Below are 288,358 nucleotides of genomic sequence, written 5' to 3' on the forward strand. Positions count from 1 at the left end.
ATCAGAAAGCACAGCAAAAAAGCCGTAGTGTGTTTTTTGCTGCGTTTTTGGCACTTCTTTGATTTGTTTTAAATCTGCCTAGCAACAAGAAAAAAAATGAAAAAACCTGCAACAAAAACAAGGCAAAAAAGCTTAAAAAATGCAGGTGTAAAAATGCAAAACGCAGTGCAGACATGGGTCAAAGGCAACCTGCATGGGTATGAACTAAAAGTAAATTGCAGTGCCAAATGTGGTGAGCTTAACACTTGTTGCTGTCGCTTTATAGCAGACATACAGTTGAAAATAAAGAGACGCTTATCAAACCTATGTCAATTTTCCGCCACTGCGCACTGCGTGTTTTATGTATTAGTAGTAACTGATATGACATAGACATGCCTGTTGGTTTAAGAATGCTGTAAAATTGTATCCCTATCCTAGGTTTCTGTAATGATGCTGTGTGCAATATCCATCCTCATTGTTTGAACAGTATTGTCTCAGGTTAGCTTGTCCTACGTTTACCCTAATGCTGGGTGCCATGTTTCTCAAGCCCTCGTGCCATCTACAGGTATCTAAATCAGAGGATGGATATTAGTTGCAGATATCATTTCTACTTGAACCTGTGTACTTAAGAAGTAGCCATTCAGTTTTGTAACACTTCCCCATTAAATGTTTGAATGGACTCTATGACCTGTTTGGATTGTGTGTATCATTTACCTGTATCTGTTACACACCTCTGACTGGTTGGAGGTTGAGTTACATGAGACGCATGGTGCTAGGTTTCATGGACCTCCACATTTTCACACTGAAACTAAACTTGAAACAGATGACACTGGCACATTGCAGTCAGATAAGGGATCCCTTTACTTCTATGTGTAAATGGCAACAGGGCCATGGTCCATGGATAAGGGGTACCACCGGTCCTCCTGTACAGGGGCAGGCCAGCAGGGGGGCCCAGGCAGTGGGTGAATTGGATGTGTGCAGGGATGGTGATTGACATGGGGGGGGGGGGGCAATTAATGAAACCAAGAGAGCCCCTGTATAGCTTTCTTTGCAGCAGCTGAAAGCTGGCGTCTTCTCCTCTCCCTCTCGGTGGCTTACAGCTGCTGCAGAGAGAGCTATACAGGGAATTGGTTCCAGTAGTTGCCCCCTGATGCATCCATTACCCACCCTGTGCACCATATGTTTCCCCCTGCTGCCCAGGCCTCCCCTGTATGCCCCACCCACGCAGTGCTGCCGGCTTCCCTTCTCTCCTTCCCACCAACAGCTGCAAGCACAGGATAGGATCCTTCAGGATGGAGAGTGGAAGGGTCCAGTAAATATTATTATTATTATACAGGATTTATATAGCGCCAACAGTTTGCTCAACGCTTTACAATATAACGGGAGACAATACAGCACCTATACAGTTCCATACAAAAGGGTTAGGAGGGCCCTGTTCCTTGGAGCTTACAATCTAGGAGGGAGGGGCTAGTGGTACAAAAGGTAGTAAGTGTGGGGGATGGACTGGTAGGATTAGTAGAAGATTCCATTATTAGCTAAGGGCAGGATAGGCTTCCCTGAAGAGATAGGTTTTCAGAGATCGCCTAAAAGTGGGCAGCGTAGGCGATAGTCTGATAAATTGGGGTAGAGAGTTCCAGAGGATTGGGGAGACTCTGGAGAAGTCCTAAAGATGAGCATGGGAGAAAGAGACAAGGAAGCTAGAGAGCAGGAGGTCATGGGAGGAGTGGAGAGTATGGTTTGGGTGATATTTGGAGACAAGATTGGTGATGTAATTTGGGGGAGAGTTATAAATGGCTTTATATGTTATTGTTAATGTTTTGAATTGTATCTGTAGGGCAATGGGAAGCCAGTGGAGGGATTGGCAGAGAGGGGTGGCAGATTTGGAATGTTAGTAAGGTGGATGAGTCTGGCAGCAGCATTCATGATAGACTGAAGAGGGGATAGCCTGCAATGAGGTAGGCCAATGAGGAGGGAGTTACAGTAGTCAAATATGTCACATTTACCAGCTCCTTCATTCGCAGCCTGTCAAGAGGTAAAAGGCATCCCCCAGGGGCTAATTTCAGACAGGTGGTGTCCCCATGACTACCCCAGGTTTTGAAAAAAAAGATGTCCTACCCAGGAGGAAACCAGGGGAAGCCACCTAATGGTGTTATAGGTGAGGTGGGGGGAGATAGTTCTTCCTTTCCTTCAAATTGATCCCAAACTCTCAGGGTGTTCAGCATGAGCGGAGTCATCCTACTGGACAGGCCTCTGGCTGAATGAGATATCCATGGTGCTCCAGCTAGATTCCTGCCAGCTATATATTTTTCTAAAGTGACCCACATTTTTTTTTTTTGGAAACAGCTGGAATAGTCTTCGAAAAAACATGAGAGTTAGATGTGTAGGGACTGTGGCGAGTAAGTACAACATGTTTGGTAGGATCGTCATTTTAAATGTATTAATGCACCCCAAGTGCAAGTATAGTTGATTGCCAAGCACGTAAGTCTTTCTCTACCACCTGTAAAAGTGAACCATAGTTTGTAGAATATAATCATTTGGGGTCAGAGGATATATGTATGCCCAAATATGACAGTGGAATGTCAAATTTGTGACAAGTGAATGGGAAGTTAGTTCTAAGTTGTGACATTAGACCCAATGGAATCGTGACCGGGAGAATTTCAGATATTCCATAGTTAATATTAAAATCAGACAAGCCCCATGGTTTCTAACAGTCGCTCTGCATGGCAGACCCATCTTTCATTTTCCTCCCACAAAATTCTCTCATTGGGTCTCTGGCCCCAAAGCAAATGACATCATTACAAATGTTCCAACACATTCTTATCATGCTATGTGATGTTATTTTGTACTTGATTTCAAACTTCTGCATGGGATTTTTAAATGCCAAGTGACCTCTGCCTATCATAGAATCAATATATATCTAACTTTGATGTACATATTAGTTGTCAAGATTTCTTACCATGGACATAGTTGCTTGCTTGGATATAGGTGAATGCTTGGATCTCCCAAATACTACATGGTCAGTAACCCTTTTTTAAATTATACTCTAATTTTTACTATGTGATGTCCTTTATTCTGTCAGTAATGTTTATGAATACTGCAGTATTTCATTAATCTTGGTAAGTTAAATACCTGTATTACAGAAGTTAGACAAAAAAATGGAAACACTACATGATTTGCAGGTGTGAAAGTGACATCATGCTTCGTGTTGAAAGCGGAAGTGATGTGGCATTCTTTTGCTTCCGCTGTGTGATGAGACACCTAGCTAGCAGGTGGGAAGCCTCACTTTGGTCATTCACCTCGTGCGCTGCTAGTAACATGGAGTCATATCAGAGCTTACTGAGCTTCAAAAACGGCAAATTGTTGGTGCCCGCTTAGCTAGGGCCTCTGTGACTTAAGTTCCCAATTTATTTGCCGTGTCGCGAGGCACAATAATAAAGGTTATGACGGCATATACAGTTTCCAGGAAAATGTCGTCTGATAAGCATAACTGTGGTTGACATGGTCAACTGACCGAAAGAGACAAAAGGACATTGCGCAGAACTGTGACCCAGAATAAGAAAATAATTGCTGCAAAAGTGACTGCAGAGCTCAATCTCAGTCCCATAACTGACCAAAAAATTCCTAACAACGGTTTTTCTATTTGGCTGTTGGATTCTTGGTTGTTAGGAATTTTTTAATCATATAGTTAAATGTGAATATATTACAATAATATTATTGATTTTATTAATGTCTATATTGTAATTTAATTTATGCAGGATTTTTTCTGTCAGCTACTATACTTGATTGTAATTATACAGTATAATAGTATTTTAATGTTTGAGATTTGAGGACCTAAGATAGCAGGCTGATGAATCTTGCGTGGTGTACGCCATCCAGCCTGTACCTTGACAATGTAATTTCTTGATGAAACGCGTAGGTCGTGGTCATGATGTGATATCATCACGCATGCGAGCCAGCTGGAATCCGGTGTTGAGGATCAGCCTGCTACACAATATTGTGTAACTGCGGAGGTACATTTTTAGATACTTTGTCATGCAAGTGCACTTTGGAACTTTTAAATAAGGGCATAGCTTCTTTTACATAATTCCCTATGCACTATGTACTAAGTTCCTTTGTTCCATTCTTCATTTTGAGGGTGATGACTGGAGGTTGACAGAGGTGATCCAGTGACGGAGCTTGCACTATTGGAGGCCATTGGAAGAATATTGAGTTTGAGCTCTTTTGACCATTTATAGTATAATGGTCCATATCGTTTGGTAAGAGGCCTTTTTAATGGTGGTGCATGGTGGTGGAAGCACCGATTTATACTTAGAGAATAGAAGTGTGGATGCACATTCAGTCAAGATATGAACTTTTGCCATTTAATTTAATATTCACTTGGTGGACGTTTTATGAACTGAATTTATGTTTGTAATTTCACTTTAATCTGTATATGATTTAAGCATTTTACAAATTATTTACATATATATGAATTGTGTTTTGGGTGCATGAGTTGAGTACGTTTTTTTTTAATTTTATCTATTGTTGTATATAAGGTTGCAACTACACTTTTGGTGAATTTAGTGCTGCTTTGATTGTTTTATAATATCCAATTTCAAGGCATGAGAAAATACAGAAACACTTAATCACATTAAATCATAAATAACAACAATTCAGGACATTAGAAAACATCCAAGGTTTTACTTTATAAAGAAGGCTTCAGGTAAAAGAAGCCATACATAAGGAATTGAGAGAGGGGAAAAAAGGCCAGTTGTTCCTCCTGAGCCTAGCAATTCAAGGAAATCTGATGAATTCATTCCAAGTTTTCTCAGATTTTTTTGTGTTTTGAAAAGTGCACGTGAGTTGGTCATTAATCACCACCTAGTTCAATTTATGTTTGACATTTTCGAACTGTATTGTTTTTTCCAACACTTTGCTATAGTTATCCTAGCTGCCAACAGAATGTTCAGGATTAATCATATAGAATATCTTGAAAGATCAAGGTTTCTTTGGAGCAAGACACTCTCTGGAGATCTGGGAACACTTGTCTGTGTGACAATGTGACCTTTGACACCAGTGGTTGGGTGTGTGTGGTAAAAACACGTCTCAGCCATGGGGTTCTACCTTCCCCCAAACCTCAAATGTAAACAAACCCTTACTGTCTTGAGCCCCCTTTCACACTGATTTACCCCTTTCAGGAAGCACACCAAACCCGCAGGATATAAATGGAAGTGTGCTTTTCTGGTTTAAGGTTGAGGGCCACAACAGAGGGCTACAAGGGCCACATGTGGCCCAGAGGCCACAGGTTGAGCACCCTTACTTGCTGTAAATGGTACGTATTTTGCAGTTGACCACAACACCTTAAACACAAGAAAGAGGCATGTGGGTTCCATTTGACAATTCAGTTTGGGACCATGGACTGTGTCATGAATGTTTTATAATTAGGTTCAACCAGAGACGTATATAGAGATCTTGGACAAGTTATCTGCCATTCTCATCTGCCATGCCATTCCCATCTTAGTATATATTTAAATTTGTGAGCAGTTGTGACTAACACCCTATTAATAATTCACAGGCAAACACACATTTTGGTGCCTCAAATGTTAGACCTGGTCTTAGGTAAATTTGACTTGCGGATTCCAAAAATTGCACCAAATTTTCCCTATGAGCGATAGTTTTTGAGATACAGCATATATACCATATACCACTCTTGACTCTTGCTTTCAGGGTGTACTCCCTACAAATATAGCAAACTATGTCGGTATGATTCAGGCAACAGTGTCGAGAAATAGACATAAGCTCTACGGTGCTCAATCTGCAAAAATCAGACGATATGAGTGGCAATATACATACAAACTTACACTTTAGCATCCAATGTTTCCAATGTAAAATTACAGTTGGAAGTGCAAAATCACTTTTACTACTCTGCTAACTTGTATGCAAAAACACAAACTAGGTAACAGAAGAACGAGTTGATCTTTTCAAATACTGATTAAAACTTTTAAATTCAACTAGAGCTGATGTAGTCTAGCCCAGCCTTTTTCAACCAGAGGTTGGGGTGCCTTCAGGTTTCTTCAGGGGTGCCTTGGCAAAATACCTAAAAATTGCCCCAAAATTGTATACCAGCCAACAGGTGAATCAAGCCTGCCTTTTATTTACACAAATCCGCAGGTTTACATTGTGCACTATTACAACCTTCCAGTTGCCGGTCTCCTAACAACCAATAACATCATTAGTTGATATGGAGGACATTGCACAGCATACTTGTTTGCTTGCCCCTCTTAATCACCACTTGGGTCACATTAGATGAGTGAGGGAGAGAAACTGAGAAGAGGAACCCTGGAATACTAGACAGTGTGCAATGGTGTGTTTGCTTTGGAAGAATAAATCACTTCAAATGTTGGGTGTCCTATGCGTGAGGATATTATTATGTAAAACTATTGTTTTTTTTTTAATTTTAGAATTTAGTGCCTCGAGATTGTGCAGACTTTTAAAGGGTGCCTTGACTTACAAAAGGTTTAGGGCACTAAATAACTCCAAGAACAGGTCCTAAAAAACAAGGCACCAAAAAATGTTTTTTTGTTGGTCTGTGAGACGTCAAAGCTTTCTTTGCCTACTTGGACCTACACACAGCTTCAAATGAGGTAATGGAAACTGGGCAAGTAGTAGATCTGAGCTTGCTTCTCAAAAAAGAAGTTATTTGTGAGTAACTAAACTATTCTGAAGTGGATATTTTATCATCTTGTTCTCCTCTAAGAGGTCAGTTATAGGAGGCAGACTTTTATTAGTCTCAAGTATGCCTTTGATTAGAATTTTTGCAAACTTACAGCACAACTCACTAATAAATGAATGAAGCATTCAGAACAACCTTAACCATAAAACAGCTTGTAAAGTCATTGAAATACTGTAAGTGGGTGGAAGATAAGACCATCTTGGCTTAATAACAATTAACACACAGTACACGCAATATGAATACATCTATTGAGCCGTGTTCTGTGTTCTTCATTTTATTCCCACTATGGAAACTATCCTAATTGAAATAAAGATTTTCCCATCATGTCACAGTGCACTGGAAGTTCACTATGTATCTGGACAACAGGCTTTTTGTGCTGTAGGTTTATATACACGTCCATTTATTAACGTATTGAACAGAAACTGACGGTGCTTTTTAAACACAATTATTACTAGGCTTCTGGCTTGCCAACCTCAGTCTTAAAGGTAATCCTCAGTACTCCTCTCAACAGCCCTCAGTTCTGATGCAAGAAATTGGCTGCCACTTAGGAGCAGTTACACAAATGTCAAAGTGCTTTGATGGGTGGATGTCAGTCTGGAGAAGTGGGTATTCCTAGGCAGGCTGCTACTGCATACATACCACCCTAGGTGGCACTGAGCCTGGGTACACGCTGTGGGTTTTTTGTTGAGGAAAGGGCTCTATATGACTTGCTGCAGCTTCTAATGCTCTGTGAAGAGCTCAGAGTGTGCATTGAAATCAGGTAAAGCAATTTCAGTACAGGAGAGAAGTCTATAGAATTCTGCAAGACTGAAGACAAGGATGGAGATCAGCTTTAAATGCAGTTATCTTCGGGCTGATCATATGAGAGATGTGGTCTTTATTTTGCTGCTTAACTGCTGTTCTTGAAAACGGCAGAGAATATTCTTTTCAGAATTTGACTGGGTGCTCATGTGATGACAGCCCCAGGAGGCCTGGGCTCACGGAATGGGACATAGGTTGAATGAGGTTGGTGAATATGCTGCATATTATATTTTAACAGAGGAAATACATTTTTTAATTATATTTCAAAAAGTTGGAGCTTGCTTTAAACCTGTAATACAATCTTGCTGGGGTATATAGTTAAATTGTAGCAGCCTTTGTGAACCTTGTAACCATAGAATAATGCTTGAAAGTATTTTCAGGTCTTAGGGAACCCTTCCAAAAAAACAATTTATTGGTGGTCCATGGAAAAAATGCCCCTTACATTGTGGTCAGAATTCAACACTTACAGGCAGCTAAAAAGATCAATGGGCTCATGCAGCAGGCTCTGCCAAGTGTCATGGATCTCTAAACTATGCAAGCATCATCAACAAGTTGGTCAGTCAACCACAGATCAAGGAAACCCTATCAACCTCTGGAGGAACCTTAAAGTTCCACAGAAACGTGGTTCAGAATGGCTGAATTAGAGTATTAGAAGTTCTGAAATATCCTTCCTGGAGAAATGTTATTCCAGGGTCCCTTTAGGGTTGGTTCTGTGACCAAAAGCTTTGGAATTTGGTTTTGTGACTTTTGTGAATGTTGAAGTAGAAAATCAGAGAGCAATTTGGCAGTTCCCTTCCTCAGAGATTACATGACCAAATGCATAGGGCTTTGGTCATATGGTCAACACTGGAAGACTTCCAGAGGTGGACATGCTCCGGGAAAGGTGAACATTTCATCACATCTCTTACACCTGTAATAAGTCCCAACAATACTGGCAACATAGCTTTAAGCTTACATCTGAGTAAGGGTCTGTTTTAATGTTTTTGATGGGCTTAATAGCCCCTCAACATTTCTAAACACTTCATGACAGTACATGCAAGGAACATGACCTTTTTTACTTTTGTGGTGTGCAACAGAGGCTCTTGAAATGGGAAGTATGGTGGATTTTCAAGTTGTAATTCAGAGTAGCTCTCAGTTTGAAACATTGCTGGGATGTTAGCCTCTTTCTAAAATAAATTAATAGTAATTTAATTTTTTTGCTACATTTTGCCATCATACCGTAGTTTGGTCACCAATACAAAGGAAAGAAATTGTTGAATTAGAATGAATTCAATGAAGGGCAATAAAATTAAAGGATAAGTTCACCTTTTGACAAAGAATAAAAAATGCACATTTTTTTGCAGGTATAAAATGTGCATTTATTATTTTTTGTTTTTGAAGCCTGTAAAGCATTGCACCAGCGAGCCATGCAGGTCTCCTGCAGACCTCTTGGTATATCTGCTTGCCCATACGGGATGTATGGGCAAGCAGATATACTAACAGGAAGAATCAATGAACTACCACAGAGTTCACAGTGCCCTGATGGTTAATTGAGAACTACAAGCTGACAGCCGCTAAGGCTGTTGGGACTTGTAGTTCCCTCATTCACAGAGGACTGTGAATGAGTGACATGGCCAAGTAGGCATAGCCCCGCACGACCGCATTTTTAAAAAAATGTTGACACCTATTGGGGAGAAAAGATCTCCCGCTAGCTGTCAAAGCGGGGGAACGGGGGCCGGTCCATTCATAACATGTTTCATGTTACACCCTGAATATGTGTGTAACTTTAACATGTTATGAAAGGTGAACTTATCCTTTAATAAGAGAGATGGAGGACCTCAGCTATGAGGATCAATTACATAGATTGCACTTATTCATTGTGGAAAAGAGGCACTTAAGAGTGGATATGATTGCATAACTTAAAAACACACAACTTGCTGGATCCAAAGCAGCATGGCTTTACCGAGGGCAGATCATGTCAGATTAAACTGATTGGATTTTTTTACTATATTACCAATGTTTTGGACCAGGGTGGTGCTGTGGACATAGGATATCTTGATTTCAGCAAGGCATTTGATACAGTTCCACATAATGATCTAATACAAAAGTCATAAAAGCTACAACTTAGCCCCTCAGTGGTTCAGTGGATATGCAGCTGGCTAAAGGATAGATACCAGAGTGTGGTTGTAAATGGGGTTCACTCGGAAAAGAGACCCGTCACTAGTGGTCTACCAGAAGGCTCTGTACTAGGTCCTGTTCTATGTAATCTATATGTAAGTGATATAACTAAAAGTTTGTTGGGTAAGGTATGTCTTTTTTGCTGATGGCACAAAGGTGTACAATAGGGTTGATATCCCTGGAGGTGTATGTAACATAGAACATGATTTGGCATGGCTGGAAGATTGGTCAAAAAAGGGGAAACTGCAGTTCAATGTTTCTAACTGTAAAATAATGCACCTAGGGAAAAAGAATCCCTTGAAATAGTACAACATTGGGGGTACATTGTTTGCCAGCACTTCAGAGGAAAAGGACTTGGGAGTACTTACTGTATTTCAGATGATTACAAAATGAGCAAACAGTGTGGCCAGGCAGTGGGAAAATCAAATAGAATTTTAGGATGAATCTCTAGAGGTGTCACCAGCAGGAGGAAGGAGGTCCTGATTCCCCTATATAGATCTTTAGTGAGACCTCATTTAGAATACTGTGTTCAGTTCTGGAAACCTCACTTACAAAAAGATATTGATAACATAGAACAAGTCCAGAGACGGGTAATAAAAATGGTGAAAGGTCTGGGGGATAAAACATATCAAGAGAGACTTCAGGAACCTATGAAATACACAGTTTGGAGCAGGGGCGGACTGACCATTTGGAAACTCGGGCACTGCCCGAGGGCCGAGGTCAGTAGGGGGCCCCATGAGATGCCCCTGGTACCTTTTTCATAGGCTTTTGTGAGTTTGGGCATGGACACAGGGGCCCCATGATCCCCTATTGCCCGGGGGCCCCATGAGTTGTCAATCCGCCCCTGGTCTGGAGGAAATAAGGGAAAGGGGAAACATCATTGAAACCTTTAAATACATCAAAGGGGTGAATAAGGTTCAGGAGGGCAGTATTTTCAACACGAAACCAAAATCAAGAATACGGGGACATGATCTTAATCTAACTGGAGGAAAGTTCAAACTAATGTCAGAAAGTACTATTATACCGAAAGAGTAGTTGATGATTAGATTAAACTTCCAGCAGAGGTAGTGAGCCAGTTAACAGTAAATAGCTTCGAACAAGCATAGATCTATACTAAGACAAAAAGGTTAAAACAAAAACAACAAAAAACCATAAAACAAAAATAAAACAAACACCCCTCCCCCAAAAGAAAATAAAAACAGGCAGACTCGATCGGCCATTTGGTCTTTTTCTGCCATCACTTTTCTATGTTTCTATGCATTGTACAAATATATCAAGGCTGACTCCAGTAAGTGTAGTAAACTGTTTACTCTAAGATCTATGAGGAGGACAAGCAGCCATGATTTGAGGTTAGAAGAAAGGAGGTTTAACCTTACATTTTGAAAAGGTTCTTTATTGTTAGAGCAGTAAAAATGTGGAACTCCCTCCCCCAGAAAGTGGTACTAGCTGAAACTGTTGACAACTTTACAAACTTTTAGATGTCTTCCTCAGAAAGCCGATTATACAGGGCTATGAGAATTGTAAGAGAATAAAAATCAAACACATATACATAAACGATGTAATTATAACCTTCTAAACAATGTAATGATAATAATGGAGGTGTTATTAACGCTGCATAGTGATGGCTCTTTGTTGTACTATTATAGGGTAAGTGCAGTTTGTTTGCTAGTTTTTGCTTTTTCTCTTGATGTGCGTTGTTTTTTTTTTTATCTAATTCTAATATATGCAGGTGTGTATTTGTAACCATTCCCTGTGCTGAATAGCGGGTTGATGGTATTTAACTTGATTGAGAGGGTCTGACAGACAGCTATGATAAAGGCCATACTGGCTGAAATGCATCTTTGTCATGACCGGATTTTAGCTGTTTGATAATAAATATTTGATGAGGGATCGGCTACCAAGTGCTAGCATTTGTTTCTATTACTACACACTTGATGGCCTGCAGGAGACAAGCTGTGCATCAGTGTTCTGTCTCAATTAAGATGAATGGAGGAGGCCTGAGCGCTGTTCTGTGCTGCCTGCTGTAATGCTAACACAAGTAGAATATCATTCTTGCATACTACATACATGTTATTGCATCAGACAGACAAAGCCAAGAACTCACCAAGGACACCCCAACTTTTGCCACCTCTAAATGTAAGCAGTTCAAATACAAAGAGAACTTAACAAGTTATTCTGCCTGACTACAAATGTGAGAAGTGACAGCACTTGTAGAAATGCAACAAAAGCATATCAAGACCCGGAATATTTCATAATGAGAAACCAGTGTCTACTTTATTAGTATAGATTGGATGACAGATGCTTGGAATTACAAGAAACCTCAGTCACAACAGACAGAAACAATAGCAGGTATACAAGAAATGCTCAGGTGCTGTCACGTTTTCATTACTATTACTATTATTATAAAAGTTAAGATTTCCAAGACATGAAGTATTTTGACTATCAAGTGTAAAACGCATCGTTCATTTTCCCTGCCTTGTCCTGTTTTAGTCGTATTCTTTTAAATTTCTCTTATAAAAGTAAAAGCTAGATCAAGAGAAAAATGTATGTCTTACTGAGACTCCAGGCGATAATTCTTGGTGGAATAGTGAAAATGTCAGGTAGTAATTTTATTATCTGAAAAGCATTGTTTCTCCTATGATTACAGGTACTTATATAGTGCCATCAATTTATGCAGTGCTTTACATATGTATATTGTATATTAACATCATTCTCTAACCCTCAAGGGGCGTACAATCTAAGTTCCCTAACTGACATACCAGGGCCAATTTAGACAGGAGCCAATTAGCCTACCAGAATGTCTTTGGGAGGAAATTGGAGTAAACCCACACAGGCACAGGGAGAACATGCAAACTCCAGGCTGGTGTTGCTGTGGTTGGAATTTGAACGATCCTGGTACTACCAGGCAGTAGTGTTAACCATTTAGCCACTGTGCTGCTCACTGGTGATGTGACTGGTATCTGGTTATCTGCTTATGTCAACAATATAAGCAGGTTCAGGTGATCTCTTGAAAGTGTGATCTTACAGCAGTTGGACTATTTCTGGCTCTGGCAGAGCTACAAGGGATCTGCCTCAACTCACAGCTCTACCACATCAACAGAGTTTAAACTTTCCAACCTTTGTACTATACTGTTGGCCCATGGTGCCCAACTTGTAACCTTTTGGTACTTGTTGTGTGGCCTTTGGACCCCAGCAGTCATTCAGTGGAAGCATTGATTTGTAAAGGGACTGTAATGGCAGTGATCTCTAGCAGTCTCTTGTAATGTTCTAAGTCCCTGCCTGTGTCCTGCAGCATGTCTTCAGTCTTAATCCACACCTATAGCACGATTGCAGTCTCTGACCTAGACCTGTTGTATATCCACAATTATGTCAATCACACAAGTTTTGGCTTTCAGATTGCCCTAGAATTATGCAACATGAGTAATACCTGTAAGTTCTGAATATAAAAACATCCACTCGGGACGGATATAGTAATCTAAAATATTCATTTATAATTCAGTAGCATACACAATTTTAATATTTGAAATTCCATTATGGAGTGCCTTTAAGACAGTGGTTCCCTAAAGTGGGATATGTACATCTGGTGGGTCTCATCCTCACTGTAAGTAGCACAAAGCAGGGCTTAGAGTTTTTGTGTAGGCCTGTCCTGTTGAAGAATAGACTAATTTGTCAGCTATCATTGCATAGGGGGTATGTATGTTTTCCAGTGGACGTTTTGGAGAAGGCAATGTCCAAACCGGATGCTGGCAGTGCAGGTAGGTGGAACATTTGGTCATTTTTTATAGTACAAGTGGCACTCAGACACTGCAAAGGTTGTTATAGTGGTGCAAAGTATGGGAAACACTGCCTGAAAATAGTTTGGGGGTTTGGTCATCCGTTGCAGAACAAACGGCTTTAATATACCTTCTCAATGGAGCTTGACTAAGGTGCCACCATAAATACTACATTAGTGCAAATATGTGTAATATAATGTATAATATATTTTGCGAATTTATATTAAGTTACTCTGTACATAATATATCTATCTAAATAAATATTACATACATTTGTGGCAGGATTAAATTAATTTATAATTAATAAGGACGTGACCTACTGCCCAATGGGAATGCTTGAACATTAACAGAAATGCATAATCCATTGCTAGTTTGATACTCTAAAAACGTTCACATTTTGGGCATAAACAGTATTTTAAAAATGCCACAGCTGACTTTTTTTTTAAATAAAAGAAGTACATACAAACTTTTAAAACAGACCGCAGGATACTATTGAAAAATTACTCTGTATACTGTATGTTAAAGGGGACAGTTTAGATATAAACAAATACTTTCACAACTTTTTGCAATGTTCAGAAAGTGTGGAGGTAAAATGAAAAACTAAAAAAAAATACATTAAAATATGGAATTAAAATGAAATTAAAATGGTTAAAGAGAAATTGAACTTTCAGTTTAAATGAGCTAAATAATTCAGTGCCTGTTCACATATATGGGGATTGGATGCCGTTTGAACTGCTGAACAACTACTGTGTCAATTAGCTGTGAAATCTGAGCTTCAATCCGCACCTCACATGTATGAATCAGCTCTCAAGCAGACATCCCCTAAAATACGGGTGGAAGCAGAGGTCTCTCTGCAGACATCTTACTGAATCAGACTCATAGTTCTGTAAAATGTCTGCTTTTGCACCAAGAACAAAGTTACTTTTCTGCAGCCTGCTGGCAGGGGACAGGCTTTTCTACTCAAGAGATAGCTGCTTTCCAAAGAAAATGAATTGTAAGACTTCAAACACAATTTCTTTCATGAAACTGAATTGTACTGATTAAAACTAAAAGTTCAATTGAGCTTTAAAGTTTGGGATGATACAAATACCATTATTCTATTGGCTTCTTAAAATGAGAACAAATAGCTTTGTTTATGAAGACCATTATTTATAAAGCTTCTACTTTCATCATGCAATAGTGGCCTCAGACTGGCATATGTGTGCTGCTTTTTGGCTAAATCAGTGCAAATGATAAATTACACTTTAAGTTTTAAACATTATTTATTATAAGAAAAATATGGACAACACAAAAAGGTTAGTGAGTAAAGACAAAACTAACAGATGTCTATGTATTCCTAGCCAATATTGCATTTTTGTTCAAAGGGTTAAGAGTTAGTTATACTTAGGACATGCATTCTGCCATTCGAAAGGCCTAAATATACTGGCTCCAAATACGTTGCCACTCTGTTTAGAATTTATCAAAATAAAATTCTTATTTAAGACAATTGAGTATTTATCAATCTGACTGAACATAGCAAAGCAATAGTAAATGGCAAACTATATAATTCTTAGAGTGGATAAGGTCTCACCTCCTCAAACGACACTAAAGTCAGCCTTTAACCCCCCCCCCCAAAAAAAAAGATATATACAAATGTATAATTCTTTACATATTCATTTCCGATTTACAGAGAGCACTATTTGTTAAACTGCCCACAATTCAACCACATTCGTTCATGTTCCATAAAAAGTTATGAATGTTTATACGAAATCATCAAAAAAGGAACACTTTTATTTTTTACTATTATATATTAAATTAGGCTCACCTTAATCTTTGGACATGCAAAGGGTTATTTAGGTTGGTCATGCAGTCTTCATTTCACTTTGTCATGAAATTATACAGCGAAGTCATACACTGAATATTCTGAGAGCTGAGAAAACTATTATTTGGAGCAGATTGTATCAGGTTTACAAAGATGAAAGTGACATCATGCAGTCTAAATATTGTTTATGATCTGGATTTTGCTATACAATGTTCTATACCTAATATACAATGTTCTACAGCTATACATTGTCTAAATGTCGTTTATTAGAAGACTTTGTTAGAGTAATACACAAAAGTACAGAAATTGCGGACATCAGGGTATGATAATGCTATGGACAAGCAGTCCACACAAGTGTGCAAGTACCCTTAAAATCAGTATATACAATATCAACATGAATTCATTACATCGTTACTCTATTAAAAGCAATGGGACCAGGTAAGTGCAGTTTCAGGATAAGGATACAGTATGTATGTCGCACAGAACACTTTGCACACAGGTTTCAAAGATGTCACATTACAAAGCCAAAGGGAAAACGCCATAGGGGATGCACAAAGGTCCTCTGTTTAGTCTTACAGAATGACTTGAAAATCCAAGTCATCGATGTGACTAGGCTAGTTTATAGCTGGCAGTGGAACGCAGTGCATCTAATTCATGGTATGCTTATTGACAAGATATTTGGTAGTGCTGCTGTTCAGTAGAATATAATCTGTGGATGAAATGTATTATTGCCCCAATGCCTTGGACACTTATAAAGCTGCTGATTCATTCTGATGTTGGGTTTTTGGCTGTTCTTCAGGCTGACATGTAAGGTGGAGGTGGCTCCTTAGATGTTCCACTTGCACTGTCTTCATATTGAGGTAAAAGGACCTGCAATGTTAAAAGAGAGAGGAAAGAAATAGGTACTTTAATAGCAAATATATAAAAATTCAACACAAAACCCACTGTATGTCAAGCCAAAACTTTAAATTTTCAGGGAATGAAATGTACAAGTCAATAACAAAACACTATAGTCTTTTGTACATTTTTACATGCACGTTCTGCTGTTGTGAATGAAGCCTCCAGGAGCTTTTAATCTTCAATAGAAAGTAATAGAGATAAGGGCAAAAGAAAATCAGTATTTCACTAATTGAAATCCATGGACGGCCGTATTTGTGCAATTAATTAACACCTTCCTAGTAACAAGTACACCTAAATGTTCAAGTACTAATTACTGCTTGCATTTTCCAACCTCTCAGATCATGTCTGCACACAGTTTAGAATTTTTTTTGCATGTGCAAGCTACAGTGGAAGCCAGGGGTGGACTGACAACTCATGGGGCCCCTGGGCAATAGGGGATCATGGGACCCCTGTGTCCTTGCCCAAACTCAAAAAAGCCTATGAAAAAGGTACCAGGGGCATCTCATGGGGCCCCCTACTGACCCCGGGCCCTCGGGCAGTGCCCGAGTTTCCAAATGGTCAGTCTCCCTGGTGGAAGCACCGTATTGGTGAGCATAGGCAGATCTCCCATGGCTACATCCGTGACAGCCTATCAATGACAAGTAACAAGCAAGCCAACAGTGCTTGAGGAGCAGGTGGAAGGCGTTTATAGATTTCAAGTGCTCAGGCATTCTGCTACCATTTGAGTTATCAATATACTGTATATAAAAATAAATAACATATCCTATTCTTACACAAGAAGCCATCTATGTTGATGATCCCTAAATTATTTATTATGACATTTCTTTGAACTATTTAGTGCTAAAGAACTCAAAAAGTGAAGATTTCCTATGTTATAAGGAACATCTAGAAATGTTAATTGTACGTAAGTGGTACCCCCTCTGAAACTCCTCCTGAAAACTAACAGGGCACTTGTATGTGAGTGCACCTAGGCATACCTCTGCCTATAGTTATGCCTAGAGCCTCATAGCTTTAGATCTGCAGTGTGAGATACTGAATAAGGCACTGCTGCCTGTGCTAGTCTCAGATAATTTAGAGTGAGATTTGGTGATGTCGGCACTGTGCTGCTCACTGTTCTTGAAGCTCTAACATAGGGAAACAAAGCCCTACTCAGGGCCATTTCTAGATCATGGCACCCAGGGCATGTGCTCCAGGTCTTCTACTGAGTGCTCTGGGCCTCCTATGAGATATGGAGAAGATACATTTCATGCATTATAGCGTTTTGAAACATTGTATAATTTATCTACTTTCAATCTATATATTAATTTTTTGTCATGATAATGTGACATTCCATTTTAAGACCAATTCATATTTGTTCAGATAATAGGATGGTATTAGAGATGATTCACACATGTACGGTGTGGCTTGAAGCTCAGGTTTCACCACTAATTGATACAGTAGTTGTTCAGCGGTTCATATCAGGTTTACATCAGGTTCAGGACAGGAGTAGCTCAGAATTTCATCCTGTTCACACATACAGTATGCAGTTTAGAAACAGTTCCCAAAGAAGTAGCCTGTAATCTGCACCTGAACCTGAAGGCACTGCTCAGAAATCATACAGGACTCTTTTTAAAAGCGCACTGAATCCGCAACGCCAGTGCACCAGACATATGTGAACAGGCACCATAGGACGCAATGTTTTTTCACATGTCATACGGATTAGATGCGGTTCAAACTGTAGTCTTAGATTTGATCCTAAGTGGTCATTATGGTATCCTACCAGCCCATGGTCTATTAGAAGCCTTGAAATGCCCCTGGTCCTGCCTGTACCAAGATGGAGACCTCCGCATTGGGACAGAACAAGGCATGGGGAAAAGATCATCTACACAGAGTCCACAGGCAATTCTGGGAGTTAGTGCTTAACCCTCTATCTTCTTTTTTTTGGACACAGCTTTGAGAGTTCAGTTCCTTTTTAAGGATAGTAAAGAGAGGTGAATTTACATCTCAGGAGCTCCACCAGTCAATGCCAAAAAGGAAGAAGCTTCCTGCTAACACTGGGGACCCTAGACCTAAGTCTTTCTGAATCTTATGTTATTTCTGGTCCTAGTAATACAGAATCTATTTATATTGATTTTATTATAATGAAACACAAATATTGCATTCTATTTCACTGTTAAGACTACTTATGTTTGTTTGAAATCCATTCTAATGTGCAAAATTTAGGGAAGACACAGCTGCAGTGGCCACATTCAAAATCTTGTTACCATTGCAGAAAGTTTCCAGAATGTTTTCGTATTATGAGTTTACATGAAGCCTCTGATGAGCAGGTTCATCCGCTACAAGCCAACAATGCTCCGAGGAACAGATGCAGGACGTATGTGGAGCATATATCACTTCTATTACTCTGACTGTAGACTTGAATCACATTACTTTTTCTTGGTGTCTACAAGTCTGCTACAAAATGTGCAAATAGGAAAACTTTAGTAGCGGCTTAATTAAAAGTCTATGTAAGAAAATTCTCACGAGATGCTGAGTCATTAACACCAAAAGTTTTCATCTTTAAATAACTGGAAAATGTAGTTTTAATTGTTAGCCAAGGAAAAAACGCCTTTGTGAAACTCCAAGTGAAGGATCTTAGCATTCTAAAACTAAAATCAGGGGGTGTTAGCCCCTTATGGGGGGAAGTACCATCATCCCTTTATACTGGTAAGATCGTTGAGCTCGACGCATTTCATGAATACTTCAGAAGGAGATGAAGAGGGTTTTTAAATAATATGAAAACCCAACATTTCATATTCCTGATATGTGTCTGCTGTACTATGCACTTGCATGAAAAAGTATCCTGTTCTCTTTGTATTTCTTCCATTGTGTGAACTCCCTGGTGTTCCTGCAAGTTCCTCTGCTTTCCTATTAAATACTGACCACACTAGGCATGAGAGCACAGTGTGGTCAGTTCTCTAACCATTCTGGAAATTTAGTCTGCTCTCCTTCAAAGATCAAAGTTCTGCTAATTTCGCCCTCTTGCACAGACATTCACTGGGAAGCTCAGTGTGCTGCTGAAACTCCTCCCTCACTTTTCTGTGCTGCTGAAAACAGATACTCTGTGATCACTTTTAAAAAGAGGAAAAAAGGGTATTTATAATGTTTTATATGTACACACAAATGTTTTGCCATTCATTTCTATTTTTTTTTTATTCTTTATTTGTCAATTTTACATGTCATACAGGGGAACTAGAGGCATGCAGGCTCCTTTAAAAACAGAATGGCCTAGGCCAAGTGAGAGATACACAAAAGAAACGAATTGTATCACATATATGTTTCCGTGTACCTAAACACCGAGGCACGATCAGGTTCACTTTCTCAGCACAAAGGCCGCCAGCACATTAGGACGCAAGTATCCTGTATAACATTTTTATGAAAAGAAAAGAATACAAGAAGAAAGGAATCGGAAAACTGAACGAGAACTATAGCAGTACCAGATAAAGGGGGAGGAGGGGACGGGGACATAGGGAGGGGGAGCGAGTGTGCTGCCGGAGGGGGGCTGGTATGGTAAAGTCTGGTAGGAGCCCTAGGGACCTCCTAGTAGGGGGGGGCTGAGTTTGACTGCTGGGATTCCAGGATAGACCTGTATTCTGCTGTAAAGGTAAATTCCACCCAGTAAAACTATGTTTTACGAAACCCGCTTTTCCCTTTCATTTCTATTTAAACTGAATGGATTGTTTGATAAGGTGAGGGATTACATACACTTTAATCTACAATTATACAAATACTGCTATGCATATCACATATTACCATCAATAGTTGGACCCTTGCTATTTATATTTATAGGCTTAGATATTGTGGAACAGGTTATTATGACCTTGCATTCATGTTTACAGCACATACCTAAGCAGTAAACTAATCCAGGGCTTAAAATTTCCACTCGCCTGCTTGCATTTGGCAAGTGGAAATAATTTGGGGGCAAGTCATTGGCAAAGCCAGAGCCACTATAAGGCAGTACAGACAGCTGGGTAGACAGACACTGTCTTCTGGCACGCCCATCATGTCACAGTAGCCCTACCTACAGCCCCAGGGCACGCCCACCTGAATGGCTGGGCCTGCGCTCAGTAGGTTTGTCTCGGGGTTGCAGGGATGGCATTCATGGAGAAGCGGCCGTCCAATAAGATGTCTCTGGATGACACTGTACCACTCACCGCCATCATAGAGGCCAGCCAGAGCCTGCAGTCCCACACTGTGAGTGTATTTGTGTGTATGGATTACAGGGAGGGCTGCGTGTACTCCCTGTGTGTGATCTTTACCATTCCTGTACAGGATACACGGGGGGTGTACATCACAGATCACTGATACATGGAGGGTGTACACTATAGATCACTGATACATGGGGGTGTACATTGCAGATCGCTGATACATGGAGGGTGCACACCATAGATCACTAATACATGGAGGGTGTGCATCACAGATCAATGATACATGGTGGGAGCACACTCTAGATTACTGATACATGGAGGGTGTACAGTATAGATCACTGACACATGTTGGGTGTACACTATAGTTCACTGATACATGGTGGGTGCACACATTAGATCACTGATACATGGAGGGTGCACACCATAGATCACTGACACATGGAGGGTGTATATCACAGATCACTGATACATGCTGGGTGCACACATTAGATCACTGATACATGGAGGGTGCACACCATAGATCACTGATACATGGAGAGTGTACATCACAGATCACTGATACATGGAGGGTGCACAGTATAGATCACTGACACATGTTGGGTGTACACTATAGTTCACTGATACATAGTGGGTGCACACCGTAGATCACTGATACATGGAGCGTGCACACCATAGATCACTGATACATGGAGGGTGTACATCACAGATCACTGATACATGGTGGGAGCACACTATAGATTACTGATACATGGAGGGTGTACATCACAGATGGGATGGGGGAGATGGGACTGGAGAAGGAGAAAGACATGGGATGGAGGAAGTGTTTACCTTGCTTTATTAATATTATTAAATATGTTGTTGATGATATTTATTCCCAATAAAACATTTCAGTGTCAGTTCATGAGATAATTTATGAGGACATGTTTAGGGGCAGAATTAGGGGCAGGGAAGAGTAGGGGTTGGGTGGGGCAACTGGCAGCAAGTAACTCTTAAGGCCTGCTAGTAGCTAAGGACTTGTAATTTTAAGCCCTGGCACATTAATGCAGATCTGGAGATCTTTGGGTCAGTGACAGATGCCGGGCATATTAGTGAGCACTGCAGATGATTCTGGCCCCTGGTATTGATGTCTTTTTTAGTCTACTTCTCTGCAATACAAACATTGCAATATTTGGGGCCACATGGATGAGTTGGAGGCTTCAATGAGGAAAGTACAGTGTATTTTCAGCGAGCACATGTTTTGAGTTATGATTTGCAGTCATTTTATTGTGGTGTTCACATTTTTACAAGCTTGCTCTTCAAAACGTTTGTTACTGCATTTCAACTTAACTCTGGGCAAAAATGTTAGTTTAAATTTATTCCCCAATAGCTGCATAGGATATAAATCCACATTGTGTGCACCAAATATCTTTGCGAATCCAGATATTATCTGGAAAAACATCATATGACATCATATCTATGGTGTGAAGAATGCAGAGCTGTGGGAGAAACCCAGCAGGTCCTCCCACTGTAGGGGGGCGGAGACAAGACCAGTCACCCTGCACAAGAGGGAGCCGCAGTGGCTGGTCTTTGTTATAGAATCTATAATGCAGGACTTTATTCTGTTTTACTGCACAGGTCTGGAAGAAATACACCACAGGAGACCAGGATTAAACTAAGAATACATGCCTCTTGTGTTTGGACAGTATTCACTTAGCCCAGAGTTCACCTTTAAAAATTGATTTAAAGAGTCCCCACTAGACAGGACACTTTATTCTACTGCACCTACCCATGTTTAATTGAGACACAGGGAGTGCATTGTCTTCTATAGTTTATTTATTATAGGTACTTCAATAGTGCCATCAATTTATGCAGTGCTTTATATATATATACATTCACATCAGTCCCTAACCTTCAAGGGGTGTACAATCTAAGGTCCCTAACTCACATTCATACACTAGGGCCAATTTACATATAGTGGAGCCAATTTACCTACCAGCATGTCTTTGGAGTGTCGAAGGAAACCCACGCAGGCACAGGGAGAACATGCAAACTCCAGGCAGGTGGTGCTGTTGTTGGGATTTGAACCAACAACCCTAGTACTACCAGGTGGAAGTGCTAACCATGTATCCACTGTGCTGCCCATAGTTCACCCAACTCCCAGACTTGTGCTGTCAGGTGGAGCAGTAAAGCACAGCAACTGTGCAGCACTGCGGAGACAAAACCAACATACTGTATGTAATGAGAAAATATGGCTGTCCCCCATGTACATATAATTATAAATTCTACATAGGAATAGGCATTTGATCTTTATTGCATTTTTGAAAATTGAAGTTGGAAAAACTATTCATTCCTTTTAAGGAAGTGTGTATAATTTTATATTGTATTTGTTTAGGGAACATATAAATATGACTTGGGATTTAAGGCAGCGAGGATGATCGTTTCCAATTTGGGGGGTGGAAAGGTGTTAGTTACTGCCTAGTATAGCCTGAAGAAAGCAAATAAAGTCTTCCTGATGTCACTAATGATGTTGTCTGCTGTCCTTGGTCAGTGTGGTGAGATCGGTAGCTGGAATGTGGGGTAGTAATTGAATCACAACTCTTGAAATGCAGTGTGTTAATCAAGAGTGGTATTTTCATAGGGAACCTGGGCCACACAGGTCAGTGTGACTCACATGTCATGACTGCATTAGACTTCTCAACTAGTTACCAAACCTATTACTGCGCCTGGCAGTCCCCTGATAATTGGACTCTGAAAGCTGGAAAGTTTACTTATTTATAGAAGTCATTTTCTGACAGCAAAACTGTGCTGAGTGTCCTAATTGTTTTCAAACATAACCTTTCATGAATTATTTAAGGAAGAACTCCGCATAACCTCAGTGTAATATCAGAAACCCAAACTTACAGTTGCAAGAAAAAGTATGTGAACCCCTTGGGATTACGTGAAGTTTTGCATGAATTGGGCATAAAATGTGCTCTGAACGTCATCTAAGTCACAACAATAGAAGAACACAGTCTGCTGAACATAATACTACACAAACATTAGATGTTGCCATGGTTTAATTGCACATAACATGTAAACATGCACAGTGCAGAGAGGAAAAAGTATGTGAACCTTTGGACTTAATAACTGGTTGACCCTCCTTTGGCAGCAATAACCTCAACCAAATGTTTCGTGTAGTTGCAGATCAGACCTGCACAATGATCTGGAGTAATTTTGGACCACTCCTCTTCACAAAACTGTTTCAGTGTAGCAATATTCTTGGGATGTCTGGTGTGAATCGCTCTCTTAAGGTCATGCCACAGCATTTCAATCGGGTTGAGGTCAGGACTCTGACTGGGCCACTCCAGAAGGCGTATTCTGTGCTGTTGCAGCCATTGTTTTGTTGAATTACTTGTATGCTTTGGGTCATTGTCCTGTCGCATCACCCATCCTCTGCGGAGCTTCAGTTGGCGGACAGATGGTCGTACATTTTCCTGCAAAATGTCTTGATAAACTCTGGAATTCATTTTCCCATCAATGACAACAATCTGTCCAGGCCCTGAGGCAGCAAAGCAGCCCCAAACCATGATGCTCCCTCCGCCATGTTTCACAATGGGGATGAGGTTTTGATGTTGGTGTGCTGTGCCTTTTTTTCTCCACACATAGTGTTGTGTGTTCTTCCCAAACAACTCAATCTTGGTTTCATCTGTCCACAGTATATTTTGCCAGTAGTGCTGTGGAACATCCAGGTGCTCTTTTGCAAACTTCAAACGTGCTGCAATATTCTTTTTGGACAGCAATGGCTTCCTCCGTGGTGTCCTCCCATGTACTCCATTCTTGTTTAATGTTTTCCTTATTGTAGATGTGTCAACAAAAATGTTAGCATGTGCCAGAGATTTCTGTAGGTCTTTAGCTGACACTCTGGGATTCTTCTTTACCTCATGCAGCATTCTGCGCTGTGCTCTTGCAGTCATTTTTACAGGACGACCACGCCTAGGGAGAGTAGCAACAGTGCTAAACTTTCTCCATTTGTAGACAGTCTGTCTTACCGTGGACACATGAACATCAAGGCTTTTGGAGATACTTTTGTAACCCTTTCCAGCTTCATGCAAGTCAACAATTCTTGAGCGTAGGTCTTCTGAGAGCTCTTTTCTGCGAGGCATGGTTCACATCAGACAGTGCTTCTTGAAACCAGTAAACCCAAAACAGGTGTGTGTTTTTTAAGGGCAGGACAGCTGTCAGCAAAACATCCAATATCATCACACTGACTGGAGTTAAGGTTGGCTCACTCCTGGCTCCAATTAGCTCTGGGAGAAGTCATTAAGCTAGGGCCTCACATACTTTTTCCTCCCTGCACTGTGAATGTTTACATGTTATGTGCAATTAAACCATGGCAACATCTAATGTTTGTGTAGTATTATGTTCAGCAGACTGTGTTCTTCTATTGTTGTGACTTAGATGACGTTCAGAGCACATTTTATGCCCAATTCATGCAAAACTCCACGTAATCCCAAGGGGTTCAAATACTTTTTCTTGCAACTGTATCTGGAGAAACTCCTTATGTTATTCGTATCTCCAAGCATTCAATAGTTATTCACATGCAGAATTAGAATGAAGAGCTGTACAATAGATGTAATTGTGGAAGCTAGGTGTGCTAACACCTTTTTAACAGCGAATCCCAGCAGTCAGTGGTGCAAGCAACTACACACAGTGTATCCTAAAGCCCAATTGGACTTTGAGTTTTAATAAGCTAAATGAATTCCATATGCATCAAAACAAAAGGTATACAAAGTTTTGCAGTTCATTTTCTTAAAGTGTTACTAAACCCAGGAGCCTGCATTCACTAAATCTGGTCTCCCACAGTACACACAACATGGAAATGCAATTATTTTAGTAAATATAAACTGCTACATACCTTTTCTCATCAGCAGTTAGAACAATCTTGTGACTTTTATCAGTGTCCAGTTGAGCACTAGCTAAAGCTTGTAGGAGGAGTTTTGTTTCTGCTCTAGGAGGATGCAAACCCCCTGACCTGATTGGCTCTGTGCTGATCACATGGACTCTCCCAAGAAAAAAAACCCTCTCCAGCAATACACACTAAACTGAGCATATGCAAAATGGCTACAGTTCAGTCCGTCTTATCAGGAGATAAGACATTTGAACAAGAGGAGGAGCAAAGAAGTCAGGATCAAATTGCCTTTTTACACAATGCATAGGATTAACCCCTTAGGTTCCACAGTGAGTATAACAAACATGCTTTACTGCATATACAGACTGATTTTACTGTTGTGGGTTTAGTAACACTTTAGGAAAGCAACCACGGCCTGATTAGAAATGCCTGTCATGTGCTAAAATATTGCGGAGAAGTGTGGATGTAGTGGTTTCTACTGCAGAGGTTCAACACACTCCCCATTGTATCAGAGCTACAGCTCTCCAATCAGCAGGGAGTGTGAGCTTTACTGATTGCAGAGCTATTGGTTTGACTCAGCAGGGGGCATCAGATGTTGCTTCCACACAGAGTCCAAGGGTCCTTGTGGGTATGCTGTAGCTGCATTCCAAAGTAAACACATCATAAAATTTTGCACACCTATTATTTTCACACATCTGGAATGTTTTTTTGCTAATCTGAAGTGAAAGTACACTTGGGCTTTAAAGCAAGACAGACACACATTCTAGGCTAATGTGCCAAATAGAAACAATCTCAGCTAAAAATTGAGATAAATGTATTAATAGGTAATATTTAGTTAAACAGCTTTACCATCAGAAAGTATAGAAACATATTTGGTTAGATTGGAGTTCTTTTTGAACAAACCCCAAAAAACAGAGTAAGCATGTATATTTTATTATTAGTGATTGGTGCAATGCTGGTGTTGAGTAACTTGGATTCTTGCTTATTAGCCATCTTGTGGGGAGTGAAAAACCAACTCAGAGGCTTCTGGAGCACCTATTTAGGCTCCATTCACACTAGGGTGTTTCAAATCGCGGGCAGAATCGGCGTGATTCTAACTGCAATTTGAAACCACGCTGTGAAAATGTGGAAACGCGCATTCGCATGCTCAGGTGCCATTCATTTCAACGGCACCTGAAAATGCAAGGTGTTTTTTCCACAATTGTGGTGCATTTTTCCATGCGTCAAACGTGCCACGATCGCGCAAACACAACCGAAAACGGTTCTGGAGCCTTGCACTCCGGAGCTGCAGCAAACCACACAAGGCTGAAGAGCTCCACGTGGTCCAGCAATCTTATGCTTGCTTTTTTACCCCTGAAGTTTAAGTGAGGGACGAACACAGTTTGGCATTAGTCCACCACTTTAGAAATCCCTAAAAAACTTTTTAATTACAAGGAGAACATGATGGACAGCAGTGGTCATATATGAACCCAACTTTAAAATTCTGTACTGCATCAAACCAAACAAGGCTGAAGGGCTCCATGTGATCCAGCAACCTCATGCTTGCTTTTTTACCCCTGAAGTTTAAGTGAGGGACCAACACAGTTTGGCATTAGTCCACCACTTTAGAAACCCCTAAAAACCTTTTTAATTGCATGGAGAACATGATGGACAGTGGTGGTATATGAATCCAACTTTAAAATTCTGTACTTGGTCAGATGTTTTACTTCTGCAACCATGCTATCTAAAAGTTTTATGATGTGTTGTTTGGAAGGTTTATTAGAGTTTACTATTACGCTTCCAACTGCAGTATTCTTCAGACATGTAATAAAAGAGTATATTTCCATTATGTGATAAACTGTATTCACAGTGCTCAGCAAAATCCTAGAAACCAGATCTTTATGGTGAGAGTTAACGCAGGCTATGTGGTCCTTATGACCCAAGTTCACCTTTAGTTTTTTCCAGCTGTGCATGCAGTACCACTGGACAGGAGACACTACTGGCTTCTACTGTATAGGTTTCATAACGGAGTTCAGTTCCGGACAACAAATGCTATACCTCACCAGCACAGACCCCTGATATGAGGAGACACACATTGCTGGCTGTCTGATTGCACTTCAGACAAAAATATCTGATGTAAAGGCATCTGAAATGTCATTTTTTTTCCAAGCTTAGAAGCATTTTTTGTCTACCATACATGTAATGCTTTTTAAGGGGTAACAAGCATGTCCCCAAACCAGAAGACAAGTTAGTTAGTCAGCCTATGGTAAGCAAGATAAAATGTTAGCTAAACTCGGGGTTACTCCAGCAACATTTTGCAGCTGGAACGCATGCATGTTCACAAACCACAGCCTGGGAACCATTAAACTCAGGTTGCTCTTGTAATGTAAATTATTATCATTTCTTATGGTGGAGGCCTCTTTCCCCTTCTGTCTCCTGCTTCTTCTAATAGAAAGGCTGATCATCATATTTATCTGTCAGTCATTCATTCAGGAGGCACAAGGAGGTGGGCCCAAGTTTTTGACCATAGGAGCTGGTTGATTTATACTTTACAAGGTAAGAAAACACTTCTAAATACTTGCGTTCTAAAACTACTGTCTATTCAACTCACAGAACAAATAGTTCAGCTTTAATGTGGCTATTAGTAAGCAGAATCACCTGATGCTATCTTATATCGTAAGAGTATATCCTCAGTGAGTTATCTCCAGCAGAAGTTCAACCTAATTATACAGAAAAAGTATCACTTCTTATTTTATAATGTTTCTTGTCCTTCAAAGGGACAAAGTCCCCTGTTCAAGCTATTGGTTTGCCTCACTGCCACTTATCCACCCATTGATTGCTAAGATGCAGTGCAACCTGAGCCACCAGCACCATGGAAAGCAATGATGCTGTACATCCCAAGCCACCTGCACCAAGGAAAACCAATGACAATGTGCCTCCGTGGTGGCCAGTACCATGAAAATGAATAACCCTGTGTGGCTCTGCCTGCCCACGCCATGGAAATCAATGTTGACAGATTGCTGAGTGGCTGCTGCAGTGAGACAAAAAGATTATTGAACAGGGAAACTGGGTTAGTCATGCCATAGTAGAGGGGAGGGAGCACCCATGGCCAGTTTGGGGGGAATGGTTGGTTTATAAACAACAATGCACCCTACAGGCATCCCACAGGGGTGCTCACTAAACAGGGCTCAGTGCCTGAGTTCAACAACAGGGACACCCACAAATTGGACTTCTTGCAGGGGAGAAGCTGACAGGCAGCAACTGGAGAACTAAACAAGGGTTTTCCTGGAGAGGTAATGAAACATGCAGTATGAATACATGAATGTACAGACCTGTAATTACATTTTTAATGCTTAAGAGAGTTCTTTAACAATGTCAGTTACCTGAAGTAGTATTTAACAAGTGTCTGAAGAGAAAATGGCACCTGCCTTAACTATTGGGAAGTTTTGGCCGGCGCTACCTCAAAAGGACAGAAATATAGAAAAGTGATGGCAGAAAAAAGAGCTAAAGTCAGCCCGTTTTTTAAAATTTCTACATGATTTTGTGTATTTTTGGGGTTTTTTTTTGAGGGGTTTATTTGTCCCAACATGTTTGAAGCCACTTACTATTCAATGACTCCCTGCTCCTGCTGGACGTCTAAGACACAGGATATAGAGTTTTTTGGGGATTCAGCTTACCCCTGCCTATCTACCTAAACCTGAAATTTCAGCCATAATTAAAGATAACCTTTATTATGTTTTTTAAATTTCAGAATGTAAGCACCAGCAAAAACAATTCAATGGATACAAATAATAATCTGAGAAGTTGTAATGTGATATAAATGGCACAGCAGATCGTTTATCAACCCTCCATACACAAAGGTCTAATAGTTCCAGAGTCCTTCTCCTTCACACAATAGTGACATTGATCCTTCTCCTGAATAATGCATCTGTGCTCAGTGGAAAATACGCACAGTTTAATTATCAGGTAAAGCATGACAAATCAATTGATTAAAATTGTTTGATTGGAGTTTTCTCAATGGAAACTTCCTTAGTGAAGTCATATTCCTCTAAAATATGACTTGTTTCTTGCACTCCATTAGTCACTTACAAGTATGCTCAGGGATGTAGCTTGACTCATGTCATGTAGGCCCAAAAAAGGGAACTAATAATCCACAAGCCCCTTTTATTATCTATTACTATAATGCACCTGCCCCTCGCAGAATATAGAAAAAACTTTAGGTCTCCTTCTGCTAATAATGAGGATGTTTCCTGACAACTTCACTAACATCTTGTAGTGCTAATTTATTTTAATACAGAAGCTGGTTTTAGTTTGTTATTCAAAACTAAAAGAATCCAATAGTCCATCACCATATTTTGACTACCATCTTCCTATATGGAAGGGGAGAGCAGAGGGATGACCTCATGAGTCAGCTTCCTCTTCTTAATTGTCCAATTCAAGGCTGTGGTGGGCTGGTGACCCAGCAGTATTACTTAAAGCTGAACTCTGGAGAAAAAAAGCTTTGCCCTTGCAGTGGGTCACTGTCCATAGTGCAATCGCTTGGTTTGCCTAGAGGATGGTGAATAAAGTGACATACCTGCCATATTTCTAGCTCTCACAGGCTTCCTCTGTGCTGAAACACTGCCCTCCCCCCCCACAGGGATTCTTCTCTTTGTTGCCCAAGTAGACGCAGTACTCTGACTTTAATCCTGGATCATATCTGAGGTTGCCAAGGGCTCACTCACTACACTGGAAATTGGACAGCAGAGAGGATTGCAGCTGCTAAAATGCGCATAATAAGGTATGTATAATATCCTATTCATCATCCCCTAGGAAAAATGTAAAGAAAAGTGAGGTTACCACTCTAGCTGTGCTGTCTGGCAGAAATGCTTAGATCACAAGATAGGCTAAATAGAATTATAAATCTGTGTATTTCTTTTTTAAAACTGTGAAAGATTCCATCCAATGATTGTGGCTGTAGAGAGGAATGGTTTCTTTATATGAATATGAATATGTCTATTCTGTGCGCTGAGCATTATCTTGTACATTCTTACTTTGTGATGATAGCGGGATGTGTATTTTGTAATTACATTCAAGCCTTTCATTCTGGCCCTATACTGCTTAAGCTTGACTGTGCAAAATTCTAATGGAAAAGAGTACTTATGATTTAAAATATGGACTGCATTGTTCTGTTTCCTGCAGTAAAAATAATAAAACTGAAAATAACAGTGGAAGAGACATTAGACCATGAAGTGCTTAGTGAAGAAAACATGAAAATCGTGCTGTAGTCTCTATAACCTCTGCACATGCTGACCCAAGAGCTAGACTAGCTTAGCCACATTCAAAATGAGACCAAAAAAAAAATACATACAGTCAGGTCCATAAATATTGGGACATCGACACAATTCTAACATTTTTGGCTCTATACACCACCACAATGAATTTGAAATGAAATGAACAAGATGTGCTTAAACTGCAGACTGTCAGCTTTAATTTGAGGGTATTTACATCCAAATCAGGTGAACGGTGTAGGAATTACAACAGTTTGCATATGTGCCTCCCACTTGTTAAGGGACCAAATGTAATGGGACAGAATAATAATCATAAATCAAACTTTCCCTTTTTAATACTTGGTTGCAAATCCTTTGCAGTCAATTACAGCCTGAAGTCTGGAACGCATAGACATCACCAGACCACCAGCTGGGTTTCATCCCTGGTGATGCTCTGCCAGGCCTCTACTGCAACTGTCTTCAGTTCCTGCTTGTTCTTGGGGCATTTTCCCTTCAGTTTTGTCTTCAGCAAGTGAAATGCATGCTCAATCGGATTCAGGTAAGGTGATTGACTTGGCCATTGCATAACATTCCACTTCTTTCACTTAAAAAACTCTTTGGTTGCTTTTGCAGTATGCTTTGGGTCATTGTCCATCTGCACTGTGAAGCGGCGTCCAATGAGTTTTGAAGCATTTGGCTGAATATGAGCAGATAATATTGCCCAAAACACTTCAGAATTCATCCTGCTGCTTTTGTCAGCAGTCACATCATCAATAAATACAAGAGAACCAGTTCCATTGGCAGCCATACATGCCCACGCCATGACACTACCACCACCATGCTTTACTGATGAGGGGGTATGCTTAGGATCATGAGCAGTTCCTTTCCTTCTCCATACTCTTCTCTTCCCATCACTCTGGTACAAGATGATCTTGGTCTCGTCTGTCCATAGGATGTTGTTCCAGAACTGTGAAGGCTTTTTTAGATGTCGTTTGACAAACTCTAATCTGGCCTTCCTGTTTTTGAGGCTCACCAATGGTTTACATCTTGTGGTGAACCCTCTGTATTCACTCTGGTGAAGTCTTCTCTTGATTGTTGACTTTGACACACATACACCTACCTCCTGGAGAGTGTTCTTGATCTGACCAACTGTTGTGAAGGGTGTTTTCTTCACCAGGGAAAGAATTCTTCGGTCATCCACCACAGTTGTTTTCCGTGGTCTTCCGGGTCTTTTGGTGTTGCTGTGCTCACCGGTGCGTTCCTTCTTTTTAAGAATGTTCCAAACAGTTGTTTTGGCCACGCCTAATGTTTTTGCTATCTCTCTGATAGGTTTGTTTTTTTTTCAGCCTAATGATGGCTTGCTTCACTGATAGTGACAGCTCTTTGGATCTCATCTTGAGAGTTGACAGCAACAGATTCCAAATGCAAATAGCACACTTGAAATGAACTCTGGACCTTTTATCTGCTCATTGTAATTGGGATAATGAGGGAATAACACACACCTGGCCATGGAACAGCTGAGAAGCCAATTGTCCCATTACTTTTGGTACATTAACAAGTGAGAGGCACATATGCAAACTGTTGTAATTCCTACACCGTTCACCTGATTTGGATGTAAATACCCTCAAATTAAAGCTGACAGTCTGCAGTTAAAGCACATCTTGTTCGTTTCATTTCAAATTCATTGTGGTGGTGTATAGAGCCAAAAATGTTAGAATTGTGTCAATGTCCCAATATTTATGGACCTGACTGTATATATACATATATATATATATATATATACATACACTACAGTATACAGTATATATTTACATATACACATTGATAAGCCATAACTTTTTTGACCACTGGCAGGTAGAATCAATAACATTGTTTGTCTCGTTACAATGGTATCTGAAAGTCGATGAGATATATTAGGGCATCAAGCAAACATGTTGTCCCTGAAGCTGGAGTGTTCAAAGAAGAAAAAATTGACATTGCAGTTTGTTGTGTATGGGGCTGTGTAGCCACAGACTGGTCCAGGTGCCCATGCTGACCCGTGTCCACAGCCAGGAACACCTACAATGGGCACGTGAGCATCAGAACTGGACCACAGAGCAATGGAAGAAGGTGGCCTGGTCTGATGAATCACATTTTCTTTTACAGCATGTGGATGGCCAGGTGCGAGTATGTCACTTACCTGGGGAGGAGATGGCACTAGGATGCAGTAAGGAAAGCAGGAAAACCGGCAGGGGTAATATTCTGCTGGGAAACCTTTGGTCCAGCCATTCATGTGGCTGTTACTTGACATGTGCCACCTCCCTAAACATTGTTGCTATCCAAGTACACCCCTCCATGGAAATGACATTCCCTGATGGCATAGTAATTCTAATTGTATTAAAAATAACCTTATTCAGTTAAGCCCCCCTCCCCTAGAAAATTAAAAACAGTTGGGGGGCAGGCAGTGACATAAGTAAAGTTATTTTTGATATATTTAAATTGCTACGATTATGAAATGATTTTTTTTAGAAAGGGGGGGAGGGTACCTGAAGTTCTTGGTACAGTGTAGTATCCATGGGGCAGCACAGTGGCTATATATTGGCTATATAGTGGCTATTTTTTTAATATATTGTTAATATATATTAATTATGTCCCTGCATTCCTTATTTCCGTTTTATACTTTGTTATATACACTGGATTTATGTATTTATTATGTGGAGATTATGTAGGTATGTGAATATTAACTATATAGTTGTCTGGGATCGTTGCAATACCGGTAAAGATAAGAGGGACTTTGCCCTATTCAAAAATGGTGCATATGAGCTTAATGGTAATCATGGAGATGTAGATATAAATGGCTGCTGGTACGACGAGCACACCCCTTATGAGGAAGTCGGAAGTGACGAAACGCGTCAAGGCATGTGACATTGCACGTTACAGATTGACTGGAAGTAGCGGAGTGGTCATCTTTACTAAGGTGATATCAATACATGTGGTTCCTGGAAGCTGCTTGGAGATCCTGTCATATGGGAATACATGCGTTTTACTATTTATATCATGTAAGCATATTTTATTAAAGTCTCAAGTGATTGATTTGCATACTACACTATATGGTCCTTTCTTTCCTGCTGGGTGATGCTTTATGGATGGCATTGAGATGTGTATCCTATGAAAGCAATCTTATTCTTATATCATGCTTGGGGACAAGTGTTAGTTCGGTAAGGTGCATGATTTGGAAGGTAGAGGAGAGTGTCACACGAGTGATTATTATATCACATATTTATTTGGAGGATATTGCACTATTATTTTGCACAGCTATTAAGGAATGATCCTGAAGGAATTTTTTTTGGAGATTACGTATGGGAAATATTATAATATTATTGGATATATGGTTAGCATTTCCACCTGGCACCACCTGCCTGAAGTTTACATGTTCTCCCTGTGCCTGTGTGGGTTTCCTCCTACGCTCCAAAGACATGCTGGAAGGTTAACTGGCTCCTGTCTAAATTGGCCCTAGTATGTGTATGTATGAATGTAATTTAGGGACCTTAGATTGTACACCACTGGGACTGATGTGAATGTACAATGTATATATGAAAAGCACTGTGTAAATTGACAGTGTTATAGAAGTACCTGAAATAAATAGATAAATAATAATGTTTTTAGTCTGTACATGGCTATTCAACCATCTTTTACATAAATACATATATACTGTATACAGTCTATTGGGCCAGCACTCAATATCCACTGTCAGGGTCAATGACAGACCATGACGAATATAATCATTTAAGTGCCAGGATTTATTTAAACATTTAAAGCCAGTGACAGTTTCCTCAATGGACAGTGATATTTAACACTTGTGTAACACTACAGTACCATAAAATAAACAGCAGTTAAATGAAGTGTTGTCTGCAAAATTGACTTTGTATGCTGTTAAACAACCCTGTCAAGTTAAAAACTAAGCCTCCAAATTAAATTCTGATTTGTTGGCTATTCCCAATTCTGGTTTCCTTTACAGTGACCATGTCAGGCCTTTATAGAATTCCCAGTGGCAGGTCCCTGTAATAGAAGAGGTATTATACTCACTTCTCTAGGATCCTGTGTGTTCTACCTTCCCTCCTTCCCAGCACTGCAACCTCTCTAAGACTTTTTGGGATTCCACATGTTGGGGAGTGTTGGATTTCTGTGTTCCTAACTGTGTGCCGTGTTTCAATCTTCAGATCCCAACATCACTACAGGACACAGCAGTGACATAAGGGTTTGAAGGATGGAACCAGCAAGGTGAGTGTAAACACTTCTCTATTGCAGGGACCCTAAATTATGTTTTTTTTTTAACCTGGCAGGGTTACTGTAAAGAGAACTTGTCCCAACTTAACAAAATGTAAGACAAATCATGTTTTTTCATTGTTTATTTTCAGCATGGTACATTTCTATAAATGATTGTTCATTACCTTGCAAACTGCCTCTGAACTTGCTAGAAAGTTAGGCTGGTCTGGGTACAATCAATTCCCTAGCACAGCCCTCTCTATCCTTGCATGTCATAGCCCTCTCCCTTTCTGGGAAAGTCTAAATATTCTCTGTGTTAGCCTAGCTCCTCCATCCTTCCCCTTACCATTGTACACAACCTTTTATGTAGCTGCCAGCAGAAAGGCAAATACTAGCAAGTATTCTCAACAAGGTTTGCATGGAACCCTAGGGTTTCCCCAAAGATTGATAGGCATTTTTCAAGCTGTGGCTCATTGACTTCTATCTGCCTTTCAGGACCAATGGTATTTGGCAAAAGTAGTAGAATGAAAATAATGATCATTTTTTAGGAGTCTGCATGGGTGTCATTTTGATCAACAGTGTAAAGGCTGCATTTTTCCATCTCAGCACCAACATAATGGGCATTTTCCCCATTGATCCAGATGATTTGGACTTAGTAAGGGTTCCCTGAAAATCATTTTAAGTGATCCTCTGGGGTAAATATGTTATGCTATAGAGTGTCACTGGAGTCTGCTGGTACCTCTGACATTATATCTAAGATGGCAGTGAGCTGCAGTCTCAGGACTTCTGTATGTCTACGTAAGGGAGGATTTTAAAAGTATATTACATGTGTAAAATATGTTGAAAGCACATATAATCATATGCAAAGACTGTTGTTAAAATTAATCGATCTCTTTAACCAAGAAAAAATGCTTTTTAATACCATTGGCACATAGAGATTTTGCATGCAAAGAACCTATTTGTAAACCTGTAACTATTGCAATAAAAAATAAAACATCATGGCCATGAACAGTTTTGTCAGCTGGTGGTCAACACTGTCTAATTTTTTTTTAAGTTTATTTGATCTGGAAAATGTTGAGCACCAAGAAGGGCCTCACTCTGTACTTTGGAATTCATCTTCGTAAATGGTTATTGAACATTTTTTATATAAATATAATAATAATAATAAATAACGTGGTGGAGAAGGACTGTAACCGCTGCATCAGATGTGAGGTTGGGGGGGATCTTAGCAAGTAATCAAGCCAGCAGTTGACCAAACTGGGCAAAGTCTAATGTCTATTTAGCAAATTATTCTCTTGTATTCATATTCTTTTTTCCTAATTTGCAAACATATTCTAAAAAGCAACAAACTCACTGTTGTGTCATTGGTGGTTACATAGACCAAGACATCTGACGAATTGCGGCTGTTGATGTATCGATAACAGTTCCACACACAGCTGATTAGGTAAGCCTGGAAAAAACACAAAGAATTCATCAAATAAAATTGGTGCCACCTATAACTATTGATTATCTTAAAATAATTCAATAACAGAGTTTCCAGAGCCACCATCTGGTCTGTGTATAAATATATTTCCTTTGTAAACTGTACATAAGTACATAAGCATGGATTGTACGGCGAATGCTTCCTTCCTTACTGACCTCGCTGCCTCTGAAATCTTGAGATTTCAAACATACGGTATAATTAGTTGGGAAAGACAGACACTGCTGACATTACATATCACATGTCCAGTATACAGGTAATTGGGGTGTCAGTTCAGCACTGTTCACATGCCACAGTGCAGTAAGGTGTTTGGGGTCAGACTCAACACGAAACATTAACATGGAAAAGACAATGCTTTTACATATTTCAACTACTTTACAAACCCTGAATGAGCAATATAGATCATATCATTACAATAGCAACTTTCCATGAAAAAAGAGTTTAACCACAAATTTTTTATTTTTTTCGCACAATCAGCATTTTTTGCTAGAAATTACTTGAAACCTCCAAACAATTACACATTTCTTTGAAAGCAGAGATCCTGAAGAATAAAATAGTGGCAGTTCCAATTTTTAACGTTGAACAATGTTTGCGCAGCTATTTATCAAGCTACTTATAAAAAAAAATATATAAACTGATAACAAACATGTAAAACCTTAAAATTGCATACACTCATAAAACGGCAAAAAACATTGGTACCCAAAATTCTCCACAAACAATGCTTTAAAAGCCTTTACAGGTTACCAGTTTAAAGTTATCATGAATGATTGTCCTGGAATTATTGCCCTCACTCCATTGGTCACAGTGATACCTCACATGTGTGGAGCAATTTATGTCTACATACACTTGCATGCCCTACGCTGTGCATTTGCATTGAGGTGTGGGGGAGTACTTACAATTTTTTTACATTTATTTTAGTATAATCTACTTTTTGAAAGCTTTTTTATTTTTTCTTTATTTAACTTTATTGCTATCACAAGCCCCCTCTTTCTAGAGGTATCAGATGTCTGTTAGATCTCCAATGTCTCCCATGCCCTTCACAGATTGTACTTGATTAGCTGTATCCTCAGCTACAGTAGTCTGAGAATGACAGCTGTGAACCCAGAAGTGATGTAATACATGTCGATTCTGGGTTTATTACTCACAGGGGGAAGGATGTTTGCTGTTCCCTTCCTGCTCTTAAAGTTTCAGCAGTTTACCGCGGTACCAGGCTCTCCAGACAACCGGTAGAACCCAAGAACCACCGTGGGTGCCACCACCAGAGAGGTGCGGGTGCACCTTTGGAGCCCCATAAAAGTGATCGAATGGCTCTAGAGCTCCCTGGATAACTCTTTCCTGAAAGCCCTTTGCTTACTCTAAAACTCAATAGCAAGCTTACGGCATGGGATTGAAGTACTGTATCTATGAAGCCAAAATGTTTTTTAATTTCCTGATATCCCTTCACTTTCAGCCCCCGTGACAACGGTCACCATGACAAATACAAAGAAGGCATCTCAGGCTGTAATAAAAACCAGGCAGAGGCTCTACTCTATTCAAAACTAAGAAAAACTTTTGGCTTCAGATACACTTTAAAACCCATCATTACAATTTATTATGGCCAGTAACAATCTAAAAACCTGGAAGCAACTAGAAAAAGAACTACATAAAGAATCTGTTTCCTTGTATTGCATATGTTCATTTACAAATGTAGACCGATTGCGCTGAATATGCTTGAAGTAAGTGAAGAATAAGCAATGTTAAGACCACACTGGCTTGTGGGGTAAGAGCCACATGTAAGCGATTATTTGGAATAGAGAACTACATATGTTGAACTTAAGGTTTTATGTTAATCTGGGCCAAATTCCTAGAGTTATGCTTCATGCAATTACTCTGTTGAGAACATTGTTAGGTACATGTACAGGATTGAGGCTATGCACATTTTACGGATATAATTGTTCTCATGCATACTTTCCTAACTTTCCCATCTTGCCCTCTTCTGTCTGCAGAACAAAACACATCACCATCAGTTTTTAAATAAATCACAAAAGGACTTCCCAAGCAATGAGGTTTCTGTCTATGATCTGTCGACATGCACATACATGTATCTTCCACATTTTTTCCCTTCATTTGGATACATATGTTTATCTCCAACTGTCACGGAGTCCATGCACACTTGACAGTTATTTTGCATATAAACATTTATTACATGACAATGAATTCCTACAGCAGGGAGTGCATTAAGGTAAAAAAATGTCTTGACTTTAGGACCATTTTAATATATATGTATATTTAGCTATAAAATCATCACTCGGAGTTGAATAAAGGCGATCCTGTACTAAATGGAAAAACAATGCATTGCAATTGCACTGGATGGATTTTATTACTTGTGTACACTGCAAACCTTTCGTTGAATTGCGGCATTATCACGGGAATTGCTTTTCCAAAGATACAGGATATAATCTCTATTAGAGCCATAATGCAGTGAGATGTGTGTGAGAGTTTGAGCCTCATAGGGACAAAGCCAAGCTGAGAACTTTGCCATGACAATGTTTATTCAAGTGTTTAAGTTTCCTGAACAGATGTATAACTTCAGGGCTGCATCCAAGCCTCCCTATAAAAATCATCGAACATTAAAATATATTCAGGAACAGTGATTGTAGAAATAAGTGAACATGTCTTCCTCTCTCTAACACCCATTGCTATTCAGTCTATGGGTCAGGATTCAAAATAATGCCTCACAATATTTTTCTAGGGTCCCAAGAAGGCAAAAAATGATATTCAACAGAAAACTAGGGCCTCAGCACTAAATCAACTTTTGGGTTAAAATATGTAAAAAACACACCCTGCAACAGAACTGGGTTTATACTCACCTGTCTCGCCACCCATTACATAGTTACATAGTTAGTCTGGCTGAAAAAAGACAAAAGTCCATCCAGTTCAACCATTGAAAAAAAAAAGAAAAGTTACAATCCTATGCTCACAGGCAAAAAAACCCCAGCAAAGCATGATCCAATTTGCTCCTGCAGGGAAAAAAATTCCTTGCTGATCCCCGAGAGGCAATCAGATATTCCCTGGATCAACTTTACCTATAAATGTTAGTATCCAGTTATATTCTGTGTATCTGGGAAAGAATCCAGGCCTTTTTTAAAGCAATCCACTGAGCTGGCCAGAACCAACTCTTGAGGGAGTGTATTCCACATTTTCACAGCTCTCACTCTGAAGAAACCTTTTTGTGTTTGGACATTAAATGTCTTTTCCTCCAGACGTAAAGAGTGCTCCCTTGTCCTCTGTGATGATCTCAGGGTGAATAGCTCTACACTGAGTTCACTATATGAACCACTGATGTATTTATACATGTTGATCATACCCCCCCCCCCTTAATCTCCTCTTCTCAAGAGAGAATAAATTCAGCTCCTCTAATCTTTCCTCATAGCTGAGCTCCTCCATGCCTCTTATCAGTTTGGTTGCCCTTCTCTGCACTTTCTATAGTTCCCCAATGTTCTTTTTGTGAATTGGTGCCCAAAACTGAACTGCATATTCCAGATGAGGTGTTACTAATGATGTGTACCGGGGTAATATGATATCTCTCTCTCTGGAGTCTAAAGCGAGAGGATTTTGCTCGCTTTAGAAACCGCAGCTTAGCATTGCATGCCATTATCAAGCTTGTGATCTACCAGAACCCATTCCTCCATTATTTGCTCTCTCTGCAGAGCAATAGCCTCTTTACATCCAATACACATTCAGATGTGTCAAATATTTGGTTCTAGTCTGTGCTCTGTGGTTCCTATTGCTACCACTTATGTCACTACAGGAGGAAGGAACCACAGCACATGGCAGTGGAAGCAAGAAGCAAGCTTCTGACACCCTTGGAGGTTTCAAATGTGATTTTATTTTAGGCAACCATAGCTCATGCATAGAGCAAAGATCACAGAGGTGGGTGGTGGGACCAGTGAGTTCAAAATCCTGCTTTTTTAAATTTTTTCTTACTTAGTGCCAGAGTCCTTTATGAAGGTTAAAGAGAAACTGTAATGGCATTATGGTACTTTATATATTGTTATATATTATTAATATATTTAATTAATTAAATAATAATTACATGAAATAATTAGTCCATATTTTCATATTATTATATATTCTCTCTCATCGTGTAGCTCCTCCCAGTTTCACCTTGAATCTTCCCTTTTGTTAGGTGTTTTCCCTCCCTCCAGCAGAAGACAAGAGGCCCAATAAACTATGGTGGGTGGTTGTGAAGGAATGTGAAATATTGCATGGCACATCTGATTGTGGCACATTGCATTTCACATTAACTATTATGTTGCAACACGTACAGTTTATTAGGTGCAGAAACCATAATCTTGACTATCTGCCCAACTCCGTTGTGCCAAATACTGATGACCTAATTTTTTGAAAGACTATATATTGGGCACCGATTATATTAAATTTATGTGACATGTTCGACATGTGAAACTTTGGGATTTTTTTAACATTTGGTACGCTCGTCACATGCTGTTCAAACCTTACAACTTGAACGCTTTTTGGCACATTCCATACATCAGTGCTCCATGCGACAAATATTTGGTGTGTCATTAATGATTGTAAAGTTTAATTTAACAAACATGTTAAATGTACCTATTCTGTGCAACAGAATTGCACAGAGTGGCCTTGAACCTCCTCTTTTTGGGTTTCTTGCGGGCGATCCTGGTTCCTCCCCTTCTCGGCATGTCACCATAGGAAGCTACTTCCTAATGTGGTACACCTGCAGGCACGATACCAAGCCATGCTGCCTGCATCCATAGACACAGACAGTTTGGCTCGGCCCCACCCTCTGCTTCCTCAGCACAGGATTTGACTGACAGCAGCGGCAGCCAATGATTCCTGCTGCCTCAGCAAAGCCTCTGAGAGTGGGGAGAGCTGCTACACATGGGCACAGCACAGAATCAAGTGAGGGTTCAGGTTAGTATGGGGGGGAATGAAGGGTGATATTATTACTTAAACATTTTTTACCTGAGTGCAGGGAATGCATTAGGGTAAACATGTTTAGGCTTTAGAACCACTTTAAAGCAGAATTTCAGTTTTCTTTGCTTTAAAGCCCAACTCTACCTTGCAGTGCTCATGTAGGTCTAGAGCGGGTGTCGGCAACCCGCGGCTCCGGAGCCGCATGCGGCTCTTTTTCACCTTTCCTGCGGCTCCGGAGCACACTGCCCACCAGGTGACAGGCAATAGGGTCGGCAAGCCGCGGCTCTTTTAATGCAGATCTTCTGTGTGCCGGGCGCCCGCTGGCAAACATTGGCCGTCAGGATGTAGGCGGGGCAGCCCGGATGTAGGCGGGGCAGCGTGACGAACTCCTCTCCTCTCACAGTCCGCCCTGAAGACCAGAACGGCGCGGGAACCCAGCGAGAGGAACGCGCGGAGCAAAGGTAAGTGAATTCACACAATATGGGGAATGAATTACTATGGGGGATGAATTACTATAGGGGGGATGAATTACTATAGGGGGGATGAATTACTACGGGGGATGAATTACTATAGGGGGGATGAATTACTATAGGGGGGATGAATTACTATATGGGGGATGAATTACTATGGGGGATGAATTACTATAGGGGGGATGAATTACTATATGGGGGATGAATTACTATGGGGGATGAATTACTATATGGGGGATGAATTACTATGGGGGATTAATTACTATATGGGGGATGAATTACTATAGGGGGGATGAATTACTATATGGGGGATGAATTACTATATGGGGGATGAATTACTATAGGGGGGATGAATTACTATATGGGGGATGAATTACTATAGGGGGGATGAATTACTATATGGGGGATGAATTACTATAGGGGGGATGAATTACTATATGGGGGATGAATTACTATATGGGGGATGAATTACTATGGGGGATGAATTACTATATGGGGGATGAATTACTATGGGGGATGAATTACTATATGGGGGATGAATTACTATATGGGGGATGAATTACTATATGGGGGATGAATTACTATATGGGGGATGTATTTTCAGTTTTAAAAATGTTTCTCTCAAAATAAATTTCAATCGTGGTTTTGGCGAGATTTGGCTCAGTCGAAAAAAAAGGTCGCCCACCACTGACCTAAGGCTATGATTGTGATTATGACGATACACTGTGGCCCTGATTAACCCTTTGCTTACTGGGCCCTTAAACCCCCTTCATGACCAGAGCGTTTTTTGCAATATATGCAGTGTCGTATTTGTTTTAAATGTTGCAATGGTTTTGCGGCTCCCAGTCTTTTTTTCCCTCTCGGAAACGGGTCCAAGTGGCTCTTTATGTCTTAAAGGTTGCAGACCCCTGGTCTAGAGGGTAAAGAAAACTAGATTTAACTACCTGACCCTCAGCTCCTCTGTGCTACTGCTCTGGCCCCTGCAGCATATTTTATTTCCCTCCATGCTCCAGTGGTCCATGGTGTTGACGTCATCAGAACTATTGCAGGGCCCATAGCCCTGCATTAGATGAGAGGATGTCCAGACAGTCAATGGGGGAGTAACAGTAAGCAAAACTGCTTTTACTCTACCCCAGACCTAAATGAGCAGTCAGTAAGTTTCAGTAAACCCACCTGTCTTTGGCATTATTATCTCTAAACGTGTGGCCTCTATTTTGGTACAAAAAAGGGACACAGCTAAGTATAGTATAAACTGCTTTACTGGCTAAAAAGGGGATACATTTGGCCACTCACAAGATCTGAAGGAGTACAGCGCATATCTACATCAGTTGCTTTTCCAGCACACACAGCCCAATACAGCAGATGGAGATAGCTGGCATCCTAAAACCGCTCTTGGGCAGTTATGTGTCCACATCAGCGTGCAGTAGAGAAATATCAAAGGTGTTTGGAAGGTGTGGCTACGCATTTTGGGGGACGCCCCCTTTGTATATCCTCTGTAATACCCATCTATTACATCATTTTGTCTATCAAATTTCTCTTGAGGAAGAGCAAGTCTCGAAATACGTTGAATATGTGGGCAGGATATCTTTTCCAGTAAGTGAAGTATTGTGAAGTTTGAGATAATATGTTGCTTTATGCACCATGTATGGATATGTGACAAGATGTGAGGTGCAATGATCTTTGGCCTGTGTAGAGATTTTTGGTTTTAACTGTGGAATAATAAAGCTTTCTTAAACTTTTTTGTTTTGTTGATATGGTGCTAAAAAAGTCCCTGCCACCCAATACTTCTTTTATTCATGCAGCACTGATTGGTGTATTCAGACAGTGGGGAAGTCACCCCTCTGCCAAGATACAAAGACACAGCGGGAAAGTTTCCTCCATCCGCATCAAATGTGTGGATGGGGGAATCTGGTCAGTTTTTTTGTTCACCCCGCTGTTAGAACAAAACTGACAAATATATGGGCAGTTGAAGACTTGTAGTCTGTGTAATCTGATCGCCCTCCAATTCAGATCTATTATCTAGAACAATTTTTACCTGGATCCTGCAAGAAGCTCGTAATCTTTTGCACCTCTTGGCTTCATGTATACCGACAGGGTTTTTTTTACTAGTATATTTATTAAATATTAAAAATAGAAAAATATGCAAAACGTCCTTTAAATAGCAACGGGAGGAGGAAACAGAAAATAAACTTTTAATCTATTCCTTCAACTTTTCTACAGCATTTCACCCCTTCATTAAAGAACAGAATGTTATATTATAGATGGACTTCATACTGATAAATGATCTTGTCTCAATACAATTAAAATAAATACCTCCACCAATATAAGAGCCTAATTTTCTCATCTAGAAGACAAAACCCAGCCATCACAGCACTTACCTTAAAAGCCAGGATGATACTGATGAAGAATAGAATGATCACAACAAGACATGTGGGATTCACAGACAGAATCTCTTCCTTGTATGGGAAACTGGATGGCTGCAAGAGAAATAGATTGTTGTTATAATGGATTCTATTTGAAAACACAGGATAATAAATTACTTGTGTCATCTCTGCTGGATGGAAAGAGTTTCCAGCTGCGATCCCACTCTGGGCATATGTAACGCTGTGAAGGGCTATTACTGGCTGGCGTTATGTCAGGAAAACAAACACAATTAGGTGACATGACAGATTTAATCTCTTATTCCTATTATTCTTCCTACTCTTATTAGAAATAAAAGCTTTAAGAGCATATTGGGACAGCTGTATGGAGATATGTGGATCTCACAGAATTGTTGGTCTTAATTAAGCAGTGTGAGGAGCCTTGTTGGATTAGGCACTTTGAGTTTCAGAATTGTTTGTGTCTAGGATAAAAACGTTTTTGCAAGATTTTAAGTGGAGTAGGGAATGGGTTAGCAACCCTGTCCAGATTTTACTATTGTCTGTGTTCTTAATGGGGAGATTCACCCTTCCTATTTGTCCTGCATTGTCCCCAGGTATAAAAGTAAAGGAAAATCCAACATTTTGATCTGTCAACAGAACAAAAATCGATGGAAAGTCTTTCAATGAGGACATGTGGTGAACTCAAGAGAGGAGTTTCCCTGCTATTAATGTCTATAGGACATGATGCGAAGTAAAATGTCTCCAGTGGAAATGAAATGGCCAAAAAAAAAAACCTGATGGATTTTTTCTCTTTCCCTACTCTATTCACAACTAAATAAAGATTTTAGGCTTTAGTTACACTTTAATTATCTCGTTTGAGGGAAACCTTCAGACTCCCAAGAACATCTGGCAGTCCAGGAGGAATGGAAACGTTTGTACCAGCAGGATGGTCCTCGGATTCCTCTGCTGCCAACTCCTGCTATCTTTGGTTTAGGGGACCTGGTGTAACTTGCAGGTGTTAAACATGAAGTGACCTTTTTCCAAGCTGAACAGCTCTCAGCTGATTGTGTACTTTGCTTGCCAGTCACAAACACTGGTATCTTCCATATTCAGGCTTATAGCTGGAATAGTGACAACAGGAGATATAGATATAAGTAAAGAAGTTTTTCAAACTTTTAAATGTGGACTGACGATAGACCAAGGCCCCCAAAAATGGGTGCATCCTCCAAACCCATACAAAAGTCTTGCTAATAGTTATTCACTGATAGTGAATACTTTTTTGGCTCTTGGGGTTCCTAAAAGTAAACTGTTAATGAAAGAAAAGTGAGTTCAGTCATTGCTTCCTTCTGAAACAGTTAGTTGATTGGCTTCAGTGCTGATCCTATTTTCTAGTTTCTGAGTCGCTGACATGGAACAAACATGCATATCGGGAAAGTCACAATGAAGTCAGAACTAATATATTCTACATATTGACCTGTTCTCAGTCAGTGACTTAGGAAGAAGTCAAGTAATTTGGTCAGCATAAATATACAAGTAGAAGAGCACCAGAATTGTACAAAACAATTTTTTTTAATGTGTTAAGCAAGGAGACAATGCATTTGGGGCGTTCCAAGGTGCTCCTTTCATCATAACATTGAAAATGGTGGATTGACCTGTTGCAAAATAAGACAAAGCAAATGGAGCAAACTTAGTGGGTGTTTTAGACTGTTCTCAAGGGAAACTCTATACCATATAGATCACGCTGCATCCAGGATTTCCAAGGAAATGGGACCCATGGAACCTCTATAACATGCTGGTTTCTTTTTTAACAGGTCTTTTTTATTTTAAATAAAACATATTTTGGACACAAACAATCATTCTGGTGCTCCCCCTCTTATCTTTATGCTGATCAAAAGACCTGAATTCTTTCTAAGTCACCAAGAAGATTCTTTTAGCTGGGTTCCTCTAGTTTCCTGCACAGGGCAGTTTAGACCAGCCTTTCTCAATGTTATTATTATGAAGGAACCCATGAAATAGCTTTCAGAACCCCTGCTAATAAGTACTATATTTACAGTTATAATGAAACAGAATAAGTACTATATCTACAGAGTGATTAAGAAGAATGAGGAATGTGTGCCAGTGTAAATGACACCTAGGGCTGTGCTATTCAACAATATTATTTACGGTAATAATAATGAAAAATAAAAATAATAGCCAGTAAAGAGATGCAGACAGAGAAAACTATAGTGTTTCCTTACATAAGAAATACCCCATCAAATTAGTGGTCAGTTAAAAGGTTATCCTTTTCAATGATTATCAGTGAAATGCTCCACTGCATTGATGGTCAATGTAGACAGGTCCTTTTACCTTGATGGTCAATGTAGACAGGTCCTTTTACCTTGATGGTCAATGCAGACAGGCCCTCTTACATTGATGGTCAATGCAGACAGGCCCTCTTACATTGATGCTCAGTGGGAAAATATTTCCCACTTCAAAGATCAGCAGGAAGAATGCTCCATACATTGGTGATCACTGGGTTCGAACATTGGCTAAAATGAATTGACTTGTTTGACAGGTAAGACCAGGGGCGGACTGACCATTTGGAAACTCGGGCACTGCCCGAGGGCCCGGGGTCAGTAGGGGGCCCCATGAGATGCCCCTGGTACCTTTTTCATAGGCTTTTTTGAGTTTGGGCAAGGACACAGGGGCCCCATGATCCCCTATTGCCCGGGGCCCCATGAGTTGTCAGTCCACCCCTGGGTAAGACAGTTCATGCATACTGTATCCATGTCAACTATGAGTTTGTTTACACCTCCACAATCAATGAATTATAATCAGATGAGTAGATATGCACATAATCCAATAGTACAAGTGATACATGACTGTTTTAGTATCTCAGCAAATAGCTACATGTGCTACAAAACACCTTTTCTAGAGATGAACATTTTCATGAATTTGTTATGAAAATCCCAGTGCTGATTTAACTGCAACACAGGAGTGATTTCATTGTGTACCACGCTCCCCCCAGGAAATGACGTCATCCCGATGGCCTATGTTCAAGGCAAATTGAGCCAAACAGACACTGAATGAAATGTCTCATACAAATACACATCTCAATTTTAGAACACAGACGTGCTCTATGATATCATCCAGCAATTAAAGTCTATAGTTGCTTAAATGCAAAATACATGCCAAGTACAGAAATTATAACAATATAACTGACAACTGGAAAACACAAAACTGCTAATTATCTTGATTTATTATTTTTCTTGCTACAAGACTGCATGACTGCTGGCTTTGTGTCAACTTTCTGATATTGGATCATAAAAATTACTTTAAAGGGAAAAGACAGTAAATCAATATTTTGAGTGTAGCGCAACCTCCGTAGGTGTTGCTGGTATTTTGCCCAGGCCTTCCCCCAAATCTTCACCTGCAGCCAAGCACACAGTATTTCCTATAGCAGGTGCACACAACTTCCACTTACTCCAATGATCAGTCTAGGGGTTGTAGTTTTTTTTGTTGTTTTCTATTTTGTTGTGGAACTGGGATAGGAAAAAAAATAGTGGAATACTCCGAACTTAACTATTCATAATTGAGGACAGCTTTCTCTAAGTGGATCTGTGGGTTCTCTTAGTAGAACTGTGTAGCAGATTGTACAAAGAATAGAGCAAAGTCCTTCTGTAGAAATGTAGAAACTAAATGGACAGTTGCTCTTTCGGACACCATCTGGTGTCCCCTCTAGCTTACACTCAGCAGCTGACTATGTACTGTAGGTCCTGAGGGGGTTAAACAGCACAAGTCCCAGGATCCCTTTTAAATGGTCTGCACTCACAAGGCCCTTGCTGCAAGTCACCTTCCTTCATGATGCACCCAGGGTTTCAGAATTCTGGCCCCTCGAGTCACCCACCCAAGGCCTCCTGGTAGCATGAGCTGCTCAGAGTGGTGGGGGAGAACTGAGTGATCAGCAGTCTTTGATTGCTCAGTTCTCATTGCAGAGCCGGCGGTGGACAGATGCAGCTTCAGATCGATGTTGCAGCCACCTAGGTGAGTATGATTTTTTTTTCACTAAACCCATATTTCTCTTTAAAGTTTAGAGGAGAGGAGAAGCCATTTAACTTACCTGATTCTCTACTCCCCTGGTAAATGACGTTTCCCTTTCAGCAGTGGACTGTCACAGGGAGTCATCTTGTTCAATGCACCTATGTCCTATGAACCCTGCATTGGTCCTGATGATGGCACAACTTTAGACTGCTGGAGCTTAGAGAACGCTGTTGGTCTGCCAGTCTAGCAATTCAGAGGAGTGGTGGATCAGGTAAGTTAAAATGCTTCCCCTCTCCCCTAGACATAAATGAGCAGTTACCCTTGCAATGTGAGAGCTTCCCTACTGAAAGGGATATAAAGAAGGGATATAAAGTAAGGAATCTGAAAACCCATGTCCTATAGCCACAAAAGAAATCCCTGGTTGCCCCCAGGGTCACCAGATCCTGTGCCCCCATTGGAAGATTTCAACCATCAACCCGTCCCACATGCCAGGGTGGTAGGTGTAATCCTGGATTCTGAACGATCCTTTTTGGCTCCACATCCAATCTCTGTCCAAAGCTTGCTGCCTCAACCTCCGCAACATCTCCAAGATACGCCCCTTCCTAACCAATGACATCACAAAGCTTCTAACTCACTCCCTGGTCATCTCCCGCCTTTACTACTGCAACTCCTTCCTCACTTGCTTACCTTTACATAGGCTATCCCTCCACCCACCAAATAAAATGCAAGATACTTACAAAAACTTATAAAACCATCCACAACTCAGCCTCTAGTTACATCACTAACCTGGTGTCAAAATACCAACCAAATCGTCCTCTTTGTTCCTCCCAAGATCTCCTACTCTCTAGCTCCCTTGTTACCTCCGTTCATGCTTGCCTCCATGATTTCTCCAGAACTGCTCCCATCCTCTGCAACTCCCTTCCCTGATGTGTTCGACTATCTCTATCTCTGTCCACTTTTAGACAATTCCTGAAAACTCATCTCTTCAGAGAGTCCTATCTTTCCCCCACCTAATAACTGTACATGTATTTTGTTCATCAGGCTCACAGTTATTACATTTTGTACCTCTTAACCCTCCCTCTTAGAATGGAAACTCTAACGAGTAGGGCCCTCTGAATCCTCCTGCAATCATTTGTATTGTAATTGTACTGACTGCCCTATGCTGTAAAGCGCTGTGTAAACTGCTGGCGCTATATAAATCCTGTATAATAATAATAATAATTTCCCCTTTTTTCCTGTTCTGGTGATAACCCAAAATGTGGGATTTTCTTTTACTCTCACTCTTTGCAATAACAATAAATAGGATGAATAGCAAAGGTAAATCTCCCTAATGGGACACAGACAGTAACAAACACCTGATGGGTGTACTAATCCTTCTCTGCTCTAAAACTAAAAGAAAAATGTGTTTAGTTATACTTTAAAAGAACATTAAATTATATAAGTCTATATGCTAACAGTTTGGTACATTTTATGATACTGCTAAATGTATTCCTACGCATATCAAGGACATCTCAGTAACCTCCCACATATATGGTGTTACCAAGAAGGCTACATAGCTGAAGCCATGCTACTGATTTCATATAGAAGGTATTTCTCAAAAAAAAAAAAAAATTCCCACAAATTCAAGTTGATGGGCCGAGCTGAAACCCACAAACCCAAAGAATTTGGAAACCAGAGAACTAGATGTCTACAAGACAACAAAAAGGAACATCGGTAACTGTTGCAAATCATTTTTAGTGATGAAGAAAAGGATGTGTCTATGTATTATTTCTGGTTTAAAATGCAGACCAGTGCTGGCCAGGAAATTGGATAATACCAGTTGACCTGCGGAAGTTGTGTGTGACGCCATCCAACACCCCCTCCACCCCCACCACTACCACAGTAAAGAGGTCTATTGCATTGGTAGTGGCACTTTTTAATAACTTAGACTAATAAATGCATACTTCTCTGTATTTCCTGTCACAGGAGATGCATTTAGAAAGTGTTACCAGCCAAGATGATAATACAAAAACCCATACAATAAAAAACTGATACAGAGGGGTCATCTGGCAAATGTTTTTTAACGTGCTGCGAATGTATTAAAAAGTGCCGACAGTGCGCCATTAATGCATCTTATCGCATTAGGTGCATTCATGGGTGCTTTTATTTCTTTGCATGTTTAAATGAGCCCTAGGAGAGTGTTATAATCTCTGTCAATTTTTTTTTTTTTGCCATCTGTATTAAATTGTTGATATTTCCCTTCACTTCCTGTCCTACATTCAAAACAGGAAATAGGAGGAAATCAATGGAGGCATTTGGGGAGAGGCAAAGCCTGGCAAATGACAAATGTTGGGTCAATTTTGACACTATGCAATGAGTCCCAATGCTAATGCGACAATGTGAAAAACACCGGATACTGCAATGCACAATATTTTGGAGGTTCATAATCGCTCATGAAACGCCTGCTTTTGAAGCTAGTTTAAACTTAGCCTTACTCTATTCAGAATGAAAAAAGTTTTGCCTTTAGTTTGACTGCAAAGGATTGGGCTAAGTGTGTTAGCCCAATCCTTTGCCTCTCCCCAAATGCCTCCATTGCTGTGAATATAAACAAGCTACAAATGTGTTACAAACACCCCAATGGCTTTTACAGCCCAATTGAGATGCATTTAGAAAGTGTTACCAGCCAAGATGATAATATAAAAACCCATACAATAAAAAACTGATACAGAGGGGTCATCTGGCAAATGTTTTTTAACGTGCTGCGAATGTATTAAAAAGTGCCGACAGTGCGCCATTAATGCATCTTAACGCATTAGGTGCATTCATGGGTGCTTTTATTTCTTTGCATGTTTAAATGAGCCCTAGGAGAGTGTTATAATCTCTGTCAATTTTTTTTTTTTGCCATCTGTATTAAATTGTTGATATTTCCCTTCACTTCCTGTCCTACATTCAAAACAGGAAATAGGAGGAAATCCCATCAAAATTAGTGAATTCTTGGTTGTCACCAGAACGAGTGTTACCATTGGAAAATTTCCCTCCTATTCCTATTTTGGAGACAACCCAAAATTTGAGATTTCTTTCACTTTCACTCTCAGTGATAAAGGTAAAAAGGACAAATGGAGAGGGTGAGTCTCCCCAACCAGGGCACAGACAGAAATAAAACCTGGCATGTGTCCTAATCCCACTCCACTCTATCCAAGACTAATTACTGCCTTCAGTTATAGGTACTTTAATCAATAGCTCACTAAGGGGCAATCTATGACAAAGATTGGATCTTGCTATCCGCTCTCTGTTAGGCTCTACAGTGTGACTCTATAAGGTAGTTTGCATAATATGGCCTATTCATAAAATGCAGACCGCATGACAGCAGTGATGTTTTATGGCATTCTTATGGGATCACTCTCTGCCAGGGAGGAGCATTCAATGTTTTTATTTTTTTTCAGTTAACCACTTGCCCTCCAGAGGATTTACCCCCCTTCCTGACCAGGTCATTTTTTGCGATACGGCGCTGCATTACTTTAACTGACAATTGCGTGGTCATGCAACACTGAAATTTACATCCTTTCTTCCCCACAAATAGAGCTTTCTTCTGGTGGTATTTGATTGCCTGTGCATTTTGTATTTCTTGCGCTATAAACAAAAAGAGACCGACAATTTTGAGAAAAAAAATATATTTGACTTTTTGCTATTAAACATGTCCAGTAAATACATTTAAAAAATCTAATTTCATCATAAATTTAGGGCAAAATGTATTCTGCTACATGTCTTTGCTAAAAAAAATACCAATACGTGTAAATTAATTGGTTTACGTGAAAATTATAGCATATACGAATGGCGGTATATATACTGGAATTTTTATTTTTTTATTTTCTACTAGGAATGGCGGCAATCAGCGACTTACAGCGGGACTGCAGCAGGCATTCTGACACTGGGGGGGGGGGGACTGACTTGGTGTCACTGACATCCCCAGTGACACCAATACAGTGATCAGTGCTAATAAAAAGCACGGACACTGTACTAATGACACTGGGCAGGAAGGGGTTAACATCTGGGGTGATCAAAGGGTTAACTGTGTGCTGTTTCACAGTCAGCTGTGTGTGTGTTTTCAACACTAAGAACACTGCTTTGTATGCCTGTGCTATGCAAACCCATACAAAGCAGTGTGCAGGAGCTGACAGGGGACATAACTGTATTGTTTACATACAGTTCTCTCCCCCATTGGTAATACTCGGCGATCGCCAGATGCCGGAGAGTAATCACTGTTCGGGACCCGGTGATTGACAGCTGAAGCTGCAAATGGTGGCGCGGGTAAGTAGGCTGCATGGCTCACGCACACCCCCTACCCTGAACTGCAGAATCATGTATATATACATGAATATGTGCACCCGTGCCTCCCTGTAGCAGTATTCCTGCTATAGGGCGGATGGAAAGCGGTTAATAATTAATTTTGCTAGTGTTCCATGTGCTTCTGCGTTCTGAAGCCAGTGGATCCCTAAGCACATTTGTAAAGCATGACCACTGACAGGTACGTGAATAACATTCATTATCTCGTTACAATGGCATCTGAAAGTGGGTGGGATATATCTATGTCTAAATAGTTGATGGATTGAAGGCAGAAAAAATGGGCACGCGTAAGTATTTGAGCGACTTTGACAAGGGACAAAATTGTGATGACTAGATGACTGAGTCAGAGCAACTCCAAAACTGCAGCTCTTCAGGACCTACCAAAAGTGGCCCCATGAAGGAAAACCAGCAGACTGGTGAAAGGACCATGGAAGGCCAAGGTTCAGAGGTAAACCAGTCAGTGTACCCATGCTCAGCTACCTAGGTATGCAGCTTCCGAGGGAAAAGTGAATCACAAAACAGCTTTTGTATACTAAATTCAGTTGTATTAACTGCATAGCTAAAGTTCAGCTTTAATACCTGGTCACCTTTTGCTTGCATGGTGGAACTGAGGAGCCTGTCATTGATTTAGGATCTGAAACTGAATGTAATGTTATCAGGGCGGCTGTTAGAAACCACAGGACCCCCCCCCCCAAAAAAAAAAAAAACACACACAGTTTACTATGCTTCAGTTATGAATGAACACAGTAAGTGATCAGTAACGTTAATTTATTAGGGTATTAAAACTGTTGAATCTGGTGCAGCAGTGCATGGCAGCCAATCAGCATCTAACTTCAGCTTGTTCAATTAATCTTTGACAATAAAACCTTGAAGCTGATTGGTTTCTATGCGGAGCTGCACCAGAGACACCACCATGTAGGTTTAGTAAATAATCCCCATTGTGTTCATTCAGGAAAGGAATAGGTTTGTGTATATTATATATTGATCTGAGGACACTTTTTAGCACTTACTTTAGTGATTATTAAATAAGAATACAAAAGCCGGCAGATGAGATTCAGCCATCTGTGCTCTGAGCTGAATGAAAGAAACCAAAGGGGTTTGTGTAATAAAAATTTGCTGTGCAGTTGTTTTAAGCATTCACACAGGCACCACAAATGTTTGTGTATTAGTGTGATATGATTATCACCTATGATCATCAGCTGCCATCTAGCGGCAATGATGGGGGATTTTCCTGAAATAACTCCATAAACGATTACGGCCACTAGATGGAGCTGACAATCATAGGAGATAATAATATAACTAACAATATGCCAAACATTTGTGGTGTCAGTGCAAATGGTTAAATGATTGGCACAGTGAATGTTTTATACATAGACCTCTAAGTGTATATGATCAACTTAAGTGTCTTCCCCTAACATTCACTGGGCACTACAGACGGAAAATTCCTACACAGCTTTCACCGCGTGCCTAACTACAAAATCAGAAAACCTAAAATGTATGAATCAGTTTTTATAAAGTCTCTGTGACTCTGCAAGCTAAGCAGTAATCCCCCCCCTCCACTTATGTTATTAGAGTGTGGAATGGTGCCAGCGATTGTGCCGAGAGACGGCCAAGACTATCCAGTTGCTTCACCGGCATAAACCGTCTAATGAAACCATTACTTCATATTGGCCAACAAAGTGCAAGCTGCAGATGCTCTTTCTAAGATTTTGTAGGGCAATTTATTAGCAAAGTGGGAACGGGATCAGACAGGGACAGCTGGTGAGACAAACAAAATCACATTCATCTAGAATTTCTAAACTTCTCCGAGGCACATAAAAAACACCACCCAGTTCAATCTCTGCAATAGGAAAAAGTGCCAAAACTTTCCTTATAGTGTAAAGGGGCCCAAACGACGTATCTTATTCTGCCAAAGTACAGTATGTCTGAGATACACCCTGGAACGCCCTGTCTGGTCATGTGACCCAATTATGTCACTGCACTATAAATTGTAGCACTAATGGGACACTCCAATCAAACATACAAATTGTACTTAAAGCTTAAGTTTAGTTTTTTTGTTTAATCAGCATAAGAGATTATATTTATATTTAAGGTGTTCCCTGAGCTAGAGAAGGTGGAACTTTCAGCCGTACTTCATTCATACAGTGCTTATCATTGATGGAAGCTATAGTACAGCTTCTTTGAATGGAGGGGAAGGGGAAGAAAGGGTGGGCACAGCTGGCACTCTTGAAGAGTGCCTATGACAGGTCCATAGGCTGCCTTAACCCCCACAGCACCAGAAGAGAAACTCCAAAGGACAGAATATTCAAGACAGCAGCCATCAACACAAGGGATACTTTGCATTGACTGTAAGTACCATCCCTTGTGCTGATTTTAAGGAAAATGTTAACTAAACTAAGGCTTTAAAGTATATTTAAAAGGTAAAATGTTTCTTGTTTTGGACACCTTATGCATGGTTAAATACATGACTGGGGTTTTAACTCCACATTTCATCCATAACAATAAAATGGGTTTAGATATATTTAGGACACAGGCTGTTTTCTTAATACAATGTTTAACCTGGTAAACCAGCTATTGTTTCTGAATGCCCATGAATCCCAGATGGTAAAAATGTAAGGTGAGTGTCCCATGGTTCAGATGCCACCCTCTACGGCATCCTTCACACATTTGGCTGTTTTGAATGTTTATAGTGAATTTTTACCACATTCACTAAGCTCAGGGAAAGTGATGCAGGCGTAGGCCCCTTTAACTTCATTTCCCACAACTCTCTTGAGTTTCTGTACATGCCCAGAAAGAATAGATACCTTAGCGTCCCTCACTCATGCAAACCAGGAAGGTCACAACTGATGAAGCAGAGGTAGCTGGATAATTGATCTGCAGTTAGGTGAGAGGCCCACCATTGGCAGAACCAGAATGTGGGCAACCGGGTGAGAACCTAATGACACAACGCTTCTCCAAGAGTCCCTGCCCAATTGCTGAGTATTTCAGTTCCAGTAGGATGGTCAATTGACCTTGTATCCCTCTGGCTATTCATCTAAGTTACCAGTACTACCATGGACTTCATTTTGAAGGACCTGGTTTATGAGTGTAGTGCTACCCCCATAGGAGCCGCTTGTATTTTTGCCTAGGTCTCCCCTATGTTCGCCCTGCAGCCAGGCACACAGTATTTTCCATACCCAGGTGCACAAACACTTCCGTTCATTGTTTTCAATGACCAGTCTATGGGATGTTGTTTTTGTATTTTTATTGTAGAACTGGGGCTAGGGATGGGGACTTTATTAGAATACTCCAGAATTAGAACTAATTACAGTTAAGGACTATTCTTTGATTGAGCTTTAGGTGAAGTCCTGACTGAAGCAGGTAAACAGACGTCTCCTTTGTAGTAGCAGTGACAGTAACTTCAGGCTAGAGCACAGTTCCTTTCAGCAAAGAGTAAATGGACAGAGCTCTTCAGAACACTAGCCAGTGTTCCCTTTTTCATAGTCCCACGCTGACTATAAAGCACCAGAGGGGTAGCAAAACACACAGAGTCCCCAAGATCTCTCACTGTCTGTACTCACAAGGCCCAAGGACAGAATGGCAGCCTCCTTCCAAATTTCCAAGCTATACCCTCCAGTGATACCAGACAGTTCTTTGGCAGACAGCTCCCCTCAGTCAGCTTACTGAAGAACCAGGGGTCGCCCCCTCTCCAACTTCAGGCTCTCAAGTCGCCCATCTGAGGTCGCATGGTAGCAGTTGCCAAGTGAGGAGAGCCTGCCTCCAGCCTGGTTTGGTGCAGTCTCCTCCAGAAAAGACCCCAAGCCCATGTGCTCATAGAACATAAATACCAACTCCCTGTTTGTGTTTTACTGCAATGTGTAACCCTGATTGAATCATAAAGACATTGCTTTGAAGAGTCCATGTTTGTGCAGCTTTTATTATTTTTGCAGTGTATACATGTTTTTTTGTCATCCTAACCTGTTTAGTAAACTGCAAATTACAGTTACCCCCACTTAATCATTTGGACAATGACCTATTTTGTTAAAATGTCCTTCCTTTTCAACACAAGTGTATGAGTGAGGGACCCTTTCTCTAAATGTTTTGCTCAGCCCAAGAATGTGACTTTGAGAGAGCTGCAGCCTAATTATCTGCTTATAATAAAATGTATTGACCTGCCTTGGACATGTTTTGGATAAAAGAACAGTATTCTGCCTTAATAGGAATATTTTGATGGGGTTTTCAACTTGTACAGTCAGAGCTACAACCTTCCACTCAGCAAAGCTCACACTCCCTACTTATTGTATTTATTATTTATTTATTTCAGGTACTTATATAGCGCTGTTAATTTACACAGCGCTTTACATATATATTGTACATTCACATCAGTCCCTAACCCTCAAGGAGCGTACAATCTAAAGTCCCTAACTCGCATTCATACATACACATACAAGGGCCAATTTAGACAGGATCCAATTAACCTACCATCATGTCTTTGGAGTGTGGGAGGAAACCGGAATACCCGGAGGAAACCCATGCAGGCACAGGGAGAACATGCAAACTCCAAGCAGGTGGTGCCATGGTCGGGATTTGAACCAATGACTTTGGTACTACCAGGTGGAAATGCTAACCATTTAGCCACTGTGCTGCCCGAGTGGAGGGCACTGGAGAGAATTTTGTAATTGTGATGCCTTTTTTCAGGCATTTTACAAGTTTTGTGAAAGTGTATAAAGTTTCAGATGTTTGTTTCCTGAGCTGGGTAAGGGGAGGAGAGCTATCCTAGTGAAGGAGAGTAGTTTCAGGTGTAAAAGTGCACAAAAGTGCATGCAAGCACATGTGTTGCGCATTAACAGGTGCACCCATTGAGGTTTATGGGGGCAAAAATGCTTGAATACACTCAAAAGGAAAGCTCATGTACTTTTTTGAGCCCTGTGTGTAGAGTGTAAGGCAACTGAGCATAAAGGTGTGAACAGGGAAAATTTTACAGCCCACAAAGAGGCAGAGATGTTAAGGTGGAGAAAACACGGCCAGATGTCCTCTATAGGAAAACACTTTGTGACATGTCCAGTCCAGCTCGATACAAATAACTGTTCTTTTTTCCAGGAAGAACATTAGGTAGTTGGTTACTATTTGGCAAGATCCTTAAAACCCATCCAACACAATTTATGACAGCCAGACACTGCAGAAGAGCTTTCTGGCTCAGGTCCATGTGTAATTGAATTAAACAAAAACTCATTACCAAAATAGCTATGAAATCAGATTCTTGTGGCCCTGTAGCACTGGAAGCTTTACTATTTGTCACGGTCACTGAGACACAACGTTGTGCTTTAACCTCATGTCAAGTCATGGAGGCATGCTTCAAGGTTAAGTAATCATCTCCGTAGTGCTACATCTGACCCCATGATGCTTGGTCACAAATGACACCTTTGCTGCAGTGAATTTGATTTATGGCCTCAATAGACCTCATCTGATGTACCGGGCCAAGAATTGGATTTTATCTATGACAACAAGCACAGAAGAACATAGCCATTACCTACATTTCATATGCCTTGAGTGCAGCGTAAATATTTGTACCTAAGCTCAACCATGCTACGGAGAGATATGGAAGGTGAGGATGCTGAACCAATAGTCAGACTATGAATTTATTAGAAACTAAAGATGGTGGCAAAGCAAATAGGCTGTATAACCTAAAGGCCCAAGGTAAGAATCCTGTCTCAAGCAGGCAACCTTTAAAAATTCATATACCATATGTATGGGAAAACTGAGTCCAGTGGAGTAGCAAGTGGAAAGGGAAACTTCTTAAAAAGAGATGATGAGCAAAGACAACTACCTTGAAATAGGGTTTGAATTGATATAGATGTGATAAAGGAAACAAAAATTGATTTTTTTAAAAAAATACAATGCAGTTCTATCCTTTTTGCATCCATTTTTGCAACTCAGTGTTGCTGGCCTCCTTCAGCCTTTTTTAGCCCCTTTATGACTAAATGCACCTGCTCCCTCATCAGCTTTACATTACTGATTTGGACCAGCTTCCTGCTAGTGACAATGTTGACATTTGCCTCCTCAATGTGTGTCGGCATGGCTGCCTGCAGTCTTTATCAGGGGTGCATGTGACAGGGTGACACTGCAGGAGCACACTGTGGAGACAATGACAGAGCGTTGTCACCTTATAACAAGTCTGAACAAGGCCCTTCAAGCCTGGATCAGCATGTATTCTATGTTGTATATATTTAAGTCTTCATATTTTAAATGATTGAATGGTAAGTGGTCCCTTTGCAAGGAGCTGTCAGCTGTAACTCCAAATGCAGTCCACATATCACATGGTCAGCAGTGCAGTTCAAAACATTAAAGTCTTCTTCACGCTATGCTGTTCCATTATGGTGCATTGCCACATACAGTTGTGTCCAAAATTATTCAACCCCCACTGAAATTGAGTGTTTTGGCCAGTTTGACATTGCTTTTGATCATTCAGTCATCTTGCTTACATTTACATTAAAGAGGCACTTGTAGGTCAGACAAATATAACATAACAGTTATAATGAAATAACCACAAATGTCTTTTCTGTGCTCACAGCATTATCAGTTTTATTCAACCCCCAAGTGACATTCAATCTTAGTACTTAGTACAGCATCCTTTTACAGTTATAACAGCTTTTAAACGTGAAGCATAGCTTGACACAAGTGTCTTGCAGCGATCTACGGGTATCTTCGCCCATTCTTCATGGGCAAAGGCCTCCAGTTCAGTCACATTCTTAGGCTTGCGCACTGCAACTGCTTTCTTTAAGTCCCACCAGAGGTTCTCAATCGGATTTAAGTCTGGTGACTGCGATGGCCACTCCAAAATGTTCCAGCCTTTCCTCTGCAACCATGCTCTAGTGGACTTGGAGGTATGCTTGGGATCATTGTCCTGTTGAAAGGTCCAACGTCTCCCAAGCCTCAGGTGTGTGACGGACTGCATCACGTTTCCATCCAATATCTCCTGGTACTGAAGAGAATTCATGGTACCTTGCACACGCTGAAGCTTCCCTGTACCTGCAGAAGCAAAACAGCCCCAAAGCATGATTGACCCTCCACCATGCTTCACAGTAGGCAAGGTGTTCTTTTCATCATAGGCCTTGTTCTTCCTCCTCCAAACATAGCGTTGATCCATGGGCCCAAACAGTTCTAATTTTGTTTCATCAGTCCACAGAACACTATCCCACAACTTTTGTGGTTTGTCCACATGGCTTTTGGCATACTGCAGTCGACTCTTCTTATTCTTTGGAGACAGCAAGGGGGTACGCCTGGGAGTTCTGGCACGGAGGCCTTCATTACGCAGTGTGCGTCTTATTGTCTGGGCTGAAACTTCTGTACCCACATCTGACAAATCTTTTCTCAGTTCCTCAGCAGTCACACGGGGACTTCTCTCCACTCTACGCTTCAGGTAGCGCACAGCAGTCGAAGTCAGCATCTTCTTTCTGCCACGACCAGGTAGCGTTTCAACAGTGCCCTTTGCCTTGAATTTGCGAATGATGCTTCCTAAGGTGTCTCTTGGTATGTTTAACATCTTTGCAATCTTCTTATAGCCATTGCCCTTCCTGTGAAGAGAAATCACCTCTTCTCTTGTCTTCCTGGACCATTCTCTTGCCTTCACCATGTTTGTAACCACACCAGTAAATGTCTAGAAGGAGCTGAGTATCACAGTCATTTTAAAGCTGCCTAATTGGTGCTTATTATGCTTGATTGCTGCTCGGTGACATCCACAGGTGTTTTCAATACCTGATGGAAAGCACCTGTATGAACCTCTGTTCTTCAGAGTGGTAGTCTTTAAGGGGTTGAATAATTGTGGCAATGAAGAAACCACATAAGAACCATTTACTACTGTATTACATAAACAATTGATGTCATTTTAGTTGCATTTGGGTAGTTACAACGTCCTTGTAGGATTTGATTCTGAATACAATTCCAAATGTACACTATAGTCCCTAAACCCCTTTACAGCATTGGGGGTTGAATAATTTTGGACACAACTGTATAAGTTACCTTGTGTTGCACTCAGGCAATCAATTCTTAAAGAATGAGCTGCCAATGTATTACAAAAAAAAAAAAACAGACCTGTGCCTTCATTTTAATGTAGTGCACCACAAAGCAAGTCGCAGTCACTTAATCATCCAGCACTGGGTACCTAGTGCATTGTGGTGCGCCGCAGTGTAAGTCTAATGGCATCTACTGTACTAGTGCATTAGGAAGTCAGTCATTCTAAATGCAAACTTCTGGGCTTAGAGGAAAAGAGCACAATTCTATGCTTACAGGAAAAGAGAAGCCAAGCTGAAATAATATCAAATATTATAAATAATACAATTATATATATAAAATATAAATAATAACTCTTCCAATGCAGAAGCCATTTTCTAGTCCAACATCCAATTTTATTATTTTACTTTCAAGGTAAGCCTTTCCCTCATAAACTATTGAACTTCTTATAATATTATTTTGATCATGCAATCTCTATATCAGGCTGAAAGAAAAACTCCAATTTTTTTTTTTACAAAAATATATTTATCCTATGTATATCCTAAAAAAATATATATATTAGATATAGGAAGATGAGGGTAGTATATAGGATAATAAACCTTTTGGGTATGAAAAGCAAACAACCTGCACTTACAATCTAAATGCAGAATTGTCCTGAGGAAGACAAGCATGTGCCTTGTCGAAACATCAAAATAAACCTTACTACTAAAGCCTAGTACATATGGGTCAAATATCAAGCGACATCAGCCAGTTTCTATTGAACATTTGGCCCATGTGTGTAGCAGCTAGTCCAGCAGAAGTCAGCCTGTTGAAGGGGCATGACCAAAAAAACTCTACTGATTGGCTCCCGGTCAGCTCTCTCAGCCACTAGCTGAGAGCACTGACTGGAGTGTTCTGGCAGTGGAGCACCCCCCCCCCCCACCTGGATAGCACGGCGTGCTCCCAGCACAGAGACCGCAGTGTCAATGAGAGCACCGGGTCCCGTTCTAACAATCGGGACCCAGGACTCCCAATTCTGGGTCACATGATCTCTGTGATAGCCTCTGATTGACTATCATGTTGATCAGTCACTGTACAGCTCGGCCCCCTTGTTTTTTTTTCTCTCTATGAATGGAGGAAAGAGATACATTGTATCTCTCTAACTCCTAGCATGGGGGGGGGGGAAATGTTTATTAATAAAAAATAAATAAATAGTAAAAAATATAAGAAAAAATTAAGATAAAATACCTAGAACAAGGTTTGATCTACTTCAGTGCCAGGGTAAGTGTTTGGGTCAAGGTCAGGGTTAAAGATCAAGGTCAAAGGTTAGGTTTTAAAAAAAAGTTGGTATCATTGTCAGTTAGTGTCAGTGTCAGTGTGTTTTAGGTTAAAAAAAAAGACAAACACAAAATGTGCACTATTGTTTCTGGGCTGTACTAGGGGTACAAACAACAAATACACATATATGGTATCGCTGTGATCGCCAAGAGCTGGAGAATTTATTTTGGGTTGTTCTTTGGTGGTAGGTTATGGTAGTAACAAGAAACACACAGCTAAATTAAAAAATATATATTTTTTTTACTATTTTGGTCCAATTTTCCTTTGATAATAAAAAAAAATCAGGAGATATCCATTACCATTAACCACCAAATGAAAGCCCAATTTGCCCTGAAAACAACAAGGTATAATTCACCTGGATATACAAAGTAGTTGTGATGATATGTACGGTTTTACTAACACATGTCAACGTTGAAAAATTGTGCTTAGACATTTAGATTTGTTTTACCCTTAGGTGTGAAGGGGTTAAGGAGACATCCGTGCAAAGGGCTATGCTTGCCAGCATGGGATGCAAAGACATCCATATGTAGGCAGTCCCATTCATGTCTACTGGGATGTAGAGGCTGCACAGTTCACAATTTAAGATTCATGTGTCACACAACCACACCCATATGGATGTCAAATTGGGAGCAGCAGCTGTGTCTATGTAGCCATTACATCCCAATACACATGAATAGGACTATGTTCATGTGGATGTACAGAACACCTGTGCATTCCATGCAAGCAAACACAACCCTTCACATAGACATACAATATGCTTAGGTATGCCTTTGTGAACGAGGCCTTATACTGCATTCACATTCTTGTATGTTGTATTTTTTTAGGCTACAATATATTAAAATGTTTAGTTACAGTTGGTGCTTGGCCTCAATGTGGCCACAATACATTAAACAGAGCTTATCGGCAACTATGTGAAGGAGGTTTGTATCAGACTGGGCTTGTGACATAGCTGGACAGGTAGCATATTGGTCTGGACCACAGGAAAATTCCACCGTTGGCAGTTGTCACCAAGACAGGTGTCTCCAATGGAACATGTCTCCTCACCCAATGTACAGTAACTGATCAACTCACAAGTACTACAAAAACAACCCCTATAGTACTGTATGTAATAATATGGAGCTAAGAACAAAGTTATATTTTTTCTTACCAGCTGCTGCAGATAGTCCTGAATTGTGTTGGGATAAACAAGCACACTGACAGCAACCAGGGAGTTCAGAGCAAAGTCAAAAATCTGGTAGCAAAAAAATGGGATAATCCAAGCAGCATGTTGCTAAGGAGAGAGAAATAAAAGAAAAAAGTTAGCTTAAAAAAGTCTGAAAAAGTTAATTATTCTGCATCAAATGCCGTTTTTTATTATCAAGTGCAAAACTGCAGATGACTTAGCGATATTAGAAATCAAATATACTTTTAACATAATTAAAGCTGAACTCCAGAGAAGTGTTTAAATACAGAAATAAAATACATATATAAGAGCTGTTTTACCTGCCAAATTCATATTTATTTCCATTTATTCCTGAGATTTACAACTGAGTGGATGACACTGCTTTCTTTTTTTTACAGGATTAGACTGTAAGTGAAATTCAGTGGTATTCACACTTTGTCCCAACCTGCTAACTGGGCAGTGAGAAAACAGCAAGAGACTGATGAGGTCATCTCTCTAATCCAGGGGTCTCCAAACTTTCTAAACAAAGGGCCAGTTTACTGTCCTTCAGACCTTAGAGGGGCCAAACTGTGGCAGTTGGGAGTAGAAAAGGTCCCGACATCAGTGGGAAAAAATGCCCCATATTTGGTGTCAGTGGAAGGAATTTGGCACCATTGTTGGTGTCAATGGGCCCAATTGTTGGTGTCATTGGGAAGAATTGTGCCCCAACACTAGTGTCATTTGGAGGAATTGTGCCTCTTCATTGGTGTCAGTAGGGAGGAATAATGGACCATTGTTGGTATCAGTGGATGAAATAGTGCCTCGAGGGCCAGATAAAAGCAAGCAAAGGGCCACAGTTTGGAGACCACTGCTCTAATCACTCTACTTTCTCCCCCTATCAGCATGTAACTTGTCAGCACATGTATATCTGCCTGGAATTCAGATTTATGTTTACCCAGCACAAAAGACATCAGTACTAAGAAAATAAGTAGGCTGCTGTTGCTGAATTCTACTTTGAAAATGCAAGTGTCATGACCCAGACCATAATAACAGATCATGGGTTCTGATTTAACATGATTGTTATGGGAAAAAGACCCAAAGTACTAAGACCTGGGATAGAAAGGCAAGTGGTATTTTTAGAAAGTCACCAGTGGCAGCCCCACAATTCTATCAATACAGGTTTCCTTTAAAGGGACTTTGTCATTTAAATTGTTATCTTGGAGGAAAGCCCCTGACTTGAGCAATTCTGTCTTTCTACAGTTTAGAGTGTAGTTAGACCCAACACCAAAAATGTAATATATTTCAGCTTACTAGTCTTTGGTTTGGTGACTGCATTCATTTTAGTTTTTCCCTCATGGAAGGAGCCATGGCTGTCACCCTAGGCTGTTGCCCTGATGTAGACTACAAACATGTCCATATATCTTCATCTCCATTACATAGGGGGCAGAGCAGTCAGTAGCTTATAGAAGATAGCTAGAATGGGAGATATTATTTGGTGCATCTCACAGGAAGTGACATTGCTTTTCTGGCACATCCAACAGGTATTTTCTAAATTGCTAAGAAATGTTATGGCTTGGAAAAACAAATGCAGCCATCGCACCTAAGTACTGTACGCTGCAATGTATAAAATTTTGTTCTTGGGTTTAGGTATCCTTTAAGAGTGTTGCTATCAGTCTCAGTGAAGTTGGCCCTTTTGATTCACTTCTCCAGAACTAGTGTGTGACTGAAGACCAATGGTGTTCAATAGCTTTTCAGACAGGTAAGTTTCAGCATGATAGATAAAAAGCCAAATCAGAATTGCTTCTGAAATATTTAACTAGCTACAGTTAACCATCATATGTAAATAGTGTACTGATTTAGTACTACACCTGTAGCAGCCGCAGTTCTAAGGTCCCTTATGTCTTTTCTCAGAGCTTCCCCACAGCCAGAAACACAGTCACGGTCACTCCTTTGGCTCAATGGAGTATACTTAGGGGTATACTTTTCTTTTTTTTGTAAAATTATTTTGTAATGAGTTTAAACAATTGGTACAGCCATCAAGACAGTAACAAAAAATGCCCTCAGTGGGAATACAGAGGGGTATGCTTTTCTGATGCTTTTTTGCAGAACTTGAACTTGACTAGGTTCAGGGTAACTGTGGAATACTCCAGTACAGGGGCGGACTGACCATTGGGGAACTCAGGCACTGCCCGAGGGCCCAGGGTCAGTAAGCTGCCCCATGAGATGTCCCTTGTACCTTTCATAGGCTTTTTTGGGTGTGGTTTGAGTGTGGGTGAGGACACAGGGGCCCCATGATCCCCTATTGCCGGGGGGCCCCATGATATGTCAGTCTGCCCCTGCTCCAGTAACTCTTAATAGCAATCTGAGGACATTTCTCTTAGTAAGGTGAGCGAGGGTCCTTGCTTGCAGCAAATATTGGACCAAGCTTTTCAGGAAAACTTTGGTAGTGATTTCCATTTTAGGTAGAATGAACTCTATAACAAGAGATTTAGCAACAGCAATAATATGAGCAAAAGTCCTTGCTTGCAGCTAATAGTGGACTGAGCTCTTCAGGACATCAGACACAATGTCCCCTTTGAAAAAAAACTGACTCTAGTACAAGAAGGATGGCAGCATCATACAGTATCAAGGGTCTCTCAAATCTGCCTATAATCACTAATATCTTTGGATAATTGGTTGCCTCCTTCCAATATCTTCCAGACACTTTTCAGTGATACCAGACTAGATCATCAGACGAAAGGTCCCTCAATCAGCCCCAGCAACTTTCATCAAAATAGGCTCCCCAGCTATCCTAGCTTGCACCTCAGTGAGTCAGAGACACATGGTGGGCTTGCCCAAGGGGCAAACAGTCCTTCCACCTCAGGCTATGATCTGCTTCTCAGGGACAAAGACCTCTCTGTTCCAGGTCTCATATATACTCCCAGCTACCGTTTGGACAACTCTCCCTAGGGATTGGCCAGGACTGCATAAATATGCAGCTGCTGATTTGACTTTCCTTGTCATCTATCTTCCAGAACATTTACAGACAGAGGGGGGAAACAGTCAACCTGCAGCTAATGAAACACAGAACAGACTAAATTAATCACATGAAGCTACACTGATTACAGTGAGCCAAGAACTTAATTTACCTAACTTAGCATCTATCTAGGAGGGTGCTACGCTGATTTATAATAATATGGAACAAACTAAAACAAGTAATTTGTTTATAGCACATTTTGCTTTCCCCCAAACCAGTTGGCGCTGCTACAGAATATTAGTAATGCTTACCTTGTAGGCACCATATGTTGCCATTGCACAGATTAAAATCATTAGGAGTGATACTGAAGTAGCAATGCACATATCTAAATAAAAAAAGGAAAAAAACAGGTCAGACAGATAACAAGGATAAAAAAAAAAACAACAAAAACTACTGCCTAGATGACTAAATTTGTTTGGGTCAAATTTTACGGCAATATAGAAACGTAGACATTGTATAAGTCATGTGACTCACACCATACCTTGCCGCTCTGCATCTCTCAGCTACTGGAAGATGGCAGTAAAAAGCTACTTTAGGATAGTTTATTGTTTTAAGTGGAACTGCAGGCAAATAAAAAATCCCATCACTTGGTTCAACATTCTATTTAGTCAATCCATAATTGTATATTAACTTTTACTAGCATAATTACTAAAAAGGATCTCTGTATTAACATCCCAAAGTACTTTGCATACTAGATATCAGGGAGTGTTAGCAGCCTTTCTCAACCACTTTACCCCAGAGAAACCCCTAAAAAATCTCAGGTCTCAGAGAACCCTTAATAAATCCAATTCATCGGGGGTCAATGGGAAAAATGCCTCTTACATTAGTCAGCAGGAAGAATGCAACTTTACAGCGTTGGTGAGAATTCCATCTTTACAGACCACTAAAAAGATCATTGGCATTATGCTACTGGTTTTGCCAAGTACGTTTTGTGTACACATGGTATAAATAGAGGGGGCCACCAATGGACAGCCATTTTCCACCATGCGCTTTTATGTTTGTTTCTTTAACTTTGGCTGGGTGCACAGTTAGATTTATTATATTATTATGTTTACTCTTGACGAAGCTCTTCCAATTGAGCGAAACATGTTGAATTAGGTTTTGCACTTTTTATTTTCTTTGTTTTTTGGGGTACACACATGGTTCAGTAGGATGGAGATATATAATTCTAATTTATTTCTTGGTCAGTAATGGAGGTTTTCTTTAGAGATTCTTAGTTTATCTTCTTGGTTTTATGTTGAAATAGCGAGGGGGAGGGCTAATAGTTGAGCGGATTGTCATACTGACCACTCCGTCAGCTTCCCCCCCCTCACATGCATGTTTTGTATGCACCTCTTCTGCAGTAATTGACACGTCTTTTGTGGGGCTGGCCAAACAGTGGCATGGTTGTTATTAATTTACCACCATAGGGACTAGCATTCTCATGTCACACAACTGTAGAGAGGTGGCGCTATATACTTATATATATATATTTTAAGGCCAGGAAGTATACTTTATATTTTGTCCAGTCTACCAATGGAGAATATATCTACTTTAGTAGAGGGCTTTCACATATCTTCCATTTTTTGATTGAACCTCTCCTCCATGGCATCTTAGGTGTGGACAGGAGAATTGTGAAAGACAGTTTTATCTCCTGTTTGTTCTTTGGAGAATGTGAATGTTTTTTAGTATGTAATCCTAATAGTATGTAAAAAAACACACACAACAGTCCTACTCAGGGGTGGACTGACCATTTGGAAACTCGGGCACTGCCTGAGGGCTCAGGGTCAGTAGGGGGCCCCATGAGATGCCCCTGGTACCTTTTTCATAGGCTTTTTTGAGTTTGGGCAAGGACACAGGGGCCCCATGATCCCCTATTGCCCAGGGGCCCAATGAGTTGCCAGTCCACCCCTGGTCCTACTATTTATTCAAATCCTAATAAAGTTTAGGTATTGATCCTCCTGGTGGCCGTTGGTGTGTGGGTACATGCGCCTTTGTTTCCTGTTCAAGTACATGGTTTTGCCAAGTAGCATCAGCTCTATAACTATGCAGGCACCATCAAATGAGAGGTCAGTCAGCTCCACAGCTCACAGAACCCCTAGCTACGTCTGGAGGAACCCTAGGCTTCCACTGAACTGGTTGAGAATGGTTGCCCTAGACTAAATAGGCTTGATTATATTGCACATGGTTTCCACATGTGCTGGGAGTAGACATTTGTAAAATGAAAAAAACATTTTGTTTTGTTTCGTTTCATTATTTGACTAATTTAGTTTTGTTCGATTAGTTAATCGAATTCTTTTAATTCGTTTTTCGGAATTCATTTAATTTATTTGAATTCGACCAAATGCATATGTGTTTTTGATGGTATATGGGCTATATGAAGAGTTGCGTGACCATACTGGATATTTCTAGGTCAGCAAAATTTGCACAGTGCCTTTGTTGATCACTACTCACATCACCATAGCACAGCTCATAATTTTTTGTAAAGTATTTTAACCTTTTCTAATCTATTCTTTTCTATTATTTTATATTCTATTCTAATGTATTCTGTTCGAATTCAAAATCATTCTATTCCAAATTCGAATTTCAGAAGACAGTTATATTCCTTTTCATTCTATTCTATTGTTCCTCTATACTGTTCTATTCTTTGATTCTCTGTTCTAATCTTTTCCATTCCATTCTAATCTTTTATATTCTATTCTAATTGATTCTATTCTATCCCTTTATTTTCTGTTCTATTTTGCTCTGTTTTACTCTATTATTTTCTATTCTATTATTTGATCTTCTATTCTAATCTTTTATATTCTATTCTAATTGATTCTAGTCTTTTCTGTTCTATTCTTTGATTTTCTATTCTAATCTTTTGTATTCATTTCTATTCTCTTCTTTGATTTTTTATTCCAGTCTTTTCTATTCTATTCTAATGTATTCTATTATTTTCTATTCTATTTTGTTCTGTTTTTCGCTATTATTTTCTACTGTATTCTGTTCTATTCTTTTATTTTCTATTTTGTTCTTTTTTCCTCTATTCTTTTCTATTCAATTCTATGCTATTCTTTTATTTTCTGTTCTATCTATTCTTTTCTATTTATTTATTTTCTGTTGTATTTTATTCTAGTCTTGTTTTCAAATTCAAATTGGTTTTCGAATTTGTTTTTGAATTTGAATTAGTTTTCGAATGTATTTTCAAATTCAAATTGATTCGAATTTCAGCTGAATTTCATTTTGTTATTTCAGATTTGTTTACATTCGTTACTATTGTAATTTGGAATTCGGATACATCTTAATCTTTGAATAACGGAAAATTTGGTCGAATTTTGATTCGGAACGAAACAAACTGCACATCTCCAGCTGTAGAGGCAGAGATGTTTAGATGGGAGACTACAGGGCAGATATCATACATATCAGATATCATAGATATCATACATATTCATTGCTTGAATTTGGTCAGATTCATGTTAAATTGGATGAAATTTGAGCCGTGGGTGGCCTTGTCAGCTTGATAGACTTCAGCTGAAAAATTGAAGAAGCCAGGTGGAAAACTGGAAGGCCAAACAGTGACTGCGTCCAATACAATACTGCCAGGTATACAATAGGCAACAGAGGAGATTTCTCCATCCACGCTGTATGAAGTAGATGGAGGACTCAGATTTCTTTTGTTAAGCCCACAGGCTGAAAAACAGAAATCTATGTGTTTAGATAGCCAAAGAGTGACACCAATTAACTGATCAAGGGAAGAAGGTGACATAAGAAAATACAAATGGGTAGCCAACTGGCAAATTTAACGTTCTCTAGATATAGGAGTTAAACAGTTATAAATACTAATGAACTATATCATTATGTAATAATTATTTTCAATAGAAACTAACCACTTTCATGAGATGTTGAATATGTACATTCCAGGCACTCAGTTAGAACAAAATAATGAGAAGACTAAATGAAGATGTTTCCTATGGCAATCAAACATCTGTAGCTGCTATTCTTCACCCTCTGGTTACAGAATGAAAACTGACAGAAAGATTTGATTGATGTGGACATTTTCATAGGGGATGACTTGTGATATTTACACAAAACTGCAAGCAGGTGTGTATGATCCTATCTGAGAAATATGTGCATTTTCAGACAACATATCATGTCTAAATGTTGGGGATGTTGTAACACATTTTGCATTTCTTTTGTACAGACAGTCATACAGCTTTACTTGTTTGAGGCTTTATTCACATTTCTTCATGTGAAAATGGCCATAGTTATGCACGTTTAAGGCTACATGCACACTGGGAATTTTTACAGCTGCTGTTTTTGGCTTCTGGCATTTTTATCTATAGACAATAAACTCCCAAGCATGTTATTCTATGTGTCTATACACACATAGGCTTTAATATGCATTTTTTGGCAGGGGTGTTTTCTGGCTGGAAAAAAAAAACAGAACTAGTGGGTTTCAAAAGACATTTTTAGCTGTAAAAATGCTCTAATGCTGGTAAGCACTGTAAAATGTGTCAAACCGGCTTTTTTGAGCATTTTTGAGACAACATTTTATTAAATTTTTTTTGTGTAAAAAACACTTACGCAGAAGAACACAGTTAAATGCTAATGCAAAAACGCAAATTTTTTTTATAAAACTTGTGTTTTTGATGCAGCTTCATACAGCTGACGCCACCTGCGTTTTTAAAACACCCACTGTGCATGAGGCCTTAATGTATATTGTAGCGTGTAGCTTAATATTGTTAGCATGCATTTTTTTCCCAGCTTTTGCCAGGATTTGTTGTGTATACTCTTGGGAAAATTAAATACAAATTTGTTGGCTAAATGGTATACAATAGAACACATTACATGTTTGCTTTAGAACATTAACATTAAGGCTGCTTTCATATTTGTTTTATGCATTTCTGGTGTATTTTGTGGTTGCCCGTACCTGTGAAAAATGGACGTCACTCAAGAAAGGCACCAAAAATGCAAATACAGTGTGTTTTTGATGCATTTCTGTTGCTTTTTTTTACATGTTTTCCATTAATTTCAATAAGGAGGTGGGTTTTTGGAGGTTTTTTTTAACATGCACAAAAAATGCAGCATGCTAGAACGCACCTGAAACACAACTGAGCGGTGAGAAGAGTTCCATAGGATTTAAAGGGATGGAGTTTTCTTCTGTTTTTTAAACTGAAAAATTGATCAGTGTGAAAGGGCCCTAAATAAAATTCACCCCCAGTTGCCTAGTCTATTCTAAGCTAAATCCCCCCACCATGGTGTCTACTCAACAAGTGCAGGCAATATTGGAAAAGATTTCTGCACTGTGGCTGTAACCAACACAGAAAGACACTGCCATCCTAAAGAGGTAAGTACACACCAGGTGAGTGGGTGGGAATTAGCACAGATTAGGGTAGGATAGAGACTTTTATTATCAAAGTGATCCTATCCTCATGTAGACTTCACCTCCGCAATATCTCCAAGATACGACCGTTCCTAAAATCGGAAACCACTAAGCAACTCATTCACTCCCTTATTATATCACGCCTCAACTAATGTAACTCCCTCCTTACTGGCCTACCTCACTGCAGGCTATCCCCACTCCAGTCCATCATGAATGCTGCTGCCAGACTCATTCACCTTACTAACCGCTCTGTATCTGCCATCCCTCTCTGCCAATCTCTCCACTGGCTTCCAATTGCCCAACGGATAAAATTCAAAACACTAACACTGACGTTTAAAGCCGTTCATAACACTGCCCCTAACTACATCTTCAACCTTGTCTCTAAATACCACCCAAACCGTACTCTCCGCTCCTCGAAAGACTACTCTCTAGCTCCCTTGTCTCCTCCTCCCATGCTTGTCTCCAGGATTTCTTACGGGATTCACCCATCCTCTGGAACTCCCTACCCCAAGCTATCAGGCTATCGTCTACTCTGGTCACTTTTAGGCACACACTGAAAACTCATCTCTTCAGGGAAGCCTACCCCGACCCCAGCTAACTACTGGAATCCCCTACTCCCCAACCACTCCATCCCCCACAGTTATTACCTCTTGTACTACTATCCCCTCCCTCCTAGATTGTAAGCTCCAAGGAGCAGGGCCCTCTAATCCCTCTTGTATTGAACTGTATTGTTACTGTACTGTCTCCCTCCATAATGTAAAGCGCTGAGCAAACTGTCGGCGCTATATAAGTCCTGTATAATAATATAATAATCCTTTAAAGCTGAACACCTGCCTGCATTTTTATAAGGTGTGGAAGGGCTACAACCTCTGTCCATGTTATATTGCTGTCTGTGTCCCCATTTGGGAGACTTCTCCTGATCTCCTGACTTTCTGTCTATTTGATTTGTGTCAAACAGAACAAAAAACATGGTAAAAACTCCAAACTTCCTGTATAGTTAACGGGTATCAGAGCACAAAATAATGGGAAGATCTCCAAATGACAACACTGGCAGCAAAAAAAAAAAAAGAATAAAAATGATTGTTTTGCTATTTGGTGCATTGTCAAGAAACCCTTCCAATTAACTTAGTTTTAAAATGGCAGTAGAGAGAATTGGGGGTCTATTCATAAAACATTTGTTGCATGAATATCAGAAGCGTTCATGCAAGCTGAATGAAATGTCACCGTAATTTTTCTAAGTTTAATGCCTGTATCACCAGCTCCATCTCGTGGCCAATATGTGGTATACGTTTCTGAAATATCTCCATAAGAAAACTATACTGCATTTTGGCCACTAGATGAAGCTGATGACATTGGAGTTTCGTAGACAAATTATGCAAAATCTGTGATATTTAGTTGTCCAAGTACAAAAAAGTGGCTAGTTGTCTTTGTTAAAATAATCTTTATATACTTACTGGCTTCATCCATATAGTAAAATTCATTCCTCAAGTCATTGCTTGGAAGGTGATAGAGGTCTGGATCAGCGAGGGCACTCAACAGTATAAGCAGGACCAAAGAATTTATTATCTGTAAGAAAATAAATAAATAGAGGGAACATCAAGCTGTGTTCTTTGGACATCTACATTATTTCAACATGTGCATTAGGTTTAATAGGCTATAAAATAGTGGTTCCTAAACTTTATAAAGGGTCAGTTAATAGTCTCTCAAACTTGGGGGGGGGGGGGGGCAGACTATAGCCAGTGGGAGTAAAAAATGGTCCTGGGATCAGTGGTCAGTGAGAATAATCACCATTGTTGCTGTCAGCAGCTGAAATAGTGCCCCAAAATTGGTGTCAGCAGGAGGAAGAATGTCCCATTGTTGGTATCACTGGGAGGAATGGTGCCCCATTGTTGGTGTCAGTGAGATGCAGGGGCGGACTGACAACTCATGGGGCCCCTGGGCAATAGGGGATCATGGGGCCCCTGTGTCCTTGCCCAAACTCAAAAAAGCCTATGAAAAAGGTACCAGGGGCATCTCATGGGGCCCCCTACTGACCCTGGGCCCTCGGGCAGTGCCCGAGTTTCCAAATGGTCAGTCCGCCCCTGGTGAGAGGAATAGTGCCCCATCATTGGCGTCAGTATGAAAAATGGTACCTCATCATTGGTGTCAGTGGGAAGAATAGAGTCCCATCATTGGCATCAGTGGGAAGAATAGTGGCACATTATTGGTGTCAGTGGAAGCAATAGCGCCCAATAATTGGAGTCAGTGAGAGGAATAGTGCCCCATCATTGGTATCAATGGAAGGAATAGAGCCTCATTGGCATCAGTGGAAGGAATAGTGCCCAGCATTGGTGTTGATTGGAGAATTGGGGCTCCCTCATTGGTTTCAGCTATCATTGGTGTCAGTGGGAGGAACAGTGCCCCATTGTTGGTGTCAGTGGAAGGAACAGTGTCCATTGTGGTGTCAGTGGGAGGAATAGTGCCCCATTATTGGTGTCAATGGGAGGAACAGTGCCCTGTTGTTGGTGTCAGTGGGAGGAATAGTACCCAGCATTGGTGTTGATGGGATAATTGATGCCCCCTTATTGGCTTCAGCCATCACTGATGTCAATGGAAGGAAGAGTGCCCCACCATTGATTTTAGTGGGAGGAACAGTGCCCCATCATTGGTGTCAGTGGGAGGCATACTGCTCCACTGTTGGTATTAGTAGGAAGAACAGAGCCCCATAATTGGTGTAAGTGGAGGCATGGTGCCCGATGGTTTTGCAATTAGGGGGAATATTGCCCCACGAGCCAGTAAAGGGCAAGCAAGGAACCACACATGACTCATGGGCCACTGTTTGAGGACCACTGTTATAAAATGTTTTCTGTAAAAGTGCTGTTTTTTCCTGCAATATTTTATTGCAAAATCAACAAATTTGATGACATAAGAAAAAGACATAATCCAAACCAGAAAAATCAAACGTCCTTTCTCTCCTTAGTGGTACTCCATCCTACGAAGAATCAACTATAATACACTACAGGTAATTTGTAGCTGTACACACACTTTAAATCATCTGGAGAACTGGACCAAAAGCCATCAATACCAAATGTTTATGCAATTTTCCTCAGAGAAGAAATAGAATAACCCTTACCTTAGAAAGTACATAATGAGCTTACATATAGAGTATGCGGCCTAAACATTCACAGTTATGGAGTGCCAACTTCAGATCCACAGGCACCCTAAAGTGAACCTGTGTGTTGTTCACCCAATCACCTTCCTTTTGCTCCCACACTGTTCTATTGATCTGAAAAACAAACTGCCATACCGGATACTTGGATACTTCTGAGTATGAGGGAGCATCACACGTACCCAGCTCTGGCATGGGGGCAGGTAGAGGCCTCAGTGTTGTGTAACCTGAAAGTCTTCACCTCTTTCACCTAGCCACTGCCTTGTATTTAGGGATACCATATTCCACAGAACTCCACAGGGGTATAAGTGTTACAGAGCATGGGGCCCCATAGCAAATTTTGATGGGGACCCCCAGCAATTTTCCTACTGCCATTGATTTTAACATAAGTATACTACATAACCAGTGTCACAATCATGCACACAGGGAGAGGCACGGTTCTCCATTCTACTCCAAACTTCTGCATTTTGGTATTTCTCTTAAACTCATATGCCATCACCTGAGGGGGGAGGTGTAGCAATCATGCATACAACAGCCAGGCACGGCCCTCACTGTGTTTAGAAGTCTTAATGTTATCCCCTCCTTTCCCCCTCCCTCAGGAATGCAATCAGTGTATGATGCTGAGCCCCCTGCCTAACAATCCTTTGACTAAATAAGGCAATTGGGGTCTGTTGTAAGAGACACCCCATTGATTTTGAGTAGAAAAGAGGCTGTTATGTTTTGTGTGTAGACAGAGAAGTGAGGACCCTCTGCGTTTAACATCTCGCAGAGTGAGAGAAGCAGAGTCTCCTGCGATGAACCAATGAAACTAGCAGTCGAGACACAGAAAGCATCCTTTTTAGCTCATCAGCCTTGAAACTGCTTAACCCCAAGCATCTATTTGGTAAGTACTTATTTACCTAAACTTCTTTCTGTTATCTGTTGTTCTCTGTATATTTATATATATATATATATATATATATATTGGTTATATCTTTTTTCTGTAAATATTTCTACTGCAGCCTTTTGACCTTTTAGTAATAAATCTTATTTTCGGAAAGTGTTGAACTGTTTCTATAGCCCTTTAATGTGACTTACGAATCCCTGCTGCTGAAGAGTGCTACCATGAGTGTTTAACACTCTGTATAACCTGTTTGTGGAGATAGCGGTATACCGATGATTAATTAATCATCCTAGTGTATTGCTGAGTTTCCTCTTTCTCTGTACAAAAAGGAGGTGGTGGCAGTGTGAAGGGTTAATTGCGTAATTAACCTGACCCAGTAACAAATGCTCCCAGGCTGCAGGTACCTTGATTGTGGTCCTATTAGCTGGAAAATCGGTGTGCAGGTTGCAGCTGGGTGTGGCATTGTTACGCACATGACATTGCGGTTTTAGATTGGCTAGTCCTTCGGTCACGAGTTTGGTGAGAAGGTCTGGGGTCTGACACTGCGATCGTCACAACCAGTACACTACTAGGAACCAGAGTTGTGAACAGAAATTGTTAGAGGATGGATAGGGGCATCAGTGTAGGGAAGTAGCTTTTAACATTAGTTTTCCAGCTTAATGCCGTGTCCTCAGTAGCTTCCCAGACTTTTTCAGCGTCTCAAATCTCAGGCCTTGGTGTAAATTCCTCCCACCATCACAGCAAGCAAGTGCTGAAATAAGTGGTGTAGTAGTTGGTAAAACCAGTTGTAGTAGCAATAATAACAAACCTTATAAAATGTTCATATTATGACATACTGTAAATGTTAGGCACCATTCACACCCAAACGTAGAATTTTTGTGCAAACGTTTGTGCACAATTTGTTCAGGTGTTTTTGAGCTTTTTGAGTTCTGCCATTTTTGTATTAGCCAATTGAGAAAACTTTCATCTGTGACATCAATTGTTGCAGTGTTTTGCCATGCCAGAAAAAGATTATTGGTCGTGCAACAAAACACACAATAGCACATAAAAACGAGCAATTTGTGCGTTTACATGAATTTCTATAGGAATGAAAACGCGCCAAAAACACATCAATCTGCCCAAATGGAGCTCCAAAAGTAGCTACAAAATGTTTTTGAGATTCAGGTGTTCTGCTTCAGGCGACTTGGAGTGAAGATGTGAACCATCTTCATAGAGTAATATTGATTTTTTTCTCCCTGAGCGTTTTGGAGCTTCAAGCTTTGGGCTACAAAATGGTCAGATATGAATGGGCCTTAGTGTGGAAGTCGATCCCTCATAGGATATGTGTCATATATCCCATGAGGCTTCCGAGAAGAAACATGTCAGTCTCACCTAGAATGGAGGGAGGGGAAGGTTGGATAAAAGAAAAAGTGAATAAACCTCCCTGTGGGGGGGGGGGGTAAATATGCGTACAATGGGGGAAAGTATTCTTTTTGAGTGCAGAACTGTTTCAATAATACAGTGATGGATTTGTGTTATCCTCACAGATTTTTTATGTTTAAATTGCATCAATAGCTCCAATAGGCCCACCTTCAACTTCCAGGCTCCATACCATTTCTGGGAACTCTTATGGCTACTGTTTTCTGGAATAAGTCATTGCAAATTTCAAATAGAAAAGGTAACACCACGTCAGGTTGGTACACTTAGCTCCATACGCCGTTCACAGATAGAACTGGCATTTCCAGCGACGTGTGCGGCCATCCTAACTTGCATATTTTGCAGATTACAAATGTGGGTCCCTCTGCTTCTGAAACGGATATTGCAAGTCCTACATTCAGCTATACCTACACAAACCATTAGTGGAATGAAGGTCTTCACACTGTCTACAAATGGATGGGACTGAGGAAGACCCTATCATACATCCACATAGGATTGTCATTTAAAAGAAGTAGACATGAAGTTTAACCAAATGTTCTGCAGACTCCCAGATGTAAATGCATCGTCATAAAATGCACATTTTAGTATGCTGGCTTAACATGGTCCAAAAAAACTTTCCTCTGCAAAGATTTTCAAAATTAATGCAATGCCAATAACATTTTACAAACCTGTTCCATCATGAGAACGCCTTCATATAGACAGCATATACCCCAACGATGCCATATATCATCATTTCCGCCAATACATCACATAAAAAATACTAAGCTTGGGCAGACATCCAAAAAAATACATGTAGCCAACCCTTGAAAGGTCACCTTTCCAATCCCTGTTATTAATCCTCTTTCAGATTATAAAACAAGATAAACATCTTCTTGGTTTGGACATTTCTGAGAATTAAGCTATAAATATGATCAGGGTTGAATTTTAAAGAAGGCATTGTAAATTTAATGGGGACAGTAATCAGATTGACTCACCTAATTTATAGAATGCTGGAGCCACCTCCAGAAAGTTTTTTCTTTTCACTAGAGGGAGTCAACACACATTTATTATATATAGTGGTCACTTTGATTTATAATTACACTATATGGAGATACATGATTGTATTCATGTGATACAAGCGCTTCACTAATTTTTAATTTTATTTTGCACTTATTGGTATCAGCTAAGTGACAGCAGCTGTATTTTGTCAATTATTCCCATGAGCGCAGGAGGATCCCTTATTATTTACCTCCAGAAAGTGGTTGTTCTTAGGAGTACAAAGTGCAGATACATTTTTACAGAGAATTTTCATATAGCAGTTGGAATAGGATGGGAGGTACTAAATACAGTACATTGGGTAAATGAAATTAATATTTGTGTATTTGATCTGTGTGCACATTACCTTTTTCTTTTAAATGCACCTATCATGTCAATTATGATCAGAAGAAAAAACACGGATGTCCCAGAAGTACAACATTTTGGTAAGGGATGGGCAGATCTCCCACTGCTTATTTTTTTAGGTGTCAAAACTGCTCATGTATTGCCACCACAATCTTCTGCAGGTTGGTTTGTTTGATAAGCAGATTAATACCCCGGTCACATCAAGCCCGACTTTGAAATTGTGCAACTTACAGTGAAGTCGAACGATTTCAAAGTCGGGGGACCCGTCAATTTCAAGTGTGATTTGCAAGACATCTGACACAGATGTCTATGCAAATCGCACAAAAAGTAGTGCATGTACTACTTTAGAAATCGTTGTCATTCTGACCTGGAATCACACTGATTTGACTGCTGTAATTGCAGACAATGGGGTGTGACTTGGTATACGATTTGCAAGTCGCATGACATGCAAATCGCATGCTAAGTCGCACCCAGTGCAGCCAGGATGTAAGGCCAAAGGGCATAAATAGCAAATTGCAAGCACCTTTTGTTCCCTTTAGCACCAGTACAGCTACAGTATGTATGTTTCAGAAAATAACATTATTTTTAAATGTTTTCTTCATTAGGTATAACCTATAACTTACTCTTACAACCATGTTCTTTGTTAGCAGAACTCGAGTCAAGAAATAATATGAACAGCATTAACTCTGGTTAATTAAGCCAAAAATGTGTTTACATGCAGAACAGGCAAAGCTGGTCTGATCTGATTCTAAAGAAAAGCTGAATTGCCACCTTTCCGATGGCATTAATCAATGTCCCTGAGCTTGTAGACAAATTGCTCAAAGCAGAAACACAGCTGTACTGGTATTACTGCTGTCAGTTACCCTAAATTCACACCTAAACATTTTCCGCAGCATTTTGCAAAAACGAACTACAGTCCATTTAACATGATTTCCAATGGGGCATGTTCACATCACCGCAGGGACTTTTTTGAGTGCAAAAAGTTGCATTTTTGGTTCTATAGACGTCAATGGAAACACTGCAGAAAATAATTTAGTGCGTTTTTTGCGGCGTTTTTGATGCGTTTTAAATCTGCCTAGCAACAAGAAAAAAAATGCATCAAAAATGCGGCAAAGACGCGTCAAAAATGCAAGTGCAAAAACACACAACGCAAAGCGCACTGCAGGAACAGATCAAACGCAAACTGCATAGGTGTGAACCTAGCCATGAAGAACAGGTAAACCTCAAAATTGAAGCTGTCATCAGTGAAGCATGAAAACATAATAAATTGTTTAGGTTGTTTAAGTATATCCTGTGAGATATATAGTAATAAGAAATAATAGAGAGAGGTAACTTCCCCCAATTAAAGTTCCTCTACATGTCCCTTGGTTCACATATGTGCGGGTGGTGCCGCTGCGGATCCGCACGAACATCCGTGCAGCCACACCACCCACACAGAGGAATGCGAACCTGCGGGTGGGTGCCATTATTTCTCATGGCACGTTGCCCGCACTGGAAAAGGCAACCATACTGGGAACCGAGGTTCCCATGTAAGCTGTGTTTTCAGAAGAAGTGCAGGGACTTCTTCCCTGCGTGTCACGGGGCACGGGAGTCCATTCAAATGAATGGGCTCTCATACCCATGCAAAACACGGCCCGCAGGAACACAGATATGTGAACCAGGGCTAAAAGATGATCGCCAGAAGGTAGCACATCTGAACAATCAATGTATAGACATGAATGATCAGGGATCACTGAAAGTGCATTAGCCTGGAACCTTTGCCATCTGCTGACCTTTACTCAGTACTACAGTTCAACACTCTACTGTGCACATTGCTCTCATTAGTGGACTTTAAAGAAAGGCTACAACCTCAAGCTCATGCCTGACCAAGAGGTGTTCTTAGGGAAGGACAGTTGACATAGGGTACTTCCCCTTAAAGGGTGCTCTGGAGCTACCTGCAGCAATGTGCTGGATGCTCTCTGTCTTTCAGCATTCAGCACTGAAAATCCTGCCACTGCCCACCAATACTGGGGGGTTTAACATTACTAACACTATCCACCTACACCAATACTGGGGGCCACTATTACTGCCACTGAAAACAATAGAGGAAATCTCACACTACAAGCCATACAATGTAAACTGATTCATTTTACTGGTTATGCCTCAAGGTGGTTGACGGGCATTTTTCTTTTCGATCCTTTCAAGGTGTTTCACATATTGACAACTATGCAGGAGATAGCATCTGTGAGTTCCTGCACTTTGGGCTTATTGATATGCTAAGCTCAGTATCTCTTCATAAAGCTGCAACCAACAGCTGCTGCTGACCCCCCCAAATGGCCATTTCCACTCCCACCTCCAGCATGCATGAAGTTTCATTTCTGCCCAGATACCAGATAGACTTGAAATGTACCTGTCAACTTTGTCTGTTTGCTCTTGCTCTGGATAGAGGTGTGTATGTCTGTGACTACCTGACTGCCCAGGCCTTGGATGCCTGGTGAGCTGTTTGGACTACATGTGCACTCACCGTGACTGTGCTGATCTGGACCATTGGCTTGTTACCACTGTTATTATCCATTGCTGATCCATTACCAATTCTGTAATGTGGACTGCATCTAACATCACCATCTGTAAGGGACTTGCACTTTTTGTTTTTGGCTGTTGCCTTTAGCAAAAAGGGGGTCTACCAAATGTACTGATATATAAAATAAGTAGACAACCCACTCCCCCCAGCCAATCAGTCAGTGGGAGCCTGTACAAGTCATAGTGGTCCCATAGAAAGGTAACCTTTGCCTGCTCCGACAGGACTGGCAAGGGTCACCTGTCTATGGGCTGGACTGTTGTGACAGTCACCTTATATAAAAAATGGTCAGATTTAAATCTCATATCTATTTTAGGCACCATGTAAGGTACCACATTTAACAATCCACAGTCTAAATTAAGGCACACCTGATAGAAAGCAGACTACGTAGAAGGTATGTAGGACATCATAAACCTCCACTAGACAGGGTCTGCAAATGATCCTAATGAGGCTCTGTCACAAATAGTCAAGTCATAAACAGTCTGTGGAGCAGCTTAAGGAATACACATCTGTAACTGGGTTGCATTCTTAAAAAGTGGTCACATTAATGTAGGAGATGCCATTCTGTTAGACACCAAACATGACTAAATGACAAGGTTCAGAAGGCTAGTAAGACACATCAGACCTCCAATATACTGTATCGTAATAACTCAGAATTTGATTCTGCTAATTAATATAATGTTTTGCAGATTGTGAAATCTTGTCATATAGAAATATAAAGGTGCCCAGGATGTTAGCATTAAAATGATATTAAATATCATTTTTTTTTTTGCTAAAATAGAAAAAAAATATGTTATACGTACTCACTCTATGTAAAAATATTGCGCAAAGCGGCTTTTTTACCTCCTCTTCATGAGTCCCCCAACAAGCACTGTCAGCCCCTTCTTCCTCTGTGTGCCCTATGGGGGCACCCGTGTGGGCAGGCTCCCGAGCTGTGTGAGTCCATAGACAAGCCCCTGCTCCTACCCACTTCTCACGGGATTTCACTGACAACAGCTCCTGCTGCTTCTGTGAGACCAGGAAGAGGGAGCAATGGTGCTGCAGCTGGGACAGCATTGAAGTGTGAGAGGTAAGTGTTTATGGATTTGGAGGAGGAAAAGGTATTGGACAGTTTTTTACCTTAATGTAGAGAATGCATTAAGGCAACAAAACCTTTTGAGTTTAGAACCGCTTTAAGGGTATGTTTACTGGTCATAATAAAACACTCCAGCACACCTATAGCACACCCCTCAAATCCTTTGATTGGGTGGCAGGGGCAGACTGACAACTTATGGGGCCCCCGGGCAATAGGGGATCATATGGCCCCTGTGTCCTTGCCCAAACTCAAAAAAGCCTATGAAAAAGGTACCAGGGGCATCTCATGGGGCCCCCTACTGACCCCGGGCCCTCGGGCAGTGCCTGAGTTTCCAAATGGTCAGTCCGCCCCTGTTGGGTGGAGATAATTCTGCAACACCCTCTGTCAAGTGTCAAGGAACACCCTCTGTCAAGTGTCAAGGAACATCTCTTGCTTTGGAAGCTGCAAGCTCTTATCTTACCATTGCAACTATTAAGGAATACTAAGTGTTATTTTTGAGGGCCAGTGACTCTTTCAAACATCAAATTGGGCTTACTCTGCAAGCAATCTGAACTCTACACTAAAACAAAGACCAGGTAAATGCCACTTAAGAATTTTTATTCTTAAAGTCCTTTAATTTTCCAATTTCTTATTTCTATTTTGTAATATATTTCCTGCACATTTTTTCTTTTCTCTCATTACAATGATATTTAGAAATCGTGAATTTCTGAATGCTGTACTCAGGGCTGCTATTAGACACCATGGGGCGCCATATAGCCAACCTGACTGGGCCCTCCCCCCCCCAAAAAAAATAGTTTACTATGCTTCAGGTATGAACAGTGGGTGATCAGTACCGATCACTCATTGTGTTCATTTAGGAAAGGAAGGGGCTAAACGTGAAATATTTACTAGCCCCTTCCCCCACTCTTGTAGGATCATATTGTGATGGTGGGAAGGAGAGGAAGGAAGCCAGCAGCACTGCGGAGGTAGGGACACACAGGGGGTGCCAGGGCAGCAAGGAAAAATGTATGTTGCACAGTGAGGGTGATGGGTGTGGTGGGGGGGGCAATTACTGGAACCGAACCCCAAATGGCTCTCTCTGCAGCAGCTAAAAGCCAGCGGGAGGGAGAAGAGAAAAAGCCAGCTTTCAGCTGCTGCAGAGAGAGCCATACAGGGGATCGGCTCCAGTAATTGCCGATCATCCTCCCGACCCACTTCCAATTCACCCAGCTGCCTGGGCCCCTCTGCTGGCCTGGGCCCCGTACAGGAGGAATGGTGGTAGCTTCTTATCCACGGGCCTGGTTGTACTTAGAAATCAAGTGATATACCACTCAAGAAGTTACCATAGTGTAAATTCTGTTATTTTCCTGTCCCGAACATGGCAGCGAGTGGTAGTGAGTGATATGGACTTTTTTTTTAATGGTCAGAATTGCAACAGTGGATGTTATGAGTGGTGCGTGTTTTCGCTAAAACATGGTGGCAACAAAGCATGAGTGTAAAAGGTTAAATGCTTAGTTATGCTGCCCCAGTGACAATCACTCTCAGTCTGCTGGGGCCTAGATTGTCATCTGGGGAGCTGTACAGGGTGAGGGTGAGAGTGTATATGTCACACTGGGAGCTTACTTACAGAACAGAAGAAGACAAAATATTACTGTGCAGTTACTTCATTGTTTAGTCAGCAGGTTGGTGATGGAAAGGTGACAAAGAAGCAAAACTTTGACAACCATATATTCCTAAATGTACTTTTTATTTTTTGTGTTTGTGGGGGGGTTGGAGGGTTTAAAACCGTAATCATGGGGTATCAGGTATCACTTTGCAAATGAAGAAACCTGGAGAACAACTGAAAGGATCACTAGAAGCCCATCAGATGTGTACACAAAGGTTTTCAGCCTCAACGTGATATCTTTAGCAAGTTGGATCCTAATCATTATGCACAGTGCCCTGGGCATGTTCAGAGCAGAGATTCAAGGTGAACAAAGGATGGCCATAAAAAAAAGAAAAATATTTTAAATTGTTAATCCTTTCTGACACACTTGCCAGGTAGTGTGTGAATAATTAACCTTTGAAATTGTAGATCTGTACAGCACTTATGCAGTGTAACGCTGACATCGAATATCGGGTATCTTAAAGGAAAAACTCTAGAGGCTGTCAATGCTGACCTGTCCTTCGGAAATCACCAGTCCCCGGCTTTAATGGTGATGTAAGGCATTGATTAACACTGACATGAAACTGGTATGCAGATCATAAATTTTGACTTAATTTTCCTAGTCTACATCTTCATTCTGGAACACAATATTTGAAGCCAAAGTCAGCCAGGCAAACGACATGATCAGATCAGCCTCCCTATTTCTCTCATTACAGGTTTTCTGTTGTGTTTCTACATATATTTTCTATTTTAATGTATTATGTCCAGGATGATAAAATAATTTCTTACATTTCTATTTGTTCAGGGAAATGTGAAATATTACATATAAACTCTTCAAATTTACTACTTGCAGCCAGCAGGTGACAAGGCTAGTTTGAAAGAGGTTTCAGAAATCTTACTTTCTGCTATAAAGTAAATAGTCTGGGTTGTATATAGACTTCAGATTAAACAGAGAAGCAGCTAAATGTTACAATGAAGGGAAAAGTCCTGCACTCTTCTCCTGATAGAGGTGGTGCTACCTTGATCTTCAGTCAACAAATGCAGAGCAAATAATGGGCCCATTAGACAGCCCTGCAGGCAATATTTACACTCTATAGTCATAGACATATCTTATATTTGTGGGCAGCACAGTGGCTAAATGGTTAGCACTTCCACCTGGCAGTACTAGGGTCATTGGTTCAAATCCCAGCCACGGCACCTCCTGCCTGGAGTTTGCATGTTCTCCCTGTGCCTGCATGTGTTTCCTCCAGGTACTCCGGTTTCCTCTCACACTCCAAAGACATGCTGGTAGGTTAATTGGCTCCTGTCTAAATTGGCCCTAGTATGTGTATGTATGAATGTAAGTTAGGGACCTTAGATTGTACACCCCTTGAGGTTTAGGGACTGATGTGAATGTACAATATATATGTAAAGCGCTGCGTAAATTGACAGCACTATATAAGTACCTGAAATAAATAAATATTTAAAAGCATAGATCACTTTTACAAAATAAAAACCTGTCTGTGCAGTTTCAGGGATCTGCTGCTAGTGTGACACTGTAATGTAAACTTATGTCACTCCCTTACTCAGGGGTTGTCATGCCTTCAGCAATTTGTTCTTTGTTAATTAGGCATTATTAGTATGCCTTATCAGTTTGTAATTCTCTGTTCATTGTGTAACTGCTCCATCTAGTGGCTGTTTGTATACACTGCATCTTTTCACAGTAGAAGTTTGACCCATTTCAGCTTCCATAGCTTGTAGCCTATGAACTCTGATTACATCATCAGCCCTGCTCATAGCAGCCATTTCCTCATCACAGACTCCATTCCTGTGGTAACCACGCTGCTGGTAGGATCCAACCCTCACATTCAGGCTCACAATAGCATCGTCGGTACGTCTACACACATGTCTATATCTTATGCATCTGTGTTTTATGTAACCTACATGTCTTACATGTGTTTATATGTGCATTGCCTTACTGTAATGTATAATATGCTTTGTCACATGGCAGACAGTGTTACTAAGCGCCTTATTTTCTGTTCCTCAGTTTCACCTCTTATATCTTTGCAATAAAGACAAAGTTGGACGTTGCTTCTTTGTCAACTCATTGCCGAGAAAGGTTTAGCTGTCTGTCAAGCTATGTACCTTCACACATAAGGAGGACAGAACAGGGGTTGTTGGGAAAAGATCCTAGAAGGAGGAAGTGGAGAGAGAATGGAGATATCAACCAGATATCCTGTCCATGCTACTAATACAAGAACAGAAGAGACAATTTTGCCAGATAACTAGGACTGCTTTCCAGACTAGTTGGGCAACAGCTGGAGCGTCTCCTCATCACTGCAGATCTTGTCTTCAGGTCTCCAACACAAAGACAGACACTGCATCATCCTTATGGGCTCCTGCAATGGGACTTTGCTGCAACATTCATCTGGCGGTATCTATAAATAACTATATATACCCGGGAATATGTGCACAATTCTACCAGGACCTAATAATAATAGGAAGAAGAACAAGAAGAGGAATAAGAAAAATAAAGCAGGGTTTTTATAAAAGCAGTGTACTAAATAAAATCATGTCCCTAATACAAATTATAGTAATTATTTAGGAATAAATGTATTGTTAACATATGTTGATGCTGCTACATTTGACCAGGGCATCCAGGCATCAGTGAACTTTGGTCATGGAAGGATTTACAAATGCTCTGTGAAAGGCATAAAAAAACTTTGAAAGAAAAATGTCAAAAAAAATTCTTACCTAACACCCCTGCTGCCTAACGATGGCCATTACATCACTTGGTCCCACGTTGGAATCCTGGGAAAGTGGAGGATAGCAAACTTCACAAAAAGATGCTCCAACACTCATCAAATTCTCATGTGATTTGGGATTCTCAGTTTTCTCAGGATGTTTCAAGAAGGCCCAATAATGTTGGCTAGGAGAGCCTGCTGGAAGTTGTAAATATTTTTTAATTTTTTTTTTTTACGACTTTCTCTGGGCTTTTTTTTTAATTAGGGGAGAGGGGGCCTTGTATTTTAATGCAAGGGCCACTTTACCCCTTAGTGACTGAGGGTAAAACAAATGTTAATGCCTAAACACAATTTTGCGACTGACATGTTAGTAAAACTGTACATATCGCAACTACTTTGTGCATCCAGGTGGATTATACCTTGTTTTGTTTTTTTAGGACAAATTGGGCTTTCCTTTGGTGGTAAATGCTAATGGATATCTCCTGCTTTTTTTTTATTATCAAAGAAAAACTGGCCCAAAATAGTAAACAAAAATGTTTTCTTTAATTTGGCTGTATATTTCTTGCTGCTACTATAACCTACCACCAAAGAACAACCCAAAATAAATTCTCCTTATGCATGAACAATCGCAGTGACACCACAAATGTGTATATTAGTTGCTGTTCATACCCATAGTAGGACCCAGAAACAATGGTGAACATTTTGCCTTTTTTTATCCTACCAAAAATACACTGACACTGATACTAATTTTAAAAAATGCTTTTTTAAATCAATTAAACCAAAAATATACTAACTGTGACCTTTGACCTGTGACCTTGATATTTGACTCTTCCCTAACACCAACCCTGGCACTGACCTACATCAAACCTTAATCTAGCTAATTTTTTCTTTATTTTTAATTTATTTTAATTTAATCTAATTTTTTTACACACTTTTGTTTGTTGTATCTTCTTGTCATACAAGAACAGAATGTATATTTCCCTTCATTCCAACGAAGTAAACACAGGAGCTGACACTGTGATAGCCAATCAGATTAAATCACAGAGATCAGGTGACCCATGACCTGGAGTCCTGGGTCCCAATCGTTAGTATGAGATTGTTGCAAAGTCTCTTTGTTGGCTGCAGGGCGCACTCCCAGCAAAAAAAGAGAGATACACATTTATGCGGCCCCCAAGGATAAAGGCCAACTTCCGTGGTCGGCGGGAAGAGGTTAATGACCTCTTAGCATTAATATAATAGTGTCAGTGCATAAAAAAACCCTGTTACCAAATGTCTACCAAATATCATTTGCAGGTAAAAGCACAGAAAAATCAAGGTTTTTTTTACTTACTTGAAGTGTTTTTTTTCCATAAATTCTTTTTAATTCACTTGCCTTTGAATTGCTAGAAATCCCCAGCACACCCCCTCCTTGCATGTTATAGCCCTCTCCTCTTTTGGGAGTGTCTGTTTACTCTCTGCAGTCTCTCATTGGCCCCTCTGCTCTTTTGGGAGTGGCTGTTTACTCTCTGAGCTCTCTTATTGGCCCCTCTCCTTTTCTGGGAGTGTCTATTTACTCTCTATGCTCTCTCATTGGCCCCTCTCCTCTTCCCCCTACATAACTTGTTATATATCTGCTGGAGGAAGAGGTCAGAGCAGGGGCAGACTGACCATTTGGAAACTCGGGCACTGCCTGAGGGCCCGGGGTCAGTAGGGGGCCCCATGAGATGCCCCTGCTACCTTTTTAATAGGCTTTTTTGAGTTTAGGCAAGGACACAGGGGCCCCATGATCCCCTATTGCCCGGGGGCCCCATGAGTTGTCAGTCCGCCCCTGGGTCAGGGTAATACTATAGGGTGTATAACACTTGACCACTGGTGTGTGCTATGAAGAAGCGGTGTGATGTATTATTATGACTCAGGGCACTGTGTATATCTCTCTTGTTTTGTAATTTTAATAAAATGTCATAAAATGACATTTCATTCATCCTCAATGCTGTGAACTGGACTTACAGGGCATAAGGCAAATTGCCTTGACTATGTATTGGGTTTGCACTGGGCAAGGCTGTCTACTGCAGCCCAACATATATGGAGTAAATGGGTCTGCTGGGGCCGATGACAACATATTCAGGACGGTGGCATCCAGCAGCAGTCTCAGAGCTTTTGGATATCTATACAAGAAAGGCTTTAACTGGCAGATAACATATACAGTGTAAATTATGGTAAATGCACGTACGAGGAGTGACAATTTAATTTCTGGAATGCACTGTAAAGAAAACTCTTTGGTTGCTTATGAACTAGCGGCTGTTGTCACCTTCAAAGTAGTCCCCTTGTGAAGTGACATACTTTTCTAGACGACTGTGCCAATGCAGGAAACATTCCTGAAACTTGTTTTCCAGAACGCTACATGGTAATTTTATCATGGTGCACTGGATGTCTGCAATGTCATCAAATCTGTGTCCTTTTAGGGCATTTTATAATTTTGGAAACAACCAAAAGTTGCAGGGTGCTAATTCAGGAGAATATGGTGGTTGGTCAAGTTTCGGAATGAATATCTGGGCCAGGAACCTGCTTAAAGCATCATGTGCTGGAGCATTGTCGTGGTGGAGAATCCACTTGTCAAGCCAGAGCTCTGGTCTTTTCCTCAGAATAGATTTCCATAACCTTTTCATTTTGCACATTTGTATCCTTCCTTCGCATTTTTGGCCACCCACATCTTACATCCTTACGGACATCTTCCCGCCCCTTCTTTAACCGCCTATGCCATTCAAAAACACTTGATTTCTTCATGGAATGTTAACCATAAGCCTGTTGTAACATTGCTAATGTTTCAATTTTCACATAAAATTTGATGATGCTCCAGATTCTGGTCACTCTTTTTCCACCAACAGTGCAATGCACACACGTGTTATTTCTTCTACTACTCCGTAAAGACTGAGTCAACTTGTCTGCGACCCAGGCGAGTAAAAGCTAGAACATGTCGAGTTCAAATGGCTGTGTGACTCAACACCATAGTGCTAGACCACAGGCATTCTCAGAATTAAATTGTCACACCTCCTATATTCTTATGGAAAGATTGTTTTAAAAATAAATGGTCTCCCAACAGGGTCTCTTTAACAGTCCCTAATGCATTATCAGTGTTTTAGTAACATTATGCAGTAAATACAGTGTGGGCAGTCTAATGTTGTTCACTGTCCACAAGGAGGACCTACTATAGGGCATAGAAGTCACTGTCTATGTTTCTAATACAAAACATTGATTTTAAGTACAGGACTAAAATATACAGTATTCCAACATCGAAAGACACCTGACCCTATACAGAATATAGACCTATTATTACAATTCCAATACAGGAAACACCTCCTAGACTCCTGACCCCAATGGTCCACACACTCATTCATTGTCACAGATATTCTATTGACTTTTAATGGCCATAAAGTGTCTCCCTTTACCAGATGGAATTATTGGGGCTGGTTTAATAGCTCTAGTCTGATTCACAGTAGGGAAAATTTATCGCCCTCCACTTTCTATTATGAATTCTGCTTTCAGGAATTTGCAGTAAGTGAGATTTACAGTCCTCCCACTTTCTTAATGAGTGCTGCGCATTAAATCGTGTTAGGCTGCACTAATGGAGCTGCGCTGACGGCCAATATCTACTTAGAGCTAATGAAAAACTGTCTTGAGGTGCGTGTAGAACAAGGACAGCACAAAATGATATCTGGGGCGATATTTATTACCACTTCTCCTTTTTAAGGGAAATTAACTGCAAGTTACAGGATTTTATAAATAGTCATATTTGGAAAGCGTAGACGGTGAGACTCACTAAATATGACATACGGACTGAAAACCTAGCAAGACAGAACTAGTTATATCACCCAAATCTGATAATTCACCAATGGGCAAATTCTGATGGCCTGAATCACTTACTTGTGTTTGCCTCTAGTAGTGACAAAGCAGTACAATGTGGTTTTCGAAGAAAGCATCTGTGGGCATTCTATGACATCTAAAGGCTCTCATTGTTTTCCTGAGATTGCTCTTTGAAGCAAAAATCAATAGATTCCTTCCTCTACACTAAACAGCATGGATGGAGGAATTTGCATTGCAGGCTATTGTTTTCAAGTCTATAAATAAATATCTTGTGTTATGCTATAATACAATAAAGTGATATACACAAAAAATAGTTTATAAATACACAAATGTAAACAGTGACTAAAGTGCTCAAAAGTAAACCAATACAAAAAATTAAAGTGCAAAATAATTAACATATATGTGACAGTCCCTATTGGGGTATAAATAACAGTCCCCTTATATGGTTAATGATTCAAAATCTTCATTCCAACTTATATAACCAACAATGTGAACTCTGCACAACCGTGATGACAAGGTGGAGGTTTACCAGATTTTTTGACCCCTCGGTTACAGGGGGTCAACATACGCTTTGTTATAAAACATCCAATCCAGACCCCTGTATCTCAAGCCAGACCACATGTATCATCAAAGCTCTTCAGACCATCCTGATCTCACAAAGTTAGCATATGTTCATGTAAAATTACATATGCTCCTCCTCCCATGCCCGCCTCCAGGACTTCTCCAGGGTGTCACCCATCCTCTGGAACTCCCTTCCCCAACCCATCAGATTATCACCTACTCTCCTCTCCTTTAGGTGCACCCTGAAAACCCATCTCTTCAGGGAAGCCTACCCCACCCCCTGCTAACTTGCCGACCTCCTCCACTCTTCCTACCACTCCATCCCCCACAGCTATCTCCTCCTGTGCACCCATCCCCTCCCTCCTAGATTGTAAGCTCGAAAGAGCAGGGCCCTCAATCCCCTCATGTTTTGCATTGTATTGGTATTGTTGTCACATGTTCTGTCCCCCTTTGTAATGTACAGCGCTGAGCGAACTATTAGCGCTTTATAAATACTGTATAATAATAATAATAATAATAATGTAAAATTAAAAAAGTGCCCCTCATAGTGCAGATAGTTTATATACCGTTTATTAAAAAAAGAGGAACGCACTTACAAACATCATAAACTTTCCAGTGTTCATTAAAACCATCAAACAGCACTAAACAGCATAAATGGGGAGCTCTTACGTGATGACGTCACAAGGGAGGCTCCACACGACACATTTTGTCATAAGCAGACGTCAGCCCCGGAAGAAATAAATATGGATCAGGAGGATTAGATTAGTGACAGGTGACATGCTACACATCTTTTGGTGATTATCTGTTCTTCAGTCGTTTTTGGGCACAGGTCTCTACAGTTCAGAAGTTCATTGCTGAGTGCCAAAAACTCCTGTTTTTTTTTCTTTTACACCAAATTACAGTCTCTGTCAAAATGTGGTTGTGAGACATTTAGTTAATGCAGTGAGTGTCCCTGCTCTGTGGAAGTCTGCATCTCCCCTGTCCATAAAGCAGTGGAGGACATTAAATATTTGAAGGATCCAATTAGCTCCTTTAAGGGAACTAATGACGAGTTCCAGTCTACCTGGTATTACTGGATTAAATATTCCTTCATGGCGGAGTTAAACAGAATATGGATGGCTGAACCCTATTCCATTGGTCACTTTTAAAGCTCTTTCCTGGCCAGTTCCATGTCAAACTTTTCTTTCCTTATTCATATGCCTCCCTCTTATTCCCTCTTTTGACTTCTTCAAGCTGGGGTCCTACAGTTCTCTACTGTCTGGTGTACCTTCCTACCATCCCTTTCCTCTCTTGGCTGTCCTCCCACCTTTTCCAACCTTTTCTTCCTTTGCTTTTTCTCCCAACTTGTTGTTAGTCCTTCTCCCTGTTTCATTCCTGGACCCCTATCCCTATTGTTTGAGTGAGTTCCCAATCTGTCCTCAAGACCTTGTGTGATGGGAAGCTGGTGACCTTTTCCTGCATTTCTATTACCTTGATATCTCACCCTTGACATAAGTTCCTATTCAGCCTGCAGTTTTTTGACATGAAGTACTATTACGGCTTTTGGTGATGTTATCTACACGTTAGTTATACTTTGCTATGTTCTATTATAATTTCTTGGTTCACATGTATGGTAATACCTTCCTGCTTACTACCAACAGTCATGATCATTATGATTTCCATTATGCGTGTTTCCTACTGTGGAAATGTCTGCAATAAAACTATTGAAAACAATCTATATAAAAAATGTACAGAAAAGTGGAGTGTCACTGTGCCCATTTCTTGAGCAGCATCAATGTGCTTTGCTGAATAAGATTGCCCCTATTACTATGCTAACATTTTAATTAAACACACAAAAGATCATGTTCTATTTTACTATACACCTGTGTCCTCCCATTTTGCATATATGGCTGCAAGTCATAAGTTGATAAATGCAAATTGAATTTTACAGTCACAAAAATGCAACAATTTCATAACAAAAGTCACACAAGCCCAAAGGCAGGGACTCCACTCCAGTGTTGAACAAGCAGTAGGAGGCGAAGAACAAACACTGTGCAAAATATCTTAAAAAATGACAATTTCTCTTGTGAATATGGAAAAAAAACATGACTTCGCTGTTTTATGGAATGTGACATTGTCACGATGATAAGGACAAAGGAAAATGTTTGGTAGGATTCTCTTTTTCAATAAATGACACAGATAAAACACAAAAAGCAGAAAAGACAAAGAGATCCCTTAGGGGCTTTGCTGGGTCTGTGCTTTGATGTAAGGATACATGAAAAGGTGGAAGAGGCATCCAGAGGACAAAGCAAGCCCCGCAGCTGACACAGCACTCCATTAGGCACTGTATGAACAGTAATACACAGACTGAATCACAAGTGATTACCCCGCATCAGGAAACAGAATGATAATGATCCCGTCTACGCAAAGTGGTACAAAATCAATGCAGAATCTAGCACACAACTGATGCCTTGGATAGATGATAGGGATCTTACCATAAATTAACCTCTATAGAGAGCAATGCCAGGAAGCAAGAAAAAAACATGAACTGTTAAAGTTCAGGAAACACTGCAATTGTACTAAAGTCAGAAAATTCAACTCAGTCTACTTATAATCTGAACTTTGTGTTATTTGCTGCAGATTCAGCAGGCCTTTCACAGTGATCTCGGTAGGACTGTAACCTCTTGTCACACAATGCCTCCCTCCCAGAGCTTAGAACTTGAAAATATATCTGCCTGAATGTTTGCATCCTTAGAAACTGAGCTTTTCAAACTTATAGGATACATAGCCTCTGACTATAGAAGATAAAGGCCATACTTATACCTGGAGCTCTTCAGTAGAAACACAATAAAGTGGCATCAAACCCAAAATGTAATATATTGTAGCTTACCAATCATTAGATGTGGTGGCTGCATTAGTTCTCTGTTTTTAGGCTTTTTTCCCTGGTGGTGATCTGGCCAGTAACACATCTCCAGTATTATAGTGCCCATGGATGAAGAAGCACAGGAGGCACATTTAGACAGCAGCATTGCCAGCAGGGCCATGGATAAGGAGGTACCAGCAGTCCTCCTGTACGGGGCCCAGGCCATCAGGGGGTCCCAGGCAACGTGATGAGTCAGATGTGGGCAGGAAGGGTGATTGGCATGAAAGGGGGGCAATTACTGGAACCGATCCCAAGTATGGCTCTCTCTGCAGCAGCTGAAAGCTGGCTTCTTCTCCACTCCCTGGTCAGCTTTCAGCTGCTACAGAGAGAGCCATACAGGGGATCAGTTCCAGTCATTTCCCCCCACCACACCCATCACCCTCCCTGTGCACCATATGTTTTCCCCTGCTTCCCAGGCCCCCCACCGCCGCAGTGCTTCCGGCTTCCGTCCTCTACTTCCCACCTGCAGCTACAAGCGGACAATAGGATGCTTCAGGATGAAAGGTCCTCTAAATATGTCACATTTACTAGCTCCGTCTTTTCCTGAATGAACACAATGAGTGATCAGTATTGATCACGCACTGTGTTCATTCCTAACTGAAGCATAGTAAACTGTTTTGTTTTTTGTTTTGGGAGGGGGGCCCTTTCAGATTGGCTGTATGGGGCCTTGTTGTTTTTAACAGCAGCCTTGATTGTCAGTCTAAGGGGAGGGGAGTGTTAGATGTTCTAGCAGATTTAGATACACTAACAAACTGAAGCCAAACTCAACCTAATACTTTATAAGCAATAACAGCAAACAGTTTTTTCCTTTTGGAATAGATGTTTTACCCCTGCCAGTGTTGAATGTTTTGTCTCATCCCTGTAACTGATACATTTGTAGGGGAGCTTGTTCTGTTGAAAAACAACAGATTTACTGGTCAGATCACAGGTGAAAAAAAGGAAAGAAAGCCAAAAAAAAGAAAACAAATGCAGGTATCACATCGAACAACTGGTAAGCTGCAATATAATAAATGCTTGATTTTGGGTTTAATAACGCTTTAAATGCATTTTTTTTTGCCTGGAGTGTAGCTTAAACATTTAAGGTTAATTTTCTCCACTTTTACATAAATGTGATATAAGACACGCCAGACAGAAACAATCAATTATTTAAAATGTGAAAAATAAACAGCGCAAAATAGATATTATTAAATAACAAAATATCAAAACCCCATATCACTTAATACATATTTGTGTCAAAAAACTCATTAAAAGTCCCTTGTGGTGCAAAATAAAGACCTCCAAATAAAATTCTTAGCCTTCCACCTTTCACCCGTGCACACCAACATCAAATGCACTCACCAGATTAAGGTGAATGTAGAGCCTTTGGGATTTTAATAGGGAATCCCACGCCCTCTTTCCATCCACTCAAAATTAGCCTCCCAAAGATAAGATCCTCTTTCAGGTCCTCACCGTGGTCTCCTCGCTTCCTCCACCGTGTTCTCAGAGAAAAAAACTTACATAGTGTAATATTGCCAAGATCATTCTAATCCTATATAGAACAAACTCCAGGCCACTCACATTTCAAATGAATAATAAAAGCACATTTATTGGGCCCAAGACAGCCAGATAATCACAGCCAGCAAATCCTCCAGGGTTCCCACATCAATGCAGCCAGATGAGGCAGAGACTTAACCAATATTCAACACGAATCCCACAAAATGGCCGCTGGAACGCACCGCTCGGCGTGCGCTCCACTCACCGGAAGTGACGTCAGACGTAAAGCAAATGGACCGGAAATGCGTCAACGCGTTTCGCCCCTCTCATCGGGCGTTCTCAAGACGTCCCCTTTTGCACCACAAGGGACTTTTAATGAGTTTTTTGACACAAATATGTATTAAGTGATATGGGGTTTTGATATTTTGTTATTTAATAATATCTATTTTGCGCTGTTTATTTTTCACATTTTACTTGTTTGTGTATTCACAATTTTTGTACAGCAGCAATTTAGAAGAGTGATTTATTTATTCATTTATTGGCGCAGGAATATATTTTTTCTTTTAATCAATTATTTAAACCTGAAATCCAGGCACAAAAACGTTCTTTAAAATATATTCCTCAGTACGAAGTATATAAAGGTATAAATGGCCTGTGCAAACCCAGTTATTACCGTAAAGGTAGCAGTGACATCATCACTGTGTTCTACATAGCCTGTACATAAAGCAGAGTTATGGGAAGACCCCACCAGTTCCCACACATTACAGGCTGCCTGCAGAAAACTACAGGAGGGGGGCAGATACAAGACCAGTTTCCACAGAGATGGTGCAGCAGTGACCGTTCTTCAGTACAGGAAGCGCCTGCACTGAGGAAACATTTCAAGCTGGATTACGGCACTGATCTCGAAGAAATACACAAAGCACACCAAGATTCCAGAAGGAATACACATGATTTATATATTTAGACAATATTTGCTTATTCAGCAGTTAAGAAAAACTGAACTCTGGAAGATGTGCCCAAAAACGTAAGAGGGCAAAGGACTAGTCATCAGTATTGCTTGTGGTCTCCTTGCAGCTGATCTTCCTCCATTACTGACTTACCATGCCTTGCTCTGCACTGTTTCTTTGTGTGGAGGTGGGCATCTTTGTAGAGGAAGGGCTTTTCTTCCTCATGTCCAAGCCTCCAGCATGGAGAACAGTGAGCAGCACAGTAGTGACATCAACAAATCCCAGTCTGTATCTTCAAAGACTGGCAGACAGAGGCAGTAAGACCTTAGATCTCACACTGCAGATGTATAGCTATGAGGCTGTAGGCACAGAAGTCACATTCCAGGAAGCAAACTATCATTTTTCATGAGGAATTCTTGAAAAAGGTGCATTTTTGAGGGTAATACTTAAGCATAATTACATTTCTAAATCTTCTTTATAACATAACAAATCTTAATTTTTTGGGGTTTGGGCCACTAATCATAAAAGTTGCAGCATCCTGTTGTGTCCAGTAGGAAACGTTCATCTACTCAGATACAGGGATGGACTGACAACTCATGGGGCCACCCGGGCAATAGGGGATCATGGGGCCCCTGTGTCCTTGCCCAAACTCAAAAAAGCCTATGAAAAAGGTACCAGGGGCATCTCATGGGGCCCCCTACTGACCCCAGGCCCTCGGGCAGTGCCCGAGTTTCCAAATGGTCAGTCCACCCCTGCTCAGATAGCCATGTCTTCACCATGGTCCTCAATAAAGTACAGTTGATGACTTGCCTAACATAGACTCAACTTTTGGATGTACTGCATGTAAATCAGTGACTATTCCTATGACTCACCTCATTTAGTACAGAGAGCCCACTATCGTATGTGCTCATATAGCTGCATTGCACATCATACTTGCCTGCTTCCTCCTCTCAAGCATGAAAGGTAGAGATGAGCGAATTATTCAAAAATTCGATTCGGCTGATTCGCCGAATTTGCGGAATAAATTCGATTCGATGCGAATTTATTCGCTGCAAATTTAACTTATTAAAAGGGTTTCTAGGCTTCAGAGAGCCTTTATATTAGTGCAGAACACTGTACCTTTAATTTAAATGCCCTTGGAGTCTGCTGGGGAAGAGAAATAATACTGTCAGTCAGTATGACATGCAGATGAGTGCCGTCGATCTTAGAATCACCGCACACTTCACTCATTTGGGCAGTCACGGGGCACGATGAAGAAGATGAAGAAGAAGAAGAAGAAGAAGAAGAATGAAAAGAAGAAGAAGAAGAGTGAAAAGAAGAAGAAGAAGAATGAAAAGAAGAAGAAGAAGAATGAAAAGAAGAATGAGAAGAAGAATGAAAAGAAGAATGAGAAGAATGAAAAGAAGAATGAAAAGAAGAAGAAGAAGAATGAAAAGAAGAAGAAGAAGAATGAAAAGAAGAAGAATCATTTGGGCAGTCACGGGGCACGATGAAGAAGATGAAGAAGAAGAAGAAGAAGAAGAAGAAGAAGAAGAATGAAAAGAAGAAGAAGAGTGAAAAGAAGAAGAAGAAGAATGAAAAGAAGAAGAAGAAGAATGAAAAGAAGAAGAAGAAGAATGAAAAGAAGAATGAGAAGAAGAATGAAAAGAAGAATGAGAAGAATGAAAAGAAGAATGAAAAGAAGAAGAAGAAGAATGAAAAGAAGAAGAAGAAGAATGAAAAGAAGAATGAAAAGAAGAAGAATAAAAATGAAAAGAAGAAGAATGAAAAGAAGAATGAAAAGAAGAAGAAGAAGATTGAAAAGAAGAAGAAGAAGAATGAAAAGAAGAAGAATGAAAAGAGGAATGAAAAGAAGAATGAGAAGAATGAAAAGAAGAATGAAAAGAAGAAGAAGAAGAATGAAAAGAAGAAGAAGAAGAATGAAAAGAAGAATGAAAAGAAGAAGAAGAAGAATGAAAAGAAGAAGAAGAATGAAAAGAAGAATGAAAAGAAGAAGAAGAAGAATGAAAAGAAGAAGAAGAATGAAAAGAAGAAGAAGAAGAAGAAGGAGAAGAAGAATGAAAAGAAGAATGAAAAGAAGAATGAAAAGAAGAAGAAGAAGAAGAAGAATGAAAAGAAGAAGAAGAAGAATGAAAAGAAGAAGAAGAAGAAGAATGAAAAGAAGAAGAAGAAGAAGAAGAAGAATGAAAAGAAGAAGAAGAATGAAAAGAAGAAGAATTCCAGTACAGCAAAAAGTGTATCTGCAGAGAGCTCCGCTATTTCTGACAGTTCTCTGACAGTTCCTTCACATTTACAGCGGTTGAAACATTGTATCTATTTGTTTCCGAATAAGAACATCTGTATCCTAAATGGAAACAAATAGATACAATGTTTCAACCGCTGTAAATGTGAAGGAACTGTCAGAGAACTGTCAGAAATAGCGGAGCTCTCTGCAGGGACACTTTTTGCCGGCTGTAGAAGGGATGAAAATCGGCCGATCGGGAAAAATTTGATTCGTGCATCCGAAGTTTGCTAATTTTCGGATTCGGTGCGAATCAAATTTTTCCTAATATTCGAAACGAATTCCACTTCGCCAAGTTCGATTCACTCATCTCTAATGAAAGGTAAAGGTTACAGTGGATCCATACCAGGGGTGGACTGACAACTCATGGGACCCCCGGGCAATAGGGGATCATGGGGCCCCTGTGTCCTTGCCCAAACTCAAAAAGGCCTATGAAAAAGTTACCAGGGGCATCTCATGGGGCCCCCTACTGACCCCGGGCCCTCGGGCAGTGCCCAAATTTCCAAATGGTCAGTCTGCCCCTGATCCATACATTAAGTAAAATGTTGGGCTATTTAATAAATGTACTGAAACCACAGTATTGGATGCCCATCACCATTCTGGCTAAGCCCCAATGTGAAGCAACACTAGCCCAAAGGGTTAATAGCAACGAGCAGGATTTGGAGCACCAAAATAAGATTTATCTTATATAAGCAATGCTGCTTGGTTGAAAGCATTACCTATTTTACAAGATGTTATTATGATTAAGAAAAATCTTACTAGGTCATTGTGTGCAGGCAGACATAGAAGCAGATGGCACACAATCCTCAGGCAGTCTGAATTTAAGGCCAGCATCCACAATTCAGCATCCTTCCTCCAGATGTGATGATGTTTCATCACTGCCACTATTTTTTAAATACACTCACCGGCCACTTTATTAGGTACATCTGTTCAATTGCTGGGTAACACAAATTGCTAATCAGCCAATCACATGACAGCAACTCAATGCATTTAGGCATCTAGACGTAGTGAACACGGCTTGCTTCAAACTGAGCTTCAGAATAGGGAAGAAACAGGTTTTAATTGACTTTGAACATGGCATGGTTGTTGGTGCCAGGTGGGCTGGTCTGAGTAAAAACTGCTGATCTACTGGGATTTTCAAGCACAACCATCATTTACAGAGAATGGTCTGTTGTGTGGAGGAAAATTACCTTGTTGATGTCGGAGGTCAGAGAAGAATGGGCAGACTGGTTGCTGCGACATTCAGATGGTAGGGTCAGATTTGGCTTAAACAACATGAAAGCATGGATCCATCCTGACTTGTATCAACAGTTCAGGCTGTTGGTGGAGGTGTAATGATGTAGGGAATATTTTATTGGCACTAGCAAGGTATACCTAATAAAGTGGCTGGTGAATGTATATTTCACCTCTTACTGCCCTTTCAAACCAATAATGATCAATGTGCCAGTCCTCAAGCTGAAGTCTCCTGCTCTCATGGTGCTTTCTCACGTTACTTCAATTCCACTAAGAGTTAGTCAAGCCCCATGAGAACATCCTCAATGTCATACTCTGAAACCTCATCTATTCACTATTCACCTCAGTGACTCAACCTAGTTGGGCTGCTGAAGCTTTCATCTATAGTTGGGCCTTCGTTAACTTCCATTCTTTCACTTACTTTACCACAATGTGTATATGCCTTGCAAGCATATACTCTGTGCTTGGGCACTACTGACTTAATGTGGTTGTAAACCCTTACATACTGTATATCCAATGAAGGTCATGGACAGAGATGAAACAAATCCTCACATACTCTAAGTTGTACTTGTATATCTGCAGTCTTCTCTTCTCTACATCTGGTCAAGGTGCTGAATTTATAACGCTTATCTGAGAGTTCAGAAAAAAGAGGGCAGAGAGCTGAAATTACACACCGCAGAGCCCAGTGAGGAAAGCTCTGAGAGCTGATTGAAGGGAAGAGACATCCCCCCACTCCACACAGCTCAGAGGAACAGAGCTGAGGCTGTCACTCTGCTGGAGCCCTCTCCCCTGTCACCATTTTTCTCTTGGTGTCAGGAACACTTGTCAGAAGTGCTTCATGCTGATAGCAGAGAGATTAAGCAGCAGACAGAAATGACACTTATCCCAATTAACAGTGCTGTTAACTGAGACAAGTACACAGTATAGAGGTTAATTCTTTGTTCATATTTCATGTCTGAGGTTTACCATCACTTTAAACTGTTCAAACACTTTATGAATTTTGATCAGTGGGTGGTCCAGCTGGCCTCTTCCTGCCCAACATCCTTCAAATGAAAAATCAAAGGAGCTGGGAAGAAACTTTTTGAACAGTAGCTGCATTCAATCAGGTGGGACAAGCTGTCATAAAACAGTACCCGTAGCGGGAGATTCATCCATCAGCCCTGTATAGTGTGGATGGAGGAAATCTGTTAACTCGCAGGCTGAACGAGAAAAATCTCTATGTGTATGGCCAGCTTCAACCAGACCACAGCCAACTACCTCCCAGCAAACTTATCAACTTTTCAAATATCACCAACTTTACATCACCAATCTTGTCTCCAAATGTCACCCAAACCGTCCTCTCCACTATTTGCATGACCTCCTGCTCTCTAGTTCCCTTGTCTTCTCCTCCCATGCTTATCTCCAGGACTTCTTCAGAGCCTCCCCCATCCTTTGGAACTCTCTACCCCAATCTATCAGACTGTTGCCTACTCTGCCCACTTTTAGGCGATCTCTGAAAATCTATCTCTTCAGGGAAGCCTATCCCGCCTTCAGCTAATAACAGAATCTTCTATTCCTTCTACCAGTCCATCCCCCACAGTTATTACCTTATGTACTACTAGCCCCTCCCTCTTAGATTGTAAGCTCCATGAGCAGGGCCCTCCTAACCCTCTTGTATTGAACTGTATTGTTGCTGTATTGTCTCCCTTTATATTGTAAAGTGCTGAGCAAACGGTTGGCGCTATATAACTCCTGTATAATAAGAAAAATAAATATGAAGGTAAAGATCTTTTTTTTTAACAATGTTAGAGTGAAGCTATTCTAAGTCTGTCTTCTATAACATGCAATAAAAGAAGTCCAGCTTCTAACCTTTGCTAGAACAAAGTGTTCAAATCTAGTTACAATTGATTATGAAGATCTGCTTGCATAGTACAGAGAGGTACTGGCAAACACAGCTAATTATGGCAAACACTGCTGCCCAACCCCCTCATAAACAAAGAAAACTACTTACAATTTTTCCTTGCTAGAGGGTCCAGAATAGAACATCTAAAAAAGTAAGCTGCAATTTGTTTTTGTTTTTTAAAGTTCTACTATGTGAATAGGGAGATGTAACAAATATAAAGTAGTTGTTATCCCATTTTGGCTACAAAGGGGAAAACACTTTAACTAGTGCAAGATTGTTGTTATTAAACAATTTCATTATTATCTATCAAAAGATCTGAGTATCCAAACAAAGTCTGTAGCTAAAGAGGCTTAAAGACAATCTCCACCGTTAGCAACCTGTTACATGTTACATCCGTGTAACATGTTGCTAAGCATCCCAACTCTCACCATCTGAGCACCTCCTTCCATGACAGCCGGTGCTACATTTAAAATCAGCTCCATCTGCACAACTACATTATTCATTCTCAGAGAGCTGTGAAAGAATCCCAACCACAACAATACCTGCTTGGGGTTTGCATGTTCTTCCTGTGACTGCATGGGTTTCCTCCAGTTATTCAAGTTTCCTCCCACACTCCAAAGACATACTGGTAGGTTAATTGGCTCCAATCTAAATTGGCCCTAGTATGTGTATGAATGTGAGTTAGGGATCTTAGATTGTGAGCTCCTTGAGGTCAGAGACTAATGCAAATGAACAATATATATATGTTGTATCTATAAGACGGAAGATGAGTCTGGAATTTAATATATGTACCCCCAGTGTGGCGCCATCCCAGTATATGTCTAGAACAGAAAACAGAAAACCGAAGTGTACAGTTGCATCCGGTGAAACCGGGTGGTCCTGTTCTATCTCCAGTGAAAATGGGACTTTATATGTGTCAGCCACCTAGAGGATAAATCTGTAATATCACATCGAACAACAGTAATAAAAAATATACATACTTTTATTGGTTCATCACTAGCTAGTGTTGAGGCCTGGTGGCCGATCCTTTTGTGATTAGCTAGCAAGTGAAACGCATGGTATATTCAGCTGTATGGTGGAATCTGGGTTTGGCCATTTGAGCTTGTAACTGTTGATGAGTCAAATGTATTTTTTCCAGACTTCTACAGACATTAGGAATACACATTATCTTTCTAATCATCATCAGGAACATCCCAAGGAGGGCTTATGACCCTCCCTTTATACAACTAAGCACTGCTTACTAAAGTCTAACCCTTTGATATACTTGCAGTCGATACTAGTGGTTCATCTAAAGCATGGGTGTCCAAACTTTTTTCAAAGAGGGCCAGATTGGATGAAATGAACATGGTGGAGGGCCGAACATTTTTCCAAACATTCTTTGAACCATTACAATTAAATGCAAATAAATTATTTTATGCCAAGTTAATTGCAAACGACATACTTTTCATTTCATAACATTAAGATCAACTGACACCTGAGTTTTCACAATGTATTGAAAATAAATTTAAAAAAAACTTGCCTGCACTAATATGAAGGGTGAAAAAGGTAGCTGGAGCTGAAGTCTCTGCTCGGCAGCCGGGAGGGGAAGAGAAACACAGTTCACGCTGGAAGCCCGGCCCTGACGTCACCGCCCTCTGTCGCTCCCAGCGCGGCGCAGTCACGCATGCGCACTGCTCTCAAGCAGAAGACTGTCTGCCATAGAAGGGAGGGCCGTGGGAGGGCCACATTACACAGAGCAGGGAGGGCTGTTGGAGGGCCGTATTAAACCGACCCCCGGGCCGTAAATGGCCCGCGGGCCGGACTTTGGACATGCCTGATCTAAAGCGTGGATCCTGAGGAAGCAAATGCCGCAAAACGCATTGATTCTATGTGCTTATTGTGCATCTTACTTCTATTTGAATGTAACCACATGCTGATATCATTTTCAAAAATCATTTGGTTTTAAAATGTGACTTGGTTTTTGTAATGATGAACCACTGAAAGTTTATATATTTTTTATTACTGTTGTTCAATGTGAAATTACAGATATATCCTCCCAGTGGCTGACACATATAAAGTCCCATTTTCACTGGCGATAGAACAGGACCACCCGATTTCATCTGATGCAACTGTACACTCTGTTTTCTTTTTTCTGTTCTTTTTTCTGTTCTACAATATATATGTGTAAAGTGCTGCATAAATTGATGGTGCTATATAAATACGTGTAATAGTAATAATAATAATAAATAAACTAGAATCCCATCTGCCAACACCCCAAAAACAACCAACACACATTCCAGAGTGAATATAATTGCTTAGATAATTACACAGGCTGAGACAGTGCCAACCACTTTGTGGGAGGACTCAATGATAAAAATTTTATGAAAATGAGTGCTTGCCCTGTTCTAATCATGGCAGACGTGCTTGCCAAAGGGGCTTACAAATCATATTATTTCATTGTCAGACTACTGATGAAAAGTCCAATACAGACAGGACCAGGGGCGGACTGACAACTCATGGGGCCCCTGGGCAATAGGGGATCATAGGGCCCCTGTGTCCTTGCCCATGCTCAAAGCACACCCAATAAAGCCTATAAAAGGTACCAGGGGCATTTCATGGAGCCCCCTACTGACCCTGGCCCTCGGGCAGTGCCCAAGTACTCGAATGGTCAGCCTGCCCCTGGGCAGGACTATACACCATCACTGGTAACCATGTCTGACACACGTTCCTTGGTTGGGTTTCTAACAAGGTAGGTAACCAGATCTTTCCTCAAACATTCCCATAGGCTTGGAACTGGCATGTAGAATGTGATAACACACAAGGCCAGTTTAGACAGGAGCTAATTAACCTACAGCATGTCTTTAGAGTGAGAGGAAGGACAGGCAAGCACAGGGAGAACCTGCAATCTTCATGAAGATATTGTCCTGGCTGAGATTCAAACCAAGGACCTCAGTGCTGCAAAGCATAAGAATGAACCACTAAGCCAAGGCCAGGCAGGCCAAACTTTATTATATATAAATCCTGCCTTACCACATCAGATTTAGAGGACATACTGTTTACCATAGAGTGTGTATTCTGTTTCCTGTGACAGCTGACAAAAGATACCACTTACATGTTACTAAAGGAAATCCTACAGGTAACCTATCCTGACACCTAGCTTTGTCTGTTGGGTATACCGGGGGTCTTACATACAAACACTAGAAGGAAAAATGTCTGTGTTGCCTGCAGAATCCAACAACTCTCCAAATAGCATTTCTTCTAGTTTTGTTTAAGAGATAAAAGAAGAGATTGACGATCTGGTGCAATGTGCTCTGTTACATAAGAATGGTTGATGAACATAATTAATTTAATTAATACAATGTCTACTGATTGATAGTCTTATGCGCCCAAACCTCTATAAGTGGCAACAATAATCTTCTTATGGCAGTGAGCTTGAATTACTTGTGTTAGAGGTGGGATCCTGAAAGGTCAACTCATTTAACTTAGGAGAACTGCATCACTTCATGTTAAGTGCTTAAGTGTCGCTAGCAGAAAATGTATTACAGACAATTCCTCAATGAAACCTTAAGCAAGTAAAACAGAAAAAATTAGGAGCTTCAATTTGTTCTGTACACTGTATATACTGTATTTATTTACCAAACAATTTGCTAAATGTATTGTTAGATTGCTGTGCTGTGTGCATTTACCTTTAATGTGTATTATTCAAGAAGAACAAATTGTCTTTCAGTCATATTGGCCTTCTAGTTGTAAAATCGTATGCAGCCCATAGATTAGTCCGCTTTTTTTACGTGCAACCAGTTTGTTGGATGAAAAAAACCTGACTCAATTCCCCCAACCATACAGGTTTCAGCCATCCACATTAAGATATTAATGAGAGGTAGCGGTAATTGAGTCAGTGTTTTTTGTTCAACCCACTGACTGAACGGGGAAAAAAAAAAGATCAACACTCATTGATGAGATTGTGTATATGTAACAGGTATGTAAATGAATAAACTTCCCAGTAATGCTATTATTAGGCTGCCACTGGAGGGAGCTCTAATGATTTGTAGTATTACTTCAGAAGACAACCAACAAGCTCATATTAAACTCAGAATAAGCAAGTGAGCACATGTTTTCTGTTCTCCTCCTGACACAGGTTAGTCACACTTGATTTATGCTTTGTTCAGTTTTGTGTTTGTTCTGACATTCACTGTCTCTGTTTAGTATTCTATATGTTAGCAATGGTAACTCCCTAACACAAATTTATGTGCTTCTACATATGGCTGTCAGGGACCATTGCGACGCATGGGTCTGCACATGCGTAGGTGTCTGTCAAGACATGCAGGCAGCAGGGCACTAGGACCCAGGCGCACCCATCACCTATGATGGTGCTGGGCCGGCACTAGGACCTTAGCTGCGCCTGTCAGGCGCAGGGCGGGCTACTTAAACCAGCCCTGCACAGACACAAGTTGCCGTATGGTCTGATCTTGTTCCTGTGATCTGTGAGTTGATTCCTGACTGTTGCTGGCCTTTGCTTGAACCTGACCTTGCTGATATTCTCCTGCCCTGACCCTCTGGCTCGTTTGACTACTCTTCTGGATATCCCTTCTGATCTGAACTTCTGTTACCAGACCCGGCAAGTGACCTGATTCCTCTGTGCCTGCGGTCTTGTACCACGCTGTCCGCCCGTTACCGACCCGGCCCGTCTGACCACACTATTGCTCAGCCATCCATCCGACCCACATGGATTAGCTTCTATTCTCCAGACCTGTCTGCCTCTTCACACCAGGCTCTCTACATGTAATTTCCTCTGGTGATTCCTCTACCTCAGGTGGGTGTACTCAGGGGCCGCGACCTGGTCACTGTCCACTCCAAGCCCATCCTCACCATCAGGGGCTCTGGTGAAGAAGCGGACTGGGGCTTAGACTCCGCGTCCTGGGGAATCCTGTCCTGTGGACTGCTAGAGTACACCAGGTGGTCCATAACAATGGCCTACGCTGCCATTATAAAGAAAGTAATTATTTGTATAGTGTAATTCATTTCTGTTTGTCACATTAAACTTGGAATAAGCAAGTGAGCACATGTATTTTCTGTTCTCCTCTTGACACAGATACTGCAGGCTGCATCTATGTCATATCACGCACTCAGATCACCGATAATCCTGTAACATATACATCACTAAACACAATCCCATGTGTATCTGAAAATGCAAAAGAATATACTGTAGCTTCCCCTTTAAAGAAAATGGACTCTGTTATTGCTGAATTCCCAGCCTATGAATGGTAATTGCCTGTCTGTCATGGTGACCCTCTTGCTTCAATACTTTGAGACCCAGAATATGTATGCAGATAAGGACTTTCAGATTCATTCTGACGTTTATCATCTTCAGGAGCTTAGCTTCACATTCATGCTGCTGGTTGCATAGTAACTGGATACTGCAAATCCTTATAATATACTGTCCAGTGCTGCTTTATGGTTTCTACAGAGATTTCTCCCCTAGCAACTGGCAATGCCGTATCCTGCTCCCACAGTGATGACTGAGAAAAACCATAACAAAGACAACTCTACAGCTGGTGAATCCATCATCCAAGATGGCACTGGCTTCTGCACTACATGGAGCTGCAAGGCTGCAGCCAAATTGGCACTGTTCACCCAAACTCCAACTATACAGGGAGCAGGCAAAACTACAAGTATGATTATAAATAATGTGCACCCTCAGATCACTTTGAACATATGAATGGGGATCCCTCAGCTTGATTGCTTTACTTATTCCAAGTCTGTGAATCCAAGATTGGGAGCCAGGAGGGCACCGGACAACTAGAATTTTCTGAAGAGGGGCAGAACTGACAGTATTATACTTCCTTTAGAAAAATGTTACTTTAAAGACTAAAGCAAGAGAGGGATCTTCGTGTTACATACCTATAACTCTACATAAGACAGCGCCATTCAACATAATGAGGTCTTTGAGAAAAAATAACACTGCCCAGAGAAATGCCAATAACTTCTTCAATATCCTGACACGTTTTATGTGCTTTTATGACCTAGAAAGTTTCAAATATTGGATGTTCAATTTACAAACCAGGGAAGTATTCATTTTTTTAAATGATGTGTCCCTCAAAAGATTTAATGTCTGTTTTCATGGGACAGAGAATGAAGCAATTGTGCAAAGCAGCAGATTTATTAGCGGGGTCTCTCTATAAAAACCCAGGAAGGGAACAGAATAATATTTTTGTAGAAGTGAGGATGCAGATCAAAAAGAGATTGATTCTTTTAGCAGCTGCACCACAGGAGCGGTGTGCAATCCGAATGGCTACCTAGCAAGCAAAAGTCTTGAATATTAAAGGCATGCTTTAAGAAATTGTTTGAATATGAACAAACGTACAGGGTAAAGAAAGGAAATGTTTGACTTTTACTTTGTTGGAGAAGCTAAAAATGCAGAGTGTTGAAGAGCTAAAAGGACTCCCTCCCCCATATCAAATAAAAAAAAAACAAATAAAATGGGTAAAAAGTTACAAAAATATTCTTACTACTTTTCAGCCCAGGGTGCCTAGGGAAGCGTAATGTCATCGTCCATTTGGCAGGATCCTGGGAATGAGGATCCCAAGTCTCGTAAGACAGTTTAAAAATACTCATTGTTCCCAAAAATGTTAAAACCTTTTTTTTCACATTTTGTTTCTTAGGTATGGGGAAGGGGGCCCTAATGTAATAAGCAGACCTTGCACTTTTGCATTAGGTGCCATTTACAGGAAACCTGACTTGAGAGGTATGGGAGAAGGGGGTACGAGGTACTAGTTCCAAATGTACACTGATATCACAGTCAACATATACTGTAAACTATGCTGAAGTGCACAAGATCTCTTTTCGGGAGCTCATGGACATGAAGGAATCTCTAGGGTGGGACACTGTGGATGACATCCAAGTGGTACAGAAAAAAGAGCCCCAGACCAAAGATTGACAGATCTGGAAGAATTTTTTTTTAATTTAAAACACATTTTGAGGGGCCTTTATTATGGATTAAAATTTTAGGCAGTAATCTAGTCATAAATGGGTTAAAAATGTATGTTTAAAGCGGTACTAAATCCAGGACTTTTTATCATAATGCATTCCCTGCATTAAGGTAAAAAATGTCCCAGTATTTGTATGGCCCCCTTGACAACCCCCCCCCCCATACTTACCTGAGTCCTCACTCAATCCAGCACTGTGCCCGTCTCTAGCAGCTCTCTTCTATCTTCTTGCACTCACAGGACAGATAAGCAGCAGTGGGAGCCATTAGCTCTTGTTGCTGTCAATCAAATCCTGTCAGCACAGAGTAGGGGGCAGGGCCAAGCCATTCTGTGTGAATCTATGGAGTCTATGGACATACAAAGCCTGGCTCATGAGCGAGCCCGCATGTATTCCCCCATAGAAAGCGGCTTCCTATGGTGATTCATGAAGAAGAGAAAGAGCCAAAAGCTCCAGCGGATGACCCCAGAAGAGGAGGTTTGGGGCTGCTATGTGCAATACTATTGTAGAAAGCAGGTGAGTATAACACGTTTGCTTTTTAAAAAATAAAAACTTTTTCTTAGCCTTTACAACCACATTAAGAGCAGATGACTACAAAATGAGAAACACGAGGCTGCCATTGCTAACCTCCTTCTGAAGATGCTAGTATGCAGAAGTTTTTCACTTGTTACATGCTTGCTGCAGCTCATTGACTTAGAAAGTATTGAAAGTAGAGGATCAACATTAGGGATGAATTTGAGTTTAGGATGAAGAAATGTATGACCATGAACATGGAGACAAGATGATTTGCCATAGGGACCAAACACCATTTTTTGAAACAAAAAGATGGTTAAGAAATGTAATTTAGCCGCAATTATTTTTTTTCTTTCTAAATGTCCCTTTTGTTGCACTTTACAGGTGTACCACTTCAAATGCAGATTTAAAGGAATCCCCTATCATATTATTTAAAGGAATTGTACTGAATATTTTTATTGTTGCCCATTAAGCCTTATAAAAAGACCTGCTCTCCACTGAACAATATTTTATAAAAATCTCTTTTGCATTGGAACACGTCTTTCATGGCATTGCCCAGCTATCCATGGCCTATTTGACCGAAGCTTGCAAAATTGACTTGAAAAGACTAGAAAAAAATACAAGATTCATCCCCCTTTGACTTCAGTGGAGTTCAGGTGCTATGTCCGAGGTTTGTGGATTTTTTTAATTTGTTCAGAGAAGGCGAACTGAACATTGCTAAGTTCACTCAGCACTAATCAACATGATGACAAGTCATCTAGCATTTCCAGAAAGATATCAGCAACTGCAGCACATACTTTTCTAGTGGCAGTTAATCTATGCATATCTCTATTGTCTGTATGGCCTTTAAAGTAGACCTGTCATCTCAAAAGCATAAAAGTACTTTATGGGTTTAGATATGGACATTGTTGCAATGTTCATGGTTCTCTTTGTCAGAATTGATAATGGAGCCTTGAAATTTATTTATTTATTCATTTCAGGTACTTATATAGCAGCGTCAATTTACGCAGCGCTTTACATATACAGTATATTGTATATTCACATCAGTCCCTAACCCTCAAGGGGTGTACAATCTAAGGTCCCTAATTTACATTCATACATACATATACTAGGGAAAATTTAGACAGAATCCAATTAACCTACCAGCGTATCTTTGGAAATGCATACGTTAGGGCAGATTACCTGCTTAGGAGATTAGTTTTTCATCCAGGGACAGCTGCAGAGCAGAGCCTACTTCATTCCCTTTTGTTTGTTAGAGAGCTATTCCCAGTCTTGCCAACCTGATGAAAGCCTGATGTATAAATGTGTCAGTACTAAGACGTTTTTCCATAACTGCCAATCAGAATCAAACCTGCCTTGGCAGCGTGAATCTGGTGATGTAACCAGAGGGAGACAAAATTACACAACATGGGTTTCAGGAAGCGCCCTCCCACTGTACATGTGATAAGCTGTCTATATTCTGATGGCAAGACTGCCTTTGCCTTCAAGGAGTGTACAATCTAAGGGCTTTACCATACATACACACTTCAACATACTATGGCCAATTTAGACAGCAGCCAATGAATCTACCAGCATGGCTTTGGAATGTGGGAGGAAACCAGAGTACCCAGAGATAACCCACACAGGCACAGGGAGAAGTCACAAAATGCTAGCAGCTTTGAAGTTTTTAGAATGCAAGTTTATTATTTCATAGAGAGTGCAGGATAAAAATCATACAGATGATACAGAAGCACAGGGAGAATATGCAAACACTCTGCAGGTGGTGTCCTGATTGAACTCAAATTGAAGACCCTAGTGCAGTGATGGCGAACCCGTGGCACGCGTGCCACAGCCGGCACGCCGAGCCTTATCTGTGGGCACGCCAGGAGAATCCAGCGGCGCGCTGTCTTCCCGGCTGTAGTGTGCGTGACAGCCGGGTCCCAAGTGCGCATGCACAAGAAGCAGTGCTCTTTGTGAATGGTAAGGCGGTACCTGGGACACATGACAGATCCCAGAAGCCGCCGGACCAATCACAAAGCGCAGCGCTTCTCGCGCATGCGCACTGGGCATCCGGCTGTCCGCCCACACTACAGAAGCCGGGAAGACAACGCGCGGCTGGATAAAGGAACAGGTAAGATAAAAAAAAAAACTCTGCGGAAGTAAGAGCAGGTACCTGTCAAATTCAGGTACCCGCTCCCCCTCCCTCCCCAAAGGTCAGCAGTCATCCCTGTGCTGTCCGCAGTCTCTGGTCATCCCTGTGCTGTCCGCAGTCTCTGGTCATCCCTGTACTGTCCGCAGTCTCTGGTCATCCCTGTGCTGTCCGCAGTCTCTGGTCATCCCTGTGCTGTCCGCAGTCTCTGGTCATCCCTGTGCTGTCCGCAGTCTCTGGTCATCCCTGTGCTGTCCGCAGTCTCTGGTCATCCCTGTGCTGTCCGCAGTCTCTGGTCATCTCCTGTACTGTCCGCAGTCTCTGGTCATCTCCTGTACTGTGTCCGCAGTCTCTGGTCATCCCTGTACTATGTCCGCAGTCTCTGGTCATCCCTGTACTGTGTCCGCAGTCTCTGGTAATCCCTGTACTGTCCGCAGTCTCTGGTAATCCCTTTACTGTGTCCGCAGTCTCTGGTCATCCCTGTACTGTCCGCAGTCACTGGTCATCCCTGTACTATGTCCGCAGTCTCTGGTCATCCCTGTACTGTCCGCAGTCTCTGGTCATCTCCTGTACTTTCCGCAGTCTCTGGTCATCTCCTGTACTTTCCTCAGTCTCTGGTCATCCCTGTACTGTGTCCGCAGTCTCTGGTCATCTCCTGTACTGTGTCCGCAGTCTCTGGTCATCCCTGTACTGTCCGCAGTCTCTGGTCATCCCTGTACTGTGTCCGCAGTCTCTGGTCATCCCTGTACTGTGTCCGCAGTCTCTGGTCATCCCTGTACTGTGTCCGCAGTCTCTGGTCATCCCTGTACTGTCCGCAGTCTCTGGTCATCTCCTGTACTGTCCGCAGTCTCTGGTCATCTCCTGTACTGTTCGCAGTCTCTGGTCATCTCCTGTACTGTGTCCGCAGTCTCTGGTCATCTCCTGTACTGTGTCCGCAGTCTCTGGTCATCTCCTGTACTGTGTCCGCAGTCTCTGGTCATCTCCTGTACTGTCCGCAGTCTCTGGTCATCTCCTGTACTGTCCGCAGTCTCTGGTCATCTCCTGTACTTTCCGCAGTCTCTGGTCATCCCTGTACTGTGTCCGCAGTCTCTGGTCATCCCTGTACTGTCCGCAGTCTCTGGTCATCTCCTGTACTGTCCGCAGTCTCTGGTCATCTTCTGTACTGTTCGCAGTCTCTGGTCATCTCCTGTACTGTGTCCGCAGTCTCTGGTCATCTCCTGTACTGTGTCCGCAGTCTCTGGTCATCTCCTGTACTGTGTCCGCAGTCTCTGGTCATCTCCTGTACTGTCCGCAGTCTCTGGTCATCTCCTGTACTGTCTGCAGTCTCTGGTCATCTCCTGTACTGTGTCCGCAGTCTCTGGTCATCTCCTGTACTGTCCGCAGTCTCTGGTCATCTCCTGTACTTTCCGCAGTCTCTGGTCATCCCTGTACTGTCCGCAGTCACTGGTCATCCCTGTACTGTGTCTGCAGTCTCTGGTCATCCCTGTACTGTGTCTGCAGTCTCTGGTCATCTCCTGTACTTTCCGCAGTCTCTGGTCATCCCTGTACTGTCTGCAGTCCCTGGTCATCTCCTGTACTGTGTCCGCAGTCTCTGGTCATCTCCTGTACTGTGTCCGCAGTCTCTGGTCATCCCTGTACTGTCCGCAGTCTCTGGTCATCCCTGTACTGTGTCCGCAGTCTCTGGTCATCCCTGTACTGTCCGCAGTCTCTGGTCATCCCCTGTACTGTCCGCAGTCTCTGGTCATCTTCTGTACTGTTCGCAGTCTCTGGTCATCTCCTGTACTGTGTCCGCAGTCTCTGGTCATCTCCTGTACTGTGTCCGCAGTCTCTGGTCATCTCCTGTACTGTCCGCAGTCTCTGGTCATCTCCTGTACTGTTTCCACAGTCTCTGGTCATCCCTGTACTGTGTCTGCAGTCTCTGGTCATCCCTGTACTGTGTCCGCAGTCTCTGGTCATCTCCTGTACTGTGTCCGCAGTCTCTGGTCATCCCTGTACTGTGTCCGCAGTCTCTGGTCATCCCTGTACTGTGTCCGCAGTCTCTGGTCATCCCTGTACTGTCCGCAGTCTCTGGTCATCCCTGTACTGTCCGCAGTCTCTGGTCATCCCTGTACTGTGTCCGCAGTCTCTGGTCATCCCTGTACTGTGTCCGCAGTCTCTGGTCATCCCTGTACTGTGTCCGCAGTCTCTGGTCATCCCTGTACTGTGTCCGCAGTCTCTGGTCATCCCTGTACTGTGTCCGCAGTCTCTGGTCATCCCTGTACTGCCGCTGTCTCTGGTCATCCCTGTACTGTCCGCAGTCTCTGGTCATCCCTGTACTGTGTCCGCAGTCTCTGGTCATCCCTGTACTGTGTCCGCAGTCTCTGGTCATCCCTGTACTGTGTCCGCAGTCTCTGGTCATCTCCTGTACTGTTAATTAGTTTGCACTACTGTACGAGTTGTTTTTTCTAAACCAAAAGCTCGATATTCAGGTTTCATTGCAGTGTTGGCACTTTGAAAGAAATAAGTTGGTTTTGGGTTGCAGTTTGGGCACTCGGGCTCAAAAAGGTTCGCCATCACTGCCCTAGTGCAATAAGGCAGAAGTGCTAAGCACTAAACCAATGTGCTCTCTTCTTTTATTCAGCAATGCCCCATTCTTGTCGCACCAGCATTACAGCTACCGGCATTGGATGGATGCCAGACAATGGATCTATAGTGTCTGGTGAAATATTTAGTCACTTGATGCATGTTCCAGGATCCTCTAAGAATTCCCCACTGCACACATTTTCCTGCACTGCTAATGTCATCAATGGTCTGGTCCCAATCCAGAAAAAAGGGTAGGCTGATACTGACAAAATGATTTCTTGGTTGCACTGCCCAGCATAATTACATTTACATTTACATATTGCAACTTTGAAATAAAGCAGAACTTTTTTTTTAGCTCTGGATATAGCAGGGAGGTAGAGAATGTGTTGAATTTTCATTGCTTTCTTATATCTGTTGGAGATATTTCCTCTTTATTCCTGTTGTGATACCAGTATATCCAACACTATTCTCTCCCCAGATGGACAATGCTTCTGTAAAAGCGTGTGCCCTATGGTCCTCCATCCAGAGTGGAGACACCCGAAGACAGGAAATGTTTTACTCGCAGGATCACCACAGGTAAAAAAAAAAAAAAGAAAACAAGTTCAGCCACACTGTTTGAGCTGCAATATATTACATTTTATTTTTGGGTTTAATACCACTTTAAAATGGTATATTTTAGCAATACAATTAAAAACTAACTGCTAGGCTGTTTCTTTTTCCTGAATTCAGAGCAGGGGGCAGACCCAGGTAGTTGTTAGGTTGAACAAGGACACACTGTCTAAATGAGATTAATTGTATTAAATTGTTACTTCTGGCAGACATATTCAGAGCTGCTTAACAAAGTAAACCTTTTAGGAACTTTAAGTGTCTGGGTGAATGAATCTCTGACATGTCACAACATACGTCAGCAGTATATTCTTTACCAAAAGCTCTAACTTTTATCATTTAAAAACCTCTTCATTGCCCCTCAAACACCTCTGAAAAGCTATCCATTGCAGATTGCTTTATAGAGGGGCAGCAATACTAGCCTGATATGTAAACAAGCCTGTAGATCAGGGTTTCTCAACCAGGGATCCATGGGAGACTAGGGTTTCTCCAGAGGTTGCTAGGGGTTCCTTGAGTAATGAGCAAATTCTGCCTCTCAGATAATTTTTGTAGTAAAATACCAAACCCTAAAGTGATTATAAAGGCTTACATTTTTAATAAAAAAAAAATAACAAACATGTCTATACTTACCTGCTGTGTGCAGCGGTTTTGCACAGAGCAGCCTGGATCCTCCTCTTCTTCCATCCCCGCTGGCACTCCTGGCACCTACCTCCTGTCAGGCGCCCCCACAGCAAGCAGCTTGTTATGGGGGCACCCGCTGCTCCGAGTGTCCATTCACACACGGAGCCGTGGCTTGGCCCCACCCCCCCTCTCTCTTTAATTGGCTCACTGGCTGTGATTGACAGCAGCAGGAGCCAGTGGCTCACACTGCTGTCTCAGCCAATGAGGAGAGGGAGCCCGGGGATAGCCAATACTCCAGTGAACATCACTGGATCGAGTGGGGGCTTAGGTGAGTATTAGGGGGGCTGGGGGGGATGCTGAACAGCATTCTATGCATGAAAGTAAAAAACCTTGAGCCTTTAGAACCACTTTAAAGTAGTTGTATAGGCTCAAGGTTTTTTACCTTCATGCATTCTATGCATAAAAGTAAAAACGTTCTATGTGCAGCAGCCCCCCCAATACTTACCTGAGCCCCATCATGATCCAGCAATGTGCACGAGAGCACATTGCTGGACCACTCTCTGCGGACTCTCCCTCCTCATTGGCTGAGACAGCTCCCGCTGCTGCCAATCACAGCCAGTGAGCCAGTGAGGAGAGAGGTTAAGCCATGGCTCTGTGTGTGAATGGACACGCAGAGCAGCAGGTCAGGAGAGAGCCTGCTTGGGTGCCCCCATAGCAAGCTGTTTGCTCTGTGGGCAATCAGCAGCTGGGAAGGGCCTGAAGCACTGGCAGTGGACCAAAGAAGAGGAGGATCAGGGGTGCTCTGTGCAAAACCATTACACAGAGCAGATAAGTAAAACATGTTTGTTTTTTGTTTTTTTTAATTGCGTTTAATATCACTTCAGCTGGGAGTCATGCATGTGTTTGCACTCCAGTTGACCTAAATGGGCACATTTGGCAAGTGCTGCCGCCTGTCAAACTTTGCAAGCCAAGTTAAAATTGTAGCGGTTGCGAATCAAGCATCGCAGCCATGGCATGTATATAGCTTCTGCAATAGTAAAATTTAGCTAGACGGTCAGAGGGCAGGTATTTATTATTTTTTTTTGTTAAAAGGTGAACTGATCCTTTAATACACATTGTGGGATTTATTTACTAAGACTGGAAAGTGCAAAATCTCGAGCAACTCTGCATAGAAACCAATCAGCTTCCAGCTTATTTTTGTCAAAGCATAATTGAACAAGCTGTCTTTAGATGCTAATTGGCTACCATGTACAGCTGCACCAGATTCTGAGTGCTCCAGTTTTAGTAAATCAACCCCTGTGCCTACTGCAGTATAAGCCATCACTGCCTGGAAGTCTTATTTCTGTATATTACACAATCTACATGCGGCCAGAAAGGTTCAAGCAGCCAAAACACAATTCTGATCCCTACAACAATCATTAATTTAATTGCCTCCAGTCTGCCTATTCTTTTCCTGGATGTCACTGAATCAATTGAAGTATTAACAAATTAGACAGACATCTATTCCTGGAAATTAGTGCTTTGCGCTGAAAGGAGAGAACAGCAAGTCAGGACAGACAGGAGTAATAACGTAGGAAATATGATAAATTATTCTGCACGGTGACACAGGAGAAACCCAGACTATCAGCAAATTGGCAAAGTGGAATTTAAATCTTATTAAGTGGAAGAAAACTAGTAAGGATGATCTCATTAATTGAAATTGCCTATCACGGGGTGAGAAACTATGTGCTCTCTGCTGCAGTATTGCATATAGGTAGATGAAGCAGCTAAAAGTTCCTGGAGGGAAATAAAACTCTAATTAAAAAAGCAAGAAATGAGTTTAGACAAAGAGCCATTACAATCACCAGTAGAACTAATTAATGCTTAGTTACTTTTATTATGCCTTCTTATACATTAAATTGTTGGGTCTGTGCCCACCATCCCTTTACAATATCATTGTTACTGGTGGCATGGTTCACACCATTTCAGGACAGGGAATGCAAGTCTTTATCTTTGTCCAAACCTGCCCAATTGTCTGTAGAGTTCACGACAGATCAGGATGGGGAAAGCATTGAGGTTTTTCTACCCAGTCCAAAGATCACATTAAGGTTGCCACCTCATCCCTTTAAACCTGAACACATATTAATTACACAGGTTCTGTATCTGATTAAGGTGGTAACTAAACTCACTTGGTGCCTTATCTGCATTAAATTAGCCTAAGAACCTGTGTAAATAATATGTGTTCGGGTTTAAAGGGATAAGGTGGCAACCCTGGATCACATGCTGGACACTGGTATTTCCATCCATCTATTCCTCATCTCGTCCTGACAGGGGTGGATGGTGTCCTTGGTTGTTGGGTAACATTCCGATGCAATAGACTGAGTTGCAGGAGCAAGGAAAAGTCATTACCAAGTCTAGGTGTAGGCTAGGCCTTCTTCCTTTTGTACAGTGCAGGAGAAAAGGTTCCTGATGCTCCATGTGTGAGAGGAGACTGCACGGGAAAACGAGTTCACAAACTCCAGGAAGCTTCTGGAAGTTTGTAGTGGCACAAAATGGTGGTGAAGCTCTCCACAACTGAAAATGCATGACACTAAACTGGTTTAATAAACAATTTCAATTCAAGTATGTATTCTTTACTCAAATAAGTACCTTCTATTGCTCTCAGCCTAATCCAGATCTTCAAACTGCTTTTTTTTTTTTTGCTGTTGTGATTCGACTTCCTATTAGAAGGTGGCTACATTTGTTCTCGATGGTGCCACTGTGTGTAGGAATTAAGCCACCATCTCTTGCTCGCTCCCAAAATGGCCTTTGGACTATGGGATGTGTAGTGTCCATAGAGCAGTGCATATGACTGCTTATAACCAGCACTGCTCATTTCAAACAAATGGAAATGAGTAGGAAAATAGGGCTGTAGGAGCTTATTATGAATTATGAGCATCATCATGTGAAAATCCCTGTAGGTCAGCAGTTTTTGAAATACTCAGACCATCTTGTCTGGCACCAATAACCATGCCACATTCAAAGTCACTTAAATCCCGTTTGTTTGCCATTCTGATGCTCGGTTTGAACGTCAGCAAGTTGTCTTCACCATTTCTAGATGCCTAAATACATTGAGTTGCTGCCATGTGATTGGCTGATTAGCAATTTGTGTTATCAAACAATTGAACAGGTGTACCTAATAAAGTGGCCGGAGAGTGTACATTGAACACAATAAAATAAACATTCTCCAGTAAACTAATTACAATTCTTACCCCAACCTTTGCAATTTACAACTTTCAGTGCTGCTTGCTTATGCTTTCTTTGTGCTGCTTCCCTGAACTTCCAGTCTTCACAGTAAAGTGTTTCCATTGGACAGTGCAATCTCCAGCCAGTGTTAGCTTAGAGAAAGTTGGAAGGAGTGATGAGCCTGGAAGTCCCTTCCCTTCCTAGGCTACAGGGATGTATATTTCTATTGATGTACACAATGTAGGAAGACACACCCCTAGTTCCTATGCGCAAGTGTGGCTCCACAGGATGCTACAGGAGAAAGGAGCCACCCTGAAACAGGAACTTGGGGCGGGGATCATGGCATCAGCTTAAGCAGGAACATAGACAAGTATTAAGAGACAAAGAAGCTGCATACTCAGTAAGTGATTCAATCAGCTGCTAAAAGTGCTTAAAAACTAAGGGTTTAGTATCACTTTAAAGCTACTAGATCAGAAGGACAGTCAAACATCTACCATTTGCAGAAGGAGTTTTCACAGCAGGGATTCTATTCCTCTCTTTAGATGGATTTTGTAAAGCTGCCCATACAAATCTTGAATTTTAAAAATATAAAGCAAAAGTGAGCGCTCTTAAATTCAGCAGCTATAACACCAAAGGTAACCAATAAAAACCTTCAAAGAATCACCTTTTTATTTTACAAATCTTGAATTTTGGGTGCTTCCTGCTAAATTGGCCAATGCTGTGGGTGGCCCTGTCAGCAGCTTCCAGCACCATCCCTGGGATTAACAAGAGAAATCAATGTGTTTTGGCTAGCCTAAGGAGAACTCTTGATTATCAAGGAAACAAATGAATACAATTAACAGCAGAAACACAGATAACCAATCCCCTGAATAATATGGAACATAATCTGCACTCATCTAAACAGCATATGTAACACAGGTGTCATGTTCTATCACAGTCAGAAGATCAGCAGCAAAACTTCTATTGTACATATATCATAAGAGGCTCTTAAATTTAAGTTACATTGAAAATGTAGCTGGATCAGGTGAAATGTTATACAACATAGGCAATGGCAACCATGAAACAATAGCAGGGGTGTAATCCTAGATTTTCAATATGAATTACTTGGTGAGGTTAAGAGGTCGAAAAAGCACTTCAACAGTGATAAATCATGTATATTTCTCTCCACTAATTATATGGTTATCATTTTCCTATACATCCCTGCTTGTAAATAGTAATAAAATTACATTCTTGTTAAAAATGGAAACCTAAGCCTTGACATGAAGACACATAAACAGAGATTCTGTGTTATCCATGCATTGATGTACTGTACTATTCCTCTCCACTCCCCTTATTTAATAGTGGGGTGATCTGAGAACCCCTGTTCTTGATGTGGGAGAGATATTCCCAAACACACCCCCACCCCCCACCCCCTCCACAGGTTCTTAGTTGTCTCACATAAATAATTGTATATAATAAAAAGGCAGTTGTTTAGCGGCAGTCTCTGTGGTTTTCACATACTGGGGTTTAACTAAAGCTGGTTCACTCAGAATCTGGTGCAGCTGTGCCTGGTAGCCAATCAGCTTTTAACCTCAGCTTGTTCAATTACACTTTAGCTATAAAACCTGTAAGCTGATTGGTTTTTATGCAGAAGTGCAAGAGATTCTGAGTCAACCAGCTTTAGTAAATAAATCCCACAGTGAATTACAACCATGAACGTTTGTGGGGAAACTAGGCATGCTACACTCAACTTTCCCAATCCTAACCACTCAATCCTAACGCATGTAGCGCCACCCCAGAAGCAGCCGCTGGTGATTTTGGGTTCTCTGTTCTGCGCCTCAACTCCTAGAATAATCTCGGATCCCCCCCCGACACACCTGGCTGAATAAGAATACTGCAAGCCCAAGCGCAAGAGACTCTCAAAGGCATGTTTTTACAAGATAGTACTTTACTAAAGATTATTAAGTCAGAAGGAAACAAAAGATGTTAGCTGTGGGTATTCCCCAGCTTGCAAAGCATAGCGTCAAACAAAGTCACAAAGATATACAGTAGAATAGAATGACAGTGACAACGGACTTAAATGCAGGACCAACAGATCCTAGATAAAGCTATGATTCCAGGTGCAAGAGGGGGAAGAGGAGACTTTTAGTCAGTCAGCTAGCTAAGTCCTGCCGCTACAGGCAAAGAAAGCAATAAAGCACAATTTATGAAACCTGGGCAGGAGTTCTCCCTTACAATAAACAATTGCTACGTCAAAAAAAAAAAAAAAAAGGACAGTTAGTGACAGACTCTGTAGACTGAAGCCTTTGAATGGAGGAGTCTTTGAGGTAAGTGTGTCCTTGGTCTTCAGCTAGCTAATGGTGAGGCCCAAAATATCACTGTGCAATGGCAACTAGCCAGTGAATAGGATAGCAAAAGGTATTTCCCAACAGGTATTTCCCTTTAAGTAGATAAAGATTGTAAGCTCTACGGAGCCGGGCCCTCTGTTTCCTCTTGTGTTCCTCTTGTACCAAATTGTATTGTAACTGTAATGTCTACCTTCATTTTGTAAAATGCTGCACAAACTGTTGGTGCTATATAAATCTTGAATAATAATAATAAAGCGGGGGTAACAGCGTCTGCATGAACTATCTATATTGTGTTAGGGAAAAATGTTGGGCTTGCACCTGCTCACCAGAACCCTGGGAGATGACACAACCAAAATCTTCTGTGGAGGGTCAGGCTCCTGGCAGAGTAGAAAGGCACCTGGATTTCCTCCTGACAGCTGATCAAGATAGTGGGCAGCGATGCCTGCAAAGTGCTCATCAGTAGCTGGCCTGATTTCCGGATGATACTGTGGTCCCTGGAATGTTGAGGGTTGCCCTGTGGTGCTGGGTTACTGAGCAGGTTTGCTGTGCAAGACGGTGGAGTTGTGGCCTGGTCCTGAAGGGGAAAGAGACACGATCCCCTCTGTGAGCCTCCAAGTCCCCACTCCAAGAGCCCCAGAGCATTTGCTGCGGGGGAATATATCTGAACCCCCAGGATGCCCTTTGATTTTCCTTTCCTCTGGTAAATGTAGTCTGGACAATGCTGAAGAATACAGTGTCTCTAGGCGATGGGACTACAGGCCCCAAGGTCATCTGCTTTTCAGACACACTTCCCACTCTGCTAACAGGAAATAATGTGATTACTCTGCACTAGAGGGGAAGTAAGGGGATCTCAGACTATGCAGCAGATGTCCCTGAATTGCAGAATTACCCAGCCTGAACCTGGCTACACACCAGGGGTGGACTGACCATTTGGAAACTGGGGCACTGCCTGAGGGCCCGGGGTCAGTAGGGGGCCCCATGAGATGCCTCTGGTACCTTTTTCATAGGCTTTTTTGAGTTTGGGCAAGGACACAGAGGCCCCACGATCCCCTATTGCCCGGGGGGCCTCATGAGTTGTCGGTCCACCCCTGCTACACACTAATATCAAATTTTACTGACAGCACAGCACCGAAGCCTTGCACTGCAATTTAGTAGGTGAGCTTTTTCTCCTGCTTCAGACATAACCAGCAATGAAGTGGAAAAGAGACCAAATATCGAGACAAAAGTAACATTTTTACCATAAAACAGTAGTTATCTTTCACTAAAAATGTTATCATTTTCTTACAAACATTTTTATTTAGTTGTTTCCTCATTTATAGAGCAAAAAAAAAAAACTGTAGCATGTAGTTATGTCTATGAGTAAAATAAAAATTGGTATTGGTATGTATAGTAAGCAGACCTATATTTATCCAGTTATAATTTTATGATGGAAGAAGTACATATAAATAATGGAAAAAGAAAGAGTAGTAGCTAGATATTCTTGATGGAAAACAAAAAGAAAACCAAATGTCTCCTAAAGATCACTAAGGAGTGCATTTTAGTTAGGACTTGAACATACAGTACAGAGTCAACACAAGTTTATAGTTATTACCAATTGTATCATAAGCTATAGAGTGGATAGGTGCAATTATGAGAGATATAGGTTACGGCAGGGTGAAAGGTTTATTAGGGTGTCTGACTTGCCAGAATGACTGAAGAGCCTCAAGAATACTTAACTACTGTCCATGATACTTTTTTTTTTTTGCAATGACATCCAAATTTTCAGGACAAGCTTTCAGGGTATGCCCTCTGCTTCAAGGTCCGAGCAATACTAACCTTGAGGGGTACACCCCGAGAGATTGTCCTGAAACTTGGATGTCAGTGCAAATGAAAAAAGTATCACAGACAGTAGTTAATTGTTCTTGTTGCACGTGCACTAATATAGCTACAATCACCTCAAGCATGAAGAACCTCACAACTCCAAAATACACTGCTCAAAAAAATTAAAAGAACACTTTTTAATCAAAGTATAGCATCAAGTCAATCAATCTCCTGGGATATTGATCTGGTCAGTTAAGTAGCAGAGGGGGTTGTTAATCAGTTTCAGCTGCTTTAGTGTTCATGAAATTAACAACAGGTGCACTAGATGGGCAACAATGAGATGACCCCCATAACAGGAATGGTTTTACAGGTGGAGGCCACTGACATTTTTTTCCCTACTCATCTTTTCTGACTGTTTTTCACTAGTTTTGCATTTGGTGCTAAGGTCAGTGTCACTACTGATAGCATGAGGTGATACATGGCCCCTACAGAGGTTGCACAGGCAGTCCAACTCCTCCAAGATAGCACATCAATACGTGCCATTGCCAGAAGGTTTGCTATGTCTCCCAGTACAGTCTCAGGAGCATGGAGGAGAATCCAGCAGACAGGCAGTTACTCTAGGAGAAGTGGACAGGGCCATAGAAGGTCCTTAACCCATCAGCAGGACCGGTATCTGCTCCGTTCTGCAATAAGGAGCAGGACGGGCACTGCCAGAGCCCTACAAAATTACCTCCAGCAGGCCACTGCTGTGAATGTCTCTGATCAAACAATCAGAAACAGACTTCATGAGGGTGACCAGAGGGCCCGACGTCCTCTAGTGGTTACGTGATTATTGATAAGTATAAAAGTGTTTAATTTGTTGGTATCTATATCTCTCTATATCTATGATCTCATTTGGTATTTAGGTAGGTTAGATCAAATAAAATTGGTACCAATTTGGAGGTCTTTTATACATGTCACGGAGTTACGTTCACTAGGAAAATTGATTTTGGCTGTGAAAAGCTGAAAAAAAGTTTAGAACTCCTATACAGGAACATAGATGAGATATATGGAAGTCAATGCTATATATTCTTATCTATATTAGCATAAGGGAAACAATTGTACTATTATGTTTTCCAAAGGGTTAATATCTTTATAGCGCAATGATTCAGTCAGTATTAACCCTGCAAGGTGGTAAGGAGGAATGGAGCACCTCTCAAACTGCTGTTTGAGCTAATTTTTCTGCTAGATAATAGAGCAAAAGATTAGGGTGACCAAAGCCACCAGATTTCTAGTCTGTACAGTAGCATTTTATTAGATTTCGGTCTCCGATATAACAATATGGATTTATTCATTTGTATTTGAAGTTATTCTTCAGTAGGTTTAGCTATAAAGATAAGTATGGCTCTAAAGAAAAACAGTAAGTTTGTGAGGATGGGCATTTGTAAAGCCATGAAAGAGATATATTTTTTATACTATTATAATATAGTTATATTTTGTAGCCATTTTAATCTTGTTCTATAACTTTTTTAAAACAGGAGAGAGTCCTGGGAGGACCATAACATGAGAAAGGTAGACAGTTTATTTACAGAGTATAAAGGAAACAACGCTTGAAAGGACAGCACAAATGTAATGAGCTATTATGTGGGTTATAGAGGTGATGAATGGTCACAAAGAACTCTAGCAAGGTTTTCCAGGTCAAAATGAGACAACTATGAAATGTTCTCATGGGCTCCATGTGTCTCTTTATTTAATATAAGTGGAGAATAACAAGAAATGGGAAAGGATCCATCACACAGGTGATGTGAAGAGAAGAGAAACGAGGGAAAAGAATGTCAGGAATCAGCAGCAGAGATGTCCAGATCTGTATGGCTACACTTTGGAAACTGGGATCAGACTGTATATGCTTTAAGTGAGATTTATTTACAGTGAAACAAAATCCATCCAAACACCAGCACACAGCAAACTAACAAACAGAAAGCCTAACAACTAACTAACTAACTAACTATATACAATATATACAAAATGGGGAATATAAAAAAGCAGCAGAAAACTGGAGGTGCAGGGAGCAGATGGGAAGAGGGAAAAAAAGGGATAGCAGGTACAAGGTAGCAGGTTACTGAGTATAGTGTACAGGGCAGGAGCAAGTTCAAGATAAATGGCAACAGGATCTGGCAGCAGCAAAACACTAGAGCAAGAGGCACTAATCAGGGAGTACTTAAATACCCTCTTCACTTTTTCTTTTCCCTTTCTTGTTATTATTCTTTGTCAGAACTTGGATCACCTGCTGGTGGCACTGTAGTTCCCTTGGTGGAAAGCGTAATTCCACTGTCCACCAGCGGGTGTCTCCCAACAGCCAGCAGACCCTAGTAATCCACCTTCCACCTGATGCTGGCTGCTGGGAGACACCCGATGGTGGACAGTGTAATTAAACCTTCCACCCAAGGAACTACAGTGCCACCAGCAGGTTATCCAGGTTCTGACAAAGAATCATAAAGAGCAAGGGAAAAGAAAAAAGTGAAGGTGGCAATGGCAGGTGTAAAAAAATGGAAAGGGAGAACCCCCAAGAAACAGGCTTATCCATTTTGTAGTTGGATCTGAAGATCAGTGGAAGTGCACCCTTCTTGGCCATGTTTTACTTGGAACAAGTGAAATCATTACAGTACCACCAAGTACTCCAAAAGTTTTCAAAGTTGAGTTCAAGTCTTGAATAAGTTCACTATAATTTTCTGGAGAATTCTGACATTTTTAGATATGGATAGTGCTTAGAGGAGGTGAACTCTGAGGAAAAAAGGACCCTTGCCGTGGGGTCCCCCACATCCCATTGGAGAGAGGAGAAGATAGCTGGCTCCCAGGGAAGTAATAAAGGTAGGAATAAGGTAAGTATAACTGCTTTTTATGGTTCGCCTAGATAAAAAACAACAAAAGATATATCTTCAATAAGTTTATTTATCAATACTAAACAAATGATTTCCTATTCTTATAAATGAACTAGCATCTTTAGTAAATGAATGGAAGAGTCTGGGCTCACTTTACATCTTAGTACTTAGTTTTTAGTAGTAGTAAAGGATGAAATAAAATGCCAGACTACAAGAAGTTGTTGACATTAATGCAACTATAGCACAACGGCACGTCTCTTACAGAGTTCGCATTACTCAGCAATCCGATACTGATCAAGGGACCAGTCCACATCCAATCCAGCTGTATCTAACTAAAGCAAATGAGTACTACATGTATTCATGACTGTCATAAACTAGATCACATTACACATAATGTCATACTAGATCACATAGCCTCAATGAAGAATCCAGCACTTGCTAATAAAAGGACGGCCTGACCTATGATTTTACAAGTACATAATAAAATGTATAGAAGCGTCATCAATGAAACACACATACTTCCTCTGTTGCAAAGCTGCCAACATTTTCATATTTTCTGAGATCATTTTGTACTGACTGAAAGTGGCTACCACATAAATAATTTGAAAGAGTGAGCAGGATAGGGATAACCTTATGGGTCCAACCAGGGGCAGACTGACAACTCATGGGGCCCCCGGGCAATAGGGGATCATGGGGCCCCTGTGTCCTTGCCCAAACTCAAAAAAACCTATGAAAAATGTACCAGGGGCATCTCATGGGGCCCCCTACTGACCCCAGGCCCTCGGGAAGTGCCCGAGTTTCCAAATGGTCAGTCCGCCCCTGGGTCCAACGTTATTTTTCCACTTTTCTCATCAATGGTGCAGTGTAATAGACACAGGTGCATTTTTTTCCTTCCATGTTTCATAGGTCTTACTAATGTCGGCCATACATGGGTCGAATTCTGAACAAAATTTATTTTTGGCACCACCATTGATTTCGAAATTCAACCAACCAAGCCTTCAATTTCACCTCATGTTGCTAAAGAAAATAGTTTTTGTGGCTGGGAATCTTCTTTTCTTTCCAGGTCACAGCTCATGTTAATTTTTTTTTTGCTTATAATTCTCACATGATTCTCCCTTCAATGATTAGAAATTAGTTTGTTTTTAATAAAATTTCCAACATGCCTGATCACTCGACACAAAAATCGTCCGATACTGCGGCAACTAACGGTGTGAAATTCGAATAAAATTCTTAGTTATGATTTCCAAAACAAAATTCTTTCAGAATTTGAGCCATGTATGGCCTGCATAGGGCCCTTTTCACACGGTCTTTCCAGTTGGATCCACCTGTCATTATTGATAGCACAAAAAGTAAAACAGCCAGCGGTTAGTAAATACCGCAAAAAGAAAGCTCTATTTGTGAGAAAAAAAATGATAAAAATTTCATATGAGTAGAATGTAGCATGACCGTGCAATTGTCATTCAAAGTGCGACAGCGCTGAAAGCTGAAAATTGGCCAATAGGCAAGTGGTTAAGGGGGATATGACCAACATGTATAAATACATGAGTGGTTCATATAGTGAACTCGGTGTAGAGCTATTCACCCTGAGGTCATCACAGAGGACAAGGGGGCACTCTTTACGTCTAGAGGAAAAGAAAATGAATCTCCAAACACGGAAAGGTTTCTTCACAGTAAGAGTTGTGCAAATGTGGAATAGACTCACTCAAGAGTTGGTTCTGGCCAGCTCAGTGGATTGCTTCAAAAAAGGCCTGGATTCTTTCTTAGATACACAGAATATAACTGGATACTATTTATAGGTAAAGTTGATCCAGGGAATATCTGATTGCCTCTCGGGGGATCAGGAAGGAATTTGTTTCCCTGCAGAAGCAAATTGTTTAATGCTTTGCTGGTTTTTTGCCTTCCTCTGGATCAATTGTGGGTATAGGATTATAACTTTTTTTTTTTTAAATGGTTGAAATGGATGGACTTTTGTCTTTTTTCAGCCAGACTACCTATGTGACTATGTAACTATGTAATCCATTCAATTCAAAATATAAATGAAAGGCAAACATTTGTAATTAGATATAAATTATTAACACCTTTTCCCTCTTTTTTTTTTATAAGTGATCACATTCTCTCTGTTCTCAGCTACATATGAGCTGGAGGAGGAGAAACAGCAGGACACTGATCTTCCTAGTAATGGCTTGCAGGGGCACATGTCTGTACAAGTCTGATCATTGAAGGAGAGCAAACTGAGTTCCCAGCACAGCTAGAGAACCAACCATGCTGTGATCTCCTACCTAGTGTGGTCAGTTTTTAATAGGAAAACAGAGGGACTGGCGGGAACACCAGGGATTCCACACAAAGGAAGCAATACAACAAGAACAGGATAATTTTCCGTACCAGTACATGGTATAGCAGGCACATATCAGGAATATGAAATGTTGGGTTTACATATTCTTTAATGGGTTCTTCATTTTTATCTTGCAGCTTTTGGCTGGAGTTCTGCTTTAAAGTGTTACGCAAATGTATCTCCAAACCTTCCTCGCCTCCTCTGCAGCATGTCCCAACATTATATTCTTCCATTTTCTTTTTCTTCTAGCAAAAAACTTCTTGCAGGGGCAGCTGCTGGGAGCTCAGTTATTATTGATGTAGGCACACCTCCAGAACTACGTCTCTCAAGAGCCCTAGTGTGCAGGCAGGCTCTTGGAAGTCAAGGCAGAGTAATTTTTTCTAGGAAAGAAATGAATGTATGCATGAAAAGGGACCAAGAGAGGTGAGGAATAAGTGGAGTCTGAAGTCCAGCAGGCAGGGCTGAAAACACTGGTTGGGATTTTAGTGCAACAGAGGCACTGTGTTGTCAGCTGAAACTAGAGGTTAGGAGCACGCTGAATTTCTAGCAGATCAACAGGTATTTTCCTGTACTTGTGTTGTTTTAAAATATAAAACATAGGGCAGTGGTGGCGAACCTATCACATGCGTGCCACACAGGGGCCATGTGCATGCTCGGGAAGGAGTAGTGGCACCAAGCGATGACGTCACAAGCTGCGATTTATTAGCCACGACTCGTTGGAGCTTTTTCATGGCCGGTCAGTGCGCTGCCAAATATATATATATATTGGATTGGCTGTGAGTTTGAATACATTCATTTTTATTAACACAAGATTTTAGCTTGTGCTGGTGGTCAGTGGCACTTTGCCTCCCCCCCCCCCTTGTGCTGGTGGTCAGAGGAACTTTGCCCCCCCTTGTGCTGGTGGTCAGTGGAACTTTGCCCCCTTGTGCTGGTGATCAGTGGAACTTTGCCCCCTTGTGCTGGTGGTCAGTGGAACTTTGCCCCCTTGTGCTGGTTGTCAGTGAAACTTTGCCCCCTTATGCTGGTGGTCAGTGGAACTTTGCCCCCTTGTACTGGTGGTCAGTGGAATTTTGCCCCCTTGTGCTGGTGGTCAGTGGAACTTTGCCCCCCTTTGTGCTGGTGATCAGTGGAACTTTGCTTCCCACTTGTGCTGGTGGTCAGTGGAACTTTGCCCCCTTGCGCTGGTGGTCAGTGGCACTTTGCCCCCGTGCGCTGGTGGTCAGTGGCACTTTGCCCCCTTGTGCTGGTTATTAGTGGAACTTTGCCCCCTTGTGCTGGTGGTCAGTGGAACTTTGCCCCCCCTTGCGCTGGTGGTCAGTGGAACATTGCCCCTTTCTGCTGGTGGTCAGTGGAACTTTGCCCCCTTCTGCTTCTGCTGGTGGTCAGTGGAACATTGCCCCTTTCTGCTGGAGGTCAGTGGAACTTTGCCCCCTTGTGCTGGTGGTCAGTGGAACTTTGCCCTCTTGTGCTGGTGGTCAGTGGAACTTTGCCCCCTTGTGCTGGTAGTCAGTGGAACTTTGCCCCCCTGTGCTGGTGGTCAGTGGAACTTTGCCCCCCATGTGTTGGTGGTCAGTGGAACTTTGCCCCCTTGTGCTGGTGGTCAGTGGAACTTTGCCCCCTTGTGCTGGTGGTCAGTGGAACTTTGCCCCCTTGTGCTGGTGGTCAGTGGAACTTTGCCCCCTTGTGCTGGTTGTCAGTGGAACTTTGCCCCCCTGAGCTGGTGGTCAGTGGAACTTTGCCCCCTTGTGCTGGTGGTCAGTGGAACTGTGCCCCCTTGTGCTGGTGGTCAGTGGAACTTTGCCGCCTTGTGCTGGTGGTCAGTGGAAGCTCTGTTATTGCATTTTTCTTTTAGGACAAAAGATGTTAATGTACAAGTTGTATTTTCTAAACTAAGACCTCAGTATTCAGGTTTAATAGCAGCGCTGGCACTTTGCGATAAATAAGTGGGCTTTGGGTTGCAGCTTGGGCACTCGGTCTCTAAACGCTTTGCCATCCCTGACATAGGGGAATGAAGAGATAAGATGTAATGAAGAGATATACTGAACATGTTCTTTTTATTCTGCCCTAACATACACTTATAAAGAAATCATAGAATTGTAGCTGTTGTGCATTGTTGCTGCCCTGACTTGGCCTTCCTCCTCAGGTGCCTTATGGAAAACACTTGTTATGTCTTATATTGTGGAAACCTGGACTCAAGCTACTTCTTCTGCCATACACAATAAATAATAATGAATACGACTTGTTATTCTTTTTCATCTCAGTAGTGGTTCTTCATGGCTGCAGTCTAGTACAGGTTGCCGACGCTGTTACTATGGAACATCGAGGTGTTAAGTCCTGGAAGCCTGAGGGGAATGCATGTCACTACCTAGTAACTATGTTTTGTCCTCTGTCTCCTGCCTGGGTTGGCTGACTGAGAGACACGCCGGTGATGTCATCACCCTGTTTTTCCCTTGATTTTGTCCTTTAGTCAGCAACCAGTCAAGCTGCAGACTCTAGTACAAAGTCAGCAGTTGCTTAGTGACTATGGCAGCCAGCAGCTTGTATTTCTGATTATTCCATGCTTCTCACTGGATTATTTGTCATCTGTCAGCAGCAGATGAACCGACCACTAAGCAGCAGAATTTGGGTAAAGCAGAATAAAGCAATGAGGTGGCTCAAGATTAAAACACCGACCATGAATCCAGGATTGTTATATTTTATAAAAGGGTGCATGGTGTGTAAAAGGATCTTATAAATTCTTGGGTCTTGGGTTCTTCATATCTGTTTATATACTGGGATATTCTGGAGATTCAGATCACCAGCCAGCAAAATCAAACGCAAAATGTCCTTTTTTTTTTTCTAATAACAATTTTATTGGTTTTCATGCAAGTACAAACAGTACAGAAAAAGAGTATATGGGAAAGAAAATAAACATAACAGAGATATACATCGATGGCAAAACTACAAAGGGTCAGGATCAGTTGAATCATATAATAACAGTGTGGAAATTATCAGGGCCTTTTATTTTAGGTCGGCATAGAGGAAGTGAAGGAATCCCACGGGCACCAAATCATCTCAAACACAGCAAACGAACAACCATGTAATGCAGTCAAATATTCCATCTGTCTGACATCAGCAATAATTTTGTACAAAGTCTGCAATGAAGGGGGAGTAGAAGATAACCAACACATAGGAATGCTTCTCCTGGCTGCGGTCAGAACATGTACAGCAAGTTTTCTGGATGGTTTAGGTAGACCCGGGAATGGTAAACCCAGCAAAAAATGTAATGGGTCAAGTGGGAGAGAGATATGTAACAACGATTGCAACAAGGAGCGGACCTCTTCCCAAAAAGGAATAATGGAGCTGCATGTCCAAAAAATATGATAGAGAGAACCCAGGTCTCTACTACAGCGCCAGCAGACAGGAGAAGCACTCGGATTATAAGCATGGAGAACTTCAGGTGTTTTGTACCATAACATCATGATCTTGTATATATTTTCCTTAAAAACCACACAGACAGAAGATCTAGATGCATTTTCCCAAATTTTCTTCCACGTTAATAAATCAATATCACATTGTACAAATTGAGACCACCTACGCATGTAGAGGTGAGTGTCATTGGCTAAAGGGGGGGCATCCATAAGAAGCTTATGATTATTAGAGATAATACCCCTTTGATGGGGACCCTGCATACATAAACGTTCGAAGGGAGTAGGCTTCCCCAGAATCAATAAGGGTGATAAGGTAGAAAAAAAATGGCGTATTTGAAGGTAAATATAAAAATGTTGGGGAGGTAAAAGAGCTTTTTTCTGAAGATCCGCGAATGAGCATAACTTACGAGTCACCGGGTGAATCAAGTGACGCAGTTGAAAAAGGTCAGCTACTATCCAGAGGGACATCCGGGATATGGCCATATTGTCTGGAAGGTTAGGATTATAGAGAATATTTGTCAGTGGGGAGCAGTCAGAGGCCAGTGAAAATTTAGCCTTACATTTCTGCCAAACAGTCATAGAAAAGTGCATGGGACCAAGGAATAGGTGGCGGAAGGATGAGACATCCACTGCTGAGGTCGACCAAAGGAGGGAGCATGGATGAGTTGGGGACAGTTGCAAGGATTCGATCTCAGTCCAAGTGTTGGGAGGATGATGGGTAGACCATGACAAGAGAAAACGAAGGTGAGTTGCATAATAGTATGTTATTATATCCGGCGCCCCCAATCCCCCCCTAGTGCGCGGAGAGAGCAAAACAGAACGTGCAATCCTGTGCCGCTTGTTATGCCAAATGAAATGCAAGAAAGATTTTTGAAGGGAGTGCAGTTTGGACATAGGAACGGGGATGGGGAGGGTTGCAAACAAATATAAGAGTTTTGGTAACACGGTCATTTTTAATACGTTAATGCGTCCGAGAAAAGAGATGGGCAGGGCATCCCAGTGTTTCAGAGAGCGAGAAATTGCTATAAATAGTGGAGGGAAATTGGCTTCATATATGGATTGGTAAGAGGAAGTAAGATTAGTACCTAAATATTTTAAAGAATGGGTGCACCACCGGTAGGGAAAGGCTTCCTGAAGTGAAGATAAAACGGCAGGTGGGACATGTATTGGGAGTGCCTCAGTTTTGGACGTGTTGACTTTGTAGCCTGATATAGCCCCAAATTGTTTCAGGGTCTTATGCAAAATTGGTAAGGAGGTATGGGGACACGTAAGTGTAAGGAGGATGTCATCAGCAAACAACGATAATTTGTACTCATGGGAATGGGATTGTATCCCGCGAATATCTGGATTCGACCTGATGGCGATAGCTAGTGGTTCCAGACAAAGAATGAACAGCAAAGGAGAGAGTGGGCAACCCTGACGTGTGCCATTTGACATCCGAAAGGGGAGTGAAAGAAAAGAAGCTAATCTGACCTGCGAAAAGGGGGACGAATAAAGGGCCTTCAAGGCTGCTACAAATGGGCCCCTAAAACCAAATTTCTCCAAGACCCTGAACATGTAAGGCCAACTTAAACGGTCGAAAGCTTTTTGAGCATCTAAGCTCAATAACACAGTAGGGGTGGAGGATCGATTAACCAAGTCAATCAGATCAATGGATCTCCTGGTGTTATCTGCAGCATGTCTGGCAGGTACAAAGCCCACTTGGTCCCTATGTATGAGTTTGGAAATAATTCTGGACAATCGATTGGCCAAAATTTTAGTGAAAATCTTGTAGTCGGAATTGAGTAGGGCAATGGGGCAGTAGTTGTCCACAATAGAATGATCTTTATCGGGTTTAGGGATAACCGAGATATATGCCCGGGAGAAATCAGTCTGGGGTGTGATCCCCTTGAAAAGATCTCGATAAAAAGAGAGGAGATGAGGGGCCAGGATACCAATAAAGGATTTATAGTAGGAGTAAGGCAGTCCGTCCGGACCCGGGGCTTTACGAGAGGGGAGATGTTTAATTGTGTCCAATAATTCCTCTAGCGTAATATCAGCATTAAGGGTAGCAATGTCTGAGGATGATAGTCTCGGAAGTGACAGGGGGTCAAAAAAACGATCAAACGATGACTGTGTGAGGGGTGGATGAAGATCTGGGGACAGACAATTATACAGTTTCTCATAAAATGAGCCAAAAAGGGTTGCCATGACCCGGGGGTCATAGGTAGGGTTTCCATTTGGTTGCATTAAAAGATCAGGTAACGCAGAACACGACTGAGCTTTGAGTCGATTGACCAACATACGATGGGGCTTATTAGAAAATTCGTAAAATTTCTGCTTAATCCACAAGAGGGATTGTGCAGTCTTATTGGAGTCGAGAACTTTAATTCGGTCCCGTAGAGATGTTACCCTCCGGAGTCCAGAAATGGACGGCTTGGCCAACAACCGTCGCTCCGCCAAAACCAGTTGATGTATGAGAGAGGCTCTAGCACTCGCTGAAGACTTTTTTAAATGAGAACCCATAGAAATACAGAGTCCTCGAAAGACTGCCTTGTGGGCCTCCCACAGAGTTGAGGAAGAGCTTACGGAGCCAACATTGTGGGCAAAATAGGTGTCAAGTCCCTGGGACAACTCATCTCTAAGATGATCTGTGGAAAGAAAAGTCTCATTAAGGCGCCAATGACATGGTTTGAGAATGACCGGAGGAAATAAAAGGTTTAAAGTCAGAGAGGCATGGTCAGACCAAGTGATGGGATTGATTTCGGAAGAAACCAGGAGCGGAAGCAGTGGGGCAGAGATAAAAAAGTGATCTAGGCGGGAGAAACTACGGTGAGGGGTGGAGTAGAAAGTGAATTGTTTATGGAGGGGATGTTTAATCCGCCAAGCGTCAAAGAGACGATGTTCCCTTATCAATCTACGAAAAGATTTTGAAGAGGAGCATTGCCGCTTCGAGGGGGTGGACTCAAAAAGGGACTTCCTGTCTTTATGGGGGGAAAAAATCAAATTGAAATCCCCTCCAACAATCACCTGCGAAGTGGAGATGGAATCTAGGTTAGCGAGTGTTTGGGAAAGGAATTGCAATTGACCCGTATTTGGGGCGTATAAATTCAACAAAACAAGGGGAGTGTCACCAAGCATACAGTTCAAAATAATGAAGCGACCCTGGTGGTCAACCCTGGAGGAAACAACCCGAAGGGAGCAGTGTGACCCAATCAAAATTGCCACCCCGGCCTTCCCGGAGGGATCAAAGGCTGAATAAGCTTGGGAAAAAAATCTCGAGGCAAAACGAAAAGAGCCAGTTGATTTGAAATGGGTCTCTTGTACAAAAATAATGTCTGCTCCTGAGGATCGAAATTCCCTCAAAGCCATCCACCGTTTTTGAATGGAGTTAAGGCCCTTGACATTGTATGACAAAAACTTCAAAGCCATTATAAAATAACAACGATTGAAGTACTTGTAGTAGAATGAAAAATGATTGAAATACCATCGATGTAGAAGAATAAAACACAAAAATCATAAAACAATCAGATAACACAAAAAAAAGAAAAACATAATAAAAAACAGATATCCACAAGGATATAAACTTGGGAACGTCAACTAAGCCCAAGTCGTCTAGGCCAGTGGCTAGACAAAATCGGGGGCAGCACGACATCCGACTCAACAGGGGGGTCACCCAACCCGGCCAGAAGAAACAAAAGCAAAAAGAGCACCCAGCAAGGGTTTGGCCAGTCAGGAGAACAACACCGGTATAGAACCCATGTATAGAGCAGGGGAGAAGGATCAACACCATATTCACCACAGATGATCACCCCAGAGAATCATCAGGCAGGCGGATCTCCTGGTCGAGAGGAACGTGGACGTTGCGGGGTGCGCAAGAGTCTCTTCCGATCTCTGCGGACCGGTGTCCAGATCTTGTTGGGAGTGATGGAGGGACGAGAAGGGGTAGGAGGCAATGAGGACACATCATCCGACAGAGGAGGAAGACCCAGCTGTTTCAGAAAAAAGTCCGCCTCATGAAGATCCCGGAGAACAACTTGGGTATTATCCTTAGAGACAACCAGCTTGAAGGGAAACCCCCAACGATACAGGACTCGGTGTTGCTGGAGGTGTGTGGTGATCGGCTTCAGAGCACGCCGTTTGGCAAGAGTAAGCGGAGAAAGGTCACAGAAGAGCTGGAGTCTGTCACCTTTGAATTCCAAAGAAGATGTTTGTCGAGCCGCTAATAGTAAGGCTTCTTTACTTTGAAAGTAGTGTAAGCGTACTATAACGTCTCGTGGTCTGGTGCCCTCAACAGGTTTAGGGCCCAGAGAGCGATGAGCCCTATCCATTCGCCAATCTGTCTCTGGAACCTTTGGTGCAGTTGCGGTGAAGAAGGACAGTAGGTGGCGGTGTAGTTGTGCGTCAGTGATAGATTCGGACATACCGCGAATACGGATATTTTGGCGCCGTTCCCTGTTTTCCAGGTCCTCTTGTTGGAGCTGCATCTGGGACATGGAGTGTTTCAGATATGCGTTATCTTCCTCAAGGACATGAACGTATTGCACCAATTCATCAAATTTGTTTTCCAATTTATCCGTGCGGTCTCCAATTTGGGTTATTTCCCCTCTGAGATCTATAGCCAATTTACCAACTTCAGCGGCAATAGAGGCGGTAATGTTGCGCAAAAAGACCTGCAGCTTATCGTCCAATGCGGAGACTGTGAGTGCAGATGATGTAGCCTGCTGAGAATTTTGGCTGGGGGCTGGAAGATAACCTGGTGTAGGGTGGTCCATGTCCCCTCCTTCTGTGGCTTGTGAGTCAGAATCCTCCATATGAGGAGGAATCAGAGCAGAGGCTGTCAGTTGCTCTGATTTGGAGCAAGGTGCAGTACCTTCTGCGGCCACTGGGGGTCCGGGATCGCTCCTCGGACTCCTGTCACAACTTGAGGCCGGGGATTGCGGCCTAGAGAGAAACCGCCGAAGCGGCGAGGGCCGCGGGTCCTGTGGGCGCGGGGAGGGGGGCTTCCAGCGCCCTATTTTCCCCATGGACACCTCCCCTTAATGCCGTGCCGGGTGCTTTGACTGTGTGGGATCGCCGTGGAGCGGAGCGGGTGAGTCACTATTTGGCCGGGGATGAGCGGAGCTCAGCAAGCAGCGTCCACCATCATCCCTGGTCGCGCATGCGCCCGCAAAATGTCCTTTATTTTTCAACGTAACCAAACTAAATTAGCCTTTTACTAAATCTGGAGGACTCAGAATCTGGTGTAGCTGTGAATGGTAGCCAATCAGCTGCTAACTTCAGCTCGTTCAACTAAGCTTTGGCAATAAAACCTGGAAGCTGATTGGTTTCTATGCAGAGCTGCCCCAGATTTTGCACTCTCCAGTTTTAGTAAATAACCCTAAAAAGTCCATATCTCCAGATCAAAATAAAACTGTGGCTTACCACCAGTGAAACCTGTCCCTGAACAGGGCTATAATATCCCCACCTGGATTGGTGGGTCCATGGAAAAATGATAGCACAGCCGGCAGTGCCTCGCGAATGAACAGCCTACAGCTCCTCCACACAAGCTGGTCCTATGCCACATCACACCCCACAGACACCTGCTGACTGCCTCTGTCACAGTTAGGTTAACCCCTTCAGGACCACCGTACTTGTAGTTAAGGTTTTAAGGCTTGTTCCCACCCAAAATCTTTCTGAGCCTCCAAATCCCATATGGGGGGTTAGGTAAAATTCCTGGGGTAGCTGCAAGTCAGTTTTCCCCCATATCACTGCAGAACCCCTCACCCTGCATAGGTGAGAAACCCTGAGTACTTCATTCTGCTATTTGTCATCTCCTTAAAGGGACCACAACCCAAACAAAGGAAACATATATATCTCCCATCCAGAACCACTCCCAGGCATCCTGTACAATGCATCCAGGATTCTGTAGGACTGTCCTGGGATTTTACCACAATCCCCGTGATCCAGGGATCTGGGCTGTGTCCTGGAGTTGGAAGCCAAAATTCTTGTACCTGCTCCAGCAATATGCAGACTGTTCTCTACAGATGCTGTTACAGGAAGACAGGCATATCTAAACAAGTCAGCTCAGGCTGGTGATTACATTGGCACAGCTATCAGTGGCAGGTCAATGCACACTGGGTCAGTAACCAGTAGTCAGGCCAGAAGTCATGGATCAATACCCAGGTAATGCAAGACAGCACTGGCTATGTGCAGCCGATCAGTTTAAATAGCGCCTTTAGCACCAGCACTAGTAACAATTGTGTGTGCACATTCTCATGTACGTACATCCTGTTTTGCATGTGTACGCATGGCTGTGAGCTAGCCTGCACATGGATTTTTGCCCGGATGTACCATTCTGTACACTGACATGACCTGACAGGTATACCTAGATGTTCCACCACAAATAAAGGTTATCCAGAAATGTTCGGAGTCATATACCAGCAGTGTATGGAGCAGAACAGCCCCAACTATTATCTCTAGAATCCTCTTGGGGCGATACATACATCTGCAGGACTTATCTAGGACTTATCGGAGTCATATACTAGCAGTGTATGGAGCAGAACAGCCCAAACTATTATCTCTAGAATCCTCTTGGGGCAATGCATACATCTGCAGGACTTATCCAGGACTTATCGGAGTCATATACCAGCAGTGTATGGAGCAGAACAGCCCAAACTATGATCCCTAGAATCCTCTTGGGGTGATACATACATCTGCAGGACTTATCCAGGACTTATCGGAGTCATATACCAGCAGTGTATGGAGCAGAACAGCCCAAACTATTATCCCTAGAATCCTCTTGGTGCAATACATACATCTGTAGGACTTATCCAGGACTTATCGGAGTCATATACCAGCAGTGTATGGAGCAGAACAGCCCAAACTATTATCTCTAGAATCCTCTTGGGGCAATACATAGATCTGTAGGACTTATCCAGGACTTATCGGAGTCATATACCAGCAGTGTATGGAGCAGAACAGCCCAAACTATTATCTCTAGAATCCTCTTGGGGCAATACATACATCTGTAGGACTTATCCAGGACTCACCTCTATACTGAGATGCATCGATATCATCAACTGCAGGTGCTTCAAACCCAGCGTATGGAAGTTCTGCAATCTATGCATAAAATGTTGCTGACAGGACAAATACACTCAGATTGATAATTATTTTACATACCTATGGTGACTTTATCTCTTGCATAATAATAAAGATGGATGCAGGACTCAGCAGAGACTATCTTACAGTTTTTGTAGCAATAAAATATGATTTTTTTCTCCTATTAGTTTACACATTATAAAGGCCTACACCCTATTTATTCGCGCTCCTTTAAGCCACACCCAACCTGCAATTTGGATGCGCCCATTTTCACCATGGCGTGCTTCGCATGTCTTCTGTGGCCAAGAGTGTCCCTCTTTCTCAAGTTCAAAAGTTGGGAGGTCACAAAAATTTTTGAAAATATGGGAGCCGTGGTTGACATATGCTTTTCCCATGCTCCCCCTGCTAGTCTGGGTTTATGATGCTGTATGATAATGGTGTTCCCAGATTCCTGCTTTTGGTCTTGTTTTCTTCCTTCTTTACTCTTTTTCCTCTCTCTTTTTTGTTTGATTACGTGAGGCGATAGATATTTGCCTTTGGCTGGAAATTTTTGTTGCTGTTATATCACTGTTTCTGTATTTTATGTGCTATTGATAGCCCCTATGTTGGCATGCCTCTTGCATTATTGGAGTTAAAGTACTGTTTCTTTATTTTTTATGTACCATTGATAGCCCCTGCATTAGCGTGTCTTTTGCTCTAATCCTTCTTTTTAAATTGTTTACAAAAGATAGTAAAAACCATTGAAATACAAAAGTTGGGAGGTATGTATATATTGTAGGATTTTAGCATTCAAAGTAATTGAAATGTCACCCTGGGAGAAGAGTTTATAGGGTGATAAGAAAGCTGCGGCAACAACTGTGCATGGCCAAATTGTGGAAGAGTGGCTCATAAATGGTACCGTGTTACATTAACATAGGACAAAGAGCAGGTAATTAATATCCAGCATGTATAACAGAATAAGTATTGTACAATGTCCCTGTGTAAATGTTCACAACGTTTTAGAAACAGTACTCAAAATGCCAAAATACATGTTTACTGTATTTTACAAACACAAGGTTATCAGGACTGTGTTGAAAAATACAATTTACCTGGCAACATTTCACAAAGAGGTCTCCCGTGATGGAGGAATAAAGAGAGATTTGTACACTATACAGGGAGATGGGGTGAGAGGGCTCAAAAACAGGGGAGCTCCCTGAATTGCAGGATGAGCTGACATGACTGCCAATTCTATGTGCTGGTGGTTTGTATGCAGGCCTTGCGGCTGGACACTGTGAGTGCCTAACACAGAGGGCCATCCCCATCCTCGGCCTTTTGGCTAAGATCAAGTGTAGTATCTGTTCTTATCAGTGTCCAGTAGGGGTGCTCCACCATTATTCCTACTTGCGGGGATGTTTGGTTGTATAGTACCCCTGTTGGTAGGATGGGGGTCCTGATGGTTAATACAGGGCGGAACAGAAACCGAGGTGCCCACAGGCAGTTGGGGCCCGGGAGTAATTCCCCCCAGGAACGCCAGAGGGGCCCAGTTCCTCCTGATTTGAATGGATCTACCTTGTCTGGCCAGGGGAGAGTCCATGGAACAGTGCCCCCTGAGTGGTCGCCTCAGGGGTGCTCTTAGTAGCACATGGGGATGGGATCCCACGTGTGAAACGTGCACATGGTCACTGCTCCAAATTACTTTTTCTGCACTGCACCTTTTAGGGCTAGGCCTTTTGGCTAGGTCCAGGGCAATTTTGAAGCTACAGGCCTCAGGGCCTAGCCAGTGCACAATTGCACGGTCACTTTTTTATTTTTACTTATTTATTTAATTTATTTTTTCTCCCACTGTTTGTCACTTTTCACTTATGTGTGTGTTTTTTTTTCCCTCATGGATGGTAGGGTGTGGGTCCTCGGACCTACCCTGAAGTCTAGGTGGAGGATGTGTGGCCTTTTGGTTCCTTCCTCCCATGTCCCTAGGGGGTTTCTCTTCGGGAGAGCCCCCTTACCAAGTACTTGGTGGCTGGCTTAGGCTAGCCACAAGGAAAGGGGTCCGCCAGGCCTTTTGGCTAGGTGAACCACATGGGAACCTTAGTCCCTGTCAGGAGCTTCGTGCCCCGGGGGATCAGGGTAGAGGTCCTACTCTTTCGGGGGGTGGACAAAGCACACCCCTAAGTGCACTTTTTTGTGTTGGTTTTGCACTAGCACGTTTTTTGTTCACTTACAGGTTTTCCTTTTTCGCACTTCCGCGGACTTCAAAAAAAAAAAAAAAAGGCCATCCCCACCCTGGACCCACATGGTAGGCCAACAAAGAAACAGAGCAACATACTTATCCTCATACCATTGTAAAGATTGGAGACTCAAATAGACAACAGGTCATTCTGCAGGGAAATTATCCACGTGGTGATCATCAGCTTGATGGCACTTCATAAATAAATACAGGTTTTTGGAGGCACATCTAGGTGCTTGCTCTTCATACTACCAGGTGTTTTTTTCTTTATGTCAAAGTCTCTTTAAGCATCTAAGGGGAATTACGATTGGTCAGGTGTTGGCACCAAATTGTAAAAGTTTCCCACCCCGCTTCTTGTGGGATAAGAACTACCTCTACACCATATTGTGTCATACTCCTGGCTTGTGGCCAGGGGCGGACTGACAACTCATGGGGCCCCTGGGCAATAGGGGATCATGGGGCTCCTGTGTCCTTGCCCAAACTCAAAAAAGCCTATGAAAAAGGTACCAGGGGCATCTCATGGGACCCCCTACTGACCCCGGGCCCTCAGGCAGAGCCTGAGTTTGCAAATGGTCAGTCCGCCCCTGCTTGTGGCCCGCTCTTGGCATCCCTGGCTATAGACCCTAGTGCTAGCTAAGCAGAAGTGCTAACGACTTTGCCACTGTGATCTATGGACTTCTTTAAAATGTGTAGTCAAAAAATAATTTTAGTTTTGGACAAGATGTGGCAGAAGCCCTTGGTTTTTTTAATTGCTCTCTGTGACTCTGCTGGGGAGATTAATTTTCACATGAATAAAGGAATGTCCACATACAATATGCAATTTCAAGCACTTTACTTTAACTTTTTGCAGGACATATCGCATTGACGTGCAAGCAGATTCTTTGGCACGGAATGCCACATGCAAGTTTAGACATTCTGTAGCAGCACAGAGCGCAAGTACACATCTTTTATGGCATCTTCTCTCTACACCTCCATTCCTCTTCTTGGGAGCACTGTAGAGTTTGGACCACTTCCCCATGTATACTAAGTTTATTGCATGTAGCTTCCATCACCAAGTCTTAGGACCTACAGCTGAGGGTCAGGAGGGTTCAAGGTGCTCTCGTTAGTATACCAGTCTCTTCTCAAAGTCTTTCTATAGTTCTGCCCAGCCAGACACGCTGACTGATGACAATCTCATTTCCAGGTTTCCACTACTACTCACATGGGATGCCCAATGGAACTAGAACTGAGAACAAACAAAGTGGCAAAGTGGTTGGCACTTCACTGAGCTAGGACTAGGGTTGTCAGTTCAAATCCCTCACTCCGAAGACATGCTGGTAGGTTAATTGGTTCCTGTCTAAACTGGACCTAATATGTGTATGTATGAATGTGAGTTAGGGACCTTATATTGTACACTCCTTGGGGGCTGGGATTGATGTGACTTTCCAATATACTGTATATGTGTAAAGAGCTGTGTAAAATTGACGGCGCTATATAAGTACCTGTAATAAATAGATTTGCTCTCCTGGTCCCTATGAATTTCAGAACTGCATTTTCTAATCACCTTATACTTCATGAATGGACAATATTGTCAGACACGCACATTGCAGGACTCTTCCCCAGAACATGAAGAATGACTGCACCCTACAGATATCCAACTATAACATTCTTCCTGCGTTACATCACAATGTCCAGGACTTATAATGATAGGCACAGCAAAGCAGATAAAGATTAGACTCAGTAAATAACATCCCTTGTGATGTAAACCAGGAGACATGCAGTTACAGCAGCAGCTTAGATGGAAGATATGTGACGGACTATAAAATAGAGAGCACAGTAATATATAGCTTATATATAGAGAGATATAACAGAATACAGATAGTAAAACTGTTCATAGACATGGTAAGCAACCAGGATTGGCACCTTCCATTATCTCAGATGATGCTGTGTTAGGATGGCTGTACACTATTAGATTTCTCAGTGAACATTTGTATGAAAATTCTGATTGGTACACTAATGACTTGACAATTGTAATTTAAAAGTACTTCAAAATTCTGTTTGCCTTTACGTGATTTTGGAACAAATGGACCTTTTCAAACAATAACCACATTCACTGTAAGAAATGTGTGTTTGAGAAAGATCTCTTTTCTGCTTTCTCAAACCTACTATGTACTGGAAAATCAAACATTCTGAAAATAAAAATTTTACAATAAAATTCTACGAGTGTAAGGCCAGCTTTGCATTGCACAGAAACACTGCTTGTGGAAACACCCATAGAGCATGGTTCTATACAACTCCAGGGAATGAATGTCCACACTTGAATAGAATAGCTGCACTTTTACTGATGGTACTCAGGAAATGGCATAATAGTCACATCACATTGACATATATTCTAGAGTCACTTGACATTACATAGTCAATCAGATTTAGTGGATGGTCCACAGCAGTCACATGTGAAAGCAATTGCAGTACATTAAACAGCCATTTCCCTCTAATAGTCTCTCCTTCCACTCATTAGTCATTAGTACTCACAGGACTGGGTTCTCTGTAGGCACCACCTTCATAGGTACATCTCTCCCAGGACCCTCCAGGGATATATCCTCACCCAGATAACTCTTGGCTTGGCCTAAAAGTCCTTTGCAACCCACTCTAGCCCCCACCTCCATAAGGGTCAAGAAGTTTACAGCTGGCACTCCTGGTTGCAGGTCTACTCCTCCCTGGCCTCCAGTCCTGTCCAAGGCCTCCATATGCTGTTTACATCTGAGCTGGTATGTGTGTTTGGCTTCCATGTCCCAAATGCACTATGGCCCCTCCAACCCTGCCTTATAACTGGGCCCTGACTCACCCATGACATCACTACAGGAGGGCTCTAACTAAAAGGGTCCTAGCACCTGATGGCACTATTTGCATTTGTCACTTGTATAAAGGAAGGGGACAAGGCTGTACTTTGCCTGCATACTTTGTGCTAAATGTTTTTCCACCGTCTCGTCTCAGAAAGTTGGGAGGTATACACACGTTTGTTTTCTGGCCAATAGAGCAATAGACATGCACTCGGGTGCTCAGATTGTGCGTGAACATTTACAGCTGTGGGGGGGGGGGGGGGGGAAACTATTATATAATTATCTTATAAAACATAGAGACTTTTCATATGAACAGGAAAAAGTGTCTGTGTAGCAATGTCACCTCTACGGATTGGCGGCTTTCCCAAGCTGAAGAAAAAAAAGGAAGTAACCGCATAAACTAATTTACATTTAAAATATCTAAAAATAAATCACCAGCCATGAAAAGGCATATCATGATAAAAGAAAAAAGGTTTGTTCACGTTACTTAATCCAGGCTCCATATGCAGATAAAATCTCTGCCATCACTTGTTTGTATGACACCCACTGAATGACACTGCTAGTACTTACCGTACGGCACATGTGTCAAACACAAGACCCATAGGCTAAATCTGTCCCACCAGACCATTTCATGTGGCCCTCACATCCCTCTTGCAGCTGCAGCACCCCCCCTCATCTCTGCCCACACTGTCTCAGAAGTCGGCAGCAGAGAGGAAGACAGAACTCCTCCGCCAGATCCTGCGCTTCTCCGTGCAGCCGCAAAGAGGCTTGTCTCTGCCCCCCCCCAATAATCAGCAGCAGAGAGGAGAACATAACTCCTCCAACAGATCCTGCACTTCTCCATGCAGCTGTGGAGCAGCTCATTTCTGCCCCCCATCTCAGCAGTTGGCAGCTGAGATGAGGACAAAACTCTTCCTACAGATACTGCACCTCTCTGTGCATCTGCATCACTCCTTCATCTTAACCCCAGCATTCAGCAGACTCCAGCAGCGGACTGCAGCCTTCCTCTGGTCCTCCTCCAGACCCTGCACTCTCTGCTTCACAGTTCTGCCCCCAGCTTCTTCCCGGCAGTGGCACAAGGTGGGGGGGGGGGGTGCACTGTGATGTAAGGGATAGTGGAGGGGCTTTTGACTTCTGATGGTTGGGGGACTCTTGACATCTGATGTAAAGGGGGTGCTCTGGACATCCAGTCTTACAGATACAACCAGCCCTTTGAGGGCAGCCATAATACTGATGCAGCCCAAAATTAAATTCAGTTTGATTCCTTTGCTGTATGGAATGGTTCTTATGTTCAATGCAATGTGTCCCTTGTGCTGCTGGTTGCTCACATAGTTGAAATCAGGAATCCCCCCTCCCCTATACCTCTCCAGTTTATTATTTTCTGATAATGTGGGGGTTAATACAAGCCTTGGACCTGTCACATGCACTTGTCAAGAGTGCTATTTCTGCCCTTTTCCGCCTACCTCCTCTATTCATAGAAGCTATGTACTATGGCTTCCATTAATGAGAAGTAATCTATGAATGGAGGGGGTGGACCTTTCATTCATCTGCCTGCCTGTACTGTTAATGCTGTCTTTGTCCCGGTTAGGGAGATTCACCCTCTCCATTTGTCTTTTTTACTGTTATCACTGAGAGTGAAAGTGAAAGAAAATCCCACATTTTGGGTTGTCACCAAAACAGGAGTAGGGGGAAAATCTTCCAATAGACATAATAGTTCTGGTGATCCCAGTGACAACCATAGATTCCCTCACTTTGGATGAATTTCCTCTCATTTCCTGTTTTGGCTATGGGACAAGAATGAAAGGGAAATCTCCCTAATGGTAAAAAAAACAAAACAAAAACCTGACAAAGGTATTTTCATGCTGACAGGAAATTCACAAGCTCTGCTCTTCACACAACGGTGTGCACCTTGGAGAGGACTGGGCTAAGGGGCAGGGTGGCATTGGCCTCCCCTCCCGGGCTACTGTTTATAAGATACTGTATGTAGGGGTGATGGTCCAGAGTGGAGATACCTCACCATTTAGATATCAATGAGAGAAGGGCAAGCAGTCATTGACCCAGGCTGGATATTATACAACTACCCCATTTAAAGCTTTTGACTTAGAAAATTATTCTAGAACCAACTTTGCAACTCCCAGATTTCATTCATGTAAATGATTGACAAGGGCTGCTAAGAAAGCTGATACTGAAAACATTTGAAAAGTGTGTCACAATATGTGCTTGTCCTTTCAGAACATCGTTCTTTCACCATGTCCACCAATCAGTGCAGCACCATGGCACACCTAGGAAATCTCTTCCTACAATGAAAGGTAGTTGCATGTCTTTGGACCCCAGTCACCTCTAGCGTGCATCTATTAACACATAGCACATTGAATCTACAGAGAATTGGTTAGAGCAGAAGATCACACTCCTAACTTCTAAGTACGGGAATAAGAGACGACACAAGGAAACGGGCAACAAAACTGGAAGACTGGGAAAACATTGCCTGGTCTTATGAATCTCAGTGTATGCTGCTTTTCATTTTTGGACCAACTTTATAATAGAATTTTGATATTATAAACATTTAATTCATCCTGGCCTGCTGCACACTGAATATTATAAGGAAATATTTATAGGACTTCAAATTCTTAATGAATGAATGTAATTTCTTCATTTATACTTCTCTTAAACTCCAAAGAGAGCATTTCATAATTCGGCTCAGCCGGCTCTTCCATATGAAACCTGATGTCTCCACCCCAGTCCTACAGAAGTACAGACAGTTTAGGGTCAGGGGTTGTTACAAGCTGAAATGGTTGTTTCTAATGATAATTGCCAGTAATATTGTAGCCATAGAATACAAGGCATATTGTGTTTTTAAATGTGAACTCTACCCAGGTTGTGGTCACATCTCGTTATTATTATTGCTGGTGGTAAGGGAAACAGGCAATTTAATTGACTGGCAGCTGTACACAGCTGTGTGCACAAAAAAAGTCCAAATACTTATTCATAAAACCTACATTGCTTTAAGACATTTTTTTTTGTTTTCTAAATTTTACGTAAATCCAATCACTAAATAATAGTATAGGCTTTAACAAGGCCTCCCTAGAAGGCCAGCATCATCTTTGTGCAGACATCACCCAATGGCAGGAGTACTTTTTAGACCAAGATGCTCGGACACAGAATGTAAGCCCTGGTTTATGCACAGTAAGTTTTTTTTTTTTTTGGCTATATGTACAAAGCCGGCCATAGATGGATTGAATCTTGGGCAGGTTCAGCAGGGACCGGCCAAAATTCAAACCATCTGTGGGCAAGCTGGTTGTACTGAAGCTGATTCATCATCCAACTTCAGTACAACCAGCCTGATTTTTCAGTTGCAATTATTGTCGGCAGCTATAGCTGCTAGCAGTGATCATTGTGTTTTGCCAGCCAGTAAGGGCCTCTTGCTGGCAGAACATAATAGCTCCATGGGAAGGATTCCCCTATCAATGCTGACTGTGTTGATATGGGAAATCAAAGGATTTTCTTTCCTGCAAATAATCGATGACCTGCCCACGTTTCCTACACCTAAGCCCTAGGGTTGCCACATGTCTGGGATTAACCCAGACAGTCCAGGTTTTGAATCATGTGTTCAGCACCACTTGCTGACAGCAACAGTTGCTGACAAAGCAGTCCATAAGTATTTTAATGAAACTCTACTTTAAGGAAGGCTCAGATAAAATGTTAACTTAGATTTTTTTTTTAAATGATTGTGCTGAAGCCTATGCATGTCTATGAGACTCATACTTGTGAGCAGGGGCGGACTGACAACTCATGGGGCCCCGGGCAATAGGGGATCATGGGGCCCCTGTTTCCTTGCCCAAACTCAAAAAAGCCTATGAAAAAGGTACCAGGGGCATCTCATGGGGTCCCCTACTGACCCCGGGCCCTCGGGCAGTGCCTGAGTTTCCAAATGGTCAGTCCGCCCCTGCTTGTGACGCAGCAATCTAATCAGATTTTATGGGTACAAGAATGTTTTTGTTTTATTTAACCATGCCCCTTTCAGCCCCTCTCACCATTAATGCAATGTGACCACACCCACTGTTCGCTGCAGCACGCTCTGCGCGCCAACATTACTACTCTCGTTCGGCCACTAAAGGTGTCCCAGGTCTTTTACAATCCTATATTGTATACTACAGAAGAAATAAATTACCGTTTACCAATAAAGTGTTCGGGTTTGGCTTGAAGAAAAGGCAACTCCCCTAAGTCCTCTTGTTCCAAGCTGGACATACACTATGCAAAATTCATCTAGTTCATCTAGGTTGACGGATATGTTGCCAAATTCCACCCAACATTCCTTGAATGAAAAACCTGGACAGAACATTTTCTGGTTTAAAAAAAAAAAAGACCCATCTATAGGCTGCTTAAGAACTGCATTGTTCGTATGATACAAATGCAATAACTGTCCCCTGGACCTGTCACTGTCTGCTGGGCAGAGACTGAACATTGTTCTCCTGTATAAATTTTAAGTAAATCCAATCACTAAATAATAGTATGGGCTTTAACAAGGCCTCCCTAGAAGGCCAGCATCATCTTTGTGCAGACATCACCCAATGGCAAGAGTACTTTTTAGACCAAGATGCTCGGACACAGCATGTAAGCCCTGGTTTAAGCACAGTAAGTTTTTTTTTTTTTGGCTATGTGTACAAAGCCGGCCATAGATGGATTGAATCTTGGCCAGGTTCAGCAGGGACCGGCCACCCAACAAAAAAAAAAAAGACCCATCTATAGGCTGCTTAAGAACTGCATTGTTCGTATGATACAAATGCAATAACTGTCCCCTGGACCTGTCACTGTCTGCTGGGCAGAGACTGAACATTGTTCTCCTGTATAACAGGGTAAAATCAGACAAGCCATTTAATTTTACTGCTGTCATCTGGAGTTGAAAGGTGAAACATCCACATTGGATTTACCCCTCCCATGATGGCTAGGACCTTTTGGCAAGTGTACGTAAACATTGCACATCTGTCATTGTCTGCCTCTAGCAGTCCAACATGCCTGATTGTCAGAGTACACAAGTGGCAGACACTCAAGCTGTTGCTAGGAGGGGGATGCCAAGAACGCATACATATTAAAATAGATCAAATCTCTTGCTTTTGTCTATCTTTTGTAATTAAAATGGAGGTTTGCCAGGAAAAAAATATATTTTTCAACTCATAAGGAGCAACTATGTGACTGTGATGGAGCCTTCTGCTCAGTGGTCTTTTTTATTAGGTAAACCTGCTTGTTAGTTCAGAAGCCAAAGAAGAGAATCACAAGCCTACAATACCTTATATATAAAACAGGAATATACACTCTCCGGCCACTTTATTAGGCACACCTGTTCAATTGCTTGGTAACACAACTGGCTAATCAGCCAATCACATGGCAGCAACTCAATGCATTGAGGCATCTGGACGTGGTGAAGACAACTTGCTGAAGTTAAAACCGAGCATCAGAATGAGGAAAAAAGGGGATTTAAGTGACTTTGAATGTGGCATGGTTGTTTGTGCCAAATGGGCTGGGCTGAGTATCTAAAAAACTGCTGATCTACTGGGATTTTCCCGCACAGCCATCTCTAGGGTTTACAGAGAATGGTCCGAAAAAGAGAAAATATCCAGTTGTGCAGACAATGCCTTGTTAATGTCAGAGGTCAGAGGAGAATGGGCAGACTAGTTCGAGATGATAGAAAGTCAACAGTAATTCATTTCAATATGGACCAACATCTCTGAGGAATGTTTCCAACATCTTGTTGAAGCTCTGCCATGAAGAATTAAGCTGGTTCTGAAAGCAAAAGGAGGTCCTCAGTACTAGCAATGTGTACCTAATAAAGTGGCTGGTGAGTGTATTGTCAAGAGTTTTTTTTTGTCATATATTACAATGGCGAAGGAGTTTGATTTAAAGGCAAGGTTTACCTTTTCCAGAAAATAGCCTATGTAGTCAAGAGGGCCCAGCTGGCCCTGGAAACCTGGCTGAAAAACTCCCAGTCAGCAATCTCAACATTCTGCCTTGTTGCTGGAATGTGAAAACTGTTAGATGCTCATTCCCAGCAATACAGAAGCAAAAAACAACAGTTTTAATATCTCCACATTGGCTGTACAGACTGGTGCTGGGGTTTAGGCACCACACAACGTATGTTTTTTATCTATTTTATCTGGAACCATGGTCCTCAATAAATACTAAATTTAGAATATATATTATGAATATTCGCTCTTTATTTTGAGTTCTTCTGAGAGCCACTATAGAGAGAAGGGGAGCCTGAAGACTCACCTTATGAATCCAAGTGTTATTTGATCATCTAAGCGATATTTGACCATCTATATTGGGGGTCAGCACCTTCTGGTAAGTAGGAAATTCTAGTGGTGAAGAAGACCCATCTGAATCAGTGTGACACCCTTTTTTTAGGACTCTCATCCATTCACCATTCTGGATTTATGCGACACCCCTTTATAGGACTCTCACTATCTAATGTGGTATTGGGAAAAGCACTTTATTGATACACAAATACTGGTTTCTTATGCTTTTTGATTTATATGTTTAATGTTAAAGTCATATTGAGTAAGTGCCTGTCTGTTCATGGTTTTGTAACAGTCTTAATGTCTTAGCGACAAAGCAGAACATAGGGATTGCTAAATGGGAGTTTTTTGGTAGACTTCAGGGAGGGGGGGGGGGGGCAAAATAGCTTATAGATATGACAATAAAATTAATTAACATTTTACAAAGCTGCACAGTTTTTTAATATTTATTGGGGCATCTTGACTACATAGGTTATTTTCTGCAAAAGGTGAATTTAGCCTTTAAGCAACATTGGAGTCATTATTGGCACCAGATGTGGTGGCTGCAGAAACTGCTGACTGCTTAGGATTTGCATGTGCAACAGTCTCTGGAGATTATAGACAATGGCATAAAAAATAGTAAATTTTCACAGAGCAGCAGTTTTGTAGAAGAAGAAAACACCTTGAACTGCTTGTATAAATGGATGTGTCCTAAGTTAGTATTTGATTTAAAGAGAAAGTATAAGAAAATCGATAATTTCACTAATTTAAATATTTACATGAGAACTGTTTTACCTGCTAACAAACATGTATTACTACTCAATCTTTATTCTAATCCAAACATCTACACCGATTATTTATAACATTATGACCACTGGCAGGTAAAGTGCATAACATTGATTATCTAGTGACAATGGTACCTGAAAGTGGCTGAAATATATTAGGCAGCAAGTGAGCATATTCCTGAAGTTGTTAAAACAGAGGGTAATCATAAGGATTTGAGCGACTTTGACAAGGGCCAAATTACAATGGTTGGACGACTAGGTCCGAGCAACTCCAAAACTGTCGCTCTTGTGGGATGTTCCTGGTCTGCAGTGGTCAGGACCTGCTAAGTGATCTAGGGAAGGAAAACCGGCACCACCAAGGAATGAGTCATGGGTGATCAAGGTTCTTTGATGCACATGGGGAACAAAGGCTGGCCTGTGCATTTCGATCCAATAGAAGAGCTACTGTAGCTCAAATTGCTAATAAAGTTAATGTTGGTTCTGGTAGAAAGGTGTCAGAACACACAGTCCATTGCAGTTTGGTGTGCATGGGGCTGCGTAGCCGCAGACTGGCCAAGGTGCCCATGCTGGCCCATGTCCACAGCCAAAAGTGCCTACAATGGGCATGTAAGCCTCAGATCAAAGGAGCAACTGAAGATGGTGGCCTGGTCTGATCAATCACATTTTCATTAATATCATGATGTGAGGCATCACCTCGCATTTTACAGGACTTAAAGGAAATGCCACTGACGGCTTGGTGCCAGGTACCTCAGCTTACCTTCAGTGGTCTAGTGGCGTCCATGACTCGATGGGTCAGGGCTGTTTTGGCAGCAAAAGAAGTTCCTACTCAATAGTAGGTGGATGGTCATAATGTTATTGTGGGTGGTCATAATGTTAAGGCTGATTGGTGTATGTTAAACAGCATAACTAGTTTCTGACCTCATTTTCTCTACTGCAGGTAAAGCAGTACCACTTGGTCAAGGTTCTTCCTTTACTGTGCAGGGATTTACACAAGGCTATTATAAAGACTTGGGTAATACCTGAAAGCATAGTTAAAGCTAACCTTCAACCGTAGTGGCAAGGTCCACTTATTCAGGGTGCTACCTTTCCTGTCTAAAATGCTGCATGAAAGTACCTGTGAAGGGAAAAATAGTCTGATAATATACCTGTCTTTCCCCAACTTCTGTAGTGCAGGGGGTGACATCATCCCTCTGCCGACATGATCCCAGGGAATGTTGAGGAGTCCAGAAAAAGATCATCTTCTCACAAAATTTGGGTGCCTCAACATTCTCAGAGATCTGGGTAAAAGGAGGAAGACGACACCCTCACCTAGATATCATGGGAGGAAGTCAGGCAGAGGTAAGCATGTTATCTATCTTTCAACCCACAGGTACTTCTATGCAGTGTTTTATGGAGATGGAAGGGGGGTTACTTGAAGTTAAGGTTTTCCTATTTTTTCAAATTCTGTTTTTTAAGGTTTTTGCTATTTAATACATAACTGTTAAATGGGGATATTTAAAGCGGAACTTTACTCATAACAATTGATAAAAAGGAATATTCTTTAAGGAACATACATTCCACATTAATAATTATGCAGCCAAAATTAGTGTGTGCTTTAAGTTGCCTCCAGCATTGTTTCTGTTTCTTCTTGCTGGAGGCTGCCATTTTGTCAAAGTCCAGAGCCCTGAGCAGCAGTCGAAGCAGAACTAAACCCTACTATCCTTTTCAGCCAAGAATGCTGCCATCTGTTTGATCTGCAACTACCATGGTGCTGCACATATGATCAGTTATACCACCAGTCATTTGATGGTTTGACAGTTTGGTTGGGAGCACAAGCAAATGTGACAGTTGGCATTCCTGGCATGACAGGAATGTAACTGTTTTTTGAAACTGTTAAATAAATGGGTTTAGTTCCGTTTTAATCTTTTCACTGTCAGCACATTGGCCTATACCAGTGGTCGGCAAGCCGCGGCTCGCGAGCCACATGCGGCTCTTTACACGCTTTAATGCGGCTCTTGTGTGCCGGGCGCCTCCCTCCTCTCGGGCGGCAGGGACTCTGCAGCGTGATCCAAAAAAAAAAACAGCCAGGGCAGCGCGCACAAATGCAATGATTGGCCAGTCTCGCTGCCACTCACATCCTGATAGCCAGTGATTGGCTGTCAGGATGTGTGTAGGCGGGGCAGCGTGACGAACGTGAGAGGAGCTAGGCTCCTCTCACAGTCCGCCCTGAAGACCGGAATGGCGCGGGAACTTGCGGAGAGGAACGCGCGGAGCAAAGGTAAGTGAATTGACACAGGGGGGACTTGGCTTACTACTTGCTACTTACTTACTACTACTATATGAGGGATGAATTAATATGGGGGATGAATTACTATGGGGGATGAATTACTATAGGGGGGATTAATTACTATAGGGGGGATGAATTACTATGGGGGATGAATTACTACATGGGGGATGAATTACTATATGGGGGATGAATTACTATGGGGGATGAATTACTATATGGGGGATGAATTACTATAGGGGGGATGAATTACTATGAGGGATGAATTACTATAGGGGGGATGAATTACTATGGGGGATGAATTACTATATGGGGGATGAATTACTATATGGGGGATGAATTACTATAAAAACTTATTGAAACTAAAAACAGTGTACCATCCTATGTATTTTCAGTTTTAAAAATGTGGCTCTCAAAATAAATTTAAATCGTGGTTTTGGCGAGATTTGGCTCAGTTGAAAAAAAAAGGTTGCCCACCACTGGCCTATACAAATTCTGCACTGAGCCTAAAGAAACAATTTCTGCACTGAGCCTAAAAATTCCTAAAAATAGAGAGAAACTGGGCATGTGCAGAGCAGGGCGAGACAGTGTAGTACTGGATTTAAATAGTATAGGCACTTATTTTTAATATTTTACATAGCCATAGCTGCAAAAGGGGCCAACCTGAAGTGATATAGCAATACTTAATTTTCTGACTAAAGTTCCACTTTAAATTTGCTTTAAACAATGTAGTCATAGGCACATTTATTGTTTCCTTACATGGCACCTAAAGCAATGTAGATAATTATTTGTGGCTATTAACATCACACACTTGAAAATTTACCCCTGCGATGGGGCTGAGTAATTTGATATTTTAGGTCTAGGGGACATGGTAAAGTAGAATTACTTACCTGATTCACATCTCCTCCATACTGCTAGACGGATCACCACAACATCTTCATCCTCATGTTCCAGCAATGTAAGGTCCTGACATCTTTACGTTTGATAGCAGTCCACCGCTGGAGCATGGGAGAGCACCGTCTAGCAGGGGAGCAGAGGATGGGGTAAAAAGTAAAAGTGCTTTTCTGTCCCCTGGACCACAGCCCCACTGCAAGGGTGAATTTTCTGGTCTCCTGGAGTACAGATGGGCTACATATCTTAAATGACACAATAGCAGCTCCTGCATTGCACCGCGGTACCTGTTTGAATATAAATTCTGGTGTATTTTCCTGACATTCATTAGAACTGAAGAAATGGCTTGGGTAAGCTACAAAACATATTCAAAATGATACAAAACAGGTCGAGTTGAATGTGACTAACTACTATTAGACATACCAAGACCTGGATAAATGAGAACCCTCCCAGACAACTTAGAGTCTTTGCTGTGATCTTTGAGGATGAATTGCTTCACCAAAGACGTAGCTACAGAGGTCAGGGTGACTTGTTTCAAGCTCCTGTGTGGTTTTATTTTAAGATGTCTGTTCATCTAAGCATGTCTTTATATCTTCTTAATAAATCTTATGGTCAAGCAGTGAGTCCTGCAGTTTCATTCTACTGGTTACTGCTTGTTAAAATATGTAAATACTGTAATGTCCATAGTCTGGGAACAGGTGAATTTATAAAGACAAGTTATAGGGCCACAGAATCTCTGTGATGGGGTGAGAGGTTACATGGTTTCATAGGTTAAAAGATACTCAAGTCTGTCTAGTTCAACCTATAGATACAAATAAATAAACAACCTCCATACACAGAACCATATAACCACTGTTGATCATTCTAGAGGAAGGCAAAAAACCCCTATGAAGCAAAACCCTATGAAGCATGGTCAAATTTGCTCCAGCAAGGGAAAACAATTATTGCCTGATCCCCTGAAAGTCATTCTGTGGATCAATAATCACAGGTCTTATTACCTACCCAGTTATATTTTGTGTTTAGGTGGTCTGGTCTTATTACCTACCCAGTTATATTTTGTGTTTAGGTGGTCTGGTCTTATTACCTACCCAGTTATATTTTGTGTTTAGGTGGTCTGGTCTTATTACCTACCCAGTTATATTTTGTGTTTAGGTGGTCTGGTCTTATTACCTACTCAGTTTTATTTTGTGTTTAGGTGGTCTGGTCTTATTACCTACCCAGTTATATTTTGTGTGTTTATGTGGTCTGGTCTTATTAGCTACCCAGTTATATTTTGTGTTTAGGTGGTCTGGTCTTATTACCTACCCAGTTATATTTTGTGTTTAGGTGGTCTGGTCTTATTACCTACCCAGTTATATTTTGTGTTTAGGTGGTCTGGTCTTATTAGCTACCCAGTTATATTTTGTGTTTAGGTGGTCTGGTCTTATTAGCTACCCAGTTATATTTTGTGTTTAGGTGGTCTGGTCTTATTACCTACCCAGTTATATTTTGTGTTTAGGTGGTCTGGTCTTATTAGCTACCCAGTTATATTTTGTATGTTTAGGGGAATGGTCGCTCTTGCCTTCTAAACCTGATCTAGAAAAGTTTCAGCACTTTACATGCTTCCATCCTCTGTACCCTAGTCAGGGGGCATTCACATAGAGATCTACGGAGGTGACAAGTCATTCTGGTCAGCTGCGAGCTGGCACTGAAATGATCGAAGAGTGCCAAGACACAAAATGTACACTTGAAGATCTCTCACTGGGGGCACAGAACATAAAGCACATCGCATTCAGGGATATTGTGATCCCAGAGAGTGCTTTAGGTCATACATGAAACTGTTAATGGAAGAAGCAATCAATAAAAACTTTTGTCCAAAGAACTGCAATATTGTAAAGAAAGGAATAACATCCACCATACACACCAGCAAACTAATCCACCCTGACCTTAGTTTTGAAAGACCATAGCACCAACCCTTACTGTATTAAGTTCTTAGGATGACTTAATATTAAAGCCTTAAGAAGCACATGAGGAATATTCAATAATTACATGGTACACTCCAGCTTAAAAATAAAAAAGAGAAACGCAACAAAACACAGCCAAGTGATTCCAACACCTAAACAAACCTAAATAACAAAATATAGATAATTCAAAGGAGGTAATATGGCCACATAAAGGAGTTCAGTTTTTATCTCCCCTGTAATTAAAATACTGCAGACTTTTTCCACCAGAGCTGAAATTAGCAACAATGTATTATATTAAAATTGATTTTCGGAAACTAGATGCCTAAGCATTACGTGTTGTCATGGTGCAGCCTTGTCCAAAATACCGATGCAGAAAAGAAAGGTGAATGGTAAAGGATGCTTACCAGGTACCACACGCCGAGGATAATTGTCCCAGTGCGGACATGACAACACAGGCAACAGCTGTTAGAGTAGAATCGAGCCCATGGTGAATACATCTTCATGTCTTGGGACTGATTAGAAATAAACTCTGTCCTTGGAATGGTGGCCTTTGATGCAGCAGATAAGACTTTAGCTATTCTTGCAGCAATGGAGTTTGCTTCAGTGCATGGAAAATGTAAGCAGAGCTTCAGCACCACCACAGCAAAGGACAACACAGGCAGGCAGCATCACTGCTCACAACTGCAGGATTCTCCTCTACAGCTCTAAAGACAACCACTGAGCACAGAAGAATAGATTAGCTGGAGATAACCGGGATGCCCCAAAAAGCTGAGCACCAATACCCTCTAGTGGGAAGGAGGATGTGTTACAATCTACCATGCTTGCCTCTTTTATTGTGTTTGTTTCTCGTTCAATATTATATGAAAGCGTTATGCTTTAGAGTTCTTATGCAATCCGTAAAGTGTATAGAAATTTTTTGAGCTCTGCAGTATTGTATATTATGGGCAGCTGTGTTATACTCAGTAATTATTTATTTATTTCAGGTACTTATATAGCACAATCAATTTACGCAGTGCTTTACATATATATATTGTACATTCACATCAGTCCCTAACCCTCAAGGGGTGTACAATCTAAGGTCCCTAACTTACATTCATACATACACATACTAGGGCCAATTTAGACAGGATCCAATTAACCTACCAGCATGTCTTTGGAGTGTGGGAGGAAACTGGAGTACCTGGAGGAAACCCACGCAAGCACAGGGAGAACATGCAAACTCCAGGCAGGTGGTGCTGTGGTTGGGATTCGAACCAACAACCCTAGTACTGCCAGGCGGAAGTGCTAACCATTTAAAACTGTTATAGAGGAATAGAAGAGGAACTTTACAAATGTGATCATTTAAGGACCCAGACTGATTTATGTGGATCTGAATGCAGCAGTATTGTATCCTATGGCTCCATGCACACCATACCTTCTACAGTCCCAAATTGTGCAGGGCTGTCCCGCATTTTCGCCACAATCCTGGAGTCCCTTGTCCTGCAAAGGATCATTCCTATTCATAGATCATTCATATTCAAATCACCTGTAATTTGCATATGCAAGAGCTGCAGTATGATTTGCATGTAAATGAAGTGACAGGATTTGCATACGAATGAGCTAGGGCACCTTCCTCATTGGCTCCAATCATATAGCAACACATAAAAAGAATTGGTGCTGGAAAGGAACTACATATATTGATCCTGATAGAAGTGTGAGCATATGGAATAAATGACAAACAATATGGATGATAAAAAATCACTTAAGGGCATAAAGTCCATGACTCCAAAAGTCCTAGAGAGAGTCATAGGCGAAGGCAGCTCCCCATACCCATAGAGCGAAGCATTACTCTGTAGAAGATAAAAACAAACACAAGGGGGCGCCAATCTGAGTGTAGAGAGTGAATTATTTATATAATAAAATAAAAAGTTGAGAACTGCTCACAAACATAAGGAGTAGGAAGGCATACAAAAACAATCCTCAAGTGAAGCATCAGCCAGCCAGCCGTAGAGTGTACAGCTTTTTTTTACTGATCACTGTATTTGTGTCATGGGCGACTTCAGATAGCGTTAGCGTTAGTTAGCATCCCTCCCAGATAGCGTATGATTGCTCGCCACTACATTACCATCATATTTAACCCTTTGATTGCCAGGAACATGCTCACATGCACACTATAAACCTCCATTGCTAGTATAGTGTCTAAACGGATCAATATCTTTGATCACATCAGAACTATACTAGTGTTCACAATAGTATAGTGTTCCCAAAAATTCAGCGTTAGCAGGACCAGCCCCAGCACCTGCCAACACTTGTGTTTAGCTCTTATGCTTAAACCCCCCCATCCCCCCCCCCCCCAGAAAGTGCAGCGTCAGTAGATCACTGTCACTTGATACATTGCACATAAAACTGCAGGGTTAGCAAGATCATGCCTGATCTCTGCTAGCACTAGCAGGCATTTTTTTCTGTAGCGGTTCAAGCAGTCCCTGACAGCCAGGTGCTCTTTTTCCCATGAGTATGAGGATTCTGAGTATGTCAGATGAGAGCGAAGGGGAAGCCTCACTGACAGAATCAGGCTTAGAAGAAAAACATGTAAAGAGCAGTGGCACCCTGACAGATGGCTCAGATGATGGAGTAGAGGTCCCTGCTAAAGTCAGGCATATCCGACCCCATTACCAGGGTGCTGAGGTGTTAGAATTACATGATGATTCTAATATGTAACAGAGTGCCAGTACTAGTGCTGCTCTACCTTTTGGTGAACTGTGAGCACCAGCGGCCTAGTACTTCCTGGTCTTTTACATACCAGCACTGCAGTATCACTTGGTGACGTGGCAAGTCCCATAAGTGCAGGAGAAGCTGGTGCGGTAGCTAGCACAAGCGGTGTCCCGCAGTCACCAAGAATTCAAACACAGGCCCGTAAAGCCCATAGTGTCCTTCCGGATGTGCTTGCAAATTCTGCAGCACCCGTACCTCCCCCATTCACTGCCTAACCCGGAATTCAGGTGGAAACAGCAAATTTAATTACTCCCCTTGATTTTTTTATGCTGATTTTTACAGATGATTTGTATAATTTGATTGAAGAACAAAGCAATTTATACGCACAGCAATATATTGCCTCCAACCCAGATTCAAACCTTGCCAGACCATTCGCATAGAAACCTATTATGGTTCCTGATTTTAAACTTTTTTTGAGCCTAGCCCTCAACATGGGCATTGCTAAAAAAAAATGAGTCGCGGCCATATTGGTCCACTGACCCGGTTCATCATATGCCCTTGTTCTCTGTTGCCATGGCCAGGCATAGATATGAGAATATAATGTGAATTATGCATTTCAATGACAATACACTCTGTCATCCTCAGGATGACCATGAATATGACCGGCTCCACAAAATTCCTCCTCGTAAAATACCAGCTAATAGCTAATTCTCAGAAAAGAACACCTGTCACTACCTACTGCTACCAGAGAGCATATTTATATTCCCTGTGATAACAATAAAAGCGATTAAAAAAAAAAAAATGAAAGGGACAGTGTAAAAGTAAATGTTTTGGCCCAGTGTTGGTATGGAAACAGCGGTTGCACCATGCATGTGAGGTATTGCTACGAGCGTCAGATCCAGTGCAGTAATTCTAGCACTAGACCTCCAGTGTAAATATAAAATGATAGCCTGTAAAGGCTTTTAAAGGATATTAAAAATGTATGTAGTTTGTCGCCATTGCACGGGGCGTGTACACTTTTAAAGCATATCATGTTTGGTATCTATTTACTCGGCATAACATCATCTTTTTTATTTTACCAAACAATTTGGCAAGATATTGTTTTTTTGTGCATTAAAATTAAAAAAAGTGTATGTTTTTCAAAAACTTTGTGTTTGAAAAATTGCTGCGAAAGTACTGTGTGATATAAAAAATTGTAACACCCACAATTTTATTTTCTAGGGCCTTTGCTTTAAAAAAACATATAATGTTTGGGGTTCAAAGTCAATTTTTTATCAGCAAATACTGATTTTTTTCATGTGAACAAAAAGTGTCAGAAAAGGCTTGGTCTTCAAGTAGTTAGAAGAGTGGGTGATATGTGGCATAAGCTTCTAATGCTGGGCATAAAATGCCAGGATAACAAATGATCCCTTTTTGGAAAGTAGACACCCTAAACTATTTGCTGAGAGGCTTGTTGAGTCAGTAGAATGATTTTTGTTTACCACAAGTTTTTGGAAAATGACAAAAAATTGTTTGTTTTTTTTTACACAAAATTGTCACTTAAATGATTTATTGCTCACACATGCCATGGGTATATGTGGAATTACACCCAAAAATACATTCTGCTACTTTTCCCGATTATGAAGATACCACATGTGAGAGACTTTGGCAGTCTAGCCATGTATAGGACCCCAAAATCCAATAAGCAATTTCAGGCTTTTAAAGGGCTTTATTTCCTCACTACACTTCCTGACTACCTATCACAGTTTTAGAGGCCCTGAAATGCCAGGATAGCACCAAACCCCCCAATTGACCCCTTTTTGGAAAGTAGACACTCCAAGGTATTTGCTACGTGACATGGTGAGTATTTTGCACATCTCATTTGTTGTCACGTTTTTGGAAAATGAAGAAGAAAATAAAAATGTAGTTTTTTCTTTTCTTTTTCTATTTCTCAAAACCTTGTGAGAAAAAATTAGATCTGCAAACTACTCACCATGCATCTCATTAAATGCCTTGGGGGTGTCTACTTTCCAAAAAAGGGTCATTTAGGGGGCGAGGGTTGTGCTATCCTGGCATTTTAGAGCCTTTGAACCTGTGATAGGTATTAAGGAAGTGAAATGAGGAAATTATGCAGCTTCAGGCTTTCAAAGGGGTCATTGGATTTCAGGCTCCTTTATGCAGTGAGGCTCCCAAAAGTCTCACACATGTGCTATCCCCATCCTTGGGAGAAGTAGCAGAATATATTTTGGGGTGTAATTCCACATATACCCATGGCACGTGTGAGCAACATATCATTTAAGTTTTTTTCTGTTAACTACAAAACCCTTCCCTTACAATGTTATAGAGATGAGGGAATGTTGAGATGTTCAAATCAGTAGCGCAAGTTAGAATGATGATGCTGTCCCTCCAGAGAGACAGTATGGTAAGGTGTTGTCACCTTCAGAAGGTGAACATAAAGAAAAAAATAACAACATTTAAGGACTGATGAGTTGTCATATATAACATTTTTGGTTTTGGATTTAGATAAGCTGAAATAAAAATCAACAGTGTTTTTGTTCAAACTTTTGTAGTCTGATTTGAGCCTCATTTCTTCATTGGCCAATGGCCACGTGTCCTCTTAAGCAACTGGAGACTAAATAGTTTTCTCCCAATGCTGTAATCACCATTGAGATATTTGTGTATTGCTATCATATCTCCTTCTTAAGCCTTTCTTCTCCAGGGAGGATAAGTTTAATGCTTATAGCCAATGCTTGTAACTGAGGTCCTTCTGTGCCCTTATTAGCTTTGTTGCTCTTCTGTGGACTCCTTCCAGTTCCGCACAACCTTCATGAGGACTGGTGACCAGAACTGGACAGCATACTCAAGATATCACCTAACCAGAGTTTTGCAAAGTGGCAGAATTACAGTCTTTTGCTATTGCTCAGCCTGTGATCTACTAGAACTCCCAGATCGTTTTCCATCCTGGATTCCCCAAAGTTTCGCCTCCTAGTGATTAACTCGTGTTCATATTTTTAGTTCCCAAGTGCATTACTTTACATTTTCCAACATTAAACCTCATTTGCTATGTAGTTTCCCACCTCTTTATTTTATTAAAGTTTTCTTGTAATGTTTTTCTACATGTTGCTGTGAAGTTATTGCCCTGCTTAGCTTTGTAACACCAAACACTGAAACTGAACTACAGTATTTATACCAACCTCTATATCATTTATGAATAAATTAAGCATAATTGGTCCCAAGACAGAGACTTGGAGTACCCCAGTTACCACTCCAAACCATTCTGAGTACACGGTCATTATCGCAACACCCTTTGAACGTGCCCCTGTAAGCAGTTTTCTATCCAGGTACATACACCAACTGACCATAATTTGTAAATTAAGCTGAGCACCAGGACTCCTCTTGCTGTCATATACAGTAGACCTGAATGGTGATAATTTTTTGGGCAGGGGAGAAGCAGAACCCTTTCTTCATGATATAGCACTGGTGCTCCTGATTTAGAACGTTCATGTTGTCTTGGGTAGAGATGAGCGAATCGAACTAGGCGAACCGGAATTCGAGTCGAATTTCAGGAAATATTCGATTCGTGTCGAAACCGAAATTTTGCCTACTTCGGGTGCGCGAATCGAACATTTCCCGATCAGCCGGCAAAAGTGTCCCTGCAGTGAGCTCCGCTATTTCTGACAGTTCTCTGACAGAAGGAACACATGTTTAGCGGTTGAAACATTGTATCTATTAGTTTACATTTAGGATACAGATGTTTCAACCACTGTACATGTGAAGAAGTTGTGAGAGAACTGTCAGAAATAGAGGAACTCTGCACATACACTTTTTGCCGGCTTGGAATTATTCTTCTTTTCATCCTACTTCTTCTTCTTCTTCATCCTCAGAAGAAGAGGATGAGGATGAGGATGAAGAAGAAGAAGAAGAAGAAGAAGAAGAAGAAGAAGAAGTAGGATGAAAAGAAGAATAATTCCAAGCCGGCAAAAAGTGTATGTGCAGAGTTCCTCTATTTCTGACAGTTCTCTCACAGCTTCTTCACATGTACAGCGGTTGAAACATCTGTATCCTAAATGGAAACTAATAGATACAATTTGTATCTATTAGTTTCCATTTAGGATACAGATATTTCAACCGCTGTACATGTGAAGAAGCTGTGAGAGAACTGTCAGAAATAGAGGAACTCTGCACATACACTTTTTGCCGGCTTGGAATTATTCTTCTTTTCATTCTTCTTCTTCTTCCTCATCCTCATCCTCATCCTCTTCTTCTGAGGATGAGGATGAAGAAGAAGAAGAAGTAGGATGAAAAGAAGAATAATTCCAAGCCAGCAAAAAGTGTATGTGCAGAGTTCCTCTATTCTGCAGATACACTTAGAGGAGCTCTGCAGATACACTTAGAGGAGCTCTGCACATACACTTTTTGCCGGCTTGGAATTAATCTTATTTTCATCCTACTTCTTCTTCTTCTTCTTCTTCTTCTTCATCCTCATCCTCAGAAGAAGAAGAGGATGAGGATGAGGATGAAGAAGAAGAAGAAGAAGTAGGATGAAAATAAGAATAATTCCAAACCGGAAAAAAGTGTATGTGCAGAGCTCCTCTAAGTGTATCTGCAGAGCTCCTCTAAGTGTATCTGCAGAATAGAGGAACTCTGCACATACACTTTTTGCCGGAAACCGCTGTATGGAGTGAATGTCCCAGAACTGTCAGAAATAGACTATTTATGACAGTTCTGGGACATTCACTGCATACAGCTGTTTTAACCGCTGTATGGAGGGAATGTCATGGAACTGTCAGAAATAGACTATTAATGACAGTTCTGGGACTGTCCTTCAATGCAGCGGTTGAAACATTGTATGTATTTGTTTCCATAAATGGATCCATTTATGGAAACAAATACATACAATGTTTCAACCGCTGTATGGAAGGACAGTCCCACAACTGTCATTAATAGTCTATTTCTGACAGTTCCATGACATTCCCTCCATACAGCGGTTAAAACAGCTGTATGGAGTGAATGTCCCAGATCTATCAGAAATAGACTATTTATGACAGTTCTGGGACATTCACTGCATACAGCTGTTTTAACCGCTGTATGGAGGGAATGTCATGGAACTGTCAGAAATAGACTATTAATGACAGTTGTGGGACTGTCCTTCAATGCAGCGGTTGAAACATTGTATGTATTTGTTTCCATAAATGGATCCATTTATGGAAACAAATACATACAATGTTTCAACCGCTGCATGGAAGGACAGTCCCACAACTGTCATTAATAGTCTATTTCTGACAGTTCCATGACATTCCCTCCATACAGCGGTTAAAACAGCTGTATGAAGTGAATGTCCCAGATCTATCAGAAATAGACTATTTATGACAGTTCTGGGACATTCACTCCATACAGCTGTTTTAACCGTTGTATGGAGGGAATGTCATGGAACTGTCAGAAATAGACTATTAATGACAGTTGTGGGACTGTCCTTCCATACAGCGGTTGAAACATTGTATGTATTTGTTTCCATAAATGGATCCATTTATGGAAACAAATACATACAATGTTTCAACCGCTGTATGGAAGGACAGTCCCACAACTGTCATTAATAGTCTATTTCTGACAGTTCCATGACATTCCCTCCATACAGCGGTTAAAACAGCTGTATGGAGTGAATGTCCCAGATCTATCAGAAATAGACTATTTATGACAGTTCTGGGACATTCACTGCATACAGCTGTTTTAACCGCTGTATGGAGGGAATGTCATGGAACTGTCAGAAATAGACTATTAATGACAGTTGTGGGACTGTCCTTCAATGCAGCGGTTGAAACATTGTATGTATTTGTTTCCATAAATGGATCCATTTATGGAAACAAATACATACAATGTTTCAACCGCTGCATGGAAGGACAGTCCCACAACTGTCATTAATAGTCTATTTCTGACAGTTCCATGACATTCCCTCCATACAGCGGTTAAAACAGCTGTATGAAGTGAATGTCCCAGATCTATCAGAAATAGACTATTTATGACAGTTCTGGGACATTCACTCCATACAGCTGTTTTAACCGTTGTATGGAGGGAATGTCATGGAACTGTCAGAAATAGACTATTAATGACAGTTGTGGGACTGTCCTTCCATACAGCGGTTGAAACATTGTATGTATTTGTTTCCATAAATGGATCCATTTATGGAAACAAATACATACAATGTTTCAACCGCTGTATGGAAGGACAGTCCCACAACTGTCATTAATAGTCTATTTCTGACAGTTCCATGACATTCCCTCCATACAGCGGTTAAAACAGCTGTATGGAGTGAATGTCCCAGATCTATCAGAAATAGACTATTTATGACAGTTCTGGGACATTCACTGCATACAGCTGTTTTAACCGCTGTATGGAGGGAATGTCATGGAACTGTCAGAAATAGACTATTAATGACAGTTGTGGGACTGTCCTTCAATGCAGCGGTTGAAACATTGTATGTATTTGTTTCCATAAATGGATCCATTTATGGAAACAAATACATACAATGTTTCAACCGCTGCATGGAAGGACAGTCCCACAACTGTCATTAATAGTCTATTTCTGACAGTTCCATGACATTCCCTCCATACAGCGGTTAAAACAGCTGTATGAAGTGAATGTCCCAGATCTATCAGAAATAGACTATTTATGACAGTTCTGGGACATTCACTCCATACAGCTGTTTTAACCGTTGTATGGAGGGAATGTCATGGAACTGTCAGAAATAGACTATTAATGACAGTTGTGGGACTGTCCTTCCATACAGCGGTTGAAACATTGTATGTATTTGTTTCCATAAATGGATCCATTTATGGAAACAAATACATACAATGTTTCAACCGCTGTATGGAAGGACAGTCCCACAACTGTCATTAATAGTCTATTTCTGACAGTTCCATGACATTCCCTCCATACAGCGGTTAAAACAGCTGTATGGAGTGAATGTCCCAGATCTATCAGAAATAGACTATTTATGACAGTTCTGGGACATTCACTGCATACAGCTGTTTTAACCGCTGTATGGAGGGAATGTCATGGAACTGTCAGAAATAGACTATTAATGACAGTTGTGGGACTGTCCTTCAATGCAGCGGTTGAAACATTGTATGTATTTGTTTCCATAAATGGATCCATTTATGGAAACAAATACATACAATGTTTCAACCGCTGCATGGAAGGACAGTCCCACAACTGTCATTAATAGTCTATTTCTGACAGTTCCATGACATTCCCTCCATACAGCGGTTAAAACAGCTGTATGAAGTGAATGTCCCAGATCTATCAGAAATAGACTATTTATGACAGTTCTGGGACATTCACTCCATACAGCTGTTTTAACCGTTGTATGGAGGGAATGTCATGGAACTGTCAGAAATAGACTATTAATGACAGTTGTGGGACTGTCCTTCCATACAGCGGTTGAAACATTGTATGTATTTGTTTCCATAAATGGATCCATTTATGGAAACAAATACATACAATGTTTCAACCGCTGTATGGAAGGACAGTCCCACAACTGTCATTAATAGTCTATTTCTGACAGTTCCATGACATTCCCTCCATACAGCGGTTAAAACAGCTGTATGGAGTGAATGTCCCAGATCTATCAGAAATAGACTATTTATGACAGTTCTGGGACATTCACTGCATACAGCTGTTTTAACCGCTGTATGGAGGGAATGTCATGGAACTGTCAGAAATAGACTATTAATGACAGTTGTGGGACTGTCCTTCAATGCAGCGGTTGAAACATTGTATGTATTTGTTTCCATAAATGGATCCATTTATGGAAACAAATACATACAATGTTTCAACCGCTGCATGGAAGGACAGTCCCACAACTGTCATTAATAGTCTATTTCTGACAGTTCCATGACATTCCCTCCATACAGCGGTTAAAACAGCTGTATGGAGTGAATGTCCCAGATCTATCAGAAATAGACTATTTATGACAGTTCTGGGACATTCACTGCATACAGCTGTTTTAACCGCTGTATGGAGGGAATGTCATGGAACTGTCAGAAATAGACTATTAATGACAGTTGTGGGACTGTCCTTCAATGCAGCGGTTGAAACATTGTATGTATTTGTTTCCATAAATGGATCCATTTATGGAAACAAATACATACAATGTTTCAACCGCTGCATGGAAGGACAGTCCCACAACTGTCATTAATAGTCTATTTCTGACAGTTCCATGACATTCCCTCCATACAGCGGTTAAAACAGCTGTATGAAGTGAATGTCCCAGATCTATCAGAAATAGACTATTTATGACAGTTCTGGGACATTCACTCCATACAGCTGTTTTAACCGCTGTATGGAGGGAATGTCATGGAACTGTCAGAAATAGACTATTAATGACAGTTGTGGGACTGTCCTTCAATGCAGCGGTTGAAACATTGTATGTATTTGTTTCCATAAATGGATCCATTTATGGAAACAAATACATACAATGTTTCAACCGCTGCATGGAAGGACAGTCCCAGAACTGTCATTAATAGTCTATTTCTGACAGTTCTATGACATTCCCTCCATACAGCGGTTGAAACCGCTGTATGGAGTGAATGTCCCAGAACTGTCAGAAATAGACAGAAACTGTCACAGAACTGTCCTTCTTCTCATCCTTCTCCTTCTTCTCATCCTTCTTCTCATCCTTCTTCTCATCCTTCTCCTTCTTCTCATCCTTCTCCTTCTTCTCATCCTTCTCCTTCTGCTCATCCTTCTTCTCATCCTTCTCCTTCTTCTCATCCTTCTCCTTCTCCTTCTTCTCATCCTTCTCCTTCTCCTTCTTCTCATCCTTCTCCTTCTCATCCTTCTCCTTCTCCTTCTCATCCTTCTCCTTCTTCTCATCCTTCTCCTTCTTCTCATCCTTCTCCTTCTCCTTCTTCTCATCCTTCTCCTTCTCCTTCTCATCCTTCTCCTTCTTCTCATCCTTCTCCTTCTCCTCATCCTTTTTCTTCTCATCCTTCTCCTTCTCCTTCTTCTCATCCTTCTCCTTCTTCTCATCCTTCTCCTTCTTCTCATCCTTCTCCTTCTTCTCCTTCTTCTCATCATTCTCCTTCTTCTCATCCTTCTCCTTCTTCTCATCCTTCTCATCCTTCTTCTCATCCTTCTTCTTCTCATCCTTCTCCTTCTTCTCATCCTTCTCCTTCTCCTTCTTCTCATCCTTCTCCTTCTTCTCATCCTTCTCCTTCTTCTCATCCTTCTCCTTCTCATCCTTCTCCTTCTCCTTCTTCTCTTCCTTCTCCTTCTTCTCATCCTTCTCCTTCTTCTCATCCTTCTTCTTCTCATCCTTCTCCTCCTTCTTCTCATCCTTCTTCTCATCCTTCTTCTTCTCATCCTTCTCCTTCTTCTCATCCTTCTCCTTCTCCTTCTTCTCATCCTTCTCCTTCTTCTCATCCTTCTCCTTCTTCTCATCCTTCTCCTTCTTCTCATCCTTCTCCTTCTTCTCATCCTTCTCCTTCTTCTCATCCTTCTCCTTCTCCTTCTTCTCTTCCTTCTCCTTCTTATCATCCTTCTCCTTCTTCTCATCATTCTCCTTCTTCTCATCCTTCTCCTTCTTCTCATCCTTCTTCTTCTCATCCTTTTCGTTCTTCTCATCCTTCTTCTTCTCATCCTTCTTCTTCTCATCCTTCTCCTTCTCATCCTTCTCTTTCTTCTCATCCTTCTCCTTCTCCTTCTTCTCATCCTTCTCCTTCTTCTCATCCTTCTCCTTCTCCTTCTTCTCATCCTTCTCCTTATTCTCAGCCTTCTTCTTCTCATCCTTCTCCTTCTCATCCTTCTCCTTCTCATCCTTCTCCTTCTTCTCATCCTTCTCCTTCTTCTCATCCTTCTCCTTCTCCTTCTTCTCATCCTTCTCCTTCTCCTTCTTCTCATCCTTCTCCTTCTCCTTCTTCTCATCCTTCTCCTTCTTCTCATCCTTCTCCTTCTTCTCATCCTTCTCCTTCTCCTTCTTCTCATCCTTCTCCTTCTCCTTCTTCTCATCCTTCTCCTTCTCCTTCTCCTTCCTCATCTCCAAGGGCATTTAAATTAAAGGTACAGTGTTCTGCACTAATTTAAAGGCTCTCTGAAGCCTAGAAACCCTTTAAATAAGTCATCTTCGTAGCGGAGCTGTTTTAACCGCTGTATGGAGGGAATGTCATGGAACTGTCAGAAATAGACTATTAATGACAGTTCTGGGACTGTCCTTCCATGCAGCGGTTGAAACATTGTATGTATTTGTTTCCATAAATGGATCCATTTATGGAAACAAATACATACAATGTTTCAACCGCTGCATGGAAGGACAGTCCCAGAACTGTCATTAATAGTCTATTTCTGACAGTTCTATGACATTCCCTCCATACAGCGGTTGAAACCGCTGTATGGAGTGAATGTCCCAGAACTGTCAGAAATAGACAGAAACTGTCACAGAACTGTCCTTCTTCTCATCCTTCTCCTTCTTCTCATCCTTCTTCTCATCCTTCTTCTCATCCTTCTCCTTCTTCTCATCCTTCTCCTTCTTCTCATCCTTCTCCTTCTGCTCATCCTTCTTCTCATCCTTCTCCTTCTTCTCATCCTTCTCCTTCTCCTTCTTCTCATCCTTCTCCTTCTCCTTCTCCTTCTTCTCATCCTTCTCCTTCTCATCCTTCTCCTTCTCCTTCTCATCCTTCTCCTTCTTCTCATCCTTCTCCTTCTTCTCATCCTTCTCCTTCTCCTTCTCATCCTTCTCCTTCTTCTCATCCTTCTCCTTCTCCTCATCCTTTTTCTTCTCATCCTTCTCCTTCTCCTTCTTCTCATCCTTCTCCTTCTTCTCATCCTTCTCCTTCTTCTCATCCTTCTCCTTCTTCTCCTTCTTCTCATCATTCTCCTTCTTCTCATCCTTCTCCTTCTTCTCATCCTTCTCATCCTTCTTCTCATCCTTCTTCTTCTCATCCTTCTCCTTCTTCTCATCCTTCTCCTTCTCCTTCTTCTCATCCTTCTCCTTCTTCTCATCCTTCTCCTTCTTCTCATCCTTCTCCTTCTCATCCTTCTCCTTCTCCTTCTTCTCTTCCTTCTCCTTCTTCTCATCCTTCTCCTTCTTCTCATCCTTCTTCTTCTCATCCTTCTCCTCCTTCTTCTCATCCTTCTTCTCATCCTTCTTCTTCTCATCCTTCTCCTTCTTCTCATCCTTCTCCTTCTCCTTCTTCTCATCCTTCTCCTTCTTCTCATCCTTCTCCTTCTTCTCATCCTTCTCCTTCTTCTCATCCTTCTCCTTCTCCTTCTTCTCTTCCTTCTCCTTCTTATCATCCTTCTCCTTCTTCTCATCATTCTCCTTCTTCTCATCCTTCTCCTTCTTCTCATCCTTCTTCTTCTCATCCTTTTCGTTCTTCTCATCCTTCTTCTTCTCATCCTTCTTCTTCTCATCCTTCTCCTTCTCATCCTTCTCTTTCTTCTCATCCTTCTCCTTCTCCTTCTTCTCATCCTTCTCCTTCTTCTCATCCTTCTCCTTCTCCTTCTTCTCATCCTTCTCCTTATTCTCAGCCTTCTTCTTCTCATCCTTCTCCTTCTCATCCTTCTCCTTCTCATCCTTCTCCTTCTTCTCATCCTTCTCCTTCTTCTCATCCTTCTCCTTCTTCTCATCCTTCTCCTTCTCCTTCTTCTCATCCTTCTCCTTCTCCTTCTTCTCATCCTTCTCCTTCTCCTTCTTCTCATCCTTCTCCTTCTTCTCATCCTTCTCCTTCTTCTCATCCTTCTCCTTCTCCTTCTTCTCATCCTTCTCCTTCTCCTTCTTCTCATCCTTCTCCTTCTCCTTCTCCTTCCTCATCTCCAAGGGCATTTAAATTAAAGGTACAGTGTTCTGCACTAATTTAAAGGCTCTCTGAAGCCTAGAAACCCTTTAAATAAGTCATCTTCGTAGCGGAGAAATTCGCATCGAATCGAATTTCACACTGGAATTCGCCGAATCAGCCGAATCGAATTTTTCATTTCTTCGCTCATCTCTAGTCTTGGGTCGTAAGCAGCTATTGATCCCAGTTGAAGAGTTCAGGCTATTGTAATGACCTACTCTTCATTGCAGTTAATAAGTGTTTCTAACTGAGCAGTAGCTAAATGGGGGCCTAAGAATTATTATCACACAGGAACCTTTTTGTTATTATGTCTACCATTTGCACACCTGTAACATGTGAAAAAATGTCTAAAAGGGGTTTACCTGAATTTGAAGAGATTTCTTCTCACCTCTTGTGTCTGCATCACAGGACGTTAAGAGATATCTCCCTAATGGCACACAGATTGCAGATTAAAAAAAACGACAGGAGCTCTAGCTGTTTTCTATTGGATTCAAAAATAGAAAATAAAATTGACTTTAGAGACGTTTAAACATTTTCAGGATGCTTACATTCATATGGCACTTTGAATATGTAATTTGTCACACTGTTATAAATAATTGTATTATGCAGTATCTGTAAGGTACAATATGTCCACTGTATGTCGGGTTTACAGGGTAAACAATTACTTGTCATTTTTATTTACATAACACATAGCCATGATGACACTTATGTAGCACCCTGCCCTAGGGTAACTAAATTTAGTATATAGCTCTGCTGTAGCCAGCTGAGTTGCAATTTACTTTTTAGGTCTGATCAGGTTTAGCCCTAAACCTGGTGGCTGATTGCTTCCTCTGCCTCCAGAGGAGTGTTCCAGAAACAGTGTGGGAGGATCAATCCATGAGTTATGAATAACTATCTGACCCTAGCCAATCCCTGGAAGGCTTACCCAGAAGGTGCGGTTAGGGATAATAAAAAAATTTGTGAAGGTCTGATCAGTCTCGCTCTTGCCCTGGGGCTTCTTCCATGGGAGTGGGAGCATGTGAGTGTTCCAGAGAGGTTACTGCAGCTAGGCCTCAGCAGGTATTATGGCTGAGTACCTGATGGAAGCTGGACTTAAGGAAATAGCTCTCTGAGGAAGAGATTGCTACAGAGGTTGCTGCTCAAGGACAGTGACTGCTGTCACAGGGGTTTCAGATATACTGGCTATCCCCTCTTTCTTTAACATTATTTTTGAGGCTGCCACTATAGAGTCTAACACTGTTGGGACAAGATTGTTCAGAAAGCTGTCCTCCAAGATTTTTGTGTGTACCTTTTATTATTCTGCACCTTCAACCTTTCTCCTTGAACTTTTCTCAAGATCTGCAGCAAAAAGTGGTAGAACTAAAGTTTTATCTCTTGAGTATATATTTTTAGACTGAGTCTGAGTTTGTCGGTGTGCTTCTGGGACTGGAAACTGGGCAGACAGCCTCTGGACAGGTAAGGGGGACCCAATTTATTTCCAGCTGACTCTTCAGGGGTTAGCTGTACACTTATGTATGGAAACTGAGAGGATGGAACAAGACATCATCTGCAGCAGCCCAAAATAGTATTTGTTCTTCAGAGGCTCTTGTGACTTATCCGTCTGATAGGCAGCATTATTCAACCTACTTCCTCTGAGCCCAGGACATCCTGAACCTGCCCCCAGCCAGTGACCAAAGGGTGAAAGGAAAAGCAACACAGTCATGAGCTTTCTGTCACTCTGCCTTCCCCCCTATCATCATACTCCATGCACTGCAGCACATGAACTGATTGACTCTTGTATTGTTTTTTTCTTCTCAAGTCCTAGCTCTGTTGTACTGGTACTACAAGAGGCTGATACTAGGTCAGATTCAAGTACTTACACTGCTGGCGTTTCAAAAATGCATTTAATGACGCATTACTGATTAGGGAACTAAATAATCTGTGCATTTTGTATCTTTTATATCTGTATAGAGTTCAGCTTTAGAGCAAGTAGACAAATGGCAGATGATTACAGTACTTAAAGCAGAACTAAAGGCAAAACTTTTATTTTCCAAAACAGTTTTTTTGCCCGTCTATGTTCCATTGGGCAGATTTACTTACACTTCCAGAACAAGAAGTGAGATGAAATCCCTCCAAAATGAGGTAATAGTTGGTTGTCACTAGAACTAGTGCCCCCATTGGAAGATTCCCCTTCTATTCCTGTTCTGGTGACAACCCAAAATTTGTACATTTCTTTCACTTTAATGGTAAACAGGACAAATAGAGAGGATGAATCTCCCCAACGGGACATAGACACCAATAAAAACCTGACAGGTGTTCTAATCACTCGCCACGTTATCCAAAACTTTAAAAAAGTTTTGCTTTAGTTACACTTTAATGGTTGCTGCGAATCACGATATTGAATTTTTGGAGAGCAATTTGTTTCTCCAGCAGCTCCCATATGGATTTAGTAGTCTAGTGAGTGCCACCATAGGATTGAGACCTCTCTTGAATTTCCTTCTCTACTTTTACTGGGAATGCTTCTATCAATCCTAATTTTAGAAGATTATTTGTTCGAGGCAGTATAGAGGTTGTGGCACATGATTTACTCTCATTTGCCAATTTTTCTGACCACACTCTCTCAATTACCTTGAATAAATAGAATACTGCTACTACTTGCTGGAAATGTGATAGTTGATTAGGATGGTTTCAACAACTGACATTGATACTCCCAGTAAAGAAGAATTTTTTAGCCGGATCCATAACCTGCTGGAGAGATAGCAGTGCACAGTTGACCTGGATATGCCTTGACCCCCCACCCCGGCAAAGTCTCAGTTGATCAGGAAAAGTCGATTGGCCAGGTGAGCCTACAAACTTCACTGAAGACATGGTGACATTACCTTTGCTTCTTGGCAGATATTTTGATAAAGTAGACAGGGATGACGTCACCGCATGGACTGGGTTTCCAAAATGGCGCGCGTTCAGAGCATACTCACTCCTTCATCAGTGTCTATGTCAAACTTAATAGTACCAGTGTAATTTTAAAATATGATATTTATGCTTTCTGTGGGGGAGTCTCTAGTTCTTGATGCAATTTAATGAGTCCAGCAGCTAGATTCCCCAATTATTTATATTTGTTTTACAAAGTGAAGTATCTACTAGGGGTGTGTTACACCGCCATTTGGATTTGTAATAGCCAGAGTCATTTGTCAAAATTGGGAATAATGGTGAAAGGCTGCACGAGATGTAAGAAGCTTGAATGTAAATAGACTTTTTCAGTAGCAATGTCAATCTGAAATGTCAGTTCTGAGTGGAAGTTATAGAAACATGATAAGCTGAAGGTACAGTTGTGTTCAAAATAATAGCAGTCAGACATCACTAACCTGATCAATCACTGTTTTTGGTAGAAATGATATTTCTACATGGCAAATAATTTACTAGCAGGTGTAGTAGAGTAATAGAAATCCAACAGACCCACCAGTCATGACATGCATGCTGCTGATTCTGTGTAATTGAATCACTAATTGAAAGGGGCATGTTCAAAATAATAGCAGTGTGGAATTCTATTAGTGAGGTCATTCATTCTTTGAAAAACAGGTGGCAATTATTGCCCTTATTTAAGGAAGGAAGGCAGCAAATGTTGTACATGCTGGTTACAGTGCATTTCTCTCTGAAATTCTGAGGAAAATGGGTCGTTCCAGACATTGTTCAGAAGAACAGAGTACCTTGATTAAAAAGTTGTTTGGAGAGGGTAAAACATATAAAGAAGTGCAGAAAATGATAGGCTGCTCAGCTAAAATGATCGCAAATGCTTTAAAATGGCAACCAACACCTGAAAGACGTGGAAGAAAGTGAAAAACTACCATTCGAATGGATAGAAGAATAGCCAAAATGGCAAGGACTCAGCCAACAATCAGCTCCAGGAAGATGAAAGAAGGTGTAAAGTTACCTGTGAGTACTGTTACAATTAGAAGACGCCTATGTGAAGCAAAGCTATCTGCAAGAAGCCCCCGCAAAGTGCCACTGTTGAAAAAATGACATGTGCTGAAGAGGTTACAATTTGCCAAAGAGCACATTGACTGGCCTAAAGAGAAATGGCGCAACATTTTGTGGACTGATGAAAGTAAGATTGTTCTTTTTGGGTCTAGTGGCCGGAGACAGTTTGTCAGACGACCCCCAAACACTGAATTCAGGCCACAGTACACTGTGAAGACAGTGAAGCATGGTTGCACAAGCATCATGATATGGGGATGTTTCTCATACTATGGTGTTGGGCCTATTTATCGCATACCAGGGATCATGGATCAGTTTGAATACATCAGAATACTTGAAGAGGTCATGCTGCCTTATGCTGAAGAGGAAACACCCTTGAAATGGGTGTTCCAACAAGACAACGACCCCCCCAAACACACCAGTAAACGTGCAACATCTTGGTTCCAGACCAACAAGATTGATGTTATGGAGTGGCCAGCCCAATCCCCGGATCTTAATCCAATAGAAAACTTGTGGGGTGACATCAAAAATGCAGTTTCTGAGGCAAAACCAAGAAATAGAGAAGAACTGTGGAATGTAGTCCAATCATCCTGGGCTGGAATACCTGTTCACAGGTGCCAGAAGTTGGTTGACTCCATGCAACACAGATGTACAGCAGTTCTCAGAAACAGTGCTTATACAACCAAATATTCATTAAGTGATTCAAAGGAAAGCAAAATCTTCAAACATTTTTCAGTTTATATAGTGAATGTTTGAGTTTGTAAAGAAGAATACAAACACTTCTATTTTTTTGAACAGTCTAATATTCACTTTTCTACAATTGTTTTAGAGGAACAACACAAATTTGATCTATTTTTCTTCATGTTTTGATTTGGAATAGAATGTGTAGTGTTCCCAATGCATTTGTGTGGATGGAAATAAAGGCTATAAGAAGGATTTTGAGCTTTATTGACTTTTTTCAACACACTGCTATTATTTTAAACACAACTGTACATGGGTTAATTTAGACAGGAGCCAATTAATCTACCAGCATGTCTTTGGAGGGTGGGAAGAAACCGGAGTACCCAGAGGAAACCCACGCAGGCACAGGGAGAACATGCAAACTCCAGGCAGGAGGTGCTGTGGATGGGATTCGAACCAACGACTCTAGTACTGCCAGGCAGAAGTGCTAACCATTTAGCCACTGTGCTGCCCACAAAAATCTAGCTAAACTAACTGCAGCTAAGAACCACTACATTTAGATACTCCTGCTTAGGCCAGAACTGTGAAGTTTGTTGTGATTTTGATGAAGTGACACTAATGATGTCGATGATGATAACAAGAAAAATATAGCAATGCAATTATCTCTACAAATGCCAAAAACAAGCTGCAACTCTGAGATACAACATGCTGTTTATGTTTCCTGAGGTGTCTGAGCCCAATTCTAATTAAACAGGTTGAAAACTGATTACCCAAGACATGGTTCATGCTAAAACTGAAGTCTTGCTAGATAAACTACCAACATATACTAAGCTGGGTAATTCATTATCTCCCTTCCACGTGTTGATGCTTCCTTGCTGCTTCCCCCATGACTCTTTCTTGGAACTAACCTTTTATTGACTTCCCCCTACTCAACCACGTGTGATCCCCAGTAACCCTCTCACCCCTACCCACCACCTCCCATCCCCTTCCTTTCAGCCCTCCCTTTACCATGTATACACTTGGAAGGCTATTTTCTCCCAATTGTCGCTACCCCTGTGTTGCATTTGATATAAATACATTTGTCTGCTTTATGATTTTTTTTCCTCAGACTTACAGGAAAGAATCTGTCTAAGAGGAAGACATCAATTCTTAGACTTTGCTTGAAGGGATACTTTTCAAACAAATGCTGCTGGATACAATGGTAACATAGATATCATTGTTGTAGTTCAGTTGTCAGTCTAGATCAGTCTGTTGTTCTGTAACTGTGGTCAAACAAATCTTGACCTTTTGACATAGATGACCTGTGGCATGTATGATACCACAGTGCCATTTTGTGGTCAAATTGCAGATTTTTTTTCCACTGACAAACAGTATTGTGAAAAGGGCCGCACCCACTTGGGAATGGTAAACTTTTCAAATAAAAGGTCAGCAGGTTAGGCTGACTAGGAGGACTCTAAGATGACTTAACACCAAGGAGGATCTCTGACAGAAGAAGAATTTTTTTGCCCAATCTCCTGCAATTGCTGTAGAGTAAGACTGGGTTCTCGCGTTGCCTATAGAGATCGTGAACCCGCTCTAACCTGAGCTAAGTAACCTTTTAGCATATTTCCATTGTATACAGACATGCTTATTTGATGGGAAGTAGGTAGCATTTGCTTGTTGTTTGTATATCTGCCAGTCTTGTACTGTTTTTTATTTTTAATAATTGGAATAGTTTCTATGTACAGCATTTTCATTTAGTAAAAGCACATTAATACACTACAGAGGTCTAGGTTTCCTTGCTTATAACACAAAGTAACCTTTACTAGACACCAAAACAAAACATCTCCTGAGCCGGTTAAAGCCGAACTACCCAGATAACTGCATTTTCTATACAATGCATACCTCTTACCTTACAATATCTGTCCTAGCTAGCTGGCCTTCTCCATAGAATTAGTCAATTTTATTTACCGCATGTTATCTCAATCATTGTTTCTTTTTTCCTTTTGGCACTATATATATATATATATATATATATATATATATATATATATATATATATACACACACACACCATTGGCTACTTGATTGTCACCACTTTCTGTATTCCTTATTACCTTGGTTTTGTTTAAACCAATCAACATATTGAACAAATAAGTGGTTGTAAACCTCAGATGTGAAATATGAACAAAGCATTTCCCTCTATAGTCTGTACTTCTTTCAATCCAGAGCACTAGGTGTCATTTCTCTCTGCTGCCCCAGTCCTCCACTATTTGCATGAATCAATTCTGACAAGTTTTCCTGACACCAAGAGATTAAAAGGTGACAAGGGAGGGAGCTCTAGCACACAGCCTGTGACTGACAGCCTCATCTCTGTTCCTGTGTGTCATTTTAGCTCTCTGTCCCGTTTTCTGACAGCTCAGACAAGCTGTATAAATTCTGTACTTTGAATTTTTTTTCTGTGTATCACCTGAGACCAGTCATTTCACATGGGTATATGTAAGGGTTTACAACCACTCTAACTCTTAGTACACACGATCAGAAAATCGATCACCTTCAAAGCGATCATCTGATAATCTAAAAAAACAGTTTCAGATTGACACTTGCCTAGCAGAAGAATCTAGGAGGTACATAATAAAGAGGCCAGACCATGAAGATTCACACTACTTTATAGTTGTCTTTTCCAGGGGTATACTATAGTACCTGGAATGGTGAACAGTGCTCCATTGTCTTCGTTATCATCAGTGTTGAGGTTTTTCGGCACTAGGTTGGCTTGTAAAACTACAAGTCTCTGTAATTTACTGGTGCATTCAGAATGTGGTGCAGCTGTGCATTGTAGCCAATCAGCTTCTAGCTTCAGCTTGTTCAGTTAAGCTTTGGCAATAAAACCTGGAAGCTGGTTGGTTTCTATGCAGAAGTGAGCCTGATATTGCACTCTCCAGTTTCAGTAAATAAACCCCAATATGGCCAAAAATCTGCCCTCAACTCTATTCAATCCCTGCTGCTTAGTGAACACAGGAGGTTGCTGGGCATGGGCACCATTCAGGAAACACTTTGCATTCTCTCAATGAATGCAAAGCATTCTTTGATTGGACAAGGTGGAAATCATGACATTACAGCCCCACCTCTCAAATTAAAGTCACTGTAAACCCTTACATATACCCAGTGAACTGAGTGGCATCAGGTGGTACACAGAGTTGAAACAAATTCTCCCACATAAATTGTACCTGCAGTCTTCCCTTCTCTACATCCATGAGTGCTGAATTTATAAAGCGTGTCTGAGAGTTCAAAAAAAAAAGGGGGGGGGGCTGAAATTACACTCTGCAGAGCTCAGTATGAGAGCTCTGAGAGCTGATTGGAGAGAAGAGACCCCCCCCCCCCCCACACACACACACACACAGCTCGCAGGAACAGAGCTGAGGCTGTCAATCAGCTAGAGCTCCCTCCCCATCACCATTTTTCTCTTGGTGTCAGGAAAACTTGTCAGAAGTGACTCATGCTATTAGCAGTGGAACGAAGCAGCAGACAGAAATGACACTTAGTGCTCTTAATTGAGACAAGTACATGCTACAGCGGGATATACTTTCTTCATATTTCATATCTGAGGTTTACAACCACTTTAACTGTTCTTGATTAGGGCAGGTGTGTGCTGTATACACCTGAGCTGCAACGTCGAGCATTGACCAGCAGAAGGTAAAGGCTCAGAGCTGAATGCTGCATCAGACATTTTGATCATATTTTGATCATATAAAATGCAATAAAAAAAAACATAAAAAATACTAAAAAAAGAAATAATAATAATAATAAAAAAAAAAGGTTTTGTCCTTTTCTAGTCCTCACATTTATGTATCTTCTAAAGTGTTCTGTTAAGGCAATCTGTCAAATGAATATAAGTAGATAAAATAACAATTGTCAATCAAAAAGCCAGTCTACCCCAAAGTATTTTAGTGATGGGTAGAGCCTGATGGACTGAGTCACCCCCTGGTTCCCTATATGTTTTGGATACACCAACAGTGTTATCATCATTGCTATTTTTTAAATACTCCGAGCAGCCCGTCTAGCACCAACAACCATGCCACGTTCAAAGTCACTTAAATCCCCTTTCTTCCCCATTCTGCTGCATGGTTTAAACTTCAGCAAGTCGTCTCCACCATGTCTAGATGTCTAAATGCATTGAGCTGCTGCAATGTGATTGGCTGATTAGCAATTTGTATTACCAAGCAAATGAACAGGTGTACCTAATAAAGTGTCTTGACAATGCTGGACGCCGTGATTGACAATGGATTACAATGCTGGAACCATTTTTTTTGGCTTTTTTTTTGTAATAAAGGACTTCGTTCAATAAAGGATGTTTTAAAAAGTCTGGTCTCTTTATCTTTTCACACTTTTAACCCTTTAGAGAATGGTACCCCCTACTCAATCACAAGGGGGGGTGGCTGCAGCAGGGTGTCCCTTTATTTAAAGGGGTATCCTGATGCTAATGAGCCCCTCTGCCCACAGACCCCCACAACCACTAGGACAGGGTTGTGGGGAAGAGGCCCTTGTCCAGGGCACGTAGCATGGTAAGGCCCAGGGAGCAGGGGGCGCTTGTTTGTCCCACCCCTTCCTTGCCTGTCTGTGCTCAGATCAAGGGTCTGGTAGGAATTTAAGGGAGATCCCCATGCTTTTCTCCCATTTTTGGGGGGTGGGGTTTCCCTTAAAAGTCCTACCAGACCCTTTAGGTCTGGTAGGGCTTTTAGGGGGAACCCCATGCACTTTTTAAAATTTTTTTTTTTTTTACTGTGGGGTCCCTCCTAACCTTCCTACTAGATGTAAAGGGTCTGGTATAAATTAGGGGAAACCCCAGTTTATTTTTTTTTTAAAAAATGTAATTTTAAAAAAAAAAAAATGTCAGTCCTACAGCAGCAGGTTCTATACATTGTACAGATGTGCAGCTTTGCTGGTAGTTTAAGGGGACCTCCCAGGTATGATATTTAAAGGAATTTTTCAAAATTGTTTTTTTTTTTTTTTTTTGCTTTAAGCCACAGGTGTCTAAGTGGTGGCCCTCCAGCTGTTGCCAAACTACAAGTCCGATGAGGCATTGCAAGATTGACAGTTACAAGCATGACTCCCAAAGGTAAAGGCATGATGGGACTTGTAGTTTTGTAACAGCTGGAGGGCCGCGAATTTGACACTCCTGCTAAGCAATGAAAAATGACTGCCCCTTTAAAAACTGAACTTTTAAAAAAAAAAACAAACAAAAAAAAAAACATTTTTCACTGATTCATATCCCATGGGGCAGTACCTAAGTCCCCATACCCTTCTCATGGCCAATAACTTGCATATAAGCCTTCAAAATGGGCACTTTTTAATTTACAAGTTTGAGTCCCATAGGTTCGATGATCGCGGTAGAACTTTCTTTAGGTTCAAATGTTCTACCGCAAACAGAACAGGGGGGTGTTCGGCCCATCCCTATTGATTAGTTGAAAACAACTATGCTTTAACTTTTAGCATTGCCTGGCAAGTAAAACTTTTATTCACAAGTAGACCTTATTGTTTCATATATATTGTGATAATAAATTTAGATCAAAGCAGACATCATACGTTTTCTATTATTTTAAAATTGGGCAGCTATCCAGAAACATTAGATGTTCTCATTACATATCCTGGAAGGCTTACAGCGAGGTAATGAATGAATGAATATGATTAGTTCCTTACAAAGTAACCTAATTAAGACAATTTCTTTGTGGCGATGATGTCAGTTCTTACAGTCAATGACCTTAAAGCAGAACTTCATTTTCTCAATCAACAGTGACTATTTTTAATCCTTATACTGCTAATTTTATTAATAGATAGGAAAGTATATTTACTTGTTTTAAACTTTTTGTTACATTTATTCAGTTATTTCCTGGTTTCCATGCCTAAGCAAATGATGTTATACAACCCAGGAGTCTTCAAGAGGGGAGGACGGGTTTTCTCAGCTAAGCACACCCTCCTGCCTGCAAGCCTGAACTAAGGGCAGATAGATTCCAGATTGCAGGAAGTAAATTCATCTGCCCTTACTTAAGATGGCCATGGCCAGAAATGCTAGGAAGGTGTTTTTCAAAGTGATTTCTCTGCAAAATAAAGCATGGAGACATGGACGGATGGGGGAGTTTGCTTTGAATATTAAAAATGAATTAACTAGTGTTTTTGGTTTGTGCTGCTCAGTTGCAGTGTAGTTCGGCTTTAAGTAGGTACTTACATGAACTGATTGTAGGTGCTGTCAATACAATAGTCCAAAGATTCAAGGTATCACTGTAATGTTTGTGCGTACCTTGCACCCGAATAGCTGTGTGTGTAGCATCCATTTTGTTCAGGTCACAAGTTTTCCATGCCATTTTGTCAGAAGAGAGAAATGGCCACAGTGACTTTCTCCTCTCTCCCCCTCCCTCCTCCTTTCAGCTTATACAATCCACAACATCTTAGCTGCTGCCAGACACCCCTTATCAGTCTGGTAATAAGACTAACAGGATCTAACCCCCAATACACATTGCAGGGCCCATAAAAGTGTCTGACTTAGCCACTTCCATGACTAGAAAGTTAACAGACAGGTCATAAATACCTTAGTTGGAATCCATAGAATACACATATATATTTCTTTCAGTAGAACCCATCATCGTACTGATGTTCTATATCTTCTGAAATCATGACAATATAGCCAGAATAAAGTCATATTCGCTTTCATAATTTATTGGGTAGCATTTTGAACCCAAATGCCCCTATGCTAGAAGGTACCAGAGTGGATTAGGCCTCCACACACCTCCTATGAGAAGTGAGTATCTGAAACCTGTCATATCTATATCCATTATGAAGCTAATTTCATGCTGGACAGTAATATGCAGGGTATCTGGCTGTACCATGCAGATATTCAGAGTTATTAAAACTTATAGAAAACTGTATCTGGGACTGGGTCGTGAACAGGCGACCTCGCAGCAACCACCCCGTAAACTGGATGATTGGTCAGATAGCCTTTTCAACACCCCTTTGATACCACAGAAAAGGGGAATGCCAGGATATAAAAAAATAAATAAAATTGTGTCGTGCTCCACTGATACTCGCAAATATGAGTATATTATTGACTTTATGTGATAAAATATCAATTACTGATTTTCAAATACCAAATATTAATATGAAAAAAATTCCTATAAATCATAAATAAAGTGCAATAATAAGGTGCTCTGATATGTAAAATACTCTAATATATAAAACTGAAAATAAAAATAAAATGGTGATCAAAGTTCAATTAAATAAAATTAAATTAGATATAGAAGTATAATATACTTAATCATAAATAAATGTAATCAAAAAGTCCACTCCGTGATAATTTTTCAAATTCCAGGATACTTTGACAGTTCTCGTTTAACATCAAACCAAGCAACACCTAACTAGACAGAGAGCCACTGTCCCATCTTTGCTTATCCATTGGACGCTGCAAACCAGGACATTGTTAAGTATTCTTCATTTTCAAAGCCTTTTTGTTTCTCTGTTGCCTTGTTGTCTCTTTATTTCCTTGTAACACCCTTTTTCTGTAAATATTTTATTTGCACCATTTTGACCTTTTTCATTATTTAACCCTAGTTTGAAAAGTGTTGAAATTCTGTCTAAGGCTTTTAATGGAAAGTAAAGATTCCCTGTCTCTTGAAGAGTGCTATTGTATATGATAATCCTCTCAATATACCTGTCTGAGTTGACAGTGTGTATGTGTACAGATGTTTGTTTTTCATTTGTTCTTGCAAATATTGTGAAGGGTTGATAGGCCCAAAGCTATCTGGTGGCAGTCTGGAGTTTAAAGGGGTAAATGCTAAAGTAACAACCCAATGACATTCACTCTCAGGCTGCTGGCACCTAGATTGTGGTCCCACGAGCTGGAAAGGTGCAGGGTGCAGCTGAGAGTAGCACTGTCACGTAAGTGATAACGCAGTGTGAGATTGGCCAGTCCTTTGTCACGAATTGGTGAGAAGGGCAGAGATTGGGCACCGCATATCATCACAATCACCAGCACACCATTGTAGCAATATCAAATATTTATTTACCACCGCATAATGCTATATGGCAAATACATTTTTGATATTGATATAGTGTGCTGGTGATACCTTCAACCTTAAGAATGTGGACAGGATACATGCTAAGGTCAGAAACAGCTGGGCAGCAGAGATATGTATTCAGATTCTATTATATAATCTAGTCAAAGTTCCATCCAAGATCAGTAACAGCTGGGCAGCAGATGAACCAATTCAGGAGGTAGGATCAAAGTTGAGAGTTCAAGCCACATTTGCCAACAGCCTGGCAGTAGAGGTACCAAATCAGGAGACAGGATTGTACTTGAGAGTTCATGCCAAGGTTGGTAATAGCCAATCAGAAGTTGTCCCAATTAAGATGACAGGAGCAGAGTTGAGAGTTCAAGCCAAGGTTGGTAACAGCCAATTATTAGAGGTACCACTTAAGGAGACAGGATAGGAGTTGAGAGTTCAAGCCAAAGTTTGTAACAGCCTGGCAGCAAGGGTACCTATTCAGGAGACAGGACTGAACTTGAGAGTTCAAGCCAAGGTTGGTATAAGCCAATCAGTAGAGGTACCATTTAAGGAGACAGAATTGGAGTTGAGTGATCAAGCTAAAGTTGGTAGCAACCTGGTAGCAGAGGTACGGACTTAGGAAACAGGATCGGACTTGAGAGTTTAAGCCAGGCTGGTAACAACCAATCAGCAGAGGTACCGATTCAGGAGACAGGATCGAAGTTGAGCGTTCAAGCCAACTTGAGAGTCAAGCCAAGGCACAGGCAGAAGGCAATATGTAGGTAGGCTAAGGTCACAACATTTAGGCAAAGGTCCATAAGTAGGTCACAAGGCAAATCATATCATACATGGGAAGGTATCTGGTCAGGTCACAGGTTAACAGTAACTAGCTGAAGACCACTCAGCAGTTTCATGTAGAGTTCAAGCTTATATAGGCTGTTTAGTACCCACACCAGTGCTGGGTGTGCAAACGCCGACAAATACCACGAGACACATACGCATATGCACTGCTACATGCCTGGCGGTCACCCTAACCATAGGGTCACTTGCCATAATATGCATAATTGTCTGCACCGGTCTTTTTACAGTGGAACTAACTGGACCTTCCTTACACTGACCCAGTAAGTAGAAATGGCAAAGTTATCTTAATGACCAGAAGAGGCGTGTGTAGCCAGCCAGTAGCAAGTCAGCATTAAAAATCATTTGGCAGTCATACAGTAAACATATTTGTAGTCCACTTGTGCAAAGTATTACGCTGTTTGCTTGGAGTTCAACTTTAGTCATTTCAGTTCAGGCTCAACACACACACACACTTTTCTGGAAGAATGTAAATGCACCCAGTAACATGTACACTCACCAGCCACTTTATTAGGTACACGTGTTCAATTGTTTGGTAACACAAATTGCTAATCAGCCAATCACATGGAAGCAACTCAATGCATTTAGGCATCTAGACGTGGTGAAGATGACTTGCTGAAGTTCAATCCGAGCATCAGAATGGGGGAGGATGGAAATTTAAGTGACTTAGAACATGGCATGGTTGATAGTGCCAGACAGGTTGATTTGAGTATGTCAGAAACTGCTGATCTACTGCGAATTTCACGCACAACCATCTAGGGTTTAGAGAATGGTCCGAAAAAGAGAAGCTATCCAGAGAACAGCAGTTATGTGGACGAAAATGTCTTGTTGATGTCAGAGGAGAATGGGCAGACATTCAGATGGTAGGGTCAGAATTTGGCAGAAACAACATGAAAGCACAGATCCATCCTTCCTTGCATCAATGGTTCAGGCTCATGGTGTAATGGTGCGGGGGATATTTTCTTGGCACTAGCAAAGTGTACCTAATAAAATGGCCAATAAGTGTATGTTTCTAAAGTGCTTGCATATGGTTCCTGAATTCTTTACTCAAATGCAACGGATGTGAATATTGTGTCTCCAAGCAGACAGTTAAAGTTCCCACAATGGCCATTACCCATGGATGCATTTTAAATGCATTTGCACAGTGCTATGCTAGTTGAAATTGCATACACTGACTGCATATAAAAAGATAAAAGCATTTAAACAGAAAAATAAAGAAATCCATTTAAACCTGGGGTTTTTACTAGCATGCATTAAAAAAATCAGATACACAGTAGCTTGCACTAGCCTTAATGTGCATGATTTTTAGAAACACACTGTTTTTCATTATTTTTAAATTAAGATTTGAAAGGATTGGATTACTTGATCTGATGAAGAAGACACTTTTTTTTTTCACCCAGCACCTTAATAACGGAGGATTATGTTATGATGTCATCATGCAGAATGTAAACTACAACCTCATTGCCCGCGTACTGTGATCTTGTCTATAAACAACTCTAATCCAATAACATGCCATGTCTGATTTAAACTGTCTGGGGATTAAGGGGGTAATCTGCTTTAGCTTTGTCCTGGTTTCTTGGTACTCTATTGTAAAATTGTTCCTGTGAATAATATACTGTATGTAGTGTGCTAGTTCATATTTACTGTAGAAATAGAAAACGTAACCTTTGTTATAGAGCAGTGCAGCTATTAAAGTATCTCCAGTCAAAATGTAAAATCATATATTCATTTCCACATTGTATTGAATTATTTCTTGCTAATTCCCCCATACATTTACTTCCTTAAATTCTGTGACCCGTATTCACTATGCCCTGTGAGTAGCACTGCTGTGTCACACATTTCACAGAGCCTGCCTTCTGGACTATAGAGGTGCTGAGAGGAGGCGGAGTCAGAACAGCAAACCTGCTCACAGGCAGAAAGGTACCATGGGATATGCAGTCCTCAGAAACTGAAAGTAAATAGAGAAGTTGCATATTAGCATGCAGGGAATTCAGGAATTTGTGGAAAGAGATGGCCGGCAAAACTCACAACATGAAAAGATAGTTTTCAATTAAGTTTATACAGGATTGTCAAAATATAACTATTGTTTGTATGGTTATTAAAATGTTGATGCTATAAAATGAAAGTATGCTGTGACCATAGATTTCCTTTAAAGTAAAACTCAAGCCGAAAACTATTTTTTCATTATGGATAGCGAAAGGAAGGGATATAACCCTCGGCAATCCCCCCCCCCCCCCATCTTCACCCATTATGGAGATTTCCCTTCGCTTCCCATCCCATAGCCAAAATGGGAAGCGAAAGGAAACCGCAGTAATGGAGTAAACCCTGGTTGTCAACTGAGGTTTCAAAACTAGTGTGCCAATTACTGTAGAGTATTTCCCCTATCTTCCTTATCCGGTGACAACCAAACACTTCCCCTCTCTTTCTTATCTGGCGACAACCCAAAACTTATGATTTTCTTTTACTTTCGGTGATCATGGTAAACAAGAGAAATAGGGTGAATCTTCCAAGCAGGGGTTCCTCCAGAGGATGCTAGAGATTCCTACAACAATTAGCAATTTCTGCATCTCAGAAATGTTACCACAGACATCAGTCTTTTCACCTATCCGTAAGGTAACTTGGTGACAAGACAGTTATGCAGGAAGATCTTGGTGCCTGGACATACTCTTCTTTTACTCAAATATTGCCCCAGTGTCAACAAAGCTTTTGCTGCTTCAAAACAGACAACAGTTAATGGTTGCCAACGGTATTTCCACTGACCACCAGTATAATAGGCCCCTCTTTTTCCAGCTACTATTCTATGGTAAGGGCATTACAATGACCACCAACGTAAGAGGTGCTACATTGACTATCGTAATGTAAATGGGCACTTTTCTGTTATTATTGAATATAATTTTGTCTTATAGAGCAACCCTTGCTGTCAAATACATTAAGTGCACCGCATTCCTTATGGTTTTAAATCATTCTTATAGCTACAACTTACTGATCATACTAATGTTCTGTGAGCGTGATATTAATTATAAACAGGGTTTGCCTGAGACATGAAAGTTATTTCAAGAGTTCCTCTGTTTTTAAAAAAAAAAAAAAAAGGTTGAGAGAGGCCACACAACTCGAGTTATCAGTTTTATGTTTACGCAAACCTTTAGCCTTCTCATCTAAAGTAACTTGGTGACAGGACAGTTATGCAGGAAGATCTTGGTACCTGGACACACTCTTCTTTTACTCAAATATTGCCCCACTGTCAACAAAGCTTTTGCTGCTTTAAAACAAAGATAACAGTTAATGGTTGCCAATGGTCTGCACTCTCCTGTGGTCTTTATTCCCCTACTGGACGACAAGGCCATCCTTGGAACTCTGCAACCAATAGGAAGGTAAGACCGGCCCAATGGAGTTGATCTTAGTGCAGTCATGAGAGCTGTGGTCTACTGTGATAATGCCCATTTGATTTTCATGGTAGCAGAGCATTGTTTAAATAAAAGAATAGGCATCAGTGCTTATGATCACCTCAGTCAACCAAGTTCCTTTTTTGTTTGCTCGTGGATCTTACATGCGCAGGTTGGTAGACAGATATAAAAACAAATTTTAAACAAAGAGAGTATCACCATATATAGTAACAATCATGTAGTTCATATAATGTAGCAGGAAGGAAGATGGATATGATCAAATGATGTTCCAAATCCCGTTCAATGGAGTGAGAAAAGATTAGTGAGGTTGTGTGCTTACCACAAGTACACACAATACGAGCATTGTATGTAAATTAACAGCAACCGGGCATCATGGTCGAGGGGATCCACCCTACTGATGCCTTTACTACCAGGGAACCACTAGCCACCAGGGAATCTCTTTACTAGACCTGGATGAGTATTCTTTTAATTGCAAGTCTTGATGTATATTCCTTTATGCTGATGAAACCACTAGCCACCAGGGACTTATCAATTATACCTGGATGTGTATGTCTTTCATGCTGAGTGAACCACTAGCCACCAGGGAGCCTATGTATTGGGCCTGGCTGTATTCTTTTATACCGATGTGAGTTCCTTCTTTTAGTTTACTTCTAATACTCTAAATAAACGTACTTCACTATTAGTACCTTCTTGCCTCCCAGCTCGTTTTTTTAATGAGCTTTGCAAGGTGGTGATCTGAAATCAAGAGCCAGAGGGGGCCTAGACAGCGTTGGACCTGTTGACCCGGATGTCCTAATGTGACCAGATGTTGCCCATGCTGCTGACCAGACCATGATGCCCGGTTGCTGTTAATTTACATACAATGCTCGTATTGTGTGTACTTGTGGTAAGCGCACAACCTCACTAATCTTTTCTCACTCCATTGAACGGGATTTGGAACATCATTTGATCATATCCATCTTCCTTCCTGCTACATTATATGAACTACTTGATTGTTACTATATATGGTGACACTCTCTTTGTTTGATATTTGTTCTTTATCGCTACATACCCCATTTACATTTTTCGTTCTAAGGTACTGAGGATTACCCTGTATGTTAGCTGCTTACCCTATTTGTTTGCGCTCACTTACCTACCCTCTATATATAAGATATAAAAACAAAACAGAAAAAGGACAGAGACCTTTTACTTTTTTCCCCAGACCAACATGCAAGCAGAGGTGGTTGAATATAAAAACAGACACCTGTCCATTTACATCTTTGTGCCCATATACTTAGATGCAGCTTCTGTACAGGTCCACGTGAAAAACTGACAGGCAGATACAAACTGAACAGCCATGTGAAAGGACCTTAAGAATTCAGGTTTAGCACACTTAGAGCTGGTTCATATAGAAGCAAATTAGATGCATTCCAAAAAGCCTAGATTTGCATGTCATCTGAAATAACATTGTGTTCAATGATGGCTGTTCACATTTATGCATTGCCATGTGGCTAAATAAAAGGGTCCTGTGCATGTTTACTGCTATGCGATTTGACCTGAAAAGAAATTGCAGGTGTGCCCAATCCCATCAGAAATTGCATTAAATTTGGACAGCAATTGAATGAAGCACAAATCTCATAGCAAATTTGCATTGTACTCTCACTCAAAACTGCATATAAATTGCATCAATTCCTACCGCAATGTGAACCCAGCCTTAAAAACTGAAAGTTCAGTTGGGCTTTATGAAAATGGCTAGAGTTTAAGGAAGAATACCATCAGAGGTGACCGTTCTGTTTCATGAATACAGAGGACCTACACTTGACTTTTGGATTTTTGGACTTTTTGTACCCTGGGTACATCCAATACACTTCTTCTCTTCCCTGTAGTGTGAGGGTAGGGCAAGATATAAACTATGGCTATACCTCGGTAGGGGCTTCCAGGCCAGGCATCAACTCCTTCTGTCCCCCTTATGTTGCTGGAATGTGCTTGCATGTCTGGTTGGCTACAACTGTTAAACAACAGAGCTAGAAGCCAGGCATGTTGATAAGTGAATTCCCTAAAAATAATGGACATTCAGGGAAGCTTGAAAAAAGACAAGTCCATCTAGTTCAACCGATAAAAATGAAAAAATAATTCTACAATCCCATATCCACTATTCTATACCTACAGTTAATCCAGGTAGGCGGTAAAAAAAAAAAAAAATAACCCTAGCAAAGCACGATCAAATTTGCTCCTGCAGGGGAAAAAAAAATCCTTCCTGATCCCCCAAAAGACAATCCGATATTCCCTGGATCAACTTTACCTAAAAATATTAGTATCCAGTTATATTATGTGTATCTAGGAAAAAAATCCCAGTCTTTTTACATTTTTTTTTTTTTTTTTAACATTCTACTGAGCTGGCTAGAAACAGCTCTTGAGGGAGTCTATTCCACATTTTCAGAGCTCTTCCTGTGAAAAAGCCTTTTCACATTTGTAGATAAAATCTCTTTTCCCCCCAGATGTAAAGAATTTGATCTTTTAGCCAGTTTTCTATTCATTTACAAACTTTTTTCAAGGCATCAGATTTCAGATTTGTCTGACAACTGCTGCCTGTCATGAATCCATGCTGTCTGTTGCGTAGCCTCCCTGGCGGTATTCCCGAGTGTAGCTCGGGGTAAAGTTTCAGTACCACAAGCGGTAACCCCGAGCTACACTCGGGCTTACCATGCGGTGCTGCTCCGGGATCCCTCGATCTCTTACCTTGTCCTGCGCTCCCGCGATGTCTCTCCTGCAGTGTCCCCGGCAATGTAATCCGGCGGATGCCGGCATCTGTCATCTTGGTTTCGTCCCCTGTGACGTCGAAAATGACAAAAAGTGACATTCACTAAAATCACAGTAAAACATTACTGTATCAAAGCATTTCACATACATTTTGTCCCGAGTGCTTTGTCCGGCGCCCTGCCTGCATTTTTACTGTTCTTTCTGCCTGGAAACTGAGAAATGTCCATGGCGTCCAAAAGCGTCCCTTTAGGTCAAAAGCGATTTTAGACCGACTAGAATACAGTGATAGTAAAGCAGAACGACTTGCAGAATTGAGTGATAATGAATCGTGGGGAAATTTGTCATCAGACACTGAAAACGATTTCGCGACTTTGCTCAGCGATGTGTGAACTTGGCGCTATATTTCAAATTTCAGTGTTTTTGGTTTGATTATATTATTGAATTAAATTTTTTATTATTTTTTATGATTATTTATTAAATTATAATTTATGATTTCGTGTTTCAAATTTTATCCTACCCGGGATGTATATTAGACTCTTGTTCGGACAGATTTCAGTGAGTTATTTCTAAAAATTACAGGCCTACAATAAAAAAAATACATATTTCCATTCAAAAAAATGTACCGCTTTGAGCACAGAAATATGGACATAATCAGACCACTAGGGAGATTAAAATGTTTTTGTTTTTTTTTTTTCTACCAAGAACTCATCTATGTGGTCTTTTATTAAACTCTCCAGTATCTTCCCAACTATAGAAGTTAAACTAACAGGTCTATAATTACTTGATAAAGACTTTGACCTCTTTAATATAGATACCACATTGTCCTTACACCAGTCCAGTGGTACTATGCCAGTCATTAAGAGTCCCTAAAAATTAGAAACTGTCCTTGGAATGAGAGAGGTCAATTCTTTTAGGACCCAACAAATGATAACATATGCAGGCTTAAAGTGTCCTCCATCATTCCATCTGTTTCATTGAATAACTTTATTCTTTTGAACTCCTTTGTGATTATTACTTGGTAGCATTTACCTCTGATAGATTGGTAGAATTACTGGCCCTTCCTTTAAATCAATCAATCAATCACCCTTTTGCCTGTTCATAAGGATAGGATTATTTTTGGGTAACATTCAAACGATTTTTACTACAGTTACTTTTTTCTTTTACAGAACTATAGATTGCTTTACAGTTCTGTGGTAGGATCAATGTAATGCAAACCTTCTCTACCAAAATCCAAAAAGATGAACATTTGTTTGACCAATGCTGAGGAGGCACAAAAGGTAAAAGGCAGTAGCAAAGGACACCATATGGCATACAGAAACAAAGGGGTTACAGTCTTACATGGTTGTGCAAGATCACACGCTAAGCCCCGGCACTGAATTGACTTCACAATCATTGCAGATATTTAGGCTTCATACACACTGGGGCTTTCCTGGTAGAAGACAAGCAGCTTCAAAAAATGACTAAGCTGCATTTTTAATACCACATTTAGGTGCCTCAAGTGCTTATTAACAAGATTATTCTGGCCACTGAAGTCAAAAAATACTCAAGTGCTAAAAAAGGTACCTTGCGCTTAGGCGCATTTAGACATGTTTACACGTTTTCATGTTTTTTTTCTGCCAAAATGCTCCTCTCAAAGCAGTTGTAAAGACAAGTTTTTTTTTACCTTCATGAACTCTGTGCATGAAGGTAAAAATCCTTCTCTCTGCAGCATCCCCCCCAATACTCACCAAAGCCCCTTCTCAATCCAGCGATGTGCACTAGAGTCTGAGCTATCCCAGGACTCCCTCTCCTCATATGCTGAGACAGCAACCAGTGAGCCAATGGGAAAAGAGAGGGGGTGGGGCTGAGCTGCAGCTCCATGTGTGAATTGACACAAAGCAGAGGCTGGAGAGTGCACATGCTTGGGTACCCCCATAGCAAGCTGCCTGCTGTGGGGGCACCCGACAAGAGGGAGGGGCAAGGATAGCCAATAGGGGACCTGAGGAGGATCCAAGCTGCTCTGTGCAAAACAATTGCACAGGACAAGTATAGACTTTTTTTTAAGCTGCAACTCCACGTGTGAATTGACACAAAGGAGCGGCTGAAGAGTGCGCATGCTTGGGTGCCCCCATAGCAAGCTGCTTGCTGTGGGGGCACCTGACAGGAGGGAGGGGCAAGGAGCGAAAGCAGGGGACCTGAGAAGAGGAGGATACAAGCTGCTCTGTGCAAAACAATTGCACAGAAAAGATGAGTATAGACTTTTTTTTTTTTTTTAAGCCTTTAGAATTACTTTAAAACACACAAGTGGTAAGTTTTTGTTTTCTGCCTCTAAAGGCCTGTAAACACCAATGTGTGCATGGACACATTGTCTAACAGGTAGGGACGTTTTAGGCAGGGGAAAAAAAAAAAAAAATCATCAAACGCCTGTAAAACAGGTGTTTTTGAAGTGCGCATGAGGCATTACTCACTGGCTGAGGAGAAGGCAGCTGGGATGTGAGCCATGCATGCATGGAACAGAGTGGAGGACTGAGATCAGCCCTGGAAGGGGAAATGTGGTACTGTGCAGCTGACAACGGCGGGGGCAGAGAGCTCAGCTGCCTGTCACAGTGAGCGAGGCAGGAGGATGAGAACAGCGCTGCCGAATAGCTGGGACAGACCGCTGTAATGGGGGTAAGACACCTTTCTACTCTGTCACCGAACAAGGATGCTCTGTATCCCGCCACCCTGGGATGTCCACTAATCTGGACACTGACAGCTTGAAACAGAAACACTGCCCCCCACAACACCAACAGAAAAGTTAGTAAGAAAAAAAAAAAAAATCCCCCAACACCAGCTGCAGGGAGCTGCAGGGGCCCAAGAGTTTGTGTCAGTTTGAGCAGCACCAGAAGGGAAAGGGGTAGGGGGTGCTGGGATAGAGGTGTTAACCCCTATGCCATCTAAAACATTAAAATCCAAACTATTTTGGCTGGAGTTGCACTTAAGCTGAATTTGTATGCAAGTAGGTTTAACCACTTCATGTCCAGACACTTTCACCCCCTTCTACTCCAGGCCAATTTTCAGATTTCAGTGCTATCACACTTTGAATGACAATTGTGCAGTCATGCAACGCTGTACCCATATGAATTTTTTTTAGCATTTTTTGAGACAGATAACTTTATTTTGGTGGTATTTATTCACCACTGGGATTTTTATTTTTTTGCTGTATAAATGAAAATGTCCAAACATTTTGAAAAAAAAAAAAAAAGTGTTTTTCTTATAAAATTTTGCAAATAAATAATCTTTCATAAATCTTGGCCAAAATGTATTCAGCTATCTTTTTAGTAAAAAAAAAAACAAAAAAAATCCCAAATTCGTTTATAACTAAAAATTATAATTTTTCAAATTTTTTCTGACATTTTTATTTTTGTTATATTATTTATGGGTTTTTTTCTAACATACTGTCACCCTAGCAGTACAGTGTCACCATAGTGACACTGTACTACTTGTGGGGGATGACTATTTTTTTTTTTTTACACAGATTGCTTTTACACCCATAAAGGCTGTAAAAGCAATCATTTCCCTCTCTCTGGCTGCAATCTTGCAGCCATTGAAAGATACTGTGTGAGCTGTTGTGAATAGCCTTGTACCATGTGACCTCTGTGATCATTCACAGATTTCACACATAGTAAGCAATAATTCCAGTAATTACTACTATTCATGTGATCACTGACTGGCCAATCATTGATCACATGGTCAGGACCTCACACAGAGATCCCATACAGCAATCGGTGTTCCCAGGGAGTGTGCACAGGCAGGGAAGCGGGAAGGACAATTATAATCGGCCACCCACTCCTGCAATGCTCCCGTCCGGCCGTTTCTATACATGGGCAGGACGGGAAGTGGTTAACAAACCTACAGAACCTTGTTCGTGACCCGGGGACTGCCTGTATTCATGTATGCAAGGAATTAAAGAATACTGAAACCTTTTCGTATATAGTGTACGTATGTGTGCTCTATATTTTTGGAGGTCTGCTGTGGGGAGGAGATGGAAACATGCCATTACTTTGGCAGCATTAAATTACAAAATAGCTTGTGCAGCAATTTATTTAACAGTTTTCCTGTAGTGGTTTAACAAGCATCGTGTGTGTTAGGACTGCTGAGGACAAGCCATAATAATACAAATAATAAAAAATATCCTTGTGGTCAGAGAATGAATCTGTGGACACATGCTTAATTTGCAAGATTTATTTAAACAAAATCAACTTAGAAATATCACTGAATTAAACAAAAATGTTTTGAACATGTAAACGTATTTGTCATGTTCCTGAAATCTTTATTTTTTTGTTTTAATACATCTGTGTAAAAATTAGTATTTAAGCAGGAAATCCCCCCCCCCCTCCCCCCCAAAAAAAATACAGCGGACCTGTACCCAGCGCACAATGAACACTGTCATCTGATAGGTATAAGCTCACATTAAACCCATCAGCCTCTGGTAGATCTGTAAACAGTACTGAATAATACTCAGGGGCAGAAAACACTGGAGTTACTTTCTCATAATATCCAGATTCTTTTTTTTTTTCTAGTGCAAGTCAGCAATGAAAAGCAAGTATTTCATTACCATGAGCAACACACCTTAACTCCAGTTATTAGTCAGTCTCCACCTTCTGATTGTTGGATTCATCCCAGAAAATGGCAGCTTACATTGTTCTTTGGCAAAGGCTCAACATTAACGCGATCTTGTTGCCACCTAAAGTTAAATGCAGCCAAGCATGTAAAAGTTGGGTTATATTGATTTCACCTTGTAGTGCATTAAATTTTTATTCTTGAAGATCTCTGGGCGCCACTGCTATCTGTCACCTCTCATGTCCCAGGCACAATATATATATATATATATATATATATATATATATATATATATATATATATATATATATATGATAGATTCCCCAAAGCCTAGTCGTTTTTGCTCCCGAGTGGGGAGGGTCTTTACAGGAAGTTACAATGCTGCCTGGGTGATGTAGACCCTTTCATTGGTGGGGCCCTCTCTGAACTGGTAAGACTGCAGCGGTGTGATGTCACAAGGACGGGAGGGCAGCAAGACAGTTCAGAGGCATGACCTGACTGCAGTGCTGGTTTCATGGTCACCACTCCCAGAAGAGGCACTGTGGAGGGTGATGTGATAGACTGCAGGGGTGTCGAACTGGCAGCCCTCCACCTGTTGTGAAACTACAAGTCCCATCATGCCTTTGCCTTTGGGAGTCATGCTTGCAATTGTCAATCTTGCAATGCCTCTTGGGACTTGTAGTTTGGCAACAGCTGGAGGGCCGCCAGTTTGACACTCATGTGATAGAGGATTGAGGAATATTTAAGAAAAAAAAAATGGCTTGGGGGAGGACAAGTGCTAACTTTGCCTTGAAATATAATCCTCCTTTTACAAGGCAGCTGTGTTTTTATTTTTCTCAGTGGTGACAGGGTCGCTCTAAGCAGGGCTTACTTTACCTTCCCTCACTCAGTATTTTAATATGTAAACCTTTCAGGTACAGAAAATCCAAAATATTGGTAGACCTAAGAAAAAGGAACGTTCATTTAAAAAACATAGAAGAAAAAAAAAAGGGGGGACTAGTAGGCCGCTGATCAGTACCATTGGTTATAACTGTTACACAGCATGTTACATCCTATTGTCAGGTACAGTATAGAGAAACATTTTACATGGCTTTTTTTGTCCACACTTTTCCCTAGATTGCTGCTTTTTCAAAGAACATTTGGTAAGGTTATTTACAGTGTGACTTACCATGCAGAAGAAGGAATAGATACAAAGTTAACTGTATTTTTAATAAAATGAAATAACATTGCCTGCAAATGGTGATAAAACCACACGCTTTTTTTTTAATCAACATAGTCTGAAGCTGGCAATACTTCTTACAACTACAGATGTATTTTTTATTATAAAAACACTAACTTCGGTCACGAAGTCTAAATACTAGAGTTTAAGGCAGGGAGAAAAAAAAAAAAAAGGATTCCTGATTATTGAAGGTCTCAACATCAATTAAAGCTGTCTGAAGCCACCATGCCCATCCAAAAAAAAAAAAAAACCCAGTATAATTCACGTTAACAGATAAAAATGGCTGCATAATCAACTTTTTAGGGCCAAGTCAAGAAGGATTTGTGACTCATGCCCCTTACATGAAACACGACTGGTTAGCCACACTACGGCTAGAGTGCAAGTATTAAAAAATTCATTAGGAACATAACACAGTATAAGAAGTGACAAACAAATCACATAATGCCACACCTTAAAGAGTACCTGTCGCACGCAGACCAGAAACAGCCATATTGTGTGTTGCACTAAGTCAGCCAATCAAAATCGGTCATCTGCCTTGTGATGAATCTATAAGGCTATAATCCCATGATTACTGCATCCATCCACAAAACAGCTGCCCCCTGCAAAGGCGACAAGGATTCTTTTCTTTAAAAAAATACATCCTAATACAAAAATGGTGGACAATGCTAGCGGAGCAGACATCCTAATGTAAATGACAATGATTCATACATTCACCAGTTCACAATCCATTCTTCTGATCAGTGCTTGAAGGTTCACACAAACATTACAGGACTCTTGCACTGCACGTGATGGGGTAATGCGCTTCGCTACTGTATAACAATAGCCTGTGATATTAAAATGACACGAAGATAAAAAGATGTTTCCATGATGAGATAGCAGAAATGTTACTTCACAAAAAAATCACCTGGCTTGTTCATCTCAGAGGCCAGGTAGGGCACAAAATGAATGTAAACAGATCACTGTTTTGTAAAATCAGGAATTAAAGTCTTGTGTTTCAATATATCAAATGAAAGTTCTCAGTTGGCAAATGCAGGATCTTCAGAGTGTGAGTGTGTGTGTGTGTGTTTTTTCTTTGCTGCTCCACATTCTTGATCTTGTATGTGTGTACCTCGAGTTCCTTGTGTTCTTACACCTGTCTTCAGGGAGGTCACGTTGACAGTAGTTGCTTTAAAAATGCAGAATTCTCTTTATAAAATTCTGTACAAGTTCACAAATTATTGCATAAACAGCATCACCTTCAAGAGCGTCTGAACAGGTGTTCCAGTGATGAAAGGGGATCACGTTTCTCTTCTGGCTTTTTTCTTCTTTTTCACTTGCTTAGGGGATTCCCAGCTCTCTTCAGACTTTGCTGAAAACACACATTTTAGTTTCGTTAAAAAGAGCAAAGTTTTAAAATGATTTGTTTCTTTCACTTGAAGTCAGGAAACAGGTTCAAAATCAAAAAGAAACAAGTTCTGTTAAATGAAGCATCTCAAGGGCTGCACTGCATAGACTACCAACTGAACGTTGGCAGACAGAAGGATTTAGTCATTTATTTGGGCAAATATATACTGCTAAAGCAACTAATTAGCAATTTTTTCTCCATAAGCCCTGGTTCACACTGATGCAGTGCGATTTGAGCCATTCAAAACGAATGGGCTCAAATCACACCACACAGAAATGCAGTGTGAAATCACATGCAGTGTGAACCTTGGCTTAATGTTCCCTGCAAAAGAAGATGAAAAATACTTACGTCTCGCACAGGGGGCACGTCCGGTTATATCACTTCTGCTTGGCTGGGACACACGCTGGAGGGCACAGCAGCGGTTCTGGTTTAATTTTACCCAGGCCATCCCTTCTGGAGGGCACAGCAGCGGTTCTGGTTTAAGTTCATAAGGCCTTTATGCATATCTATCTTCAAGTGCGCAATACGTACTTCTTACTGTGTGTGGGGTTTAATAAAAAGCTGATTACACCAAGAGAGGCTTCCCTTTTTTCTCGTTTTAATAATCCTGCTGAAAATTGTATGGTGGTCTGAAAGGACTTAAAGGGACAATGGTTCATTACCTATATTTAAAGGAAGATCTGATCAATGATCTATACAGTGGATGCTGAGTGTAGTAAGATCCAGTTTATGGAAAATCCAGTTAAAAGAAGCGCATTTTGACTTTCTTGTATTATACAAAGGGTCAATAGCATCAGGTGGGTGCGGTGTGTGGTGGAGTGACACAATGCACACAGTATTTTTTTTCTGAGCATGTGGGATTAGGAACAAGCGCACACAGCAAAATTAAATATGTGGACTTATATGCAGTTTTTATGATTTATTTATGTTATTTGTATAAAAGTTGCACAGTTCTTAAAAGGTGGTTTATGTTATAAGTGCGGTCTTGCCCTTTACTCCCAGAAACAGGTTGGATGCTAATTATCTATGGACGCCATAACTATTCCAAGAAAGTGGCAGCAATAGGTCTCCCCACCTGCTGCACTAGTAAGTATTCTTCATCAATACAAAATACTGGCAGCGACAGATCACCAGCCACAACCACAGTGGCAGTGAGTGAAGCATGACAGCATGCTTCACTCCTGTAGGTCCAGTTCACACCATGCCCGCAGATAAATTGTACAAGAATGCACTGTGCGATTCACCCCACATGCACAACACACTGCATTTGCGATCTGCAGCGAGTGCCAATACAAAGTTAACGATACTGCAAACGCATGTGTACCATGTGATCCAATTGCAGGGTGTTTTAAGAAGTAGTGCATGCACTACTTTTGGTGCGGTAGCTCATTCAGAAAGAATGGGCTGAAATCACTCTACACAGAACCGCATGTGAATCATAAAGGAACGCACAGTGCGTTTCATTTGCAGGAATGGTGTGAACCAGCCCTAAAGCAGGACTATTTTTTACAACCAAAGAATCTGGTGTCTTAACCTGCTTTATCTGAAGTTGCCATGATGCTGCACATGGGATCAATTATGACGACAGCAGCCATCTAAGGAATTAAAGCTTGATTGAGAGCACCAGCAATTGTGACAATTATTATTCATGGTATGCCTTGAATGTAACCATTTTGGAAAACTAACATTGATGGGTTTAGTTCCGCTTTAAATATTTGCTCCAACAACAAATCTTGAACTACATATTAGCAGCTCTCCAATTATAAGAAATATAGGCAAAAATGTTAACTGGTTGTATTAATAGATTTACTGATGCACCGATATATCGGCAGAAAATAGGGTTATCTGCATTTTGGCGAAAGGAGAAAAAAAAAAAAAAAAAAAGTGCCTGCAACAGCATGCTGCATTTCATAAGCTTCAAGAAAAAATTGTGTCCCATAAGACTTCATTGAAAAATACGCCCCCTAGCGTCTTTATTACAAAAACGGCAGCCACATTAAATTAAGACTTTTAAAAAACTATCCGTTTCTAAACAACTCCAAAATTCTTTAAAGCTGCAGTTTAATATATACATTTTTCCTTCCTTGGTACCTCCTTTTTCCCCTCTCATTAACACGCTAAATCTAAAAAAACCCCAAAAAAAAACACGTTTTCAATACATACTTTATTTTAGGCCCAGTGATATCATCACTGGGTCTCTGTGCAACACAGACAGATCAATGCTGTTGGGATGGGAGGATGCTGTATATAGTTTCCAGAAAACATCCAGTACCCTTTCTCGGCTCTCCTCTCATAAACCCTCAGCCCTAAAGCATGCAGCAGGCTGACTCATGAGAGGAGATACACAAATATCAAAATGCCTTGATGGGTGATGTCAGTCTGATGGGGCAGGGATGTCTAATATGACTGTATTTGTACACAGACTGTCCTAGGTAACAGAGATGAGATTCTGAGCCTGCATGACTGAAAGAAATTAAATCCGATATATAAAAAGGAGTGGGTGAAGGACAGTCATGCTGAGGAAGAAAGTGCTATATGATGCTGATCATCCACCAGCCAGGAAATGGGGTGGGCTCTGACTTGCTGCAGCTACTAATGTATACTGGGAAAGTCTGTGCAAAATGACCCGAGAGTAAGGCTAAGAGTTCATGTAAGGCTGGAGTTCAGCTTTAGGTCACTTTAAACTATGGCGCACTCTCATCGTGCATTACCGTGGTACACCACGTATTTATTGTATAAACAAATAGATGTATACTCACAAACCAACGGAAATTAAAAGCAGAATATGTAGTCCGCAATGGCGGTCAATACAATGCTGTGCCCTAATTAGGGATAAGTTGACGCGTTTCGGGAGACAAACTCGCTTAGGGAGCTCTGAAGAAGGGGGTTCGTCTCCCGAAACGCGTCAGTTTATCCCTAATTAGGGCACAGAATTGTATTGACCGCATTTGCGGACTACATATTCTGCTTTTAATTTCCTTTGGTTTGTGAGTATACATTATTTGTTTACACAATAAATACGTGGTGTACCATGGTAATGCACGATGAGAGTGCGCCCTTGTTTGCTTTTGTATATCAGTATCCAGATTTCCCGATCTTTGAAGGGCTGCACCTCCTCGGTTGGCATTCTGAATTCCTTTTAGTCTGCATGACGTTTTGAGCAGTGGTTTCGTTTGTTTCACTTTAAACTATAACAAACTACTTTGTGCACAGTGAATTGTGCATCATTGTAAGCAATTCTCATTAAACTGGTTCCCACTAAACATTGCCTACCCACAGAACAAGCAATATTACCTTGTGATGGTGGGGGTACAATGTTCTGCTTGGTAGCAACAGTGATGACCTCTTGAGGCTGCTGCGCTAGAGATGGGCTCTTCTCAGAAATGTTATGCATGGTAGATAGCGAAGATTCCGTGAATACTGTATGCACATGCTTCTCCTTCAGAGTCTGTACAGAAACGAGAGAGACCACCGTTAGACCTGATAAAAATCTGATGGAATAAATTTAAACAAAATTGAAATTTACTAAAAACATCTTTCTTCTATTGAAAGTCACCAATCCAATTTGCAGTTTGAATCTGTACCTGTGAAAGATGCAGAGAAAACAAGCAGATTGCCAACATAAATGAGGTTCACAAGTCTGAGTAAAGGGGTTTGTAGGGTAACTGCAGAACATTTTGCCTTCTACTGTATTTCTGGAAGAAAAGGACTCTTGCTGAAAACATAAAATGGAAACAAACTTACTCATTTTGCCTGCGTCCAAACCGCCAATCTACAGTAGAAAAATTGCTGGCTGTAGAACCTGCAGATCCTGACACTTATGCAAGTGTTGGATTCCTGGTTCCCGCTTGCTCTGTGGTTTGATCTGCTGGTGCCTACTATCCCCTGAAGTGACACAGAGGCCAGAAGTAGGAACCACTGAGCGCAGCAAGGGACCAGGAATCTAACACTCGCATGTCTTCCTCTGGATCAACTGTGGGTGCAGGTCTATAACTTTATTTTTTATGGTTGAACAGAATGGACTTTTGTTTTTTTTCAGCCAGACTAACTATGTTAGTAACAAGAGAAACTAATTTCCAAGTTCTTTTTTGCAGGGAACAGTTTGTTTGCATTTATATTTTCCTACTTTTATCCCTGTCCTCCCTAAAGCTAGGGAGGCCAAGCTATACATACCTTAGTCTTGGACATGTATGTAAAGGTTTTCTGACTACAGTTCTACTTTCACTTTTAGCAGGTGAGAAACTGACCGTACCTACGCAGGTTAAAGGCTGCCAATAATTATATTAGAGAGACAAAACAACAATTTTGAAAAGTGGAACTCTCAAATCTCATCTGCGGCATGATATATTGTCCCAGCATGCTAATCAGTTAAACCCCCCATATAAAGTAACAGATCTGAGCTTAATGTGGCCCTCAGCCTCTTAACACAACGCAACTCCAATGAATGAGATGAGACAACAGTGGCTCCTACTGTAATATGGTTAAAGGAATTTTCATTTATCACAATAAAAGCCTTCACTAATTATGAATTTACCTCTTTCAGTTCATTACTTTTTCCAATGATTGATGGGATAATGACAGAAGGTGGAGAAGGGGTAGAATCCGCTTTATAATCATTCAAGGCTTCCCCTGTGCCTTCTGTTTCCTGAAAGATTAAAGTGTAATGAGTTCAGCAAGCCTAGCAAAGACTGTCAAACACAAAGGGCCAGTTGTCTAGGAAACCACTTCAACCCCCCAGCATGCGCAGAATGTGATCGAAGAAAGTACTGAGATAGAAGGTATTGGAATAACCCTAAGACAGATACATGAACTGGCTATCTTATCAATAGAAGGTGCTGATGTCAGGTCCTACATTTACTTACATGCGCCTCTTGTACATGGCACAATTTGCCAGTGCACAGGGGCAGACATGCAACACTGTAAGCCATCAGTTCCCTCCAGATGTTTCCTACACTAAACACCAAACTTAAAGTGTTACTAAACCCACAACAGTAAAATCAGTCTGTATATGCAGTAAAGCATGCTTGTTATACTCACTGTGGAACCTAAGGGGTTAATCCTCTGCATTGTGTAAAAACACGGTTTGATACGGTATTCTCTGATCCTCTCCTCCTTTCAGCATACCCCTTTTGTCTCCTGTGCAGACATATCGTGGGGACATGTGCAGACATATCGTGGGGACATGTGCAGACATATCGTGGGGACATGTGCAGACCCACTGCACATGCTCAGTTTGATGTGTATTGCTAGAGATTTTTTATTTTTTTTATTTGGGGGGGGGGATTGCATGTGATTAGCACAGGGCCAATCAGCGCTGTCCAGAGAGATGTCATGGGTTCTGCATCGTCCTAGAACAGAATGAAACCTCCTCCTACAAGCTTTAACCAGTGCTCTACTAGACACTGGTAGAAGTCGCAAGACTGCTCTAGATGCTGATGAGAAACGTATTTATCAGTTTATATGTACTAAAATAATTGCATTTCCATGTTCTGTGTACTGTGGGAGACCAGATATAGTGAATGCAGGGTCCGGGGTTTAGTAACACTTTAAAGCTCAACTTCAGGGAAATATCAAAACTACCCTGGCAGTGAGGCTTTCCTCACACTACCAAGGTTAAATGCTCAATCTTGTCTATGGTACTATTAAAACACATTTTACTTACCTTATTCCTTGCTTCCCTAGCAAACACTCTTCTCTTCCCTCCAATGCTGTGGGATGTGGGCAGACGCTCAGTATCCTTACTTACATTGCAGGACTGCTACAAGGAGCCCCACTGCAAGGGCAGTTTGTAATATTTCCTTGCACTTAGCCGTAACATATGTTAGTTGGATACACTGCTCTAACAACTGCCAACAACATTTGAACTAAAGAAGTCAAACAGTTATTGATATTTCAATTTTAAGTAGATCTTGTCAAATTAAAGTAGAACTATCGGTAAAAAACTTTTTGTTTTCATTTTGGATAGAGCAAGGGAGGATTATAACCGCTGTCAGATTTGTTTTTGCCATCTGTGTGGAAGATTTCAAGTTCTGTCCCACAGCCAAACGGGAAGCGAAAGAAAACCCCACCAATAGTGAAGGAAACCCTGGTTGTCAACTGGGACTTCAAAACTAGGTGTTACCAATTACTGTATTTCCCCTATCTTCCTTATCTGTTGACAACCCAAAACATTTTTTTTTTTTCACTTTCGGTGATGACAGTAAACAGGAGAAACAGAGAGGGTGAATCTTCCAAGCAGGGGTTCCTCCAGAGAATGCTAGGGATTCCTTCAATAAGCAATTCTGCATCACAGAAATGTTACCACAGACATCAGTCTTTCCACCTATCCATAAAAGGGACATTCTTTCCACTAACCACCAGTATAATAGGGCCCTCTTTCTCCAACCACTATTCTATGGTAAGGGCATTACAATGACCACCAATGTGGTAATTTTGGGGCTTGCTCTTACTTTCACGGATAATGGTTGGCAAAAAGGACAAAATGGAGAGAATAAACTTTTTAACAGGAGCACAGACAGCAACAAAAACTGACAGGGGTTCTAATCTTTCACCACTCTGCAAAACTAGGAAAAAAAAATTTTTGCTTTAAGTTATACTTTAACCCCTCCCTTTAGTTCCCCTACAGTTTCCCCTACATAGTGCTCCATGCTGAGAAAAGGTTTTGACAAGTACCAGCTTTGCGTGGCCGTAAGCAAAAGTGATCACATGACCATTTGTCAGCAGGGACCTAGCTATGTCAGCTATGCCCCCAGGGGAGTCTCTTACAGCCTGAGATCAGAGGAAGTGGGTTAAATGATGGTGGTTATCAAATCAATCCAGAAATCAAGTGACACCTAGTGGCACAAAAGAATTACTGTGGGAGGCAGCTCCAGATTGAGAGTAAATTGCAACAAAAGCTGTTTTTTGTATTGTTACTAGGCTTTTAATTTTACCTGAAGTTCTGCATTAATTTCATTTGAAAATACCATTGCCACACTTGAAAACCATCATAATAAATGGGAGGAATACATTTAGCACTTACAGCAACTCTTCTTTAACATGACATATCACATGTGAAGGTGAGAAAAAAAAAAAAGTGCATTTTACCCTATGTTACTATTAAAACAGATTTAAATTTTTATTTTTTAAACTATTGCAGCTGCAGCTGGGATTCATGCAGCAAATACCTGGACAGGAGAGCCAGACTCGTCACCCTGCTTCTTCTTCTTTTTCTTCTTCTTCTTGGTTTTGCTACTGGCAGAAGTTTGGCCAGTAGTTTCTTCCTTATCTTTTTCATCATCAGAAACCTGAAACAGAAACAAGAGGTTAAACGTCTATGTATTAAAAAGGAAATGCAACCGCGAAATATAGTTCTATTCTATATGGGGCTTTTTTCTTTTTTTTTTTACTGTCCAATGATTTGTAAAATACACACACTCGTGATTCACTCACTCCAATCTAGGGATGTTTATTATTATTATTATACAGGATTTATATAGCGCCAACAGTTTGCTCAGCGCTTTACAATATAACGGGAGACAATACAGCAACAATACAAGAGGGAAAGGAGGGCCCTGCTCCTTGGAGCTTACAATCTAGGAGGGAGGGGCTAGTGGTACAAAAAGGTAGTAACTGTGGGGGATGGACTGGTTGGAAGAGTAGAAGATTCCATTATTAGCTGAGGGCAGGATAGGCTTCCCTGAAGAGATAGGTTTTCAGAGATCGCCTAAAAGTGAGCAGAGTAGGCGATAGTCTGATATATTGGGGTAGAGAGTTCCAGAGGATGGGGGAAGCTCTGGAGAAGTCCTGGAGCTGAGCATGGGAGGAGACAAAGGAGCTAGAGAGCAGGAGGTCTTGCGAGGAGCGGAGAGGACGGTTTGGGTGATATTTGGAGACAAGATCGTTGATGTAATTTGGGGCAAAATGGCTTTATATGTTATTGTTTTGAATTTTATCCGTTGGGCAATGGGAAGCCAGTGGAGGGATTGGCAGAGAGGGGTGGCAGATACAGACCGGTTAGTAAGGTGGATAAGTCTGGCAGCAGCATTCATATTAGACTGAAGAGGGGATAGCCTGCGATTTGGTAGGCCAATGAGGAGGGAGTTACAATAGTCAAGGCGAGATATAACAAGGGAGTGAATAAGTTGCTTAGCGGTTTCCGTGTTTAATTCCTATTGTCCGACGCCCAGGACTCGATTAATTTTTTGGCCGAAAACACCCTTTTCAGCCATTGGCCGAAATGAGAAAAAAAAAAAAAAAAAGCACCGATAAAAAGGTGCTGAAAAATTCCCGCCCATCGCCGCTGCTGCCGCCACTCGGTACTTCTCAGCCTTACCTGAAAAGCCATCGATCCCGGCGCTGGCCATAGAGATGTGTGATGGAAAGATGGCCACCACTCTCTATGCCCTTGGAGAACCGAAGCGATTTCACTTCCCGTTCTAGCCATTTTTTTTTTTTTTTTTTTTTAAGCACTGGATCAATGCTTTACATTGCAGAGGAGAGATGTGGGGTCTTATTGACCCCATATCTCTCCATAAAGAGGACCTCTCACTAATTATTTCTATCACAAGGGATGAATGCATTTAGAACAATAAAAGTGATTAAAAGTTTTTTTTTTTTTTTAAAGGGATAGTGCAAAAAAAAAAAAAGAAAATTGGAAAGAAAAAAAAAAAAAAAAGTTTAAAGTGCCCCTGCCCCCGTGCACACACATAGTGGTGAACGCATACGTAGGTCATGCCCACATGTGTAGGACAGTGTTCAAACCACACGTGTGAGGTATCGCCACGAACGTCAGAGCAAGAGAAATAATTCTCGCACTAGACCTCCTCTAAACGTTACACTGCTAACCTGTAGAAATTTTTAAAGCATCATCATTTTTAAGTGATTTTTAACTGAAGTGCCGCAGTTTCACGCCATTCCACGAGCGTATGTATTTTTAAAGTGTGACATGTTGGGTATCTATTTACTTGCCGTAACATACTTTTTCATATTTTACAAAAATATTGGGGTATATTTTTTTTTTAAATCAAAGTGTATTTTTTTTTCCAAAATATATATATTTATTTTTAAAAACTGCGCATTTCGGTTTTCGGCCAAGTGCATTTTGAATTTTAGATTTCGGCACCAAAATTTTCATTTTGGTCCACCACTAATTGAAATGTCACAAATAACATGACTTCCGATAAAAAAATAAATGCAGCCCGGCAGCAGTACTGTGACTAATATGACATGAGGTAGCTTCCAGTGTGCTGTGTCAAAAAATGCACCATGTCTGTATTTTTATCCAACACTACACTGCAACCCAAGGCAGAGGTTAATAGGACCTGTCATTTGCATTCATCAAGAGTGCTTAACTACGATTGCCCTTTCCACAGCTTCTATAAATGGAACACGATCTATGAATAGAGGGGGCAGATCTAGCAATCATCCGCTCATCCTCCATTCATAGGTCCAGTTTCATTCATGGAAGCTGTACTAACAGCTTCTATGAATAGAGCAGCCGGCAGTAAAAGTGGGCACTCTCGATGACAGCCTGTCACAGCCCCTTAGTGCTATTAATCCCCAGCCACAACAAAAGAGGGGGATTGGAGGAGGTAAATTTCATTAAAAAGGACACAACAGCACATGTCCCTTGGGCTTATTTTTATTTTAGGTAACCTTAGGCATTAGGGCAACCTTGTGGTGTGAGCAGGGCACCTAGTGTGTCCTAGCAATGTGCCTGCATTAATCTGTACAGCTTAACACAGGTCACCACATAGGGTGTGAATAATACTGTAAATGTAAAATCATAATATCCATTGCTTCTACACACAGAGGTAAAATTTACCTTTGGAACCTCTTGCTCAGTTTCTTCAAATTGTGATGGGGGCACTGGCTCCTCTTCTCCATAGTTTCCCCATTCCTCTGCTGGTGCATTCCAGTCAGAACTAGGGTCAGCTGAACTCATACCATCTATTAAAATTTACAGCAAGTTAATTATATAAGCACCTTTCTACATCTAAGCAATCTTAAATAGGAAAAAAAAAAAATTTCAGGTGTATGTAAATTCTATTCATGGACTTCTTATTTGCTCCTTTTTTGTCATGTAAATATACAATAGGAATAGCTTTTGTTATGTCTGCCTAATCAGTGGGAAAAGAAAAAAAAAAAAAAAAAGCTTGCTGATCCTCTACCAGAGATACAGTGAGAGCTGATAATTTTCAGTGCCCTTAGCAGCATTATCAGCCCTGCCCAGTTCTTCTTTGTGGACTACAGAAGTCCACCTGCCCTAAATATTGGTGAGAAAGGGAGAGGTTCTGTGGACCTAACAATTCCTATACTAGGGAGAAAACCCTGCTCATCCACAGATAGGAGTAAAGTGAATGAGTGCTACCACAAAGACAGAAGTGTATTAATTAGAGCATTACTGGGTGAATGTAAAAAAGAAGAAAACCCAAAGAAAGAAAAATTAATGCAGTCACATCTAAAGACTTGCAAACTGTAATACCATATATGTTAAATTTTTTGGAGTTAGACACTATATATATATATATATATATATATATATATATATATATATATATATAAAAGGAACTTTAGGGGGGGGGGGCTTCATATGGATATTTTGAAGCCTGGTTTAACAAATAGCAATAGAGTATAATCAGGGCTCATTCACATTGCAGCATTCATTTTGCAGGTAGTTCTGACCCATTCCAAGCACCCTGAAAATGTTTAGACATACTACTAAGAAGAAAGAGGGTCAAATTGTACACAGAACCCTGCCCAAAAAAACTATTTTACTGGAAACTTCTGAATCCAATGCAGTGTGTGTAAACACTTGAGAGCATCTGTGAGGTTATATAAAGTGGGAAGAGCTCTTCAGTTGGTTCAGTCACTAATTGTTTTAACGTTCATTCTCTAAAAACTAGATATGCTGTTCAGTCACAAGTGACATCATAGGCAGCACATTAGTTTAAAACTCTAAATGGCGAACTTCTCTGTGCATATACAAAAATCAAGCACCCCGAAGTGAAAACCAAAAAAGTTATCCCTCAGTGCAAATAAACGAAGTAACAGAATGAGATCACAAGTGAATATCAATTTCAAACAATTCAACTGTGTGGCATTTGTACATTATCCTAATTACAGGCTGCACAATGAAGAAGTTCAACTCAAGCCAAGGTTTATGGCAATGGCACACACTGCTCACTCCCAGCCAAAGTCATGTCCCCAACATTTTTCACAGACAGCAGGGCTTAAACATGGGGATCGGGACCTAAGTACGAGTGTAACATGGTGCAAAAAGATGGAGTCAGCCTTTAAAAGAGAACTAATGGCAAAACATTTTTTTCTTCATTTTGGAAAGAGTAAAGAGGGCAAATACCCCTGTGTTTTTTGCTATCCGTGTCCCATTTGGGGAGATTTCCCTTCACTTCCAGTCCCATATCCATCACTAGGTTCTCACCGGAGCTAGGGTCCCCATTGGAAGATTACTCTATTGTTCTGGGGACAAGCCAAAATTTGTCAATTTCCTTCACATTCAATTTGGGGATAGCAGACACAAGGAAAAACAGGCCGTGAATCCCCACAACGGGGACAAAGACAGCAATAAAAAACTGACAGGTATTCTAAATCACTCTCCACTTTGTCCAACATTAAAGTGAAGAAGTTCTGCTTTTAGTTACACTTTCACACTTTGATAAAAAGCAGCACCAAATTAATTTTTAGACAGCACAGCCTTTCACTTTTTTAGGCAACATTGAATGTAGGCAACAAGCACAAATATTCTTGAATGCATTCATTTAAATGGGGAAGGGACAATAAAGTCTTTACTTACTTAGACCAGACCACTCATCGTCGATGGGCTCAGTTGGTGTGGCCTCCCATTGACTGTCAGATGCACTGGGCTGAGCAACTGGATCACCGACAGAAGCTGAAAAATAAAGAGGAAAATTCAGTATTTCCAGATAAGCAATTATAATGTAAATAATAGAAAACATCTGGTCTTATTTATCGGTGTCGGAAATTAAGAATGGTCACATTTAAACTTTTTTTTCCCAGTGGACATTTTTTATTCAAATTTACATCGAACTGGCTGCTATAAACACTAAAGGCACAGGGCTACAACAATTGTTATTGTCGGCAACCAAAAACCAATGATAACTGACAATGACTGTTATGGAACTTTACCATGCTCTAGGAGCTGCGTTTTTATGCATACTACCAAACATGTAAGGTGTGAACAAAGCACATAGAAAACAACAGTTTTCTACTTGCCTTGCTCACATCATACATGTGTGGTGATACGCAGAAAATGCAGCTCTATGGACGTGGTGTGAACAAGTCCAGAAATAAGGACACCACACCACCTACAAAACTTGCAGTGATTTCATAGACAGTTAAATGGGTCAAAGTAGATACAGATATTCCCTGACTTGAATATTGAACACACACTGGACAATTTTGGAAGCTATCAGCTTAAAGTGTATCCAAAAATGTAATATGTTGTAGCTTACCAGCCATAGATGTTGTGGCTGCATTCATTTTCTGGACTGAGTGGATAATTGAAAGCATGATTGCATGGAACAGAACACTCTACAGCAATCTGCCACCTGTGGTTTCATGAGACCAAATTGTCCTAATTAAGGCAGATATAGATGAGAAATACCTACTGACTTGCCATGCAGAGATTAACATCAATATCCACTACAATTACATAACTCGTTGAAAATGGAACACTTACAACAGAACTCTTTCAAAATGGCCACAAAATGGTCTAACACAGACAGCAGTAGTTATGTTGTGTTGTCCTTTACATAAGCTAGGCTGTAATTAAGTGAGGTTGTCCTTCAGCACATACTGGCAGCTGTATATAAAGAATGTCAGCCGGGTAATATTAAATTGGTCACCAATATGTACGCACAGTCCACAATAATTCATACCAGACCTGTAGGTGCACAGACAATATATACGGAGTAGTGCAAGAGAACCAAAATAGGAATAGAGAAAGAAAACAGAGCAAGAGACTTGTGGCCAAATTTACTGAAAAAAAAACATCATCAACTGAAGCAAGAGTTCTACTCAAAATAAATATATGCAGAAGAGAGGTTTTTCCTCTTTTGGAGATTCTAAAATTGAATTTCACTTCCATAAATTAGGCTGTGTACTGGGTATGCATGCTTTTGACATAGCTCAGAAAGCAGCAACCTAATAAAAGCGATGCTCAGTGATAGACGTTTTGCTTTCAGATTTTATGAGTGTTTTCCTATAACTCAAGATGGTTTTCTTTATTATCTATTAAAAAAGCTGCTCATGGTTACACTTTCACATATAGCAAAATCCCAAACAAACAATCCAAAAATCCCTGAATACACCCATACAAGGCGTGAGTACAAACATTAGGACTAAAAGGCTCTAAGCAGATATTTTTGATTGCCACGTACCAGACACAGAACTGTTTAACCCAATGGTAGAGTAAGGGGGTGGCCTCTGTTCTGATGAAGGGATCCTCGCTTCTACTGTTTTCCAGGGAGCTACAACAGAGTCAAACAGTATATTTAACTATCTACAGATAAAGCAGCAACATGCTGGAGACCAGGATCAAGACGTTGCAAGAAATAGGAAACTAATAATTTAATTTCCCAAATGTTCAAACTACTATATGTTAGAGGAAACATGTCTACACTTAGAAAGTGATAGAAAGATTACAAAAACAAAAATATAGATTGTTCAGTAATATGGTGCAGTACCTATACCAGGGAAGAATGCGCGCTCGCTCCATGGGGCACTCCAGTCCTTTCCATTAGTATCCACCGCATCTTGGTTCCATGAACAAGGCTCTGCTTTCTTCTTGCCAGCTGTAGTGGCTGGGGAAGACCACTTTTCCTCTACGACTTGGGAAGGAATCATTTTAGTAGGCTTTTCATTCCAGCCACTCCCATTTACTGCAGACACCTCACTTGGGCCTGGTGATTTACAATGAAGATGATATAAAAAAAAATTAAAAAAAAGTTACATCCACAAATAATCCTAATAGGATGCCTGGTAGTGGACTGAACTGAACCTGTATAAAAATAGTAAATAAGACAAAAATTCACTAAAAGTTGCAAGTACAGTTTTCAAAAGCTCTTATAAACTAGTATATCTAGTAAAGTTTAAATACAATTCCCTATTTTCTCCTCAGAGATTTCCTCATTAAAACCTTTACAAACACATGGCAAAGGTTTATTATAAGTCTTTGGATTGTTGAAGGGTCATGATGCTTTCTCCATCTGGAGAAGTAGGCACTCCAAAGGAAGCCATGCAGATGAAAAACATTTGTATGAACAAACCTTTAGATTTTCTGATATTTGTTGGTTGAGATGACACCATTGTGAAGGATTCAGTGACTGCTGTAGTGTTTTCAGGAAGATTTTCAGAGTCCGTTCCTTTGTCACGTTTGCGCTGCTGTCTCTTTTCTTTGTTGCTGATCTTAGTTTCCCAGTTTCCTATACAAAAAGAAAATAAAATGCAATTGTTATAGAGAGAACATATGGCCTTAATTGCACCATTTAAACAGAGTAATTAAGGGATCAGAGAGCAAAAGAAAAACAAATGTCTGAAATGCTCTCCCACTTCAGGTTTTAGATTTCTGAGCACACATAGGTAGCTAAAGTGCAATACCAGCGAGTAAGTTCAGTTGGTAAACTGCTCAAACTATCCAACAAAAATAGCAACTATTCTTAAAATAGTAGGAAAGGTTAATATAACTAAGGTTAAAAATATTGCCTCCCCATTGCTCATTCACATGCTGCATATGGCTTAAAAAAAGGTATTTTCAGTAAGATATTTGACACTCCTCTTGGAAGCAGCCCTTTTTGTCAATGCATAGCTGCTGCAAACAATGGCGGAGCAGTGAAGGCTGGTGGGTAACATCATGGGTCTGAATTCAGCCTGTTGTTGAGCCGCTCAATGACAAAAGAGGAGTCATCAAGTTTGGTGATGAAGTCACTGCTCCAAAGAGGAAAAACGGTATTTACACCAAGATATTTTACAAATAGTATGCAGCATGTATATGAGCAGTGGGGAGGCAACGTTTTAATCCTAGGTTATACTAGCCTTTCCTTCTACTTTAAAGTGATCCTTTATAGTAGGGACACTAAACAGCTTCTGTTTACTATTGCCACACTCCCTGCAGCTCCGATCTACCGGCAGGCCACTAAGGATTCCTCTTAAAACTTAAGTACACCTTTGGAACATGTTACATGTTCCAGCATCTGCAACCTCTGTTGATCATGGGTACAATGCTCTGCAGGCTCCTTAGGAAAAAAAATCAATAAATGCATTTTTTTTTTCAAAATGTTAATGTATCTTTTAATGTTTTTTGTTTTTCCTACCTGCACATTGCACCATTTGGGCCTGAAGATTGGCTACTGAAGACAGAACTATCAAACTTCAGCTTGAGTGTCAGGCCCCAAGTGAACAAGAAGCTGCCATTGCTGACCTTCTACAGACTATTATTTGCCTACCTCTCCCTTCAGTTGCTTCAATACTCTGTCCAGAACGGGTACACAGGCAACACATTTACAGTACTTGTTTCAGGTTGGCGAGGTAAGTACTGAAGCCACTGGATCATCCAACGTTCCAGGTATCAAGCATTTTTAGGAATGTTCAGCAATACCAACCACCATCTCTAAGTAAATGTTTCCTTCAAGCATGTAAGAGGGAAAAATTCCATCATTGCAGATCTTATAACTTTTTTTTTTTTAAACAAATGTGGCAATAACAGTTGTGCAGTTTGTCAGACCACTATACCGGTAGGTTTGGGTAGCCTGAGGCAGTGTATTAAAAAGTTTCCAGTTTGACTCAAAGCTATATACAACCAAACTGCCAGCATACTCTGAGCTCACGCTGCATGAAAGAATTGGGGTGGTGGTGGCACTGGGGATCGGATGCTTTGCCAAACTCCTGACTGGCGCAAAGGGGAGCTTGGTGCATTGAGAACATCCACATACTGGAAGGTCCTTAAGGCACAGGGTAAGCCTTTTGCCTAAAATACACTATCACAAAGCCAGAACACAAAAAGTCTGTCCATATGTTGTATGTTTATTCTAATGTTTACATACATAGTGTACATGGACTTTACTGGGCAGTGCTCAGGGCTGACATGTAAATGTCGACATCGTGTAGCCAAGCGGTGCCACCACTTACACATTACTAATGTTTATTGTTAAATGGGTCATTCATGTGGGGACGCATGTGAAGAATAACCTTGGCTAATTCTGAATGACTCTGCATAGATTCATAGCATACAATACTGCTGCATTCAGATCCATACAACTCACAGATCTGTAAGCAGCAAATTGTACGCCTGCATGCAAAACCCCTATACAGCTCATTCAAACCATGGTGCAGACACATCGGTTTTTCTGCATGTGTTCTGCATGGGCACAACAAAATTAGTTGTCTATGTGCCCTTGTCACACCAACACTAATATCACATGCAGATTTTTTTCAGGGCAGGAATATGCAATGTGTATAAAACTCATTGCATAGTGCATGAAAACCAATGTGAACTGATGTCTAAGTGAAATCTGTGTGTCAGTTTCCATCAGTTTTTCTGCACATATGGTGTGAACGAGAATATCTGAGATTGAGCAGGTGTAACCCACAGGCTACATACCCTTAGTTCCAACGAACTGAATCAAGATATTGACATACACAGTGATATAATATGGCAATGGGGTGCAATGTCTTTTCTTTGTTTACTTGTATGGGTTAATGTGAGTGCATCCTTGGGGAGGAGTGTGTGACACAATATTGCCAAAGGTATTGTAACACCCCTCCAAATTATTGGATTTAGGTGTTCCAATCACCTCCATAGCCACAAGTGTATAAAATCAAGGACCTAGGCATGCAGACTGCTTCTACAAACAAAATGGGTCGCTCTCAGGAGCTCAGTGAATTCAAGCGTAGTACCGTGATAGGTTGTCACCTGTGCAATAAGTCCATCCGTGAAATTTCCTTGCTACTAAATATTCCATTGTCAACTGTTAGTGGTATTATAACAAAGTGGAAGCAACTGGGAACAACAGCAACTCAGCCACCAAGTGGTAGGCCACATAAAATGACAGAGGGGGTCAGCGCATGCTGAAGCACACAGAGTGCAGAAGTCACAAAGGGGTTTATTTACTAAAGCTGGAGAGTGCAAAATCAGACTCCCTTCTGCATAGAAACCAATCAGCTTCTAACCTCAGCTTGTTCAATGAAGCTTTGGCAATGAAACCTGGAAGCCGATTGGTTTCTATGCAGAAGTGAGTCTGATTTTGCACTCTCCAGCTTTAGTAAATAAACCCCAAATTGTCTGCAGAGTCAATAACCAAAGACCTCCAAACTTCGTGTGGCCTTCAGTTTAGCACACCAACAAAGCAGAGAGAGCTTCATGGAATAAATTTCCATGGCCGAGCAGCTGATTCCAAGCCTTACATCACTAAGTGCAATGCAAAGCATCATCCCATTGGTGAGAGCCTCCCTGGGTCCATTCTCCCTCTGACACAGCTGCTGCATTGGCGACATCATCACATCCGGTCTGCAGCATCATACAGTGCGGTCTTCAGGCGTCTTCCTGATTGTTGTACAATAGATCAGAGCCAAACTTCTCTGTGGGTTAATGGTAGCCGCCAACTGGTGTGTTCCTTTGGATCTTCCCGCCTGGTATGTGTTCACAGACTCATCTTTATCTCAAGTGCTGGGGATATCCTTGAGTGTACAGAGGATGGATGTTACCTGTTTCATATACAAGACTGTGGGGTTTTATTTTTATCTCAATGACTTTGTAATAAACCTCTGTTACGGATTTTCTTGGAAGCGAGATCTATTTATCATTTATCAATTCACTACTGCAATATCCAACACCGACCCTGCTTACCAGTGCGCAGCACATAAGTTTTGTTATGGCGTGAACAATGCCTTAACCTAGGCAGAAACTGATAAATGAACATACAACTGCCTCCAATGTGTCAGCTGGCTTGTTATAACAAGCCCAATTACCAGTAACTAACAGCTGTGCCAATACAGGTAAACCCAGTGGACCTGACTTCTAAATAAAAACACAACTTTTCAACAAAACCACTTCCCCAAGAGGCAAAAGAGCATTAGTTCCTTGGCGCCTGGGATTTCTCCAGCACTGCTGTATAAAAACGTAAGCACTCTTAGAGTATCACTAAAGTGAAGTAAAAACAAAATTTAAAAAAATAAACGATAGCTTACTATGCCTTATCCAGCACACACAGTATATATGAATAGCTATGGCTGCTCCTGCATGTATAGATATATAACTATATGGCTCGTGCACTACATTTTAGCATGGTGGTTATGCTAGCCCTACATGGTGTCAATGTATCAAAGGCAGTCGCCCTCCTCAGTACATTACAACTGTGGGCTACAATACCACGTGCTGATGAAGCGAGTGGTGGCACAAAGATCATCCCTCCATTCGCTAATCATGCGGATTCCAAGAGAATTAGAGGGCAGCAATGCACACTGCTGAAAGAAAGCAAAAATATGGAGGGGCATTAAAGTCAAACTGGGACTTTTAGTTTTACAGGTATAAAAAGGGATGCTAGCGTGGTGGTACTACACGCAATAGTAAGTGGCAAGTGTGTCCTATTACTGATAGGTGGTGCACATGTTGCTGGCCAGTCCAGAGACCAGTACTACGTGCATGGAACAGCTTGTGAATGAAGGCGTAAAACATGCAGATTTTTACAAAAGACTTCAAGCACAGTACAGTGATGAGACTTTCAGTAGCAGTAAGACATTTGAATAGCGATGCACCGAAATTTCGGTTGCCGAATTGTTTCGGCAAAAATAAACCCTATTGGCATTTTGCCTAAAAAAATAAATAAAAAAATGAACTGATACAGGTGCCGAAAATGTCCTTTGGCCAGTGCTGTAGAGGAGAGATTAAAAGAGTGCCGCTGCATCTTGGTTCCGCCCTGCTCCGTTCTGACCGGGGAGAGATGTGGGTTGCACTGACCCCTCCTCTTACAGGAGGGAGGCGCAGCTGCGTAGTGATGCCTTGGCGCATACGCAGCTTTAGTGGCCACGCCACTTGATGGACTGGGCTGCTTTTAAGTTTGCAACACGGTGAGGGGAGCAGGCTATGCATAAAATGGGTGTCAGAGGCCGCAGGCTATGCAAAAAAATGGGTGTCAAGGGGGTTGTGACACCCATCCCATGAACAGCCTGCGCACCAGACACCCTTTAACTTCTTCCCACCCGGCCTATTGTACAATGGCCGAGCAGAAACCCTCTGGAGCGATCTGTCACTGGCTGTGTCCATGGGACACGGCCGATGACAGATCACTACACCGGCCCACCACCAGTGTCCATTTTGGTTTTCAGCCAAGAGCATCCTGAATTTTCGGTTTCGGCACCAGAATTTTCATTTCGGTGCACCCTTAGTGTAAACGTTTCAAAGATGGCCATACGCCCGTCAGGGACGATCCCAGCTGTGGTGGTTCACAGCCCACAGCAGTCATTCCTGTGAACATTCAGCACGTGGACCGCCTGATCCTGGATAAACTGACGCACAACCTGTTGTGAATTTGAACAAGAGACAAAGCTTTCTGTGGGAACGGTGAACACAGTCATAAAGTGAAGCACGCTGTCCTAGGTAGGTTCAGGCGTACTGATAAATCTTTCTACACCGAAGCTTTCCAGGCATTAAAGGCCAGGATAAGTGTATAAACGTAACAGGGAAGTATGTGAAAAAATAAATGCAGTTTCCACTCCTTAAAATCTGTTTTATTATATAAACTCAAAATTCCCGGTTTGACTTGAACACCCCTCATATATACAGAAGATGTCGTCTGAGGCGAGAAGCACAGGTGGCCATGACTATATGTACATGATTAAAGCATCAGAATGAATTTTCAGGACAGATCAAAGTCACCAACTGAAAATATCCTTTATCAAGCTGTTCAGGAGAATAAATGACAGGCACACTGGTTTTCACACAAGGGTAACTTGTCAGCATCTGAAAACAGTGCACTGGCTTGCTTGGAATATTGTTACTATAGCAACAATGACAGGAATGCTTTAAACATTTTATTTAATAAATCTGATTTCATATAACTGTCCCATATGGTCATCCACAAAAAGGATTTTCACAGAATGCTAAAAAGTGTTTGTAACCTTAAAAATAAGTTGTAATAATCCGTCATTAAGGCTGTAAACTACTTTTTTCATATAAACGTTATTTTTTTCCAGAACTCGTCATGTAATACCTGGTTGATCTGCCAGTTTTCCTCTTCCTGGTTGTAAATGGACCATGCCAAGCATGGAAACTGATTCATGCCAGCTTCTTCAGTTTACATCCATTCTAGTCCGGTTTGGAGTTACAGCACTGTGGAGTTGCGAGAGCACAGCTTGCTGGTATCTTCTGTAGTCAGTTTGTAGCCATACCCCCACCCATCCCACCTCTCACGATGGCGGCTTTCATCCCTGACCTTGCTGTCAACCCCCACCCGCAGGTCAATGATGCGATGAAGAAGGTAAAAGCAACTACGTGGCCTCAAACATGTTCTAAAAATGTATACAAGCTCCATTTTTGCAAAAGTAAACAAACATACGGATTAATATATATATATATATATATATATATATATATATATATATATATATATATATATATTACAATTATTCTAGCATAGAACTGCATGTTAACCAGTGTGCTAGGGAAGGAATGAATGCTAAACTAACTGTATGTCTATAATTAAGAATCTACAATATAAAAAATATACACCCAACATCAATAATTCACTATGTTTTTTTTTTTGACACACCAAGAAATTTAACCCAATTAGATTATGCTGGTGCCTGTACACCAGTGGTACTAGTTCTGACAACTAATCCAGATTTTGCCTTCATTCCCTATAGTCTGAGGGGGAAAAAAAAAAAAAAAAATAAGGGTGCTTCTTCCAAGTAACTACCATTTGCGCCTTTGCAAACAAATTAGAATTACAGCAAGTTTTGGGTGAATTCTTCAATATCTAGAGAATACTTATTCAAGTGACAAATATACTGAGAGTAGAGTATATTCACATGAATTGTTTACCTTCCTCGGCTTCCTTTTTATCCTGGCTGGGCGACTGCTGAGTTTGTTTTACATCAGTCTTTGGTTTCTTTTTATTCTTCTTCACCTAATAAAATAAAAGGTGGGAACTTCAGAAACCAAGTATGCTTCCAATAGAAAGGCATTGTTTACCATTTGTGTATGTAGCCACCAAGTTCCAGTTCAGTAGAGGTTTTAGGCAGCTTCACACCTATGCATTGTGTTCATGCAGGCTAATCTGTGTGGTGCATTGCTGCTCAATACAAATGAGAACTAAAGACAAAACACAGTAGGGACCCACAAAACTACTTTGCAGTGCGTTGAAGCACACGTTTAACTGCATTAAAATTTTTCTGCAGGTCAGGTCTCTCTTACTGGGAGTCCATTCAGAATTCATGGGCTGTCATAATGCTGGGCTGTGAAAGGATCCTTAGGCTGCATTATTTTCTTTTTTTTCTACTGCACACACAAATGTTTATACAAATTACTGTCAAAATGTTTATTGCCAATATCCTAAAAAGGTAATCTGTGCTTCACCCAACAAGTTAAATTAAAATGCCAATCTCCCTAGCTGCTTTTATCCAGCAGTATAAGGTCAAAAGACACTCAGATTTACAAGCAAGTGAAAAGGGGGGGGGACAAAAACAAAAAACAATTAATATTTTCACCTATTCTGAAGCTGCTCCAGTCCAATCTCCAGCGGTACCCTCTGTGTGCAGACAACGGCTGGGAAATGCCTGGAAACTGACATCACCACAGACATACTATGGAGCTTCCGACGTTGGCTATTTCTCCTGCACACTTAAGCCGCCGCTGACAGCTCAGCCTGCGACCAGACAGGAGCAGCTGCAGATTGATATATTAGGCTCAGAACAGGTTTAGAGTTAGTTAGGTTTTGCCTTTACTCCCACTTTAAAAGGATAAGTTACCCTTTTAGACAAATAATAAATGCACATCTTTTTGCAGGTGAAAAAAAATAAATGTGCATTTATTATTTTTGTCTATGGGAGCCTGGAAAGCATTGCACCAGCTATCAGATCGCTGATGCCATGCAGGTCTCCTGCAGATCTGCTAGAATATCTGCTTGCTGTACGGGATGTACAAGCAAGCAAATATTCAGACAGGAAGCTTCAAAGAACTACCACAGTGCTCCACAGCACCATGGTAGTCCATTGAAAACTACAAGCTGACAGCTGCTAAGTTCGTCAGGACTTGCAGTTCATTCATTCACGGAAGTCTGTGAATGAATGACACGGCAGTGTGGGTGGAGCCCTGCACAGCCGCGCTGTTTTCAAATTTGACAGATAGTACAGGGCAGGGGTAGGCAACCTGCGGCTCTCCAGCTGTTGCAGGACTACAAGTTCCATCATGCCTCTGCAAGTCATAGCTGTAACTGTCAGTTTTGTAATGTTGCGATGCCTCATGGGAAATGTAGTTCCACAGCAGCTAGAGAGCCGCAGGTTGCCTACCCCTGGTATAGGGGGAGGTGGCTGTGGCTATGGGAACGTTACATTTTCCAACCTAAAAACGGGTGGAACATGTAACATATTCCCAAAGGTGAACTTATCCTTTAATGTTCCCCCACAGCAGATGCACCATTTTTTAGTCTCTGCTTCAGCCAGCTGAAAGGAAGATATAGGTGACAGTTCCAACGATAAAGCATAGGTTCACTGTAAAGCAGAAAATTGCATTCCACATTCCTGTAACAGTTAAGACTTTCAAAGTCAGTTATTAAACAATGCCTCATTTAGTGCCAAGCCTGCTACAATCAGGGATGCAAATAAATGCTTTTTTTACTTACAAAACAGAACAGCAAGCATATCAAGGGGACTTAACTGCTCATTGAGATACTTAAAAGGAAGTATTCTGCAATATTTAGCACAGATTTATTTTACCCAAATAAATGAATATGTAGCACTTGAACATAAGAAAGTCACCTTTTCATTCTTCTTCTCAGCATCAGGTGGCTGTTTCGGGCTTTCTTTTTTGACAGGAACAATCACCTCTTCCTCAGCAAGCTCTACTGGGCGACCGTTGGGCTGAAAAAAGAAAAGCAAAAATTATGAAAGAATTGAAGGTAAAAAATAAGATCGTTAAAGTTAAGAATGTTATATCTGCAAAATAGAAACTGCAACCCAAATTTTGGAAAGGAAACAAAAAAAAAAAGAAAAGAGCCCCCAAATCCCTAAAAGGTATAGATTTTTTTTTTAAATATTTCTACTCTGTTGTTGCTATTTTTGCTTATTACATGGTAGGCCTTTTTTTTCCTGCTAACTGCAGGTATTCAGCCTCATGTACACTGGGTGTGTAGCCCAGGTGCATGAGACTCTGGCATTTAGGTGCGGGTGGAAGGTAGAGGCACAGTCCAACCCTGCTGCTGGCTGTCTTTAAACTCTATGAGAGGCTGTCAGCTGCTGTGGCTGGACAGGAATTACACTGAGGGCTGGTTCACACAATGCCTGCACATGAATCGCTGAAGAATACGTTGTGTTCCTGTGAGATGCAATTTCAACCCATTCATTTTTGAATGAGCTAAAATCGCACTGCACCAATAGTGCATGCACTAATTTCTAAAACACATTGTAACCAGATTGCATGGTACAAAAGTACCATGTGATCCAGTGCGGGCAAACGCACTGCGTTTGCGACCTGCGTTTGGGGTGTTGCTAACTTTCTATTGACACCCGCTTCAGATCGCAAATACAATGCATTTTGCATATGGTCTGAATCGTACAGGAATACACAGCGAGATCCTGTGCAATTCTAGTGCAGGTATGATGTGACTTAGCCCTCAGAGCAGTAACCATCCAAGGGTGAATACCTGGGAATGCAGGCTGTCTGAGTTCCAAACATTGCCTCTGGATGCAAACTAGCCAAACTGCTCTGAAGTACCATGTGGTGCACCACCATGCCCCATCAGCGTCCCTAAACTGCAGGCACAGCAATCAGCACATTGTATAGTAGAATTCCCTCAATACATACTGAGGACAGGGAATAAATAAGAACAAGCCTAGAAGCAGCCCAAATTAACTTTTTTGTTTACCAAAATTGGTCTGGTTTCCGTTGATTTCTATTTCTGTTTGGTGGAGCGCCTTATTTTGGGCCAACACAAGAAGAAAGGGCTTTGCTATGTGATAGAAATCATAGTGCGAGACTGTTCTTGGAGTAGTAATATCCCATCTACAACGTGCATTGGATAAATGATCGCTCAGCCTTGCTTAATCCTGAAATAGCTTGGAAGCCCTGCTGCTCAGCAAAAGTAACCTCACACTTTTTGAAAGGTTTATTAGTGATGGCAAACATTCCTTTCCCAACGATATCATATAGGTCAATGTTTGAACAAATGTTTCTATATATTTGCAAATATCACTAACACAGACTTTTCTATGGCTGTCAATGGAAACGTGTTCCCTGGTTACCAATTTGTGCATTACTAACAATCTTGTATTTAGCTCTAGTGGTCTTAAGGGATTAGGGTATCCACTAAGGAATGGAACGATAAAAATAGGATTGCGTATTCTGATCTTCTCTGCAAACTTTATTCCCTAACCCGGGAAAAAATCAAGGGAGCACAATCTTTACTAGTAATGGATAGAACCTTATCTAAACTCAAGGTTTTAGTCTGCTGCAAATATTTAAGAAGGCTGAAGGGAGGGTGGTGAGTTAAAAGTATATAGAAATGTACCCGTTAACTACATAATTAACCTCCCTAGCGGTCTGATTATGTCCATATTTCTGTGCTCAAAGCGGTACATTTTTTTGCATGGAAATATGTATTTTGTTTATTGTAGGCCTGTAATTTTTAGGAATAACTCACTGAAATCTGTCCGAACAAGAGTCTAGTAAACATCCCGGGTATGATAAAATTTTAAACCCGAAATCATAAATTATAATTTAATAAATATTCATAAAAAATAATAATATAATAATAAATTTAATAATATAATCAAACCAAAAACACTGAAATTTGAAATATAGCGCCAAGTTCGCACATCACTGAGCAAAGTTGCAAAATCGTTTTCAGTGTCTGATGACGAATTTCCCCCACGAATCATTATCACTCAATTCTGCAAGTGGTTCTAATTTACTATCGCTGTTCTCTAGCTGGTCTAAAACCGGTTTTGACCTAAAGGGACACTTTTTGGACGCCATGGACGTTTCTCAGTTTCCAGGCAGAAAGAACAGTAAAAATGCAGGCACGGCACAGGACAAAGAACTAGGGACAAAATGTATATGAAATGGTTTGATACAGTAATGTTTTACTATGTGATTTTAGTGTATTGAGTGAATGTCACTTTTTGTCATTTTCATATTTCCCGCCGTTCCGTCCCCCGTACGTCCCGACGCTCGCAGGGGACGGAACCCAGATGACAGATGCCGGCATCCGCCGGATTACATTGCCGGGGACACCGCAGGAGGGACATCACGGGAGCGCAGGACAAGATAAGTGAACAGATGCCGGAGCAGCGCCACATGGTAAGCCCGAGTGTAGCTCGGGGTTACCGCTTTTGGTACTGAAACTTTACCCCGAGCTACACTCAGGAATACCGTTAGGGAGGTTAAAGGAGAAGTCCACCTTTCTCAACATTACATCCATATTTAGGGTGCAACATGGTGAGCATCAGTCTCCTCTCCACCTGACCCGCCGCCTCCTTGTGACAGCGGGCTGGGGATCTTCTCCCTGTACCCGCTGTGACAATTTGAAACAGCTAGGCTGTGCAGGGCTCCGCCCACAAGCCCACGTAATTCGTTTACAGAGTTCCGTGAATGAATGAACTATAACTATCATCCACCACTAAGGCTATGCACGGCCTTGGCTGTCAATCACTGGGTCCTGACCGGTGATTACTCACCGGCACCCAGTGACCGTGCAGCATTACCGACGGAGGGAGAACTGTAAGTAAACAATACAGTTCTTTCCCCTATCAGCTCCTGCACACTGTTTTGCATGGCTATGCATAGCATAGCAATACAAAGCCATGTGCTTACAGTGAAGCGCACACACAGCTTACAGTAAAACAGCACACAGTTAACCCTTTGATCGCCCCACGTTAACCCCTTCCTGACCAGTGCCATTAGTACAGTGTCAATGCTTTTTATTAGCACTGATCACTGTATTGGTGTCACTGGGGATGTCAGTGATACCAAGTCAGTTCTCCCCAGTGTCAGAATGTCCGCTGCAGTCCCACTATAAGTCGCTGATCGCCACCATTGCTATTAAAAGTAAAAACAAAATGCCAGTATATTTACCACCATTTCTAAACGCTATAACGTTCACGTAAACCAAATGATTTACACGTATTGGGATTTGTTATTTTTAGCAAAAACATGTAACAATACATTTTGGCCTAAATTTATGACGAAATTAGATTTTTTAAATTTTGTTTACTGGACATGTTTAATAGCAAAAAGAAATATATATTTTTTCAAAACTTTTTTTTTGCGCAAAGACAAAAAACCCCCCAAAAAAACGCACAGGTGATCAAATACCACCAAAAGAAAACTATTCGTTGGAAAAAAAGGCTGTAAATGTCATTTTGGTGCAGCGTTGCATGACCGCGCAATTGTCAAAGTAATGCAGCACCGTAATGCAAAAAATGGCCTGGTCGGGAAGGGGAGTAAATCCTCAGGAGGGCGAGTGGTTAATTATATCTATCACAAGGGACGTTTGCATTCCTTGTGATAGTAATAAAAGTAAAAGTATTTATAGAATATTAATAGAAATAAATACAATTTTTTTTTTAAAGTGCCCCCGTCCCCCTGTGCTTGTGCACAGTGGTGAACGCATACGTAGGCCATGACCACATATGTAAACAGTGTTCAAACCACACAAGGTATCGCAGCTCACATCAGAGCAAAAGCAAGAATTCTAGCACAAGACATCCTCAGTACGTTTAAACTGGTAATCTGTAGAAATTTTTAAAGCATCATCCATGGAGATTTTTAAGTACCATAGTTAGGCGCCATTCCACGAGCATGCGCAATGTTAAAGCATGACATGTTGGGTATCTACTTGGCGTAACATCAGCTATCATATTTTACAAACAAATTAGGGTATATATTGTGTTTGTTTGCTTGTTTACTCATTAAAGTGTATTTCTTCCCCCCCAAAAATTTGTGTTTGAAAAATCTATACATTTCTAAAAACTGTCCATTTTGGCTTCAGTTTTCGACCAAGTGCCTAGTGTGAAAAAAAACAAAACACACATTTAGTAAATCCAACGTAGTCCTACTGCTTTTCTGATGTCACCTGATGTCTTTTCCTGGTTCAGACAGCCGACCCCCTAATGACATGCCACCAGGTCCTCCCTGTTAGAGGGGAGAAGTTTGTAGGGATGAGGATTTTTCGTATGAGTGAAAGTCCCCTATTGGGTGCTATTAAAAAGTGAACATATCAAACCAAAGGCTAATGTTACATAATTGACCCAATGTCTGAAATGTTATGAAACTTAGCAGGGCACAATCAGGCCTCATAAGCCATCCTAGAAAAAGGATAAAACCTTTTAGACTAAAGAGTTCACACTTAATGGTGGCCATAAACGCCTCCAGAGATGATCAATTTCTTTTCTGATCAAGCTCTTATCAGAATAAAATTTATCTATAGCCGACAACCTATTCAATCGATATGCGACACACGGGAAGTAAATTTAAAACCAATAATTAAGATGTGATCGTAACTTATGATCAAAAGTCAATCACATCTCTGTTTTCATCATGCAATCTCATATTCTGAACAATCAAATACAATCATAGTCACAAAAGTATATCATTCTGTAATGTACAGCGCTGAGCGAACTATTGGCGCTTTATAAATACTGTATAATAATAATAATTGCTGGCAATCAATACAAAACGATCGATAATTTTCTGCCCTAGATAATCATTTCAATTTGGCTGTATCTGATCAAAGCCAACTCTAAAATCGATCAGAAAGGAAGTTATGGCTATTTGATTTTGCAGATTGGATAAAACTTTAAGAAAAAAAAAAAAAAAAATCAAAAAACGTGTGTACGGCCACCATTAGTGACATTGAGCTAAGAGTTAGATTGTCAGATACATGTTCTCTTTAAATGATAAAAACACTACAGAAACGAAGCACATACAAAAGAATTACCAGCACATGGATTTCCAAGTACCTAAAAATGGCAAACCTCTTGCATCAGACCTCTGACACCCCCATGACAATCCAGATCTAACAGAAAAGGCTGACACACCAAGCAGTCAGGCATGCCACTACCAAGAATTCTCAGCTGCTACAAGGACATCTCAGGCACATTTATTCTGTAGGAGGCAAGTTTGAACTTCGGCCATGTGTGGAAATACTACAGAGGCTGGATTTCAGTATACAGCTAAGTATTTTTCCATCTCATGCTTGTATAAACTCACAGCCTCGCTTTTTGTAGAAACGTAAAAATCGAAGTGCTGTCCATAGCAGCAAATCATACTGTCAGTTACTGAACTCTGCATATCACTACTAGAACCGGTCCTGATTGGAATCTATCCTCTGGAAAACACACGCAACTAAATGACATCACATCTGTAAAAGCAACTTTTAGTGAATATCTCCTTGTCACACAGATTACCAATCAATAAGACCACAATCAATGCACTCTGGAACCTTTCCCTGAAATGATATTAAAGTGGAACTTTATTTAACAAACGATTCTTAGCTACAATGCAAAGACTAAAGCCGATACACAGATCGAAATTCGCCGGTTCAGCGGAGACTGGTCAAATTTGAATCAATGTACGGACAGGCTTGTTGCACACAAGTAGATCTATCAATCGACTTCTGTACAACCAGCCTGTCAGGTTTTCCCTGAACGATCAGTGTCACCAGCTATAGTCAGCAACACTGATCACTGTGTTCTGAAGGATTCCCCCATCCACCTTGAATGTGTGGCTGGGAGAAATGGATCATCATTTCACTCAATCTCCTGGTTGAGAAAAAAAAATAAAAATAGAGTGTGTGTCCGTGTGTATATATATCTAGCTATCTAAATGATCAGGAATGTTGCCCGAGACATGCAGTTCCGGGCGCCGGGCAAGCAGAAGGGTTTAGAGCCAACGGTCGCTCCAGAGAGGTGGGGGGTATCCCTCCCACTGCCTTCTGCAGGCTGTGCGGACATCTGTGGAGCCCCCTACCACTTGGTGAAGGCACGCTCTGGTCCAGTCCTGCTTCCCCCGCTGCCCATTGGTGGAGAGCTCCGCCAGTCAGAGCCAGGTGTTCTGTGTCCAGCAGCTCTCCATAAGAACACAATCAGGGCCAGGCAGCCATACAGAGAACACTTGGCTCTGACCGGCGGTGCTCTTCGACGATTTTTTTTTTTTTAAATATATTTAGATTTTATATTTCATCTGATTACAGTTCAATGTAGAATATATATATTTATTATAAATATATATGTTCTGCAGAAAACTATAATCAGATGACACTTTATAGATTTTATTTTTTTTATTAATTTATATACTTTTCATTTTGTTTTTTTAAATAATCTTGTTTATTGTTATCTGCAGATTATTTTATGTACGAATTATTTTTTCTTTTATTTGTATAAAATATATCTATTTTTATATATATTTGTATTTGATTTTATTGTAATCTGATTGTTATCTGCAGATATTTGTATATATATTTATTATTTTTGTTGATATCTGATTAATATTATACATTTATTTTTCTTATTTGATTTTAAATTTTTATTATTATAATTCAGTTATTCTTATCTGCAGTCTTGTACTGTCCGTGACCATCCACTGGGAGGGGAGACAGAGCCTGTCCGATCCAGGACACCTGAACAACTAGGCAGTGCTTCTGCTGGCTGATCATAGAGGTGGACAAAGACCAGCACCACTCTGCCCATCTCAATGATATAGGAAACGGGAAGCAATGAGCATACATATCTTTCCCGGATGGAAACTGCGCCATTTTTAAAAATGGAAAGCATTTGATCACACCGATCTTGGTGTGATCAAATGCTTTTCAGGGCAGAGGAGGGATATGGGGTCTTATTGACCCCAGATCTCTCTATAAAGAGTACATACCGCTGCCTCTTGCTGTCACAGGGGATGTGTACATTCCTCATGACAGCAATAAAAGCAATTAAAAATAATTAAACCAACAGTGTCAAAATAAATTTAAAAAAAAAAAAAAAAAAAGTTAAAACACTCCTGTCTCCCCGTGCTCGCATGCAAAAATGAATGCATGCCTCAGTCCCGCAAGCATGCAAACAGCAATTGTCACACACGTGAGGTATCAACGAGCACATCAGATCGAGGGCAGTAATTCTAGTACCTGGCCTCCTGTGTAACTCTAAAGTGGAAACCTGTAAAAGCTTTTAAAGAGTCACCCATGGATAATAAAATTTACGCCATTTGTTGCAATTGCGTGGGCATGTGCAATTTTATAGCGTAACATGTTTAGTATCGGTTTAATTGGCGTAACATCTTTTACCACAAAAATGGGTCACGTATTGTGTTTTTTTGCATTACAATTCCAAAAAGTGTATTTGAAAAAAAAAATTGTGTTTGAAAAAACTGCTGTGCAAATGCCGTGTGACATAAAAAAATGACTAAACCCAACAATTCTTTAGGGCCTCTGCTTTAAAAAAAATGTTTGGGAGTCCTAAGAAATTTTCTAGCAAAAAATAAAAAAACAAGTTTAAGTTGGCATATAGCCCCTTTCATTTTTAAAAGCCCTAGACATTCCTAATCTGTAATGTACAGCGCTGAGCGAACTATTGGTGCTTTATAAATACTGTATAATAATAATAATAATAAACGCACCGCTGCCTAAAAAAAAAAAAACATCAACGCTTTGTACTTTCCATTCTTTGAATTTTTTTTTTCTTTTATCAGGACAAGTAGATTGTATTGAGGAACAAGAAGACTGGGGCCTTGATTAAGTCCCTTGGACAAGCAGTTTTCTTTAAAACATTTTCCACATCCCGGAATGTATGGGCTGCCCAACTCATTCTTATAGCCTACAGGTCACATACATTGAAGAACATTTTCTGCCTCTCACCTCTGCACTTCTTGATGGGCATATGCACACTTCCACTTACTTTCCATCCATCAAGTGCCAGACGGGACAGTCAATCTGCTGGGATGACTTCCTCCATGGCATCTACAGTGATATTTCAGCAGGTTGCAGGATCTGCAACGGCACTGAAGAGCCATGCAGATAAGAAGCATGAACAAAGACAAGACATCATTTGCTGATCAGATCAGGAGCTGTCTAGAAATGTTGCCGGTATTAGGTAATACCGTTACATTTTAAATCCAGTGTGCAGGATCACTTCTCATACGTCATGTAAGGGCTGGCTTCAAACCCAAGAAGAAGATGCCTTTGATTCTGACATATAATGCAAGATAGCACTGGTATTAATGGAGAAGGTGGACATGAGGCAGCAGTGGGGGGCAACAACTATGCAGCAAGGAAGATTTTTTTTACCTAGCAATTTATTAAAGCGGAGTTCCACTCGACCTATGAAAATAAAAAAAAGTCAGCAGCTACAAATACTGTAGCTGCTGACTTTTAAAAAACAGCCACTTACCTGTCCCTCGGTCCTGTGGTGTGTCCCCCGCAGCTCGTTTCATCGGCTGTCCTGTGTTCCAGGAGGCCGGCATCTTCAGTGCGGACACTCGGCTGTGATAGCTTGCGGCTTCACTGCCGGGTACCCACTGCGCATGCGCGAGTAGCGCTGCTCTTCATGAATGGTCCTGTAGTCTTCTGGGACCTGTCACGTGTCCCAAAAGGCTACAGGGAGGACACCTTCCGCTTCCGATTGCCTAGGCAATCGGACCAGAAGTGGGAGCAGGTACCTGTCAAATTCGGGTACCCGCTTCCCAAAGTTACCACTCTTTAATTGGGAGAAGTCCTTAAAGCAGAACTTCCCCTTTTGGGTGGAGCTCTGCTTTAATGATTATCATCACACAGTCTTCTTGTCTTCACTTCCTGTCCCATAGCCAATAAGAAGAGTAATAGAGAAGCAGTTGTTCAATGGGAACACTAGCTCTGGTGACCCTGGTGAATTCCAGGGATTTCCCTAGTTTTGGAGGGATTTCCTCTCACTTCCTGTTGCAGCTATGGGACAGTAGGTGAGGAAAATTCTCCCCAATGGGACACACAGGGCAGAAGGGTCTGGTATGGATTTTGCAGGGGACATCACTGTTTTTGAGTGGGGTCCCCCTTGACAATGCATACTAGACCTGAAGGGCCTGGTTTGTATTGTGGAGGGGCCCTCAACATTTTTTTTATTTTCCATTGACAGGCTCTTTTGTTTACATTTGTTATGATGCTGGAGGGTACTGGCTCCTTAAACCGAACTACACCACATTTGAGTTCCACAAGCCAAAAACGCAATTTGTATTATTCAAAGCAAACTCGCCCATCCAGGCATTTCTCCATGTTTTATTTTGATGTAAAATCACTTTTAAAACACCCTAGCATTTCTGACCATGGACATCTTGAGTAATGGCAGATGATTCATGTAGCATCTACTTCCTGAAATCCATCTGTCCTTAGCTTATGCATGCAGACAGGAGGGTGTGCTTACCTAAGAAAACCCCTCCTGAAATGTATGATACTTGCTTAGGCCTGGAAGTAACTGAAGACATGTGTAAAACAAACAAAAAAAAAAAATTAGGAGTGAATTTCATTTCTCGCAGGTCAACAATTATTTTTTGTAGTTGCAGGGTGTATAAAGGATACAAAACAGGAAATGTGCAGATACTGCAGAGGCATGCTGCCTTTTTTTTTTCTTATTTCTACCCCGACATAAGCTTCAAACAATTATTCTCTGATGAAAATCAGGAATTTGGTTTGGTTTCTAAAATCATGGCGCTAAATACGTCTATCTAGAAAGGCAGAACATCAAAAACAAGAAAAACTGTCACACTTAAGAAATCTGCAAGTTACAGCAGAAAAGGCTTTTATTTGCTATATTTTCTTAAGCCAAAAAAAAAAAATCTAGTGTGAAAGGGGCAGAGGTCAGGCAGCTGCATCGGTTCAAGTAAAAGCGTCAAAGCAAACAAAGATTGGAGAAAATACCAGCTGCTGACCACAATATTACCCAGCCACTGTCTGCTGGGACCCTTTTTTTAGGGGTTCAGGTTGTTTATTTAAGAGTCTGGTGTTAATATATGTCACTTTATGTCAGTGTGATGGGTCACTGGGGAGTTAACCATTATAACTGTGCGGCAGATAATTGGGGGAGGGTCTCACTCTGGGTCAGTAGGACATGTGTGGTCAGCAACAAATGTCTTGCCATGTGAGCAATGTCTCACTTCACTTTCTTCTGTGTACAGAATAGAAGAGTTTTAACGGTTACAGCTGTCACAGATCTCACTTGCCCGCATGCTCTCAGATTTTGGCTGCAGAGAGCCATGGTGAGGAGGTGGTGTGATGTCTGCGCAGTGCTGTGCTGATATGCTACATGCCTGCATTTTACGGCAGCTCACTGTACACCACCTCCAGCCTGTGTTTCAGTGCAAACAGAGTACATAGAAAATAATTGTGTTCAGGTTGTCCTAGCAGTGGCCAGTATTTATCCCGTGCGGAAAAACAACAAACAGTGACAGTGTGAATGAGCCCTAAGATGAAAAAAAAATCTACAAGAAGGTTTATCAAGTAAAACATTTTGGCACCAAAATAAATGAGTGTTACACAATTACCGTATTTTGTATTCGCTCCATAAGACGCACTCCCCCCCCCCCCCAAACATGGGGGAAAATGTCTGTTCGTCTTATGGAGTGAATATGGAGCTGTAGGCCTGGTATTCCTGCCGCCGCTGTGTTAGAATACCAGGCCGGCCGCTCGGATCTTCTGTGCAGCAGAACCTGCTCCTCGGTCCTACCTGTTCCAGTTCAGCAGTGTCCTCACCGTCTTCTCTCCCTGGCTCCGGCATCTTTAGTGTGGGCACCCGGCTGTGACAGCTTGCGGCTTCACAGCTGGGTGCCCACTGGGCATGCACAAGAAGCGCTGCAATTTGTGAATGGTCCGGTAGTCTTCTGGGACCTGTCGTGTGTCCCCGAAGATGGGGAGGGAGGACAACTCCGAGGCAGTGGGAGCTGGTACCTGTCAAATTCGGGTTCCCGCTCCCGCCCCCTTCCTCTCCCCAAAGGCCCGCCGTCTCTGGTCATCCCCTGTACTGCGTCCGCCGTCTCTGGTCATCCCCTGTACTGCGTCCGCCGTCTCTGGTCATCCCCTGTACTGCGTCCGCCGTCTCTGGTCATCCCCTGTACTGCGTCCGCCGTCTCTGGTCATCCCCTGTACTGCGTCCGCCGTCTCTGGTCATCCCCTGTACTGCTTCCGCAGTCCATTGGTTCACAATATGTTTTTTCTTGTTTTCCTCCTCGAATACCTAGGTGTGTCTTTTGGTCAGGTGTGTCTCATGGAGCAAAAAATATGGTACATACTTTGTCTGGAAAAAAAAGATCTGACTCCATCTAGTTCAACCAATAGAACTATTTAGTTCAGCCCTTCACAAACGTTATTAAACACTGTACTCAGGCCTCTGAAGCAGGCAGCTTAGAAGTTGCATCCAGAAAGCCATTGTCAATGAGGAACAAGCTGTACCTTCCCTACAGATGTATACTGGACATAACATACAGAGCACTGCAGAATGCTGACCGCGGGGCTATGTACACACAGCAATCTAATCATGTCAAAGGAAATGACAGCAACCAGAATGCAGCATAAAGCCTTCTGGACAATTGCAGGATGTTGCACATTGATCTGTCATAGTAAACATAGGCCAGAGAGGTTTTATACACCAAGGAGAGCCTTGACGACTGGTTTTACATTATAATATTGGAAGTATATTACATTTCATAATATAGGAGCATCAATAAAAAAAAAAAAAAAAAAAAAAAAAGGATTCTGGGTCCCTCAAATCCTGCCTGGAGTTCAACACCAAAAGTACATTTCTGTAAAGAGGACTGACATTTCTGGTAACCAGTTACATAAAGTATATATTTTATATGGGGGAAACATTTTAAACATCTAAGCCCAACTCCATGCTCCATGCATATCTCCGAATTGTAGCTCAATGCAAACTTTTAGGCTTCATTCACGCAGACAACTGCTGCTGGTGAGAATTATCCAAACTAGCAGCATGCAGTGTGCGAAGAGCTGTGGGCAGAATGATACCCTGTAGAAGTCACAGGCGGGCGCTGGTGCTGATTGCATGCAACTGCTTATCCCAGTGAATAGGAGCTCTGACTGACCCAGGATGCAGACGTTTGCTTCCAGGGACGACATTTGGAAGCGATATTTGGGGCCTTAGCACAGCTAAGTCCTAGAGTCTAGAGGTGTGCAGCTGTAAACTCTGATCCCTCTGATCCCCCTTGTATTGAATTGTATTGTGACTGTACAGTCTCCCTCCATGTTGTAAAGCACTGTGCAAACTGTTGGCAATATATAAATCATGTGTAATAACCTGAATGAAGCAGCCCCCCCCCATCGGCCAGTCTGAATGAGGCCTTATAACTTTAGTCAGCCTGCAGCTTTGTTTTAGTTACAGATCTCCATAGAGATCAGAGGGGCCTCCTGAAGATATCACATAGTGCTGACAAATCCCAGTGAGCCTTACTGGGAAAGGTCATTCTAAAAACTGAGCTTCTCTACAAACAATTGTACAATTAAAAACACACGATGATACTTAACATTATGCCCAATCCATCTGTACTAGTTGGGGGTAAAGGCATTTTCTTGGGGGGGGGGTAAGAATAAGCAGGGGCGGACCGACCATTCGGGCACTGCCCGAGGGCCCTGGGTATGCTCCTGGTACCTTTCATAGGCTTTTCTGGGTGTGGTTTGAGTGTGGGCGAGGACACGGGGCCCCATGATCCCCTATTGCCCGGGGGCCTATGAGTCGTCAGTCAGCCCCTGAAGTATAATCATTCCTGGAAATGTAATTAAAGGATAAGTTCACCTTTTCATAAAAACAAAATTAAAGAAAAAAAAAAAAGAAATAATATATATATATATATATATATATATATATATATGAACACCACCCTCTCCCAGTCCTTGCTGCTGTAAATGCCATCCCCCACCACTCCTGCCAGCCGGGGTAACAGGCCACACACTTGTGGCATTAGAACGCTTGCAGCGGCTGGAGTTCGTTCATCAGGGTGGTCACATGACTGCGCTGACCGATAAGGTCTTCTTTCTTCTGGGACACTGCCCTGGAAGAATGAATGCTCAAAAGATTCTCATTGGTCAGTGTAATCACATGGACGTACCGACCAAGGACCACTAACCGTTGTAAGTTAGCTCACCTTCCCAGTTTTTTTCTTCTTTAGTGCGTTTCCTTCAGTCTTCAGCCGCTCATACATGTTCTAATCAATACAATCTCTCCTAGATCTACCATCTATGTCAGCCATTCTCAGCCGGGGTTCCAGAGCAATACATTAAGCACAGGAGCTTTGTAGCTGTTTGGGGCTCATTTATGTCAGCGCTTGTTGGCCCCTCTGAAAAGAGATCCACGGTGGACTGGTTTTCAGGAGGGTGGACTGGTTTTCAGGAGGGTGGTTTGACAAGTGTCTGGGAGGCGATGTTTCTATTTTAACCCTGAAATGCCCACACCGCCATCATGTGCGCTGCAATAGGGTGCAGTGAGGTCCCATCCGCATAAATGGCTGTGTTCAATTGCTGCACACCCCACCAAAAGCAACATTTGTGCTGTGGCCGTGAAACAATGCATCATGACTGCAGCATGTGTACATCCCCCTACAGCTGCTGTGGTAGATTTAAGGCTAGTTCAGATCGCTCTTCAGAGAGCACTTGACAAGCAGGGAGGAGGAGCTGTATCACCTGTTTTAATGCCTTAGATGCCCGGTGACTTTGCCACAGCGCAGCCCATTCATTTGAATGAGTTGTGTTTGGCATGCAGTAGCATCCACTGAATGTAACATGGTATAATTCTTGCTGCTGCCACAAAGCAAAGAATCACAGCCATGATATGCATACACCCCTGGCCACTGCTTCCCAGCTAAAGGGGGAGTGGTTGGGGGTCTGGGGTGGTAAAAACATCTCAAGCTATGGTTTTACTACCGCTTTTAATTACTGAAGTAAACATACCCCAAGAGTGGCAGTAAAACTATGACTTATGCAGTAAAGCATGCTTGTTATACTCACTGTGGAACCTAAGGGGTTAATCCTCTGCATTGTGTAAAATGGAGGTTTGATCCTGTCTTCTCTGTTCCTCCCCTTTTCCCCTGCATCTCTTTGTGCTGTGCAGAGAGATACAAAGCAGCATGTCCTTGCTTGCATGAGAGTTCTATGGTGTTTACACACAGGTCTCTCCCCTGGCAGCTTTCCCCGACGATCGGCAAGTGTCAGTCAGGAATCGCCAGCAGGGACCCGGCGATTAACATCCCTAGCCACCAGTAGCAACGCAGGTAGGGCGGCATGCGCACCCCCTTCCCAGAAATGCAAATCACACACACATACATACACACAGTAATACCTCGGTTTACGAATTTAATTTGTTCTGCAGGACTTTTCGTATAGCGAAAAATTTGTAAACCGAAACGCCGTTTCCCATAGGAAAGCATTGAAAACCAATTAATCCGTTCCGGAGGTCAGACAAAAGTAAACACTACTAAAATACTGCATGAGTTATTTTATCACCTCATGTGGTATTTTAGTAGTGACAACCATGGGCTAATGTTTCAGCTGTCAGCGGGGTTCCCCACTAATAGCTGAACGTAAAAGAATTGCCGACAATTAAAAAAAAATTATTAAAAACATGGCGTGTGGTCACCTCCTCCATCCATACCAAACCCTTATCCAAGCATGCAGCCCGGCAGGTCAGGAAAGGGGGGGTGGGGGAGACGAGAGAGTGCCCCTCCTGAATCATACCAGGCCACATGCCCTCAACATGGGGGGGTGCTCCTCCCCCCCAAAAGCACCTTGTTGCCATGTTGAAGGGGGCAAGGGCCCCCTCCCCACAACCCTGGCCAGTGGTTTTGGGGGTCTGCCGGCAGGGGGCTTATCGGAATCTGAAAGACCCCTTTAACAGATCTTGCCCCCCCAATGTGAATGAATATGGGGTACATGGTATTCCTACTCATGAACAAAAAGTGTAGTGTGAAAAAAAAAAAAGGCAGGACACGGTCTTTGACAAGTCCTTAATTAAAATAAAAAACTAAAAGATGTCCCCCGCAGTAGATCCAGCGTCAATCACAATGCTCGCTGCCACCGACCCGAAAAAAAAAAAAAAACAGAACAGAACAAAAAAAAAAAAAAAAAAAAGAAAACCAGAAAAAAAAAAAAAAAAAGGTTCCGCACCCGAGGATGGCTTCCGGCCTTCTGCCTGCTCCAATGGTTTGACAGTTCTTAAATATGTAGGGGGCGGGACCACCCGGGACATCACGCATGTGATCCCACCCCATGTGACATCAATGATGTCACATGGGGCGGGGTCACTCAGGCCAACGGAACAGGCAGATGGCAGCAGCACATCGTCGGAAGCCGAGCTTTTTTTTTTAAATTTTTTTTTTTGGGTCAGCGGAGGGCATCGTGATTGACGTTAGATCTACTGCAGGGGACATTCTTTTAGTTTTCTCTTTTAATAAAGGACTTGTCAAAGACCGTGTCCTGTCTTTTTTCACACAACACTTACCCGATACACATGGGGGGGTGTATGGATAAGGGTTTGGTATGGATTTTGGGGGGGACCACCACACCAACTTTTCATTTTGGCATGGGAGTTCCCCTCAAAATCCACACCAGACCCGTAGGGCTTGGTATGGATGGGAGGGGGAACCCCACGCCGTTTTATTAAATTTAATTACGGTGTTGGTTTTTAAATGTAATTACCACTTTTTTTCCTTCACTATAGCTCAGAAATTCAGCTGTCACTTCCTCCCAGCTAAAAGAGAAAGTTTTTTAGTTTATTTCACAGAGTTAAGAGAAACAATGTTTCCTTTTAGTTTCTTAAAAGAAACAGTTTCCATTAACTCTGGGGAAAGTGAAAACATTTAATTCTGTGAGCTATAGCGAAGGAAAAAAAATTGCATTTAAAAATCAGCACCGACATACACTTCATATTGCGAAAAAAAGTCAAACTGAGGCATTATTTTCAATGGATTTTAATTCGATAATTACGTTAACCGAGGTATTACTGTGTATACATACACACACACATTATATATATATATACACATACACAGCCAGACGTGATTTTGCGCAGCCCTGCCACCCTGTAGCAGTACTACTAGAGGACGGCAGGCAAGTGGTTAAACAAAAATCATACACTCAAGTATCGTACAAGAAAAACTTTCCCCCTTGTACTTTGAATAACTTCAAACGGAAGCTGTGTACCACCAATCAGTTTATCGGACAAAAACTCTGAAACCAGTATTTTTCATCTGATTTCCTGATTGTGTGTACTAGGTTTTAGGAAGACCATTCATGCTACAATCTGATTGTACAATCTCCTTTAATACAACCAATTAACGTGAGGGTCCAAGGTAAGATCACACCACAATCTGATTGTACAATCTCCTGTAGCTCTGTGTAAATGTATGGGTCTGCCTGACTGGAAAGATGAGGAGGGTTCTCAGATGACATAGTTGTCAAGGACCTGTACAATCAGATTGCACAGCGTATGGTGACTCTTAGGCAGATCATTCAGGTTACACTTTAATTGTCCAAGCTCTTTTGATGGTCTGTGCTAAGCGGAGCACACACACACATTACAATCTGGTTGTACAAGCTCCTTTAATATGAACACACCTAGGTAATGTGATGGTCTATGATAAGCAGGCCTCACATGTTACAATCTGGTTGTACGATCTCCTTGAGATCTGCCTGCTTGTATACCGAGTGTATAGAAGAAGCAGCTCCGCCTATGGCAATCAGTGAGGTTTATGGAGCGGCCATCGTCCGATGAGATCGGGGGGTGTATGTGTACACAGCCGGGGGTGATCCCCCCTTCCTCACCTTGGCCTTGTCGGCCGCCTTCTTCTTGCTCTTCTTCCGGGCCTCGTCCAGCCGGACGCTCTTGCTGGGTAGAGGGGCGGCCTTTGCGAGGTGCGGGGCCGGCTCCGCGTCCTCCGCTGTGGCCGCTCTCCTGGCTGGGGAGGCCCGGGCCGAGGCGCAGTGTAGCAGTAGCAGGAGGAGCAGCAGGGCCAGGAAGGCCGGCACGGCCAGGAAGACCCAGGACGGGTACAGCTGAGGCTGCAGGCCGAGCTCCACTCCCAGCTCGGTGCGGAGGAGGCCCAGGCCTGTGGTCAACAGCTGCCGTAACCGGGCCGACACCTCCTCGGCGTGCTGGGCCGCTGCCTCCTGCCAGCCGGACGCCATGGTGGATGAGGAGCAGCGGGCCTTCCTTCCTGCCCGGCCCCGGGAACTCCTGCAAGTGTCAGCAGCCGGAGAGTGAGAGCCGGAGGAGGGGAGAACGACTGGAGAAAAGCCGGCTCCGCCCAGGGCCTAACTCCGCAACGTCATCACTCCGGACCACATCAGGGGAATGGGGGAGACCTGCGACGCCTGCCAGGCAGCTCTAACACCGCCCTCATCACCACCCTGCACTGATTGGACGGCACTAGGCGCCTTCTCCAATGGGAACAAGCGCTGAGATCACACGGTGTTCCGCCGTCCGGGCAGAACAGCATGGAAGGCAATAGTCTACGAATACAAGGCTGGGGCCTGCAGGGAGTGGGTCGGGTCACGTGATTTTGCTCAGCTGCTGACGTGGACTCAGCTCAGCGCTGTGTGAGGGAAGAAAGTCCTCCTGAATCAAATGTTAATTATCCCTGCAGAAGGATGAGCTCGAACGTGTGTAATAAAATATCCACGGTTCATTGTAACTTTATGTAGCTCGTGAAAAACATTTTAAGCTGCCAGTATGCAACATGGCTGACCAGACGTGTCCATTGTACTGCGCCTGCACAAAAGGAGCGTCCGGACGTCTGTTTTTTTTATTTCAAATAAACTTTAATGAAACTAGTTGTGCATACAGTATTTTTCTGTCACAATGATAAGTTAACCACTTGCCTACTGGGCACCTTTACCCCCTTCCTGCCCAGGCTAATTTTCAGCTTGCAGCGCTGTCACACTTTGAATGACAATTGCACGGTCATGCAACACTGTACCCATATGACATTTTTATTATTTTTTTCACACACATAGAGCTTTCCTTTGGTGGTATTTAATTGCAACTGGGTGTTTTAATTTTTGTGCTATAAACAAAAAAAGAGCAAAAAAAATTGAAAAAAAAAGTTTTTCTTCGTTTCTAATATAAAATTTTGCAAACAGGTAATTGTTCTCCTTCACTGATGTGTATTGATGAGGCTGCACTGATAGGCAGCACTGATGGGCAATGATGAGGTGGCATGGATAGGCAGCACTGATGGGCACAGATGAGGTGGCACGGATAGGCAGCACTGATGAGGTGGCATGGATAGGCAGCACTGATGGGCACTGATGAGGTGGCACGGATAGGCAGCACTGATGAGGTGGCACGGATAGGCAGCACTGATGAGGTGGCATGGATAGGCAGCACTGATGATGCTGCACTGATAGGCGGCACTGATGGGCACAGGTGGGTGGCACTGCTGGGTACAGGTGGGCGGCACTGATCATCAATGCCCTGTTGATCAGTGCCGATCCCTTCGCTGACAATTGGTGGTTCTCGGCAATACTTTCTTTATGCTGTGACAGCGTGGGGAAAAATGCAGCCGATAACCGGCAACTGTATTTACCCGGTGATCTGCTGTGTCATTTGACACAGCTGATCACGTGGTAAAAGGCCGCTGTGATTGGCCGTTTATCATATCACGTGATCAGCTGTGTCCTTAGGACACAGCGATCACCGGCAGTGCCAGGTGCGCGCCGCTGGGGGCGTGTTTTGGAATGACGTTCATGGATGTAGTACCAAAACTACACAACTGCGCTGTAGCCGTCCTTCGGTTGGGAACTGGTTAAAGAGGAAGTTCATTCTGGGGAAAAAAATAAACTAAAATTCAGCAGCCACAAATCCTGTAACTGCTGACTTTTAATAAAAGGACACTTAGCTGTCCTCACCTGGGCCAGTTCTTCCCTAACCTGCAGGTTCCCAGCTCTGGCATCCTAACTGTGGGCAGCTGGCTGCCCACTGAGCTTTGTGAATGGTCCCGCAGTCTTCAGGGACCTGGCACATGTCCTAGAAGAGTGCAGGGAGGGTGAGGGAGACGAGAACTTGCCTAGGTGATCCAAGCAGAAGTGGGAGTGGGTACCTGTCAAAACTAGGTACTTTCCCCCCCAAGAAAAAAAAATGACACACCAAACATGGCAGGGGAGAAGGACTTAGGGCCAGTTCGCACCATATGCAGTCCAGTGCATTTATTTCTGCATCAAAATGCAGGCACAGAGTTTTCTATGTATTCCAATGGACCTAGTTCACACTAGTGCAGTCAGTTCCAATCAGTTTCCGGTGCAGAAAAAAAGTAGAACACGCTGCAATTTTTTTCTGCACAGAACTATTCTGGAACTTGGTAAAACGCATCAAAACTGCAGCGAAACTGCATGTGGTGTAAACTGTCAGCAAAATCATATCTGGAATGCATCTGTAGTATGTGATTGTGGTGTGAACTGGCCCTGAAAGTGGAATTTCCCCTTTTGGGTGGGGTTCCACTTTAAAAAGCCTTAGGGTCCTTTCACGCTGCAACATTTTTGCTGCACTGAGGGCTAATTCACACCATAGAAATGCAGCCCGGATGCATTCTGGAAGCATTTCTGATGTGTTCTGGTACATTTTTCCCCTCTTTTGTCATCACTATATAAGGACTTGTATGTTTTGGTGCGTTCCGGTACGTTTTTGATACATTTTTGTACATTTTCCCCTCTTTTGCAATCACTATATAGGGACTTGTGTGTTTTGGTGTGTTTCGGTACGTTTTTAATGCTTTTTTGTACATTTTCCCCTCTTTTGTCATCACTATATAAGGACTTGTGTGTTTTGGTGCGTTCCGGTACGTTTTTTATGCATCTTAGCACGTTCCAGTACAGTTCAGTGCAGAAATAATGCAACATGTTCTACTTTTTTCGAGAACTGGAATGCACTGGAAGTGACCGCACTGGTGTGAACTATGCCATTAGAAGCCATAAATCCTACTATCAATGCGTTTTTAATGCGCAAAACACCCCCACTGGACTGCATGTGGTGTGAACCGGTCCTAAAACACACTAAAAAGTGCATGAAAAGGATTCCTCTTTAAATCTTAAGAAACTGATCACATCAGTGCACTGTGTTTTGAAAAGTCCTGTGTTCAGCATCTTTAATGAACCAAAAATGCACCTTCCATTATGACTGAATAATAACGCACCAAAAACACATAATAAATGCACCCACCATTGTAATTCCATAGTATTGCACCAAAATCACATCAAAATGCACGTGTGGTGTATTTTTGGAGCCTTTTTTTTTTGGGGGGGGGGGGGAAATCACACATCCATGTTTCTCAGGTTCATGCTGGGAGTCAGGGATCAAGAAAACGCACCACAAAAAAAACACATTGAAAACACAATAACATTGCGATATGCATTTTTGTAAAACATATACCGTGTTTTTAAGTGCACCAGTGTGAAAGGACCTTAGGCTCCATTCGCATCAGCGTGTCTTCACAGTGATTTCCAGTGCGACTTTGGAGCGCGATTTTGAGGCGACCTGTGGTGCGACTTTGATCCGACTTTACATTCACTGGATTAAAGTTGCATCAAAAGTTGTACCAAAGTAGTGCAGGAACTACTTTCAAGTAGCTGCAACTTGAAGTCCTACAGATTTGAATGGTACTCATTGGGAAACGTGAGATGTGACTTGTCATGTGACTTTGGACCTCAAAGTCACATGGCAAGTCGCACAAGGGTTAAAGAACTCTTAGTGATTAAAAAAAAATATATATAATATTTATTTATTTATTACAAGTACTTATATAGCGCTGTCAATTTACGCAGTGCTTTACACATATATTGTACATTCACATCAGTCCCTAACCCTCAATCTAAGGTATATAATATGCTTCAATTGTTTTTAATTATGGAATGAAATATTGATAATTTCAGCAGTGCCCCAAACCAAGGTCTCCTAAGAGGGAGATAGGGGAAGCTGCATGCAATATATAAGTGATGGATCCTGGGATAACACATGGATAAATAATATAAAGCAGAGTTTCCAAACTTACGTGCGTTCATTTTCTTGTACTGTGTGTGGTGGTGTGCTACACTGGTGTATGTCTGATCATTGGAATATGTTGGTGTGTTGGCAGCCCATGGAAATGAATGGAACAGAGAGAGAGGTCATTATGTGACATAACATGCGTGTGTTAATGAGGTGCAGCAGGGCAGACCAGTGTGAATGGGCCCTGAAGGACTGCAGCCTGCTATTTAAAGGCTAAATATTTTTTACCTTTATGCATTCTGTGCATGAAGGTAAAAAATCTTCTCTGAGGCAGAAAACGGAGCTATTGGTTCCCGCTGCTGTCAATCACAGCCAGTGAGCCAATGAGAAAAGAAAGGGGGCGGAGCCGAGCCACGGCTCAGTGTGTGAAGAATGAACACATGGAGCAGTGGGTGCCCCCATAGCAAGCTGTTTGCTGTGGGGGCACCCAACAGGAGGGAGGGGCCAGGAACGACCAGAGAAGAGGAGCATTCGGGCTGTTCTGTGCAAAACCACTGCACACATCAGGTAAGTATAGACATGTTTTTTATTTAGAAAAAAATAATTAAGCATTTGGAATTGCTTTAAGTGTAAATGGATTTCAAAATTGAAAACAAAATAACCCTGCAGCCAGATTGCCGCATTGTAAAACGTCTGTCACCCCAAGGATAAGCAGGAAACAATTGATTCCTATGTGTACTGTTCACACTGTAAAATGCAAACATGTGGCATTTTATCATGGCGCACTGGCCTGAATATGTTTTGCATACATCAAATAAAGCTCTTAAAAAACAAACAAGAAAAAAAGGGACAGTGCGATGTACTGACTTGCACCCCACACTGCCCGGTAGCGTAGCCGGGAAGGAAGAGCTGTCACAATGGTAAAGCACTGCAGCAGCTCTCCAGAGTATATTCACCCTGAGGCCTCATTCACATGAGCACTGACAAACCTGCGGGACGGACCGAATTTTGATTAATCGATGACCAACTTTACATATAAGAAGAATTCTTCTGGTGAAAGGAGGGTCATCTTACTGGAGAATGTAGCTACTTGCTTTAGGCCTCATTAACATAGGTGGCAAGGTGATAGTAAAAGCAGACAGTTGGGCCATGGTTCTACAGCCTCACCTCCAACTTCCTACCTAAACATAACCTAAAGCTGGAGAGGGTCTAACATATGCAGCAAATGTAACCTCCTGTTGAAGTCAATAGGACCACAACTGTAGGGCAAACTCTTGGCTTGTGGTTGCGGTTTGGCATTTCAGTACGAAGTACAGCTTCAGCTGGAAGAAGGAAAAAACAAACAGGCATTTAAGAGACAACAGGATCACCTCCTGAATGCCTGGAAGCTGCTGCTCTACTGCACTTTGAAAAACAGTCCACCATGGATCAATTTTCAGAGGGGTGGTAGAGACTCATGGCCATCTAAATGAGCCCTTATTGTACTGTATACTCTGAGCTCTGAAAGATCTACATGTATTTTCTGTACTTACTGAAAATGTTCTTAACTTGTGCAGCACCCCTCTAATTAGCTAGGGGGAGCTAGCTAGTTTTTTGTTAGATAGAGGCTGGATAACAGCTTGGGCGTGAATCAGCCAGGGTAAATTCAGGTCAGGGCTGAGGGCTCTGCAGATCAGTTCCCTGATATCTGGCCCTGCTCTAGAAACTTGAGAAGGTTCTAGAAGGCAGTGGGCGGGGGTGAGAAGAGGCTGGTCTGCACACTAAGGAGACTCTGGCCAATCCCCAAGCAGGAGGCTTGGCATGGGGTCAGGGCAGCCCTTAAGTGTGACTGAGCCTTTTGAGCAGGATGAGAGTTCAGGTGGAAGATGGAGTGAAAGGCTGGGATGCAGGGACCTGGGAGGGGACCCTTTGGGAAGAGGCCTACTGTACCTCCAGGCTGGATCTGAAAAGAGGATCTCTCAACCTCAGCAGTCCCCTGAGAGAGGACCACCTGTGTAGCAGGGAAGGAGCCATCCCAGCAGAAGGCCTGAAGGCAGCCACCAACCCAACAAGCTCGCACAGGTGGAAGAGTGGTCCTACCCCCCTGGGCTGGATAAGGGGAGAGGGCATTTGGGTGGGAAACCTGACTAGCCCCCATCTGGGACTGTTTAGTTAAAGTTTTATTGACAGATTCTGGGTCCCCTTGCCTAGGGATTCCCTCAGGCAGCTGGCTGAGAAGGGGATTCATTTGGGATCTGGGATGGTACACCAGGAGGGCTGTAGAGCTCTTCAGGAAGAAATATTCGCTGTATAGAGACTTGTACATACTTGCTAAGGAGTTATACTCAGTTACAGTTACCTTGGGCATTCCATACACTCCTTGACCCAATCCATGTTCAAATACCCTTTAACCTCCCTAGCGGTCTGATTATCTCAGTATTTCTGTGCTCAGAGCGGTACATTGTTTTACATGGAAATATGTTGTTTTTTTATTGTAGGCCTGTAATTCGTAGGAATAACTCAGAAATCTGTCCGAACAAGAGTCTAGTAAACATCCCGGATGTGATAAAGTTTGAAACACAAAATAATAAATTATAATATAATAAATAATCATAAAAAATAATAATATAATAATAATACATTTAATTCAATAATGTAATCAAACCAAAAACACTGAATTTTGAAATATAGCGCCAAGTTCGCACATCACTGAGCTCAGTCGCAGAATTGTTTTCAGTGTCTGATGACTAATTTCCCCACGAATCATTATCACTCAATTCTGCAAGTAGTTCTAATTTACTATCACTGTATTCTAGCCGGTCTAAAACCACTTTTGACCTAAAGGGACGCTTTTTGGACACCATGGACATTTCTCAGTTTCCAGGCAGAAAGAACAGTAAAAATGCAGACAGGGGACAGGACAAAGCACTCGGGACAAAATGTATGTGAAATGGTTTGATACAGTCATGTAATACGATCAGATTTTAGTGTGTTGTGTGAATGTCAAATTTTTACATTTTTGAAATTCCCACCGGTTCCGTCCCCTGTACGTCCCGTACGCCCCGACACTCGCAGGGAACGGAACCTGGAAGATGGATGCTGGCATTGGCCTGAGGACATGGCCGGGGACGCTGCAGGAGGAACATCGTGGGACTGCAGGACAAGGTAAGTGCTGGAGGGATCCCAGAGCAACGCTGCAGGGTAATCCTGAGTGTAGCTCGGGGTTACCGCTTCTGGTACTGAAAGTTAACCCCGAGCTACATTCGGGAATACTGCCAGGAGGGGTTAATAAAACAAAAAAAAAAAACAAGTTCAGTCACTGTTTACTGCCTCCTATGTGCAAGCTTGAAGAGAATGCGTGTTGCCTGGCTGTGCAGGACTATAGGGGGACCAAAATCTTCAGCGACTCCTAAGAAGGTAGTGCTACACTTGAAAAAAGAGAACAAATGCATCCATCACATGTAAGGATCGGTAAGCTGCGATATGTTACATTTTTGTTCTTGGGTTTAGATACACTGTAAAAAATTGTATCAAACTGAGAAAGCAGATTTTCATCTATGCAGGAAGGGCCAGCTATTCCATTGGCACTATATTAGGCTAGGTTCACACTTACTGTATGTTGGTGGTTGCAGGGGAATCGCACCTGTTCCCGCACCCAGAACCGAACCACTCTGCTCTTTACAGACACACGGGGCTGCCATCAGGGGCGGACTGACCATTTGGAAACTCGGGCACTGCCCGAGGGCCCGGGGTCAGTAGGGGGCCCCATGAGATGCACCTGGTACCTTTTTCATAGGCTTTTTAGAGTTTTGGCAAGGACACAGGGGACCCATGATCCCTTATTGCCCGGGGCCCCGTGAGTTGTCAGTCCGCCCCTGGCTGCCATTCATTCTTAATGGCACCCCTACACATCTAAAAAGGCAGCGCGTTTGTGGGTGAGGAAACGTCTGGGGAATTGCATAGTGTAAAAGCACCATGCGATTTCCCTGCTGCTGCATTTTAGAAATGATGCAGAACCCTTTTTCCTGCATGAAACACAAGCACAGCAGCCCAACAATTTGGAGTACCTGTCAGCTATTGACTTCCTCATTGGCAGCTCAAGAGGAAATCATTGCGGTTTAAAATGCACATGACTGTGTCCTGAGCTGAAGTAGCACAAGTTACATTTGGTTTATTTACTTTTATTACAGAGAGCAAGAGTGATTCTTAAAATGACACTAAACGACATTCTTATTCTTGCAAAAAAAATCCATATGTATCCACCACTTAATGGCTTTGTAATCTATTTTTCATGAAATAACTTCTTACTGTGTTTTTCTGCTTCCATGTAACATTCTCGATGAGCTTCCAAACCTCTCCTTTTCCCTCCTCACTTCAGTTTGTTTGGAACAAGCAGTGCACTGCTCAGGGCTGCTGTTAGGAACCACAGGGAACCTCTAAAGCCAACCTGACAGGGCCCCCCAAAGAAAACACTGTTTACGATGATTTAGTTATGAATGAACACAGTGAGTGATTGGTACTGATTACTTATTCTGTTCATTTAGAAAAGGAAGGTGTAGGGAAATGTGACATATTTAGCGGACCCGTCCCCCACTCTCCATCCTGGAGGATCCTACTGAGTGCTTGCAGCTGCCAGTGGGAAGGAAAGGAAGGAATATAGCAACACTATGGGGGTGGAGGCATGTAGGGGGGCCTGGGCAGCAGGGGTAAACATGTGCTACAAAGGGATAGTGAAGGGTGTGGCAGGGAGGCAATTACTGGAAACAATCCCCTGTATGGTTCTCTCTGCAGCCGCTAAAAGCCAGCAAGAGGGAGAGGAGAAGAAGCCAGCTTTCAGCTGCTGCAGAGAGAGCAATACAGGGGATCGGTTCCAGTAATTGCCCCAACCACTGTGCCAATCACCCTCCCTGCCCACATCCAATTCACCCAGCTGCCTTGGCCCCCCTTCTAGCCTGGGCCTCTTACAGGAAGACTGGTACCCCCTTATCCACAGCCCTGGCACTGCTGTATGCACACTACAAATCCCATAGTCCTTAGCTCATCTCAGGAGCGAGCAAGGGAGGGTGACAATGTCCCTGCCTACAGTGAGACCATGAAGAATGAATGTAGCCACCCTCTAACACAGTGGTTCTCAACCTTTCTAATGCCGCGACCCCTTAATACAGTTCCTCATGTTGTGGTGACCCCCAACCATAAAATTATTTTCGTTGCTACTTCATAACTGTAATTTTGCAGTGGGAGGACTAGCGCCCCATCACTGATGTCAGTGGGATGAATAGTGCCCCATCATTGGTGTCAGTGGGAGGAATAGTGTCCCATCATTGGTGTCAGTGGGAGGAATAGTGCCCCATCATTGGTGTCAGTGGGAGGAATAGTGCTCCATCATTGGTGTCAGTGGGAGGAATAGTGCTCCATCATTGGTGTCAGTGGGAGGAATAGTGCCCAATCATTGGCGTCAGTGGGAGGAATAGTGCCCAATCATTGGCGTCAGTGGGAGGAATAGTGCCTCATCATTGGCGTCAGTGGGAGGAATAGTGCCCCATCATTGGCGTCAGTGGGAGGAATAGTGTCCCATCATTGGTGTCAGTGGGAGGAATAGTGTCCCATCATTGGTGTCAGTGGGAGGAATAGTGTCCCATCATTGGTGTCAGTGGGAGGAATAGTGTCCCATCATTGGTGTCAGTGGGGGGAATAGTGCCCCATCATTGGTATCAGTGGGGGGAATAGTGCCCCATCATTGGTATCAGTGGGAGGAATAGTGCCCCATCATTGGTATGAGTGGGAGGAATAGTACCCCATCATTGGTATCAGTGGGAGGAATAGTGCCCCATCATTGGTGTCAGTGGGAGGAATAGTGCCCCATCATTAGTATCAGTGGGAGGAATAGTGCCCCATCATTGGTGTCAGTGGAAGGAATAGTGCCCCATCATTGGTATGAGTGGGAGGAATAGTGCCCCATCATTGGTATCAGTGGGAGGAATAGTGCCCCATCATTGGTATCAGTGGGAGGAATAGTGCCCCATCATTGGTATGAGTGGGAGGAATAGTGCCCCATCATTGGTGTCAGTGGGAGGAATAGTGCCCCATCATTGGTGTCAGTGGGAGGAATAGTGCCCCATCATTGGTGTCAGTGGGAGGAATAGTGCCCCATCATTAGTGTCAGTGGGAGGAATAGTGCCCCATCATTGGTGTCAGTGGAAGGAATAGTGCCCCATCATTGGTATGAGTGGGAGGAATAGTGCCCCATCATTGGTGTCAGTGGAAGGAATAGTGCCCCATCATTGGTATGAGTGGGAGGAATAGTGCCCCATCATTGGTATGAGTGGGAGGAATAGTGCCCCATCATTGGTATGAGTGGGAGGAATAGTGCCCCATCATTGGTATGAGTGGGAGGAATAGTGCCCCATCACTGGTGTCAGTGGGAGGAATAGTGCCCCATCATTGGTATCAGTGGGAGGAATAGTGCCCCATCATTGGTATCAGTGGGAGGAATAGTGCCCCATCATTGGCGTTAGTGGGAAAAATAGTGCCCCATCGTTGGTGTCAGTGGGGGGAGGAATAGTGCCCCATCGTTGGTGTCAGTGGGGGGAGGAATAGTGCCCCATCGTTGGTGTCAGTGGGGGGAGGAATAGTGCCCCATCGTTGGTGTCAGTGGGGGGAGGAATAGTGCCCCATCGTTGGTGTCAGTGGGGGGAGGAATAGTGCCCCATCGTTGGTGTCAGTGGGGGGAGGAATAGTGCCCCATCGTTGGTGTCAGTGGGGGGAGGAATAGTGCCCCATCGTTGGTGTCAGTGAGGGGAGGAATAGTGCCCCATCGTTGGTGTCAGTGAGGGGAGGAATAGTGCCCCATCGTTGGTGTCAGTGGGGGGAGGAATAGTGCCCCATCGTTGGTATTAGTGACACAAATGATGGGGCACTATCCCTTCCACTGACACCAATGATACTTACCTTGCTGACCCCTGCTCCAGCCCGGGCTCGCTCTCTCCCTCTCCCATCTACAGCCTGCATACCTGGCTGCAGCAGCAAAATTTGCACTTACCTGTCAGCTGTCTTCCTTCTCTGGCCTCTCTCTTCACTCGTTCCTGCAGCTCCCTCGATCTTCTTCGATTTCCGCACGCTGCCGCTCGGCTCCTCCTCTCCAATGAGTATGAGTGGGAGGAATAGTACCCCATCATTGGTATCAGTGGGAGGAATAGTGCCCCATCATTGGTGTCAGTGGGAGGAATAGTGCCCCATCATTAGTATCAGTGGGAGGAATAGTGCCCCATCATTGGTGTCAGTGGAAGGAATAGTGCCCCATCATTGGTATGAGTGGGAGGAATAGTGCCCCATCATTGGTATCAGTGGGAGGAATAGTGCCCCATCATTGGTATGAGTGGGAGGAATAGTGCCCCATCATTGGTGTCAGTGGGAGGAATAGTGCCCCATCATTGGTGTCAGTGGGAGGAATAGTGCCCCATCATTGGTGTCAGTGGAAGGAATAGTGCCCCATCATTGGTATGAGTGGGAGGAATAGTGCCCCATCATTGGTATGAGTGGGAGGAATAGTGCCCCATCATTGGTATGAGTGGGAGGAATAGTGCCCCATCATTGGTATGAGTGGGAGGAATAGTGCCCCATCATTGGTGTCAGTGGGAGGAATAGTGCCCCATCATTGGTATCAGTGGGAGGAATAGTGCGACCATCATTGGTATCAGTGGGAGGAATAGTGCCCCATCATTGGCGTTAGTGGGAGGAATAGTGCCCCATCGTTGGTGTCAGTGGGGGGAGGAATAGTGCCCCATCGTTGGTGTCAGTGGGGGGAGGAATAGTGCCCCATCGTTGGTGTCAGTGGGGGGAGGAATAGTGCCCCATCGTTGGTGTCAGTGGGGGGAGGAATAGTGCCCCATCGTTGGTGTCAGTGGGGGGAGGAATAGTGCCCCATCGTTGGTGTCAGTGGGGGGAGGAATAGTGCCCCATCGTTGGTGTCAGTGGGGGGAGGAATAGTGCCCCATCGTTGGTGTCAGTGGGGGGAGGAATAGTGCCCCATCGTTGGTGTCAGTGGGGGGAGGAATAGTGCCCCATCGTTGGTGTCAGTGAGGGGAGGAATAGTGCCCCATCGTTGGTGTCAGTGGGGGGAGGAATAGTGCCCCATCGTTGGTATTAGTGACACAAATGATGGGGCACTATCCCTTCCACTGACACCAATGATACTTACCTTGCTGACCCCTGCTCCAGCCTGGGCTCGCTCTCTCCCTCTCCCATCTACAGCCTGCATACCTGGCTGCAGCAGCAAAATTTGCACTTACCTGTCAGCTGTCTTCCTTCTCTGGCCTCTCTCTTCACTCGTTCCTGCAGCTCCCTCGATCTTCTTCGATCTCCGCGCGCTGCCGCTCGGCTCCTCCTCTCCAAGCTCCACCTTCTCGCCGGTGATTGGCCGCCTGTGTGCCTCTCCTGAGCTACAGTTCCGGTGGCCAATCAGCGGCGAGGAGGCGGTGACAGGGGCAGCATATCATCCCGCCCACACATCGCCGGAGACAGCAGCGGTGTCTCGGTTCCTAAGACCATCGGAAATATGTGTTTTCCGATGGTCTTAGGCGACCCCTGGGAAATGGTCGTTCGACCCCCAAAGGGGTCGCGACCCCCAGGTTGAGAACCGCTGCTCTAACAGGAAGTCAGATCACAGCAGCAAGAAAAAAAAAATAAATACATTTTGAGACTTGAAGATAGCTGAGAGCAACAGAAGAGACTTTTTTGAACTAAGAATACAAACTTGAAAAGGTTTTTAAAACCAGAGTTTAGTGTCATTTTAAGCAATTTTAGTGCTAAAGGCTTTCTGAAAGCTATTATATGTATAGGGGACACATGCATGGCGCTTTACTTATTTTTTTTCTATATTTATACTTGCAAATGGTTTCATATTCATGTCAGTCTAGAAGTGGATGTGCTACGTAGAGGTATTAGCCAAATGATCAGACACTCAGCAATATGCAATTTAAACTTTACTCTATGAATGCAATATATATTGACAAGGCCAATAAAATGGTAAAAGGGTATATGATAACCATATATAACAGGCAGTGCAACTACTGCTGTACAGGGGTGCCTAAGGGTAGTTCCCATAATGGTCAGTAGGGGGCAGCACAATACAGAAAAAAACAGTATCTAAGACAGCCTTTCTCAACCTATTCAGCATGGAGGAACCCTTGAAATAACTTTCCTGTCTCAGGAAACCCCTATTAAAACTTACTGTATCTACAACTCATGATACATTAGTGAGATGGTCAGTGCAATGAATGTTCCTTACACTTTTTGTCATTGAGAAGAATTATCCCCTTATAGATAGCTAAAAAGACCCATGGGGGTTTATTTACTAAAGTTGGAGAGTGCAAAATCAGGCTCACTTTTGCATTGAAACCAATCAGCTTCCAGGTTTTATTGTCAAAGTTTATTTGAACAAGCTGAAGAATATATTTTAAAAATATATATTTTTAAAAATATATATTTTTTAGATATATTCTTAACCACATGCCGCCCAGCCACCGCATATAAACGGTGGCAGGGCGGCGCTCGTAGGCAAAAGCACGTTTTAAAACGTGTGCCTACAAAACAGGCAGGGGGCGCGCGCGAGGCACGCGCCCGCCCTACCTGTCCTGCGGGCGTCAGCAGCGGGTCCCCGCCGCCGGGTCATGGCCGGTTTTTACCGGCCGTTTTCCCGCGATGAGCGGTGAACACTGAAACAGAGCAGGGCTGCATTGTTTGCACACAGCCTGCTCTGTGACAGTTCGCCGCCAAGCTGCAGAGGGAGAATACAGTTTCTCTCCCTCGATCAGCTCCCCCCTCCCTCCCCCGTTCAGTACACACCCCCGCCCCTTAGTAAAACACTCCCCTCACACAGTGAACACTAAAAATGTTAACCCCTTCCTCCCCAGTGACATTAGTACAATTTCAGTGGGTTTTTTTCACTGATCACTGTATTGGTGTCACTGGGGATGTCAGTGACCCCAAGTCAGCTCCCCCCCAGTGTCAAAATGTCCGCCTCAGTCCCGCAGTCCCGCCATAAGTCGCTGGTCGCCGTCATATGTCGCTGATTGCCGCTATATGTCGCTGATCGGCGCCATTATTAGTATAAATAAAAATTAAAAATCCCAGTATCTTTCCCGCCATTTGTAAACGCTATAACTTTCACGTAAACCAATTAATTTACACGTTTTGGGTTTTTTTTTAGCAAAGACATGTCGCAGAATGCATTTTGGCAGAAATTTATGACTAAATTTGATTTTTGCATTTTTTTTTACTGGACATGTTTTATAGCAAAAAGTCCAAAATATTATTTTCTTTTTCCTCAAAATTGTCAGCCTTTTTTTTTATAGCGCAAAAAATAAAAACCGCACAGGCAATCAAATACCACCGAAAGAAAGCTCAATTTGTGGGGGAAAAAAGGATGTAAATTTCATTTATGTACCGTATTGCATGACCGCGCAATTGTCCGTTAAACTAGCGCAGCGCTGTATAGCAGAAAAATGGCGTAAATTGCAGTATTTATACCATAGTTTGTAGACGCTATAACTTTCATACAAAGCAATCAATATACACTTATTGGGATTATTTTACCAAAAACATGTAGCAGAATACATTTTGGCCTAAATTTATAACCAACTTTGAGTTTACTAAATATTTTTTATAGCTGAAAGTAAAAAATATTGTTTTTCTTCAAAATTTTTGGCATTTTTTTGTTTATAGCGTGAAAAATAAGAAGCGCACAGGTGATCAAATACCACCGAAAGAAAGCTCTATTTGTGTGAAAAAAAGGACGTAAATTTCGTTTGGGTGCAGCATTGCATGACTGCGCAATTATAAGTTCAATTAGTGCATCGCCGAGTAGCAAAAAGAAGCCTGGTCATTAAGGGGGGTAAATCCTCTGGAGCTCAAGTGGTTAAGATTTGTTTTAACATATAAAAAATTCATTTTATATTTTACATATATTTGTAAATGCATTCCAAAAATGTAGATTTGTATTTTTAAAGACATACAGTATATTTGAAATGTATTTTTAAAAATATTTTTCAAATATTTTGTAATAAAAACGCATTTCAACATACAGTATATACATATATATATATATATATCTATTAAAATATATTTTGAGATATATTGAATGTGGCCAAAATTGTAGCATTTCAAATATATGTCAATATATTTGGGAAGAATATTTTTTAATTATATTTCAAATATATTTTTCTTCCATATGGATGGTTTTGCACTCTCCAACAATTGTAAATAAACCCCATGGTGTCAGTGGAAATATATTTGAGAGGCAGAAATTGCTCATTGCTCAAGGAACCAATAGCAAGCTCTGGTGGAACCCTTGTTGAGAAACCTTGATCCAAGAGAACCAAGTGTATGAGATGGAGATGAATTTGGTCCGAATTTTGGTTGAGACCAAATCCAAAAGGAAACTGACGATCCTGCCCACTGTCACCCATTCAACTGCGGCCAGGGCATGTGGCCATATTAGGTCAGTGATGTCATGAACATCCTCGCCCCTTTGTGAGCACGGAGCTGTGGGATGGAGAGTGCACTGACCACCATTAAGTAAGTGTCAGTAGGCGGCCGGGGTACCTGGACCCAAGTTTGGAGCAGACCCAAGGTCATCCCTAATCACTATTAAGTAACAGCACAGTACAGGTCAGTCTATTTCAAACAGAGTTCCTTGTGTTTCCGGAAAGGTAGGGGGTCAGGTGGGAAGGAACACCTCTCTCACAAGGAGAGCGGCTGTATCTTGTAGTTCCAGGTGGTCAACCACAGGGAGGTCTGGACAGGCAAAAGGAGTCTGTGGTCTGGATCTCCAGTTAATATCAGAAGTCCTAGGGATGGGTGTACAAGGAGGCAGCTGAAAATACAAGTCCACCCCACTGGAAGGGCAGTATTCTGGGGCCAGCTAGCAAAATGCCCCCCCCCCCCCCCCCACACAGTGACTGGGGCCTAAGATGAAGTGCGTGATCTTGTACTTTCATCTGGCAGCTCGCTCATCCAGAACAACAAACAAGGAGCCCCACCTGTCCTGGTGGAGAGTATTTACACCATCATACGCAGGCCCTGTACCAGGCTGTGTGATTGGCATCATGGGGTTTCTGCTAATGGGATATGTAGCAAACCCCTTTGATCAGTTGGCTGGGCAAGTTAAGATTTGGCTACAATGCTCTGCTGGATCTGGGGGTCACCAGGGCTGACAAATTTTAAAGATAGGTAAAGGTGTGATGAAACCTGCTATAACAAGGATGCAAAGTAAAATGCTGGACCAACCTCGCTTCCCAATGGCTGCACTTCCAATATCAGGTCATTTCTCCTTTATTACCTTATCAATAAACTGCGGTGCTTTGGCACCCATGGCAGTCTGTCACATCATTTGGGGGAAACTTGTACAATAACCACTAATGGGCACAAATGTGGTTGTTTCCAATTGAATTCCAATAAAGACAGTGCAGGAGAATTCACGAAAACACTGTTATAGACATATTAGCTGTAAAGTAACCCATGTTATTATCACCTTCAGTCCTACAATGAAAAGATTTTGAAGGGTTAGTTCACCTTTATCACAAAACCTGCCTATGCAGATAAGGGGTGTCTGTAGACAAAAAACAAACTGTACAGCCCTGACTAAAGTGAATAATGCCTTTGCTATAGGTGTGGGAAGGGCTTTTCCCAGATGGAATGTGGGGGAACACAGCTCCGGCACCTCCAGCACTGAATGTATTGATGCCGGCTGTTGGGGGATCTATTGTCACTGGGGGGATCATTGGTTGCTGGCGAGGTCTATTGTTGCTGGTGGGGGATTATTTTTTTTGTGGAACAATCTTATGTTGTTAGGGGGCCAATTATTGCTGCCATGGATCTACTGTTTGGGGAGAGGTCTGTTGTTCTTGCTGGCTGGTGGAGGGTCTATTGATGCTGGCTTCTGGCATTTTTACTGTATTGTTACATTGGGGGTTTATTATTTCTGGGGGGAACTATTGTTGCTGGGGGAGAGGGGAATCTATGGTTGCTGAGGGGGATCTATTGTTGCTGGAGGCGGTCTATTGTTCCTGGCTGCAAAGGATCATGCTCAGTGGAGATAGGGGGTGGAGACAAGGAATAGCTCGGAAACGGAGGGTATCTCACGAAGCCTTAGTGGAAAACTCCCAGGAGGTTACTAGGATGTTGCTAAGGCAGGCCTAGCTATTATTGTTCATCTCTTTCTCTGATTCAAACCCTCTCCCATGTTCTTTCTCTCCTGTGATGCATGAGCTCAGAGTTTGAGAACTCACTCCTCTGATGGTAAAGGTGAATAGTAATAGCTGGGCCTCCCTTAGCAATACACGGGCAACATTCTGGGAGTTTTGAAGTCAGGCTTCATGAGGTACGTAAATGACCTACACTTATAGCAAGGGCATTATTCAATTTTGGCCAAAGCTGCACAGTTTCTTTTTATCTACAGACGTTTCTGACATGCAGTGTCAGGTTTTTGCTAAAGAAGAACTAATCCTTTAATGAATTTTTATATAATTGTATGGGCATTCTACCCAACTGGTGTCTATATTGCACCTATGAACCAATCAAATTCCAGCTGTCATTTTTCTACTTATACAATGTTGCACATAAACTGGAGTATAGGTGACTTTTTCATAGTTACCTTGGTCCAGCTTGGCCCAGTTTGGACCAATGTAAGTATGTAAGAACCATACCTGTGGGCAGTACCAGGATAGGTTTATCCAGTGCCCAGGGCAAGGATGTGGACCTGCACTCCCTCCCCTGCTCCTAATGCATGCCCTAGAATGGGTGTGCTGCCCTGTACTCATTCCTTGCACCCTTGCTGCGGCATGGTTGGCATGGAATGTGCACTGCACATCTGTGATCAATTACAGGCTTTCTACCAGCTAAAAAATAGTTGCACATGCATGGTGTGTTTCTGTGTCAGCTGTGGGCATATGGGGTGGAGAGTGGGTATATGTGGTGGAGAGTGGGCATATGGGGTGGAGAGTGGGCATATTGAAGTATGGACTGCTACTACAGTGATTGCTGTTAGCTTTTGGGTCCTGTGCCAAGCGGCTGTCTTGCGGCATACTGAATACAGGGAGTTAGTAGCTTGGTATGGAAGCCAGGGCTGGAACAAGGGGTGGGCAGCAGGGTCAGCTGCCCTGGGCGCAGAGGAACAAGGGGGCAGAGAATGGACACAGGGCAGTAAATCCATTCTAAAGCACACATGAACAGTGGGGAATGGGGGCACAGTTGTGCATCCTTGCCTGGACGCTGGACAAACCTTTCCCAGTACTGATGGGAGACATTCAGGGAACACTATGCATTTTTCGTAATAAATTCAAAGTGTTCTCTGAATGGATGAGGAGGAGACTGAGATGTAATTACTTCTATTAAATGGATCCCATGTCAATCAATTGACGTACTGTGTTCACAATGCAAAACAGCAGCTGCTCGGCACAGGATCCAAAAGCAAGTGAAGGTCAGTATAGTGGTGGTGCTAAGGCCTGGTTTACACCAGCGCAGTTTACATTTTATCCTTTTCTGCAGTGCTTTTTGTGGTGCATTTCTGCATGCTTTTTTTATGCTTTTTTTTGGGGGTGGGAATTGCTCCTGGACAAATTAAAAACACAAAATGCATCAAAAACGTATCAGTAATGCGTCAAAAGCACACTGCATGTGTTTTCTGTAGCATCTCCATTGAAGTCTATTGAACCAAAAATGCAAAGTTTTATGTTTAAAATAGTCCTTGACCCTTTCCAAAAATGCAGCGGATCAGAAATGCAAAGATGTGAACGTATCCCATAGGCAATCATGTTAAATGGACTGTAAAGAAATGCCCGCAGCGATAAAAGAAGAAAAGAATTAGCGAAGGGCAGGCATGACTAGGCCCAGAGTGGGAAGGAAGATGTGTGAGGGTTAATGATTGTTTAGAGTTGGTAAAGGATAGCTGGGGGATCTGGTTGGTAGAGGAGAGTGTAGGTGGGGTCTCCTGCACTTTAGGGTGGGGTGTTCTGGGGAGGGGCGTCAGTTGGGAGCTGGACGTGGGAGAGAGAGCTTCCCTCCCGCCCGCCCTGTTTGGTGAATGTTGTGTTCCTCCTGGGGCGGGGGGGGGGGTTAATTTGGTTCCTGGGAGGTGGTTGGTCTTTGGAGGCGGTTCTTATCTTGGAGGTACAAAATGGTGTGGGACCCATCGTTGGTATGGTGTGCCCGGGAACATTCCCAGTTAACCGAGGTTTAACTGGAAGGTGGTGGTGCTGCACTGCGGACGGTATGGTTGTCTCCGAGCTGGTTGGTTGCGGCTGGAGGCCTAGTGGAATATGGTTGTCCGCAGGTGCATTTTGGATCGTTTTGGGGGTGCCTTCAAAGACCAACGACAACTCTGTTATAAGGAATGGTTGATGTGTTTAAACTTGATTTGTTAATAAAAGGCCGTGCTGGCCATTTTACTCCAAAATTGGTGTTGTGTTTTCTGTAAGTATAGTAAGTAAAGGGGATTGGTATGGAAGGGTAAAGGGTAACGGTGGTGTAGTGGGGTCTGGATGAACCTATCTCGGGTGCACTAGTCATGTGTTTCTGCAAAAAGCACTAAAAACACATAGGTGGGAACTAGGCCTAAGGTGGAGCAATAAAAAATTGCCATACCTAAAATCCATCTTTAATGGCTCTCACAAATAAAAGGAAAAAAAAAGAAGAAGAGAGAACGATGAAGTAGTTGCACTAGATTGATAAATATTAACATTAGCTGTCAGGCTGGCAAAATTCCTTGTATTGTGTCTACAAGGGCCGTATCATCCCTGTGAATGTGCACTCTAAGGGCTTGTTCACACTTGACTCATTTCTTAACGCTTCCAAAACGCCCCTATAGCATTGACAGGCGATAAATATGGGCATTCTGCAAGCGTTAAAAACGCTCCCCAAACACCCTATGTGCCTTTTTGAGGTGTTTTACAAGTGTTAAAACCGCTCTACAAATATAATAAAGTTTAACGGTATTAACGCCCCGCAAACGCCTGCCAGGCGTTTGAGGAGAGTCACCATAGACTTGAATTGGAGGCGTTGAAAGGCTTCAACTCCTCCTGACTCAACATGAGGCTTCAATTTTGACATGACGCTAATGCTTCATGTTTTGCTAATGTGAACAGCACTGTGTATCATTTCCATAGGTGTTTGAGGAGTGTTAAAAACGCCCCTCAAATGCCTGCAAACGCCTGCAAACGCCTGCTTGCAAAGCTAGTGTGAACTGAGCCCAATAAGTACGTAGAAGAAGAAAAAGATCCATGTTATTTGAAACATATTTAACTGACAGATATAATTAATCTTTGACCAGGACTGGATTAACCATTAAGCAAAATAAACGTGTGCTCAGGGCCCAAAGGAAGGAGACAGCAAAGAGTTCTCCCACTAGATATTATGCTCTTAACCTCCCTAGCGGTCTGATTCTGTCAACCCGAAGCCGCGGTGTTTCCTGCCGGCCGTGGCTGGAATCGCGGCGGGATGCCTCCGCTCCTCCGGGGAAGCTACCACCACCACAAACGGTCCTTCTAACATAGGAGGGATCCACCTCCACCCCGACGCTCCAGGACCCAGGACTCCAGGTACTCCACCAGGGGCACCCACTACCCATCAGGGAGCCCAACCACCATCCCACCGCCAGCCACCAGGGACACACTCAGGGATCCCACCATCCACCGGAAACCCTAACCACCAGGGACCCTAAACCAATATCCCTCCAGGGATCACTACTACCCCACCAGGGATAGCACGGCCACCATCCCACCAGGGATCCCCTGCCCTCCAGCCCACCTGGGACTACCAGCCACCTCCCACGGCGTTTCGGACACTCTGCTTCGCCATCCCTGACCAGCACCCCCTCACCCACCCCGACCTTTCCAGCACCCCGCTCACCCCAACATGCCGCCCATGCTCCTCCTCCTCTCCTCCATCCCTAAAACCGCCACCCTCTACCCACCCACCCCCGCTAAGCAGCTCTATATCGCCCCCTCACTTCTCCCCTCTCCCCACTACGGCACCCACCACCTCCTCCTGCTACTCCACTTCCCTGCTGACCCACTTGCCCCCACTTTCAGACCCACGCGCTCCTACACCTCCCGTTCCCACGCCACCTTCCTCACCCTCCTCCTTCTCATATCAGCTGGAGACATCTCCCCGAACCCTGGCCCCTCACTACCTCACCCCCCCCTAGAGCCCCCCCTGCTCACGGCAGCTGACGCGACCCCCTCAACCTCATACATGTACCCCTCCTCCCCATATCTATCCCCCCTCTCTCGGTTGCACTCCTGAATGCCCGTTCGGTTTGCAATAAGCTTACCGCCATCCATGACCTCTTCATCTCCTGCTCCCTCAACCTCCTAGCAGTCACCGAAACCTGGCCACTGACTCCACTTCCCCTGCAGCACTCACCCATGGAGGTCTCATCTGGACCCACTCACCAAGACTGAGCGATCGCAGAGGTGGTGGTGTCGGCTTGCTCCTATCACCGCTTAGCACCTTCCAGGTCCTCCCTAACCCACCCTCTCTTTCCTTCCCCTCCTTGGAGGCGCACTGCATCCGACTCTTCTCACCCACCCCCCTAAGGATCGCAGTGATCTACAGACCTCCTGGGTCCATACCCCACTTCCTGGACAACTTCGCCGCCTGGCTCCCCTTCTTCCTCTCCTCTGAGCTACCGACCATCATCCTCGGGGACTTCAATATCCCCATCAACGACAACAACCCGGCTACTTCCCATTTCCTCCACCTAACCTCCTCCTTCGCGCTCACACAGCACACTCAATCCTCCACCCACTTCGGAGGGAACACCCTGGACCTCGTCATCTCCCACCTCTGTACCCTCAACCAGTTCTCTAACACCCCCTTCCCTCTTTCCGACCACCACCTCATCACATTCTCCATCTCCCCTTCCCCCAACTCCCCCCCTCAAAAACGCCAAACCATCACCAGCCGCAACCTCCGCAACCTGAACCCGGCCCCCCTCCACTCTGCCGCCGACTGCCTACACGACAGCATCCTCTCACTGTCATGTCCTGACATAGCCACCACCTTGTACAATGACTCACTGTCAGCTGCCCTAGACTCTCTGGCACCCCTTACCACACGCATCATCAAACCCAGACCGCTTCAACCCTGGCAGACGGACAGCACTAAACGCCTCAAACGTCGCAGTCGCGCACTGGAGAGACTGTGGCGCAAAACCAGGTCCCCTCATACTTTCTCCCTCTACAAATCTGCATTTCTCATCTATACCTCCTCCCTCCACGCCGCCAAGCAGGCCTACTTTGTTAACCTAATCAACACCCTCTCCTCCTGCCCCTGCCGACTCTTCTTCACCTTCAACTCCCTGCTCTCTCCCCCCCCTCCTCCACTCAGTACCTCTCTCACAGCCCGCGAGATTGCCACCCATTTCCACAACAAGATTGACGCTATCCGTAAGGACATCGTCAACTTGCAATCTACCTCCCCACCTAGACTCCTCACCCCCGTCACCCCTTCATCTCCCCCCTCCTCTGCCCTCACAACCGCACTGCCCCCCACCTCTCCCAATGCCCCGCCCACCATAACCCCCCCTGTACTGCACTCCCTCAGCCCTGTCACTACTGAGGAAGTCGCCAAAGTACTCTCAGAAGCCCGCCTCACTACCTGCCCCTGGACCCTATCCCCTCTCAACTCCTCCGGTCACCCCCCGCCTCCCTCATCCGCTCCCTCACCCACATCTTCAATCTCTCCCTCTCTACTGGTGCATTCCCCTCCCCCCTAAAGCACGCGCATATCACCCCCATCCTCAAAAAGCCCTCCCTGGATCCCGCGGACCCCAACAACCTCAGACCCATCTCCCTGCTGCCACTCACCTCCAAGCTCCTTGAGCGCATAGTCTACGATCGCCTAAGCTCCCACCTTACAGACAATAACCTCCTTGACCCACTACAGTCCGGCTTCCGTCCCCTACACTCCACTGAAACTGCCCTCCTCAAAATCACTAACGACCTACTAAACGCCAAAGCCAAGGGCGACTACTCTGTCCTCCTTCTCCTGGACCTCTCTGCGGCCTTCGACACAGTTGACCACCCCCTCCTCCTTAATAAACTACTCTCCCTTGGCATCAGAGATACTGCTCTCTCTTGGTTCTCATCCTACCTATCCCGACGCTCCTTCAGTGTCACCTACAATGGTGCCACCTCCCCCTCCCTCCCCCTCTCTGTCGGGGTCCCCCAAGGCTCTGTCCTTGAACCCCTTCTCTTCTCCATCTACACCTCCTCCCTGGGCAAACTCATACACTCTCACGGCTTCAACTATCACCTCTACGCTGACGACACCCAAATCTACCTCTCCACCTCTCTCCTCACTCCCACTATCTCCGCCCGCATCACTCACCTCCTAAACGACATCTCAGACTGGATGTCGCTACATTTCCTCAAGCTCAACCTCTCCAAAACCAAGCTCCTCGTCTTTCCCCCTGCCAACACCCCCCCCCTCCATCCTATCCATCATCACCAACAACTCCACTATCACTCCCGCCCCGCAAGCCAAAGTCCTTGGCGTCATTCTTGACTCGAACCTCTCCTTCCAACCTCATGTCAAATCACTCACAAACACATGCAGGCTCCATCTTTGCAACATTGCCAAGATACGTGCCTTCCTCACCCCAGACACTACCAAACTTCTTGTACACTCCCTCATCATCTCACGCCTTGACTACTGTAATTCTCTTCTCACCGGCCTACCCAAGTGCAGGCTCTCCCCACTCCAGACCATCCTGAACTCAGCGGCTAGACTCATCCACCTCACCACCCGCTCCACCTCTGCCACCCCCCTCTGCCTCTCCCTCCACTGGCTCCCGATTGCCCAACGCATCAAATTTAAACTCCTAACCCTGACCTACAAAGCCAATCACAACACTGCCCCTGACTACCTCACCAACCTGATCCCCAAGTACCACCCTACCCGAACCCTTCGCTCCTCACAGGACCTCCTTCTATCCTGCTCCCTGGTCTCCTCCTCCCATGCACGACTGCAGGACTTCTCCAGGTCCTCCCCCATCCTCTGGAACTCACTGCCCCAATCCATCAGACTGTCGCCTTCCCTCTTCACATTCAGGTGCTCCCTCAAAACCCATCTCTTCAGGGAAGCCTACCCCACCCTCACCTAACGGCCATTCTCCCTCTTTCCTCCCACCCCTCATTCCCCTCAGCCACTTCCTACTGTACCTTTACCCCCTCCCTCCTAGATTGTAAGCTCGAAAGAGTAGGGCCCTCTTACCCCTCGTACGTTGTTTGTTGTTGTTGTACTGCGCCATGTATTGTCCCCCCCTCTATTGTACAGCGCTAAGCAAACCCTTTGGCGCTATATAAACTCGAAGTAATAATAATAATAATATTTCTGTGCTCAAAGTGGTACATTTTTTTGCATGGAAATATGTATTTTTTTTATTGTAGGCCTGTAAAATTTAGGAATAACTCACTGAAATCTGTCCGAACAAGAGTCTAGTAAACATCCCGGGTATGTTAAAATTTGAAACACGAAATCATAAATTATAATTTAATAAATAATCATAAAAAATAATAATAAATTTAATTCAATAATATAATCAAACCAAAAACACTGAAATTTGAAATATAGCGCCAAGTTCGCACATCACTGAGCAAAGTTGCAAAATCGTTTTCAGTGTCTGATGACGAATTTCCCCACGAATCATTATCACTCAATTCTGCAAGTGGTTCTGATTTACTATCGCTGTTCTCTAGCTGGTCTAAAACCGGTTTTGACCTAAAGGGACACTTTTTGGACGCCATGGACATTTCTCAGTTTCCAGGCAATAAGAACAGTCAAAATGCAGGCAGGCACAGGACAAAGCACTAGGGACAAAATGTATGTGAAATGGTTTGATACAGTAATGTTTTACTATGTGATTTTAGTGAATGTCACTTTTTGTAATTTTTAAATTTCCCACCGTTCCATGCCCCGTACGTCCTGACGCTCGCAGGGGACGGAACCCAGATGACAGTTGCCGGCATCTGCCGGATTACATTGTCGAGGACACTGTAGGAGGGACATCGCGGGAGCGCAGGACAAGATAAGTGATTGAGGGATCACGGAGAAGCGCCGCATGGTAAGCCCGAGTGTAGCTCGGGGTTACCTCTTGTGGTACTGAAACTTTACCCCGAGCTACACTCGGGAATACTGCCAGGGAGGTTAAAGGATAAGCGGACTTATCCTTTTTGCTCCTTTGTCCTAAGCTAACCAATCCCACCATCACCCTCCAAAGATGTACTCTTCCGATAGATAAACGAACGAAACCAGCGCTCCAGTCTTCATACAACCAAGGAGATGCCAAAATGCCAACCGAAGAGGTGCTGCCCTTCTAAGATCGGGAAATCTGACCACTAGTGGAAAAGAACAGACAAGGGCGCACTCTCATCGTGCATTACCGTGGTAGAACACGTGTTTATTGAATAAAAAGAGGATATATACTCACAAACCAACGTGCTTTTAATCACGTTGGTTTGTGAGTATATATCCTCTTTTTATCTCTTCCGATACCTGACTTCTGTGGTCTCTACTGTTTCTTTACATCTCGTATCCTCACCAGGAGTGGACTGACAACTCATGGGGCCCCTGGGCAATAGGAAATCATGGGGCCCCTGTGTCCTCTCCCACACTCAGACCACACCCAAAAAAGCCTATGAAAGGTACCAGGGGCATCTCATGGGGCCCCCTGCTGACCCTGGGCTGTCGGGCAGTGCCCGAGTGCCTACATGGTCAGTCCGCCCCTGATCCTCACTCTCCTAACCACATGGCCACCTCACAGCCCCATAGACTTCTATAGGGCTTGTCTGCCGGTCTGCAGGTGTTCTTCCCGATTAGGGTTGCCGCCTCATCCCTTCACAACCAAACACATATTAATTACACAGGTCTGAGGATAATTTAATGCAGATAAGGCACCAAGCGAGTTTAATTACCACCTTAATCTGCCCCAGAACCTGTGTAATTAATATGTGTTCGGTTTTAAAGGGATGAGGTGGCAACTCTATTCCTGAGACCCCTGCTTCCTGGCAAGGACTCCGTACTGGGAGGATGTCCATTCAAGTCCTTGCTCCATAGTTGTAGTATATTCCAGAGATGGCTCTGATGGAGGAATGGGGGAGAGAGATATATTGGGGTTGATTTTCTAAAGCTGGTTCACTCAGAATCTCGTGCTTTTCTTCATGGAAACCAATCATCTTCCAGGTTTTATTGCTAAAGCTTAATTGAACAAGCTGAGGTTAGAAGCTGATTGGCTATCATGTACAGGTGCACCAGATTCTGAGTGAACCAGCTTTAGTAAATGAACGCTGCTGCCAGACTCATCCACCTCACTAACCGCTCTGTATCTGCCACCCCCCTCTGCCAATCCTCCACTGGCTCCCAGTTGCCCAACGGATAAAATTCAAAACACTAACGATGACATACAAAGCTATCCACAACACTGCCCCAATTTACATATCCGATCTTATCTCTAAATATCACCCAAACCGTACACTCCGCTCCTTGCAAGACCTCCTACGCTCTAGCTTACTTATCTCCTCCTCCCATGCTCATCTCCAAGACTTCTCCAGGGCGTCACCCATCCTCTGGAACTCCCTACCCCAATCTATCAGACTATCACCTACTCTACTTACATTTGGTGATCATTAAAAACCTATCTTTTCAGGGAAGCCTATCCCGCCCTCTGCTAATACTGGAATCCTCTACACTTCCAACCACGCCATCCCCCACAGTTTTACCTATTGTACCACTCACCCCTCCCTCCTAGATTGTAAGCTCCAAAGAGCAGGGCCCTCAATTCCCTCTTGTATTGAACTGTATTGTTACTGTATTGTCTCCCGTTATATTGTAAAGTGCTGAGCAAACCGTTGGCGCTATATAAATCCTGTATAATAATAATAATAAATCTCCCTCATTGCATATCTCTCTCCCTCTCCCCCCCCCCCCCCATCCCGCTCTCTTCTCCCCCCTCTCCCCCCCTCTCTCTCCCTCCCTTCTCTCCCTCTCCCCTCTCTCTCCCTCCCCCTCTCTCTTCCCCCTCCCTCTCCCCCCTCTCTCTCTCCCTCCCCCTCTCTCTCTTCCTCCCCTTCCCCTCTCTCTTCCTCCCCCTATCTCCCCCCTCTCCCTCTTCCTCTCCCTCCTTCTCCACCCTCTCTCTCCCCCTCCCCCCCTCTCCCTTCCCCCCTCCCTCTCCCCCCCTCTCTCTCTCCCTCCCCCTCCCCCTCTCTCTCTCCCTCCCCCTCCCCCTCTCTCTCTCCCTCCCCCTCTCTCCCCCCTCTCCCTACCTCCCCCTCTCCCTCCTTCTCCCCCCTCTCTCTCCCCCCTCTCTCCCTCTCCCTTTCCCTCTCCCCCCTCTCTCTTTCTCTATGCAGTGAGATAAAAAACAACTGTGCGTACCTGCACCCGCACAAAAAACGTGCAGGACCCTTTTTTGGGTCTGCACTAGAATTTTGCAGACCACTTTTGGGGTGTTGTTAACTGAACATACACACCCCCAGCAGTTTGCATGAACGGGGTGAAGTTCTGATGCGGTGCAGAATTTGCACTGAAAACACTGTGAATTCCGCACCACATCAGTGTGAACCAGGGCTAAATGGTCTGTCTCAGCAAGAAAAATTTTCTGTTGCAGAACAACAGACTTCCTGGCTGAATTAAATGCAAGAAAGAAATCCTAAAAAAGAAAACTAATGCAGCCATCACATCTGAGAATTGGTAAGCTGCAATATAATAAATGTTTGCTTTTGGGTTTAAAACTGCTTTAAGCTGAATTCAAAGAACTAATCTGGATTCAAAGGATTCATTTGTTGCCCTTTATCACCCAAGTGATAGTTTGATTGGCTGTTATCACTGTCACTATTCTTCCTCTACACTAATTTATGACAATGCCAACCCATATATCATCTGAGCATGACCCTCCTGGAACGGGTATATAATACAAATACATCCACGATGAGCTAAATCTGCATTGTACAAAACTCAGGAATAAAACTCTTTCAGAAGTATTAGACTCAGCACAAAGCCATTTATTGTCGGCTGATATTTGCATAATCCTAACTGTAAGCTTTTGCTGTTATCTCCATTAAAACGCATACAGGCTTCCCGCCAGACATTATATTGATTCAGCAGGTTTTTATTAAGAATAGCTTTATTAGGAAGGACATGCTTTCAGTGAGCTGAACTTTCTATTACTCTTACAACTCCATTAATGCATCCTTTTACTTCCCCAGTATTTACAGAAACCACAGCCAGGTACAAACTATTCAAGTTATAACCAACACACCAGCCCATCATCTGTGAGGGATAACGTTTCTCCATTCTGTACTGTCTTGGCACAGTTGGGTACCATCCAGTGACGTCCTGACGCAGGTATGGGGGGTGCGCGCTGGTCCGTGTGACACCTACCGCATGGGGCGACACCGGACCCGCTCCACAAAAAGGTAAATTGTAAAGCAAGCCGATGATCCCCACAGGATGGATCCAATCCATCCTGCGGGGATCGTCGGCTTTCTTTACAACTTACCATTTCGTGGAGCGGGTCCGGTGTCACCCTGTATAGGTTGCATGCCGACGATCCCCGCAGGATGGATGGGATGTGCGGATTGAGCATAATGAATCCGTGTCCGATCCATTATGCTCCCCAGTCCGCAGATCTGATCCATCCTGCGGGGATTGTCGGCATGCAACCTATATGGGGTGATACTGGACCCGCTCCACGAAAAGTTAAGTTGTAAAGAAAGCCGACGATCCCTGCAGGATGGATCGGATCTGCAGATTGGAGAGCATAATGGATCAGAGTCTGATCCGATCCATTCTGCGGGGATCCTCAGAGGGGTGACACCAAGTGTTATCGCACCGGGTAACACCAACCCTAGGGACGCCTCTTGTACCATCATATAGCCCCTTAACCACTTGCCTATTGGGCACTTTACCCCCTTCCTGCCCAGGCCAATTTTCAGCACTTTGAATGACAATTGCGCAGTCAAGGAACTGTACCCATATGAAATTTTTATCATTTGTTTCACACAAATAGAGCTTTCTTTTGGTGATATTTAATCACCACTGAGTTTTTTTATTTTTTTGCTAAATAAAACAAAAAACACCTGAAACTTTTGAAAAAAATAACGCACTTTTCTTCGTTTCTGTTATAACATTTTGCAAATAAATAACATTTCTTCATAAATTTAGGTCAAAATGTATTCTGCTTAATTTCTTTGGTGAAAATAATAATAATTGAATTTGTATTTTTTTTTCAAATGTTTCTATTTTGTATTACATTTTTTCTTTTTTTTACTATTTTATTTTTCCGCACACTGTGACCAAAGCAATACAATGTTACCATGGTAACATTGAACTACTCTGGGCAAGTGATCAGGATTTAAAAAATTTTTTTTTTAACACATTATGCTTGCTAATATCAATGTATTTCATTGATATCTGCAATCATTGTTACTGAATGAAACTGATTCATTCAGTCTTTTGTTGTGATTAGCTGTGATTGGGCAAAGCTGATCACATGATACAGATGGGCAGTGATTGGCCCTGTCTGTATCATGTGACTGCCTTGACCAGTCACAGCTAACAACATAATTGTATACAATGGATGGCATGACAGGAAGCCATCCATTGTATACAATTGACATGTGATCTGCTGTGATTGGTCACAGCGGTCACATGACACTGGCAATGGGGTATATGATATGTTATCGATTGTGTCCCGCGGGCACAGCAGGTGACAGATTGTGCCGCTGCGGCCGCGTGAGTGGCTCGTTTTGACAGGACGTCATATGAAGCTCAGTCACAAGGAGGAGTGTCAATCTGCTATAGGCCTTGCGGGAAGGTGTTAACCACCATCATACCAGCTTGTATATTACCCTTCATTACCAGACCATTTTCCTGCTCTCAGTGCTGTGATAGTTTGACTGACAGTTTCTATACCATCACTACTCATATGAATTTTATGTTATTTTGGAGAGAGAGAACTTTAGTTTGGTGGGATTCTATGTTATAAAAAGCACAAAATGACCAAAAAAAAATAATTTTTCCTTAATTTTTTTAATAAAAGATAAGCAAAGCCAGGATAGCACAATCCCCCTGTCCCCCCATGACCCCTTTTTGTAAAGTAGACCCCAAGGTGATCAACATTTTGCCCAACATTTTTGGAACTGAAGAAACATTCTGGTAATTAAAACATGGAGCTTGGTATTAGTGCAATAGATACAGCACATCATTAACCTCTTCACGCCAAGCGTACGCAAATATGTGCCCTCTCAGCGGCTGGGCCTTGACGCCGAGCAGTTGCATATTTGCGTACCATTTGTAAACAAACATGTGCTGAGAGCACGTGCCATATTTGCTCCCAGCACATGTGTCGGTGTCCCACGGAAAGGTCCCGATCTCTCCTTGCGATCGGGACATTTCTAATCATGTAACTGCCGTAACAGCCAATCACGGTGGTCTCATGACCCTAAACCCCACCCCACCTCCCGGCATCGGAAACCCCTTAAAGGGCTGGGAGGTGCCGGCGTGAAGAGGTTAAAGCAGTAACAGACCCAACAGCAAACATTTAAAATATTGCAGCTTACCAATCCTTAGATGTGATGGCTGCATTGGTTTTCTTTTAAAAGGTTTCTTCTATTTATATCTGGTCATCTGGCCAGTAAGTCTGTTTTTTTCTTCAAAGAACAAGCTCTCCTGCAGATGTAGCAGTTAGAGCAGTGTTTCTCAATCTTTTTTCAGTTAAGGCACCTTTTAATGTCTTGCACTTTCCCAAGGCACCCCATTCTAAAATTGTTAAGAAGGATTGTTAAGAAGAGGAGCCTCTGGCATGTGTGGAGCATGCAAGGGCCATCTTTTGCAATTCAAGTCTCACAGACTGAGGGAGTGGGAGAAGGTAGGACATAGAATAGCTTTACGACGATGTGACAGAAGCCATAGTATCAGATCCATGGGAAGCGGGGTGCAGGCTTGGGCCTCGATGGACACCCATTCAGGCCTATATCCCCGATAATAAAGTTGACATAGCTGCGAGAGTTATGCCACAACATAGTATTTTCAAAAATCTGGGACACCCAAACCTCCTGCCTCTTTTGTGGAGTACATTGTGGCTCGGGCCAATCTGTTGCCCTTAGTGCCCTAGAAGTAACTGAAAATTTTAGCTTGAAACTGCTGAATTGCCACCAATGGGACTGGGATGGGTAGAGTAAGAAACTATTTCATGCATAATAGATTATAGGGCCAATAAATAATGGATGCGTATGAATTATTTTTTAGAAAAAAAGTAGGTAAGCAAACCTTAAACAAAGGAATGGCTGCAAGAGTAATTGACACAGTTCCCCACACACGGCTAATGTGTAAGGTAAAGTCTACAGGCTTGGAAAAATCAGTATGTAAATGGACAGAAAACGTAAGATCGTATTCAGAGAGTAGTGGTTAATGATTCATACTATGAATGGTCTGGGGTCATCAGTGGTGTACCCCAAGGTTCAGTGTTGGGACCCTTACTTTTTAATATATTTATAAACAATATAGGGTATGAGATTAAAAATCCCATCTCAGTCTTTGCAGATGACACCAAGCTGTGCAGTGGAATAATGTCCTTACAGGAAGTCTTCAATTTACAAACCGACCTCAATGCACTGTTTAATTGGGCAACTATGTGGCAAATGAGGTTTAATGTTGATAAATGTAAGGTTATGCACTTGGGGGTAAGAATATGCATGCATCATACATACTGGGGGGGGGGTACAACTGGGGGAATCAATGGTGGAGAAGGATCTGGGAGTTCTGGTAGATCACAAGCTTAATAATGGCATGCAATGCCAAGCTGTGGTTTCTAAAGCAAGCAAAATCCTCTCTTGTATTAAAAGAGGTATAGACTCCAGAGAGAGAGATATCATTTCCCCCGGTACAAATCATTAGTAAGACCTCATCTGGAATATGCAGTTCAGTTTTGGGCACCAATTCACAAAAAGAACATTGGGGAACTGGAGAAAGGCCAAACAAACTGATAAGAGGCATGGAGGAGATCAGCTATGAGGAAGGATTACAGGAACTGAATTTATTCTCTATTGAGAAGAGGAGATTAAGGGGGGATATGATCAACATGTATAAATACATCAGTGGTTCATATAGTGAACTCGGTGTAGAGTTATTCACCCTGAGGTCATCACAGAGGACAAGGGGGCACTCTTTATATTTGGAGGAAAAGAGATTTAATCTCCAAATACAGAAAGGCTTCTTCACTTTTTTATCCTGCAAACTTTCCAGAATACTCCTAAGAAGTTCTCTTGGTCAGATGGTTTAATTTATAATATTTGTATTACACATTGATAATGGCTGGTTGGTTTCCTTTAATGACTTCTGCAATGCTCCAACTAGAAAGCAACACTTTGCCTTTGAAATAGAGTCTTCGAAGGCTAACAAGAGTCTTAAACTGGCCATACACTGATCAAAATTTGATTACAGTGTGGCCATCCCTGCTCAATAGAAGTCGATTATTTAACTGACTTCTGTTAAAGGGACACGGTAGGAAAATTTTCCATCGATCCCATGCTGCAGCCATTCAGCTAGGTTTTTACCCAGGTATGGCACATACATATTGTACATATATTGATGCAAGTTGAACCAACCTAACTATGTAAAAATATCCATATCTGAAATTCACCATTAGGAAGATTGGAAAGAAGTTATGAAATTACATTTATGTGCTGAAGTTCACATGAGATTTTATTGATTGAATTTAGATTTGTTTAACTCCTTCCTGCCTGCCCCGGAATTCTATTAAACAGTTCTGAAAACCCAGGAAGGGGGGGGGCCTTAGTGGGTTTGTCTTGGTCCCACAATGTAAAACTGACATTCAGCAATTACAGGAGGCAGCAGAAGAGCCTCCTGAACTCTTGCTAGCTGCTGCTATACTGCCCTCTGAAAAGCAATCCACTGTGACTCGCTTTTCAGAGGGTATTAATACCGTCTGTCTGAAAGAGCAGTTATTGTTTTAGATTTCTGATCCTGCTGATAGTTTAGGATTTTAAGATTTGTACATTTTTGTTTTATACCTGTTACTGGCTGTATCTTGTGTTATCCAGCAAAGATCATGATAAACAGCAGGTGGCAGTCAAGTACTATGAAATAAAACAAAAAAAGCTGAATATTGCCCAGTTTTTACCATGCAATGCTATTAAAGTAAAGCACTTGTTATTCTTTCGGATATCAGAAATAAATAACTACATATAACAGAGAACATAGAATAAAATCACATGACCGAGGCATGCAGTGTGGATAGACTAATTAATTAATCAGATCTATGCATTACGGAAAAGCACAGTAAAAAGCCTGTTACTGCAGCCCATTTTGAATGGCACATGAATACAGTAGTAGTACACACACCAGAACACACATGTTACGTGTTCTGATATACTGCATTAAAAAAAATAGGTCATGCCTGTTCATGATTATGTTGTGGTACATTGACGCAATGCATGTTAACACGCCACGCAACGCTCCTTACTGCATCACAATGTGTCACTAAAGTGTGAAGAGGCCCTAAATGTGTGGGGTGGTGATTTAGAAACACGATCACATCTTCCTTTGAAAACATTATTTTTCCTGGCTGCTAATTTAACCACTTGCCTACTGGGGACTTTTACCCCTATCCTGTCCAGGCCAATTTTCAGCTTTCAGTGCTGTCGCACTTTGAATTGAGCGGTCATGCAACACTGTACCCATATGAACTTTTTATAATTTATTGCACACAAATAGAGCTTTCTTTTGGTGGTATTTAATCACCACTGGATGTTTTATTTTTTGCTAAACAAATGAAAAAAGACTGAAAATTTTGAACACCCCCCCCTATGGTTTTCTATTACAAAATTTTGCAAACAGGTAATTTTTCTCCTTCGCTGATGTGCTTTGATGAAGCTGCACTGATAGGCAGCACCGATGGGCACTGATAGACTGCACTGATGGGCACTGACGAGGCGGCACTGATAGGCAGCACTGATGGGCACTGATAGGCTGCACTGATGGGCACTGATGATCACTGATGAGGTGGCACTGATGAGGTGGCACTTGTGGGCATTGATGAGGAAGCACTGATAGGTGGCAAGGATGGGCAAGGATGGGCACTGATAGGCAGCACTGATGGGCACTAATAGGCAGCACTGAAGGGCACTAATAGGCAGCACTGAAGGGCACAAATAGACAGCATTGAAGGGCAGTGATAGGCAGTACTCATGCATGGAACTAACTGGCACTGTTTGGCAGCACTGATGGGCACAGATTGGTAGCACTGCTGGGCACTGAAAGGCAGCACTGCTGGGCACTGATTGTCATCATGATGGATCCCGATTGGCATTAAGTGTCAGTACTGCTGGACACTTCAAGTTTAGGTCGTATTAACATTTTTGCAGTGCATTACGCATGTTATGTAGCATGTTACTGTGCATTGCAATTAATGCAGTCCATTGAAATGTATAGTTTGCAACGCATCTTAATGTGCTGAGAAATGAGATGTAACCTAGATTTTTCTAATGCAGCGCACTAAGTTGTGTTGCTGTGCTCTGCTCCATGATGCAAACAGGTGCATTACACAAGTGCATTGGGATGAATGTATGTACCTATAATGTAGTAACATGTTACACAAAGATGTAAATGGAGCCCAAGTGCTTTTTCAATCAATGATTATGGAAATCCTAAATGTCAAGGCTTGGGCCATATTACCCTAGTAGCCTCTACAAACCATCTGTTCCCAGGTAATTGTGGTGGATCCTGACATATAACATCAATGGTAAACCAAGACACATGCATGGACCTTCCAAATCTGTACCCTCATAAAGAGAACCACTAACATCTTGGATCTAGCAGGGAATCTTACCACTGAAAAGAGAGACTAAAGAACTTTTTTCCACTAAGTCAGGTGAGCAATTTATAGGGGACTGGAATGTGTAATAGTGTTGGATAAGGCTGTGATAAAATGAGAAAATAATGTTTTGTTGCTCTTAATGCAGTATTTTCTAAACCAACAGGTTCTCTTTAAATGAAAACAAAATTGCTAAAGAACCTTTGTACATTGTTCAAGGATAATTCCACCTTTTTCTGTCATTGAATGCAACAGAGGGGTTAATTTTTGCTACACCATGTGTACAGCCCTAAGCATATCCTTTACCTTGTCCGGCTCAACAACCTGCTTTTACTGCCCCCTGGCTGCATGTCTGAAGGAGCCCTAACAGGCAGTAAAAGAGCTTGAAAGCAAGCTGTCCCTGACCTCCAGCTGCATGTACTGTGAAGTAATTCAGTCTCAAAAATCACAACAAAAGTCAGGTTTGATTGGTTTCTAACATCTGCTCTGTGTTTACATTAGAGTTCCAGCAAGTTGCCAAGGTTCTGCTTCCATGAAAAATAAAGGGAAAGAAGATATGTTCTCAGCACCTCTGTAAATTTGAAGATGATTTTTTACACAATGCCTATAGCCACAGAAGTGAATGGGTGATTGGATTTAATTGATTTGACTTGTTATTCAGGATATGTAATTACTTCATTTCACCTTAACATTGTAGTGGTACTCACGAGGCAGCACTTCAAGTTCAAGTAATTGTATCTAAACTGACTCCCAGAGAGCTACTAATTTGATATGCTCATCTTCTCTGCTTTGCTGGTGGAGCAACTGAAGGCAGAAGATGATAAGCAGGATTAATTGATAATCCTCTAAACTGCCATTATCTTCATCATTCCCCTGTGGGAAATCACTGCCTTAGAAAAGAAAGGAGAGTGTGTATGATCTTCTTTTACAGGTATGGCTTGGTTCACAAAAATTAGTACAACCACATGGTCTGTTTAAAGTTGAATGCTAGGCTAAATTAGTAAATACACAGACAAAAAAACATATAGGGACCTGTTTTACCTGCCAAAGAAATTGTTTCTACCTATCCAGCATTGGGATTTACACAGATCTTTTGTACAGCACAGTCTGGCAGTGGCAGAGGAGCTGATCTGTCTCCTCGCCACCCTCACGCTATGATCGGACAGTAAAAGGAAAGGCAGCACCCTGTCACTCTGCTCTCTCCTTCTTTCAGTATGTTCCTTGCACTGCAACACACCTGTTTGGCTACTTGTGCTGCCTCTCCCTTCCTCCACCCTCAGTCGGAGCTTTGCTGCAGGACTGGCAGGACTGCAACACAAAGTCAAATTTAAATATTTACGCTGCTTGAAAAAAACCTTATATTTTTTTTCTATTTGTGTCCAATTGGAGCAATCTATCTTTACTTCCTGTCCTGTATAGACAAAAGGAAATGAGAGAGAAAATCCCCTGTGACACAGCTGTCGTAAGAACAATTGTCCTCATTGGGAGATTTCTCCTCTATTGCAGTTTTGGTGGCAACTCAAAATTTTTAGTTTTCCTTCGCTTTCATTTCAGGTGAAAATAGAGAGTGTGAATCTTTATAATGGGGACGTCATTTCCTGCCCGGCGGCCATCTTGGATGTGCCTCAAGCTGGCTCCTGTACCCACGCTGATGTGAGAGATCAGCAGCGCCCGCCCTGGATCCCGGTTCTTATCTGCGCCGTGACTCCCGGTTACGGCGCTTGCCATCCTCGCTTCCTCCTGCGGGACCCGCCTAGAGCGCCAGCCATGCAACATCTTGGCATTGCAGCCATCCACCTGTGAGGTGCAGCACAGATGTCGTCCTCCTCCCTATATATTGATGCCTGATATCTACCCACTTCTTTCTGGCGCACTTCTCTCTTTTCTCTATTTTTCTTACTACAGAGTCCGGTTTACTCTAAAGAGTGCAAGCCTCACGACAGTGTCTACATTACAGCTTTGTATATATATATATATATATATATATATACCATCTATCTCAATCCAATACTGTTTGCATTACAAGTCCTTTTCCCCTCTTTTCCCTTTCCCTTCCCCTCCCCCCTTCCCTTTCCTTACCACTAAAGCTGCATTATTTATTTGTTGTACTCTCATTACTAGTATATATAATTATATACCTCAATTTCCATTTACTGGACTATTTTGCTTAAGATTTACTGAGTGAACTTCATATCCACTACAAATTCTCTTGCGCCAATTACATTTTTATTTTTGTTTTTTAATAACAAACATGTCTTACTTACCTGCTCGGTGCAATGGTTCTGCAAGGAGCAGCCCGATCCTCCTATTATCAGGTCCCCTGTCATAACTCCCCCCTGCCAGTGCCCCCATAGCAAGCAGCTTGCTATGGGGGCACTCATGCATACTTGCTCCATTGACACACAGAAGGCAGCTCTGACCCGCCTCACCCCCTCCTCACTGGCTGTGATTGACAGTCAATAAGGAGGAAGAGAACTGGGAGAGCCACTGCTCTAGTTCACGCCCCTGGATCGAGATCAAACTCAGGTAAGTATTGGGGGGGGGGGCTGCTGCAAACAGAATGAATGAATGTAAAAAACCTTAGAGCCACTTTAAGAAAAAGTCACAAAGCTTCTCAAAGGAATCTATCTAAAAACTCCTGAGAGGTGTTCTCTGTCAGTTAGAGAACATTATTGATTGCAATCTACATATGTTTGAGATAGGGGATACTAGTGTAAAGCATACATTTAAATACAGGTTTGGAATGAAATGTTAGTAACTTGTGGATACACATACATTCCATACATAGTTAAGTAGCTTAACCCTCACCCCTATTTAGTTGTTTTCACTGTGACTGCCATCAGTCTACAGAGCAATGCAGATAATGAGCCTGCAACTCAGCCTCTGATCCAGGACTTGGTGGTGTTCACTCCCCCTATTCCCAGCACAGAACGTATATTTAAATTCCAACATCTTACAGGGGTATCCCCAGCATGAGTATCTCCAACACATATAATTTGTGATTATTGATAAGCTGAATGTACCTTGGTTGAGCTTGAGGCAGGTTTGTAGAAAAAAAGCAAACTTTTGATTCCAAATCCAAACCCCAACAAAGTCAATAGAATCTGAATGTTAAAAAAAACAGTAATGCCCATTTTTGAGGCTAAGTAAGGAATTGTCAAACAAAAGGAATTGTCAAAAAAATTCAGGGAGCAGCGATTTTATTAATGCTTTAAGGGCAAAATTTAACTTGCAAAATTCCTTTAATTAACATGCATGGTGAATGCCATGACCCTACCTGTGAAGTGTCACATCTGTATGATATATACTGTATATTACCTGCTGCACACACAGAAGAAAAAAAATGATGCAGTGTTCTCCTAAAAATACATACCAGACTCTAATCCTTGATAAGCATCTGATATGGATGCCAAGGGGGACCCCACACAAAAAAAACACGAAAAAGGGTTCCCATCAAAAATTCCATGCCGGACCTTTTGGGTCTGGTATGAATTTTAAGGGGGAACCCCAGGCAAAAAAACAAGAAAAATCATACCAGCCTGTCAGACCAGAAAAGGAGGGTAGCTTGCTGGAGTGGATCATGATGAATGATGCCTACTGACCCACTGACTCCTAACCCATCATTTCACTTGTGCCGTATGACATCAATTGGTCCCTGCAGCTAAAGTAAATGATGAGGCAGGGTCTCCTGGTCTCCTGGGGAATGTCATTCACCAAGCATGGTCACAGCAGTCTTTGATCAATGTCAGTGGTGTCACTATATCCCCATCCCTTTGTTTATATGGTCAGGGATTCTGGGCCAATAAATAAACAGGGCCAGGTGATGTCACTGGTTGGCTATGGACACGGTGGATGGCGGCACCTACCACTTCCTTAGCTGCTACTGGCAGCAAATAAGTTGTCATGTAAAATAGCAACAGTTCTACTGCTTCTACAGTCAGGTCCATAAATATTGGGACATCGACACAATTCTAACATTTTTGGCTCTATACACCACCACAATGGATTTAAAATGAAACGAACAAGATGTGCTTTAACTGCAGACTGTCAGCTTTAATTTGAGGGTATTTACATCCAAATCAGGTGAACGGTGTAGGAATTACAACAGTTTGTATATGTGCCTCCCACTTGTTAAGGGACTAAAAGTAATAGGACAATTGGCTTCTCAGCTGTTCCATGGCCAGGTGTGTGTTATTCCCTCATTATCCCAATTACAATGAGCAGATAAAAGGTCCAGAGTTCATTTCAAGTGTGCTATTTGCATTTGGAATCTGTTGCTGTCAACTCTCAAGATGAGATCCAAAGAGCTGTCACTATCAGTGAAGCAAGCCAACATTAGGCTGAAAAAATAAAACAAACCCATCAGAGAGATAGCAAAAACATTAGGCGTGGCCAAAACAACTGTTTGGAACATTCTTAAAAGAAGGAACGCACCGGTGAGCTTAGCAACACCAAAAGACCCAGAAGACCACGGAAAACAACTGTGGTGGAGGACCGAAGAATTCTTTCCCTGGTGAAGAAAACACCCTTCACAACAGTTGGCCAGATCAAGAACACTCTCCAGGAGGTAGGTGTATGTGTGCCAAAGTCAACAATCAAGAGAAAACTTCACCAGAGTGAATACAGAGGGTTCACCACAAGATGTAAACCATTGGTGAGCCTCAAAAACAGGAAGGCCAGATTAGAGTTGGCCAAACGACATCTAAAAAAGCCTTCACAGTTCTGGAACAACATCCTATGGACAGATGAGACCAAGATCAACTTGTACCAGAGTAATGGGAAGAGAAGAGTATGGAGAAGGAAAGGAACTGCTCATGATCCTAAGCATACCACCTCATCAGTGAAGCATGGTGGTGGTAGTGTCATGGCGTGGGCATGTATGGCTGCCAATGGAACTGGTTCTCTTGTATTTATTGATGATGTGACTGCTGAAAAAAACAGCAGGATGAATTCTGAAGTGTTTCGGGCAATATTATCTGCTCATATTCAGCCAAATGCTTCAGAACGCATTGGACGCCGCTTTACAGTGCAGATGGACAATGACCCAAAGCATACTGCAAAAGCAACCAAAGAGTTTTTAAGGGAAAGAAGTGGAGTGTTATGCAATGGCCAAGTCAATCACCTGACCTGAATCCGATTGAGCATGCATTTCACTTGCTGAAGACAAAACTGAAGGGAAAATGCCCCAAGAACAAGCAGGAACTGAAGACAGTTGCAGTAGAGGCCTGGCAGAGCATCACCAGAGATGAAACCCAGCGTCTGGTGATGTCTATGCGTTCCAGACTTCAGGCTGTAATTGACTGCAAAGGATTTGCAACCAAGTATTAAAAAGTGAAAGTTTGATTTATGATTATTATTCTGTCCCATTACTTTTGGTCCCTTAACAAGTGAGAGGCACATATGCAAACTGTTGTACATCCTACACCGTTCACCTGATTTGGATGTAAATACCCTCAAATTAAAGCTGACAGTCTGCAGTTAAAGCACATCTTGTTCGTTTCATTTCAAATCCATTGCGGTGGTGTATAGAGCCAAAAATGTTAGAATTGTGTCGATGTCCCAATATTTATGGACCTGACTGTATATGTAGCACTACCCCCTTAGGAGCCACTGAAGTTTGAGTCCCCCTATAGTCCTACACAGCCAGGCAACACGCATTTCCTTCACTCAGACTTGCATCCAGGAGACAGTAATCAGTCCTTGAGCTTCATTTTGAAGTTTTATTAGGGGAATTGACCTTGGAGAGGGTTAAGGGTGTACGGGATGCCCAAAGGTAATGGTAACAGAGGACAAACTCCTTAGAAACTATGTACAAGTCTGTACAGCAAAAAAGTCTCTTTTGGAGAGCTAGCCAGTATCTCCTGTTGTACCACTCTAGATGAATCCTCTTCTCATCCAGCTGTCTGAGGGAAATCCCTGACAAGGGTATCCAGTGCCTGCCACATTAAAGTAAGACAGTCCCGGGTAGTTGCTAATCTGATTTCCCACCGGAGTGCTCCTTTCCCTATCTGGCCCAGGGGTGCAGGGTTACTCACTTAGTTCTGCTCCTGTGTTGCTGGTGGGTCGGTTGCTGCTATCAGACCTGGGCCACTCCTTCCCTTGCACACAGGTGGTCCCAAGCTTTCCCCCTGCCAAGCTTCCTGCCTGGGGGTGAGCCCCTCTCCATTTGGGCCCTCTTCCAGGCTCCTGCTGTCCAGCCTCACTTTCTCATCTTCCACCTGAACTTTCCTCCAACTCTCCTGCTGCTGAGCAGTCTTAGTTACTCTTAAAGGCTGTCCTGGCCCCTTTCCAAGCCTCCTGTTGGGGACTGGCCAGGATCCTCTAAGAGTACAGACAAGGCACTCCTCACCTCTGCCTACTGCTTCTAGATCTTTCTACAAAGTCCTAGAGCAGGGGGAAGTTCCAGAGAGCTGGTTTGCAGAGCCTCTCAGCTCTGACCCGAATTTGACCCTGCTAGCTATCACACCCAGGCTGCTACTCATCCCTCTTGACTGACAATTAGAGCTAGAGATCCCCCTAGCAAACTAGGAGGGTGCTATATATACATGATGTTCAAAAGTAAAAAATCTGGGGTATGGATGAACCCTCGAGCAGACAAGCTCTGTCAAGCAGACTGGACTTTAATTATCCCAAATTGTGATACTTATTGTTCTTGCCCTAACAGAGAACATCTCTCCAAAGTCTCTAACAGAGAATCCTATAGGAAGCTTTGTGGCTTTTTCTATGCCCTAAAGGGATTGTTGGCCCCAGAAACATGCTGGCTGCTTTCTATCGTTTTTCTGTCATATTGTAATCAACATTAAACATTAAATTTATTCTTCAAACCAACCCAACACCTCCTTGTTGATAGATGAAGGATCGAAATCCAGAGCCTCACAGTTGCTCTTTCTGGGACTTTTGAGAAGTAAAAACCTGACAGTGGTACTAACCTCTCTCCAATCCTAACAAAACAACAAAATCTAAAAAAAAGTTTTGCCTTTAGATACACTTGCTCCCTGCATTACTTTGTGTCTTTTATTTCCTCCCGGAGTTCAGCTTTAAAGTTAAAACATCATATAACCATCCATATTCTGCATTTTATTGTATTTTCCAAGAATAAATAAAATGTTGTTATGAAGTCAGCAGCTGAGCCCCTGGAGCATTGTTTTCTTGGTGGTCTCATCATACTGCAGTCCATTGCTGACCTAAGACTTCATCTCATTAATGGAATGTACTTGGTATTCAGTCACACCATGCCTAATATGAAATATTTATGCAGGAAAGTATGTGCCATTTTTCTAGTACGCACAAGTTACGAAGGCATATTTAACTGCTAAATGAATTGTCTTTTTTTTGGTCAAATTGACCCGGTAATGTGTTTCCTATTCAATTAACTGTAATAATGTCACTTTTAATTCACTGTTGTTATTCTTCACATGGGGAGACTTTCATGCCCTTTCATCTAGTTACTGACTGAGTTATTCATTAGCAAAATAATTTGAACGTTACTATGAAAGCTCAGTAGCTGCCTGACTGAGCCATATTAGACAACTGCTATACAGATTATGTTTTGCATTTCTGCAAAATTTGCAAAAATGTGGCAGTCTTTTTCTGTGGTCCAGCTTTTGGTCCCCCCCCATCTAAGGCTGGTCATAGATGTTTGTACAAAAATGCTCACAGCACACTCGATGACTTGACAGATGTTGTTTAACCCTTGGTTCATAACTGTGCGGGTTTGCGGCCCACATTTGCGTAAGCATGGCAGCCCTGTGTTTCTCCGTAAAAAAAAAGGTGCTTGCAAAAGCACAATGCAGTTTCCCTGCGGTTCCAGCAAATGCGCTGCAAGTTGATATATGTGGGGGTGCCATTAAGGAATGAATAGCAGCCCTGTGAGTCTCTATAGAACAATGTAATTTGGCTGCAGGTAGTTGGGGTGCAAGAACAGGCACTCTGGTGCAATCAAGTGTAAACCTAGCCTGATAGTACTCCAAAATTTAGTTTTCTTTCGATTTTGAAATGAATGTAATTTTCCAAATGAAAGATAGATATTTATTCATTGAAAAAAATAGAAATTCCATTCTGCTGCTTCACATTTTATTTTCCCTATAGCCAAACTCACACGGCAGTTTGACCCCACTAAAGATTTGAAAATCTAATGAAAAGTCCCTAAAACAAAAACGTTTTTGAACAAAATTCTTCCACTGTATGGCCAGTTTAAGATTGCGGCTCTGAAGGCTAGTGATGGGCGGGATGTTCGAGTCGAACATAAGTTCGACTTGAACCTTGGCCATTTGTGTGTTTGATGAACACACGAATGGTAAGGCCGCTCAGCGGGCTGTTAACTCACCTCTCCCCACAATGCACTGCGCTCTCACAGTACACTGTGGTTGACGAAAGCAATGCACATTTGGCCAATCACAGCACAATTAGGCAGAGCTAGCGGTGACATCATCGCTAGCTCTGCCCAGTTGTTTAGATCTGACCGGCAAATGTCAGATTGTGGCAAGTGCTTGGCGGGTGCGGATGGGTCGGTGGGTGTCGGGAAGAGGTGGTGACATGGTGACACTGCTGGAAGCCATGTTTTACTTTTACTGTGGGGTCCCTCTTAAGACTTAAGGGGTCTGGTATGGATTTGAGTGGGGACCCCATGCTGTTTTTTTTTCTTTAATTTGTTTTATTGTTTTTTTTATTTTTAAATAGTAATTTTAAAAAACAAAATGTCAGTCCTGCTGCAGCAGATTCTACACATTGTTCAGATGTGCAACTTTGCAGGTAGTTTAAGGGGACATTCCAGGCATGATATTTATTATTATTTATTTTTCTTTTTTTCTTTAAGCAATGAAAATTGACCGCCACTTTAAAAACAGTACTTTTTGACATTTCTTTTTCACTGATTCATGTCCCTCAGGGCAGTATGCAAGTCCCCATACCCCTTTTAGGGTTCATAACTTGCATATAAGCTTTCAAAATGGGCACTTTTTCATTTACAAGGTCAGGTCCCATAGACTTGCATTAAGTTCAAAGTTTGCGGTCGAACATTCATTAGGTTCGAATGTTTGACCACGAACCTAACACAGGGGTGTTCGGCCCATCACTACTGAAGGCTGAGGGCCTAATATTCTGAAATTCATGTAATCCCAATCACTAAAATCTTATGCATGATTTAAAGTGGTTGTGAACCTCCAAAATGGAAAATGAATAAAGCCTATCCTTCTATAGTGTTTACTTGCCTCAATCCAAATGTCATATCCACTTCTGACAGTCTATGCTGAAACACAACAAACCCATAAGACAGCCTCACTGTCTTCCAGTACACAAAAGCTGATTGAAAGGCTCAGTTGTGCATGTTTCCCTATGCGACTGTGTAGAGGGGATGGGGGTCACCATGCCCTCCTCACAAGTCTCAAATTATACTCAGCTCTCTGCTCTATGTTGTGCAGTATGTGACATCAGATCCCCGCCCCCTGCTTTCTGAAGATCAAAAAAGCTGTGTAAATTCTGAAGTTTGAATGGCTATAGAGGGATATCCGCCCTCCTTTTCTTCTGAACTCTCAGACAAGGTTTAAAATTCAGCACTTTGAATGGATGTAGAGAAGAGAATACTGCAGATAAATTGGTACAACTTGTGTAGGAGGATTTGCTTAATCTCCGTTTATCACCTGAGGCCAGTCACTTCACTGGGTATATATAAGGGCTTACAACCACTTTAAAATTGTTGCTCTAAAGGCTGGGACACAGATCATTTAAGATGCCCTATATTGCCAAAAGTACTGGGATGCCTGCCTTTACACGCACATCAACTTTAACGGCATCCCAGTCTTAGTCGGTAGGGTTCAATAATGAGTTGGTCCACCCTTTGCAGATAAAACAGCTTCAACTCTTCTGGGAAAGCTGTCCAAAAGGTTTAGGAGTGTGTCTCTGGGAAGCGCATTTTTTAGGTCAGGTACTGATGTCGGATGAGAAGGCCTGGTTTGCAGTCTCCGCAAGCCTACTCTAGAGTGCATGTACACAGAAATTTGCTGCAAAGAGACTGCAGGAGACCAGCAACACTAAGGCCACGTTAACAGTAACCCATTCTCTGAAAAATAATCTGCTACCTCCTAAATGCTTTTGTTTTTTTAATTTGCCAAACAGCGAATTACCATGGGAGTAATCTGCTGCAACTACAGCCAAGTGGTTCCAGCATGGCTGCTTTGACTTGAATGACAGCTTGACAGGTGTGGCGTGTGAGTAGCTCCCTCCAGTTGTACTCAGGTGGGTGGTTGGAGGATGGTGAAACCATACTGTTTTTACCGGCTGCCCATGTGAAAGAGGCCTAGCATGAAACAAAGCACACTAAGTGACATTCAGTTAGGATTTAAATTTACTTGGAAAATGCAGTGAGCTGAACCTGTGTGAGCTTCAAATATCCAATTATGTGCTGGGGAATTAAAAAAAAAAACAACCTTCTTCCTCACATGATTGAATGTTTGAGATGAGCATGCTTTATTTCATACTTTAGCAAATCAGCTCCCAATTTATCTAGCTCTATAAAAAAGTTTTCATGGAAGTCTTATTTTTTACTTCTGAAAAATCCTGATTTGTACTTTAATGTTGGACTGCCCCATAGCTTATTCACATGCAGAACAAAATTTATTGCAAGTGTTGGGACGGAGCTTTATTGTGTTCAGTGGAGAACATTACAATGAACAGACTGCCATTCTTGACTGAATATGGTTTAAACATATGACTAGAGTTCTTCCTTAAAGTGTATGTTACCCTAAATATTCTTTTTTTTTTGTGTTTTCATAATCATAGCCTCTATCATTTTCATTTACTTCTTCCATCTGAAGTACCTGGGTGATCCTGCCACTCACGATTTCTCCTTCTTCTAAACTGACCACATAAATCACAGAAGGTGATCTGTGTTAGCGTGGTCAGTTTTCTTCCTTTGGCTAGCCATTCAGAAAAACAGAACAATGTGCAGACACACAGCATGCCTGTATTAGGTAATTTGTTCAGCCACCACTCCCCCTGACCAATCACAGCCTGCCTCTGGCACACACACCCTCCCAATAAGAACCTGCCTCTGGAACACACCCACTGCTCAAGAAAAGCCTGCATTTTGCTGTACAGACTATGGAATAGAGACACATGGTGTGTCTGTCCTGTCAATGCTCCCCCCACTATTAGGAAGAAGAGATGTACGGTCACATGGCATAACTTCTTAACCTTGTAAAAATGGTAAGAAACATCATTTCTGAAACTACATAAAAGCAGTTATGGTGTCTGCATACTTACAACTGTAAAAAGTGTCTATAACACTGAATGTTCACAACTACTTTAAGAGCCCATTCACACCATATGCATTGGGCTGCGCTGGGCAGCATTGCCCAACACAGTCCCAATGCATAGACAACCAATTTGCTATGTGTCCCATTGTTAGGAGCAGGGGCGGACTGACCATTTGGAAACTCTGGCACTGCCCGAGGGCCCGGGGTCAGTAGGGGGCCCCATGAGATGCCCCTGGAACCTTTTTCATAGGCTTTTTTGAGTTTGGGCAAGAACACAGGTGCCCCATGATCCCCTATTGCCCGGGGGCCCCATGAATTGTCAGTCCGCCCCTGGTTAGGAGTGCATAATATTGTGTAGTGCTACCCTGGCAGGAGCTGCTTGATAATGCTTGTCCCCAGTGGTTGCCCTTGCAAGCCTCCCAACACCTCTGGCACTCTGGGTTCAGACATATTTCAACACTATAGAATAATAATGCAAGAGACATAATTCTTTAGTACCACCTCTATATTAGACCTCTATATGAGACTTGTTCAAAAGAGTAGGCTACAGGAATAATGGGTTTAGGATATACAACCGAAATTAATGCATAAAAGCAGAACACCGGTAAAACAGAAATAATCAATTAGCAACATTTAACAGATTATCCTGTCATGAGTAGTAAGCTTCAACTATTTCATTGGAATGCCAGCAGCAAGAGGGGGAAGAAAAGACTTGTTGACTCATCAGCTCCCTCCAGGCCACCGGTACTGCAATGGGGAATTCAGAGAGATATGTAAACGTATACTCTGGCATGAATAGATATAAATACCCTAATTTGAAGAACAATGGTCTTAAAAGCAATACAGTCCCTTTAACTAGAGATTGCAACTTGAGTCCTGTGATGTTTACAGTCCCCGATATGGTGGTATCCAATGCCTTCTGCTAGCAATGGTGGGGCCTTAAACATTAGTGGGTACTTGAAATTAATTGAAATTAAACAGATAGACTGTGAAACTGCTCAAAGCAAAGATCTCCTGGTACTGAGGTGCAATGGTCTCTGCATGCAGTGTCTCTAGAGCAGTGGTTCTCAACCTGTGGGTCGCGACCCCTTTGGGGGTCGAACGACCCTTTCACAGGGGTCCCCTAAGACCATCAGAAAACACATATTTCCGATGTGTAAAGAGGAGCTACTGTGTAGAAAGCAGCTGCTGTGTTGAAAGCAGCTACTCTGTTAAAAGCAGCTACTGTGTTGAAAGCAGCAGTACTGGAGGTAAAACAACACTCATGAATTATAATTACTGGGTAAATAATTTTATGGTTGGGGGTCACCACAACATGAGGAACTGTATTAAAGGGTCACGGCATTAGGAAGGTTGAGAACCACTGCTCTAGAGTGATGACAGAAAGAGGTTGGGTATCCACCTACTCACCAATCCCTATGGATAGCACAGCAGTATGTCTGTTTGCAGGGATGTGCAAAGTTACTGCCTGACGGGCTGTCAGCACAGCGAGCAGAGACGTCTGTGTGAAGGCCGGACAGTGACAGTCCCAATGCAGAGAAGCAGATGCGATCCCAGTGTGGTGATCTGTGTCACTTCTCTGCTGAACTGATGTTCAGTGTTCCACTGCAGGAGGCCAGCAATCTGTCTCTGGAGGAAAACGGCAGCCCACTTTGTTCAGCTCTGAATCCCATGCCAAGAGAGCAAGCCAGTCCCTTTCTGTAGAATATATCTGCTTTCCCAGCATTCTTTATGTTCGCCATCTTTCTGGTAGTTGTAGTTCAATCAGAACACAATATGTATTGGCTTTAGGACTATGGGTCCCAAGATCCTCTGCTGTCAAAAGAACTGGATCCACTCTGCTAACAGGAAGTGATGTAGCAGCCCCAGTACTGGGCACTAGGAGGAAAAGGATTAATCATAGTCTCATCTGTAAATGTCCCTGAATACCATAATGATATAGCCAGCATCTGGCTACATCTGAATAAAATGTCATTTTTGGACTTTTAAATAAAATAAAAAAGCAAAAAAAAAAAAGGTAAATAGTGCATTGCACTGCCCCTACACAGTACATATTAACTTAATGTATGGCCACTGGTGTGAATAGGGCCTTAATATTTTTTCCTCTATGGAACATTTTTCTGAAAATAAAAAAATAAATAAAACAAAGACAAGGAATTTGCTTGTAAAGAGTTACTACTTGTCTGTCTGGCTGCTGCAACACAGATTTTCACTAACACTGCCAAAGAACCTTCTGGGTGTGTTGGATGCCTGTGTTTCCTTATACTGATCCCTATGTCCCTACAGAACAAAGTAGTGACAAAGCGATTGGCAAGAGGATCCATTGGAGGGAGGGGGACCAGGCATCCATCACAACAGTTGGATGTGGAAGACTCTTTAGGGATTGGTAGCTCTTTAAGAAAGCAAAGACAAGTATAAATCTCCTTGGCGTTATGTTTCCGGGAAAAGCATGCCAAAAAAGTTACTTATAAAATGTTTTGCATGTTAAAATGGTTTTAGGCCTAAAATAGCTTAAACCCCAAACATTATATCTTTTCTGAATTCAGAGACCTTGTAGAATGAAAAAAATGTAGTTGCAAACTTTTATATTGAATTAATAGTATGTGTGCAACTGTTTTTTAAATCTATATTTTTTGTGAAATAATTAACTAAAATTACCGGTAGTTTAGTGCACACAAAGGCAGTATAATTCACTTTTTTTTATCATTTAAAAGATGAGACTTGAGTTTTAAGTAAAGATATATCATACATACTGTATCGTGTATTAAAATTGCATGTACCCACAAAAAATTACAAGTCCTTCATAGGCAACACTTTATAAACCTTTACAGGTCATCAATTTAGCATTAACCATAAGTAATGGCTCTAGGATTATTCCTCTCACCCCATTGTGTGCAGCAATACCTAATATGTGTTACTTGATCGCTGTTTACATACAAGCATATAGGAGCCTATGGGGTGGGAGCGGTTTACACTTTTTTTTTTTTATTTATTTCATTACATTTTGTTGTTTTAAAATACTTCTGTCATTTTTGTAAATAATATGCAAACTTGAATCATCTATTTCGCATTGCTGTTATGCTAATTTTTCATCAGTGTTAGCTAATGTAAATAAATTACCTGCAGATCCTGAATCCTCCCTTATTTGTACCTGGCTTCCTATGTTGGGACGACAACACTACTCAGCAGTTATTCAAATATCTGATTCCCTGATTAGCAGTCATGTGACTGCACATTAAAAAAAGGTACTGCAATGGGGATTGTTAGGAATTAAATATATGAGACTATAAAGCTAGTATAGAGGGACCATTTAATATGTGCTACCTTTCATTCTACTTTAACTTTATTGCTATCACAATGTGATTGTACATTTAGTGTGGCAGGTCTTCTCTATTGAGTCACTATGGGTATAGTTGAAACCTGATGTCTCCCCTGCACTGCTACCAACAGTATTCGATTTGTTCACATTCCTGGCAGCAGGTGGCCAGAATCCAGTGGCCATGAACTCCAAATCAGTGGGAGTATTAATGAGCACATGTCATTCTATACCTCCATCATTCTGCTTTCCTGAAGATCTGCCCTTCTTGGTTGTAACACTGAGCGATACTCAGTACAGTATGTAAGGGAAAATGGAGCAGCCATTTTAGGTATAAATAAAATACATTGTTAATATGAAATACATTGGTAATGAATCAGATGACCTAACAACCTATTTTTCCTTGTATGAGAAGCCAGTTCCACAGCAATATCACAACCTGTTGACCTCAAGATTGTTGTCACAGCCTTTGAGGACCTGTCAAACTTGATGGACATTTACATGTGGACAAATAATCGCATCTCCAGAAGTTTCTCCAAAAACACAGATGGCTCTTGACAGAAAGATCAGATAGTCAGGTACCACCCACTGGAAAGCATATAAATTGTATTAGAGGCCCTAGTTAGTCAGAGCATTTACTTTTGAATCCAACACCATGTATTGTTCTGCTTTCCCTGCATGGAGGTCTAGCTACATGCTTGTATAATAAACATCTACTTTTCAATCTGGCTTCAGCAGTCAAAATGTTACTGAAACCCATGAGTTTTGGGTTTCCCCGTCAATTACATTAGGTGACAATGACTACCCATAGTAATGCTCTTGATTAATCATTTTTACATAGAATGTCACATCCAAATAACATTTGGGGTTAAGGCAAAGGAGGTTAAAGCCCAATTCCAGCTTGGGCACAAAAAGGAAAAAAGTAGTTCTCAGCTTCTTTGAAGAAATAAAGCAGTTCAAGCTATACAAGTGCTGTCTCCTGTACAGATGCTCCAGGCAGGCACCGAGCATTATTCAACACATTCAACCAGCATTTCCGTGGGTATCAAGGTTCCTCCTTAGCATCCTGGACTCACAGTACATGAGAATGCTACACTGAGGATCTGCCCACTTCCAGAGGTGGAAAAGGGTGAAGAAGACCTCTGATATCACCAAACCAGACTGAAGACCTGAAAAAAGATATGCATAAACATTGAATGTTTCTTATTCCCTGCAGCCAACTGATGACATTAACTCAGCCTAGGGAAAGTCACTTGGTTGGAGCTCAAGGACTGCTTTTCAATGATAACATGTGGAGCTTTTCTAAAAACTTATACTGTTATGACATGTCAAGAATGTATTCATGTAGGCTTTTAAAGTTACTGAAAGGACCCATTTAATGTGCATCTCCACCCAAAGACTTATGGTGGCCATAAACTGATTGGTATTTGGCCAGATCAGTATGTGACCATTCCCATTCAACAGAAGTTGATCATTTGCACCGTTTGGTAAGTAGGACTCTGTGCCACTGCTCCGCCTCCTCATAGCTCTTTTTTCACACTTACCCCACTCACTCATAAGCTTACAGAGCAGTACTCTCACTCCATGTCTAAGTTCTGCCAAATGGCAACTCAGTCTTACATAGCATATTTTAGGCAACTACCTTAGCTAAATTAAAAAAAGGCCACATTTTGCCTGAAATATCTTAAAGACATTCCACAAAATTAGAAATTACACAATGTTTCAGAATGCCATACGTTTGGCAATGTACAAAAGGAAAATGACATTTTATTTCATGTTTTCCTAAATAATCCTAGAAGGGAAAGTTCTTCAGGGTCACATTACAGAGCGGCTGGTGTCCTTTGATCTCCTCTATTGCAAAAAGCTTCAAACAGAGAACAAACATTATTCATATGTGATAAAATCCTTTAATTGAGTGAGATATATCTCCTGTTTGTTTTGTCTAAAAAAATAAAAGTAATTGGCCTTCTTTCAGTTATTTTGCCTTTATAAACATTTCCAGTGGGGGATATTAGTAGTCAGAGAAAGGTATTCCTTTTTTGTAACTTGTAGTGGGGAAATTCTTTCTTTCTGCCTCGGCCCTGGGTCAACTGTGCATCCAGAAATGCTGGTATACAGCACAGATACAGCCATATTAGGGCTCATTTAGGTGAGGGTACTTTTTTCAATTCTGCGTTTACGTCTCCCATACACTAAATGTACCCTATTGGCCACTGCTCAGGGTTAACATCAACAATGCGTAGTCAGTGCCACTGATTGAACACTATAAAGATTACATGCCAGCATTGATTGAGCCATTCATGCGACAACAGCAAATGCACAGAATAGGCACCCTTCAGTCATCCATGAATTTATGAATGACCATTTGAGGTCATTCTGCACATGTGTCACAACAACATTTACTTATTGGGTGACATGTAAATATTAAAAGTGTGTAATCAGCTGTGCAGCCACCACTGGCTACACATTACTGATGTGGGGGTATGATATGTGAGGGCACGGCATAAATTCCACCACTATGCTGCCACATACACTACATTGCCTAAAGTATTTGGAAACCCCTCCAAGTCATTGGATTCAGGTGTTCCAATCACCTCCGTGGCCACAAGTGTATAAAATCAAGCTCCTAGGACTGCTTCTACAAACATTTGTGAAAGATTGGGTCGCTCTCAGGAGTTCAGTGAATTCAAGCGTGATACTGTGATAGGTTGCCACCTGTGCAATAAGTCTATTCGTGAAATTTCCTTGCTACTAAATATTTCACGGTCAACTGTTAGTGGTATTATAACAAAGTGGAAGCAACTGGGAACAACAGCAACTCAGCCACGAAGTGGTAGGCCACGTAAAATGACAGAGCAGGGTGAGCGCATGCTGAAGCACATAATGCGCAGAAGTCGCCAACTGTCTTCAGAATCAATAGCTAAAGA

At 42.0% G+C, this 288,358-nt stretch overlaps 2 protein-coding genes and 1 pseudogene across 2 annotated transcripts; 1 reads left to right on the forward strand and 2 right to left on the reverse strand.

Annotated features, from left to right (window-relative positions):
• Positions 1-14,665: 14,665 nt before the first annotated feature.
• On the reverse strand, positions 14,666-155,222 carry LAPTM4B (lysosomal protein transmembrane 4 beta). The gene is made up of 7 exons (XM_089666585.1): positions 154,907-155,222; positions 72,479-72,590; positions 65,932-66,005; positions 62,671-62,793; positions 43,893-43,991; positions 35,984-36,079; positions 14,666-16,093 (listed from the first exon to the last, which is right to left on the reverse strand). Exons 1-7 carry the CDS (start codon positions 155,003-155,005, stop codon positions 16,019-16,021), a joined length of 678 nt encoding a protein of 225 aa, XP_089522711.1. The 5' UTR covers positions 155,006-155,222; the 3' UTR covers positions 14,666-16,018.
• Positions 138,623-138,741, forward strand: LOC149470125 (U2 spliceosomal RNA; annotated as a pseudogene).
• Positions 155,223-194,416: 39,194 nt separating the features above from the next.
• MTDH (metadherin) lies at positions 194,417-236,522 on the reverse strand. The gene is made up of 12 exons (XM_089666597.1): positions 235,837-236,522; positions 218,819-218,920; positions 216,885-216,969; positions 210,118-210,273; positions 209,536-209,751; positions 209,230-209,319; positions 207,624-207,719; positions 205,635-205,759; positions 202,996-203,115; positions 200,364-200,474; positions 199,124-199,277; positions 194,417-195,793 (listed from the first exon to the last, which is right to left on the reverse strand). The coding sequence occupies exons 1-12, from the start codon at positions 236,197-236,199 to the stop codon at positions 195,723-195,725; spliced, it is 1,689 nt and encodes a 562-aa protein (XP_089522723.1). The 5' UTR covers positions 236,200-236,522; the 3' UTR covers positions 194,417-195,722.
• Between the last annotated feature and the right edge of the window lie 51,836 nt (positions 236,523-288,358).

Source organism: Staurois parvus, unplaced genomic scaffold (assembly GCF_062004578.1).
Source record: "Staurois parvus isolate SC_StPar_1 unplaced genomic scaffold, SC_StPar_1.0 ptg000052l, whole genome shotgun sequence".
NCBI lineage: Eukaryota > Metazoa > Chordata > Amphibia > Anura > Ranidae > Staurois > Staurois parvus.

Bases quoted from the DNA above. Each gene is read 5' to 3' on its own strand.
- MTDH (XM_089666597.1), bottom strand. From the start codon at position 236,199: ATGGCGTCCGGCTGGCAGGAGGCAGCGGCCCAGCACGCCGAGGAGGTG. The intron at 218,921-235,836 runs GTGAGGAAGGGG...TTCTTTTTTCAG, and splicing joins AGGCGGCCGACAAGGCCAAG to CCCAACGGTCGCCCAGTAGA. The intron at 205,760-207,623 runs GTAAGTAAAGAC...AAATTTTAATAG, and splicing joins CGATGAGTGGTCTGGTCTAA to ATGGTATGAGTTCAGCTGAC.
- LAPTM4B (XM_089666585.1), bottom strand. From the start codon at position 155,005: ATGAAGATGTATTCACCATGGGCTCGATTCTACTCTAACAGCTGTTGC. The intron at 43,992-62,670 runs GTAAGAAAAAAT...TTTCTCTTGCAG, and splicing joins AGGACTATCTGCAGCAGCTG to CCATCCAGTTTCCCATACAA. The intron at 36,080-43,892 runs GTAAGTGCTGTG...TGTTTTTTCCAG, and splicing joins GTATCATCCTGGCTTTTAAG to GCTTACCTAATCAGCTGTGT.